This window comes from Loxodonta africana, chromosome 23 (assembly GCF_030014295.1).
Source record: "Loxodonta africana isolate mLoxAfr1 chromosome 23, mLoxAfr1.hap2, whole genome shotgun sequence".
Lineage (NCBI taxonomy): Eukaryota > Metazoa > Chordata > Mammalia > Proboscidea > Elephantidae > Loxodonta > Loxodonta africana.
In genome coordinates, this window is record NC_087364.1 from 28,227,819 (window position 1) to 28,471,611 (window position 243,793).

A 243,793-nucleotide genomic window follows, 5' to 3' on the forward strand; every position below is an offset into this window, starting at 1 on the left:
CCTCCAGGTGATTCTGATGCACCAAAAATTTGAGAACTATTGCTGTAGATGGTGTCATATTGGTGTTCGTTGTACAATTCTTTCAAGTTTTCTGTATGGTTGATACGGACTGAATTGTGTCCCCTGAAAAGATATGTCTAAGTCCTAACCCCTGTACCTGTGAATGTGCCCTTGTTTGCAAATAGAGTCTTACCTAAACCAATCTGAGCGGTTTCCTTAAAAAGAAAGAGATGCAGAGAGACAAACGGAGAAGTAGGGCCATGTGGAGATGCACCTACAAGCCAAGGAATGCCTGGGACGACCAGAAGCTGGGAGAGACAAGGAAGGATCCTAGAGCCTTCAGAGAGAGCATGGCCAAGCCGACACCCTGAATTTGGACTCCTAGCCTCCAGAAGTGTGAGACAACAAATTTCCATTCTTCTAAGCCACCCACTTTGTGGTACTTTGTTACAGCAAACCTGAGAAAGTTTTCATAATAAAACGTTGCAGGGAGAAAAGAGTGCACAGTGCAGGTGTGTCAGCAGGCCTTGTCTCAGGAAGCATTGCCCTCTGCTGGTGGCTACTGCCAGTCCTTCTGCATCCATACTTCCCTCTACAAAGTAGGCTTTCTAATAAACCAAAAACAAAAACAAAAAACAAACCCATTGTCCTTGAGTTGGTTTCAACTCATAACGACCCTACAGGACAGAGTGGAACTGTCCTATATAGTTTCCAAGGAGGGGCTGGTAGATTCGAACTGTCAACCTTTTTGATTAGCAACTGAACTCTTAACTACTGTGCCATCAGGGCTCCACTGATATAAAAAAATAGGTTTTTATTGGTTAAAAAAAAAAAGTGTCTTGTTATTTAGCACGATGAATGCCAGAAACGGGCTCCCATTGGTGAAGTTAAATGCACTACATGTGGATTGGTGAAAATAATTTAGACCTTCTCCATGCTTGCAAAAGCAAAGTGTGAGAATTCAGTGAGGCCTGTAGCCTGTGGCCTCAGGGACAGCCTGAGGCTTGGTGGCAAGCCATCCAAGTCCAGCCTCTGCTACCCAGGAATGCTGAATGAACACTTTATTGAGGGTATGGTCAGTGCACCTGCCAAGGACAGCTGGAACACTTGTGAGCTTACAAAGCTGACTATGTGAACTTTTTTGTGTTTACTTTGCTAATAAACATCTGTCTAACAAATATTGGCATATGTCAGAATTTATTTTGAGACTTGCTTTCATTATAGCCTGGTAGTGAGATGTGCAAGGAGCCCTGGTGGTACAGCGGTTAGAGCTCATCTGCTAACTGAAAGGTCAGCAGTTTGAACTCACCAGTTGCTCCATGGGAGGAAGATGTGGCAGTCTGCTTCTATGAAGGTTACAGCTTTGGAAATCCTATGGGTCAGCTCTACTCTGTCCTTTAGGGTCACTATGCATCAGAATCCACTCAACAGCAGTAAGTTTGGTTTTTAGATTTACTGAAATGTGCACCACTGTCTACCAGTTTGTGGTACTGTGGTGGCTTGCGTGGTACTGTGATGCTGGAAGCTATGCCACCAGGATTTCAAATACCAGCAGGGTCAACCGTGGTGGACAGACTTCAGCGGAGCTTTCAGACTAAAATGGGGAGAAAGACCTGGTGATCTACTTCTGAAAATCAGCCAATGGAAACCCTATGGATCACAACAGAATACTGTCCAACTAGCTTGCTTTGGACACATGAGGAGGGATCAGTCACTGCAGGATATGATGTTTGGTGAAGCAGAAGGCTAGTGAGGGTAAGGGAGATGGATTGGCACAGTAGCCACAACGGTAGACTCAAACATCCTCAAAAATTGTGAGGATGACACAGGACAAGTAACATTTCATTCTATTGTATACAAGGTTGTCATGAGTTATTAGAGCCAACTCATTGGCAGCTAACATTGAGATGTGAGACAGTAGCTAACCCTAACCACTTCAAAATTGTTTGGCAGCTACCATGACCTACCAAAATGAACCTAGAGATTGTGTGTGCTCAAATCAACTCAGGTCAGTTACAACAGGATGTGAGAGATTGTTTCATATTGAGGTAGTTTGGGAAAATTCTTGTGGTTGCCTTACCAGAAGTTCAGCTGTTTACCTCTGAAAAAAAAAAAAACTGTTGCCTTCGAGTCGACTCCTACTCATAGGGACCCTGTAGAACAGAGTAGAACTGCCCCATAGAGTTTTCAAGGAGCGTCTGGTGAATTTGAACTGCTGACCTTTTGGTTAGCAGCCATAGTTCTTAACCATTAAGCCACCAGGGTTTCCTGTTTACCTCTAGTGCTTTTAAAATTCCTTCTTCTGGAATTTTTGTGATTTCTGGTCAGGCTTCATTACGATCTTCTTTTGTTAGCCAGATTTCTCCTTTTTTCCAAAATTTTGAAAAATATTTACTGATGACTCCAGAAAGTTCGTTCTACATGGATCACTCCTAACATTTAATTCCTTACTAAGTCTTTTATCAGGCTGCCTCCTCACACAGGTGACACTTCAGTTCAGGAGCTTTTTAACCCGAGGTCCACAGGCCCCAAGAAGTCTGTGGATAGATTTCAAGGGGTCCACAAACTTGAATGAGGAAAAGCTATGTTATTATTTTCCCTAACTTCTAACTGCAATTTAGCATTTCCTTCTCTGGGCGGTGCAAACAGTTGATGTGCTAGGCTGATAACTGTGAGCTTGGAGGCTTGAGGCCACCCAGAGGCACCTTGGAATAAAGGCCTGGTGATCAACTTCTAAAAAATCAGCCATTGAAAACCCTGTGAAGCATTATCCTACTCTGACACACATGGGGTCTCCAAGAGTCAGAACTAGTTCTATGGCGATTGGTCTACTTTTTTCCATTATAAACGTAGTCAGCACATCCCAGCAATAATAGCAGTGTCTGTGACTTTGTCTCAGATAGAAATCAGAGACATTTTCATATCACATTACAGTTGCAGTTATTCTTGAAATCTCACTGATGGGTCATCCCTACTTCTCAATCATGGTAGTTGTTAATCTTGCCACCAGATCTTAGGCAATAAATAGAGAAATAAACGTATTGCCATATAACAAGGTTTTAAAAATATTTAATAATTGTATTTCAATAAGATTGATTTCCTTTGTAATCATACGTATTTTATTTTATGCATTAAAAGTCTTCTAGAAACTGGCAAAATGGTCACGAAAGGAGAGACTGGAAGGAGGGAGTGGGCTGACTCATTGGGGGAAGAGTAAGTGGGAATATGTAGTAAGGTGTATATAAGTTTATATGTGACAGACTGACTTGATTTGTAAACTTTCACTTAAAGCACAATAAAAATTATTTAAATAATAATAATAAAAAAAAGAATCATACCCTGAGCAACAGAATTAGTTTAATTATCATTTAATTAGGTAAGGTACATGTGTGCCATAGTAGCATACTTGCTTGTATAATTTTACATATGCTAATATGCTCAGACCACAACTTTTTAAAATACTAGGACAAATTTTTCTAATATATGCTAAATAATGGTAATAGAAGTTTTAATCCAAAGATCACATGAAAATGAGTCACTCTGGTGGTCAAGTTAATATGGGGGTTCTCTACCATTTGTCAAAATTCAGTATGTAATATATCAGAATGTGAATATTATTCTTTAAAATAATTTGTATATATATTTGAAAATAATAAAATTACATGGAAGAAAAAAAAAAGTCTTCTAGAAGGGGTCCATAGACTTCACCAGACTGTCAAAGGGACCATGGCTCAGAAAAGATTCAGAAATGCTGCTGAGCCCAGGTGAAAGAGGTTCAAGAAAAACGTATTGCGACAGCACTTAGGAGTTGGAAAGCCATCTTGCGTCTCTGGCAGCAAGACCAGGGACTTCAACAATTATTCTGAATTCAAACGATCTGGAGGGTGGGGGGCGGGTAAAGTGCATCATGATGGAAAACTCTTGCTGAAGAAACCAGGACAGACGAGAGGCATCTGTCTCAGTTTCTTTGTGTCTTCTGTTAACATTTCATAGTGCTGCCATCTGGGTCTGGCGGTTTGCTAGCATTTAGTTGTTATGGTGATATTCTTTGCTATTAAAAACTCTATGGGGCAGTTCTACTCTGTCCTATAGGGTCGCTATGAGTCGGAATTGACTCAACGGCACTGGGTTTTTATTAAAAATAATAATGGTAAAATGCCTCACTTTTTGTATGAACCTCAGTATTTTCAGCGGCACCCAAACATAGATGTATCGCGAATGTATTGTACAGTTTTCAGCGAAGCTCACCCTTTGCCCATCACACAGAAATGCATGATAAACTGCTCCTGCTTTGCCAGCTGAGGAATCCAAATGAAAGCTGTTCAAGCTCAGAATGAACACAGTGTGTTTAATAAAGGAAGGAAGAGAAGGAGGGAGTGAGGAATGAAGGAAGGAAAGAAAGGAAGTAAGTAATGGAGGGAGAGAGGACGCAAAAACAAAAAAACACCCTGTTAACTTTATTAAAGGGGTCTTCAATGATAGTGCTTGCAGATTGACACTCTATGCTAATTTTCATGATGCTGTTATTGCAGTATATGTAGTGAATTGCAAAATGACAGTAGACCTGGATTTGCAGCTTGGTTTCATCTTTAACTAACTGTGAGACTTCAGGCAAATTAAAGTCTGAGCCTCATTTTCCTCATCTGTCAAATGAGGTTTATGAGCAGCTGCCTCATAGGGTTGTTTTAAGGACCCAATGAGAAAAATCCCTGGAAGGAAATTGGCACATGGTAGGCACAGGCTGCATGGAACAATCACCTCAGTCCTGGGCCCCACCCAAAACTCACAGAACAAGAACCTCTGGGGTGAAGACCCGGCACTGGCATTTTTTAAAGCTCACAGCTGACATTCATACCTCACAGCCAGGGGTGAGAACCATCAAACTTGTTCATTGTTGGTCATTAAACATAAGAGCTCCACTCAAGTGGCTTTCCAATTCCCCTGACCCCTTTTCTACTTCCTCAACCCCTTGAAAATAAAGAGAAGATAGAAGATTAAGGGGGATCGAACTAGAAGCTGCCAGGCTCCATCCAGGATTTGAGACAGCTGGGAGGTGCTGACAGGACTCTCCTGGGCCCTGACCCTCTCCTAGTCCTCTAAGTCTGATCACATAGCACTTTCTCATCAAGTCCCTTTTCATTCTTTTTTTTTTTAATTGTTGTAAAAATATATATAACACAACATTTACCAATTAACGTTTTCCACATGTACGATTTAGTGATATCAATTAAATTATTCATGTTGTGCATCTTTCCCCAATATGTGTTGTCAAATTTCCCGTCACTATAAATTTTTTTTTTTATAAACAGAAACTCGCTGCTTCCTAAACAATGGCTCCGCCTTTCCCCACCCCTCTCCTGCCACTGGCAACCACTAATAAACTTTGGTCTCTATACATTTGTCTATTCTAGATATTTCATATAAGTGAGATCATACAATATTTGTCCTTTTGTGACTGACTTATTTCACTTAGCATAATGTTTTCAAGGTTCATCTATGTCTTAGCATGCATCAGGGCTTTATTTCTCTTTTGGCTGAGTCGTATTCCATTGTGTATATGTACCACATTTTGTTTACCTGTTCATCTGTGCATGGGCATTTAGGTTGTTTCCACCTTTGGACCATTGTGGGTAGTGCTGTGATGAATGTTGGTGTATTCATTCCTTTTTTAATTTTTCAAAATGTGAGTTGACTGTCCTTTTCTTCCTTGATCACAAAGGCAACATTTGCTCATTAGAGAGAAATTAGAAAATATAGATGAGCAAAGAAGAAGAATGCATTTATCATTTTTAAAACATTCTATTTTATTTTCCAAGCCCCTTGAGCCTTGTGTGCTGGCTGGCTGCCATTTGCTTATGCTTGCTAAGTCCAAACTTGATAGTTCAATGTCCTGTGTAACTTTTAACTTTACGTCAACTATTTCTTGAAACAATTTTATATAGGTAGAGGTATCTTTTTCTGCCATGTTCATTTCACATAATGCACCTTGCTTTCCTCTCTCACATTTCATTTCAGTATGAACCTAGATGAATATAATTAAGCAACATTCATGAACTATCTACATACAATGTGAAAGGCACTGTTAAGTTCAAATCATTCTAGCTGTTTCAGAAAACAATTCAATTTGATATGATGCTGTTCATACTGTACTTCCGATAGTACACAAGAAATATTTTGGGTAAAGGGAAAGACAACACACAGTACAGGGGAGGCCAGCACAACTGGACTAAACCAAAAGCTAAGAAGTTTCCTGAACACAACCAAACATGTTGAAGGCCAGAGTAGCACGGGCTCTGGGGACCATGGTTTCAGGGGATGTCTAGTTCAATTGGCATAACAAAATATATTACGAAAACGTTCTGTATCCCACTTTGATGAGTGGAGTCCGGGGTCTTAAATGCTAGCAAACGGCCATCTAAGATGCATCAATTGGTCTCAATCCACCTGGAGCAAAGGAGAATGAAGAATACCAAAGACACAAGGTAAATATGAGCCCAAAAGACAGGAATGGCCACATAAACCAGAGACTTCATCAGCCTCAGACGAGAAGAACTAGATGGTGCCCAGCTACAACTGATGACTTCCCTGACAGGGAACACAACAGAGGATCACTGATAGAGCAGAACAGTGTGATACAGACCTCAAATTCTCATAAAAAGACCATCTTAATGGTCTGACTGAGACTGGAGGGACCCCCGAGGTCATGGCCCCTGGGACTTCCGTTAGTCCAAGACTGGAACCATTCCCAAAGCCAACTCTTCTGACAGGGATAGGACTGTACTACAAGACAGAAAAAGATACTGGTGAGGAGTGTGCTTCTTGCCTCAAGTAGACACATCAGACTATGTGAGCAGCTTCTGCCTGAAGGCGAGATGAGAAGGCAGAGGGGGACAGGAGCTGGTTGAATGGACACAGGGAATACAGGGTGGAGAGGAGGAGTGTGCTGTCACATTTGTGGGAGAGCAGCTAGGGTTACATAGCAAGGTGTGTACAAGTTTTTGCACCAGAGACTGACTTGAATTGTAAACTTACACTTAAAACACAATAAATAGAAAAAATTTACTTTCTTACAAAGGGAAAAGTAAAACTCAGTAATGACTATGGGTGCTGGAAGAGTTTTAAAAACAGTGTGATGGAGGTAGGGGATTGTCATCTTTCAGGAGAACCAAGGTTCTGAGTCCCCTTCCTGTGATGTAGGATAAAGCAGTGGAAGTAGGACTGCACTTGGGGTTCAAAATATTTCCCCCACTCCTTCCAACAATAGGACAGTTGAGCCAATAAACTTCACTTTTAAAATCTAGTGACCCCATGGGGATCCTTTTAATCAGTCATTTTCAACTCACTTCAAGCTCCTTTGATATCAGTCTTCTTCCTAACACCCCACTGAGATTAGCCAAACTGTGGGATTGGGAGTTTGAATGGTTAAAGGAGAGGGTTCACTTGGGTGCTGGGAGGACTGTGAGGGACAGTTTCCATTAGAAAGCCCTGTCCTCTGCCTGCCTCTCCCCAAACTCCTCCAGGGCCCTTGAGGAGACAAACGGCTGCTAAGAAACCAAAAAAGATCAAGTCGGCTTCAGTTTCCTTATCTCCAAAACAGGGTATTGTGAGAGGACCAATGTGAAGATTAAATGCAAATAATGATTACACGGAAACCCTAGTGGCATAGTGGTTAAGTGCTATGGCTGCTAAACAAAAGGCTGAGAGTTCGAATCCATCAGCTGCTCCTTGAAGACTCTATGGGGCAGTTCTACTCTGCCCTTAACATGGCAATGGGCACATAAAAATCAGTTGCCATCGAGTCAGCTCCGACTCATAGTGACTCCACGTGTGTCAGAGTAGAACTGTGTTCCCAGGGTTTTCATTGGCTGTGACATTGTGGAAGTACATCACCAGGGCTTTCTTCTGTCGTGCTTCCAGATTCTAGCCACCAACCTCTTTGTTAGTAGCCAAGTGTATTAACCATTTGCAACACCCAGGGACTCTGGTGGGCACATAGTAGGTGCAAAATAATAGGTAACTGTTACTATTGTCATCATTATCACTGTAATCGCCTATACCATACAACTTTTGGCACAGATGTGGTAGGTTGTTAATGCGCAGTGTATATTTATTTTTCCCCAGAGAAAGAGCTAAGTGTGAGAACTATCATCCCTATAATTCTATGATATTCTCTGACACCATTAAGTGGTACCCATTAATAACTACTGAGATGAATATGCTGTTAGAGAAAATTTAAATGGTTGTGCTCAGGATAAGCAGCATGGACAAACCACTTAGAATGTGATCCTTAGAATGAGCTTTGCTGAATGTATCAGATGAGCTTAGAATATCTTGTCATACAGAAAAGGAAAGAAGCTCTTCAAAAGAACTCAGCAGCAACCTGAAGAAGCACGCACTGGTGCAAAATGGGCAGTGTGAGGATAAAAATGTCAACCAAGTACATCAGGATATGTTTAAATCCATAAGCTCAGATGTTACCAAAAACAAACTCATGGGCCGCTTTCACAGGATGCTAGAGAAACAACTTACTGTTTTGAAAACTGGCAACATAAAGGGAAAGAATCAAGCATTATACTTTCTCTGTTACTAGAACTGAACCTCAAAATTACCACATAGTTGATGCCAGGAGGTCTGTATACAAGAATTCCAGCTAGTAAATGAAAATGTTGCTGTTGTTGTTAGTTGCTGTTGAATCTGCTCCGACTCATGGCGACCCCATGTACAACAGAACAAAACATTGCCTGGTCTGTGCCATCTTCATGATGATTGTTATGCACAAGTCTATTGTTTTGTCACTGTATATTTTAAATGTCGTCCAACCTAGGAGGCTCATCTTGCAGCACTATATCAGACAATATTCTGTTGTGATCTATAGGGTTTTCATTTATTTTTAGCACCACTTTTTTTTTAATTGTGGCAAAATATACATAAAATAAAATTCACCATTTTTAGGTGTACAATTCAGTTGTATTAATTACATTCACAATGTTGTACAATCCTCACCACTAGTAGTTTCCAAAACTTTTTCATCACCCCAAATGGAAATCCTACACCCATTGAGTACCAACTCCCCACTCCCCTCCCCGCAACCCTGGTAGCCTCTAATCTACTTTCTGTCTCTATAAATTTGTTTAATTAATCTAGTTATTTCATATAAGTGGGATTATACAATATTTGTCCTTTTTTTTTGTCTGGCTAATTTCACTTGGCATAATGTTTTCAAGGTTTATCCATATTGCAGCCTGTACCATCATTTCTTTCTATTTTTCTATGAAACCAGCAATATATATATATTTTTATTGTGGTAAAATATAGATAAAAATTGCTATTTTAATCATCTTACACGTACAGTTCAGTGGCATGAATTATATTCACTGTTTTGCAGCCATCATCACTATTTGTTTCCAAAACTTTCCATCACCCCAAACAGAAATCCCATACCCATGGTAATCACTAATCTACTTTCATCTCTATTCATTTGGCTAGTCTAGATATTTCATATAAGGGAAATCATGCAATATTTGTCCTTTTGTGTCTGGTTTATTTCACTTAGCATGGTGTTTTCAAGGTTCATCCATGTTGTAGCATGTATTGGAACTGCATTTCTTTTTATGGCTGAATAATATTCCATTATATGTATATAACACATTTTGTTTATCCATTCATTTGCTGATGGGCACATGGTTTGTTTCTACATTTTGGCTATTGTGAATAATGCCACAATGCCCATTGGTGTACAAGTATCTGAATCCCTGACATACACCTAGGACGTAGAGTTTTTAAGACAGGGAACAGAGGGGCCCCCAAATCTGCGATTCACATAAACAAAGTAACAGGAAATGGGCCAGGGCGCAGAAACAAAGCCATTCCCCAGAACAGTAGGGCAGGGTATCAGAAAACAGCCTGCAAACTTCCTTAAAGTTGTCTTTCAGAAGCAGCCGGATGAAACCAGCCCTAGGGACATGCACAGAACATCCACCTGTGACCCCTGTGTGACCTTCCACCAGGGGCAGTGAGGGGCTGCAGTCGCAGCTGGGTAATTGAACTCAGGGAGCGAGAGACTGTGCGTTTCTGGTAACACTTTCACTGGCTAATTTTTGGAAGTAGATCACTAGGCCTTTCTTCCTAGTCTTAGTTTGGAAGCTCCACTGAAACCTGTCCACCATTGATGACCCTGTTGGTATTTGAAATTCTGGTGGCCATAGCTTCCAGCATAATAGCAACTTGCAAGCCACCACAGTACAACAAACTGATAGGTTGTAGAAATGAAGATGGAATGACAGAATTACACCACAGTGCCACTCCTAATGAATTAATGGATTAGGATTGAGCATCAGCATTTTCTAACACAACATGAGGAGAAACACTGAGTACCTCCTAATGGTGGCACACCAAATCCATCTTGCCAAAAAACCAAACCTGAATTTCCTCAAGCAGCTAGATCTAATGACCAATTTAGAGGAAACAAAGAGGAGAGAGGAAAATGTTAAACAGCACCTCAGGAATGCAACTGGCAATATCTAGACCATGAGAAGCTCTACAGGACAATCTGATTTCTTCAGTGAATAAATTACAAGTGGGCAGGAAAGAAATGTAGGACAAAACTATAAGCTTAAAAGATACTGAAGGCATTACAGTGGTTGGACTTTATAATGTACCTGATTAAAGCAGACTGAAAAAAAAATTTTTAAAGAGACAATTAAAAATTTGAACACTGATTGTCATGGATTGAATTGTGTCCCCCCGCAAAATGTGTGTATCAACTTGGTTAGGCCATGATTCCCAGTATTGTGTGGTTGTCCTCCATTTTGTGACTGTAATTTTATGTTAAGAGGATTAGGGTGGGATTGTAATACCACCCTTACTCAGGTCACCTCCCTGATCCAAGGTAAAGGGAGTTTCCCTGGGGTGCGGCCTGCACCACCTTTTATCTCTGAAGAGATAAAAGGAAAGGGAAGCAGGCAGAGAGCTGGGAAAGTCCTATCACCAAGAAAGCAGTGCTAGGAGCAGAGTACTCCTTTGGACCTTTGAGGTTCCTGTGCTGAGATGCTCCCAGACCAAGGGAAGGCTGATGCATCACAAGGACCTTCTTCCAGAGCTGACAGAGAGAGAAAGCCTTCCCCTGGAGCTGACGCCCTGAATTTGGACTTGTGTTCTACTCGACTGCGAGAGAATAAACTTCTCTTTGTTAAAGCCATCCACTCGTGGTATTTCTGTTATAGCAGCTTTAGATGACTAAGGCATTGATTATATTTAATGATATTCAAGTATGACTGTTAGCTTCTTTAGATGTGATTATACTATCTGTGATTATGTGAGCTTTTTTTTTTAATTGAGATATTATTCAGATACCATAAAATTCACCATTTTAAAGCACACAATTCAGAAGTTTTTAGGATATTCACAGGTTGTGTAACCATCACCACTATCTAATTCCAGAATGTTTTCATCACATCAAAGGAATCCCATACTGGTTAGCAGCCACATTCCATTCCATCCTTCCCCCCAGCCCCTGATAACTACTAATCTACTTTCTGTCTCTATGGGTTTGCCTACTTTAGATATTTCATATAAATGGGGTCATACAATATGTGGTTTTTTGTGTCTGGCTTATTCCACTTAGCATAATGTTTTCAAGGTTCATCCATGTTGTATCATGTATCAGAACTTCATTCCTTTTTATGGCTGAATAATACACCATTGTGTGGAGATACCAGTTTTTGTTTCAATTCTTTTGCCATTAGGAGTAATGCTGCTGTGAACATTTGAGTGCAAGTTTTTGATGAATATATGTTTTCAGTTCTCTTGACTATATAACATAGGAGTGTAATTGCTCGGTGATATATTAAACCCATGTTTAATATTTTGAGGAACTATCAAACTGTTTTCGACAGCAGCTGCATCATTTCTATTTCCACCAGCAATGACAGATGGTTTTCAATTTCTCCGTACCTTAGCCAGTGCTTGTTATTATCTTTTTATTACAACCATCCAGTTGGGGGTGAAGTAGTATCTCATTGTGGTTTTTATTTACATCTACCTAATGACTAATGAAAACCTTGGTGGCATAGTGGTTAAGAGCTACAGCTGCTAACCAAAATGTCGGCAGTTCAAATCCACCAGGCGCTCCTTGGAAACCACATGAGGTGTTTCTACTTTGTTCTATAGGGTCACTATGAGTCGGAATCAACTCAATGGCAATGGGTTTGTTTTTTCTTTTTTGGTTATGATTAATGGGGACCCCTCGTGGCAAAGTGGTTAAAAGCTTGGCTGCTAACCAAAAGGTCAGCAGTTTGGAGTTTGAATCCACCAGCCGCTCCTTGGAAACCCTAAGGGGCACTTCTTCTCTGACCTATAGGGTCGCTATGAGTCAAAATCGACTTGATGGCAAGGGGTTTGGTTTGGTTTGGTTTGGTAATGACTAATGAAGTAACCCTGGTAGTGTAGGGGTTAAGTGTTCAGCTTCAAAACAAAAATTTGGTGGTTTGAAACACCAGCTGCTCCTCAGGAGAAAGAACTGGTGATTTGCTTCCACAAAGATTACAGCCTCGGAAACCCTATGGGGTAGTTCTATCCTGTCCTATAGTGTCCCACAGGGAAACCCTACAGGATAGTTCTACTCTGTCAGAATCAACTCAATGGCATCAGACTAGGTAGGGCAATGACTAATGATGTTGAGCATCTTTTCATATGATTATGGGCCATTTTTACACAGGCATACCTTGGAAATGTTGTGGGTTCCATTCCAGACCACCACGATCAAGCGAATATTGCAATAAAGCAAATATCGCAGTAAAGCAAGTCAGACAAATTTTTTGGTTTCCCAGTGCATGTCAAAGTTATGTTTACATGATCCTGTAGTCTATTAAGTAAGCAATAGCATTATTTCCAAAAAATATGTACATACCTTAATTTAAAAATACTTAATTGCTAAAAAATGCTAACCATCATCTGAGTGGAAGCTTTTTGCTGGTAGAAGGTGATGATGGCTCTGACTGATCAGGGTGGTGGTTGCTGAAAGTTGGAGTGGCTGAGACAATTTCTTAAAATAAGACTATGAAATTTGCTGCATTAATTGACTCTTCCTTTCACAAAAGATTTCTCTGTAGTACTTGATGCTATTTGATAGCATTTTACACACCGTAGATCTTCTTTCAAAATTGGAGTCAGTCCTCTCAAACCCTATCACTGCTTTATCAACTAAGTTTATGTAATATTCTAAATTTTTGTTGGCATTTCAACATTGTTCATAACACTTTCACCAGGAGTAGATTCCATATCAAGAAACCACTTTCTTTGCTCATCCATATGAAGCAACTCCTCATCTGTTAAAGTTTTATCATGAGATTGTAGCAATTGAGTCACATCTTCAGGCTCCACTTCTAACTCTCTTGCTCTATCCACCACATCTGTAGTTACTTCCTCCACTGAAGTCTTGAAGCCCTTAAAGTCATCCATAAGAGTTGGAATTAACTTCTTACAAACTCCTGTTGACGCTGATACTTTCACCTCCTCCCATGAATCGTGAATGTTCTTAATGGCATCTAGAATGGTGAATACTTTCCAGAAGGTTTTCGACTTACTTTGCCCAGATCCATCAGAGGAATCACTATCTATGGTAGCTACAGGCTTACAAAAATGTATTTCTTAAATAACAAGACTTGAAAGTCGAAATTACTCCTTGATCCCTGGGCTGCAGAATGGATGTTGTATAAGCAGGCTTGAAAACAACATTAATCTCCTTCTACATTTTCACCTGAGGAGTAGCTGTTAACAGTGGGCTTAACATTTTCAGAAAACCACGTTGTAAACAGATGTGCACAGGCAGAGTAGATTTAGCATAATTCTTAACGGCCCTAGGATTTTCAGAATGGTAAAAGAGCATTGAATTCAACTTAAAGCCAACACCTGCATTAGCCCCTAAGAAGAGAGTCAACCTGTTCTCTGAAGTTTGAAGCCGGGCATTGACTTCTCCTCTGTAGCTATGAGAGTCCTAGACGGCATCTTCTTCCAGTATAAGGCTGTTTCGTCTACACTGAAAATCTGTGGTTTAGTGTGGCCACTTCATCAATTATCTGAGCCAAATCTCCTGGATACCTTGCTGCAGCTTCTATATCAGCACTTGCTGCTTCATTGTGAACTTTTGTGTTATGGAGATGACTTCTTTCCTTAAACTGCATGAACCAACCTCAGCTAGCTTCAAATTTTTCTTCTGCAGTTTCTTTACGTCTCTCAGCCTTCATAGAATTGAAAAGAGTTAGGGATTTGCTCTGAATTAGGTTTTGGCTTAAGAGAATGTTGTGGCTGGCTTGGTCTTCTATCCAGACCACTAAAACATTCTCCATATCGCAATAAGGCTGTTTCACTTTCTTATCATTTGTGCATTCACTGGAGTAGCGCTTTTCGTTTTCTTCAAGAACTTTTCCTCTGTGTTCGCAACTTGGCTAACTGTTTGACTCAAGAGGCCTACCTTAGGACTACCTCAGCTTTTGACATGCCTTCCCCATTAAGCTTAACCATTTCTAGCTTTTGATTTAAAGTAAGAGACCTGTGACTCTTACTTTCACTTGAATGCTTAGAGGCCATTGTAGGGTTATTAATTGGCCTGATTTCAATATTGTTATGTTTCAGGGAATAGGAAGGCCCAAGGAGAAGGAGAGAGCAGTGAATGGCCAGTCAGTGGAGCAGTCAGAACACACACATTTATTGATTAAGTTTGCTGTCTTATATGGGTGAGGTTTGTGGCACCCCAAAACAATTATAATGGTAACATAAAGATCATTGATCAGGAGGCGGAGCCAGGGTGGTGGAACACACAGATGATTCTGGAGAGCCCTCTTTACAACAAAGACCCGAAAAACAAGTGAAATGAGTATATTTGTGACAAGCTGGGAGCCCTGAGCTCAAAGACAAGCTTAGAAAATGAACTGAGCGGAGGAAGAGAAAGAGACCGTTCAGAAGCGGAGAGGAGTTACCGGACCTGAATCGCGGGGAGCCCTCAGGCACCATTCCCGGAGCCACAGCGGCAGCGGGCTGATACTAGCGTTTGGCTGTAGTTTCCTCAGGGAGAAGCGGCTAGCCACACAGCCAACTCACACCTCTGGACCCTGAGAGGAAGGGCGTTCTCGGCAAAAGCTAAGTACTTGAGTATATTTTACCATACTCCTCCCCACCCCCAACCTGGCTTCAGGGGCTGAATTCCCTGGGCCTGAGATAGGTGCTGTTGAGCACCTAGAGCCATCCTCCTGGGCTTGGGGAAGGAAGAAATTTGCAATTGGGGGAAAAGATAATTTGCTAGCTCCATTAACTGTGGGAGCTCAGGACAAAAGCAGCTCCCATCCAGGCATAAACTGCCCATGGACTTTGAGCATCTTTCCCTTCTGCATGGACCTATGTAGGCCTATTTTGGGAGACTAGGCCCTTATTGGCAGACTCCAACCATTTCAGCTGTGCAGTGGAGGGGTGGGTGTGACATTTGACATTGCTTTGGCTATTAAACAAAGTCCTCACCTACCCAGATCAGGAACCTAAGGACTGGTAGCTCCACTGAGGTCACCCAGCCACCCGTGACAGGGGTCCATAGATAACTGGCACCTCCCAGTCCTTGCAACCAAAAACTTTGGGTGCCCATGGTCCGTCTGCAGAACCCACACACCTGCATGCTCTAGGGAACAGGGACACGCTTTCCTCAGAGACACTCGGGGGTTAGTTCTCAGCCCCCTGCCTTGTTCAGAGCATGACCCCCGGCTGCAATCAGATACTGGTATATATGCCAATCACCCCTGCTCCTCTAAGAGTGTAGGACAGAGCCTATACCACACACTTCATGATCAGCTACCTGGAAACCTGAGCTGAATTCATACAAGAAAACTGAATGGACTCCTAGACTGATATACCTGATAACAGCTCTAGCCATCTTGGGACAGGACATCAGAGCTCCAAAGGCGAAAATAAGCTAACTCACTCAAGCAAACCATAGGGGTATACTAAAACAAAACAAAGCAAGAAGCTACGACACAGTAAGCAAGCATAAACTAATATAGATGGCTCAGAGACAACAGTCAATATCAAGTCACATAACGAAACAGATCATGATCACCTCAACAGGCTCTCAAAACAAAGAATCCAGGGATCTTCTAGATGAAAGTGCATTCCTGGAATTACCAGATGCAGAATACAAAAGTTTAATATACAGAACCCTTCAAGACATGAGGAAGGAAATGAGGCAATATGCAAAACAAGCCAAGGAACACACAGATAAAGCGATTGAAGAAATTGGAAAGATTATTCAAGAACAAGATGGAAAGTTTAATATGCTGGAAAAATCCATAGAGAGACACCAATCTGAAATTCAGAAGATTAACGATAAAATTACAGAAGTAGACAACTTGATAGAAAGTCAGAGGAGCAGAATTGAGCAAGTAGAACCTAGAATTTCTTAATTCGAAGATAAATCACTTGGCGCTAATATATTTGAAGAAAAATCAGATAAAAGAATCTTAAAAAATGAAGAAACCTTACGAATCATGTGGAAGTCTATCAAGAGAAATTACCTATGAGTGATTGGAGTACCAGAACAGGGAGGGATAACAAAAAATACAGAGAAAATTGCTGAAGATTTGTTGGCGGAAAACTTCCCCGATATTGGGAAAAATGAGAAGATATCTACCCAAGATGCTCATCGAACTCCACATAAGTTAGATGTTAAAAGAAAGTCACCAAGACATATTATAATCAAACTTGCCAAAACCAAAGATAAAGAGAGAATTATTAGAGCAGTGAGGGATAAACGAAAAGTCACCTACAAAGGAGAGCCAATAAGAATAAGCTCGTACTACTCAGCCAAAACCATGCAGGCAAGAAGGCAATACGGTGACATATTTAAAAAATTGAAGGAAAAAAAATGCCTGCCAAGAATCATATATCCAGCAAAACTGTCTCATAAACATGAAGGTGAAATTAAGATATTTCCAGATAAACACAAGCTTAGGGAATTCGTAAAAACCAAACCAATACTACAAGAAATCCTATAGGGAGTTCTTTGGTTAGAAAATCAATAATATCAGGTATCAAACCAAGACTAGAACACCGGGCAGAGCAACCAGAAGTCGACCCAGACAGGGAAATCCACAAAAACAAAGGAAGATTATATAAAAAAAAGCTCAAAACAGGGTAACAGCGATGTTATTATATAAAAGAAGACAACATTAAAATAATAAAGAGGGACTAAGATATTTAATCATACACCTTCCATAAGGAGAGGAAGATACGGCGATACAAAGAAATAAAAGTGAGGTTTAAATTTAGAAAAATAGGGGTAAATAATAAGGTAAACACAAAGGAGACAAACTATCCTACTTATCAAAATAAAATACAAGAAAAAATGGAGACTCAGCAGAAACAAAATCAACAACAACAAATATGAGGAAAGGACAATATATAAAGGTAATCGACTCAGCACATAAAATCAAGTGGGAAAAAGAAACTGTCAACAACACACAAAAACACACACCAAAATGATAGCACTAAATTTGTACCTATCCATAATTATCCTGAATGTAAATGGACTCAATGCACCAATAAAGAGACAGAGAGTGGCAGAATGGATTAAAAAACAAGATCCGTCTATATGCTGCCTACAAGAGACACACCTTAGACTTAGAGACACAAACAAACTAAAACTCAGAGGATGGAAAAAAATATATCAAGCAAACAAAAATCAAAAAAGAGCAGGAGTGGCAACGTTAATTTCTGACAAAATAGACTTTAAAGTTAAATCCATCAGAAAGGATAAGGAGGGACACTATATAATGATTAAAGGGAGAATACACCAAGAAGATATAACCATATTAAATATTATGCACCCAATGACAGGGCTGCAAGATACATAAAACAAAGTCTATCACCATTGAAAAGTGAGATAGATCCACAATAATAGTAGGAGACTTCAACACACCACTTTTGGTGAAGGACAGGATATCCAGAAAGAAGCTCAATAAAGACACAGAAGATCTAAATGACACAATCAACCAACTTGATCTCATAGACATACACACAACACTCCACCCAACAGCAACCAAGTATACTTTCTTTTTTAGTGCACATGGAACATTTTCTAGAATAGACCATATATTAGGTCTTAAAGTAAGCCTTAGCAGAATCCAAAACACTGAAATATTATAAAGCATCTTCTCTGACCATAAAGCCATAAAAGTAGAAATCAATAACAGAAAAAGCAGGGAAAAGAAATAAAACACTTGGAAACTGAACAATACCCAGCTCAAAAAAGACCAGATTATAGAAGACATTAAGGATGGAATAAAGAAATTCATAGAATCCAATGAGAATGAAAACACTTCCTATCAGAACCTTTGGGACACAGCAAAAGCGGTGCTCAGAGGTCAATTTATATCAATAAATGCACACATCCAAAAAGAAGAAAGAGCCAAAATGAAAGAATTATCCCTACAGCTTGAACAAATAGAAAGAGAGCAACAAAAGAAACCCATAGGCACAAGAAAACAAATAATAAAAATCAGAACTGAACAAAATGGAATAGAAAACAGAAAAACAATTGAAATAATTAACAACTCCAAAAGCTGGTATTTTGAAAAAATCAACAAAATTGATAAACCACTGCCCAAACTAACAAAAGAAAAACAGGAGAGGAAGCAAAAAACCCGAATAAGAAATGAGATTGGCGAAATTACAACACACCCAACTGAAATTAAAAGAATCATATCAGATTACTATGAAAAATTGTCCTCTAACAAATTTGAAAACCTATAAGAAAGGTATGAATTCCTAGAAACACACTACCTACCTCAACTAACACAAACAGAGGTAGAATAACTAAATAGGCCCGTAACAAAAGAAGAGATTGAAAAGGTAATCAAAAAACTCCCAACAAAAAAAGCCCTGGTCCAGACGGCTTCACTGCAGAGTTCTACCAAACTTTCAGAGAAGAGTTAACACCACTACTACTAAAGGTATTTCAGAGCATAGAAAAGGGCCAAACTCATTCTATGAAGCCACTATCTGTGATACCAAAACCAAGTAAAGACACCCCAAGAAAAGAAAATTATAGACCTATATCCCTCAGGAAAGTAGATGCTAAAATCCTCAACAAAATTCTTGCCAATGGAATTCAACAACATATCAAAAAGAACAGTTCATCATGACCAAGTGGAATTCATACCAGGGATGCAGGGATGGTTCAACATTAGAGAAACAATTAATGTAATCCACCACATAAATAAAACAGAAGACAAGAATCACATGGTTTTATCAATTGATGCAGAAAAGGCATTTAACAAAGTTCAACATACCTTTATGATAAAAACTCTCAGCAAAATAGGAACAGAAGGAAAATTCCTCAACATAATAAAGGGCATTTATACAAAGCCAACTGCCAACATCACCCTAAATGGAGAAACCCTGAAAGCATTCCCACTGAGATCAGGAACCAGACAAAGATGTCCTTTATCACCACTCTTATTCAGCATTGTGTTGGAGGTCCTAGCCAGAGCAATTAGGCTAGATAAAGAAATAAACGGCATCCAGATTGGCAAGGAAGATGTAAAAGTATCTCTGTTTGCAGATGGCATGATCTTATACACAGAAAACCCTAAGGAATCCTCAAGAAAACTACTAAAACTAATAGAAGAGTTCAGCAGAGTATTGGGATACAAGATAAACATACAAAAATCAGTTGGATTCCTCTACACCAACAAAAAAGAACATCAAAGAGGAAATCACCAAATCAATGCCATTTACAGTAGCCCCCGAGAAGATAAAATACATAGGAATAAATCTTACCAGAGATGTAAAAGACTTATACAAAGAAAACTACAGTACACTTTGCAAGACACCAAAAGAGACCTACACAAGTGGAAAAACATACCTTGCTCATGGATAGGAAGACTTAATGTTATAAAAATGTCTATTCTACCAAAAGCGATCTATACATTTAAGGCAATTCTGATCCAAATCCCAATGACATTCTTTAATGAGATGGAGAAACAAATCACCAACTTCATATGGAAGGGATAGAGGCCCTGGATAAATAAGGCATTACTGAAAAAGAAGAACAAAGTGGGAGGCCTTACTCTACCTGATTTTAAAACCTATTATACCGCCATAGTAGTCAAAACAGCCTGGTACTGGTACGACAACAGATACATAGACGAATGGAAGAGAATTGAGAATCCAGACGTAAATGGATCCAGATATGAGCAGCTGATATTTGACAAAGGCTCCAAAACAGTTAAATGGGGAAAAGATAGTCTTTTTAACAAATGGTGCTGGTATAGCCGGATAAAAAAAAAAAAAGCTGGATATCTAGCTGCAAAAAAATGAAACAAGACCCATACCTCACTCCATGCACAAAAACGAGCTCAAAATGGATTAAAGACCCAAATATAAAACCTAAAACGATAAAGATCATGGAAGAAAAGATAGGGACAATGTTAGGAGCCCTAATACATGGCATAAACAGTATACAAAACATTATTAAGAATGCAGAAGAAAAACTAGATAGCTGGGAGCTCCTAAAAATCAAACACCTATGCTCATCCAAAGACCTCAACAAAAGAGTAAAAAGACTGCCTACAGACTGGGAAAAAGTTTTTAGCTATGACATTTCCGATCAGCGTCTGACCTCTAAAATCTATATGATACTGCAAAAACTCAACTACAAAAAGACAAATAACCCAATTTAAAAATGGGCAAAAGATATGAATAGACACTTCACTAAAGAAGACATTCAGGTAGCTAACAGATACATGAGGAAATGTTCATGATCATTAGCCGTTAGAGAAATGCAGATCAAAACTACAATGAGATTTCATCTTACTCCAACAAGGCTGGCATTAATCCAAAAAACACAAAATAATAAATGTTGGAGAGGTTGTGGAGAGATTGGAACACTCATACACTGCTGGTGGGAATGTCAAATGGTACAACCACTTTGGAAATCGATTTGGCACTTCCTTAAAAAGTTAGAAATAGAACTACCATACGATCCAGCAATCCCACTCCTTGGAATATATCCTAGAGAAATAAGAGCCTTTACACAAACAGATATATGCACACCCATGTTTATTGCAGCACTGTTTACAACAGTAAAAAGATGGAAGCAACCAAGGTGCCCATCAGCAGATGAATGGATAAATAAAGTATGGTATATTCACAGAATGGAATACTACGCATCGATAAGGACCAGTAAACAATCTGTGAAACATTTCATAACATGGAGGAATCTGGAAGGCATTATTGTGAGTGAAATTTGTCAGTTGCAAAAGGACAAATAGCGTATGAGACCACTATTATAAGAACTTGAGAAATAGTTTAAACTGAGAAAAAAACATTCTTTTGTGGTTACAAGAGCGGGGAGGAAGGGAAGGTGGGAGAGGGGCATTCACTAATTAGATAGTAGATAAGAACTACTTTAGGTGAAGGGAAAGACAGCACACAATACAGGGGAGGTCAGCACAACTGGACTAAACCAAAAGCAAAGAAATTTCCTGAATAAACTGAATGCTTTGAAGGCCAGTGTACCAGGGGCAGGGGTTTGGGGACCATGGTTTCAGGTGACATCTAAGTCAATTGGCATAATAAAATCTATTAACAAAACATTCTGCTTCTCACTTTGAAGAGTGGTGTCTGGGGTCTTAAATGCTAGCAAGCCGCCATGTAAGATGCATCATTTGGTCTCAACCCACGTGGATCGAAGGAGAATGAAGATCACCAAGGATACAATGTAACTACGAGCCCAAGAGACAGAAAGGGCCACATAAACCAGAGACTACATCATCCTGAGACCAGAAGAACTAGATGGTGCCTGGCTACAACCGATGACTTCCCTGACAGGGAAGACAGCACAGAACCCCTGAGGGAGCAGGAGAGCAGTGGGATGCAGACCCTAAATTCTCATAAAAAGACCAGACTTAATGATCTGAGACTAGAAGAACCACGGTGGTCATGGCCCCTAGACGTTCTGTTGGCTCAGGACAGGAACCACTTTGGATCGGACAATGGGTTGGAGAGGGATGCTGGTGAGGAGTGAGCTTCTTGGATCAAGTGCACACTTGAGACTATGTTGGCATCTCCTGCCCGTAGGAGAGACGAAAGTGTAGAGGGGGTTAGAAGCGGATGAAATGGACACAAAAAGAGAGAGTGGAGGGAGAGAGCGGGCTGTCTCGTTAGGGAATTGGGAGTATGTAGCAAGGTGTATATAAGTTTTTGTGTAATTGGGAGTATGTAGCAAGGTGTATATAAGTTTTTGTGTGAGAGACTGACTTGATTTGTAAACTTTCACTTAAAGCACAATAAAAATTACAGATCATCATAACAGATACAATAATAATGAAAACGTTTGAAATATTATGAGAATTACCCAATGTGACACACAGAAACGAAGTGAACATATACTTTGGAAAAATGGTGCCGATAGACTGGCTCAATGAAGGGTTGCCACAAACCTTCAATTTGTAAAAAACAAAAAACGCAGTATCTGTGTAGCATAATAAAATGACATACGTCTGTATTTTCTTTATAAAAATGCCTATTGCAGTTTTTTTTCCCGCTTTTTAATTGGTTTATTTGTCTTTTATTGTTAAGTCATAAACGTTCTTTATATATTCTGGATATTAGACTCTTTTCAGATACATAGTTTTCAAATATTTTCTCCCATCCTTTATGTTGTCTTTTCACTTTCTTCATACTGTCCCTTGATCTGCAGAAGTTTTTAATTTTGAAGAAATCCAATTTACCTGTTCTTAGTTTTTTCGCTCATGCTTTTGGTGTCATATCTTAGAAAATGTTGCCTACGTCAAGGTTATGAAAATGTATACTTATGCTTTCTTCTAAGAGATTTGTAGTTTTAGCAAGTACATTTAGGTTTGATTCATTTTGAGTTAATTTTTGCATATAGTACGGTATGAGATAGGAGTCCAAATTCATTCTTTTGGATGTGGATATTCAGTTGTTCCAACACCACTTGTTGAACAGACTATTCATTCTCCATTCAATTGTCTAGGCACCCCTGTAAAAAATCAATTGGCCATAAATGTATGGATTTATTTCTGGACTCTCAATTCAATTCTATTGATCTATATATCAACAGATGTGCCATCACACCATCTTGATTATTATAGGTTTGTAGTAGGTTTTTAAATTGAGAAATATGTGTTTTCCATCTTTGTTTTCTTTTCCAAGATTGTTTTTTCTGTTCTGATCCTTTGCAATTCCACATGAAATTTAGAATCAGTGCCATTTTTGTAAAAAAAAAATAAAAGAGGCATTTGATAGGGATTGTGTTGAATCTGTAGATCAATGTGGGGAGTATTGCCATCTTAATATTTAGTCTTCCAATCCATGAACATGGGAAGTCTTTCCATTTATTTAGGTCTTTAATTTCTTTCAACAGTATTTTGTAGTTTTCATTGTACAAGTCTTATACTTATTGTTTAAATTTATTTCTAAGCAGATTATTCTTTCTGATGCTATTGTGAATGGGTTTCTTTCTTTCTTTTTTTTTTTTTATTAAGAACAGAAATTAATTTTCTCACAGCTTAGAAGGCCAAAAGTTCAAAATCAGGGTACCAGCTAGGGGGGAAGTCTTTCTCTCTGTTTGCTCTGGGGGAAGATATTTGTCTCAGACCTGGCCTTCCCCTGTTCCTTGGTGATCCTCACATGTGCTTCTGTCTTTCTCAGTTTGTGCTTCTCATTTGTGTCTACTTGCTCCTGCATCTATGCTGCTCCTTATAACCCAAAAGTGATTAGGTTCAGGACACACCCTATACTGATATGGGCTCGTTAATGAAACAAAGAAAACCCCATTCCCAAACACAATTACATTCACAAGTATTAAAAAAAAAAAAATCCCTCTAGTCGATTCTCATGCATAGTGACGCTATAGGACACAGTAGAGCTGCCTCATAGGGCTTTGAAGGAATGGATGGTGAATTTGAACTGCTGACCTTTTGGCTAGCAGCCAGGCTTTTAACCACGAAGCAACTAGGGCTCCTTCATAGGAGTATAGGGGTTAGGATTCCAAATTATATTTTGAGGGGCACAGTTCAATCCATAACAACAACCCATTGGTTTATCTATTAGAAAAGGTTCAGTTGTCCTGCAGGAGTAAAAGGATCACCAAACATGTTGATCAAACACTGGCAGGGGTTCTGCTCATTCCTTAGGGACCTGAGCTGATGGAGCAGCCGCCAACTTGAATGTCATCAGTAGTAGTGCTTGGAGAAAAAAAAAGGGCTCTGGAGGGTTTGATGTCAGCAATTAAATGTGATCATCACTTTTGATCATAATTCATGGCCAGTTGGCCATATGTCCCTGTCTTTCAGAAGGAGGATAGGGGTGCAATTCTATAAGCTTCCCAGAAGATGGAGAGCCAGAAGCTTTTTGTGAACTGCACTAATAACTACCACATTATCACAGTAATGATTCCTATGACAACTCACTTTCCACTGGCACCCGTAATAACCATCAATTTAGAAATTGTTTGTAATTGGACCAAAATTATTCTATCTTCTAAGTCAATACAAAAACAATCAGTCAATATGTATTTAGGCCTGAAGATGCATTGATTGTTCAACATGTCCATACATCCTTTCTAGTCTATATTCTTCACATGAGATGGGAAAAGGAGAGAAATAGCACTAAATAGGAACAAAAAGTCACCCTGTAGCTAATGCTCATTGTTTTATTTCATTTTCTTTTTCCTCTTTTTTTTTTAATCGAAGTTATACATGCACATAGTGTAAATAGCCAACTAGTTTATAAGACTTTTTTTTTTTTTCAACTAGTAATATGGGATATAAAATTTGCCCTGATCTTTTAAACTGGAAACACATGTTCTTCAGTTCAGGAAGCAGCCTTAGTTACTCAGCTGCTGACTTCTTCCCTTCTGCTGTCTCTATCTGGAAATCCTATTAGGCTGAGTCTCTTGGACGGGTCCTCCAATTCTCTTGGCTTTTTTCCCGCTTCTATTTATGCCGCTTTCTCTTTTATTTTATTTTCCAGGAGATTTTCTCACTTCTATCTTCCTATTAAATTGTAAAATATTTTTATGCTATATAACTTTTTTGTTCTATGAACTTCCCTGTTTATAACGTCTTTTTTGTATTAAAAAAACCCCAGTGCCGTCGAGTCGATTCCGACTCATAGCAACCCTATAGGACAGAGTAGAAACTGCCCCACAGGGTTTCCAGGGAGCGCCTGGCGGATTTGAACTTCCGACCCTTTGGTTAGCAGCATAGCGCTTTACCACTAAGCCACCAGGATTTCCATTTTGTATTATATAACTGCAGTATCTTTTCTTCTCTTTCTGAAGATACTAATAATAGTTGGGTTTTTTTTATTGTGCTTTAGATGAAGGTTTACAGAGCAAATTAGTTTCTCATTAAACAATTAATACACACATTGTTTTGCAACATTGGTTGCCAACCCCACAAAGTGCCAACACTCTCCCCTTCTCGAACTTGGATTACCCATTACCAGCTTTCCTATCCATTCCTTCCTTCTTGTCCCTGCCCCTGGGCTGGTGTGCCCATTTAGTCTCCTTTTCTTTTATGGGCCTGTCTAATCTTTGGTTAAAGGGTGAACCTCAGTAGTGGCTTCAGTATTGATTTTAAAGGGTGCGTGGGGGTCATACTCTCAGGGTTTCTCCAGTCTCTGTTAGACCAGTAAGTCTGGTCTTTTTTTGCGAGTTAGAATTTTGTTCTACATTTTTCTCCAGTTCTGTCTTGGACCCTCTATTGTGATCCCTGTCAAAGCAGTTGATGGTGGTAGCCAGGCATCCTCTAATTGTGCTGGACTCAGTCTGGTGGAGGCTGTGGTAGTTGTGGTCCATTAGTCCTTTGAACTAATCTTTCCCTGTGCCTTTGGTTTTCTTCATTCTCCCTTGCTCCAGGTGGGGTGGGAACAGTGGAGTGTCTTAGATGGCCGCTTACAAGCTTTTAAGACCCCAGACACTACTCACCAAAGTAGGATGTAGAATATTTTCTTTATAAACTATGGTATGCCAGTTGAGCTAGATGTCCCTAGCCCTCAGCCCAGCAATTCGGTCCCTGAGGGAATTTGGGTTTATCTATGAAACTCCCATGACCTTGCCTTGGTCAAGTTGTGCTGACTTCCCCTATGTTGTGTACTATCTTGCCCTTCACCAAAGTTACCACATTATCTATTGTCTAGCTAGTGTTTTTCCTCCCTACCCTTTGCCCCCCTCTTAACCATAAAAGATTGTTCCTTTCTGTGTAAACTTTTTCAAGAATTTTTATAACAATGGTCTCATACAGTATTTGTCCTTTTGTAATTGACTTATTTCACTCAGTATAATGCCCTCCAGATTCATCCATGTTGTGAGATGTTGCACAGATTCATCATTGTTCTTTACTGTTTCATAATATTCCATTGTGTGTATGTACCATAGTTTGCTTCTCCATTCATCTGTTGATGGCCGCTTAGGTTGCTTCCATCTTTTTGCTATTGTGAATAATGCTGTAGTGAACATGGGTGTGCATATGGCCATTTGTGTGACGAATCTTGTTTCTCTAGGATATATTCCTAGGAATGGTATTGGTGGATTGTATGGTATTTCTATTTCTAGCTTTTTAAGGAAGCACCAAAATGGTTGTACCGTTTTCCATTCCCACCAGCAGTGGGTAAGAGTTCCAATCTCCCCACAGCCTCTCCAACATTTGTTATTTTCTGGGTTTTGTGTGTGTGTGTGCCAGTAATGTCAGAGTGAGATGGTATCTCATTGTAGTTTTGATTTACATTTCTCTGATGGCTAGTGATTGCGAACATTTCTTCAGGTATCTTTTAGCCCCCTCAGTGTCTTCTTTGGTGAAATGCCTGTTCGTATCCTTTGCCCATTTTTTAATTGGATTACTTGTCTTTTTGTTGTAGAGGTGCTAGATGTTCCTGTAGATTTTAGAGATTAGTTCGTTTTTGTATTTTTCACAGCTAAACATTTTTTTCTCAGTCTGTAGTTTCTCTTATTTACTCTTTTGAAGAGCATAAATATTTAATTTTTAGAAGATCCCAGTAATCTAGCCTATCTTCTGATGCGTGTGTATTGTTAGTTATGGTTTGTATCTTGTTTATGCTGTATATTTTTTTTAGTGTTGACCCTATTTTTTCTTCTATGATCTTTATAAATTGTGGTTTTATATTTAGGTCTTTGATCCATTTTGAATTGGCTTTTGTGTATGGTGTGAGGTATGAGTCCTGTTTCATTTTTTTTTTTTTTCAGATGGACACCCAGTTTTGCCAGCACCATTTGTTAAAAAGACTGTCTTTTCCACATTTAAGGGCTTTTCAGCCTTTGTTGAAGATCAGGGTACTGTGGGTAGATGGATTTACATCTAGGCTCTCAATTCTCTTCCTTTGGACAATGTGCCTATTGTACAATTACCAGGCTGTTTTAACAACTGTAGCTCTATAGTAGGTTCTGCGATCAGATAGTGCAAGTCCTTCTACTTTATTCTTCTTCAATAGTGTTTTACTTATCTGGGGCCTCTTCCTTTTCCATATAAAGTTAACGATTAGTTTTTCCATCTCTTTAAAGAATGCTGTTGGTATTTGAATCACATTATTTTTGTAGATTGCTTTGGGTAGAATGGACATTTTCACAATGTTAAGTCTACCTATCCATGAGCATGATATGTTTTTCCATTTATGAATGTCTCTTTTGGTTTCTTGCAGTAATGTTTTGTAGTTTTCTTTGTATAGGTCTTTTACATCCCTGGTTAGATTTATCCCTAAGTATTTTATCTTTTTAGGGGCTATTATAAATGGTATTGCTTTCCTGATTTCCTTTTCATAGTTTCTTTATTGGTGTATAGAAATCCAACTGATTTTTGTATGTTTTTTTTTTATCTTATATCCTGCTATTCTGCTAAATCTATTAGTTCCAGTAGTTTTCTTGTGGAGTCTTTTGGGTTCTCTGTGTATAATATCATATCATCCTCAAATAGGGATAGTTCTAATTCTTCCTTGCCAATGTGGATGCCCTTTATTTCTTTTTCTTGTGTCATTGCTGTTATTCCAGCACAATGTTAAATAGGAGTGGTGATAAACAGCATCCTTGTCTTATTCCTGTTCTCAAGGGGAATGTTTTCAGCCTCTCTCCATTAAGAATGATGTTGGCTGTTGGTTTTGTATAGATAACCTTTATTATACTGAGGAATTTCTCTTCTATTCCTATTTTATTGGGAGTTTTTATTAGGGATGGGTGTCGGACTTTATCAAATTCCTTCTCCATGTCGATTGAGATGATCATGTGATTCTTTTACTTATGTGGTGGATTACTTTGATTGATTTTCTAATGTTGAACCATCCTTGCATACCTAGTATGAATCCCACTTGTTTGTGGTGTGTTATTTTTTTGATATGATGCTGAATTCTATTGGCTAGAATTCTGTTGAGAATTTTTGCCTCTATGTTCATGAGAGCTATTGGTCTGTAATTTTCTTTTTTTTTGCCTGGTGGTTTTGGTATCAGGGTTATGCTGGCTTCATAGAATGACTTCGGAAGTATCCCTTCCTTTTCTATGTTCTGAAATTGTTTGAGTAGTAGTGGTTCAAGCTCTTCTCTGAATGGTAGAATTTTCTAGTAAAGCCATCTGGGCCAAGGTTTTTTTTGTTGCGAGTTTTTTTTTTTTTTAATTCCTTTTCATTCTCTTCTCTTGTTATGGGCCTGTTCAGATTTTCTACCTCAGTTTGTGTTAGTTTAGGTAGGTAGTGTGTTTCTAGAAATGTGTCCATTTCCTCTACGTTTTCAAATTTGTTGGAGTATAGTTTTTCATAGTATTCTGTTATGATCCTTTTTATTTCAGTTGGATCTGTTTTAATGTCCCCCATTCATTTCTTATCTGGGTTATTTGCATCCTCTCTTGTTTTTCTTTTGTCATTTTTGCCAGTGATTTGTCAATTTTGTTGATCCTTTCAAAGAACCAACTTTTGGTTTTGTTGATTCTTTCTATTGTTTTTCTATTCTCTGTTTCATTTATTTGTGCTGTGATTTTTATTATTTCCTTTCTTCTGGTGGCTAAGGGCTTCTTTTGCTGTCCTCTTTCTATTTGTTCAAGTTATGTAGCTAATGTTTTGATTTTGTCCCTTTCTTCTTTTTTGCTGTGTGCATCTATGGCCTGTGGGGGGTGGTGCAGATGCAGGGTGGCTGTGTGCCAGAGGCTCTCTAGCTGAGCAGTACTGCACAGCCTATGGGGGGGCAGTGCATGGGGCTAGGTGTGTGGGAGAAAGGAAAGGAAGGAAGGGAGAGAGAGAGAAGCAGCAACAACAGAAAGAAAAGAAAATGAGAAAAAAAGCAAAAAAATAAAATAAAAGAAGAAATAAATGGGCTAAAGGAGCCTGTCAGTGGGGGTGGTGCAAACACATGGAGGCCATGTGTCAGTGGCTCTGTAGCTAAGCAGTGTGTCACAGCCTGTCAAGAAGGGACAGGGACAGCACATGCAGCTAGGTGGATCAGAGAAGGGAAGAGAAGGAAGGGAGAGATAAGGAACCGAAAAAAAAAAAATGGCACTGGGGGAGCTTGCTAGTGGGGTGATGCAGACCTGGTGAAGCCGTGTGTCAGTGGCTCTCCAGCTGAGCAATGTGGCACAGCCCATCAAGAAGTGGCAGAGACAGAACATGCAGCTTGGTGGGTGGAGAAAGGAAAGGGAGAGGCAGAAGACACTGAGAAAAAAATGGCATTGAGGGAGTCTGCTGGTGGGGTGGCATGGACCAGGGGAAGATGTGTGCTGATGGCTCTCTAGCCAAGTAATGCAGCACAGCCCATCAAGAAGGGATGGAGACAGCACATGCAGCTAGGTGGCCGGGAGAAAGGAGAGGAAGGAAGGGAGAGAGAAGAAATAAAAACAAAAAAATAGTGCTGAAGGAGCCAGCTAATGGGGGCAGGGCAAATCGCAGCAGCATTGAGCTGGTATCTGTCCAGCCAAGCAACAATGGCCCTTTAGAAAGTGGCAGGGGGTATGTACGTGGAAGAAGCGTGAGAGATGGGAAAGCGTGTATCTCTGGTTACACAGGGGTGCTCTGTCTCCTATTGGGAGTTGGGAGCTCTATGAAGTTGCCTTCCCATACTCCTGTCTGGGTTCCTTGGTGGCTGAGGTCCAAGATGGCGAATCCATGCCCCATTAGCTGGTAGGGGACCTCCACTCAGTAGCTCTCCTCATTCTCTGTTCTCTGTCAGTTTCTTACTCCATTCGATGGTTGAGTTCTTTATCCTTTCATTTGATGCTTAGGGTTCCAGGATTGATGTTTGTATCTGTTTTACTTAGTTTTTCAGGTCTTTGCTGTGGGAGACAGCATGGTGCTTCTGTCTATAGCACCATGTTGGCTCCGCCTCAGGATTATTTTCTAAATTTCATTTTCAGATTGTTCATTGCTAGTATATTGAAATACAATGATGTTGTTACATGGATCTTGTAAGTTGCTGAACTTGTTCAAGCTCTAATAATTGTGTGTGTGTGTGTATGTATGTGTATATGTGTGTGTCTTTTTTAGGATTCTCTCTATATAAGATTATGTCATCTGTAAATAGAGATTTTATTTCTTTCCTAATCTTGATGTTTTTGATAGGTTTATTTTTTAAGTGTCCTTATCTTTTAGAGATAAATACTGAAATATTTTTGGAAAAAAGTTATATTTAGGATTTGCTTCAGAATAGTAGGGGGAGGACAAGTGGCATAGATGAAATAAGATACACCATGAGTTGATAATTGTTGAGGCTGTGTGATTCCTTATGTAACTGAATGACGGTTCTTGTCCTGTCCTATTAGTGGATCGAAATAAGATGGACGTCACACCACCAGTTGTCAGGGAAACAGAAAGTGGAAATATATTGTTTATGCAAACAAGGAGCACTGTGGGGCCTAGCAGCCAAAAGACCACACTCTCCCAGCTCCAGGGGAGCTTAGAGCTTTTATGCCCTCCATTCCCTAGGTGCGGGATTGGCACCCAAAATCCAACACCCCAATCCCTCCTATGTTCATATTTGGAGATCAGGTGCTGAGTCATTTGCAAAGGAAGGGAACTTTCACTTTGCAAATGAGCTCGGGTGCAGCTGTGTGCTGAAGAACATCTTGCTTACCAGCAAACTCAGGTCCTGGTCAAATGCAAGGTGACGGCTCTTCAGGTCCTGCGTGTGCGGAGATCCTGGTTTGTGCATGCGCGGGATTTCGGTGCGAAATTCAAACCGCTTTAGGGCCCAAAGCGCCCTGAAGCCAAACCACAGTTAGAAACAGTAGCTTGGTGGGCTGGAGAGGGGAACTGCAGCAGAGAGGCGGAAACCTCAGAGGCTGCTCCACTCATCCTAGTGGGAGTTCGTTATGCTAATCTCTTTACTTTTGTGGATGTTTTAAATTCTACTTTTTTTTTTTTAAACAAACTCTCCATGCGTTTTGCAGATTTCTGCCCTCATGTGTGAATTATAAATGCACAGAGCTTCTCTTAGCCTAGCCCCAGATCCACCCCACATTTTCACCACCCTGGTGCTTTGCCAAACCCAGGCCTGTATTCAAGGAGTCGTGATGAAGGATGTTCCTTCGCTTTTACAAAGCCTGCGGCTTAGCACGGTGTTGTGTATGTATTAACTTAGTTTATATTTTCGTTGCTTGGGAATATTTAATTAATCTACCATTTGATTAGACCACCTTCACCAAAAAAAAAAAGAAAAAAGAAAAAAACCTGCGAAGCCAAGCATAATTGGCTGAATCCAGGTTTTTAAATCAATATTCCACTTGTTTATTATACCTTTTGTCTTATCACTATCAAGTACCACAAGTTTAAGAAAAATTGTCTTCAAACCAAACGTCAGTTAACTGTGCAAAGAGTCACACAAATCAATTTTTGGTTTTATATCAGAATAAGCAGTTCAACAGAAGCAGATTTTTTTTTAAGAATACAATAATGAAAAAATATTTAGTTCTGTCTTCTAGATTTTGGGGGGTGAAATTATAGCTCTCTAATTTAAGCCTACTTTTTTTTTAGCCTAATTTTTTGGTATATTTTTAAATACCCTGTTTTTAAGCCCAATGAACCTGTGTTTAAACCTACTCAGGCTGTACCTGAGAGTTGCCCTCTGACAGTTAAGCTTGTGTACCTCCTTTGTGCTTTCTCCACAGCTCCCCCTGTTTGGACTTCAGACTCCAGCTGAGCCCCTGAATTTGTGTGAAATCCCCTGAGCACTTCAGCATTCTGTGTGTTAATATGCTACTTTCAGACTCTGGTTGTTATGTTGCTCCATAAAAAGCATCCTGTCCATTATTTCCCTTCTATGCAGGGATCTTGCTCTTGGGCAGCAGAGACCAAGTCTATGTTGTTAATTCTCTTCACAGTCCTTGGCACAAAAGTGCTCAACGATTACTATTGGCTGATATCCAGTCCTACCTAATCTTATCAAATATTCCATCTAGAGAAACTAAGTATTATACTATTACAGGATTCTAAGCATTTATAAAACCATAGTTATTGATGAAGAGTCGATGAAGACCCTCCCCTCCAGAAAATGGCTGTCTTATTACCGAAGCACTGCCCAGGATCATACTTAGTGTTTAGCAGGGGAAATCTGAACTGCAACTTCAAGTATGAAATTTGCTTTCAGCTGGGCAGACAAGAGCTCGCTCTCGACACAAGCGAAGCCTCTAAGTCAGTGTTTTGTCAGCTGAGCATTTTTTGTAGAACTTGCGTGGAATGACTTCACTGCGAATTCATGTTCTGCACTGCCAGGGAATGTTCAGGGCTGAGCCCCATGTGCTGGTGTCTGGCCTCCGTGGGCCCATTTGGCATTTGAGATAAAGCCTATTAGACAGGAGGACTGTTTCCTGGAAGTGAAAGAGCACATTCCTCTGAGCATTCCTCACGGTGTAAAGAATAGCTCCTCTCAAGGAAGGAATTGAAATCATTTGACCATCTCTCTTCACCCATGGTCTCAATTTCCTAACATTCTGAGAGTTTTTCAATAACACACTTAGCTAGGCATGTGAACTGACCAAGCTGGGTGTTGCCCACAGGATGTGCTGTGATGAGCTGCCCTCTGATTTGCAGCTCGTTTGCAGCTGAAAGCAACGCCATCCTGTGTGTGCGTGCACTTGCATGTGTGCCTGTGTGTGCTTTCTTGTCTAAGGATGAGGCCTGCCTTTGACCTAATTGGCTAATTATGGAATAAATGTAAAAACAAATCTACAGAAAAAGGTAAAGTGGCAACATAACACTATGGGATGACAAATTTGGAGTCATCCTCAGAGTATTTTCAGGCTAACCTATAAATCCTTTGTTTCTTGTCTTTTTATAACGGCGTTAAAGAAACACTAGGATTATCCCTAAGCCAGAACCTCGAATTTCAGAGATCTTCTATAACACTTTGCTCTACTCTCACCAAACAAAATACATGTCAGATCTTAAAACAGCTTAAAATTAATTCCACAGCTGGCAGTAATGATGTTCAACTTGTAGTGTTCCTTCCTTTCGTTAGTGAAATTCTATTCAGAGTCCCCAAATTTCTTTCATTCTTTCAGCATGTAGAACTTGATATAACTAAATAGTTTTATAAAAAACAATATCTACAGGATGTTGATCATAACTGTGCCTTACTTAATATCATCATAAATGCCATTTTTAGATTTTCTGTTCATGATTCCTAAGAAGATACAGCTATGGGCTGTAATTGGTAGCATATGGTGCAATTACCTCCTGTAGAAATTCATTACCCTCCCCCAATTGGACATTTATAACTTGATTCATGAGATTGAAAACTCATGGGAAAATTATTGACTTTAATATCCTTCCAGGATGTTCTTTTCACTGTTAATATTTGGAAAAATGAATATATGAATGAATGACATGAACATAAAGAAGATATGCCCATAATCATTATGTTCTTTATGCTCATGCCCATATATACTCAAAAAATCCATGATGACAATAATAGGATGGACAATACATTTATATAGTACTAAAAAACTCCTTAGCCACCAAGTTCCAGTGTTCAAACAATCAATGCGAAAGCATAAAGCGAGACTCAAATATTAGACATAACTGCTCCTTTGCCAATGGAAGCATGAGTTTCAGATACTAGAACTTGAAAAAACTACACTAAAAATTACGACTCAGAGTTAAACTAATGAATTAATTTTACGCTGAGAGAGCAGACATGACAGAGGTCATTTTTTATGAAGCTCTGGGTGGTTTCTAAGTTTTCAGAGTTCCTCTCCCAGGAAGCCCTTCATCTAGCAAATAGAGCCCTCTTTATTTTTCAAAATGAATATGAACTGAAGATCTCTCTAATGAATGGTCAACTATTCAAATATTGAAGACAGTGTACCTACCAAAATCTGGAGACATTTTAGATAAAATCTGGCTAGAGAGGGAACTGGCGCAGTGGTAAAGAGCTTGGCTGCTACCCAAAAGGTCAGCAGTTCCAATCCACCAGCCACTGCTTGGAAACCCTATGGGGCAGTTCTACTCTGTCCTACAGGGTCACTATGAGTCAGAATCGACTTGACAGCAACAGGTTAGAGAGGGAGATGGCAGGAAAATGAAGGCAGAAGCCCAGCAGTGCAGCTGGAGCAGAAGCTCAGAGCAGAAACTTGTGGGGAATCAGAACAGCCAGTGAGGGGAGAGCTGAGCATCTCAGCAGGAAAAAAATCAGAGACCATCAGAGATCCTGAGGCTGAGAGGGCTGTTGGCTCTGGTGCCCACCTTGTTGCTGTAGAATTGTTCTTGGCAATACGTTTTCCAATTTCCTTCTCTAGATTAATTTTTTAAAATAACTTGAGAACAATTACAAATAGCATAGAATCACATAGGCTCCCAAACCGAGTTACTTTTTATTAATGAGCAACAGTAAGAGAAGGAGGAGTTTGAAAATAATCTTTGAAGTCCTGGGCACACTTCTCTGGGAAGGTATCAGGTCATCCTGCCTGCAGGGCTGGCTCTAGGTGCCGCTAGGAGCAGAAAGGGATGTCTGAGACCCTCCCTCCTCCTATCTCTCTGGCCCATTCTGCACACATTTTCTCTGTTAACCAATAACTCATGGGTCTTTGTATTTTAAAGAGAACCCCAGGAGATGTAAAGCCTTTAAAGTTCAAGAGACTGAATCTCTTTAGGTGGAATACAGGAACTGTAAGCATTCATTCATTCACTATATTCCCACCAGCAATGGGTAAGGATTCATTGTTTAAATTTTGTCTGTGGTTGCTTTTGTGCTACAACCACAGAGTTGAGTAGTTTGGACAGAGACCATATAATCTACCAAGTCAAAAATATTTTCTATCTGGCCCTTTATAAGACAAGTTTGCTGATCCCTGGTCTAGAACCATGCGAGTAGGCACAGGAAAACTGGATGGATGTGACAGCTGTTTAAGAGACAAGATTGAAAAACTTGACATTAGATTAGACAGTAACAAGGAGAGTGATGTCAATGGCTCCTGTTTTTCTGGTGCCCCTCAAACTTTTTCCTCGTATAAAAGGCTCATTTATTTAACAAACACCTACCATGTGCCAGGGACTTCACATACATTTGATCTTCACGACAGTATGAGACAAATGAGGAAAACAAGGCTCTGAAAAGTTTAAGAAACTTGATCAAGATGACACAACTAGCCAGATATGCTGGCTCCAAAGCCCGGGACTTTCCTGGACCTCGAATGCCTCCCAGACCAGAGGTCGTATGATTGCAATCAAAGAATCAGGAACGGCTTCTTTGAGGATGTGGAATATACACTGTGAAAAACAATTTGGCTGTTCCTTGAAAAGCTAAACATAGGACTACCATAAACGAAAAAAAAACCAAACCCACTGCTGTCGAGTCAGTTCCAACTCATAGTGACGCTATAGGGCAAAGCTGACTCATAGTGACCCTATAGGACAGAATAGAACTGCCCCATAGAGTTTCCAAGGAGCACCTGGCGGATTTGAACTGCCGACCTCTTGGTTAGCAGCTATAGCACTTAACCACTACACCACCAGGGTTTCCAACCGTAAAACCAAACAAACAAACAAAAAACCAAACCCACTGCCCTCGAGTCAATTCTGAGATTCTGACTCATAACGACCCTGTAGAACCACCATAAAACCAAAAACCAAACCCAGTGCCCTCGAGTCGATTCCGACTCATAGTGACCCTATAGGACAGAGTAGAACTGCCCCATTGAGTTTCCAAGGAGGCCTGGTGGATATGAACTGCCAACCCTGTGGTTAGCAGCCGTAGCACTTAACCACTACGCCACCAGGGTTTCCAGAACTACCATAAAAACCATAGGATCCAGAAATTCCACTTCTAGGTATGTATCCAAAAGAATTGAAAACATGTGTTCACACAAAAACTTGTACACCAAGGTTCACTGTAGCAGTATTCATAAGAGCCAAAAGGTTGAAATAGCCTAAATGTCTGAAGAGATAAACAAATGTGGTACATACATACTCAGCAATGAAGAGAAATGAAGTCCTGATACATGCTACAGCATTGATAACATTATGCTGAGTGAAATAAGTCAGCCACAAAAATGCAAATATTGTAAGATGCCACTTACATGAAATATCTAGAATAGGTGAGTGTATAGAAACCAGGGCAGGGTGAGCAGGAGGGGAAAAAGGGGGATTCATTGCTTAAGGGACATTAAGCTTCTGTTAAGGATGATGGAAAAATTTAGAAATAAATAGTGATAACGGTTGAACAACAAGATGAATGTAATTCATGTCACTGAATTGTACCTGTAAAAAATGTTGAAATGGCAAATGTTTTGTTACATATGTATTTAACACAATACAAAAGTAAACAAATGAGCATGACCGTGTTCCAATAAAATTTTATTCACAGACACTAACATTTGAATTTTCATGTTATGAAAGACTATTATTTTTTTTTTCCAACCATTTAAAATGTAAACACTATCCTTGGCTCCTGGATGATACAAAAAACAGATAGTGGGTCAGATTTGGCCCTCCGCTTATAGTTTGCTGACCTTTGCTCAGACCAAGCTTCATCATCTCTGAGCTTCATGCTGTAATTTTCACCTCCTTCTCTTTGCCTTTGTTTCTGCCCCTACCCTACCAGCCCCACTGTCCTGTCTCCACACAATAGCCAGGGAAGGCTCTTTAAAACCATGTCACTCCCTAGTTTAACATTTTTCAGTGGCCTCCTATTGCTCTTAGGTAAATGAAGACTTGAGTCCTCCAAGCTTCCCACAAGGCCAGGGCCTACCACCTTTCAAGCCTTGCCTCTCACCTCCTCATAAGAAACTCTAGCCACACTGGCCTTGTTCAGTTTGGATCCCTTCGTGGTTCTCCCCTGCTCTACACCCTGGCCAGGGCTGTATTATGACCAGTGCCTTTGTGGAGACACTCTTCCGCCATAAAATTTAAAATTATACAGGTACGCATCGCTTAACATCCGTTTGGGCAACAATCAACAGCATATACATCCGTGGTCCCATAACGTGTTTTATTTTTAAAAGGAAAGCAGTTCTCCTTTTGGTTACTATTTTCCCCGAACGGTTTTAAAGATCCCAAACCCCCAGAGTGAATGAGCAGCGGGGCTCCAGGGAGCATCCCAATCCCTGCAGCTCCTCCTCCGCCTCTTTTTTCCCCTCCTACTGGCTTCATTCACCTGCCCAGCAGCGGTGCAACTTTTCACTCCCTGTGCAGGGCAGCGTCTGCCTCAGCTCCTCTACTCCTGCCGCAGGCGTTTGGGCAGCCGGCCAGGCCCTGAGAGCTTGCTGGCTTCCAGCTGCGGGCAGTGGCTGCAGCGACTGCACAAATCAGGTAGGGGCAGCACCAAAAGGGCGGTAGTAGCCAGGGCCACCACCGCCAGCTGTGCTACTGGCACCCCCTGCACACCTAGTCCTGTGGCCACCTCTCTGTGTCCCCCAACTACCCCCCTTTCCCACCCCACCCCACTCCCACCATCACCCCGGAGCCCAAAAAAACACCAAACCCCTGGCAGAGCAGTTGATTCTGACTCATAGTGACCCTATAGGACAGAGTAGAACTGCCCCATAAGGCTTGCAAGGAGCAGCTGGTGGATTAGAACTGCCAACCTTTAGTAGCTGTAGCTCTTAATCACTACACCACCAGGGTTTCCCAACCCAGAGCCTGGAGGGTGGCAAAGTCCCAATCCCGGCCCAGCCACTCGTCTGGCAAAGCTGGCTTCCTGTACCCAGTGTATACAGCTCTTGCACTTTGCCCTGCAGGCTCCCATAAGGTTGTAATATAAAAGCTTTACAGGGACTTAACTACAGATTGTAGGGGGATTGCCTGTATATAATAACATGGTGTTCATACAACGTCCAAATCGTTTAACGTCATATTTCTCAGAATTTATCTTGGACGTTAAGTGTTGGATACCTGTAGTTGTTAACCTGAGTATACTAGGCCTAAGATGGAGTCACTTATGCTAAGCCCCATGTCAGCAAACCAAAACCTAGCTAGCGTCTGTGACCTGTAAATGCCTGACATTCCCAGGAGCCAAAACATAAGTCAATCAATTGACTCTCCCAGAAAATGATACCTGATCTAACCAATTAAAACTTGCCCGCTCAGTTTACCCTAGTTGAAAATTTTCCCTTAATCTAAATAAGGAAAGAAAATGCCCACTAGCCAATCAGAAATTTGTAAAGTATAGCTTCCTTGTTCCTGTGTGTCTGTGCCCATAAAAACTCTTCCCCTTTGTACCACTCTTTAGCTCTTGTCTGACTTCCAGATCAGACATTTCCCAATTCCTCATTCAAGCTTATGAGTTCATACACAAATTTAATCTTGTGGGAATTTTATTTTTAACAGATTTTACAACCGTATTGGTATAAAGAAATATAATCTATGCACGATTTATAACTATATATTCATTGTTATAGTATTCACTTTTTTCTTCTGATTAAAAAAAAATGAATAAAATTAAAACATTTTCATGGGCCCTAGGCCCTGCGCCTAGAGGGTAAGTCAGCTCCAGAAGTTCCCTCTGCTCAGGGGTGAGGCTGAGCAGTGACATGAGAATGATTTAGGTCACCAGAATCTCTTTCAGCCTTTTCAGCTACTGGAGAGTAAGTTTGTTTAGAGGGTCAAGAAATAGGGGGGCCATCAGATAGGGTAGACTAGCAAGTTTTAACACAGCATTTGTACAAGTTGACCCTGGCCTACCTCTGAATGACAGCAGTTCTCCCCACCCTGCTCTGTACCTGCTCCCCACCTCCATCCTCCCCTGCTCTATAGAAGTCACCCTGACTACAATACTACCCCACTCCATTCCAGCTCTTTGCCTAGTTGACTTCCACTTATCCTTCAGCTCTCAATGTCATTCCTTCAGGAAAGCTATCTCTGACTCCTTCCTGCTGGAGGAATTAGATTTCTAGTTACATATTTGATTTTATGGTTATTTGATTTAGGCTTGTCTCTTTCTCTAACTGTAAGTACTCTAAGGACAGGGACCAAGTCTGAATTTGCTTACCATTATAATATCAATGCCTAGCACTGTGCCTGGAATTCAATGACTTCCAGTAAGTGAATGAATGCTTACAGTTCCTGAAATTCCACCTAAAGAGATTCAGTCTCTTGAACCTTAAAGGCTTTACATCTCCTGGGGTTCTCTTTAAAATACAAAGACCCATGAGTTATTGGTTAACAGAGAAAATGTGTGCAGAATGGGCCAGAGAGATAGGAGGAGGGAGGGTCTCAGACATCCCTTCCTGCTCCTAGCTGCACCTAGAGCCAGCCCTGCAGGCTCACTGACATAACAAAGAGAACCCTATTCCCAAATGGGAGTACACCTACAGGTATAAGGGTTAGGATTTACACACATATTTTGGGGGGACACAATTCAATCCCTAACAGTGATGTTGTCGTCTCCCATCTAAGGCCAATCACTCACCTATGCTGTAATATACTCTGATTGTAAGATAATAAAGATGTTACTTTATGCCACTAATTTCATGGTAATTTTTTACAACAGCAATAGAATTTTATATATATATATATAATCAAACCAGTTGCCGTTGAGTTGATTCTGACTCATGGTTAGCCCATGTGTGTCAGAGCAGAACTCTGCCACAAAGGGTTTTCAGTGGCTGATTTTTTAGAAGTAGGTCACCAGACCTTTTTTCTGAGGCATCTCTGGGTAAATTCAAACACCCCTCCTTTTGGTTAGCAGCTGAGTACTTTAACTATTTGCAACATCAGGGACTCCAGATAATATATATATGTATCAATGTCCAAGGAAACAGTAGTCAAAAAATCAAGCGACTTATTGCATTGGGAAAATCTGCTGCTAAAGACTTCCTCAAAGTGTTAAGCAAAGATGTCACTTTGAGACCTAAGGTGTGCCCGTCCAAGCCATGGTCTTTTCAATCACCTCATATGCATGGGAAAGCTGGACAATGAAAAGGGAAGATTGAAGGAGAATTGACGCATTTGAATTGTAGTGTTGTCAAAGAATACTGAACATACCTTGGACTGCCAGAAGAACAAATAAATCACTCTTGGAGGAAGTACAACCAGAATGCCCCTTAGAAGCAAGGGTGGCGAGCCTTAGTCTTATTTCCTTTGGACACTTCATCAGGAAAGACATAGAGGGTCATCAAAGATGCAGGAAACCCTCAATGAGATGAATTGACACAATAACTGCAACAACAGGCTCAAACATACTAAAGACTGTGAGGAATGTGCAGGACCAGACAATGTTTTCTTCCGTTGTACAGAAGATCGCCATGAGTCAGACAACTGCAAACGCCTGCCCGCCTGTCTGCCTGCCTATCGGAGTCCTGGTGGCACAGTGGTTAAGCACTCAGCTGCTAACCGTAGGTCAGTGGTTCAAACCCACTAGCAGCTCCGTGGGAGAAAAATGTGGCAGTCTGCTTCTGTAAAGATCCCATCCCTAGAAACTCTATGGCAGTTCTTCTCTTTCCTATAGGGTCACTATGAGTTTGAATAGACTCCATGTTAGGGCTTGGTTTATGTATAAAAGATTCTACCATTAATAAATACAAGTCCTCCCCTTGAACCATCTTTCTCTTTTAGCTACCACTTTATCACTTTCTAAACTAAATTTCTTAGCAGAGTTTTCTTGACTCTTTGATCTGTTAGCCACCACAATTCAATCTAGCTTCTACTCTCATCACTCTACCAGTGGAGCTCTTGCTATGGTTCCAATGGCTTCCATGACTTTAATGCCAATGGGCATTTTGCAACTGTCATTTTACTTGACTTTTCAGTAGCCTATGTCTTTGTTGGTTGCTCCCTCCTTCTTGAAACACTCTTCCCTTTGCTTCTCTGAAACCACATTTTCCTCCAATTGTCCACAGCTTGTCTATCTCTTCTACAGGCTCAACCTCCTCTACCTACTCTAGCTATTAAATGTTGCAGTTCCTCAAAGTTTAGGTCCCTCCTTCTCTCCCTCCACACTGCCCACCTAGGCAAATCCACCCACGTCTTCAGCTTCAGTGACCACTCATAGTATATACAGGCAACTCACAAATTTGTATCTTCAAGACAGGGAGCAAAGGCCCTGAGATCAGAGGGTGCCTGTTCGAGAAATGGCGAAGAGACTGGTGTGGTTAGAGGAGAAGCAAGTAAAAGAGAAATAGGCTATACTATCAGGACGCTTAAATGTGCTCATGAGGAACCTTTACACAGATCAAGAGGCAGTTGTTCGTACAGAACAAGGGGATACTGATTGGTTTAAGGTCAGGAAAGCTGTGCGTCAGGGTTGTATTCTTTCACCATACCTATTCAATCTGTATGTTGAACAAGTAATCCGAGTAGCTTGACTACATGAAGAAGAATGGGGCATCAGGATTGGAGGAAGACTCATTAACAACCTGCGTTATGCAGATGACACAACCTTGCTTGCTGAAAGTGAAGAGGACTTGAAGCACTTACTAATGAAGATCAAAGATCACAGTCTTCAGTATGAATTACACCTCAACATAAAACAAAAAATCCTCACAAGTGGACCAATGAGCAATATCATGATAAATGGAGAAAAGATTGAAGTTGTCAAGGATTTCATTTTACTTGGATCCACAATCAACAGCCATGGAAGCAGCAGTCAAGAAATCAAAAGACGCATTGCATTGGGTAAATCTGCTGCAAAGGACCTCCTCAAAGTGTTGAAGAGCAAAGATGTCACCCTGAAGACTAAGGTGTGCCTGACCCAAGCCATGGTATCTTCAATCACATCATATGCACATGAAAGCTGGACAGTGAATAAGGAAGACCGAAGAAGAGTGGACGCCTTTGAATTGTGGTGTTGGCGAAGAATATTAAATACACCATGGACTGCCAAAAGAACAAACAAATCTGTCTTGAAAGAAGTGTGGCCAGAATGTTCCTTAGAGGCAAGGATGGCGAGACTGCGTCTTACATACTTTGGACATGTTGTCAAGAGGGATCAGTCCCTGGAGAAGGACATCATGCTTGGCAGAGTACAGGGTCAGCAGAAAAGAGGAAGACCCTCAACGAGGTGGATTGACGCAGTGGCTGCAACAATGGGCTCAAGCATAACAACGATTTTAAGGATGGCACAGGACCAGGCAGTGTTTCGTTCTGTTGTGCATAGGGTCGCTATGAGTCAGAACTGACTCAACGCACCTAACAACAACAACATCAGGGATGTAATAGGCGGTTGAGTGTGGAACCTAGAGACTTAGTAAAACAGAGAACAGAGGGGCCCCCAAATCTGCAAAGTAACAAGAAATGGGCCAGGGCACAGAAACAAAGCCATTCCCCAGAACAATGGGGCAGGGTATCCAAAAATAGCCTGCAAACTTCTTTAGAGTTGCCTTTCAGAAGCAGCTGGAGAAAACCAGGTCCAGGGACATGTGCAGAACATCCACCTGTGACCCCTGTGTGACTTTCCAACAGGGGTTAGTGATGGGCTACAGGCCCAGCTAGGGAATCGAACCTGGGGAGTGAGAGACTGCACAGGCATGACACCCCATAATAAGTCCTGCTACGAATTCCAGAGGCCTCTGGGACAGGAGCCATCTTGGAAAGCTGCTGCGCACACCTTAGCCAACACATCCCTACCGGTGTCTAGGAATAAACATGAATCTTTTCCCACCCAAGAACTTTTAAAAACTAGGGCCGTCTTTTGTTTTATGAGATGAAGATAAGCGTTGCTCTAGGCCCTCCTCATTTCTGTCTCTGCTTGCAAGCCTCTTCAATAAACCTTTGCTCATGTAGAAAACTACGTGCCTTACCTGCTTATTCTTGACCAGGGAGAGGCAAGAACCTTATTCCGATAACATCTTCTCTTTAGATTTCTCCACAGAACTTCAAATCAGTGTCTACCACTGCCTTCATATCTGCATTCACTCCACTCCATCTCAAAGATACTTCCTGTGATGGTTAATGTTATGTGTCACCTTGGCTAGGCTATAATTCTCAGTGGTTTGGCATACACTATGTATCACCTTCCATTTTGTGATCTGATGTGAGCAGCCAATCAGTTGGAAGAGGAGTTTCCTTGGTGGTGTGGCCTGCATCCATGATATAAACGAATGTTCTGGCAAAGTTCGCTTTCTTTCCGATCCTGCAATCTTCTAGGTATCTGACTCTGGTTTCTGTGACATAAGCACGCAGGGGCCTCCAGCCTGTCACCTGACCTGCAGATTTTGGATCTGCCAACTTACTCAACCCCATAAGCCAGCAGAGGCCTCCAGCCTGTCCTCAGAGGTTTGGGTTTGTCAGCCCCTGCAACCATGTGAGCCAGCAGAGTTTGTCATCCTGTTTTCTGACCCACAGATTTGGGATTTGCCAGCCCCCACAATTGCGTGAGCCATTTCCTTTAAGTAAATTTCTGTATATATTGATATACATTTCACTGGTTTTGCTCCTCTAAAGAACCCAGGCTAAGACACTTCCAAAAAACAAACTTATGATCTCAGCCTGGTGGATGGTACCATTACCCTCTAGTTATAGAAGTTAGAAACCCAGGAGCCATGTTCTGCTCCCTTGGCCTACAGAGCCAATCTACTGGCAGGACCTGTCAGTTTTACCGTCTTTATTTCTCCATTTCGTCCACTTTTTTCTATGTCCACCACTACCATTCTAATGCAGGCTGACATTACTTCTCTCCTCGACTAATACAATATTCTGATGACCCGGCTTTCACTCCTTCCTCTCACCACCCATCAATTCTCCACACAGCAGCCCGAGTAGTCTCATCAGGTTCTTCCACTTAAAACCTTTTAAGGACTTCCGATTGCTCTGAATATAAAAACTAAAATCCTTAAAATGGGCCACAAGGTCCTGCTTGGCTGGCCCCTGCCCACCACCTCTCCTTCCTATCTCTAGTCTCTCATGCCCTCATTCTGCATCGCAATGCAATCACGGTAGTCTCTTTTGGTGCCTGAAACACCACATCAAGTTCCTTCCCCCACAGAGCCTTTCCATACGCAGTTCTCTCTCTGGGAATATGTTCCCTACTCTTCATCTTGTTAGTTTCTTCTCATCTTTCAGGTCTCAGCTAAACCATTGTTTCCTCACAGAAATGTTCCCTGATTTTTTTGACTAGGTCATATCCCCCTTATAAACTCTTGTGGAAATATATGTATTTCCTTTGTAATTTTAATCACAATCCAAAATTTCCACTGGTTTGTAGCATTATTTGATTATTATTTACAACCCCCCCAAGACTCCTAAGTGCCACAATAACGTCCATGTTCACTATTTTATTCCAAGTGTCTATCACATCTGGGTTCCCAAATAAATATTTGTTGAATGAATATACGAGTTCCATTTTAGGTCGTTTTGACTTTGAAAGGAAACCCTGGTAGCATAGTGGTTAAGACCTACATACAGCTGCTAACCAAAAGGTCGGCTGTTCAAATCCACTAGGTGCTCCCTGGAAACTCTATGGGACAGTTCTACTCTGTCCAATAGGCTCGCTATGAGTCGGAATTGACTCGGCAACAGGTTTGAGTTGAAAGGTTGTCAAGACATCCAGGTAGAAATGTCTAGCAAGAGTTCGATGTGTGGACATGAAAATATGGGACTTAATGATCCAAATGACACCAAAAATTCCTATTTATCCAAAATACTGGAGAAAAAGAGTAAGTTAACCAAAGTAAACTTGGAAGTTGCCTTTTAGTGTAGACACACTCTAAAGCTCCATTCTTTTCTTTCATTAATAGTAGACACTGTGATGCTTCTCACCTACTTTTGCTACTTGAGCTCAATTTAATTTTCTCTCATCTCCTGTGAGATATCCCAAATGGTTTTTTCAGCTTCTCTCTTGCTCAAGTATTAATCTAATAGTACATAATTGTTTTATGTTGCCTTCCTTAATCATAGAGCTATGCCCTCAGATCTGCCCAACTTTTCTGTTTACTTTGTGTCCCTGTTTCTCTAACCCTCTCCCTATTCTCACAGAAGTCCATTCTCTGCATGCCTTAAATGCCAGGCTTTCCCTTTGACTGTTTCTGCCCTTTCCCCCTTCCAAGTACCTTTACTTCAAACATCAGTTCTTCTTCCTACCTCCGTCCTTTTGAAGATTAGCTCTGGGGCATTTTCGAGTTCCTGCCCCAAACCCATAAATTCTTCTTGGCTGGGAGTTACCAGCTATCAAATACAATTTGCAGTGGGTGCTTCCGGACTTTGTAGATTCCCCTTTGCTCTCTGATTTGGCAGCCTCTTCCTCACTGGCTTCCTTCCACCTCTCCATGTGAAATCAGCTTATTGTAATATCATCAGGGCTTTATCAAAACCCATTTATGGTGCATCTGAAGATAAGCAGGCTTAGATCTTCTTTTTAAGGTCTAGTTGTTAAACCAAAATACTTGGTCTTAAAAGCAATTGTTAAATGATGACCAAAACAACATTTAGAAGTTAATTTTAAATTCAAAGTCGAAAGTAGATAATCTAAAAAAAAAAAAAGATTATGTACATGTTTCTTTTACAATTCTGCTATTAAATATTTACTGTCAATTTTGATTAGCTCAGGTGCTTCCCAGTAGTGACCTTGATAATGTTAATTTTGTTATAGCAACTGATTTTTTTTTTTTTGAGACGAGTTTGAGCGTCAAACTTTTTGTTTCTCCTAAAACAAGTTTTACCAAGGTTTACTGCAGATTAGATTAAAAATTTGAATGGAAGGTTTTGGAAATAAAGTAAAACTTTACTTTTCAGTGGGATTTTTCTTTCAGTTACAAACAATAGTATTTTGCTCATGCCTGCAAAGGAAATTGAAGTTGCAGCAACTATAAGGGGAATGAGAAATAAATATCTGGTGTGGCTGTAGTAACTCACTGAGCATAACAGTGAATAATGTGAAGTGTCAACATAAGAATTTTTTAAGTGCAGAACGTGGTTTGTATCTTGACAGTGTTTCTTTGAGTTCTTCTGGCAACGAATCTTCTCAACTTATTGTGCAATTTTAACTTATGCAATCACATACTTAATACTCATCTGAGTAGCAGAGTGCTGACTATTCAGGACTGAAGCCGCACCACACTGGAGGTGGCTAGAGAGGCTGGTCCATAGGGACCTGCAAGGCTGCCACCCTGTAAGATTGCTGAGACCCCAAGCCTTACCCTAAATCTGGACTGTTGTTAGTTGCCCTCAAGTTATTCCGACTCATGGTGACGCCACATGTACAGTAGAACTTCTTCATAGAGTTTTCAAGGCTGGGACTTTTTGGAAGCAGATTGCCAGGCTTGTCTTTCGAGGCACCTCTGGGTGGGTTCAAACCACCAACCTTTCAGCTAGTAGTTGAATGTGTAACTGTTTGCACCACCCAGAGCACTAGTTTTTTTTTTTTTTCTCTTTTCCTTTTGGTGAAAACATATAAAACAAAATATTCACCAATTCAACTTCTATGTATAGATTTCAGTGACTTGGTTACATTCTTCATGTTGTGTAACACTATCACTATTCTTCACCAACTTATTTCACCACAATTAACATAAAGCAGTAGAGGTTTTCACCACATTTTTCAGGCAGTTCTGATTTCCAAAATAGCTAAATGTAAGGCAATTAGAAATAAATTAAAATTAGAGAAAAGTTTACTCTCATGATTTTAATACTGGACAGCACATGTGAAAATGTAATACTGGACTTTTCCTCTGGTATCTAAATCATTTTTATTATGCTAAAAAAAGTTTTGTCATTGAGACAGAGCCCCAACTAATGGGGGTGATATTGTTAACTCTTCTCTGCAAGTCCTGTAAGTATGCACAACCCACAACTCTAAAGAACAAAGGAACAGACTATCTCCCTGGCTGGCCCAGAGTAGCTTGATTCAAAAAATATGGTGGTATTATGAATTTTTATATTTAAGATATCAAAGTATCCTTTAAAAATTCATTCAATATATTCAATTTAGCAATTAAGAGGCTATACAGTTTTGGGGGAGAATATAGTCCTGTTCTTGAAGAATTTATAATCTAGTTAGAGACAAATTATATGGGTATAAAACACCCCCAAAACAAATTAAATCAGTGTAGGATATTATTTTCTTGGCTTTCTAGGGCTTTCATAATCCAACTCTACTTTTTCACTACTCGTCCTGGAGAATATTCTTCTGTAACTAGGCAGATCTGCTAAGTCTCCTCCATACTGGTTATAAATAAGGATGCCTCTCCCTGCCCCCAAACCAAAAATTGTATCTAAAAACCAGTCCCTGCTTTCCATGTACTGAAGTATAAAGAGGCTGAGTTGATAATTATTAAGTTTCTTACATTCATAGCCCAGGGGCGGCGGGGAAGGAGCAGGCAGTGGGTAGGTGGTTTCAGGGGGATATTCCAGAGGGGCCTCAGGGAGAAGCCTGAACTGTTTTGGAGCCACAACTGTAGGTGCCTCACTTGTGACTGTGACCGGATCCCTCGGCTGTGCCCGTCCCCAGCCTCTCTCTGCCCTGGTAGGTGCTGGAGACAGGCATCTTAGAGCACCCCTCCACCTCACTCTACAAAGGCCGTTCCTCTTCCCTCAGACACATAAAACTCGTTGCCATCGAGTCAATTCCGACTCATAGTGACTCAATAGGACAGAGTGGAACTGCCCGTAGGGTTTCCAAGGAGCAGCTGGTGGATTTGAGCTGCCAACCTTTTGGTTAGCAGCTGACCTTTTTTTCTTGTTTATTGTACTTTAGATGAAGGTTTACAGAACAAACTAGTTTCTCAGGAAAGTTAGTACACATATTGTTTTATGACATAGGTTAACAACCCCATGACATGTCAACACTCTCCCTTCTTGACCTTGGTTCCCTATTACCAGCTTTCCTGTCCCCTCCTGCCTTCAAGTCCCTGCCCCTGGGCTGTTGTGCCCCTTTAATCTTGTTTTGTTTTATAGCCCTGTCTAATCTTTGGCTGAAGGGTGAACCTTGGGAGTGGCTTCATTATTGAGCTGAAAGGGTGTCCAGGGGCCATACTTTCAGGGTTTCTCCAGTCTCCATCAGGCCAGCAAGTCGGGTCTTTCTTTTTGAGTTAGAATTTTCTCCAGCTCTGTCTGGGACCCTCTATTGTGATCCCTGTCAGAGCAGTCAGTGGTGGTAGCCGGGCAGCACCTAGTAGTACTGGCCTCAGTCTGGTGGAGGCCGTAGCAGTTGTGGTCCATTAGTTCTTTGGACTAAACTTTCCCTTGTATGTTTAGTTTTCTTCTCTCTCCCTTGCTCCCAAAGGGGTGAGACCAGTGGAGTATCCTAGATGGCCACTCAGGCTTTTAAGACCCCAGACACTACTCACCCAAGTAGAACGCAGAACATTTTCTTTATAAACTATGTTATACCAGTTGAGCTAGATGTTCCCCGAGACCATGGTAGCAGCTGACCTTTTAACCACTGTGCCACCAGGGCTCATAGGAGGGGGTTAATTTGGTTTCAGTTTCCTTATTTATAAGCACACTGTAATCATATCTTCTTGAGATCACCTTGAAAAGAGCCTTCCTTCTACTAGTGTTTCCGAGCTCTGGAGTTTGATGACCAAGGTTTGAATCCCATCTCTTTGATCTTGGGCAAGTGACTTGGGCTCTGTGTTTCAGGGTCCTCTTCTGTAACCAAAACTAAACCCATTACCACCGAGTCAATTCCGACTCACAGCGATCCTACAGAGTTTCCAAGGAGTGCTTCGTAGATCTGAACTGCTGACCTTTTTAGCAGCCATAACTCATAACCACTATGCCACCAGTTTCCTCTTCTATAACATGAGGCTAATAACATGGTTGTCTTGAGAATTAAATGAGATAACACGTAAGTTTAGACCAATGCCTAAGATATTATATAGACTTTGGCTTTGAAATTTGTGTAGGCTCTGTGCTCAGTTGGCCTTGTGGTCATTAAACCATGAGGGTCTCTCTCTCCTTTTCCTATTTCTCAGCTGGATATATTTATGGATGTACTTATTTAGCTGATTATTTAATTAAAAAAATTTTTTTTGTTAAATATCCTGTTGTAATCAGGAATTATAAGACAATCACCCAGAATCACTACATTCGGAGCTACTATATCTAACATTCGTCTGTATACTTTTCTGGACTTAAATGTATATATACGTATACACACACATACATATATATAATCGTTATACAAGATTAGATACTGCACTCGATTTTGTCACATGCTTTTTCCTTGAGCACATCTACTACACTGTAAGTTCCACCAGGTGACAAATCATGAGGTTTTGTTCACCAGTGCAGGCTCACAGCAGGACTCAGAAAAAACCAAGGAATGAATGTCTCCACTTCAATAATCACACATCCACAAAATGATGAATCACAACATTTTCCCATATAGGTGTAGAATAGCTTCCGCAACCAGTTTTCTATCTTGGAAATTGACTTGTTTCCAATTTGTCTCTAGTTTCTAGCCATCTGTATTTTTGAAAAAAAAAAAAATTTAAATGTTAAAAAAAAGCACAAAGTATTTATTTATTTATTTTTAATATAGCACATATTAGTGAGCCCACCACCCAGAATCAACAAATTTTAAGGTTTTTTCCTGTTTAGCTTCATATTTAAAAAAAAAAAAAAAGCTATGAAGAATTGCAGATAAAATTGAAGTCCCTATTTTTCTCTCCCCACTTCCATTTCCCTCCCTCCCTCTGAAGAGAAAACAGCTGTCATAAATTCGGTGTGTACTCTTGCAGTTCATGTCTATATTTACATAAAGTATATGTAGACTGTAGATTCTGTGGGATTTTTTATTTATAAATGTGGTACAATAGTGTATATAAAGTTTTGCTACTTTTGTTTCACTCCATAACTGGTTTTGTATTCTATCCACGATCATTTATTCTTTGACAAACAGAGGGCTAGTCCATTCACTTAGCTACTGTATATGTTCCATCATCTGAATACCCACCCTTTATTTTCTGGCTCCCCTACTGTTGGATGGAAACCCTGGTGGCTTAGTGGTTAAGTGCTACTGCTGCTAACCAAGAGGTCAACAGTTCGAATCCGCCAGGCACTCCTTGGAAACTCTATGAGGCAGTTCTCCATCCTATAGGGTTGCTATGAGTTGTAATCAATCACTCGATGGCAGTGGGTTGGTTTTGGTTTTTCTATTGTTGGAAATTTGCATTGTTGCCTATTTTTCACTATTGCAAACAATGCTATAATGGTCACCGTAATTGCAAATTTTTTACAGGATATTTTACATGCAGATTTAAGAGTCAGTTAAATTCCTTTTACTTTACATTATTTCATTTGATGAAAGGTTTTTTTTTTTTTTAATTTTTTATTAAATTATGTTTACCCCTCTGAAAACAGAGCAGGGGCAGGCCCTTTAAACAGTGGGAACCAGGCAGCCAGTCTGTGGGTTGGGATTGGGGTGGAGTATGATCAGGGTATGAGTGAAAAGACAGAAATAATATTCTTGGTGAACACCAACCCACCAACCAACCCACCAAAACCCCTAAGCCGTTGCCATGGGATAATTCTGACTCATAGCGACCATATAAGACAGGAAGAACTGCCCCACAGGGTTTTCAAGGAGCGGCTGGTGGATTCGAGCTGTTGGTGGACTAGAACAGGCGACCTTTTTGGTTAGCGGCCTGAGCTCTTAATAACCGCGCCACCAGAGCTTACATTGGAAACATTTGTTTCCAATGCTGGGCAGGATCCGCGGGTAAAGTACAGTATGAGGTTAAAAAATGAAATTGAATTCTAAGCTGCATGATAATGACTTAACACATCAGAGCTCAAACAGAGAAACCAGGAGGCGGCTCTGAGGAGATTCCCTAAAGAGCTAAGGCCATAAAGCCCGGTAGGATTAAAAAGAGTAAAAGCTGGGAGAATGGAGAACAAGTACCTGAAGGCTCGTGAGGATGTTAAAATAGTTCAGAGATAATAACCTTCATTACTGTTTCTCTGGAGATTAAAATTTAAAAACCTCATAAGAGTTTATTACAGAGAAAACTGGGTTGCCTTTTAAAAGTATATTAGCCCTCACCATCACTTTCACCACTGCAGGTGGTGGGAGGTGTGCTAGGAGGTGAAGGCGCATCAGAAATGGATTCCGAATCTGACTTGCAGCCTTACTTCCACCAGCGCCTCGACGCAACTCTGCGTTGTGTCCTGTCCCAAACCCACGGCCAGAACGGTCCCAGTGCGCATCCACCCTCTCACTTGTTGGTGAATGTCACTGTGCTGCTCTGCATGCCGTAAACACGTCTCACAAACAGAATGCAAAAGCTCGGGGAGTGATGGGGTCTGCCTGTATGAAGGCACCCGGCAGCCGTCCTCCTCTAGTCCTCGGTTCCATGGTCCTATCAGCTCTCTGTCCCTTCCTGCTCTGATCTGAGAGGCTGGCGCCTTCTTGCTCCCTCCGCCGCTCATTCAGGCCTGTTAACTCACTTGCTTCGCCGAGCAGGGCGTTGGGAGCCTGGAAAGCCGCGGCAGCCTCGGCAATGGAGGGCCCGGCAGGAGGGCGGACGGGCAGGGAAAGGAAGGGCGAGGGCGGCCCGGACGGGCGTCCGTCCATCTGTCCGTCGGTCGGAGCGCGCCGGGCCAGGCCCCGCCCGGCTGGTATGCGGCCGGGAGTGACGCGGGCGGCGGCTCACGTGACTCCCGTGGAATGCCAACAATGTAGCGAATGTCCCACTTGGGGTGCGCTCTGGAGCCCGGCGCTAGCGCCCGACGATGGAGCCGCCGCCGCCCGCGCCGCCCGTGGAGCCCCCTTCGCCGCGGGGCCCGCAGCGGCCCCGGCCTCGGGTGCCCCGCCGCTCGGCCCGCGAGGCCACAGAGCCGAGAGTGGGGGCCGCCCCGCGAGCCTAGACCGCGCCCGGAGGTGAGAGACGCCGGGGGCGGGCGTCGGCCGGCGGGCTAAGGGCCGCCCGTGGAAAGTTGGCCGCGGGCTCCTCCGCACCCTCCGCCGCGGCTGGGGTTCCGGGGACGGCCTGACCGAGGGGCGGGAGTGAGAGCGAAGGGACTCTCCCCGGACCGAGGTCACCCTCCGCCCTGGCCCGCGTAGCCCGGCCTGGGCGAAGGCGTCGGGGAGCCGCCCCGGCTGGCGGCGCGCGTGGGGGCTCCGGGCCGCGAGCAGCGGAAGTTTGGGCAAGTTGGCGGGCCGGGCCGGAGCTTGTACGGCGGCTGCGGCGGCGGCCCGGTGCGCGGCGCTTTGTTGTGCGCCGGCCCGCCGCTGGGCCGGCCGGTCCCGGGAGCAGTCGTGACAGCGCGCCGATCCCCGCGCGCCCCCAGGCCGCGGCCCCGGACGGGTAGGGTGAGGGGCGGGCGCCGGCGCGGGCGCGCTCTGGATTTTCTCAGCCAGCGCCTAGAGTTCGTAGGACCCGGTCCGAGTTTCGGGAACACTTTGGGGCGGTGAAAGTGGTGGCAGTTGCATAACACGCCTTTCCTGCGTCCCGGCTGAGTCGACTTTTCTGGGACTCGACTTCTCTAATGCAAATCACATGCAGTCAGCCAGCTTCCCGGCCACGCTCTGGAGATGCGGGCTCGGCTGTGATTCATATTTTTGTCAGTCACTTTCTGTCGTTCCTGACTTTGAAAACTTAAGGAAGAGCATCTCCGTGGGGGATGAGATCCGGACAGCGGGGCTGGGCAGGAGTGCCTCGCTGGAGCAAACCTCGGTCTGTTGACTCGGTCGCCTGTGCGCATGGGGCGGGCGGAGGCAGACAGAAGAACACACCTTCCGGCACCTTGTGACCCGGTTTGGTGAGCGACAGCTTCCCGAAAACATGGCGAGGAGAACGTAAGGCCGGGGACGGGTCTTGAGGCCCTCGAGTGGGAAGTATTCTTTTGCAAACATAACCGTGAACGTACACTATACTTGTATATTTTGTTATACTCACCAAAAAAAGAAAATTTTTCACATTTTTGTAGGATAAATGAGAGTTCTTAACATACTTATTGTCTAGGCTTTTTGAAATTATTTAGCGTTAATTATTTTATTAAGCTAGGGAGAATACATTTGGCAGGTGGAAATTAAAATTAATAGCAGGACAGCTCTCTTCACAAAGTATTCAGCAAATAGGCACATTTTTTAGGAAAGTTTCTGAGCACATTTTACTAAGAAACTTGAATACACTGAAATCTGAATGGAGAGTCACAAAGTGTGTGTGATCTGAGTACAGGTGTTCTGGTTAAAATTTTAATTTAGTAGATGAGGGGCCTTTCCTTAGTAATGGAGAAAGTAGCTTGTGTCTGGCTTATTGGGATGTTTGTGCTAAATAGATCTTGCTCTGTGTTTTCAGTTTAATCTCTGCATAAGCGTCAGCATGATGGATCACCATTCTTAATCAAGAGACTAAGCTTCGTTGTATCTTTTAAGTTTTTTCTTCAGGGACTGCTGTAATGAGTTAGTACCAGATAAATCTTCCAAAATAAGAATGCAGAGACTGTTAAAGTCTGTTTTAAATTAACAATAATTAACAAGATACAATGTTCAGTCTCATAAAATTTTGTTTCATTATCCAGGCCTATGGAGCACTGTTTAATGACTGTGCCAGCATGCCTTTGAAATTAAACTGCTGAAGGTTTAATAAATCTGAAAATGTCCAGCAATTTTGAAATGGTGTTTGAGTGGAGGATATCATGCAAAATTATTAAGGTGAATTATTAGAGTCATAGATTTTAAAACTGAAAGGGATTCCTTTAGCCTCTTCAACTAGTTTGAAATGGTTTTAACTTAAGTGGGAATTGAAATTGTACATATTTCTTAGCAAATCAAGGGGTTGGTGGGAGGGCCTTTCCTTTGGTGGGAGGGGAATGCTTTTACAATAGGATGCCTTGTTATTTTAAATGCTGAGTTGTGAATAGCCAGCCTTGGGTCCCATAGAGGGCAAGAGGAAGCTGATAAATTCACTGTAAACACACAGAAAGTGGAATAGGGTTTTGGGAAGCTTTTGGGAGTGGTGGTGGAATGTTCTGTGTTGTATTAGAAAAACCAGACCAACTCAGTTTTTGAAAAGCTGCTTTTATATTTTATTTCACAGTAATAATAATGTGAAACTTCTGACTAATAGATACCTTATTGACTTTTTAAATAGTGGGTTTGTAAAAATACAGAGGATAAGTTTACTTTGTCTTGACTGTAAATCTTAAAAAAAAAAGGAGCAAAATATTCTCATCCATGGTCTGAAAAGATTGCACTTGATAATAGAAGAATTTGGTCTCCTTCATCTTTTTTTTTTTTCTTTTTAAAAAATCTGTTGACTCCATGACAACTAACAACAACAACGTTGATTAGTAAATTGTCTGGATAGAGCTGGGCAGGCAAATTGTACAACTCCAGGGGGCACCGTTCCCATTGAATGCTAAGCTAAGTAAATGGTGCTCTGTGTAATGGGGTCCATTTACATGGAGTACCATGTGAATGGTGTCTTTTGTGAAGATTTCATTTAGTGTTAGTTGTTTTTCTGGTATTTTTAAGGGTATTTGATATACAGTGTCATTTTGGAAGTATCAGTAAAACAGGATAATGTTGAAAATAAAGATATTGGTTATGATGCTAAAATTAGGATGGAAATTTAGCATTCCTTAATGTTTACCGTTTACCATATGAAGACTTTGTGTTGGTTACTATCTAGAACAAGTCAGCTGAATTATGACCAGTGTTTTTTTTTTAATTTATTAAAAAGAATATTAAAAGACGATACTCTTTTTGTTCATATGTCAGTATTTGACAGGAATTTTTCTGGAGGAAAAGTGAAAAATCTCCTATTTTGTAGCTGTGGTTTGTATTTATTAATGCTGATTGTGAAGATATTGAGGCATAATGCAAGTCTCATAGCCCCAAAATCAGGATGGTAAGGATCTTAACAATGTAAGTTGGAATTTGAATGGAGGGGGCCTCTGGAGTATTGGGCCTCACTGCCTCCAGGCAGTTATCTTGAATAGGAATGCTAAGGACCAACACATTCTTTTACTAATTTACTGCATAGTACCTCACTAGCCTCAAGTCTATTTTTTCAATAAATGTATCCAGTAGCACCTGCCCCTCCTCAACATTGCCGCTCATCTTTCTTTTCTATGTGTAAGCCTTTTCACAGGAAGTTCTAGACTCCAAGAATAGCTTCATACTTCGTCCATCAAATCGTAGCCTTTCCAATATTGGTGAAACTTTCCTTTCTTGAGGAGGCTTTCTCCACATAATTTGAACACCTGCCTGAAGCATTGTTCCTCCATAGCGATAGACACATACACTGGGATCTTTGGGCAGCAGCAGTATTACCTTTCCTTAGGGCAGTGATTCTGAAATGGGCTGGGAGTCATACTCCTTAGTATGCGATAGCTGAAACTTGGGAGGGGGCTGGGTGCAGAGGAGGCAGCGCTTTCTCAAAGATTGAGAATCCCTGTTGGAGTATGGAATTGAATATAAGGAGACTCATCCTGTTCAGTTGTTTGCTGTTTTGCTTTTTTAACTAGAAATGCCAGAAAGAACTGACAAATTTATCAGTAACCTGGTCGCTCCATTTGGATATCTTGAGTGCAGACTTCTGTGGCTTCTTTTTGTTATGCCATTATTCATATTTGTGTACAAATATATTGCATGAATAACATGTACAAAGCTGTCTAATAGGATGTGCTGTCTTGTTTTTCCTTTGGATTGTAAGTTTATTTAGAGGTGAGAGTCTGGCCTGCCTACCTGAAACCGCATGACCATCACAGCATTAGGCATACGTATGGTACTTCCAAACACACTGAATTTTTATGATGACACCGTTTATTGGCGAGTGGGACTTTTTTATAAAGTGAGTTTTCCTGGATGCCCAGAGGCCTGTAGTCATTGGTTTCCTCAGAAACCCTTATGACAGGGTAGCCCCCATTGTTTGGTTTGCTGACAAAACAATCCTGGAGTGGTACATCAGCCCCAGTGCTCTGCGAGTCTGACCTTCAGCATCTGGTTGAAGTCCTGGCCCATCTGCTTGACTTAGTTTCAGCTTTGCTCATCTGTTACAATAGAGGTATGATTTCAGTAATAACTGGAATGTTAGGTCCAAGAAATACCGATTTTAAAAATGCATGTGTGTATTGTTGTGCAGATCCTGTGAGACACCAGTTTGGTTGGTGACTTGATGAATGTTTAGCAATGGGGGTTTGTGAGGGCATTTGGAGAAATCAGGATAAAAATTCTTGAACATCTGATAGCATTTTCTATAATTGGCCTGAGAATTGGAGTTGGGTTTGGTAGGACCAAATTGAAAAGATGCTTAAAGTATTACTCTTACATTTTTATTTCAGTCGCCTATACTAAGCATGGGTTAATATTTGAAAATGAGATTATTTTGGTTTGTGAATTTTGTTGCAGTTTTAAAATTCCAGTGTTTTGTTTCTTTTAAAGTGTATTTAAATTGATTGGTGATGCCAGAATATAAAAAATAAGGTTACTTTTCTTGATACCTCCATTATTTTGAGTTTATATTCATAAGGACATAGGGTCATATTTATAAAATCATTGGTGAAAGAAAATTTCCCGTATAAAAACCTGTGGCCGTTCAGTTGATTGCGACTCATAGCAACCCTATAGGACAGAGTAGAACTGCCCTCATAGGGTTTCCAAGGCTGTAATCTTTACAGAAGCAGACTGCCACATCTTTATCCCTTGCAGTGGCCAGTGGGTTTGAACCACCAACCTTTTGGTTAGCAGCTGAACTACTGCGCCACCCCTGCTCCCTTCCCACTTATTGAAAAAAAAAATTTTTTTTATTAGGTCTTATTAAAATGATACAGTAATGTGTCAAAGTAGCTCATTTCTAGTTACAATTTCAATTTGACTGATGAGTATTCCCCTGATAAATTCTTTCAGAAGTTTATAATTTAGCCTTGGAATCAACTGTCTTCAAACCGAATTTTAAAATACAAGGCCTCAAGCTGAGAAAACCCATTACTTATTTGTAGGGGGTGGGGATGTGTGGCTGCACCACTCACTCCCATAGCTCAGGAGTTACTCTGGTGTGGGGGCTTTGTCCTTCTATCAGTCCCCAGTCCCCAAGTCCAGTTTTTGCATTTGCGTAGCTGCGTTTGGAAAGGGAACCATTGTTCAAACACTAGTTAGCTAAATGTGAACAGTTAAGTGACATTTCATACTAGTGTGTGCTTCACTAGGACGCATTTCACATCTTAAACTTCAGAGAAAGGGCACTTGTGCTTATCCAGTGCTTTCTGTGTGCACAGCCATGTGCTAATGCACCCAGTTTAGAATTGAGGAAACTCAAGAGTGGTAAGTGACCTTATGTATGAGTTCAGCAGTTACTTCTTGGGTCTATATGCCAGTGTGCTAGGAGGTAGATAGGAGTGAGCCAAACAGTACTGCTACCCTCACGGTGCTTTATCGTTCACATAATTCAAGCAGAGAACACAAGTCGTTATCCATTGAGCTGAGTGCTGAGAAGGACTGTAAGAGTGAACTCTAGGGTCCCTTAGATTGGGTGGGTAAGAAATCCCCCCCCTTTGTTTTTTTATTGTGCTTTAGGTGAAAGTTTACGGAGAAAATTAGTTTTTCATTGAACAATTAATACACAAATCGTTTTGTGATATTGGTTGCCAACCCCACGATGTGTCAACACTCTCCCCTTCTTGACCTCGGGTTCCTCATTTCCATTCTTCCAGTTTTCCTGTACCTTCCTGTCTTCTTATCTTTGGATTTGAACAGGCGTGCCCATTTAGTCCCATATACGTGGTTGAACTATGTGTGTTATTGTTTGTTTTATGGGTCTGTCTAATCTTCGGCTGAAGGGTGAGCCTCAGGAGTGACTTCAGTACTGAGTTAAAAGGGTGTCTGGGGGCCATCCTCTCTGGGTTTCTCCAGTCTCTGTCAGACCAGTAAGTATGGTCTTTTTTTGTGAGTTTACATTTTGTTCTCCATTTTTCCCCAGGTCTGTCTGGGAGCCTGTACTGTGATCTCTAAGAAAGCCCTTTCTAAGGAAGGGATTTGTAAGCTGAGATTTCCAGGAGTAGGAGTGAGCCAGGCTGGGATGTAGGGGAGAGTGTTCCTAGCAGAGAGAATGGTCTTGCTAAGTTTTGGAGGTATAAGGGAAGAATTGGATGCGTTTAAATTAAACAGTAAGTGACAGAGCCAGGTTCCACCCCAGGTCTGACTGATTGGCCACGGTCAGCTTCTCAGGTGTTGCTGGGAAGACTTCAGCAAGCTGGAGCCTGGCTGCAGACAGCATTCAGTGAGTCTAGGGACTTCAGCAAGCTTTTCTTCTCTGAGCTTTTCTTTCTCTAAAAAAGAAAGACACTTTAGTTTTTTAAGCATCGTTATCAAACACTGACTTAAAGTGGAGCCACTGGGAGTGAGCTTTTAAAGCATGAGATACCTTGTGTCTACATTTCCTTGGGTACCTTTTCCACTAAGCCCACCTGGATTTCACCCTGGGCTTATCGCCTGACCTGATTAAAACCTGCCTAATTTGTTCTGAGTCCCTTAATTTATTCATACTTATAATAATAGTGATTAACCTGTATATCATGCATTGCAGATTGAGAGTGCCTTCACACCCAGCATCAGATCGAGGAAGGTTATGGAGATTGAAATGGAAGCTCCTAGAGTTTAGTGGAGTCCCTGGGTGCTGCAAACTGGTTAAATGGGCTCGGCTGCTAACTGAGAGGTTGGAGGTTCAAGTCTACCCAGAGGCACATCGGAAGAAAGACCTGATGATCTACTTCTGAAAAATCAGCCATTAAAAACCCTGTGGAGCACATTTCTTATCTGACACAGATAGGGTCATCACGAGTCAGAGTTGATTCCACGACAACTGGTTTTCTAGAGGTTCAGTGGCATGTGCAGATCACAGAGCTAAGTGTTGGGGTTAGAAATGGAACATAAGCTTCCATCTCTAGCTCCTGAGATGTTATTTTGTATTTCTCCATCTTATAAATAAGCCTTCCCTGCCCTGTGTTTTTCTTCAGTCATGTCTTCACCCCCAATGACTGCCCTCCCTCCACCCACCACTGAGACCATCCTTAGGACAGTCCCCAGTGTCCAGAGGGTCCAGGTTTCCTGGCTCAGAGAATGGCAACACCATTCACCCAGCTTTCCAAACCAGAAACTTGGGCATTGTCTTTCAAACGCACCTTTGTAATAAAATACCAAACTGTACGGATTCTACCTCTTAGATTCTGTCCTCTAGCTACTAACCTGTTTGAGATTACCATCATCTCTTGTGAGCATTACGGCACTGGCCGTCTGGTTGGACTCCTGGTCTTGTGGCTCTGTGTCCCCAGCCCCAGCTTTCCTCCTACACCATAGCCAGCAGGACCTCTCTGAAACACAAACTGGATCACATCACTCAACTGCGTGAAGCCCTTCAGTGCTACATGTTTCCCTGAAAATGAAAGGCTAGGTTACTGAACAGCTGGCTTGAACTCTGAATTGAGCACTATTGAATCCTTTGCACTTGGGTCCTGTTTTGCCATGTGCTCTCCTCCCTGTGCTGCTCAGGCTGCCTGGACTCTGCCTCTCCTCCTGGTTTCTCTGAAGCCCCATGTCATCATTCTTTTTAGTGACTTGCCTGTGTCCCACGTGGATTGTACAATTTGTCTCATTCACCACTGTGTTCAGCGTTAGTGTGCACTGGATATTGTGAGTGGATGACTGCAGAGCCCACCCTCAGTCCCCCATCCCCACTGCTGTCAGGACACATCCCAGCTCCTTGTCATGGATGTGCAGGCCTCTCATGATTGGGCTCCTCCCTCTGTTTTCAGCTGCACAGCCACTTAGTACCTGTTGGTGACTGAACAGATCAGTAAGCTCTGTGCCTCAGTGCTTCAACTGTAAAACGGAGCTCATGACCCTGTCTACCCCAGAGAGCTGTTGTGAGGATTAAAGAGGATGGTGTAAAAGGTTTAGAATGGGGCAGGTGTAAAGCACGTGCTCATTAAATGGTAACTGATCCACAGCCTTGTCCCCACTAAATTCTTCACTAACTGCTCCCATGCCAGCCACACTGACCAATGGGACATTCTCGGTTGTGCTGTCTGTCCTTTCTCCCACCTGAGTGCCTGTACCTGGCCATTTTCTCTTTTTTCCCGTGGATATCTCTAATTTGTTCCTCAAGATCTTTTCCTAATTGCCCTTGCCTCCCACCCCACCTAAGCTGGATTTGGGTTTTTTTGGGGGTATAACCTCCAAATTCCTTGGGTACGCTTTTATTGCCAAACATATTATACTGTATTTAAATAATCCATATATATAAAAAAAAAATATATATATATATATATTTTTTTGCCTCCTCATCCTCTTTGAAGTCAGAGGCTAGTCATTCTTTTCTGCATGCCCAGGCCCTGGAAACAAGCCACCCTGTATGGGTGTTTGGGCTGTGCATTGCTCAAGGACCCTGTACCTCAGAGGGCATGCCTTACCTCACCTCACACGTATGCTAACTTATGAGAGCATGGACAGCCAACTTGGGAAACCTGGCCATCTTAGAAGACCTGAGCAGAGTGAGGTGCCGCCCCGCAGTACAGCCACACGAGCATATGTGATCATGCACATGTGGCTGTGCACATGTTCCGGAAAGCACATGCAATCACACACCTCATTAGTGACCCGTGCTCAGGCCATTTCTTTCTGTCTTGTGCCTCAGAGGTCCAGTCCTCACCCTCCACTTGAATCCAGATGTTCCTGGCCCCCTTTCCTGAGGGTTGTGTGTGTATGTGTGTGGGTTGTGGGTTGTGTGCTTTGGTGTCAGAGTGCATGTATGAGTGGGCCAGGGCTGCTGCTCAAACTGGAAACAACCCACATGCCCATCAATGGCAGAATGGATAAATAAGTTACAGTGTATTCCTACCATAGAATACTATACAGAAAGAAAAAGAACAAACCACATGGATGAATAACCAAACATAACATTGAACAAAATAAGCTAGACACAAGGAGTACAGACTGTGTAATTCCATGCATATAAAGTTCAAAAACTGGTCAAAATAATTCTTGGTGTTAGAAGTCATAACACCAGTCAGTCTGGGTGGCCGGGAGGACTGGAGACCTGTGGAATTGTAGTAGTGGCGTGTTCCTTGATCTGGATGTGGGTTACAGGGGGTGCTCTCTTTGTGCTGTGAGTTGGAATCAACTTGACAGCAGCAGGTTCTGGCTGTCTTTGTGAACATTTATCGATTGTATGGTTTGTGTATTGTAGAAAATGAATGTTAAATAAAAAAGATTACACCCCTCCCTAAAGAAAGCTTTACTGAGCTTCCCAGCTTTTAGCGGCTTGCTCTTTTTAGAGCAAATTACAGAGACAGCTTTGAGGCCACAGAATCACCTGGGGCCTCCTTCAGCTGTCCCCGATGTGCCTTCCCTCCGATGGTATGGCAGGCAGAGAGGGCATCCCCATGGTCTGGCTCTAACATGGAACTTTCTTAGCTCCTCAACCTGGACCATCTCTTGGGGCCCTTACTCCTTTTTAGCTGAGTAAAAAGCAGCTTGCTCCTTATCTTTAGTTGGCTGTTATTACTTGATGGTGAAATGAGGATTGAGGGTCAGGGCCGGGGTTGGGCGGGGGGGGGGGCTTGAACCACCCACTCTCTTACCTAACCATCACATTTCACAGGTGAGCAGGCAGGTTTTGTTAATGTCGCATATGCTGATGACTTGCCCATGTGTATCCTTCAACCCAGATCTCTGGCCGTGGTGTGACTCACTCCTGAGTCCCCCCCCTCCCCAGGTGGCTGCTCCTCACCCAGGCTGCCATTTTTTCTGCCTGGAGTGCTACAGTTGTCCCTTCCAACTCATCTTCCTGTTGGCTTCCAGTCTTCACTTTCTGTAGGGCATTTCTGGCCATACCACTCTTAGGTCAGACATGGCCAGTGGCTCCCCATCTTCTGCATTGAGTCCAGATTCTTAACATGGCCTCAAAGGCCCTGCAGAAGTTAGCCCCTCTCCACCTCCACAGCCTCACCCCTCCACGACTCTCCAGGAAAAGCCTCAGCCACATAGATCTAAACGTGGTGGGTGAATACTACAGGCCTTCACATACCTCTCTTCCTTTGCATATGCTGTTCCCTCTGTCAGGAATGCCATTCTTCCTAAGACTCAGAAAAGAAAAAACAAAGTCAAAACAAAACCCTTGCCATCTAGTCGATCCCGACTCATAGGGCCCCTATAGGACAGAGTAGAACTACCCCATAGGGTTTCCAAGGCAGTAATCTTTACGGAACCCACATCTTTCTCCCGCGGGGCAGCTGCTGGGTTTGAACTGCCGACTTTTCTGTTAGCAGCCCAGCACTTAACTACTGTGCCACCAGGGCTTCTCCCAACACTCAGATTTAGTAGTTATTTCTACTATGAAGCTTTTCCAGACTTTCTCCTTTGATGGTTTTTTTTTTTTTTCTTTCTTGGGTGTCTCTTTTTCTTTGAAGCTGTTTATTTGCCTGCCTTACCTTCACCTCCCACCTAAAGGCAGCTTTTGTTGTACTTCATCCTAGTAGTGCCTGTGGCTTAGTAGGCGTTTGATAGATGTTTGCAAGGTAGATAGGTAGGTGGGTGGGTGGACGGATGAGTGGAGGATGGTGATTGAGTGGACGGGTGGGTAGATGGGGGAGATGGATACATTTTGACCCTGGAAAAACCCTTCTCACATATCTGATCAATTATTTGTTTTAAAAGTAGATGGTTTATAGTTCTCTGTTTTACAGTTTCCAAAGAAAAGGAAGAAAACCAAAGGTTGGAAACCAAGTGATGTGTGTGAATTTCTCTTGGAAAAGGAGTGACTTCTCTGCCTGCCCTAGACGCACGGAGTCACTTCTAAGATTCTCTACATGTGCTTGGCAGCCGCTTGAGAATCGCTCCATTTTTGTCGGAATGTGAACTTATGGTTTTAGACAGTTAGGTATTTCAAAACAGATGCTTAGACCACTGAGTCACTGAAAATGAGTGTGGTTGCAATATGCTCATTTATACCAATGTTAAGTGTAGCCCTTAGACTCTGGCACCCTGCCAGCACAGGCCACAGGGGTCTCAGCTGTCCCTGCACCTAGCATATCAGCAGTTGCATATAAAAATATTAATATCATGTTGAAGAATTTCATTAATCTGATTTGTACCTACTTAGTGGAATCTTCTCTCTTAGTTACATTGAGAAAGGGAGCAATTAAAACCATTTAAGACCCTCTCCTCTCACTTCCCTAAGAAAGGAATAGTAATTTTAACGTCATTTCTTAGTGTTTACTATTGCACGTGGGTATATAGTTTATCTTTATGACTTAATTCATGTAAAACTTTTAGAACAATGCCTGGAACATAGAAAATACTTAACAAATATTAGCCATCATTATGTTTTTCCACATGAGAAAAGTCTGTGAAGCCGAGTTGCATTTTACAGTTATAAAATTCCTTACTTGAGCTAAAATGCCAGGTCCTTCTAAAGGATGCTTGTTTTGGATTGGCTTTTCTTTGCTTATTAAAACTCAAAGTTGTCTTTCAGAGTCCGCTCATTGCCTTCTGTGGGGTAAACGGGAGTGGATGAGGAGAGGGACAGGAAAGGGGAGGAAGGAGCGGCTCATAACTCAGAGGAAGCTTAGGGTTTTGGTTTTACCCCAAGTGGATATCAGTGCTTGCTGTTCTTGTTAGCTGCCATTGAGTTAGCCCCCAATTCATGGTAACTACATGCACAACAGAAGGAAATGCTGCCCAGTCCTGTGTCATACCCATGATCGGTTGGGGATTGGACTGTTGTGATCCATAGGGTTTTTTTTTTTTAATTTTCACTGTGCTTTTTTTTTTTTTAAGTGAAAGTTTACAAATCAAGTCAGTCTCTCACACAAAAACTTATATACACCTTGCTACATACCCTCAATTACTCTCCCCCTAATGAGGCAGCCCACTCCCTCCCTCCACTCTCTCTTTTCATGTCCATTTCGCCAGCTTCTAACCCCCGCTATCCTCTCAACTCTCCTCCGGACAGGAGATGCCAACATAGTCTCAAGCGTCCACCTGATCCGAGAAGCTCACTCCTCAACCAGCATCCCCTGTCCATCTCCACAGGGCTTTTTATTGGCTGATTTTCTGAAATAAATCACCAGGCCTTTCTTCTTAGTCCATCTTAGTCTAGCAGCTCCTCTGAAACCTGTTCAGCATCATAACAACATGTAAGCTCCACTGACAGCGGGTGGTGGCTGGGCATGAGGTACGTTGACCAGGAACTGAACCCAGTTTCCTGCATGGAAGGCAGGGATTCTACCGCTGGACCACCAATGTCTCCATTATCAAAGCTTAGATCATAACAGTTAATTATGTAAACAATAATAATAACAGTAATAGTAGCAACTTCAATTTAGTGAGAATTTAACTGTGTCCCAGTGCTGCTGAGCCAGTTACATACATTATCTACTCAATGCTAAGCACTACCCTATTACCAAATGCTGTCCTTTTTTTAACAGCGTTTTTTATTGTTGAGAATGCTGGGATGAGGGAGGTTCAGTACTTGTCCACGGTTACATAGCTGATAAGTTACTGGAGCCGGACACTGCCTCCAGAAAAGCTGGCTGCTAACAGCAGTTTCAGGGATTTGCTTGATTTTGTTTTCTGAATTGAAGAACCACAGAGTAGTTAGTGAATTAGTGAATGGAGTAGGTATAATTCATTATTGCAAAATACCTTTGTAACATCTAGTTCTATGTAATGAGGCCATTTCTGTGCTGCAGTAATAGGTGATCTAAACTAATACAACTTTTATTGAGAGAGTCTTTTGGTGTTAGTGTGATCACAGTGGACTCTGAGAAAGGAATCACCCACATAGTTTTAGTAGCTCCTTTCCACACAGGTCGTAACGCTGATGAGAAGTGCTATCTTGTAAGAAAATTGAGGAAATAGTTACTGTCAGATTCTCATAATGCATTGTGTTGAAATTGCTTTTAACTGCAATATAAGACATCTTTAATATGATACGTTTTGTGGTGTCTTTCAGGAAGACTGTGAAGGTTTTATACAGAGAAATTTCCAAAGATGTGGAGGGACCACAGCTTCAGGGGGATGGGAGGCTAGCAAAGCACCAGGAACAAGGGAAAACAGTGTGGATTGGGAATCAAGATTCGTGAATAGGAACAAGCCACAAATGCAAGACCCTATCTAGATAATTTAACCCTAAATACTCAAGCTGTGGATTTCAAAATGAAATTACATTATAATGAAGCATTTTAAACAGACTGTCATTTGCTAATACTACTGTCCTTACCTTGAGTCGACTATTTATAAGCTGGTATCACCTTGCTGGTTATATCTTACAAGAAACATCTTGGGACGTCCCTTGTCATGTGCTCTAACCAGAGTTGAACAGTATTTCTGTCATTTCTGAGAGATGATGTGTTTGTTCTTAATCTTGCCAAGTAGAATATTTCCAGGATCTATGTCCATTTCTAACATTATGTGGAAACCACAAATGAACATTTTTCTCCCATTTATTCTCTTTTTCAGATAGTCATCTTCAAAATGAAGACTCTGGAGAATTTTAGATTCTCTACAGGAACAACAAAAATTGAAGGAAAGAAATTTTTCAAAAAGAAGTTGCTTTGAAAGTATGTTTACAACTAACTGATATTGACAGTTTTTTTTTTTTTTTAAATAATAGAGAATTTAAGAAGATTGTATTTATGGTAAAAGGAAACTGGACTAACAATGAGGCCAAAGACTTTTCCTGCCACGACTTATTCTGGAAATAGCAGGCAGCGATTGCAGGAGATTCGCGAAGGGTTAAAGCAACCGTCCAAGTCTTCGGCTCAGGGGTTACCAGTGGGACCAAACAATGACTCTTCCCTGGACGCCAAGGTTCTGGGGGGCAAGGACGCTGCCAGACAGCAGCAGCAGATGAGATCCACCCCAAAGTTTGGGCCTTATCAGAAAGCTTTGCGGGAAATCAGATACTCCTTGTTGCCTTTTGCTAATGAGTCAGGCACCTCCGCTGCTGCAGAAGTAAACCGACAAATGCTGCAGGAACTGGTGAATGCAGGATGTGACCAGGTGGGTGTGAACCTCTCTTGAGGTTCCCTGGAGTGACGGTTCCAGTGAGGAGTGCATCTGTAGTAGAGCTGAGCCCAAGGATTCTTGGGCTACTTGAAGGCTTTGATTTGGTTACTACTCATGGAAGTGTTTCTAGGTTAAAAACCCAAGGCCCTTTGAATGTATCGTTGAACAGTTGTTTCCCTTCTCTCTAAAAGGTTCCATTTACTGTTTTTCTTTTCCCTGCAAGGTTCAGAAGTCCCTGAACTCTCCTGAAATTGTGCTGCATGTATTTTCTGTTCCGTTTTTGTGAAGATGGGAAGGGCTTTCACACTTAGGTTTCTTTGGGTTTTTTTTTTTTTCCTGAACTGTCATGGGGAAGAGACTTGCTCCCATCATCTTTTTTTTTTTGGCTGTTGTTGTTGATTAACATCAATTGGCTATACTCTGACTCTTTTTCCTCCTGTTTTAAAAAGTGATATATATATATATATGCTGTTACAGATGTAACTATGTTAGGGAGATGAGAAAACTAGAAAAAGAAAAAGCTTGAGTAAATGGTGGCAACACAATCTAAATTCTCAGCTGCTTAAGAATAAAGGGACACATTGACGGAGGTAGCACCAATTATATATAAGTACACAACTTACAGCTGTGCATGTATGTATGATTCCTTAGAAATTCACATTCTTGGCGAAAATCTAAGTTGAGGGGCAGGGCTAGATGAAATGGAACTAATGTCCAACCAGGTAAAAATGCAGTGAGTAGATACAGCCAATAAAAGTGTAATTGCCTTATGAAATGGCTTCTGAAAGCCAGTGTTTTATTGCCTGTCGTCTTAAAAATTACAGTTGTATGAAAATGAAAATAAGCTATCTTTGCTGCGTTGGAGAATTAGGAAGATTTCACTTTCAGAGCACAACAGGATGGTTTGGCCACTTTTATTTTATTTTCCTGGGCATACCCTAATTATGCACTCCTGGCATCTCAGTCACAGTAAAAGGCTAACACTCTTGTCTTTTTATTTCCAAAAGCAGTTTCAGTCCTCTCGTGTTTTATTACCGTAGAATGTGACAAGAGAATTTATGTTTCTCAGATGATATAATGCATTTGTGAAACTAATCCTGCTATTTTGTAGGGAGTGTCCTTGACACTTTGGGATATACTGAGATTAACTTGTGTTGAGCAAGCATTATTATGTCGAGAGTTGGTTTTACAAAGCATGGGATCATGAATAATGTGGTACAGAGTGTTTCTGTGATGGAAGCTGACAGCACAGGCGTGACCTTGCTCGTTGTGAAAATATGACGTTAAATCTGCTGCCAAGTGCTATCCCCTGACAAACAGAACTTGATGGGTTTGAAAGTAGGGAGGGAGCAGTCCTGAGGAAATACTGGAGTGAGATTGCAGAAGGACTTGCAGGCCAACAGCAGAGCTTAAAATCTTCTGTAAACCACTTGCAAACAAAAGAGGTAATCACAGCTGGAGTGTTCTTTGCAGTTGTGTTTCAGCTGTGGTAAGAAACAAGTCAAGCAAGTAATCCAGAATACAGGTGGGATCTCATTACGGTAAAATCCATTAGTGATAATTATAGTGCAAAAAATAATGAAGCTGGTGCTGTTTCCAACGCAGTAAAATACAAATAGAGTAAAATTAAGGATCATGACACCAATGAAGTTCCCATCAACATTTAATTTATGCTAATTACCTGCAGAAGAAACTTCATCTGCCATATTTAATACTCCTGAAAAAATTCAGTCCGTTTGGTGTAGCGTGTTACTTTATAACTTAAAACACCTGCGCCTGCACTCTTACCATCCAGCTCAGACTCTTCTTGCTCTGGATAGAGGATGCATTTGTTTTGAGAGTGCTCTGGTAGGAAAGTCATTATGTGAACCCAAATGATGTGAGAGAAGAAGATCAACCATTGCTGCTAGAGTTGTGTGTGTATCTGTTAGATAAAGCAGATGATTAGCATTCCAATGTAACAGATAAAGAGAATTCCTATTGTTGCAGCTTCTTTTCCTCCTTTGTGTCCTATTGTATTGCCTTTTAATTTAGTTTCAGATTGTTTTCTTGGATTATGAGTTAAAGTGCCATCTTTAACCCCTGTATTCATCAAGCTGCATGTTTGCCCATTAGTGGTGGTACACACTTTTGTATGCAGTGTTTTTACTTATTGCATGCATGTATTTTTTTTTTTTCCATTTTCTTTGGACTAAGACGCATTGCAACTATTGAGTGTTTGTAAAGAGGTGTTTTCTTTTAAACTCTAAGTATAACTGCTTATATACAGAAAAGTACACAATTCCAAAGTGTCAGACATGCCTATGTAACCAACATGTCATGGTATGTTTTTAATTAAAACTTTTAAAAATACTTATTTTCTGAAAAAAAATAAAAGATTTTAGGGTGAAGTATTTTTTGTGTAATAGTATAATGTATATGTCAAATGTTCACTAGTCTTTTACATAAATTATAAAGACTTATGAAAAAAATTTTAGGGGAAAAATATAGGTCAAAGATTGATATTCTAAGGAAAATACTGTTCTTCAAATATAGATGTAAAGAATTGGAAAGATAAGAAATTTTTTGGTTATGAGTATCATCTTGCAGCATCCTATACTTGTTATTGGCATGAAGTAATAATTTAGATTTAGTTTTTTCTTTATCTTCCTGATAAAAATTAGTTCCACTGTTTCTTTTCATCTTTATGCTTTCAAATTCCCTTATTACCAGATTTTCTTTTTATTTTTTTCCTGGCAAAGTTTTAAAAACCACTAATTTGATTTTGCAGCAGTTTTGATGTACGTACCCTTTTATCTGTTTCTCAGAAATGTATGACTTGTTCTCTCTTGCTGAATTGCATTTGGCTATCTACTTCCCAACTGAGGGAAGCCATGAGAACAAGAACAAGTGTGGCCCCTGCACTGCATGTATGTAGGGATGTCTTTGGGACAATTCACTCCTTTCAGTGCTTCTCAGAGTTCAGTGTGCATGCAAATGACCCGGGCATCTTTTTAAAATGCAGATTCTTGCTCAGTAGCTCTCAGGTGATACCCATGGTTCCTGGACCTTTTAGAATGGCAAAACACTTGGTCATTTTATGTGTCTTACTTGAAGACTGAGGTGTGAAACCTCTTTTATTTTTTCATTTTACATTTATTACTTGAAAATATTGTAAGGACTTACTATTTATAACAGCTTTGTGAATCAGGTATTATGGTGTCCATTTTTTAAAAAAGTATTTTATTGTGTTTTAAGTGGGTGAAAGTTTACATGGCAGATTAGATTCCCATTTAATAATTTTTATACAAATTGTTCCATGACATTGGTTACAGTTTTCACAATGTGTCACTATCCTCATTGTTTCCATTCTGTTTGTTTATTTCCATTGATCTAGCTTCCTTTCCCCTCCTTGCCATCTCATCTTTGCTTTTGAGTAAATATTGACCGTTAGATCCCATATAGGTGATTTTTTAAGAGAACATATTACTCATGGGTGATACGGTTTATTTTATAAGCCAGTCCATCATTTGGCTGAAAGATGACATCCAGGAGTAGCTTCAGTTCCAAGTTCAGAGAGTATCTTAGGGTGATAGTCTCGGGGTTCCTCTAGTCTCATATCGGGCCAGTAGGTCTGGCCTTTTTGAGGAATTTGAATTGTATTCTACACTTTCCTCCTGTTCTATCTGGGACCTTCTATTGTGTCCCTGGTCAGAACAGTCAGTAGTGGTAGCCAGACACATCCAGTTCTTCTGGTCTTAGTTTACAAAAGCTCGGGGTTCATGTGGGCTGTTATTCGTGGAGACTAGTTTCTTCTTTGAGTCTTTGACTTTCTTCACTCCCTTTTGCTCCATACCAGTAGAGGCCAATAGTTTGCAAGCTTTTAAGACCGCAGACGCTACTCACCAAACTAGGATGTAAAATATTATCTTTATGAATTATGTTACACCAGTTGACTGAGTTGTCCCATGAGATTATGCTCCTAAGCCTTTTAACCCAGTAAACTAATCCCATGAATTGTTTGGATATGTGTAGGAAGTCTCCGTAGCTCTGCCCCCCAATATGCTTTATTACATATATGGATATATATGCAGTACACACAAGCACGTATATACATATACCTACAGATACACCTAGAGTGCCCTGGTGGCAGACTAGCTAGAAGCACTCACTGCTGAGAGATCAGTGGTTCAAACCCACCAGCCACTCTGCAGGAGAAAGATGTGATAATCCGCTTCTGTAGAGATTTATAGCCTTCAAAACCCTATGGGGCATTTCTTCTTTGTCTTACAGGGTCACTATAGGGTTGCTGCGAGTCAGAATTGACTTGATGGCAGTGGGTGTTTGTTGGACAGATATGCCTATTCAGGTACCTGCACATACCCACTTATGCCTTCCTATACACATACGTGTGTACATATCTACCTGTGTTACCACGTATATATTTTTTGGTTATTACTGTTGTTGCAAAATTGTATTTGTTATAGCATTTACCGAAGTTGTCTCTTTTTATTGTGTACTTCTTAGTGTCTTCATTGACCTTGGTTAGACTTCACCCATATTTGGTATTGCCTTTCCAATCACCAAAAATAACAAGTGTCTACTATGTAGAAAGTGATTTCTCCATCCTCCCCTCCCTCCCCCGCCCATCTCTGGTAACCATCAAACAAGGTTGCTTTCTGTGTGTATATCTGTTCTTGACTTTTTATAATAGTGGCACCCTACAATATTTGTCCTTTTGTGATTGATTTATTTCACTCAGCTAATGTCCTCCAGATTCATCCATGTTATGTTCTGCGGATTCATTATTGATCTTTATGGTTGTGTAGTGTTCCGTTGTATGTATGTACCACAGTTTATCCATTCATCCGTTGATGGGCACTTAGGTTGTTTCCATCTTTTTGCTATTGTGAGTAATGCTGCAGTGAACGTATGAAACTTCTTTTAGATGTAAGTACTAGGAAATGTTTTTGTTTCACTTGAGAAATTGGTATCTACTCTTTTTCTGTGGACAGCCTGTATCCTGACATTTGTTGTGCCTCTCTCTTTGGTCTTCTGTGAGGAAGAGCATTGCCAAGTCTAGGGTTCAGTCTTAAAAACTGCTTAGGTCCTATCAAAATTCCAACAGCCTTTTTTGAAGCAGTGGAAAAGCTGATCCTCATATTCTTATGGAATTGTAAGGGGCCCTGAATAACCAAAACAGTTTTGATAAGAAAGAACAAAGTTGGAGGATGTACACTTCTCAACTACAAAACTTACTACAAGACTGCAGTAATCAAAACAGTGTGGTATTGGCATAAGGATAGGCAGATAGACCAGTCGAATAGAATTGAGCGTCCAGATAGAAACCCATACATCTGTGGACAATTCATTTTGACAAGGGTGGCAAGTCCATTTACTGGGGAAAGAATAGTCTCTTCAACAAAAGGTGTTGGGGCAGCTGGATTACCACATGCAAAACAATGAATTTGGACCCCTGCCTCACACACATACAAAAAGTAACTCCAAATGGATCAGCAACCTAATATAAGAACTAAAACCATGAAACTCTTTGAAGAAAACATAGGGATAAAGCTTTCAGACTTTGTTTTTGCCAATGGATTGTTATATATGACATCACAAGTACAAGCAACAAAAGAAAAAATAGATAAATTAGACTTCATCAAAATAAACTTGTCCATCGAAGGGCATTATCAAAAAAGCAAGAAGACAGTCTACAAAATGAGAGAAAATATCTGCAAATCATGCATCTTATAATAGTATTCAGAATACATCAAGAACTCCTACAACTCAACGACAGAAAAACAGCCAGATTTAAAAAGGGGCAAAGAACGTGAATAGACATTTCTCCAAAGAAGATATGTTTTTGTTCTTAGGTGCTGTCGGTTTGGTTCTGGCTCACAGAGACCCTGTGTACAACGAACGGACGAAACACTGCCTGGTCCTGCCCCATCATCAAAGTCATTGTTATTTTTGAGACCATTGTTGCAGTCAAATGGCCATTAAACACATGAAAAGATGCTCAATATCATTAATCATTAGGGAAATGCAGATCAAAAGCACAATTAAATACCGCTTCACACCTACAAGGATGGCTATTTAATAACAAAGAAACAGAAAATAAAAAGTGTTAAGAAGGACATACGGAACTTTGGTGGTCCAAAGTTTGAACCCACCTAGTGGCTATGCAGGAGAAAGACCTGGCAATCTGTTCCCATAAAGATTACAGCCGAGGAAATCCTATGGGGCAGTTCTGCTCTGTCACATGGAGTCGTTATGAGTCGAAATTGACTCGACAGCATTTAACAACAGCGAGGATGTAGAGAAATTAAAACCCTGTGCATTGCTGGTGGGAATGTAAAATGGTACAGCCACTGTAGAAAAGTTCGGTGGTTCCACAAAGGCTAAGCGCTGAATTACCCAGCAATCCCACTCCTAGGTATATACCAAAAGAATTGAAACATTTACATGCACAACAGCATGTTTTGGTTAAACAGGTACATGTACAACAATGTTCATTGCCATGTTGTTCACAATAGCCAAAAGATGGGAATAACCCAAGTTATCTATTAACAGATGAATGGAAAAACAACATGTGGTAAATCCACAATGGAGTATTATTGTTGTTAAGTGCCCTCAAGTTGATTTCAACTCAGTGACCCCATGTGACAGATTAGAACTAACTGGCCCACAGGGTTTTTCTAGACTGTAATCTTTCCTACAGCCTTCAGTATGAATTACAACTCAACATAAAGAAAACAGAAATCCTCACAACTGGGTCAATAAGCAACATCATGGTAAATGGAGAAAATATTGGAGTTGTCAAGGATTTCTTTTTACTTGGATCTGCAGTCAGTACCCATGGAAGGAGCAGTCAAGAAATCAAATGACACATTGCTTTGGGCAAATCTGCAAAAGAGCTCTTTAAAGTGTGGAAAAGCAATGATGTCACTTTAAGGACTAAGGTGCGCCTGACCCAAGCCATGGTGTTCTCAGTTGCTTCATATGCGTGCAAAAGCTGGACAATGGGTGAGGAAGACTGAAGAAGAATTGATGCCATTGAATTATGGTGTTAGTAAAGAATATTAAATATACCTCGGACTTCTAGAAGAATGAACAAATCTGTCTTGGAAGAAGTACAGCCAGAATGCTTCTTAGAAGAGAAGATGGTAAGACTTGGTCTCACATACTGTGGACATGTTATCAGGAGGTACCAGTACCTGGAGAAGGATGTCATGCTTGGTAAAGAAGAAGCTCAGCGAAAAAGAGGAAGACCCTGGACCAGATGAATCAACATGATGGCTGCAACAATGGGCTGAAGCATAACAACAATTATGAGGATGGCACATGACCAGGCAGTGTTTCACTCTGTTGTACATAGGAGTCAGAACCAACTTGATGGCACCTAACAACAACAATCTTTACAGAAGCAGGTTGCCGGATTTTTCTTGTGCAGAGTGATTAGGTGAGTTCAACCACCAGGCTTTCAGTCAGCAGCTGAGTGCTTAACTGTTTGCACCACCAGGGCTCCGTAAGGGAATATTGTTTTTAGCTGCCGTTGAGTTGGATCATAGTGACCCGATGTACAACAGCATGAAACACCGACTGATCATGAGCCATCCTCACAATCATTGTGTTTGAGTCCTTTGTTGCAGCCATTGTGTCAGTCCATCTCTTCAAGGGTTTTCCTCTTTTTCCCTGACCGTCTACTTTACCAAGCATCATGTCCTTCTCCAGGGACTGGTCCCTTCTGATAACATGTGCAAATTATGTGAGACCAAGTCTCACCATCCTCGCTTCCAAGGAGCACTCACTCTGCCTATATTTCTTTCAAGACAGACTTGTTCCTTCTTCTGGAAGTCCATGGTATATCCAGTATCTTTGCCAACATCATAATTTAAACTCATCAATTCTTCTTTGGTCTTCCTTATTCATTGTCCAGTTTTAGCATGCATGTGAGGTAGTTGAAAATATTATGGCTTAGATCTGGTGCAGCTTAGTCCTCAAAGTGACATCTTCGCTTTTTAACACTCTATGAAGAGGTCTTTTTGCAGCAGATTTGCCCAATGCAGTGTATGTTGTTTGATTTCTTGACTGATGCTTCTGTGGGTGTTGATTTTGGATCCACGTAAAATGAAATTCTTGACAACTTCAATCTCTTCTCCATTTATCATGATGTTTTTTATTGGTCCAGTTTTGAGGATTTTAATTCTTTATGTTGAGGCGCAATCTGTACTGAAGTTTGTAGCCTTTGACCTTCATCAGTAAGGGCTTCAACTCCTCTTCACTTTCAGTAAGCAAGGTTGCATCACGTGCTTAACGCAGGTTGTTAATGAGTCGTCCTCCAATCCTGATGCCCTGTTCTGCATATAGTCCAGCTTCTTGGATTATTTGCTCAGCATACAGATTGAATAGGTATGGTGAAAGGATACAAGCCTGATGCACACTTTTCCTAACTTTAAACCACGAAGCATCCCTTTCTTTTTGAATGACTTCCTTGTGGTCTATATACAGGTTCTGCTCTGGAATTCCCATTCTTTGCCATGTTACCCGTAATTTGTTATGCTCCACACAGTCAAATGCCTTTGCATAGCCAATGAAACACAGGTAGCATCTTTCTGGTATTCTCTGCTTTCAGCCAAGATCCACTGACATCAGTAATGATGTCCTTCATTCCATGTCCTCTTCTGAATGTGGTTTGAATTTCTGGCAATTCCTTGTCAATGCAATTGCTTTGGAGGTATCTTCAGCAAAATTTTACTTGCATGTGATATTAATGATATTGTTTGATAATTTCTTCATTCTGTTGGATCACCTTTCTTTGGATATGGATCTCTTCCACTTGGTTGGCCAGGTAGCTGTCTTCCAAATTTCTTGGCATAGACTAGTGAGTGCTTCCAGCATTGCATCTGTTTGTTGAAACATCTCAATTGATACTCTGTCAATTCCTTGAGCCTTGTCTTCCACCAGTGTCTTCAGTGCAGCTTTGACTTCTTCCTTCAGTACCATTGGTTCTTGGTTATACGTTACCTTGGAAATGGTTAAATGTTGACCAGTTCTTTTTGGTACAGTAACTCTGTGTATTTCCATCTTCTTTTTTTTTTTTTTTATTAACTTTCATTGAGCTTCAAGTGAACGTTTACAAATCAAGTCAGACTGTCACATATAAGTTTATATACACCTTACTCCGTACTCCCACTTGCTCTCCCCCTAATGAGTCAACCCTTCTAGTCTCTCCTTTCGTGACATTTTGCCAGCTTCCAACTCTCTCTATCCTCCCATCCCCCCTCCAGACAGGAGCTGCCAACACAGTCTCAAGTGACCACTTGATATAATTAGCTCACTCTTCATCAGCATCTCTCACCTACCCACTGTCCAGTCCCTTTCATGTCTGATGAGTTGTCTTCGGGGATGGTTCCTGTCCTGTGCCAACAGAAGGTTTGGGGACCCTGACCGCCGGGATTCCTCTAGTCTCAGTCAGACCATTAAGTCTGGTCTTTTTATGAGAATTAGGGGTCTGCATCCCACTGATCTCCTGCTCCCTCAGGGGTCCTCTGTTGTGCTCCCTGCCAGGGCAGTCATCAATTGTGGCCGGGCACCAACTAGTTCTTCTGGTCTCAGGATGATGTAAGTCTCTGGTTCATGTGGCCCTTTCTGTCTCTTGGGCTCTTAGTTGTTGTGTGACCTTGGTGTTCTTCATTCTCGTTTGCTCCAGGTAGGTTGAGACCAATTGATGCATCTTAGATGGCCGCATGTTAGCATTTAAGACCCCAGATGCCACATTTCAAAGTGGGATGCAGAATGTTTTCATAATAGAATTATTTTGCCAATTGACTTAGAAGTCTCCTTAAACCATGGTCCCCAAACCCCAGCCCTTGTTCCGCTGACCTTTGATGCGTTCATTTTATCCCGGAAACTTCTTTGCTTTTGGTCCAGTCCAGTTGAGCTGACCTTCCATGCATTGAGTATTGTCCTTCCCTTCACCTAAAGCAGTTCTTATCTACTAATTAATCAGGAACAAACCCTCTCCCACCCTCCCTCCCCCCCCCATAACCACAAAAGTATGTGTTCTTCTCGGTTTATACTGTTTCTTAAGATCTTATAATAGTGGTCTTATACAATATTTGTCCTTTTGCCTCTGACTGAGTTCGCTCAGCATAATGCCTTCCAGGTTCCTCCATGTTATGAAATGTTCACAGATTTGTCACTGTTCTTTATCGATGCGTAGTATTCCATTGTGTGAATATACCACAATTTATTTAACCATTCATCTGTTGATGGACACCTTGGTTGCTTCCAGCTTTTTGCTATTGTAAACAGAGCTGCAATAAACATGGGTGTGCATATATCTGTTTGTGTGAAAACTCTTATTTCTCTAGGGTATATTCCAAGGAGTGGGATTTCTGGGTTGTATGGTAGTTCTATTTCTAACTGTTTAAGATAACGCCAGATAGATTTCCAAAGTGGTTGTACCATTTTACATTCCCACCAGCAGTGTATAAGAGTTCCAATCTCTCCGCAGCCTCTCCAACATTTTTTATTTTGTGTTTTTTGGATTAATGCCAGCCTTGTTGGAGTGAGATGGAATCTCATCGTGGTTTTAATTTGCATTTCTCTAATGGCTAATGATCGAGAGCATTTTCTCATGTATCTGTTAGCTGCCTGAATATCTTCTTTAGTGAAGTGTGTGTTCATATCCTTTGCCCACTTCTTGATTGGGTTGTTTGTCTTTTTGTGGTTGAGTTTTGACAGAATCATATAGATTTTAGAGATCAGGCGCTGGTCGGAGATGTCATAGCTGAAAATTCTTTCCCAGTCTGTAGGTGGTCTTTTTACTCTTTTGGTGAAGTCTTTAGATGAGCATAGGTGTTTGATTTTTTAGGAGCTCCCAGTTATCTGGTTTCTCTTTGTCATTTTTGGTAATGTTTTGTATCCTGTTTATGCCTTGTATTAGGGCTCCTAAGGTTGTCCCTATTTTTTCTTCCATGATCTTTATCGTTTTAGTCTTTATGTTTAGGTCTTTGATCCACTTGGAGTTAGTTTTTGTGCTTAGTGTGAGGTATGGGTCCATCTTCTTTTGATGCTTCCTGTGTCGTTAAATGTTTTGCCCACAGAATTCTTCTGTATTGCAACTCGAGGCTTGAATTTTCGTTTTAGTACTTTCATCTTGAGAAATGCAGAGCGAGTTCTTCCCTTTTGGCTTTCTGACTCCAGGTCTTTGCAAATTTGATTATAGTATTTAGTTAGTCTCCTGGAGCTGTTCTTTGAAATCTTCTGTTCACCTCTTTTACTTCATCATTTCTTCCATTTGCTGTAGCTGCTCTACGTTGAAGAGCAAGCTTCAGAGTCTCTTCTGACACCCATTTTGGTCTTTTCTTTCTTTCCTGTCTTTTTAATGGTTTTTGTTTTCTTCGTGTATGGTGTCCTTGATGCCACCCCACAACTCGTCTGGTCTTCGGTCATTAATGTTCAATGCGGCAAATCGTTTATTGAGATGGTCTGTAAATACAGGTGGAATATACCCAAGGTCGTATTTTGGCTGTCATGGACTCCTTTTAATTTTGTTTAGCTTCAGCTTGAACTTGCTATGAGTAATTGATTGCTCTGTGTTAAATCCCTTGCCTTGTTCTGCCTGATGATATTGAGCTTCTCTATTTTCTCTTTGCAGAGATGTAGTTGATTTGATTCCCGTATATTCCATCTGGTGAAGTCCACGTTTATAGTCGCCGTTCGTGTTGTTGAAAAAAGATGTTTACAGTGAATATGTTGTTGGTCTTGAAAAATTGTATCGTGCAATCTCTGGCATCATTTCTGTCACCAAGGCCATATTTTCCAATTATTGATCCTTCTTTGTTTCCAGCTTTCACATTGCAATCACCAGTAATTACCAACGCATCTTGATTGCATGTTTGCTCAATTTCAGACTGGAGAAGTTGCTAAAAATCTTCAATTTCCTCATCTTTGGCATTAGTGGTTGGTGCGTAAATTTGAGTAATAGTTGTATTGACTGGTCTTCCTGGTAAGTGTATGGGTATTATCCTATCACTGACAGCATTAGACTTCAAGATAAATCTTGGAATGTTCTTTTTGATGATGAATGTGACACAATTCCTCTTCAATTTGTCATATCCAAAATAGTAGACCAAGTGATTGTCTGATTCAAAATGGGTAATACCAGTCCATTTTAGCTCACTGGTGGCATGATAATTGAGAGTTTGGCTGCTAACCAAAAGGTCAGCAGTTCAAATCCACCAGGCACTCCTTGGAAACCCTATGGGACAGCTCTACACTGTCCGGTAGGGTTACTATGAGTTGGAATTGACTCAATGGCAACGGGTTTGGTTTTGATTTTAGTGTCTAGAATATTGATCTTCATGTGTTACATTTCATTTTTGATGACTTCCAATTTTCCTAGATTCATACTTTGTGTAGTCTATTTATTAATGGATGTTTGCAGCTGTTTCTTGTCATTTTGAGTCGTGCCACATCAGCAGATGAAGGTCCCAAAAGCTTTACTCCATCTGGGTCATTGAGGTCGACTCTACTTTGAGGAGGCAGCTGGTTGTGGATTGAATTATGTCGTCCCAAAAATGTATGTATCAATTTGGCTGGGCCATGATTCCTAGTATTGTGTGGTTGTCCTCCATTTTGTGATTGTAATTTTATGTTAAAGAGTATTGGGGTAGGATTGTAACACCCTTACTAAGGTCACATTCCTGATCCAATGTAAAGGGAGTTTCCCTGGGGTGTGGCCTGCACCACCTTCTATTTTACAAGAGTTAAAAGGAAAAGGAAGCAAGCAGGGAGTTGGGGACTTCATACCCCCCAAGAAAGCAGTACACATCCTTTGGACCTGCTCTGAGATGCAACCAGACCAAGGGAGGAAGACTGATGCATCACAGGGAGCTTCCTCCAGAGCCAACGGAGAGAGAAAACCTTTCCTTGGAGCCGGTGCTCTGAATTTGGACTTCTAGCCTACTGGATTGTGAGAAAATAAATTTCTCTTTGTTAAAGCCATCCACTTGTGGCACTTCTGTTACAGCAACACTAGATAACCAAGACGCACCTGTTCCCAGGCATATTTTGAATGCCTTCCAACCTGAGGGTCTTATCTTCCGGTACTATATCAGACAATGTTCCGCTGCTATTCATAAAGTTTTCACTGGATGGATTTTTCAGAAGGTCCTTCTTCCTAGTCTTCTTTAATCTGGAAGCCCCCACTGAAACCTGTCCACAATGGATGACCCTGCTGGTATTTGAAATACTGGTTGCGTAACTTCCAGCGTCATGGTAACATGCAAGCCACTACAGTACAACAAGCTGACAGATGAGTGGTAGGTGGTAGTTGTACTACATTATAAATGTAATTAATGCCACTGAAATGTACACTGACAAGTAATTAAATTGGCAAATTTTATGTTAATAAAAAAATTTTTTTTAATACAAAAATATACTCTTAGGCTTAGTTTTAGCAAGTGCCCTAGACCAAACCCGGTGCTGTGGAGTAGATTCCAACTCATAGAAACCCTATAGAACAGAGTAGAACTGCCTCCTAGAGTTTCCAAGGGTTTAAATCCTTATGGAAGCTGACTGTTATATCTTTATCCTGTGGAGCGGCTGATGGGTTTGAACCACTGATCTTTTGGTTAGCAGCTGAGTGCTTTAACTAATGTGCCACCATGGCTCCTAGGAAGTGCCCAGACCTTAAAACCTGTTTAGGGCTCTAGCCTAGCAAATCTTAATTTCTTTAGTTGTGGTCCTGAATTCTTGGGCTAGCTCTATTTCCCTAATCCTGATTTAATCCATTTCCCCACTCTTTATTGCATATGTTTAAATGATTTAAATGTTTAGTGGAATGAGGGTAATGAGAAGTATAAAAAACACATTGATTCTATTACACCAAATTCAGCATAAGAAAAAAAGTCGATGGTCAGGTTATGTATTCAGAGTCAGGCTTTCTAAGAATACCTATCACAGCACCAAATAAATATGGGGTGATCTGGTTAATAAGAAAAGGAAGTTAATTCTTTGCATTCTCAAGCTAAAAAGTACAGAAAAATAAGGTTTCTAGTCCAGTTTACAAGTGATATCTTGACCGAGGTTCTTTGCTAACCAGATGTTGCAGCCAAGGGGAGGTGAAACCTGATAATAACAGGAGTCCCTGGGTGGTGCACACAGTTAACACTCTTCGTTGCTAACTGAAAGTTTGGAGGTTCGAATCCACCCAGAGATGCCTAGGAAGAGAAGACTGCTGACCTAATCCCAGAAAGTAAGTCATTAAAAACCCTATGTAGCACAGTTCTCCTCTGACACACATGGGATCACCATGAGAAAGATGCACTCAATGGCAGCTGGTTTGGAGAGAGATCCCCTGGTCCAAGCACTGCTGTTAGCACTTAACATACATCATCTCATTTAATCTCACAGCAGCTATTTGAGATGGCTTCTAGCTGTTATCCCAGTGTTGGAGAGAAAACTAAGGCTTTGACAGGTCGGACAAGTGACTCCGGCTCCCCTCCACCCCCACACCTAAGCTCAGAATACCCTGAATATTTGTTTGCTTGTTACACAGACTGAATGGAGGACAGACTCTTCTGCAAGGAAAAAGTTAACTCTCCCGCCCAGTGGGTCGTTTTAGAGTTCTGTCTGGTGTCCTGTGTTTCTCTTGCTAGTCCCATTACTGGAGGGCTTTTGCCTTTTTGAGTCCCGTTTGCTGATGTATGTCCTGTGCACCTGTGTGTTTCTTCCCTGTGACTTCTTCCTCTCCCTTGCCTCATTTCCAGCAACTCAGCAGGGTTCATCATCATCCCTCATCTCCATACACAGCAACTCTGTGCTGTGGTGTGAGTGCCCAGGCTGAGGCTGGCCCTCCCCACCTGGCATCGAGCACTCTCACACTGTCCCCTGCTCTGCAGACAACCTCACCTGGTGGCTCATTTGCGTTCTGTGCCTGGGACAGACTCCAAGACACAGCTCCACACTCTTTGTCTTGGGGTCTCACCAGCTGTCATTTTGTTGGCTGGCGATGCCTGCTCCTGTCTTCATCTGTCTGGATTCTAGGATCTGTTCTGGTTCCACCTCACGTTCTTTTTAGCGCATGTTGTAAGGTAAAAACATCACAAAGTTTAGTAAAGCAAAAAAAGTTTTATTTGGCATACATTCAAAAAGGCAAAAGTGGAAAGTGGACAAGCATGCTGCCAGAGCTAATATCTGCCTGAGTCCAAGGAAGTTTTATAGAATAGGCAAGAACGGGAAAACGGACAAGCATGCTGCCAGAGTACATATTGTTGTTATAAAACAGGCAAAACCATTGAAAGCTTCACCTTTTCACAGATATGGCTAGAAACTGTGATCCTGCATTTTGAATTGTCTTTCTTGACAATCATTGGTACAGGTTTCAGTAAGGGCAATGTAGAGGGTCTTCATTGGTCCAACAAATTTTCTATTCACTAAACACTGATAGAAAAAGATAAGAGTGGAACGTCTTTCATGTTGTGTTTGGATGGTTTATGTGAAAGGTTCCCTAAAAGATATTTTTCAAGATTATCCTAGCTATTGTCTTTATACCTCAGGGCTCAGTCGATGTGTCTTTATGAGCCCAGCTCCAGCTAGGTCACATTCTCTGTGCTCTCAAGGACAGGGAATAATGATTCCAATGTTATTTTCTAAGTCACTGTTCCACCTGGATTTCATCCACTCTTCCTCAATCCAACTTCCACACAGTTTATTTCTGACTCTAACTGGGTGCTTGATGCACCAGGCTTGTGTTGGCAGAAGTTTGTTCTTATCTTGTCCTCCACCTCCCCTGTTGTCTGCGACTCTTCCTGGGGTCTGGAGTGCATGGTTATCTCCTTGTGCCCAGAAATCCTGGCAGGCTGATGTGCTCAATATACATTTGCTAAACCTGTGGTAAATGCACACAGGCTTTGCAGAAATGATTTCATATATTAATCCAGGCAAAAACCCACATCTAAGCTGTTGGCCATTAGAATAGAATGCTAAAGATGAACACAGTTCTTCCCTTATGGTGTTAATTTTTTAGCTCTAACACAATGCATCAAGAAAACAAGAGAGAAAAACCTAGAGAAATTTTAATGCTAAACTGCTATTCCTTTGTCTTGGTTACAGAATCTTACCTTCAGCATTATTTTACTATTATAATAAAGGTATTTTGCTAATGAAAAAGATAAAAGGAAGATAACTTAGACTCTTCCTCTTGTAAGGGAATCACTTTTCAGTGTTATAAACACTCAGTTCTACCCTGAGATGTTAATAAAAGGAGAAGAAAAAAAGAAACACGTAAGTTTAGGAATTTTAGTAGCGGAACAGGAATTGTATTACAATGGCTTCTGGGTGTAGCAGTTCCTTGCCTTTTTTTTTTTTTTTTTAAAGGCTTCCAAATTAAATTTGTCCCTAATTGCAAACTGCATGCCTTTTTAGAGTAGAATATAAAATTATTTTGACAAGACACAGGCAAAATCATGCTTTTCTGGGTTATATGCCACCCCTCTACAGGTTTTTGCCCCTAATATTTTTTTTTCTGTTTAAATAATATTTTATGGAATTTTTGGTGAAAGTTTACATAGCAAGTTAGGTTCCCAATTGACAGTTTCCACACAAATTGTTAGGTGACGTTAGTTTTGTTTATCACAACGTGTCAACACTCTCTTCAGTTGTGTTCAGTTTGTTCACTTTCCAGACAGAACTCTAGTTTCTCTGCCCCCTTTTCTTCTTATCTTTGCTTTTGAGTAATTCTTGACCTTTTGATCTCATACTGATGGTGTTTAAGTAGGGCACCAATCTTACATTCTTTGTGGGCCACTCCACTTTTTCACTAAAATGTGAGCTCAGTACAACTTGACCAAGGGAAATAAAGACACTTAAGAAGTACACGAAAAAAAGAGACAGTTGTGGTAAATGATATATCATATACAATTTTGCAACAGCAGTAAAAACAACCAGAAAATACGTGTGAGGTTACATGGGTAGATATGGATGCATATATGTTATAGAAAGGCATACACGAGTAAATGCACATGTGTGTATAGATGTATCTGTAGGCATGTGTATATACAGGTTTGTGTGTTCTGCATGTATACCTCCATAAATAACAAACCTCATAGGGGCACAGTTAACGGAGTTGCCCAAGACATATCCAGACAACTCGCAGAATTGGTTTGCTGGGTTAGAAGGGTTGGGGCTATAGTCTTGCTGGGACATCTTAGTCAATTGGCATAACATAGTTCACAAACTTAAAGTTCTACATCCTACATTGGGGAGTAGCGTCTGTGGTCTTAAAAGCTTGCTCCTCTACTCATATGGAGCAAAAGAGAAGGAAGGAAATAAAAAAAGGCTCAAAGAAGAAACTGGTCCATGGGACTAATAGCCCACATGAACCACAGCCTTCTCTAACCTGAGACCAGAAGAACTAGATGGTACCTGGCTACCCCTACTGATTGTTCTGACCAGGGACACAATAGAATGTCCCGGATAGAATGGGAGAAAAATGTAGAACAAAACTCAAATTCCTAAAAAAAGGCCAGGACTCCTGGACCAATAGAGACTAGGGGAACCCTCGAGACTATTGCCTAAGATAACCTTTGAACTTGGATTTGAAGCTATTTCTGCAGGTCATCTCTTAGCCGAATAATGGATTGGCTTATAAAATAAGCAGTATCACCTATGAGTAATGGTCAACATTCACCCAAAAGCAAAGATGAGAAGGCAGGGAGGGGAAGGGAAGCTAGATCAATGGAAACAGAACAAACAGAATGGAAATAATGAGAATGCTGGCATGTCATGAAAATTGTAACCAATGTCACAAAACAGTTTGTGTAAAAATGGAAAAAAAGAAACTAGATGATAGGAATATGGATGTGCATTTTGCTAATCCTTGTTTTTACGTATGATTGAAACTTTTCATAATAAAAAGTTAAAGGAAAAAATAAGGTGATCTCAGGGGATAGACTGGTTCTAGGTTTAAAGAGTGTTTCAGGGCGATATCCTCAGGGAATCTTCTGTTCCAGTTTGTCTGGCTTTTTTTTTTTTTAAGTAAGAATTTGAGTTCTGCCCCATATTTTTCTCCCATTCTATCTGGAAGCAACGATTGTGACCCTTGTCAGAGGGCCAGTGGTAGTAGCTGAGTACCATCTAGTTCTTCAGGTCTCAGAGTAGATGAAGTCGTGGCTCATGTAGACTTGTTTCTTCTCTACATTTTTGCTTACCTTCTTACTGTTTTGCTCCTGGTGAGTAGAGGCCTGTAGTTTTGTCTTAGATGGTCATTCTCAAGCTTAAAACCCCAGACAATATTCACGTAACTACGATGCAAATCATGATTATTGTGAACTATGTTATGCCAATTGATTGAGTTGTCCCATGAAACTATAGTCCTGAGCCTTCAAACCCAGAAAAGCAGTGTTGGAAGGTGTTTGCTTATGTCTGAGGAGTATCTGTATTTGTGTGTTCAATGACTATATGTGCTTGCACCCACATATTTGTATTTTTTATAGATACTTCTGGAGCCCTGGTAGCGCGGTGGTTAAGAGCTTGGCTGCTAACCAATTGGTCAGCGGCTCGAATCCACCAGCCACTCCTTGGAAACCCTATGGGGCAGTTCTACTCTATCCTGCAGGGTTGCTATGAATTGGACTCAACTCAATGTCAGTGTTTTTTTTTTTTTTTTAAAGTAGATACTTATTATCTGTTCTCACCTGTGTGCACACCTGTATCTACCCACCATATACCAATTTGCCAATACTCATCCATATGTGCTGAAATGTTCATTTTTACTTAGGTTGTGCTGTGCTTACTACATCCATATTTGGCGCCACTTTTTCCACCACCAAAAATAACTAGTCTGTATGGTATGAAGTGTACCTTCCCCACCCTACTCCCTCTCCCTGGTACCCGTCATTAAACATTGGTCTCTTTATCTATTCTCGTCTTATAAAAGAGGAATCATACAATATTTGTCCTTACATGCTTGACTAATTTCACCTAGCATTTTGCCCTCCAGGTCCATCCATGTTATAATACGTTTTACAGACTCATCAGTGTTCTTCACGGTTGTGTAGTACTCCGTTGTATGTATGTACCACAACCTGCTTATCCATCTGTTGAGGGGTACTTCGGTTATTTCCATTTACTTACTATTGTAAACAAAGCAGCAGTGAACATACATGTGCATATGTCTGTCTGTGTCATTATTTTTAGGTCTCTAGGGTATACACCGGATCCCTGGTGGCATAGAGGTTAAGAGATTGGCTGCTTATCAAAAGGTCAGCAGTTCGAATCCTCCAGGTGCTCATTAGAAATTTTATGGGGCAGTTCTGCTGTGTCCTGTAGGGTCACTATGAGCCGGACTGAACTCCATGGAAATGGGTTTGGCTTTTTGTTGTTGTTGTTTTTTTTATGTTATATACTAGAACCCTGGTGGTGTAATGCTTAAGTGTTCAGATGCTGACCAAAAGGTTGGCAGTGCAGATCCACCAGCCGCTTCTTGGAAACCCTGTGGGGCAGTTCTGCTCTGTCCTGTAGGGTCACTATGGGTCAGAATCTATTCGACAGGACTGGGTGTGGTTTTTTGGTTTGGTGGGGTATATGCCTAGGAGTGGGATTGCTGGATCAAAGGGTAGTTCTATTTCTAGTGTTTTAAGACAGTGCCATAATGTTTTCTGTAGTGGTTGTACCATTTTGCAGTTTTACCAGCAGTGGGTAAGGGTTCCAGTTTCCTTACATCCGCACCAACATTTGTTGTTATCTGTGGGGTTTTTTTTTTTTTTAAATCAGCACCATTTTACCTGGGGGTAAGATGGTATCTCATTGTAGTTTTGCTTTTCATCTAATAGCTAATGATTGTGGACATCTTTTGATATGTTCGTTGGTTGCTTGAAGGTTCTCTTTTGTGAAGGTTCTGTTCATGTCTTTTACCCATTTTGTGATTGGGTTATTTGTCTTTTTTGTTATTGAGTTGTTGCAGTTGTCTGTAGAGTTTAGAGATTAGACCCTTATGAGATAAGTCATTTCCAAACATTTTTTCCCTGTGTATAGATTGTCAATTTACTCTTTTAATAAAATCTTTTGGTGAGCATGTTTTTTATTTTTATGAGGTCCTAGTTATTATTTTGTCTTCTATTCATGCATTTGTTTTAATGCTTGTTATTTTACCTTTACAAAAGATCGTTGTTTTTGTTAGGTGCCGTCGAGTCGTTTCCGACTCATAGCAACCTTATGCACAACAGAACAAAACACTGCCCGGTCCTGAGCCATCCATACAATCGTTGCTATACTTGAGCTCATTGTTGCAGCCACTGCATCAGTCCACCTCGTTGAGGGTCTTCCTCTTTTCCGCTGACCCTGTACTCTGCCAGGCATGATGTCCTTCTCCAGGGACTGATCCCTCCTGACAACATGTCCAAAGTATGTAAGATGCAGCCTCGCCATCCTTGCTTCTAAGGAGCATTCTGGTTGTACTTCTTCTAAGACAGATTTGTTTGTTCTTTTGGCAGTCCATGGTATATTCAGTATTCTTCGCCAACACCACAATTCATAGGCGTCAATTCTTCTTCGGTCTTCCTTATTCATTGTCCAGCTTTCACATGCATATGATGCAATTGAAAATACCATGGCTTGGGTCAGGTGCACCTTAGTCTTCAAGGTGACATCTTTGCTTTTCAAAACATTAAAGAGGTCCTTTGCAGCAGATTTACCCAATGCAATGCGTCTTTTGATTTCTTGACTGCTGCTTCCATGGCTGTTGATTGTGGATCCAAGTAAAACGAAATCCTTGACAACTTCAGTCTTTTCTCCATTTATCATGATGTTGCTCATCGGTCCAGTTGTGAGGATTTTTGTTTTCCTTATGTTGAGGTGCAATCCAAACTGAAGGCTGTGGTCTTTGATCTTCATTAGTAAGTGCTTCAAATCCTCTACACTTTCAGCAAGTAAGATTGTGTCATCTGCATAACATAGGTTGTTAATGAGTCTTCCTCCAATCCTGATGCCCTGTTCTTCATATAGTCCAGCTTCTCGGATTATTTGCTCAGCATACAGATTGAGTAGGTATGGTGAAAGAATACAACCCAGACGCACACCTTTCCTGACTTTAAACCAATCAGTATCCCCTTGTTCTATACGAACAACCACCTCTTTATCTATGTAAAGGTTCCTCATGAGCACAATTAAGTGTTCTGGAATTCCCATTCTTCGCAATGTCATCCGTAGTTTTTTATGATCTACACAGTCGAATGCCTTTGCATAGTCAGTAAAACACAGGTAAACATCCTTCTGGTATTCTCTGCTTTCAGCCAGGATCCATCCGACATCAGCAATGATATCCCTGGTTCCACGTCCTCTTCTGAAACCGGCCTGAATTTCTGGCAGTTCCCTGTCGATATACTGCTGCAGCCGTTTTTGAATGATCTTCAGCAAAATTTTGCTGGCATAGCTTCCAGCTTCATAGCAACATGCAAGCCCCCACAGTACGACAAACTGACAGATACGTTACAAAAGATTAGGTCCCATAATTGTCTCCCAGGAATTTTATGGTTTTAGGTTTAACATTTATGTCTGGTCCATTTTGAGCTAGTTTTTGTGCTTGGTGTGAAGTATGGGTCCTGTTTCTTTTTTTTTTTTTGCAGGTTGATAACTAGTTTTGCCAGCACCATTTATTAAAGGGGCTGTTTCTGCACCACTGAATGGATTTTGACCCATTGTCAAAAAATCAGTTGTCTATAATTTGAGTTCTCAATTCTGCTCCACTGGTGTATGTATCCTATTGTTGAACCAATACCAGGCTGTTTTGATTATAGTGGCTGTACAGAATGTTTTGATATTGGGCGTGTGAGGCCTCCTGCTTTGTTCTTTTTCTTCAATATTGCTTTAGCTATTTGGGTTTTCTTTGGTTTCCGCATGAAGTTGGTCATTAGGTTTTCTATTTCAGCAAAGAATGTTGATAGGATTTGTATTGGAATTACATTGTATCTGTAGATTGCCTTGGGTAGAATTGACATTTTCACTATATTAAATCTTCCAATCCGTGAGCACAGGATGTCTTTCTATTTTTTGTAGGTCTTTTTTAGACTTTGTAGTCATGTTTTATAATTTTCATTGTATAGGTCTTTTATGTCCCTGGTTAGGTTAATTCCTAGGTATTTTACCAATTTGAGGGCTATTGTAAATGGTATTGTTTTCTTGGTATCTTTTCAGAGTAGTCTTTGTTGGTGTAGAGGAAACTAGCTGATTTTTGTGTGTTGATCTTGTACCCTGCAATATTGCTAAATTCTTCTATTAGTTCCAGCAGTTTTCTTGTGGAATCTTTAGGGTTTTCTGTATATAGGATCATGTTATCTGTAAATAAAGATAGTTTTACTACTTTCTTTCTGGTTTGGATACCTTTTATTTCTACTCCTTGTCTTATTGCTTTGGCTAGGACTTGTATTAAAATGTTGAATAAGGGTGGTGATAATGGGCATCCTTGTCTTGTTCCCATTCTCAGAGGGAAGCTCTCAGACTTTTTCTGTTGAGTATAATGTTGGCTATTGGTTTGACATACATACCCTTGATTATGTTGAGATATTTCCCTTCTATTCCCATTTTCTTGAGAGTTTTCATCAGGAAAGCGTGTTGAATTTTATTAAACGCCTTTGCTGCATTTGCCCCTAATTGTTAATGTAGTACTTGTTTATTGTATAAGTTTGTAAAAATATTAATGTAGTATTTGTTTATTGTATAAGTTCATAAAATATCAAAAAGCATAGAGAAGATAAAGATCCCCTGTAATTATGTTAGCCCATATATGACCACTGTTAACATTTTAGTAAAAAACTGGCCAATATTCCCTAATTTTAAAATGGTGTTTGTGTGTATGTACAGGTACGTATGTACATTTACATGAACATGTATATGTGTACACACATTTTTTCAGTAGCAAAATTGAGGTCGTAGTGTGTATATTTTTCCATGTGACATATCCCTCCCGGTACTTTCAATATCTAATCTATCACCAAGCCCACCAGGTTCGCTTTTGAACCGTCTCTTGTGTTGGTCGTTTTCTCCGCATCCGCACTGCCATACCACCGTGTTATTCCGGTTCAGAGACGGTAATCACACTCACATGTTGTGCAATCACCACCACCATCACTGATTTTTTTTTTAATTGTGCTTTAGGTGAAAGTTTATAAATCAAGCCAGCCTTTCATACAAAAAGTTATGCACGCCTTGTTGTGTACTCCTAGCTGCTCTACTCTTAATGAGACAGCACATTCTTCCTCTCCACCCTGTATTCCCCGTGTTCGTTCAACCAGCTCCTGTACCCCTCTTCCTTCTCATCTCGCCCTCAGACGGGAGTTGCCCACATAGCCTGGTCTTTTTACAAGAATTTGAGATCTGCATCCCACTGTTCTCCTGATCCATCAGGGATTCTCTGTTATATACCCTGTCAGGGCAGTGATCGGTGGTAGCTGGGCACCATCTAGTTCTTCAGTCTCAGGCTGATGGAGTCTCTGCTTTATGTGGCCTTTTCTGTCTCTTGGGCTCATCTGTACCATATGTCTCTGGTGTTCTTCATTCTCCTTTGCTCCAGGTGCGTTGAGACCAATTTATGCATCTTTGATGCTGCTTGCTAGCGTTTAAGTCCCCAGATGCCTCTCACCAAAGTGGGATGCAGAACGTTTTCTTACTAGATTTTGTTATGCCTATTGACCTACATGTCACCTGAAACCGTAGTCCCCAGACTTCCATCCCTGCTACTCTAGCCTTCGAAGTATTTGATTGTGTCCAGGGACCTTCTTTGCTTTTGGTTTAGTCCAGTTGTACTGACTATCCCTGTGTTGTGCATCCCTCTTCCCTTCACCTAAGAAAATTCTTGGCTACTATCTAGTTGGTGAATATCCCTTTTCCTCCCTCCCCACCCGTGTAACCATCAAAGAATATTTTCTTCTATGTTTAAACTTTATCTAGAGTTCTTATAATAGTGGTCTCATACAATATTTGTCATTTTGCAATAGACTATTTTCGCTCAGCATAATGCCTTCTGGATTCATCCATGTGATGAAATGTTTCATGGATTCATTGTTCTTCTTAATTGTTGCGTAGTATTCCACTGTGTGAATATACCATAATTTATCCATTCATCCGTTGATGGGCACCTTGGTTGCTTCCATCTTTTTGCTGTTGTAAACAGTGCTGCAGTAAACATGGGTGTGCATATATCTGTTCATGTAAGCGCTCTTATTTCTTTAGGGTATATTCCAAGGAGTGGAATTGCTGGGTTGTTTTTATGGTAGTTCTATTAGTAGCTTTTTAAGGACGCACCAAATCGATTTCCGAAGTGATTGTACTGTTTTCCATTCCCACCAGCAGTGTATAAGTGTTCCAGTCTCTCTACAACCCCTCATTTTGTGTTTTTTGGATTAATGCCAGCCTTGTGGGGGTGAAATGATATCTGATTGTAATTTTGATTTGCATTTCTCTAATAGCTAATGATAGTGACCATTTCCTCATGTATCTGTTAGCAGCCTAAATGTCGTATTTGATACAGTGCCTGTTCATATCCTTTGCCCATTTTTTAATTGGGTTATTTGTCTCTTTGTAGTTGAATTTTTGCAGTATTAGGGAGATTGTAGAGACCAGATGTTGGTTGGAAATGTCATAGCTAAAAACATTTTCCCAGTCTGTAAGTAATCTTTTTACTCTTTTGGTGAAGTCTTTGGATGAGCATAGGTATTTGACTTTTATCTAATTCCCCTTCTGGTGTTTGTACATTGTTAGTAATGCTTTGTTTATTGCTTATGCCATGTATTAGGGCTTCTAACGTTCTCCCTATTTTTTCTTCCATGAACTTTATCGTTTTAGATTTTATATTTAGGTCTTTGATCCACTTGGAGTTCGTTTTTGTGCATGGTGTGAGGTACGGGTCTTGTTTCATTTTTTTGCAGATGGATATCCAATTATGCCAGCACCAGTTGTTAAAGGGACTGTCTTTTCATCATGTAACTGACTTTGGGCCTTTGTCAAATATCAGCTGCTCATATGTGGATGGATTTATGTCTGGATTCTCAATTCTGTTCCATTGATCTATGTATCTGTTATTGTACCAGTACCAGGCTGTTTTGACTACTCTGGTGTATAATATGTTCTAAAATCAGGTAGTGTGAGGCCTCACACTTTGTTCTTCTTTTTCAGTAATGCTTTACATATCCAGGGCCTCTTTCATTTCCATAGGAAGTTGATGATTTGTTTCTCCATCTCATTAAAAAATGTCACTGGTATTTGGATCGGGATTGCATTGTATCTATGGATCACTTTGGGTAGAATAGAGATTTTTACAATGTTGAGTCTTTCTAACCACAAGCAAGATATGTTTTTCCACTTATGTAGGTCTGTTTTGGTTTCTTGCAGTAGTGTCTTATAGTTTTCTTTGTATAGGTCTTTTACGTCTCTGGTTAGATTTGTTCCTAACTATTATTTTATTTTCTTAGGGGCTATTGTAAATGGTAGTCATTTGGTGATTGCGTTTTAGATGCTCTCTTTGTTGGTGTAGAGGAATCCAACTGATTTATGTGTTTATCTTGTATCCTGATACTCTCCTAAACTCTATTCGTTTCAGTGGTTTTCTTGAGGATTCCTTAGGTTTTTCTGTGTATAAGATTATATCACCTGCAAATAGAGACACCTTTACTTCTTTTTTGCCAATTTGGATGCCCTTCATTTCTTTATCTAGCCTAATAGCTCTGGCTAGGACCTCCGGCACAATGTTGAATAAGTGTGGGGATAAAGGGCATCCTTGTCTGGTTCCTGCTCTCAAGGGGAATGCTTTCATTCTCTCTATGTTTAGGATAATATTGGCTGTTGGCTTTGTATAAATGCCCTTTATAATGTTGAAGGATTTTCCTTCTATTCCTATTCTGCTGGGAGTTTTTATCATGAACAGGTGTTGGACTTTGTCAAATGCCTTTTCTGCATCAGTTGATAAGATCATGTGGTTCTTGTCTTTTGTTTATATGAAGGATTATATGTATTTTTTTCTAATGTTGAACTGTCCCTGCATACCTGGTATGAATCCCACTTGGTCATAGTGAATTGTGTTTTTTGATATGGTGTTGAATTCTGTTGGCTACAATTTTGTTGAGGATTTTTCCATCTAAGTTCATGAGGGATATAGGTGTATACTTTTCTTTTTTTGTGGTGTCTTTACCTGGTTTTGCCATGAGGTTTATACTGGCATCAGAGAGTGAGTTTGGGAGTATTCCGTCCTTTTCTATACTCTGAAATAGATTCAGTAGTAGTGGTGTTAACTCTTCTCTGAAAGTTTGTGGAATTCTCCAGTGAAGCTGTCAGAGCCAGGGCTTTTTTTTTGTTGTAAGTTTTTTAATTACTTTTTCAATCTTTTCTTTTGTTACGGGTTTATTTAGTTGTTCTACCTCTGTTAGTTTAGGTAGGTAGTGTGTTTCTAGAAATTTGTCCATTTCCTCCAGGTTTTCAAATTTGTTAGAGTACAATTTTTCATGGTATTCTGTTATGTTTCTTTTAATTTCAGTTGGGCCTATTGTGCTATCGCCCATCTCATTTCTTATTCGAGTTTTTGCTTCGTCTCCTGTTTTTCTTTTGTCATCCTGGCCAGTGGTTTATTGATTTCGTTGATCTTTTCAAAGAACCAGCTTTTGGTCTGTTAATCTCTTTCAATTGTTTTTCTGTTCTCCATTTCATTTAATTCTGCTCTAATTTTTATTATTTGCTTTCTTCTGGTGCCTGAGGGTTTCTTTTGTTGCTTGCTTTCCATTTGTTTAAGTTGTAGGTATAGTTCTCTGATTTTGACCCCTTCTTTTTGTATGTGTGCATTTATTGCTATTAATTGACCTCTGAGCACTGCTTTAGCTGTGTCCCAAAGGTTCTGATGAGAAGTGTTTTCATTCTCATTGGAGTCTATGAATTTCTTTATTCCGTCCTTAATTTCTTCTATAATCCAATTGTTTTTGTGCAAAGTGGTGTTCAGTTTCCATGTTTTGATTTCTTTTCCCTGTTTTTTCTGTTATTGACTTCTCGTTTTATGGCTTTATGATCAGAGAAGATGCTTGGTAATATTTTGATGTTTTGTATTCTGTAAAAGCTTGCTTTTTGGCCTGATATGTAGTCTAGTCTAGAGAATGTTTCATGTGTGCTGGAAAAGAGTGTATTTGGATGCTGTTGGGTGGAGTATTCTGTATATGTCTATGAGGTCAAGTTGTTTGCTTGTGGCATTTAGCTTTTCCATGTCTTTATTGAGCTTTTTTCTGGATGTTTTGTACTTCACTGAAAGTGGTGTGTTGAAGTCTTCTACTATTATTGTGGAGCTGTCTGTATTTCTTTTCAGTGCTGTTAGAGTTTGTTTTATGTATCTTGAAGCCCTGTCGTTGGGTACATAAATATTTTATACGGTAATGTCCTCCTGGTATATTGTACCTTTAATCATTATACAGTGTCCTTACTTATCCTTTGGTGGATTTAACTTTGAAGTCTATTTTGTCAGAAATTAGTATTTCCACTTCTGCTCTTTTTTGATTGTTTGCTTGATATATATTTTTTTCCAGCCTCTGAGTTTTAGTGTGTTTATGTCTTTAAGTCTAAGATATATCTCTTGTAGGCAGCATATGGGTGGATCGTGTTTTTTGTTTTTACTCATTCTGCCAGTCTCTGTCTCTTTATTCGTGCATTTAGTTCATTTACATTCAGCATGATTATAGATAGGTATGAATTTTTCCTGTCATTTTGATGTCTTTTTATGTATTGTTGACAGTTTCTTTTTTCCATTTGTGTTTTTGTGCTGAGTAGGTTTTCTTTGTAAATTGTGTGTTGCTCTTTTTCATTGTCATTGATTTTGTTTTTGCTGAGTCTTTATGTTTTTATTGTATTTTATTTTGAGGCGTAGGATTGTTAGTCTCCTTTGTGGTTACCTTAATAAAAAAAAATACCTACCCCTTTTTTCTAAGTTTAAACCTAGCTTTAATCTCCCTATATCACCTTTATTTCCTCTTCATGTGAAAGATCTATGACTACTTTACTTACCTCCTTATTGGTTTAGTGTTGTCATCTTGTCCATAATGACATCGCTGATTCTCTGTTTTGAGCATTTTTTTCATCTTGATTTATTTTTGCATTACTGATTTTTTAAGAATAAATTTTAGAAATTACTTAATAGGGCAAATGATAAGAGCATTTTTGCAGCTTTAATCATATCACCAAATTGCTTTAAAAATTAATAAAATGTTGTTAAACTTCCAGTCCTGCCAACAGTGAGTATTATAGCAACAAAACTTCATCAGTTTAATAGTTTGTTCTGTATTAGTTGTGACAACAGATGTGTCTGATAATAAAGAGAAAATGTTGATGGTTCTCCAATTTTAAGAAGCAGAAAAATGTCATCGTGAGGGGGGCTCTTACCAGGTGTCTGAGACTCATTTACCTGCTAAAATGAGATGCAAAGTTTAGTACATTAAGCTAAAAATATGTCTTTTGAGAAGCATGTCTTTTCTTGCCTCCCTGATTAACTTACATATTTGAGTGGCATAGTATTTGGTTGGTGTACACACCTGCAGCCCTGTTAGAGTTTCAGCAGAGAGGTAGTAATGGTGTGGTCTGCACTCTGGGGAGAAGGAAGAACTATATAGACAGCCAGCTTGGTTTGCTGCAATACAGAGTTTCTAGCATGGAGCCAGAGCTTCCCAGCCAGTGTTTAGGAATAAAGGGCTACATGTCTGCTGAGGTACTGGTCCCCTAAGGCCTTGGGTACTGAGCCCCTGGCCTCCTGCTTTGAGCAACCTTTCTCCTTTAATCCCACTATGCTGTACAAAATATTAGCATTTTATATGTGCTGATGTGGCATGACTCAAAATGAGAAGAAACAGCTGCAAACGTCCATTAATAATCAGAACATGGATTGTAAGCAGTATGAATCAGGAAGAATGGATTGGAATGAAAGAATGGAAGTCATCAAAAATGAAATAGAAGAGGCGGGGCCAAGATGGTGGAGTAGGCAGGCTCTTCCTATATTCCATATTACAACAAAGACCTGAAAAAACAAGTGAGTCATTTATATATGACAGTCTAGGAGCCCTGAACATCAAAGGCAAAGCTGAGGAATTGGACTGAGCGGCAGGGGGAGGGAGAGACGGTTCAGAAGTAGTGAGGAGTTGCCAGACCTGATCCAGCAGGAACCAGCACTCTGCAGGCTGGATCAGCTGGTGTGCATGGTGAGGCAAGCAGTGGTGCTTGGTACGTGTTTCCACACTGGGAGAGACTGAGTGTTGGAGAGTCTACCCAAGTCACCAGAACCAGTGAAAAGCAGCGATTAATCAGCAGAAGATAAGCACATGCGTCTAACCTACGGCGCAGATCAAAAAACACCCCCTTCAGGAAGAACCTCTCTCCCATATATTTACTTGCGCTCTCCCCGCTGTGCGTCGGGTCCCAGGCCAGCTTCCATGATTGCCATGTCCCCTGGGCCAGAAGTAAGACGCCTCACAGCCCTGAGCCAAAAAAAAGAAAAGCTTTAGAGAGAGAGAAAATTAACAAACAGGAAAAAGTAATCTGCCAGCTCCCCTACGCTGGGAACTCAGGGCAGGCCACAGCTCTTTTGCCTAGGCACAGGTCCGTGGACTTTGAATGCCTTCATCCCTGCGTAGACCTCTGTGGGCCCATTTCAGCAGCGTAGGCCCTCATTAGCACAGTATAACAGGATATATAGTTGAAGCCTAAATTCAACTGTATCAGTTTATGGTGAAGTGGCAGGTTTGTAATATTTGACACCACTCTGCTCATAAAGCAGGGTCCTCACCTACACACATCGGGGCCTGAGGACTGGTAGCTTCTCCCACGCCACCTAGCCACCCTCAACAGGGGGCCAGGGAAAAGTGGTGCCTCCCAGTACTTAGAGCCAACAGCACCGGCTGCCCCTAGTCTGGCTGCAAAACCCACCCACCTGTCCTGTTTAGGGAACAGAGACATGCTATCCTCCCAGATACTCAGGGGTAGCCGTCAGCCCTCTATCTTGCTCAGCATGTGCCCCTACTGCGGTCAGATGCTTGTGCCTACTCCAATCAACCCTGCCCATCTAGGACTGTAGATGAGACCCTGCACCACACACTTGATGACCAACTACCTAGATACCTGAGCTGAATCCATGCAAGAAAAGTAAACAGACTCCTGGGCTCACATACCTAGTAACAGATCCAAGAACCTGGTGACAGTATGTGAAAGCTTCAAAGGCACCAGTAAGCAAAGTAGCTCACACAAGCAGCCTATTTGGGCATATCAAAACAAAACAAAACAAGAAGATAGGACACAGTAAGCAAACAATAAATAAATATTATAACTTATTAATGGCTCAGAGACAAAAGTCAATATCAAATCACATAAAAGAGCAGACTGTAATGGCTCCAGAAACTTCCCAAAACAAAGAATCAAGAAATTTTCCAGATGAAGAGAACTTCTCGGAATTATTGAAGGTAGCATGTGAAAGATTAACATACAGAGCTCTTCAAGAGATCGGGCAAAATGCAGAACAAGCCAAGGAACACAGAGACAAAGCAATAGAGCAACTTAAGAAGATTAGGGAAGAGCATAATGACAAATTTAACATGCTGCAAGAATTCATAGAAACAGCAATCAAATCCAGAAAATTAACAATAAAATAACACAATTAGACCACTCAGTAGAAAGAGGAGCAAAACTGAGACAATGGAAGTGAGAATTAGGGAGATTAAAGATAAAGCACTTGACACCAACTTATTTGAAGAAAAATCACATAAAAGAATTAACAAAAATGAAGAAACCTTAAGAATTATTTGGGACTCTCTTAAGAGGAGTAGCCTACAACTGATTAGCGTACCAGAATGGGGGAGGGGGGTCGGTGAGGGGTGGGATAACAGAAAATACAGAGAGAATTATCGAAGATTTGTTGGCAGAAAACTTCCCTGATATCGTGAAAGATGAGAAGATATCTATCCAAGATGCTCATCGAACCCCACACAAGGCAGATCCCAAAAGAAAATCACCAAGACTTATTATAATCAAACTTGCCAGAACCAAAAATAAAGGGAGAATTTTGGGAGTGGCTAAGGGATAAACGAAAAATCATCTACAAAGGAGAGTCGGTAAGACTAAGCTGTGACTACTCAGAAGAAACCACGCAGGCAAGAAGGCAATCGGATGACATATCTAAAGCCTTGAAGGAAAACAGTTGCCAGCCAAGAATTATATATCCAGCAAAACTGTTGCTCAAATATGATGGCGAAGTTAGGGCATTTCCAGATAAACAGAAGTTCAGGGAATTTGTAAAAACCAGACCAAAATTACAAGAAGTACTTAAAGGAGTCCTCCAGTTAGAAAATTAATAATACCAGATAACAGCCTGAGACTAGTACACTGGACAGAGCAACCGGATATCAACTCAGAGAGGGAAATCACAAAAATAAATCAAGATAAAAAATGCTCAAAACAGGAAAACAGCAATGTCATATATGTAAAAGATGACAATATTAAATCAATAAAGAGGGACTAAAAAATGTAGTCATAGATCTTTCATATGCAGAGGAAGTCAAGGTGATATAAAGAGATGAAAGTTTGGTTTAAACTTAGAAAAATAGGGCTAACTATTCAGGTCACCACAAAGGATACTAACAATCCTACACATCAAAATAAGATACAAGGAAAGCATAAAGACTCAGCAAAAACAAAATCAACAAAAATTAAAAAGAGGAAAAGACAATATGTAAAGAAAAACTACTCAGCACAAAAAATTACTGTCAACAACACATTAAAAAAAGGCATCAAAATGGCTGCACTAATTCATACCTATCCATTAACTACACTGAATGTAAAGGGACTAAATGCATCAATAAAGAGATAGACAGTAGCAGAATGGACTAAAAAAACACGATCCATCTATTTGATGCCTACAAGAGACACGCCTTAGACATGAAGACACAAACTAAAACTCAAAGGTGGAAAAACATATCAAGCAAACAACAATCAAAAAAGAGCAGGAATGGCAATATTGATTTCTGACAAAATAGACTTTTAAGTTAAATCCACCACAGTGGATAAGGAAGGACACTATATCTATATAATAATTAAAGGGCAATATACCAGGAGGGTATTACCATATTAAATGTTTACCCACCGAATGACAGGGCTTCAGGATACATAAAACAAACTAACAGCATTGAAAAATGAGATGGACAGCTCCACAGTAAGAGTAGGGGACTTCAACACACCGCTTTAGGTGAAGTACAGAACATCCAGAAAGAATCTTGATAAAGACACAGAAGATCTAAATGCCACAGTCAACCAACTTGACCTCATAGACGTATACAGAATACTCCATCCAACAGCAGCCAAGTATACTTTCATTTCCAAAGCTCATGGGACATTCTCTAGAATAGACCACATATTAGGTCATAAAACAAACCTTAACATAATCCAAAACATTAAAATACTAGAAAAATCTTTTCTGACCATAATGCCATAAAAGCAGAAATCAGTAACAAAAAAAGCAGGGAAAAGAAATTAAACACATGGCAACTGAACAACAACTTGCTCAAAAACCACAGGGTTATAGAAGAAATTAAGGACGGAATAAAGAAATTCATAGACTCCAATGAGAATGAAAACACTTCCCATCAGAACATTTGGGACACAGCTAAAGCAGTGCTCAGAGGTCAATTTATAGCAATAAACATACACATCTAAAAAGAAGAACCCAAAAACCAAACCCACTGCTGTCGAGTCGATTCCAACTCCTAGCAACCCTATAGGACAGAGTAGAACTGCCCCATAGAGTTTCCAAGGAGCGCCTGGCAGATTTGAACTGCCAACCTCTTGGTTAGCAGCCATACCACTTAACCACTATGCCACCAGGGTTTCCAAAAAAGAAGAAAGGGCCAAAAATCAAAGAATTATCCCTATAACTTGAACAAACAGAAAGAGAGCCATAAAAACCCTTGGGCACCAGAAGAAAGCAAATAATAAAAATTAGAGCAGAATTAAATGAAATAGAGAACAGAAAAACAATTGAAAGAGTTAACGAGACCAAAAGCTGGTTCTTTGAAAAGATCAATAAAATCAATAAACCATGGGCCAAACTGACAAAAGAAAAAGAGGAGAGGAAACAAAAACCCAAATAAGAAATGAGATGGGCGATATCAGAACAAACCCAACTGAAATTAGAAGAATCATATCATATTACTATGAAAAATTGTACTCTAACAAATTTGAAAAACTATGGAAATTGACAAATTTCTGGAAACACAGTAACTACCTGAACTAACACAAACAGAAGTAGAACAACTAAATAAACCCACAACAAAAGAGATGGAAAAGGTAATTTAAAAATACCCAACAAACAAACAAAAAAAGCCCTGGCCCGGCCCTGACGGCTTCACTGGAAAATTCTACCAAACTTTCAGAGAAGAGTTAACACCACTACCACTAAAGGTATTTCAGAGCATAGGAAAGGATGGAATACTCCCAAACTCATTCTATGAAGCCAGCATATCCCTGATACTAAAACCAGGTAAAAGAAAAAAAAAAAATTTTTTTTTTTAAAGACACCACAAAAAAAGAAAATTACAGACCGATTTCCCTCATGAACTTAGATGCAAAAATCCTCAACAAAATTCTAGCCAATAGAATTCAATGCCATATCAAAAAAATAATCCACCATGACCAAGTGGGATTCATACCAGGTATGCAGGGATGGTTTAACATTAGAAAAAGTCAATGTAATCCATAATATAAATAAAACAAAAGACTAGAACTACATGATCTAATCAATTGATGCAGAAAAGGCATTTGAGAAAGTCCAACACCAATTCATGATAAAAAAAACTCTCAGCAAAATAGGAATAGAAGGGAAATTCCTCAACATAATAAAGGGCATTTATACAAAGCCAACAGCCAACATCATCCTAAATGGAGAGAGCCTAAAATTATTTCCCTTCAGAATGGGAACCAGTCAAGAATGCCCTTTCTCACCACTCTTATTCAGCATTATGCTGGAGTTCCTAGCCAGAGCAATTAGGCTAGATAAAGAAATAAGGGTCATCCAAATAAGCAAGAAAGACGTAAAAGTATCTCTGTTTGCAAATGACATGAGTTTATACCCAGAAAAACCCAAAGAATCCACAAGAAAACTACTGAAACTAATGGAAGAGTTCAGCAGAGTATCAGATACAAGAGAAACATACAAAAATCAGTTGGATTCCTCTACACCAACAAAGAGAACGTCTAAGAGGCAATCACCAAATTAGTACCATTTGCAGTAGGTCCCAAGAAGATAAAATACTTAGGAATAAATCTAACCAGAGACATAAAAGACTATACAAAGAAAACTATAAGACACCACTGCAAGAAACCAAAAGAGACCTACAGAAGTGGAAAAACACACCTCGCTCATTGATAGGAAGACTCAACATTGTGAAAATGTGTATTCTACCCAAGGAGATCTGTAGATACAGTGCAATCTCAATCTAAATTCCAATGACTTTTTTTTGATGACATGGAGAATCAAATCACCACCTTCATATGGAAGGGAAAAGGCCCCTGATAAGTAAAGCATTATAAGAAGAAAGACATGGGAGGCCTCATATTACCTGATTTTAAAGCCTGTTACACTGCCACAGTAGTCAAAACAGCCTGGTACTGGTACAAAAGACACATAGACCAGTGGAACAGAATTGAGAATCCAGACATAAATCCATGTACATATGAGTAGCTGATATTTGACAGAGGCCCCAAGTCTGTTAACAGATGGTGCTGGCATAACTAGATATCCATCTGCAAAAAAATGGAACAAGACCCATACCTCACACCAGCTCAAAAACTAACTCAAAATGGGTCAAAGACCTAAATATAAAATATAAAATGATAAAGATCATGGAAGAAAAATTAGTGAGAATGCAAGAGCCCTAATACAAAGCTTTACCAGCAACGCACATACACCAGAAAAGAAACTGGGAGCTCCTAGAAATCAAACACTTATGTTCATCCAAAGACTTCACCAAAAGAGTAAAAAGATTACCTACAGACTGGGAAAAAGTTTTTAGCTATGACATTTCCGATCAGCCTCTGATCTCTAAAATCTACATGATACTGCAAAAACTCAACTACGAAAAGACAAATAACCCAATTTAAAAAATGGGCAAAGGATATGAACAGGTACTTCACTAAAGAAGACATTGAGGCGGCTGACAGATACATGAGGAAATGCTCAGGATCATTAGCCATTAGAGAAATGCAAATCAAAACTACAATGAGATACCATCTTACCCCAACAAGTCTGGCATTAATCCAAAAGACATAAAATAATAAATGTTGGAGAAGTTGTGGAGAGACTGGAACACTTATGCACAGCTGGTGGGAATGTAAAATGATACATCCACTTTGGAAATCTATTTGGCGCTTCCTTAACAAGCTGGAAATGGAACTACCATATGATCCGATCCAGCAGTCCCACTACTTGGAATACATCCTAGAGAAATAAGAGCCTTTACACAAATATGCTCACCCATGTTAATTGCAGTATTGTTTAAAATAACAAAAAGATGGAAACTATCAAGGTGCATCAACTGGTGAATGGATAAACAAATTATGGTATGTTCACTCAGTGGGGTACTACGCAATGATAAAGAACAACAGTGAATCCATGAAACATAACATAGAGGAATCTGGAAGGCATTATGCTGAGTGAAAATAATCAGTTGCAAAAAGACAAATGTTGTATGAGACCGCTATTACAAGAACTCAGGAAAACATTTAAACACAGAAGAAAATATTCTCTGATGGTTAGGAGAGTGGGGGGTGGGGGCGGTATTCACTAATTAGATAGTAGACAAGAGCTATTTTTGGTCAGGGGAAAGACAATATAGGGGAGGTCAGCACAACTGGATTAAACCAAGAGCAAAGGAGATTCCTGAATACAACCAAATGTTTCAAAGGCCAGAGTAACGGAGATGGGGGTCTGGAAAACATGGTTTCAGGGGACATCTAAGTCAATTGACTTAACAAAATATATTACGAAAATGTGCTTCCCACTTTGGTGAGTGGCATCTGGGGTCTTAAACTCTATCAAGTGGCCATCTAAGATGCATCAATTGGTCTCAACCCACCTGGAGCAATGGAGAATGATGAATACCAAGGACACAAGGTAAATATGAACTTAACAGACAGAAAGGGCCGCATAAACCGGAGACTATGTTGGCCTGAGACTGGAAGAATTAGATGGTTTCAAGCTACCTCTGCTGACTGTCCTGACAGGGAACACAACAGAGAAACCCTGATGGAGCGGGAAAACAGTGGGATGCAGACCTCAAATTGTCGTAAAAAAGACCAAACTTACGGTCAGACTGAGGCTGGAGGTCATGCCCCTGTACCCTCTGTTAGCCCAAGACTGGAACTGTTCCTGAAGCCAACTCTTCAGACAGGGATTGGACTGGAGTATTAGACAGGAAATGATACTAATGAGGTTGAGCTTTTGGCTCAGGTAGACACATGAGGCTAAGTGGGCAGCTAGCCTGTCGAGGTGAGATGAGAAGGCAGAGGGGGCGAGGAGCTGGTTGAATGGACACGGGGAATAAAGGGTGGAGAGGAGGTGTGTTTTGTCACATTAGGGGAAGAGCAGCCAGGGTTATATAGCAAGGTGTGTATATAAGTTTTTGTATGAGAGTCTGACTTTTTTGTAAACTTTCAGTTAAAGCATGATTAAAAAAAAAAAAGCTAAAAGTCATTAAAAAGACAGGAAAGAAAGAAAAGACCAAAATGGGTGTCAGAAGAGATTCTGAAACTTGCTTTTGTATGTAGAGTATTTAAAGGGAATAGAAGAAATGTTGAAGTAAAAGAGATGAATAGAAGATTTCAAAGGGCATCTTGAGAAGTCAAAGTGAAGTGTTATAATGAAATGTACAAGACCTGGAGTTAGAAAACCTAAAGGGAAGAACACGTGCAGCATTTGTCAAGCTATAAGAAAATATTTAAGCCTGGAGTTGCAATACTGAAGGATTCTACAGGGAAGGTATTGAACGACGCAGGAAGCATCTAAAGAAGACAGAAGGGATTCACAGAGTCAGGGTACCAAAAAGAATTGATTGATGTTCAGCCATTTCTGGAGGAAGCTTATGATCAAGAACCAATGGTATTGAAGAAATCCAAGCTGCACTGAAGGTATTGACGAAAAACAAGGCTCCAGGAATTGATAGAATACCAATTTAGCTGTTTCGACAAATGGATGCAGTGCTAGAGTGCTCACTAGTTTGCCAAGAAATTTGGAAGACAGCTACCAGACCAACTGGCTGGAAGAGATTCATATTTGTACCCATTCCAAAGAAAGGTAATGCACAATAGAGGGTCCCGGACAGAGCTGGAGAAAAACATAGAACAAAATTCTAACTCAAAAAGAAAGACCAGGCTTGCTGGCCTGACAGAGACTGGAGAAATCCTGAGAGTATGGCCCCTGGACATCTTTTCAGCTCAGCAATGAGGTCACTCCTGGGGTTCACCCTTCAGCCAAAGATTGAACAGGCCCATGAACAAAGCAAGACTGAAGGGGTGCACTAGCCCTGGGGCAGAGACTGGGAGGCAGGAGGGAATAGGAAGGCTGGTAATATGGAACCCAGGGTTGAGAGAGGAGAGTGTTGACGTGTCATGGGGTTGTTAACCAATGTCATATCATAGAACAATGTGTGTACTTACTGTTTGATGAGGAACTAGTTTGTCCTGTAAACCTTCATCTAAAGCACAATAAAAAACAACCAAAAAAAAAAAAAACCAAAGGTGATCCAACAGAATGCAGAAATTATCAAACAATATCATTAATAAATATCACACACAAGCAAAATTTTTCTGAAGATCACAAAGCAGTTGCAGCAGTACATTGACAGGAAATTGTCAGAAGTTCAAGCTGGATTTGAAAGAGGACATGGAATGAGGGATATCATTGCTGATGTCAGACGGATCTTGGCTGAAAGCAGAGAATACCAGAAAGATGTTTACCTGTGTTTTATTGACTATGCAAAGGCATTTGATTGTGTGGATCATAACAAATTATGAATAATATTTTGAAGAGTGGGAATTCCAGAACACTCAATTATGCTCATGTTCATATACCAGGAGGCAGTCGTTTGATCAGAGCAAGGGGATACTGTGTGGTTTAAAGTCAGGAAAGGTGTGCGTCAGAGTTGTATCCTTTCACCGTACTTATGCAGTCTGTATGCTGAGCAAATAATCTGAGAAGCTGGACTATATGGAAAGGAGCTCGGCGTCGTGATTGGAGGGAGACTGATAAACAATCTGCGATATGCAGATGACACAACCTTGCTTGCTGAAAGTGAAGACGACTTGAAGCACTTACCGATGAAGATCAAAGACCACAGCCTTCAGTATGGATTGCACCTCAAGATAAAGAAAACAGAAGTCCTCACAATTGGACCAATAAGCAACATCATGATAAACGGAGGAAAGATTGAAGTTGTCAAGAATTTCATTTCACTTAGATCCACAATCAACACCCATGGAAGCAGCAGTCAAGAAATCACAAGACTCATTGTAATGGGCAAATCTGATGCAAAAGACCTCTTTTAAATGTTAAAAAGCAAAGTGTTGAGGACTAAGTTGCACCCTACCCAAGCCTCATGTGCGTGGGAAAGCTGGACGTGAATAAGGAACACCAAAAAAGAATTGACGCCTATGAATTGTGGTTTCGGCAAAGGGTGTGGAATATACCATGGACTGCCAGCAGGATGAACAAATCTGTCTTTGAAGAAGTACAGCCAGAACAGAATGCTCCTTGGAAGGAAGAAAGGTGAGAACTTTGTCTCACATACTTTAGACATGTCATCAGGAGGGAGCAGTCCCTGGAGAAGGGCGTCATGCTTTGTAAAGTAGAAGGTCTGTGAAAAATCAGAAGGCTCTTGAGGAAATGGATTGACACAATGGTCGCTACAGTGGGCTCAAGCAAAACAATGTGAGCTTGGCATAGGAGTATGCAGTGTTTCATTCTCTTGTACACAGGGTCGCTATGAGTCGGAACGAACTTGACGGCACCTGACAACATGTGTGCAAAAATGTAAGAAATGTTGAAAATCACAAATACAGTTTACTTAATATCTATTATGTCACACTTGGTAGTTTCCTACCAAGATTATTTACTGTCATATGGTTGTGGGCCATTTGATGGTTCATGTCATCTTAGTAGTTCACATTAATATAGTACTTTCTATGTATACTACTCATAGCAACCCTATAGGGTCGCTACGAGTCGGAATCGACTCGACGGCACTGGGTTTGTTTTTTTTTTGGTATGTATACTAAGGAGCCCTGGTGGTGCAATGGTTAAGTCCTTGGCTGCGTAGCCCAGATGTTGACAATTTGAACCCACCATCTGCTCCTTGTAGAAAGACCTGGCAATCTAAGAGTACAGGTTAGGAAACCCAGTAGGGCAGTTCTGTTCTGTCACATGGAGTTGCTATGAGTTAGAATCAACTTCAAGGCAACTAACAATGATAACATGTATATACTTGCCTTATCTTGTGTTGTTTGGTCAGATTTGTAAGAGTGCTGTAGAATTACCTGGGTATAGTTTCTTGCTGCTCTTTTCCCTCACTCAGTGGTTTTCCAGCCCTAACCGCCCTTTAGAGTTGGGGAGCTTTGAGAAAATAACTGTTGTGCAGCTCCCTCACATCCCCCAATGGTTGGATACATTTGTTGAGGAGTAGGGCCTGGGAGTGAGTACACTTTTTTTTTTTTGTAGTATTTTGTGTTTTAGGTGAATGTATGTTGGGTATTCACAGCATTTTAGGTTCCCATTTGACAATTTTTATACAAATTGTTCCCTAACATTGGTTACACTTTTCACAACGTGTCCACGTTCTCATTGTTTCCATTCTGTTTGTTCTGTTTCCATTGATCTAGCTTTCCTTCCCCTCCTTGCCTTCTCATTTTTACTTTTGGGTAAATGTTGACCATTTGGTCATATATAGTTGATTTTTTAAGGGAGCACATTACTCATGGGAGATATTGTTTATTTTATAAGACACTATTAATTGGCTGAAAGGTGACCTGCAAGAGTAGCTTCAGTTCCAAGTTCAAAGGGTATCTTACAGTGACAGTCTTGGGGTTTCCTCTAATCTCTATTGGTCCAGTAGGTCTGGCTTTTTGGAGGAATTTGAATTTTTTCTACATTTTTCTCTCATTTTACCAGGACCTTCTATTGTGTCCCCGGTCAGAATGCTCGGTAGTGGTAGCTGATCACCATCAAATTCTGGTCTTAGGCTAGAAGAGGCTGTGCGTCATGTGGGCTGTTAGTCCTGTGGACCAGTTTTTTCTTTGAGTCTTCCGTTCCCTTCATTCTCATGAACTGCAGACGAGTAGAGACCAGTAGTTGTATCTTAGGTTGCCGGTTGCAAGGTTTTAAGACCCAGACGTTACTCAGCAAACTAGGGTGTAAAACATTATCGTTATGAGCTGTGTTTTGCCAGTTGACTGAGTTGTTCCATTAGACTATGGTCCTAAGCCTTTTAAGCCAGTAAACTAATCCTGCAAGGTGTTTGGATGTGACTAGGTATTCTCCATAACTGTGCCCCCGTGCTTTATTATATATATGAATATATATGCAGCACACACAAACATGTATATACTTATGCCCACAGACACACCTATACATATGTGTGCGTGTACTCACATATGCCTTCCTATACACATGTATGCATACATATCTACCTACGTAAGCACACACATTCCTTGGGTGTTACTATTGTTGCAAAATTGTGTATGTTATAGCATTTACTGAAATCGTCTGTTTTTATTGCATACTTGTTAGTGTCTTCATTTACTTTGGTCAGGTTGTGCAGACTTCACCTATACTGGGTATTGCCTTCCCCATCACCAAATGTGAGAAGTGTCTACTATCTAGAAAGTAATTCCCCTTCCCTCCTGGGAGTGAGTACTTTTTAAGTGCCCAAACTTATAACTAATAATAGCCAGGGTCTTGAATCATTGCTGCCTCAAACTTCATCTATGCACTTGACTAGATTATGGATTGGGCCCGGGGAGAGGAACTCTGAAATGCCCTCTTAGGCAGCAAAGATTGATTAATATTCTGTTTGCCTGCATTCTGTCTGGGGGCTCCTTTTCAAAAAGTTTCTGTCATTGCCAACCAACTTGTGGATGTAAAGAAAAGGGAAAAAACCCAAACAGGAAATTGAATATTTAAAATGTCATTCAACAATAATGTCTTTTAGAACTATTTTTAATAGGGTTATTATGAGTTTCAAACAAACAAAAAGAGGCACATCCATTATCATAGTTACTACTCAACTTCTTTTTACTTTGGTATTAAAATTCAGTTACCCAGAAGTTTATAGTTTCATGTTTAAAGCAAAATGCATTCACACCTTGCAATTTTTAAATTGGTTAAAATATTAGGTTTCCCCCACTTTAGATTTCCTTATTTTCTTTAGTTGTATATTTAGAAAGGGAGATAATTTTATAATTGTATTTTTCCAATTTGTAATTTTATATAATTGACTTATTTTTAATGGAACGATTTGCATTTTTATAAGTGTTCTTGATGTCTTTCTTGTAGTTATGGAGGACCATAATTTCTCTTCCCTTTGTGCCATTCTCTTCCCACCCTTCTTTATACCTCCAGAATCTAGTGTTGTTAGTTGACTCATGGTAACCTTGTGTACAACAGAACAAAACGTCGTCTGGTCCTGAGCCATCTTCATGATTGTTGGTATGTTTGAGTTCATTGTTGCAGTTCTTGTGTCACTCCGCCTCACTGAGGGCCTCCCTCATTTCCCCTGACTTTATCAGCTATATGTCCTTCTTTATTGCCACCCTCACTGCTAAGGAGTGTTCTGGTTGTATTTCTTTTAAGATTGATTTGTTCGTTCTTCTGGCAATCCACGGTATATTCAATATTCTTTGCCAACTATTGTGGTCCCGTATAAATAATGAATTCTCAACAGATATGTCTTAGGTGTTAGAGTCAGACAGACTTGTACGTCTGTATTTAGATTCTGACTGAGATTCCTGTTTGTAATATCATTTGGGAATTGAATTAAGCTGCTAGTAACAGACCCCCAGCTACAGAGGCTTAGTACACATAGATTTGTTCTCTGATAAAATGGAAGACTAGAGGTTGGCACGTTATGGCTGGCATGGTGGTCCTATTGTGTCATTAACGACTCAGACTCTTCTGTTTCTGCTCTGCCATTCTTAACAAAGGCTTCCATGTTTAGGTTCACTAGATGGCACCTCCCCAGTCAACATTCCAGGCAAGAAGCAAGAGGGTGAGGCAGCAAAAATGGGGCACTCCAGCTCTGTTTCTTTCTTAAGTACCTTCGCACACATCTTACTGGCCAGAAGCTAGTCACTTGGTCACAGAGAGTTAAACCAGGCTTGGCAATGTGTATTTTAGCTGGACACATGGCTGTCCCCAATAAAATTGGGCTTCTGTTAGTAAGAAAGAAAGGCTCTTGGTTAGGAAATAAGACTGTGTCGTACTGGCTACCTGACCACAAGCAACTGATTTACCTTTCTGAGCCTCAAGATTCTCCATCTGTAAACCTGGGGTAGTAGTTACTCCTGCTTCATCAATTGTCCTGCAGGACAGAAAGGATGTTTAAAGAATACCTGGCACATGGTAGGCACACAGAAAATGGTGGTTATGTGTCATCGGTGCTTGAAAAATGGTGAATTAGCTGGGGAGCTGGGTTTTAGGGGTACTGTGACTTATTTTACTTAATAGTAAAATTGTTTTCTTACCATCCTTGGTCCTGCTGGCCTTCTCTTCCCATAGCAATTACTTGTAAAAGATTTGCTCTAACTTGGTGATATGTGTGCCCTTGCAGTTTTGATATGTATTTGGCTGGTTATGACATTAGAAGAATTATTAATCATGTGATAGAAATAAAGGTTGTTCTATATAAAAGTAAATGATTAACATGACAAAATTTCCCAGCCAACAAGTAAACATTCAATGTAAATTTAAAGAAACTTCATCTGGTTTACAAAAGGTTTTATTCAGCAGAGGGTCATTGTAAAGCTAGAGGCCTTTGGCATCTGGGAGGTCCAAAAATGCGGCCCAGTGTACTAGAACAAATCAGACTCTGTGCCTTACCAACCAAAGAGTGACTGAGAAGACAACCCAACCCAAGAATGATGAGTGTGGCCATGTTGGCTCCCCTCTTTTGCTTCCACACCGAAGGGCTTCATTCAACTCTACTGTCTTGCTGTTTCTACAATTTTTTCTGCTTTTTTACGCTGGAAATATTAGAGCAGGAGGCCCCAACCAGTAGCTGGGAGGCTACTAGTAAATCTTGATTCTTTTCCAGCCTGCCATATTTGGATCTCTCCCTTTTTGGGCCAATTTTTCTGAGATCCCTAGAAGAAAGGGGAGTCAAGTCAGCAGAGAATCAGCCTACCCTTTTCCTTGCATGATTTCAGAATTCTTTCTCCCACAGTGTGAACGTATATCTTCTCTCTCTCACTCTTAAGAAAGGCCATGAGCAGTTGCTAATAAAAATGTGGAGACCTCCATCTTAGTCTTGTCTTTGACTCTAGTCTCTACTTTCCCCAATAGCTGCTATTTTCCCTAAGTAGCTTTTAAATCTATGTCCTTTCACTGCTAGCAAACACTGCTTCATACCTGGATTCTTAGCATGGTCTCCTAAGAGATATTCCTGTCCCAGCATTTTTTCCAGTGGACTTTTCCTAAAACGGTGGCAAGCCTGCCACTTCCTTGGTAACAACTTCCCTTCTCCTACAATCTGATCTCTGCTTACTTTACAGACTTCATTATTTTTCTCATTGCCAGCCCAACTCTCCTGCTCCAGCTGAGTTTGTGTCTTTACATGCCACCTGCCACGAAGCTGACACTGGATTTTTTTTTTAATAATTTTTATTGAGCTTTTTAAGTGAACGGTTACAAATCAAGTCAGTCTGTCACATATAAGCTTATATACACCTTACTCTGTACTCTCACTTACTCTCCCCCTAATGAGTCAGGCCTTCCAGTCTCTCCTTTCATGACAATTTTGCCAGTTTTAACCCTCTCTACCCTCCTATCTCCCCTCCAGACAGGAGATGCCAACACAGTCTCAAGTGTCCACCTGATACAAGTAGCTCACTCTTCATGAGCATCTCTCTCCAACCCATTGTCCAGTCCCTTCCATGTCTGATGAGTTGTCTTCGGGAATGGTTCCTGTCCTGGGCCAACAGAAGGTTTGGGGACCATGACCTCCGGGATTCCTCTAGTCTCAGTCAGACCGTTAAGTCTGGTCTTTTTATGAGAATTTGGGATCTGCATCCCACTATTCTCCTGCTCCCTCAAGGGTTCTCTCTGACACTGGATTTTGTACATGCTGTTCACCTCACCCGGATGCACTCCCCCCAGCCTAGCCAAATTTCACTCACTCAGGTCCTACTTTTTCACTGATTAATGCTTGTGGCCTTCTCTAGCTATTCATACCAGCACAGGCTGGGTGCTTCCTTTTCTGAATTCCCTTTTTTGTTGGTGCTACCCAGGGAACCATGGTAGGTCTACATAGGATATTTGAGGTTATTTAGCCTGCCATGCTCTTTTCGTAGTTTAGTTTACTGAGCCCTAGAATGGTGATGTGGTCAGTTCATGGCTACACAAGTGAGGGGCAGAACTGGAGCTAGAAGAGTCTCACTTTTGCCCATGGGACTTGAAAGAGAAAAAGAAATAACTTCAGCCTCTCCAGTTATAAAAACGAGATTATTTTCATATAGTAAATATCACCCATCAACCCACTGTCCAGAGAAAATCACTGTTATTTTGACTATGTGTGTGTGTATATATATATATATATGTATACACACACACACACATACACATACACACATATGTAGTCCCTGACTTACGATGAGGTAACATTCCAGTGACTCCATCATAAGTCAGTTCGACATAAGTCCAAATACCTCTTTTTTTCTTTAGTTTTCATTATTACTGCCTTTTTTTTATGTTATCAATATCATTATAAATCCAGTCTTTGGATATCTGGGCGTAAACATTTGAGAATGATAACATCAGCAAATTACACGCTGTAACATTGTATTTAGTACATATTGCTAATAATAATACATGCCCAAAAAAAGATGGTTGTAAGTGCAGTTGGTTGTAACTCGAATATGTCAGAAGTTGGGGATTACCTGTATATTTAAATGTATATATAATAAAACCTGTGAAAGCCATAACCTGTCTAAGTCAGAAACCTGTCAGAGAAGGAAAACTAAAATATTTTCCACTAAAAAGAATGATAGAAAAGTGGTAAGACTGGTAAGACTGCAACCTGTCAGAGGCAGAAAACACGTGAGACCTGAAAAAACAAGGCAGCCCCGTCAAGTTCTGGCTCTCACAGGTTTCACTGTATAGTGAAATGTGTGTGTGTGTGTATATCCAAATATATATATATGTTGTTGTTAGGTGCTGTTGAGTCAGTTCTGACTTATAGTGACCCTGTGTACAACAGAATGAAACACTACCCAGCAATGCACCATCCTCACAATTGTTGCTATGTTTTAGCTCATTGTTGCAGCCTCTGTGTCATTACATTTTGTTGAGGGTCTTCCTCTTTTTTGCTGACCCTCTCTCTACCTTACCAGTTGTCTTGGTTATGTAGTGCTGCTATAACAGAAATACCACAGGTGGATGGCTTTAACAAACAGAGGTTTATTCTCTCATAATCTAGTAGACTACAAGTCCAAATTCAGGGCACCAGCTCCAGGGGAAGGCTTTCTCTCTCTGTGGGCTCTAGGGGAAGGTCCTTGTCATCAATCTTCTCCTGGTCTAGGAGCTTCTCTGTGCAGGAACCCTGGTTCCAAAGGACGTGCTCTGCTCCCGGCACTGCTTCCTTGGTGGTGTGAGGTCTTCCTGTTTCTCTGCTCACTTTTCTCTTTTATATCTCAAAAGAGATTGGCTTAAATTGTAGATTAATCTTGTAGATTGAGTCTGCATAACTGCCGTTAATCTCATCTCGTTAACATCACAGAGGATTTATAACACAGGAAAATCACGTAAGATGACAGAATGGTGGACAGTCACTCAATACTGGGAATCATAACCTAGCCAAGTTGACAGATATTTTTTGAGGACACAATTCAGTCCATGACACCAAGCATCATATCCTTGTCCAGGCGCTGGGCCCTCCTGAAAACATGTGCAGAGTATGTGAGACAAGTCTCACCATCATCACTTCCAAGGGGCATTCTGGCTGAACTTCTTCTATATATTAAACATGTATATATAATCAAATATGTAGTCAAATATAGCCCATAGATATATAGTCAAGTTATATAGTCAAACTGTAGAATCAAATTATATATATATGTGTATGCATATACTGTTTACTTAGAAATTTGTAAAAAGTAGAGTGAGTAGCATAATGAAACCTCATTTATCCAATAACCATCTTCAACAATCAACATTCTTGTTTCATCTATCTCTGGAATATTTTTTAAAATACACATTTAATTGAAGTATAATATTTTTAAAACAAATCCCAGCCTTGTATCATTTCACCCGTAAATACTTAAATTATATCTCCAAAAGATAAAAAAGACACAGAAGATAAAATGAAAACAACCATTATACTATCATCTTGTCTAACAAAATAAGCTTGTGTATGTTTAATTTTAACATAAATTTTTGGTTAACATTTTATGACTACTTACCATATAAGTGAAGTTATTATTTTTTAAGGAATTACTTTGTGAATATTGTTTAATTCTTATAACAAATCCACAAGAAAGCTTTTTATCATTTTCCCCATTTTATATGTGAAAATACTGAGTCTTAGGCTAATTTGCACTGGGTAAATGATACAGTTACTAAGTAGTGAGGTTAAGAATCAAAACTGGTTTCTAGTTTTGTATCTTAAATTATTTTACATGAACATTTATATACTTAGCATTTCTTCATATAATTAAAAAAAATATTCTAAAGCTGTTTACATGGTAGTCCATCATCTGCCAGAATGTGTTGAACAATTTTTCTTTCGTTGGACGATGAGATAGTTTCTGGTTTTTTACCGTTAATAACAATGCTATAGTGAACATGTTTGTTTATCAATTTTGGAAGCCATCGTACTACTTTCCTTAGATTAAATTTTTAGAAGTGAAACTACTTGTTTTCTAATTGTTTTATGCAGGCTAGTTTGCCTAGAGGTTAAGTAATCTGCCCCAAGTCCCACAGTAGTAAATGACTGACAGAACCAGAAGTAGAACTCAAGTCATGTTTTCAGTCATTCTTTCAGCCGTACTTAGTATAGTGCATGGCACTGCTAAGCGTCATGCACTATACTAAACATTGAAGATTCAGAGATATGTAAGACTTGATATCCAACCTCTCAATGCCTCGTTAGTTGGTTCTGGACTCATTCTCATTTGCCAGTTATATTCTGTGAGTGGTATTTCTATTAATGGTGAAGGAGGTAAGTGATAACAGGAATCCTCATGCCAACAGCAGTTATAAAAACTGGATAAAGTATCCAAAAGCGGATGCCACAGGAGAGGTTTAATGTCAAAAAGTAACTGCAAAGAGTGAAAATTAAGAGTTTGTGGGGCCTTGTCCGACCCTCACAGCTGCAGAAAATAAGATGAGGTAAAGAGAAAAAAATTTCAGTCTTAGTGTTTAAGGCTGTCGGAGGTCAGTGTTCACGTCCGGAAAGACAACTGGAAATTTAAAGAGGAAATCCAGACTTCTCAGTTTAGGATTTCCATTTTTTGTAGTTTGCATTTCTCTGTTGAGATTTCCAATCCATGCATTCATTTATACCATATTTCCCTTTAATTCTTATGTACATTTTCCTTTTATTCTTTGAACAAATTTATAACGGCTATTTTAACTCTGTCTGCCAAATCCAACATCTGGAAATTCTAAGCTGAAAAGTACAATTACTTGATGGGCTAAACTTAAGGTTTTAAGTATGGCACTAGAACGAATTAGTAACTTTAAGCATAGATCATAGAAATTACCCAATATAAAACACAGAGAGAGAAAAGATTAAAGATGAATAATCTCAGAGACCAGTGGGACAATATCAGGTAGTCCAGCATATGTGAAGTTGGAACACTAGGAGGAGAAGAGAGAAAGGAGCAAATATATGAAGCAATGATGTCCAAAAGCTTCCCAAATTTGGTGAAAAACATTAAGGTACAGATGCAAGAAGTTCAATAAACTTAAAGCAGGATGAACACAGAGAAAATCACTCCCAGACATACCATATTTAAACTGATGGAAGTCAAAGATAAAGACAACTCAAAAGCAGCCAGAGAAAAATTATATCACATACAGGGAACATAAAACACCCACAGGGAACATACATAAGATTAATGTCTGACGTCATTGGAAATATAAAAGCTGAGTATACTGGAATGAAATATTCAAAATGCTGAAGAAAAACAAACCCTGACCACTGAGAATTCTATATCCAGCAATCAAAACCAAACCCAGTGCCCTCGAGTTGATTCCGACTCATAGCGACCCTATAGGACAGAGTAGAACTGCCCTATGGAATTTCCAAGGAGCGCCTGGTGGATTCGAACTGCTGACCGTTTGGTTAGCAGCTGTGGCACTTAACCACTATGCCTCCAGGGTTTCCTTATCCAGCAATACTGTCCTTAAAAAAAGGAAACAAACTAAAGACAATTCCAGAGAAACAAAAATCCAAGAAATTTGTTACCAGGAACCTGCACTAAAAGAAATGTTGATGTTTCATACCAGATGGCAACTTAGATACACAGGAAGGAATGAAGAACATTAGAAATGGTAAATGTGAGTAAATAGAAAGGACTATTTTTCTCCTCTTTATTTTACAAGACATGTGACTAAAGCAAAATAACTGTTAGATGTATTTCTCATGCCTATAGATATTATATGTAACATTATGGTTGGGGGATAAATGGAAATATATTACAACAAAACATCTATATTTTGTCTAACATAATTCAAAATTAAGTAGATTGTGATAAGTTAAAGATGTATATTGCAATCTTTAGAGCAACCACTAAAATATAATTGAGAGAGATACAGCAAGAGAGCCAATAGAGGAATTAAAATAGAATACTAAAAAAAATAAAATTGAAAGCCCAAAAGGAGGCAGAGAAGAAGGAACAAAGGAACAAACAGATGAGACAAATGAAAGTAAAACCTGTCGCTGTTGAGTCAATTCTGACTCATAGCGACCCTATAGGATAGAGTAGAACTGCCCCATAGAGTTTCCAAGGAGCGCCTGGTGGATTTGAACTGCTGACCCTTTGGTTAGCAGCCGTAGCACTTAACCACTACACTACCATGGTTTCCAAATGGAATTAGCAGACTGAAATAAAACCTTATCAATATTTATATTCACATTAAACGAATTAAACTCTCCAGTCAAAAGGCAGAGATTATCGGAATGGCAGTCATGCTATCTACAGCAGACACATTTTAAATACAAGGATGCAAATATACTGAAAGTAAAAGACTGGAAAAAAGATACACATGCGAACAGTAAGCACAGAATAGATGGATTGGAAATAGCAATATCAAACAATACACTTCAACATGAGGAGTATTACTTGAGACAAAGTACATCAGAAAGAGGTAATAGTGAATATGTGCCTAGTAACAAAGCTTCAAAATATATGAAGTATATGAAGTGATAACTAAAAGGAGGAGTAGGTAAATCCATAGTCATGCTTGGAAATTTTAACACATCTATCTCAATAATGGGTAGAAAAAATAGACAAAGTATCACTAAGAACATAGGGGACTTGAATGGCATTGTCAGTCACCTTAATTGACAACAATAAAACACTGTACTCAGTTGCAGAAAATATATCCTTTTTAAGCGCACATAGAATGTTCATAGATCAAATGTTAAGATATAGAATAAGTCTGAATAGATTTTCAGAGATTAAAATCTTGCAGAATATATTCTTTGACCACAATGAAATTAAATTAGAAATAAAACAAAAATCATAAAGGCCCCAAATATCTAGATATTAAACAATTCACTTTTAAACAACTCAAGAGTCGAAGAAGTCACAAAGGAAATTATGAAATATTTTTATCTAAATAATTAAAATACAACATATAAAAATTTGTGATTCTGCTAAAGCAGTGACTAGAAGGAAAATGTATAGCTTTATATGTTTATTTTAGAAAAGAAGTGGAGTCTGAAATCAATTACCTAAGCTCTTACTTTGGGGAAGCTAGAAAAAATAAATTAAACCCAAGGTAAGTCAACCAAAACCAAAGCAAACCTACTGCTGTGCAGTTCATTCCGACCCATAGCAACCCTATAGGACAGAGTAGAACTGCCCCATAGGGTTTCCAAGGAGCACCTGGTGGATTCAAACTGCTGACCTTTTGGTTAGCAGCCATAGCACTTAACCACTATGCCACCAGAGTTTCCAAGGTAAGCCAAAGGAAGGAAATAAAGAGAAAAACAAAAGTAATAAAGAACAGGCAAACAATAGAGAAAATTAATGAAACCAAAAGCTATATCTTTATGAAAATATCAATAAGATTGATAAAATATCAATAAGATTGATAAAACTCTAGCTAAATTTACCAAAAAAAAAAAACCAAAACAAAAACCCTGCAAGACAACGAAATAGCAACGAACACCCTAATAAATAGATTACCAGTTTTAGTATGAATAAGAGGATACCACTATGGATCCAACAGACATTAAAAAGAGTATAAGGGAATATTATAAACAATGTTATTTTGACAAAATAAAAAAATAAATTTCTGATAAATTTGACTACTTAGGTGAAATAGGAAAATTTCTTGAACGACAAAAACTACCAAAGCTGACACAAGAAGAAACAGAAAATCTGAATTGCTTAATATTCATAATTAAAGAAATTGAATTCATAATTAAAATCCTTTGAAACAAAACTACAGGTTCAGATGGTTTCACTGGTAAATTCTGTCAGGTAACTAAGGAAGAAATAGTTCTCACAAAACTGTTTGAGACAATAAAGGAGGAGAGAATAGTTTCCAATTAATTTTACGTGACCAGTATTATTCTGGTAAGAAAACTTGACAGAAACACACTAAGAAAACTATAGACCAGTATTTCAGTCTTTTTTATAAATGTATCATAAATGCAAACATCCTTATCAAAATACTAGCAAATAGCAGTCAGTAAAAAAATTTATCCTAGACATGCAAGGTTGGTTTAACATTAAAAAGTCAATCACTGAAATTTACCTTACCAACAAAATAAAGGGTAAAGGCATGCAATCATCTGAATAAATACAGGGAGAGCATTTGACAAAATCCAATAGCTATTTAAAATAAAAACTCTTGGCAAGACTTGCTAAATGATATTAAAGAAGACCTAAAAAAGTGGAAGAGATATACCAGGTTCATGGATTAGAAGTCTCACAATATTGTTGACATGGCACTTCCTCCCAAATTGCTATATATAGGTTTGACACAGTACTAATCAAATTCCAGCAGCCTTTTTAAAATTGAGATTGGACAAGCTGATTCTAAAACTCTTATGACAATGCAAAGAACCTAGACTAGCCAAAGCAATTAAAAAAAGAAAACATAGATGAAGAAAACATAGATGACATATATGTAGTACTTAAACTACATAATTTCAACAACTATGCTAGTCAATACTGTGGACTAGACTGGACTAGACTCTAAAGCTGCAGTAATCAAGAGAGTGTGATATTGGCATACGGATAGATAAATATAAATAGATCAATGGGACAGAACACAGTATCCAGAAATAGACACACACTTACATGATCAGTTGCTTTTCAACAAAGGTATGAAGAAAATTCAGTGGGTAAAGGAAGGTTTCTTCCCCTCCCCTACAAATGGTTCTGGGATAGCTGGGTAGCTTAATGAAAAAAACAAATACCTATTCTTTCTTCAGGGAGTCCTGGTGGTGCAACAGTTAAGTGCTCAGCTGCTAACCAAATTGTTGGAGGTTTGATCTGGCCCAGCGGCAACGTGGGAGAAAGACCTGGTGATCTGCTTCTGTAAAGATTACAGCCCAGAAATCTCAATGGGGCAGTTCTTCTCTGTCATATTGGTTTGATATGTGTCAGAATTGACTTGACAGCACCCAACAATAACAACTCTTAGTTCACACCATATACAAAAATTAAATCAAAATGGATTGTAGACCATATAAAGCCTATAACTATAAAACTTCTAGAGGAAAGGAGAAAGTCCTTGTGGTCCCGAGGTATATAAAAATCTATTAGACCCAACACAAAAAATATAAACTGTGGAAGTAAAATTGATTAATTTATCTAACCAATTTTATAAGTCTAATTTGACTTTTTCAAAAATAAAAATCTTTGCTCTTCAAAAGACATTAAAACAACAAAATGCCACGGAATGAGAAAAAATATTCCAATACATGTGTCTCACATGGACTTTTGTCTGGAATATATAAAGAACTCTTAATAATAAAAAGACAAACCTATAAAAATGGGCAAAAGATTTGAGTAGACACCTTACAAAAGAATAGATAGGAATGATCAATAAGCACATGGAAAGATACTCAACATTATTAATTATCAGGAAAATGCAAATTAAAACCACAATGCGATACCACTACATATTCATTAGAAAGGCTACCAAATGTTGGCAAGGATGGACAGCAACTGGAACTTTCTTATACTTCTGGTGGGAATGTAAAACATTTTCTTAAGTTAAACATATACCTACCATGTTGTTGTTAGGCACCATCAAGTCAGTTTTTGACTCAGTTACCCCATGTGACAAAGTAGAAGTGCCCCATAGGGTTTTCTAGGTTGTAATTTTTTTTCTTTTTTTATTGTACTTTGGATGAAGGCTTACAGAGCAAACTAGTTTCTCATTAAACAATTAGTACATGTATCGTTTTGTGACATTGGTTGCCAACCCCATATGTCAGCACGCTCCTCGGCCTCGGGTTCATCCTGCCTTCTAGTCCTTGCCCCTGGGCTGACGTGCCCCTTTGGTCTCGTTTCATTTTCTGGGCCTGTCTAATCTTTGGCTGAATGGTGAACCTTAGGAGTGACTTCATTACTAAAAGGTTTCCGGGGGCCATACTCTCGGGGTGTCTCCAGTCTCTGTCCAGCCAGTAAGTCTGGTCTCATTCTGTGAGTAAGAATTTTGTTCTACATTTTTCTCTAGCTCTGCCTATGCCCCTCTATTGTGATTCCTGTCAGAGCAGTCAGTGGTGGTGGCCAGGCACCATCTAGTTGTGCTGGGCTCAGTCTGGTGGAGGCTGTGGTAGCCGTGGTCCATTAATGCTTTAGACTAATCTTTCCCTTGTGTCTTTGGTTTTCTTCATTCTCCCTTGTTCCAGATGGGGTGAGACCAGTGGAGTATCTTAGATGGCTGGTCACAAGCTAGGCTGTAATCTTTATGGGAGCAGATTGCCAGGTCTTTCTCCCACAGAACAGCTGGGTGGGTTTGAACTGCAAACCTTTCAGTTAGTAGCCAAGCACTTAACCATTGCACCACCAGGGCTCCTGTAAAGATTTCCGTCTAGGAAACCCTATGGGACCGTTCTACTCTGTCATATAGGGTCACTGTGAGTCAGAATCAACTCAACAATGCATAACAACATATATTTATCAAATAGAAATGAAAACGTGTCCACAAAAAGATGTACATAAATGTTCCTAACAGGTTCGTTTGAAATAGCCAAAAACTGTAAGCAACCCAAACGTCTGTCGAGATGTGAATGGATAAAGTGTGGTGCATCTATGCCGTGGAATACTTCTTCCCCAATAGGAACCTCTGAGACCACTTATACATACAACAGCGTGAATGGATTTCAAAATCCTTATACCGCATGAAAGATGTTGAACACCAAGAGTACATACTGTGGAGTTTAATTTTTGGAATTTTTTAGAAAACTAATTTATTATGACAGAAAGTGGATCAATTGTTGCCTGGGATGAGGGTGGAGGAAGGGGGTACTACAAAGGGGTACTAGGAAAAATTTCAGAGCGATGGAAAATCTGTCTTCGTTGTGATGTAGTTTTACCGTATATATCATCTGTCACACTCATTGAATGGCCCAACTTAAAATAGACAAAAATAGGTCCCTTGTTTCCTTCTCTCCCTCCGTTTACCCTAAAGAAGGATGGGACATCAGATGGAAGTTCCAGGGACTAGTATTGGTCTCACAGGCAACGCTCTTAGTGGCAGGTACTTTGAGAGGCAGCTTAAGGATGATCAGGCCAATTTCTGGAGCGGAATGGAAGTGGAGAGCGACTTCCAAAATGTCAGGCAAAATCAAGTACAGAAACAAGCTGTACTTTAAAAAAAACTATGACAGGCACCCTAATCCAGTGCTACCAGAAAACAAAGCCCGGGTCTTCAGGGCTGTGCAGCTATCAGCAACAGATCACAGCTCTGCATTCCTCAGGCCCGGGGCATCTGTGTGAGGGAGGGGTCACTCCTTCCTCTGTACGGAGGATGGGAGGCCAGCTGACCAGCACAAGTTTAATACAATTCTAAATGATGATGTGAACAATGTCAGCTCCAGACCTGAACCTGTCTTGGTCAATTATTTTGAGCCCAGAGCCCATGGAAAGCAGACACGGTTTCACGGTATGTAATTTCACATGTCATGAGTAAACAGTTGGGTAATCCTATAGGGAGGAAGACACCAAAGGTAAAGCTACTGAACAAGGGGGTTGCACTAATCTTGGTACCCTTCCTCTCAAGAAACCCTCCATAGGTCTTCCTGAGCATGGTTTCTGTGCCCAATCTCCCATAGATGTCCAACTAGAAACTCCTTCACTAATGTATGAATTATACCTCATTAAAGTTGTTTTAAAAACTCATTGGGTTCAGCAGTCACTTTAAAGCAAAGATATGAAGGCAAGGGGGCAGGGAGACTAAAGTACTGGCAATGGAACAACCAGAAGGAATTAATGAGAATGTTGACAACATTGTGAAGAATGTAACCAATGTCACTGAACAATTTGTGTAGAAACTGTTGAATGGGAACCTAATTTGCTCTTGTTAAAAATAATCAAAAGTCACTGGAGTTTGAAATAAGGTTTATTCTGAATGGTTATTCTGTATGTGTATAGAGAGGCCCTTTTGATTCCAGACAAAGCAAATGGCTCGAAGAAGCTAGCTACAATGAGGCTTATGAAGAGAAGACAAAGGAGAGATATAGAAGATCAACCATTGGCTAATTTTAACATGATTGATTGAACCCTGCTTTACTGATCAACTGAGATCAGGTTTCTTCTGTCCTGGCTGCTGATTATTTGGCCCTCCACCCAACCTGCAGCCATGAGGCTTTTTGAGATATAAATTAGGAGGTAATGGTTTGATGACTATCCCTTTCTAGCAGGATAAGACAAATTTACATTGCCATAGAACAATTTTGGAGCCCTGGTGGCGCTGTGGTTAAGAGCTTGGCAGCTGACCCAAAAGGTTGAGAGGCCGGTAGTTTGAATCCACCAGCTGCTCCTTGGAAAACCATATGAGGCAGTTTTACTCTATAGGGTTGCTATGAGTCAAAATCAACTCAAAAGCAACAGGTTAGAGCAGTTTCTGTCAGGCTTTTGCAGTTTGAGTCAGGCTCTCTATGGTTAACATTTGGCTTTGTGAATAAGAAAAGCCTTAAAGTCAAAGTAAGATATTTGTTGTGAATTTTCCTGTTCAACGCTGTGTAAAATTTCATCAAAAATACAATAAAATATTATTAAAAAACAAAACTCATTGGGAGTAATAATTAGCAGGTTAGACATAAAAGGTGATACTGATTGTGATTGACTATAATCTGTTAAGTAAAAATTGTGAGTCAAAAAACAAAACAAGGCAGAAAACTGTCTGAAGCCCCTAGTCAGCTTGGTTCTGTGTAAATGTGAGTAGATAAATGGGCACAGCTTATGGTTTCTAGTCCTGCACTGTCCAGTATGGGGGCCCTTACATACATGTGGCTGTTGGGCATTTGAAATGTGGCTCATTCAAATGGAGATGACCTGTGAGTATAATATACATGCTGGATTTTGAAGACGGTACAAAAACAAAACAAACCTGTTGGTGTTGAGCCGATTCCGACTCATAGCGACCCTATAGGACAGACTAGAACTGCCCCATAGGGCTTCCAAGGAATGGGTGATGAATTCGAACTGCCGACTTTTTGGTTAGTAGCTGAGCTCTTAACCACTGCACCTCCAGGGCTGCAGTAGAAAAAAGAGAACCTAAAATATCCTGATTTTTTAAAATACTGATTACTTGTTGAAATTATAACATTTGGATATATATCCAAAATTTTAATGTTATATGCATATATAAAATAATAAAATTAATTTCACTGTTTCTTCTTAGTTTTTAAACGTGACTACAAGGAAATGTAAACTTGCATGTGTGGCTTTCTTTACTCTGTTGGGCAATGTTGCTCTAGTCAGCAGTAATAGTAAAGGTGTCACAGGACACGTGGATAGAAAAGCTCTGTGCAGTGGTATTCCCAAACCTTTAGACATTCCCTGCACAGGCTACTTACACTAAAATTGACCTCACTAAAAGTTCAGCCAACTTAGAAAAGATAACTTATATTGTTTTATTATAACTTTATTACTGTTTATCATAACCCTGGTGGTGTAGTGATTAAGAGCTATGGCTGCTAACCAAGAGGTCAGCAGTTCAAGTCCACCAGGCGCTCCTTGGAAACCCTATGGGGCAGCTCTACTTGGCAATAACGGGTTTGGTTTTTGATTTCGTATTAGCTGTAAATCATTTACAGACTGTCACATCTTTCTCCCTTGGAGCAGCTGGTGAGTTCAAATCACTGACATTTTGGTTAGCAGCCAAGCACTTTAACCACTGCGCTACCAGGGTTCCTGATAATATATGTCATTGTAGAAAATCTTTGGAGTTTCTGGGTGGCACAAACAGTTAAGCATTTGGCCACTAACCAAAAGGTTGGTGGTTCAAACACACCCACAGGTGCCTTAGAAGAAAGGCCTGGCAGTCTGCTTCTGAAAAATCAGCCACACATGGGGTTACCATGAGCCCAAATCAACTCCTCCATGGCGACTGAATTGGTAGGAAATTTTAGGAATTCTAAATGAAAATAACAGCAATGAGAATCTTAGTTTTTTAACCTTAGTATGCTCACTTGTGGTGACCACCTGGGACCACTCGTGAGTACAAGAAGGGCAGCAGTGAAGAGATGTGCTGAGTTGGGACATATTCCCTTGGCAGTCATTGACCTAGCCCACGGAGGCTAGGGATGAGACAGAAAAGGCTTGCTGGTCAGAAGTGCAGGGAGTTGTATGGACTCCTCAGCTTACAGGTGGGTGGTGTCTCTTGACCTAGCCCATGGGGGATAGGGGTGAGAGATTTTTGTGTGGGTGTGTGTGTGCTTTAGGTGAAAGTTTACAGCTGAAGTTAATTTCTCACACTCCCCCCTCCCCCGGGCCTCCCGTGTTCACTCAACCAGCTCCTATCCCTTTCTGCCTTCCCATCCCGCCTCTTGACAGGAGCCACCCATTTAGTCTCATGTATCTCCTTGAACTAAGAAGCACACTCCTCCTGAGCATCACTTTACGTTCCATAGGCACTGGGTTTAGTCCAGTCCGAGAGAGAGTATTTTGATGTGCATACCTTCAGTCTTTATGTGTGCAATTATTTTATTTAAAAAAAAAACAAAACTAGAAGTACATTGTTTCATATTCTCACCAGCTTTTTGATTTTGACCAAAGACCTTAGGTTTATCATTTCACGAGTTGCTTCCTTTTTCCATATTCTAGGCCTTTTTCTTATTGCTTAAATCCATTCTTGTTAATTTTCAAAATGACTGTTTTGTTTTTTACAGTTCAATACTTTCTAACTTTTCTATGTAAAGTTCTGTATACCTCTCTTTCACAGGATGCCAGGATGCCTGCTTTATTATTTTTTAAAGTCCTTGACTTTTTTTCTTAGTCAGTAGCACAAAATGTGTCATTAATTGGCCCTCCCCCCCATCCTTTGGAATTCTAAGATCTTGTTTCATTGTTGATATTCAGTTTCAGGAGACTGGGGAACTAAATGTTCGCATTAAGAACGTCACTACCTAGTGTGCATTGGTTGTGCTGAGCGCATGGTTTTTGAGTGAATACAGGTTCAAAATGCAGGAAGTCAAAGGCCTACTGAGTAGAGCCCATCTAGGAGGTTGCCATTCCTCTCTCAGGCTCTGTCTGCAAAGCAGGGGTTGCAAACTGGAAGCCTCACGGTCTGTTTTGCAGTTGTGTTTTATTCAATCCACACAGTGTCTTAAACTTTTTTTTTTTTTTTTGCAACTTAAAAAAATCAGGAGCTTTTACATTAAAACTTGGATTTTTCGTTTTCCTTAAAAAGTAGAAGCCATGGCTTGCCCCTCTCATATGGAAGTGGGTTCATGGCCCTTTGGGTTCTTTTGAGCCCTCTGTTTGCAGCTCTGGCTCGTTGCTAACTTGGGAAAATGTGGTCTGGTGGGAAGTGTGGGAGTGTGCCGGGCTTGAGAAACACTGGGGACTCTTTCCTCTCTCCTTTCTGTGATCCCTTGGGCACACATCACTTGGGCTCCACTATCTCCTACCTTTGCTAATGAAAGAGTAGACCAAAATGCCCTCGTTAGAGGGTGGTATAAGACACAGCCATTGGAAAAACATCCAGCCGAAGAGTAAAAAGGGCAGTTTTTGTTATTTATATGTGATCAAGATAATGGATGTGTTCCAGAAAAAGTGATTCTCTTTAAGGCAAAGCATTATTATAGCTTTTTATCCTCAAATAGTATCTGGAAAATTGCTTTATGATTTTCCTTTATTCCCTGTCTGGGTGAATAATTGTGTTTGTGACACTTCAGTTTCTCAAAAAAACATAAATGAAACCCTCACTTTCATATCTAGATTGACTTTGTGTGTGTGTTTCTACATATCCCTCTTCTCTGTTTCCTGCTTGCTTGCGTATTCGATTTCTCTGACTCGGGTAGAAAACCCAGGAGTCCTAAAAGCTCTTTGACAGTTAAAAAGTCTCTCTTTTGACTTTGTTGTAGCTATTTCATTTCTTCAAACATTTGGAAAGAGGGGCAAAATTTATTTTGTATGGCTAGAACTAGGTCCAATGGGTTGAGGTCCACATGGACAGATTTTGGCATGCTATGAGGAAGAATTTTCTAACAGCAATTTGAAAATATGTTAAGATTTTAGGCCTCCAGGGTCAGTGGTAGAGAAAAAGTAAAGTGTTGTGTAAGGGGAGGTCTAGAACATCAAAGTAAAATTCTCCAGCAATAATTCTCAAACCTGACTATACATTAAACTCAACAGGAAGCTTTGAAGCCACACACACACACACACCACAGACACACTACCCACAGACACACTACCCATAATATGTACCCACATACCACTCACACACACCCACACAGTGCCAGCCACAGAGGTTCTGATTTCCTCGGCCTGGGTGGTGTCTTGGTTATCTAGTGCTGTTATAACAGAAATACCACAAATGAATGGTTTCAACAAACAGTTTATTCTCTCACAGCCTAGGAGGCTAAAAGTCCAAATTCAGGGCGTCAGCTCCAGGGGAAGGCTTTCTTTCTGTGTCAGCTCTGGAGGAAGGTCATTGTCATCAGTCTTCCCCTGATCAAGGAGCTTCTCAGACACAGGAAGGAATCCCAGGTCCAAAGGGCATGTTCTGCTCCTGGTGCTGGTTTCTTGGCTAGTATGAGGTCCCCACTCTCTGCTTGCTTCCCTTTCCTTTTATCTCTTGTACGATAGAAGGTGGTGCAGCCCACACTCCAGGGAAACTCCCTGTACGTAGGAGCAGGGATGTGACCTTAGCAAGGTGTTACAATTCCACCCTAATCTTCTTTAACATAAAATTACAATCACAGAATAGAGGACAATCACACAATACTGGATATCATGGCCTAACCAAGTTGACACATATTTCGGAGTGCCACAGGTCAATCCATGACAGGTGGGTTCTGGGTGCTGATATTTTTTAAAACTGCCAGCAGCATGTCTATGAACCCACTGGACTAGTCTCCACTCTGTTTCCTCTTCTGTCATCATTGCCTTGGACCCACTACCCTTTACCCAAGTCAATTTAGTGTCACAAATCAGCTCCTCTGGTTTGAGGAACAAAGTGTGGAAAAAGATGGTCTGAGTATGGGCTTTTGTTTTTCTTGTCAGAATAGTTGTGGAACTGAAAACTGAGAACTTTTCCACCTTTTGCTGCTTTGTACCAGGTGCACTGGAAGCTGTGAGAGAAGGACGTACTGACAATGTACTAAAATATGTATGTGATGAGAGGAGAGGTGGCCTCAGAGTGATGCCAATTCCTGTGCTGAGCATCAGGGGTTCGCGTGGTGGAGGTGTAAGCAGTTCTTACTGGTGACAATAAGAAAACTGAACATCTGAACAATTAAATTTAAGCATATTAGAGTAAGAACTTGGAAGAGGGTTTTGTTTTCTCTGGAAACTAAAATGCACATGTTAGAAATACTGTTAAAGAAAATTTTAATTAGGGACATTTTAAAAATTCAAAAGGAGACTGTATAAAACCATGAATTCTTAACATATTAGCTACTCAGGTCCAACAATGCCTGCGCACAGCCAGCCTTATCTTACCCGTTATTGTTGCTGTTAGGTGCCATCTAGTCAGTTTTTGACTCAGAGTGACCCCCTGTGTCAGAGTAGAACTGCTCCATAGGGTTTCCTAGTTTATAATCTTTATGGAAGCAGATTGCCAAGTCTTTCTCCTGAAGAGCAGCTGGGTGGGTTCAAACTGCCAAAGTTTCAAGTAGTAGCTGAGCTCTTAACCGTTGTGCTACCAGGACTCCTTGTCTTACCCATATCCCCACCCATTCCGCACTTTCAAGATTTTCTAAATATATTCCAGACATCATATCAAGACAGCCTTTTAATTTTTGAAGAATTAAAAATCTCTTCTCCAACACTGATGTGTGGCTTACAGATATTAAAGTGAGTTTGGCGTTAACAGCAAAGCAAAACAGATGATCACATTGTGGACACGTCTAAAGAGTGCTTCCTTTTTTCCAGTACACTTCGGATTTCAAAGATTGTTCAGGGTTTGACACAGTTAATGGTGTATATATTGGTTACGTGAAAGGAGGGAACGGCTGTGTCTTCCTGGGGTTTACTTCTGTGAAAGGAGTTAGCAGTCGAATATGGTGTAAATGTCCATTTCTGTTCCAGCACCATAGTAGAAAGTTTGTGTTTTATAGAAACGCTCTTTATAAGGGAGTAAAGCCATTGTCCTTTGGGCAGCAGTTGCCACACTCTGTGAAGGCAGAATTCTCTGAGCAGAGTTGAGTCAGCCATTTCTGGCTGTGGCCTCTGATAGTGCGAATTCTTGGTCACTTGCATGCAGTCCAGGGGACCTAATTTTAAACAGGACAACACTGGTGACCATCTAGCTGTGTTTGAGAGAAATTAATAATGATTTTTTTCCTAAGAAGCACGGTCTTGTGAGTTAAAAATACCATTTTATTTATAGAGATTAATTTTTTCTTGTAACGTCTCTAAAGTTGTTTTTGTGTAAATTGATACGTGCCTATAAACAATTTAGTTTTCTTTCTGCTTATAGAACTTTCAGTGACAACTCTGAAATGAGGTAAAAAAAAAAACCCCACTGACATCGAGTCGATTCCAACTCATAGCAACCCTACAGGATAGAATAGAATCGCCCCACAGAGTTTCCAAGGAGCACCTGGCAGATTCGAACTGCGGACCTCTTGGGTAGCAGCTGTAGCACTTAACCCCTATGCCACCAAATGAGGTAGCCACTCCGAAATTTTCATTTGCTCATTATATTGGGGAACTAGAATTGCTTGGAAACCCTGGAGGCATAGGGGTTAAGTGCTATGGCTGCTAACCAAAGGGTCGGCAGTTCGAATCTGCCAGGCACTCCTTGGAAACTCTATGGGGCAGTTCTGCTCTGCCCTGTAGGGTCGCTATGAGTTGGAATTGACTTGACAGCACTGGGTTTGGTTTTTTGGTTTGTAGAATTGCTTATACCAGAAATGCCTTGCTTGCTTCTTTGACGAATCTTGTCAGGCTCACCTATGTCACTGTCCTTGGCTGGGTTCTCTAGAGGAGCAAAACCAGTAAAGTGTATAAATATATACATAGATCAAGGAAGCAGCTCACGCGATTGTGGAGGGTGGAACGTCCCAAGTCCATGGATCACGATAGAGGCTTCTCTTGATTCATAGAGCTGCAGAAGCTGGCAAACCCAAGATCAGCAGGTCGGAGAGCGGGGCTTCTGTTCACAGGCTGTGAAGATTGACAAGTCCCAGGATTGGCGGATAAGCTGATAGGTCAAGTTCCAAGAACCAGAAGTCAGATGAACAGGAGACAGCCACAGGATCCAGAGTGAGCAAAAAAGCCAGAACATCTGCCTATTTTAGGCTGCAGGCCACACCCCCAAGGAAACTCCCATTCAGCTGATTGGCTTCTCACAGCAGATTCAGTCATGGGAGTGATCACATAAAAACAATGGGAATCATAGCCCAGCCAAGTTGACCCACAGTCTTAACCATCACATTCCACCCCTTAGCAACTTGGCCACGTGTACACATCTCCTCAAACCATATATAATCGCTGAATAAAGACAGTTATAAAGTCATACTTGTGCCTAACATGATACAACTAACACGTGTACAACCGAAAATGCACTAGCCCCCTTTACATCTTATATTTATTTCATAAGTAAAGAAAACAAAAACATATGATGCACACATACAAAGCAAAAATACTCGTAACAGTTACAGTCCTCATTTCTGTTCTGCAACTGGTCACATGGCCATAACTGATATTTAGAACTACCTTCTTCCACCACCCATTCCATATTCCCTTTGCCCTCAGCAAACACCTCAGCTGGTCTTGGTTCTTTGCCTGATGGGGTGACCTTCATTTCTGAAGGGTCTGCATCATTAGTAGTCATGTCAGAATTGGGTTACGGTAATTTTCCATTGACTTTAATCACAGGGCGTGGTAGTATTAAGAGACACCATAAGTGATCTCCTACATTCCAGGCATGCTCTTCTTTATATCATTCTGATTTCCTCTTGGTAATCAGGATCAATCACACCAGCTGGTATGGTAACCCACTTCTTTGCCTGTTGATCCAGAGGGATAAGGAGCCCAAAGTGGCCTGGTGGCATTGTTAACTTCCAGTTCAGTGGAATCAGTGATGTGTCTCCAGGTGGGAGCATTCCTCCCTTTGGAACTAAGACCTCTAGACAAGAGGCAATCTTATGAGTGGGTTACTAGGGGTAATAATGAGTGGTGCCGCTACCATTTCCATCCCTTGATTCCTGAACGCAGGAATCCTGGCTATAGGAGAAACAGCACCATATATTAGATGCTGGTTTAGTGCATGTACAGCCTTCTGGAGAATGTTGCCACAACCCTGCAAGGTATTGCCACCTAGCGTATACTGTAATTGTGTCTTTAGAAGGCCATTCCATCAAGCCAGCTGCTTCAGGGTGTTGAGGAACATGGTAAGACCAGTGAATTCCATGAACATGGGCACACTGCCACATTTCATTTGCTGTGAAATGAGTCCCTTGATTCGAGGCAGTGTTGTGTCAGATTCCATGATGGTGGGTACGGCATTCTGTAATTCCACAGATGGTAGTTTTGGCAGAAGCATTGCATGCAGGGAAGGTAAATCCATATCCAGAGTAAGTGCCTATTCCAGCAAAGACAAAATGTTGCCCTTTCCATGATGGGAGTGGTCCAATGTAATCAACTTGACACCAAATTGCTGGTTGATCACCTGGAAAGATGATGCCATATTGGGGAGTCAGTGTTGGTCTCTGCTGCTGGTAGATGGGGCACTCAGCAGTGGCTGTAGCCAAGTCAGCCTTGGTGAGTGGAAGTCCATGTTGCTGGGGCCATGCATAACCTCCATCCCTGCCACCATGACCATTTTGTTCAGGAACCCATTGAGCAATGACAGGAGTAGCTGGGGAAAGAGGATTAGTGGTTTCCACAGAACGCATCATTCTATCCACTGGATTGTTAAAATCATCCTCTGCTGAGGTCACTCTTCAGTGAGCGTTCACATGAGACATGAATAGCTTCACTTCTCTGGCCCATTCAGAGAGGTCTAGCCACATACCTCTTCCCCATAAATCCTTGTCTCCAGTTTTCTAATGTTCCTTCCATGTCAAACCATTGGCTACAGCCCATGATCAGTTTATAATTGTGCATCTGGCCATTTCTCCTTCCAAGCAAAGTGAACAACGAGGTGTACTGTTCACAGTTCTGCCAGTTGAGAGGATTTCCCTTCACCAGTGCCCTTCAGGGAAGTCCCAGAAAGGTGCTATAGTGCTGCCGCTGTCCACTTTCAAGTGGTGCCTGCATATTGCGCAGAACCATCTGTAAACCAGGCATGGGTTTTCTCTTCTTCAATCAACTGGGCATAAGGAACTCCCCATGAGGCCATAGGTGCAGACTGGAAGATGGACGGTAATGTGACAGGAGTGGAGACCATGGGCATTTGGGCCACTTCCTCATGCAACTTACTTGTACCTTCAAGTCCTGCTCAGGCCCAATCTCATATATACCACTTCCGTTTAGCGATGGAGTGCTGGTGTGCATGTCCAACTTTATGACTGTGGGTCAGACAACACCCGATTCATGATGGGCAGCTCAGGCTGCATGGAGACTTGGTGTCCCATGGTTAAGAGTTCAGTCTCTACTAAGGCCCAGTAACAAGCCAAAAGCTATTTCTCAAAAGGAGCATAGTTATCTGCAGAGGATGGCAGGGCTTTGGTCCAAAATCCTAAGGGTCTGTGCTGTGATTCACCAATAGGGGCCTCCAAAGACCCCAAACAGCATCTCCGTCTGTGCTTAGTGGACACATAGCAATAAACTCAGATGGATCCATGTTTATGTTCCTTGCACCATTATCCCACACCCTTAATAGCCTTTCCCACACATATTCCCCAGGTTTCTGTTTGTACATATTAGAAAAGTCAAGCAGTTCTTTTGGAGTGTAGCATACTTCCTCCTGGGTCACTCTTTGTACTTCACCTTTTGGGGCTCCATGGAACTTAAGCGTAGTTATAGGTCTAGAAGCCAGAATCAGCAGTGTGGAATTGTTTTGAGAACATTCAGCATTGTCTTGTAAAGCACTTGCCTCAGGCAATGCCCGAGGCAATTACTCAGGGAATGGCTCTTTAGAGGCAGCTGGGCTAGAGCTAATCGCATTAGATGGGAGTGAAGGGACTAATGGTTTTTTCTGGGCAGGATGGCTTAGTAGACAAATGAAGTAATCTCTTCAGATGGGAGTGGTTCTGCTGGCAGGAGTGATGCAACAGAAATTAGGGGTTAAGTGTCCCCACCTTCCTGACTATCTGCCCATATGTCCCCATCCCAAGTTTCAGGATCTCATTTCTTCCCATTCAGTGCCCTTACTTTAACTTTAGACACCTCTCAAGGTTGGCGATTGAGCTGGCGTTGTAATTCAGCCACTCTTGCGATAAGACCCTGGGTTTGGTTTTCGGCAATTTCAGCTATGTTACTACAAGATATGAGGCTTTCTTTGAAAGCACAAATGGAAGTCTTGAGGTCACTTATGCAGTGCTTGATCTTTAACTCTGAAGCCCTGAGCGCATCTCTTTCTTTCACCAGTTTGGCTGGGAAAGGTAGGACCAACTAACCAGCTTCCTTGTATTTCTCATTCTGACAAAACTGTAGAAAGATAGGACACGTGTGTTCATCCAGAGCCTCGCCTTTCACCGATATCTGATCTACTGGTGGTGACATTTTGCGTATTTGTATCACCACCTCACGCCATGGATTAGCAGTCCCCTCTTTACTGCTGGAAACAGAGTCATCAACATCTTTAAGACTAACCAGACTTGAAAGCCAGTTTGGAAAATGCATCCTTACAGTTTTGTTTCCCTAGAACCACTTTTGGTACCAAATGTCTTAGGCTGGGTTCTCTAGAGAAGCAAAACAAGTAAAGCATGTAAATACATATTTATATTAAGGAAACAGTTTGTGTGATTGTAGAGGCTGGAACTTCCCAAGTCCATGGATCAGGATAGAGGATTCTTTTGATTCATGGAACTTTAGGGGCTGGCAAACCCAAGATCAGCAGGTCGGAAAGCAGGGCTTCTGCTCACAGGTTGTGAAGATCAATGAGTTCCATGATTGGCAGATAAGCTGATAGCTCAAGTCCCACCAACCAGAAGTCAGACGAACAGGAGACAGCTACAGGATCCAGAGTGAGCAAAAAAGCCAGACCGTCTGCTTATATTCAGATGCAGGTCACACTCCCCAGGAAACTCCCTTTCAACTGATTGGCTACTCACAGCAGATTCAGTCAAGGGAGTGATCACATAAAAACACTGAGAATCATGGCCCAGCCAAGTTGACATACAATCTTAACCATCACAGTCACAATGGGAGTTCATGTTGCACATTCAAGGATATTTTGTGTAAATTGATTGACTTTAGGGCCTGACCTTGAGGCAGCTTATCCTCAATCTCTGGTCACAGTAACAGTCAACAGCTGTATACATGCGCTCCAGGGAGCAGCAGAGCTACTGCCCCTTTCATGGCGGCAGACGAAGTACATCTACTTTCCTTCCAAGCACTTTAGTGGAATGGAAGCCATTAACAAGAAAATCTGTGTTGCCTGTTCTCTAGAAAAACCTGCCAGTAACGACACAAATTAATTTTTTTTTCTGAGACATTAAAATAATACAAATTGTTACGAGAACACAATGAATAAATATGTACAATTCATTTTTAAATCTTTCAGCTGTATGTTGTGACTATAAGAGCTAACATTTACTGTGTATCTACTATATGCCTGGCACTGTCTTAAGTGCTTAAGATATCTTAAGACAAAGGTAAGGTTGCTAAATCTATTTCACAGAAGGAACTTAGGTCACACAGGTAGAAGAGGGCTGATCCAGGATTCAGACTCAGAAAAGCTGGCTTTTTCAACAGAACCACTGGGCTACCTACAGTACAAGGTGGGTAGGAGGGTGGCTAAGAAAGACTGTTGTTATTGTTGGTAGATTCAGATGAGTGGGCTCTGACTCATAGCGACCCCACGTACAACAGATTGAAACAGTTGCTGGATCCTGCGCCATCCTCATAATCATTGCTGTTTTTGAGCCCGCATTGTTGCAGCCACTATGTCAATCCACCTCCTTGATGGTCTTCCTCTTTTTTGCTGATCCTCTAGCAAGCATGATGTCCTCCAGGGATTGGTCCTTCCTGATAAAAGACTAGGAAGGAAAAATAGTCAAAAAGAGGGACTTGGTAGGTCCTGAGTGTATCAGTGTGGAAAAGCATGTAACTATGGGTTACCTGGGTGATGGACAGCAGAATAGTGACCATGGTCTTCCTGGCCCCCATGCTGCCTGGGTGTTCCTACACTTCCATCAAAGCCCGGATAACCCCAGCCAAGAAAGCTCTCTTCTCCTGAACTTTCACAACACTTACTGTTTGCTCCCGTCATGAGGTATTTTCACTGTGTCGTGTGGTGCTAGTTTTACTTTTTGGTGTCTGTAACTCATCTCGCCAACCAGACAGTAATAAATTCCTTCAGTATCATTGCAGAACCTAGTCCAACATCCCACACTTAAATGCTTTGGAAGGAGTACCTGGTGGATTTGAACTGCCATCCTTTAGGTTGGTAGCTGTAGTTCTTAACCACTATGCCACTAGGGTTTCCATGGATAGGCTAATCTGTTGTAAATTGGAGGAAACTTATCTTCATTTATTTCCACAGAGACAATTTTTAAAATAAATGTTTACTTGCCAATTTAATTCTAAATATTTTACACAAGCCTGGGAATGTCTTAGGTTTAACCTGTCAATTTACATATCTATTACTCTAAAATTCCCTTAGAGTAAAAACTACTTGATGGCCCTATATGTTATTGAGTCCGTTGGCCTTCCATGTTTATTGCAGCCCTGGTGGCACAGAGGTTAAGAACTACGGCTTCTAACCAAAAGGTCGGCAGTTCGAATCCACCAGTGTCTCCTTGGAAACCCTATGGGCAGTTCTACTCTGTCCAATAGGATTGCTATGAGTTAGAATCAACTTGACAGCAGTGGTTTTGGGTTTTTTTTTTTTTTAACATGCTCATTATTCTTAAGGGACTTTAGAGAGCTGTGTTCATCAAATGAAATCAGCTTTAAATTTAGAGGCTATAAAGAGGGTCGTGGCACCTAGCTGAAGGGATAAACCAGTACCAGTTGCCATTGAGTTGATGCAACTCATGGCCACACCATCTGTGTCAGAAAGAATCGTGCTCCATAGGGCTTTCAGTGGTTGATTTTTCAGGAAGTAAATTGCCAGGCCTTTCTTTTGAGGTTCCTCTAGGTGGGCTCAAACCTCTAACCTTTCTGTTAGCAGCCAAATGGTTAACTGCAGCGCCCAGGGACTCCAGTTGAAGGGGGAAAAAGAAACCCAAACCCAGTGCTGTCGAGTGGTTTCCGACTCACAGCGACCCTATAGGACAGAGTAGAACTGCCCCATAGAGTTTCCAAGGAGTGCCTGGCGGATTCAAACTGCCGACCCTTTGGTTAGCAGCTATAGGACTTAACCACTATGCCACGAGGGTTTCCAGGCTGTCTTAAAAGCCTCACATTATCAGCGTGAAGAAGTGAGTTCTCTCTTTAGAGGAGGTGTTGGTTGCTGATGATGTGCAAGCATCTGTTAGTAAAGTGCTTTTCAAACTGCGGAAGGAACTACATGAGCGGATCAAAGAATAAATTTTGTGACTTGCAAATAACATTGAAAAAATGCACATCTTATGTAAATAAGGGTAAGTGTTGTGCTTGTGAAATTGTGGGCCATGGTAAAACAAATTAATGAAACCCGACTCTAGATAGAATCCTAACTTTTTCTGTATAGGGGAAGAGTGGGGCAGGGCTCAGTATTTTATTCCATCAGAGTAGCTGCCCTTCAGGTGCCAGGCACTTTGCTAAGGGGTTTACTAATGATTCAGTTGCCATCTCCTGTGACTGCTGTGGAGCCCTGGTGGCATAGTCGTTAAGAGCATAGCTGCTAACCAAAAGGTCAGCAGTTGGAATCTACCAGTCGCTGCTTGGAAACCCTATAGGGCAGTTCTACCCTGTCCTATTTTGAGTTTGAATTGACTGTACAGCAATGAGTTTGGTTTTTTGGTGATCGCTGTGTCTCTGGGTAGTGTAAACAGTTAACACACTTAGCTACTAACTGAAAAGTTGGAGGCTTGAGTCCACCCAGAGGTGCCTCAGAAGAAAGGCCTGGTGATCTACTTCTGAAAAATCAGCCACTGAAGACCCTATGGAGCACAGTTCTACTCTGATACACAGGGGGCCACCATGAGCTGGAATTGACTCAACAGCAACTGGTAGTAACTGCTATAATACTTCACATTCCTTAGGATGGATTTGTTTCCAGTTTTGCCATACTGTTTTCCTTTGTGGGAACCATTACATGTCTTTTTCTCATGAGTAAGTTGGTACCATCCATTTGGCTTTTGTTCGAGAACAGATGTAGATGTACTCTGAGCCCCCTGCGTGGCCACAGCATGTCTTTGTCCTGATTTTTCTTACTTTTTTTTTTTAATTGAACTTTAAATGAAGGTTTACAGAACAAACTAGTTTCTCATCAGTTAGTACACACATTGTTGTATGACATTGGTTAACAACCCCAAGACATGTCAACAGTCTCCCTTCTCGACCCTGGGTTCCCTATTAATCCCTTGCCTATTCCCTCCTGCCTTTGAGTCCCTGCCCCAGGACTGGTGCGCCCCCTTAGTCTTGTTTTGTTCCAAGGGCCTATTCAGTCTTTGGCTGAAGGGTGAACCTCAGGAGTGACCTCATTACTGAGCTGAAAAGGTGTCCAGGGGCCATACTCTCAGGGTTTCTGCAGTCTCTGTCAGGCTAGTAAGTCTGGTCTTTCTTTTTGAGTTAGAATTTTGTTCTACATTTTTCTTCAGCTCTGTCCAGGACCCTCTATTGTGATTCCTGTCAGAGCAGCCAGAGGTAGTAGCTGGACACCATCTAGTTTTACTGGACTCAGTCTGGTGGAGGTCGTGGTAGATGTGGCCCGTTAGTCCTTTGGACTAATCCTTCCCTCGTATCTTTAGTTTTCTTCATTCTTCCTTGTTCCTGAAGAGATGAGACCTAGATGGCCACTCACAGGCTTTTAAGACCCCAGATGCTACGCACCAAAGTAGAATATAGAACATTTTCTTTATAAACTATGTTATGCCAGTTGAGCTAGATGTTCCCTGAGACCATGGTCCCCACAGCCCCTCAGCCCAGCAGTTTAGTCCCTCAAGGAGTTTGGATGTGCCTATGGAGCTACCGTGAGCTTGCCTTGCACAGGTTGTGCGGGCTTCCCAGGGTTGTGTAATGTGTAACTGTGTAAAGTTACCACTTATCTATTGTCTATTAAGTGTTTTTCCATCCCCACCCGTCTCCTCCCTCCTAATCATCAAAGATTGTTTCTTTTTGTATGTAAACCTTTTTATCAGTTTTTATAGTAGTGGTCTCATATTTGTCCTTTTGTGATTGACTCATTTCACTTAGCATAATGTCTTCCAGATTCATCCATGTTATGAGATGCTTCACAGATTCATCATTGTTCTTTATCATTGTGTAATACTCCATTGTGTATATATACCACAGTTTATCCATTCATCTGTTGATGGACATCTAAGTTGTTCCCATTTTTTTGCCATTGTGAACAATGCTGCAGGGAACATGGGTATACATATATCTATTCGTGTGACGACTCTTATTTCTCTAGGATATATTCCTAGGAGTGGGATTGCTGGATCATATGGTATTTCTATTTCTAGCTTTCTAAGGATGTGCTATATCATTTTCCAAAATGGCTGTACCATTTCTCATTCCCACCAGCAGTGCATAAGAGTTCCGATCTCCCCGCAGCCTCTGCAACATTTGTTATTTTCCGTTTTATTGATTTGTGCCAGTAATGCTGGGGTGAGATGGTATATCATTTGCTTTTCTCAGATGGCTAGAGATCATGAGCATTTCCTCATGTGCCTCTTGGCCACTTGAATGTCTTCTTTGGTGAAATGTCTGTTCACTTTCTTTGCTCATTTTTTAATTGGATTATTTGTCTCTTTGTTGTAGAGGTGTTGGATTTTCTTGTAGATTTTAGAGATTAGACCTTTGTCTGATTTGTAATAGCCAAAACTTTTTCCCAGTCTGTAGGTTCCCTTTTTATTCTTTTGTTGAAGTCTTTTGATGAGCGTGTTTAGTTTTTAGAAGATCCCAGTTAACGTAGCTTATCCTCTGGAGCTTGTATGTTGTTGGTTGTGGTTTGTATCGTGTTAATGCCATGTGTTAGGGTCTCTAGCATTGATCCTATTTTTCCTTCTATGGACTTCATAGTTTTTGGCTTTATATTTAGGTCTTTGATCCATTTTGAGTTAGTTTTTATACATGGTGTGAGGTATGGGTCCTGTTCCATTTTTTTTGCAGAGGAACATCCAGTTTTGCCAGCACCATTTTAAAAAAGGCTGTCTTTTCCCCATTTGATGGGCTTTGGGCCCTTGTCGAAGAGCTGGTGACCACAGGTGGATGGATTTACGTCTGGGTTCTCAATTCTTTCCATTGATCGACGTAGTTGTTGTACCAGTACCAGGCTGTTTTGACAACCAGAGCTGTATAGTACATTCTGAGGTCAGGTAGTATGAGGCTTCCTACTTTATTCTTCTTCAGTAGTTCTTTACTTATACGGGGCTTCTTCCCTTTCCATATAAAGGTAATGATAAGTTTTTACATCTCTTTAAAGAATGTTGTTGGTATTTGGATCGGGATTGCATTGTATTTGTAAATTGCTTTGGGTGGAATTGTCATTTTTCACAATGTTGAGTCTACCTATCCATGAGCATGATATGTTTTTCCATTTATGTAGATCTTTTTTGGTTTCTTGCAGTAGTGTTTTGTGGTTTTCTTTGTATAGGTCTTTTACATCCCTGGTTAGATTTATTCCCAAGTATTATTGGATGACAATACCATTTATAATAGCCCCTAAAAAAATAATAATAAAAATTTTTTTATTTTTTAATATTTTTTTAGGGGCTATTATAAATGGTATTGTCGTCCTGATTTCCTTTTCATTGTTCTCTTTATTGGTGTATAGGAATCCAACTGATTTTTGTAAGTTGATCTTGTATCCTTCTACTCTGCTGAATCTTTCTATTAGTTCCAGTAATTTTCTCATGGAGTCTTTTGGGTTTTCGATGTATAGTATCATATCATCCGCAAATAGGGACAGTTTAACTTCTTCATTACCAATTTAAAAAAAATTTGGATACCCTTTATTTCTGTTTATTGCCTTATTGCTCTAGCTAGTATTTCCAGCACAGTGTTAAATATGAGTGGTGATGAAGGGCATCCTTTTCTTTTCCTGTTCTGAAGGGGAATGTTTCAGCCTGTCTTCATTAAAAATGATGCTGGGTATTTGTTTTGCATAGAAGTTCTTTATTATGTTGAGAAATTTCTCTTTTATGCCTATTTTATTGGGAGTTTTTATCAGGAATGAATGTTGGACTTTGTCGAATGCCTTTTAGGTGTTGATTGAGATGATCATTTGATTCTTTTCTTTCCTTTTATTTGTGTGGTGGATTACATTGATTGATTTTCCAGTGTTGAGCCATTCTCACCTACCTGGCATGAATCCTACTTGGTCATGGTGTATTATTTTGTTGATATGATGCTGAATTCTTTGTTGTTGTTAGGTGCCATCGGGTCGGCTCCGACTCATAGCAACCCTGTGCACAACAGAACGAAACACTGTCAGATCCTGTGTCATCCTTACAATCATTGTTATGCTTGAGCAATTGTTGCAGCCACTGTGTCATTCCACCTTGTTGAGGATCTTCTTCTTTTCCACTGACCCTGTACTTTGCCAAGCATGATGTCCTTCTCCAGAGACTGATCCCTCCTGACAACATGTGCAAGTATTTAAGATGCAGTCTCACCATCCTTGCTTCTAAGGAGCGTTCTGGTTGTACTTCTTCCAAGGCTGAATTCTGTTGGCTAGAATTTTGTTGAGAAGTTTTGCATCTATATTCGTGAGAGATATTGGTCTGTAACTTTCTTTTTTGTGGTGTCTTTGCCTGGTTTTGATATCAGGCTTCATAGAATGAATTCGTATCACTTCCTTTTCTTTGTTCTGAAATAGTTTGAGTAGTACTGGTGTAAGCTCGTCTCTGAATTTTTTTTTTACCTTTTCAATCACTTCTCTTGTTATTGGTCTGGTCTGTTCAGATTTTCAAGGTCATTTTGTGTTAGTTTGGGTTGATAGTGTGTCTCTAGAAAAAAATAGAGATTTGTTTATTTCCTCTAGGTTTTTTAATTTGTTGGAGTGTAGTTTTTCATAATACTCGGTTCTCCTTTTTATTTCAGTTGCGTTTGTTATAATGTCCACTGTTTCATTTCTTGTTTGGGCTATTTGCATTCTCTCCTGTTTTTCTTTTGTCAGTTTGGCCAGTGGTTTGGCAATTATGTTGATCCTTTCAAAGAACCAACTTTGGTTTTGTTGATCCTTTCTGTTGTTTTTCTATTCTCTATTTCATTTATTTCTGCTCTGATATTTATTATTTCCTTTCTTCTGGTGGTTATGGGGTTCTTTTGCTGTTCTGCTTCTGTTTGTTCAAATTGTGTACCTAATGTTTTGGTTTTTTTCCCTTCTTTTTTGATGTGTGCATCTGTTGCTATAAATTGACCTCTGAGGACTGCCTTTGCTGTGTCCCAACGGTTTTGGTATGATGTGTTTCCATTCTCGTTTGATTCCAGGAATTTTTTATGCCGTCTCTGATTTCTTCTCTTACCCTGTGGTTTTTAAGCAGTGTGTTATTCAGTTTCCATGTAATTTTTTTTCCTTACTCTTCCTGTTGTTAATTTCTACTCTGATGGCGTTGTGGTCAGAGAATATACTTTGTGTTATCTCAATTTTTTGGATTTTGTTGAGGGTTGCTCCATGGCCTAAGATATGATCTATTCTGGAGAACGTTTCATGTGCGTTGGAAAAGAATGTGTAGTTTGCAGCTGTTGGGTGTTCTATATATGTCTATGAAGTCTCCTGCTATTACTGGGGAACTGTCAGTTTCTGCTGTTAGAGTTTGTTTTATGTATTTTGGAGCCCTGTCATTGGGTGTGTAGATGTTCATTATGGTTAAGTCTTTGTGATGGATCGTCCCTTCTTTGTCTTTTATGGTGAATTTTTTTAAAGTCTGTTTTACCTGAGATTAGTATTGCCACTCCTGCTCTTTTTTGGTAGTTATTTGCTTGATATATTTTTTTCCATCCTTTGATTTTTAATAAATTTACATCTTTGTTTCTAAGGTATGTCTCTTGTAGACAGCATATCGAGGGATCCTGTTTTTTTTAATCAATTCTGTTACTCTCTGTGTCTTTATGGATGCATTTAGGCCATTTACATTCAGTGTAATTATTAATAGGTGTGACTTTATTGCTGTCATTTTGTAGTGCTTTTTTGTGGTGCTAACATTTTCTGTTTCACTTACTCTCATGCTGATTTCCTTTTGTTTGTGGATTTCTTTTGTGTTCATAGATTTTGTTTTTATTGAGACTTTATGTTTTTCTTCTTTATTTTGATGGGTAGGTTTGTTAACTTTCTTTGTGGTTACCTTGAAATTCACCCCTACCTTCCTAGGTTTGAACCAATCTGTTATTACTTGGGGAAACCCTGGTGGCATAGTGGTTAAGTGCTACAGCTGCTAACCATAAGGGTCGGCAGTTCGAATCCGCCAGGTGCTCCTTGAAAACTCTGTGCGGCAGTTCTACTCTGTCCTGTAGGGCCACTATGAGTCGGAATTGACTCGATGGCACTGGGTTTGGTTTACTTTTTTTTTTTTGGTATTATCACCTTGCCTTCCTCTCCATTACAAAGTTCTATACCTATGCCTTTTATTCTCTCTTTTATTGTTCTAACGTTGTTGTCATTTACAGATTAATCGCTCTGGTTCCCTGTTGCAATTCTTTTGGTTTTCATTAGTCCTTGAGAGTTCATTTTCTAGGTTGGTATCTGCCTGGTATAATCTTGCGTCCTAGATTCAGGCTGTGGTCTGATGTTGTTTGTTCTCAGACTGAAGGACTCCCTTTAATACTTGTCAGTTTGGTTTGGTTTTTACATATTCCCTTAATTTCCATTTATCTGGAAATGTCTTAATTTTGCCATCATATTTGAACAAAAGTATTTCAGGATATATTATTCTTGGTTGGCAGTTTTTTTCTTTCAAGGTTTTATATACATCATCCCCATTGCCTTCTTGCCTGCATGGTTTCTGCCGAATAATCAGAGCTAATTGTTTCTTCTCTGTATGTGACTTTTTGTTTTTCTTGATCTACTCTCAAGGTTTTTTATTTGTCTTTTGTTTTACCGAGTGTGATTATGATATGCCTTGGTGTTTTGGGGTCTATCCTATATGGGGTTCATTGAGCTTCTTGGATGGTCGGCTTTTCATCAGTCATGATATTAGGGACATTTTCTGTCTGCAAGTCTTTGATGACTCTGTGTTTTCCATTTTCTCTCCCTGTTCTGGAACTCCGATCACCCGCAAATTTTTGCTTTTGATTGTATCTCATATAATTCTCAGGATTTCTTCATTTTTCTTCGTTCTTTTTTCTGATTTTTCCTCAGAGTTGTATCCAAGTGTTTGTCTTCAAATTCACTGATCCTGTCATGCATCATTTCACACGTGCCCCTTAGCCCTTCCATGACACTGTCCATTTCTGAAATCTTGTTATCTTTTGGATTTCTAATTTTGTTTCTGTATGATTTCTAGTTGTGAATTAATTTTGGCAACTAGAAATCATACAGAGACAAAATTAGAAATCCAAAATTTCTAGTTGTGAATTAATTTTGGCATTTTGTTCCTGTATTATTTCCTGAGTTCTTCAATTTTTTAATCTGTATTTCCCATGAATTTGTCGGCCTTTTTCATAAATTTGTCTATTTTGCCTCTTTTTTGCCTGCTTTTTGCTTCAATTCTTGTATTGCTCTGAATATTAGAGATCTGAGTTCCCTGTCAGGTAGTTCTAGTGCCTTTTCTTCTACTGGAAAGTCATCTAGTGTTTTATTTTGGATGCCTACTTGAACCATCCTGTCCTGTTTTTTTTTTTTTTAATATGTTTTGATATTGTCTGCTGTCTTCGGGACATTCAGTAGTTATTTTCTTCGTTTCTTGATTGTAGATTTGTTTGTTTCGTCCTGCTTTTTTGTTTTATTTGGTTATGTTTGAGCAGGTGGGCTGTGGGTTGTTTGTTGTTTGCTCATCTGTAGTCACGGTACTTTTCACATCCTTGTCCAATGGGCAGGACCAGTCACTCAACTATGGTGGAGCAAGGCAGGTCCAGCTGAAGGGTAGGGGCTGGGCTGTTCGTGGCACGTACTAGGGCCAACAGGGCAAGCCAGGAATCAGTGCTGGGCAGGTCCTGGTAGGCCATGCCTGTGTTGCTCGGGGGTATGATGTTCAGTGCACCATGCAGGTAGGCAGGAAAGAGGGGTTAGGTTGTAATTTGTGGGCCTAATAGGGGTATGGGAGAGAGAGGAGAGGGCAGCAGGAGCCAAAACAAACAAACAAAGGGAAAAAACATCATGTTAAGGGAGGTTGCCATTGGAGTAGAGATACGAGAAACCGAGAAATGGAGAAAAGCAAAAAGAAAAAAAATAACTAGATAGAAATTTGGAAAATAAAAGAAAATCCCCCAGGAGTCCTACCAGTCGGGCCACAAAGACTGGGGAAGTGGCTCCCAGGCTGCACAGTTTGGCCTGGTTAGAGGGGTATGGATGTCACACAGCACCAGGTATTCAGGAGATAGGAAAAGAAGTATAAAGAGACGAGAACTTAGAAATGAGGAAAGACAGAGAGGGAAAATAAAAAAGAAAGAAAGAAAAATAAATGTCTGCAGGGATCCCACTACACAGCTGTGCATATTGGGGGAGTGGCTCCTCAACCGTGTAGTGCTGCCCAGCTGGAAGGGGCTCCCAAGCCACGAAAAGAAAAAGAAAACAAAACAAGCGGAAAAGAAAAAAAGCCCTAGCATGGTGTTGTAGGCCCAGGGAGTGGTCCCCAGGCTTTTGGGACTTCACAGCCTTTCAGGAAGGAGCAGAGATGGCACACGGAACCAGGTGTTTGAGAGAAAGGGTGGGGAGGTGGTGGGAGGCACAGAAGAAACCAAAAGACAGAAGCAACGCCAACTCAGGGGACCGGCCAGTGTGAGCGGGGTGGATCCAAGTGGCCTGAGGTCAAAGCAGTTGCCTCCCGGCCAAGAGACTACAGGGGCAGGAAGCAGATGAGGCCATAAGGAGGGAGGTGAAGAATAGTGGGAGTTAGAAAAGCGTGTATCTCTCATTACCAGGTGCTCTGTCTCTTGCTGGGAACTTCTTGAAGCTCCCTGTCCGCTGATCTCCGATGTGGGTGGGGCGAATCCAAGCGGCATGGACGCTGCACTTCCCAGTCGGCCGAGCCACCGCAACTAGCCAGGAAGCTGGGAGGTGGAGCAGTGGGGAGAAGATGGGGGGTGAGAAAGCATGTATCACTGGTTACTGGGTGGTATATCCTGCTGGGAGCTCTGTGAAGTTGCTTTCCCATGCTCCCTGTCCACCAATCCCTGACAGGAGTCCAAGATGGCGCATCCGTGCTGCATTTGCTGATAGGGGCCCTCCATACATCTCTCTCCTAGCTGTCTGTCCTCTGTCATGTCAGTTTCTTATTCCATTCAGTGCTTGGCTGAGTTCTTTATCTCTTCTTTTGATGCTTCAGGTTCCAGGAATGATGTTTGTCTCTGTTTCACTTAGTTTTTTGGGCCTTCACTATGGAGGAATGGCATGGGGCTTCTGTCTATGGCACCATGTTGGCCGGAAATACTCCTGATTTTTTTTTATCTTTAAAAACAAACCAACAAAAAAACCAAATGTGTTGCTATCAAGTCGATTCCAACTCATAGTGACCCTCTGTGACAAAGTAGAACTGCCCCTTCTTTATAGAAGTAGATGGCCACATCTTTCTCCCTCGGAGTGGCTGATGGGTTTGAACTGCCGACCTTTAGTTTATAACCACTGTACCATCAAGTCTCCTTTTCTTATCTTTAGGAAACTGGGTTTAACCACAGAATGAAAAGGAAGGCAGTTAAGGACTCTGCCTGTGGTAAAGAGAGTTACTTCAAGTGTCAAGTGGGGTTTTGTAAATGAAAGGTTTGTTCCCGCTAATTTCTCACTGAAGTTAAATGTATCAGCTGCTACTATTGGTGGAGAGAAGCACTGGAGAGACTGCTCTCAGTGCCTCAGTTTTTGCAGCATATATTTTCTGGGTGGCGTATATTTTCTGGGTGTGGTACCATAGGAGTAAAGTGGGAAGAAAGATTTTTTTTTCCTGGTCATTTTTAAAGGAATGAACTGGTATAAGAAGGGAAATGAAGGTTTTTTTTGTTTTGTTTTTTACAAATTACTTGTTATTTTAGACAATTCCCAGAATCCGATTTATAATACCTACCTAGGAAAATTTTAAAAGTTGGATATTAGTGAAGCCAAAAATGCTTTGCTTGCATTAGTTCATGAATAAGTTGCATTTGGGCTTTAGGCGAGTTAATGTGTATAGGGTTGCTATGAGTCAGAATTGACTCGACAGCAGTGGGTTTGGTAATGTGTATAGTGTAGGTTTGCATGGTGGTGGTGGTTAGTTGCTGTCTAGTCAGCTGCGACTCATGGTAACCTTTCATACAGCAGAACAAAACATTGCTCTGCCCTGCGTAATCTTCCGGATCATTGGTATGTTTGAGTCCACTGTTGCAGCTGTTGTGTCAGTCCATCTCATTGAGGGTTTCCTTTGTTTTCGCTGGCCCTCTGCTTTACCAAACATGATAGCCTTTTCCAGAATTTGGTCCTTCCTGATGACGTGTCCAAAAGTAAGTTAGTCAAAGTCTTACCATCCTCGCTTCTAAGGAACATTCTTGTATTTCTTCTAAGACTGATTTTTTCATTCTTTTGGCAGTCCCCAGTATTTTTAGTCCCTGCTAGTGAGTGCTGGCCCCAGACATGGTAAGAGATGAGTGTCCAAAATGTGGGGCTTCCACCAGGACAAGGTCCTGACAGCAACAATAGAACAACACAAAGCGAAACGTCTAACAAAAAGCAAAACATCCTGCTGTACTAAGTCCTCTAGCTGGCTGCTCCTTTATCTGTATGGCCGATCTGGACTTTTACTGCCAGCTGGTGACATCTGAGTCTCTTAGAATGATGAATTTAATGATGCAGAAAGAGCAAGGAAATGTGTTATTAAATCGTTCCTGGCAAAATGTGGTATAGCTCATTTCAGTAGTCTAAAGACACCAAGACAGTTACACAGTTTTACCCAAAACATCATGCATTTGAAACTCAAAAGGGATTCTTGGTTACCCCTAATCACTGATTCAGCATGTATTATGGAATGTCTGCTGTTTGCCAGGTATTGTTTTAGGCCCAAGGGATGCAGTGATGAGCACACTGGACTTGGTCTGCCCTTGTGGAGTTTATAGTTGAGGGTTATCGACCAGCCAACAAATGCATCTTCAGTACCTGTTTTCAAAACTACCTTAATTTTCATACAAGAGACAAGATCTTACAATAGTTCAGATTGTCCCAGTTGAAAAAAAAATGTTATATAGATTGAATTTCTGGGAAGGAGTTTTTCATTTGGTTGAATCTATAAACTTAAACCACTCAATAAACTTTTTTGTTAAGCATCATATTCCTTTTCTTAACCCTGTGATGTTTATTTTTGTTGCTCAAATTGGACTTAAAGGCAGATGGCAGCAGAGCTGGCTGCCAACATAGGTTTTTCCAGCTCAGTGAAATCAGCAGAGTTTGTTTGGCTGTTGGGCTGACGGTGAGTGACCGAGGTCCGCGCTGGCAGTGACGGATGCTGTATGCACGTTTTGTCTTAGCATTTCCACAGAGTCAGAGTGAATCCCACCTGGACTGTGATTTTCTAATAACTATCAAGCATTTACTTTCCACTTATTCAAAAATAGCACTTCCTTCACAAAGGTGGTGCTTTATTCAGACTTTAGTATTTAGCTAAGCCTGGTTGGGTGGGGCCTAGAGAGCACAGCCCTGGATCGCCCAGTCCCTGGTCTGTCCTGAGGTGGAAGGTGCTGGGACCAACCCTGGGGGTCCCTGCAAGAACTTTACTTGCTGTCCCTCCCCTGCCTTAACTCTCTGAAGCCTGTCCACACCCCGTAGAAGCCTCCAAGGTCCCCTGAGCCCCGGCTGACTGCCCCGGCCCAGCCGGGCCTCCAGGACCAACCCTCAGAATACAGGGCTAGAGCCACACCCCAAAAAACCCCCTGACTGTGTTACTGATCTCTTTGGTGGTGTGTTTTAAAACTGGAATTTGGTTTAAATCAATCATTTGACTTTTGAGAATACAGCTGGCTGCATTGCTAAGTGTCCTCTGTGGTTTTTGCTCATCTGTGAAAGAACAAGAAAGGAAGCTGCTAGGTGCTTGGGGTCCAGATCTGCCAAGCCTGGAGTGCTGAAGAGGAAAGCACCGCTGGGGTCTTGTCCCAGTGTCGCAGAGCTTGCACTGGCCTACTCTTGTTTCTTCTAATAATTTATCTATTTTCTCTTAGTTATTGACATTTTAATCCCACTTGTTTCATTTTTAAATGGTCTATAGAAATTTGACCAGGGGACAAGAAAAAGGACATTTCGGAAAGTAAATAAAGCGAACGCTCTAACATAAATGTGAAAGGGGAATTATTTATTTATTTATTTTTAAAGCAGGTCTTCAAAGGTTAAGACTTTGTATCACTCACAGCCCCTTGGTTGCATCCTTCCAAACAACCCTGGCATTACCTTCCTGCCTGTTTTGGATCTTGTTTACAGAAAATTGGAAACTTTCTGTTGATTTTGGAATTAGGGAACACTAATTTTCACCTTTTATAAACCATAGTAATAAATATTCTCTCAAGCACATTGCTCACAGTCTAAGAAATGAGAATATTATTAGATATCAAGCCAGCACAGCTGCTCCGTTCCGATTGGGACTAACGACACGTTCCCATAAGTGTAGCAAGCATCTGTTAGTATTAAATGAAAGCAGCCATGCTTTGCCTGTCACTGCAGCAGTTTCTTTTCAATCGGACCCAGTGAACAAGCACTGAGAACTTACATGTGTAAGAGTATCGCCTACCCACTAGAATAAAACTCTCACGAGCAGAGAGATTTTGTTTGTGTTGTCACTGCTATATCCGCAATACCTATAACAGAGCCTGGCACTATTTGGTAATTGTTTCCAGATGAATGAAGTATTTATATCTGAGGCCATGAAGTCACTGACTTGAGAAGATTGTCTCTGTAAGTTGTTGCTTTGCGGTGGAAACAAGTATTTTGTGCTTTCCCTCCTTTCTGTACCCCCTTCCATCCATGGTATCCATGTCACCTGCTAATCTATTTTAGTTTCAGTTTTCTCATCTTTGAAATATGCCTTTAAAAAACTAACTCATGGTGACCCATTTCGGCTCACCAATGCCTAGGATATCGATGTTATGCGTTCCATTTCATTTTTGATGATTTCCAGTTTTCCTAGATTCATACTTTGCACATTTAAGTTCTGATTATTAATGGATATTTGCAGCTGTTTCTTCTCGTTTTGAGTCATGCCACATCAGCAAATGAAGGTCCCGAAAGCTTGGCTCCATCCACATCATTAAGGCCGACTCTACTTTGAGGAGGCAGCTCTTCCTCAGTCATCTTTTGAGTGCCTTCCAACCTGGCGGGGCTCATCTTCCAGCACTATATCAGACAATGTTCCACTGCGAACATGCAATCAGGATGCATTGATAATTACTGGTGATTGGAATGCAAAAGTCGAAAACGAAGAATGATTGGTAGTTGGAAAATATGGCCTTGGTGGTAGAAACAGTGCTGGAGATTTAATTATAGAATTTTGCAAGACGAATGACTTCTTCATTGTAAATACCTTTTTTCACTCACATAAACAGCGACTATGTGGACCTTGCCAGATGAACTACACAAGAATTGAATCGACTACATCTCTGGAAAGAGACGATAGAAAAGCTCAATATCAGTCATAACAAGGCCAGGGGCCAATTGTGGAACAGACCATCAATTGCTCATATGCAAGTTCAAGCTGAAGCTGAAGAAAATCAAAGCAAGCCCACGAGAGCCAATATACGACCTTGAGTATGTCCCATCTGAATTCAGAGATCATCTCAAGAATAGATTTGATGTGTTGAACACTAATGACTAAAGACCAGACTAGTTGTGGAATGACATCAAGGGCATCATGCGTGAAGAAATCAAGAGGTCATTGAAAAGACAGGAAAGAAAGAAAAGAACAAGACGGATGTCAGAGGAAACTTGGAAACTTGCTCTCGAACGTTGAGCTGCTGAAGAAAAGAACTGAACAGAAGATTTCAAAGGGCGACTTGAGAAGACAAAGTAAAGTATTATAACAACATGTGCAAAGAGCTGGAGATAGAAAACCAAAATGGAAGAACACGCTCTGTGTTTCTCAAGCTGAAAGAACTGAAGAAAAAATTCCAGCCTTGAGTTGCAATAGTGAAGGATTCTATGGGGAGAATATTAAACGACACAGGAAGCATCAAAAGAAGGTGGAAGGAATACACGGAGTCATTACACCAAAAAGAATTAGTCGATGTTCAACCATTTCAAGAGGTATCGTATGATCAGGAACCGATGGTACTGAAGGAAGCAGTCCGAGATGCACTGAAAGCATTGGCGAAAAACAAGGCTCCAGGAATTGACAGAATATCAATTGAGATGTTTCAACAAACGGATGCAGCGCTGAAAGTGCTCACTCGTCTATACCAAGAAATGCGGAAGATGGCTTCCTGGCCAACCAACTGGAAGAGATCCATTTTTATGCCTATTCTCAAGAAAGGTGATTCAACTGAATGCGGAAATTATCAAACAATGTCATTAATATCACACACAAGCAAAATTTTGCTGAAGATAGTTCAGAAGTGGCTGCAGCAGTATATCAACAAGGAATTGCCAGAAATTCAGGTTGGATTCAGAAGAGGACGTGGAACCAGGGATATCATTGCTGATGATGCCAGATGGATCCTGGCTGAAAGCAGAGAATACCAGAAGGATGTTTACCTGTCTTTTATTGACTATGCAAAGGCATTGGACTGTGTGGATCATAAAAAATTATGGATAACATTGCGAGGAGTGGGAATTCCAGAACACTTAATTGTCTCATGAGGAACCTGCACATAGATCAAGAGGCAGTTGTTTGAACAGAACAATGGGATACTGAGTGGTTTAAAATCAGGAAAGGTATGTGTCAAGGTTGTATCCTTTCCCCCTACCTATTCAGTCTGTATGCCAAGCAAAGAATGTGAGAAGCGGACTATATGAAGAAGAATTGGGGCATCAGGATTGGGGGAAGGCTCATTAACAATGTGCATTATGCAGATGACACAACCTTGCTTGCTGAAAGTGAAGAGGACTTGAAGCACTTACTCTAATGAAGATCAAAGACCACAGCCTTCAGTATGGATTATGCCTCAACATAAAGAGAACAAAAACCCTCACAACTGGACCACTGAGCAACATGATGATGAATGGAGAAAAGACTGAAGTTGTAAAGGATTTCATTTTACTTGGGTTCGTAATCAACAGCCATGGAAGCAGCAGTCAAGAAATCAAAAGATGCATTTCATTGGGTAAATCTGCTACAAAGTGTTGAAAAGCAAGGATGTCACCTTGAAGACTAAGGTGCGCCTGACTGAAGCCGTAATATTTTCAATCGCATCATATGCATATGAAAGCTGGACAATGAATAAGAAAGACCAAAGAAGAATTGACCCCTTTGAATTGTGGCGTTGGTGAAGAATATTGAATATACCATGGACTGCCAAAAGAACAAACAAATCTGTCTTGGAAGAAGTGGAACCAAAATGCTCCTTAGGAGCAAGGATGGCAAGACTGCCTCTAACATACTTTGGACATGTTGTCAAGAGGGATCAGTCCCTGCAGAAGGACATCATGCTTGGTAAAGTACAGAGTCAGTGGAAAAAAGGAAGACCCTCAACATGATGGATTGACACAGTGTCTGCAACGATGGGCTCAAGCATAACAATGATTATAAGGATGGCGCAGGACCAGACAGTGTTTCATTCTGTTGTGCATAGGGTCGCTATGAATTGGAACCAACTCAGTTGCACCTAACAACAAGAACATGGTGACCCCATGTGTGTCAGAGTAGAACTGTGCTCCACAGGATTTTCAATGGCTGCTTTTTGGGAAGTAGATTGCCAGGGCTTTCGTCTGAGGTACATCTGAGTAGACTTGAACTTCCAAACTTTCAGTTAACAGCCGAGTGCATTAACTGTGTGCATACCCAAGGAGTGCTTGTTTCATCAGTGATTTTGGGGCTGAGCAGGAGGTGATTAGGTAAAGAGCCTTGCATAGCCCCTGGCCCTTCATCAGCACTATTCATCCTGTCTTCTTCTCATCCTATCAATAGCTGTATCTTTGACTCTCCAACAGGAGCATACATAGCATTTTCTTAAAAAATTATCTTACAGTAGTTACACTAAAAACACTACTAGGTAGAAAATTTGACTAGAAATTTTCTTAGTCCAAAAGTTGAAGTATTTGGAAAATATTAATAAATGAAACGTTCCATGGTCTTTGGGATCCTGTTATCTCTGCAATAGCCAGCTAGTATTTTGCACCCAGATTTTCCAAAGTCAGGAAAGAAGCCCAGGAGATGTTTGAAATTCCAGGACTACGGCTAGGTCTCCCAGCAGTAACCTGTGATGAGAACACTGTTTTAGTCATCCATCACATGGAGTCACTCTACCATGTGTGCAGAGTAGAATGGCTGTTCTCCCAGAGAAGTTGTGGGTGGACCGGAGAAGTTGTGAAGTCGTCTCTGACTTTCAGTTCACTGGCTCTCTGCCACTTGTGTGTACATCGCGTAGTTTAAAACTACGGAGTCTCCCTGTGATAAATATTACCTCCAGCCAGATGATTTGCAGCAAAGTGTCAGATTACATATTCCATGAATGTCTAAAATCTGTGGAGGGGGTGGAGAGAATCTGTAGGTTCTGTCTTTGAACCAGAAGTTGACATATAGTCCTACCTCCCCAGAAGACAGTTTCAGTGTTTTATGATAAGAGTCAACTGAAGAAAAGAAAGATTTCAGACTAGCAGCCAAGAGAGAGGTAAGAAGGAAGAAGGATAGACCACGGGTCCTGATGTGTGATAACTTGATGTTTAACTGGCATGCACGTCTGGAACAATCATCATACCACTCTCACTATGAGGTTGTTGTTAGCTACCGTTGAATTAGCTCTGACTCATGGCAGCCTTACTTACAACAGAATAAAAAGCTGCCGGGTCCTGCGCCATCTTTACAATCGCCAGCATGTGTGAGTCCATCGTTGCGGCTGTTGTGCCAATCCATCTCATCGAGGGTCTCCCATGGCCTTCTTGGCCATGTACTTCATCTCCTGATGATGTATCTAAAACAAGCACAGTGTTTTGTTGTGATCCATAAGGTTTTCATTGGCTGAATTTTAGAAGTAGATGGCCAATCTGTCTTAATCTGGAAGCTCCACTGAAACCTGTCCACCATGGATGACCCTGTTGGTATTTGAAATTCTGGCCGCATAGCTTCTAGCATCACAGCAACATACAAGCCACCACAGTAAGACAAACTGATAGATAGGTGGTGGCCACTATGTGGTAGCTGCCATTAATATTTTGGTATTTGTTTTTTTTTCATTACATATAACACGTGGTATTTTTTTTTTCTATGCTGTAATTTTTTAATTTTATAAAAAGAGGGTCATATTTTATATACTGTTTTATTTGTTTGCTTTGGCTTCATGTTGGAAACTTTCTCGGGTGTCCCGTGACTCTTGACAGTTTGTTTGTATTCAGGAGTGATGTACTAAGAAAGGGCTGTGGGGTGGGGCCTGTGGATTGGTGGGCTTCTCAGTGGGGTGGTGAGGTGGAGAGCCAGACTTTTCATGTCTGTGTCTGGAGAAGACCCTCAAATCTTCTACAAGGTGCATGAGGAGGACAGGCAGTAGCTCTTGGGGTTCCGGGAGCAAGGCAGGGAAGGGGCTACGGGTCCCCATAGTTGATAAGGAAGTACATTCATTTAACCCTCAGTTTTTACCCCTCACTGTGCTGATGTCTCTGATTTGAGACTTTTGACATGGTGTCTCTTGGGAGGGTACTGGGAAGGGTGGGGCCCTAGGGAATCAGGCACTCTGTATACAGAACTCCGGTGGCCTGGTGGGCTTACAGCAGACATTTAGTGTACCCTCCTCTGTTAATGTGGAATTAGTAGCCACCCTTCCACCTGGCTTCTGTATTCTAAAAGGTACACTGAAGCCTCTTCTTCTTTACTGTGGTCATCACATAAGAGCTATGTTGAAAAATTAAGCCGAGCAATGTGATAGTAATTTGGTGTGGCTAGTGCACGAGGAGGAAACCCTGGTGGCGTAGTGGTTAAGTGCTACAGCTGCTAACCAAAGGGTCGGCAGTTCGAATCCGCCAGGTGCTCTTTTGGTTTTTAGTGCACGAGGGGAAAACCTGGTGGCTTAGTGGTTAAGCATTTGGCTGCTAACCAAAACGTGAGCAGTTCGAATCCACCAGGCTCTCCTTGGAAACCGTATAGGGCAGTTCTGCTCTGTCCTATAGAGTCACTATGAGTCGGAATCAACTCGATGGCAACGGGTTTGGTCTTAGTGCACCATGTATAACTGGAAGTCCTATACGTGTACCCATTTTTATATTGTAAATATTGCTGCATGCCATTAAATTTTATTCTCAAACGCATTTTCTTAAACAACGTTGTATCCCATTGAAGGAATGATAGACCTTAATTTATTTTGGGGTATACTCAGGTTGTTTTTAATTTTTCAGCCATCAGCAGCACCTGGATGAATATTCTTTTAATTAACTGTTTTAGATTGTTCCTAGCATAAAGAGAAATTCCTAGACATTGATTTGCTGGGTCAAAGAGTAGGTATAGTTTTGAGACCAAGTGTCCCACATAGGATTTGAACCAATATGGCAGAGAGAGGTCTGAACAGTTGCCCAAGAGTAGAGGGCAAGAGAGGAGCAGGTACAGGGAAGAGTTGGTTGGTTATTCTGTGCTTTGAAAAGCCACCTGACGGCCCTGAGTCAGACAGGAGAAGGGTGCATGGTCCTGCCTTCTGAGTGCTTACAGGGTGATGGAGGAAACAAGACAGGAGAGAGCTATGCTTTTGGTCATTTATTCATTCACTTACCTATTCTTTGATCTTTCCCTAAACCGCTCTGAACAGTGTTTGTTTGCTAGGCACAGGGAATACAAATATGCATGTCACTCAGTTTCCAGCTTCAGGAGCTTACAGGACGAGGAGCAGGGCTGTGCAGAAAGAGCAAGGGCCTTGGACAGACAGAACTGGGTCCTTGTTTTACTATGAAATGTGTTTAGTGATAATGGATGATAATGAAACATTTCAAACATTTTTAAAAGTAGAGAGAATAATAGAACATTTGGCCCCATTTGATTCAGATGCTTTAAAAGAAATACTCTATCTCATATGTAGTTGAAATCCCTCTCTGTTTTCTTCCACAGTTGCATTCTCTCCCTCCCTCCCACCCCAGAGGCAACCACTGTCCTAAATTTAGTTTTCTCATTCCCACTCATGCTTTTGTACTTTAACTATAGATGCATACTGTAACTAATATGCAGTATTGTTTTACAAGTTACAATATCATTTTGCAACTTGCTTCTTTTGCTGGCGTTGTTTTTAAGGTTTATCCATGTTATTAGGTGAGGCTCTGATTCATCTTAATTGCTGAGCTGCATTTTAGTAGTTATCTATCCTTTATCATGTTGATGGACACATAGGTTGTTTCCGATTTCTCACTAGTCTACATAGAACCACAGTGAGCAGTCTTCTGTATGTCTCCTAGTACACATGTGGGGAATTTCTAGAGTATACACGTAGCAGTGGAATTTTGGGGTTATAGGATTTGAGCATATTTAACTTTACTAGGTATTGTCAAAGTACCCTACCATGTGATTGTACCCACTTATACTCCTTTCCTTACTTTGAATGCAAGTCTATCCTTGGCAAAACTTGGTGGTGTCAGACATTTTTAATACTTGTCAATCTAGTAGGTGTGAAGTAGTCCTTCTTTAAAAAAAAAAAAAGGGGCTTTTTAACCATATCTATGTATTTTATTTTGCAATACTTTTAGATTTATAGAAAACCTGGAAATATAGTACATATAGTTCCACATACCCCTCACCTGGTTGCCCCTATTGTGTTAACATCTTACATTGCCATGGTACATTTCTCACAGCTAAGAAACCAACACTGGTCCATACTGTTACCTGAACTCCACACTGTTTGGATTTCACCAGTTTTTCCATTAATGTCCTTTTTCTGTCCCAGAATTCAAACTAAGATACCACATTGCTTTAAGTTGTCATGTCTCCCTAGTCTCCTCTGATCCAATTTCAATCTTTCCTTGTTTTTCATGAATTTGGCAGTTTTGAGTATTGGCCAAGTATTTTGTAAAAGGTCTCTCAATTTGGATTTGTCTGATGTTTTTCTTTTTTGACTTGTGGTACAAATTTGTGTAATAAAACACGTGCCATAAAAATGCATTTCCATGATTACTAATGAGTTGGGCTTCCTTTGGCTATTTGAGTTTTGAATTCTGATTTACCCCTGATCTTATGACCTTGGGAAATGGATTAATCATTCTGAGCCTCAGTCTCTTGGTTTGGATAAAACCCGAGCACTCCTACATTTTAGAGTTATTATGGTGAGAACTAGAGACAGTGTGCACAGTACCTGGCTTTATTTCTGTCTCAGTCTTGAGTCCTTCTACCAGCAGCTCCCTGAGGGGTGCCGCCCACTGAAGAGACCCCGATGGCAAGGGACAGTAAAAGAGGCCCTGCTGGAGCTGGGAGACCCTCCTCAGAACACCACCACATGTCCCAGTGGGGTGGCCGCAGTGGATGCCTGCACCCCAGAGTGCACGTGCAGAAGTCACTGCCGGCTGGAGACCAGTGATGGCTGCCACCTCGCACCTGCCTTTCTGCCAGATCCTGTTAGCTGATCCCCCCTGTTCAATTCTTGGTCCTTTGCAGCTTATTCCCACAGAGCAGCCAGAGTGATCCTTTTAAAACAAATATCAGGTCTTGTTGCTCCTTTGCTCAGAACTTCTGTGGTTTCCTTCTCAGGGCAAAAGCCAAAGTGCTTATTATTATGGCCTACAAGACTATTTCTCAAACTAGTGGTCACCTACCAGTGAGTCCTGAAATCACTTTAAAGAGTCATGACTAGCATTTCAAAACCATGAAATAGAGTAAAAGAGTGCAGCACAGCACTAGTGTATATAAATCAGTTATGTGTACGCGTACTGAGTTTTCACGTAAAATTTATTTCTTCCTGTGGTCATAGTCCAAACAGTTTCCAAACCTACATGACTCAGTGTGACCCGGCGCCCACTGCCTCTGTGCCCTGCTGATCCCTCTGCCTGGTCAGGTCCAGCTACACTGAGTACCTGCTGTACCTTGAATGTATTTGCACCTGCCTCAGGGCCTTTGCAATTGCTGTTCCCACTTCCGCATAACTTTTATGGGCTACTCCCTCACTTCCTTAGGTCTCTGCTCAGATGGGGCCATATTAGACCTTCTCTGAAGATCCTTTATAAAATAGCAACCATTACCTCCCCCCTCCCAACACACACCTTCCTTTCCCCCCATTAGGCTTTTTCCTCCATGGCACTTGTCACTGTCTGACATCATGTAGATTTACTTGTTTTTTGTTGTTGGTCCTGCTCTTCAGTTTTCTTCACTACTGTTTCCCCAGGACCTAGAATGGTGCCTGGCACATGGCAGGCCCTTAAGAGATGTGTTTGTCAAATGAATAAATGAATAGTCGCTCAGTGAAGGTCACTACAGCCCGGTAGGGGCAGGGACCTGTTTGGTGAGAGTAGCTGCAGGGTACTCTGGTGTGTAAAGGCCAAGCTGTCAATAGCACCTGGGTTGGTGGTCGGGCATCATCAAGAAGGGCTCCCATGGTAGAGTAAGGCTTACACTGAGTCTACAGAAGTGTGTAGCATTTACCAGAGGGAGCCAGGGGCAGGAGACATTCCAGGCATAGGACACAGTATGAGCAAAGGTCTTGGGGTATTACACTGCGTGATAGATCTGTGATGCATTTTCAGAGTGATGGGCAGTTCATTGTGGCTCCTTGTCATGTGAGAGTTGAGGCCCAGCAAGCCAGGGGGCAGGCAGGGGCTCTAGGGAAGAGGCATCCTACAGACTGGATGGTATCTGGGATTCGCCGGGCGTTACTTGGTAGCCACAATGTTTAGGTTGGCTTTGGGAGAGGGGATATGAAGTCAGAAAGGTCAGGTGAGAACGAATGAGTACTTGAATTAAGGTATCAGCAGCTGTGGGATGTTTATCTATTGTCTGAATATAGACATAAGGCAAACTCATTATAGAAAATTTGGTAATTATAGAAAAAAGAATATAAACTGTCCACCTCACCCACCACACAATGGCAGTGGTAAGATTTCCGTGTGCTGCCTTTACTGCCTATTTAATTGTATATCCTCATTATTATCGTTTTCCCCCAATTATGAAAAATTTTGTGAGATGATTTGAGTGGGAGGATTGGAGGAGGACTTCAAGTGTGAAAGGTAATAGTTACTGGCGTGGGGAATATTGGAGATAAAGTCAGACATTTTTGATCCTTTTTATAATTTCAGAGGAAAGTACTTTTTAACCTTGTTCCCCAAATATGGAATTATATTGATCCGGTCACCGGCAGGTAAAAGTGTCCAGGTGGACGCAGTCACCGGCAGGTAAAAGTGCCCAGGCTGACGTAGTCTTAGGTAGGTAAAGGTGTCTGGGGCTGGCAGTGTGTCCCCCCTGCAATGACACGGGGCTGCTTTTAGGCGTGGTACCTTCGAGGGCTGTGAAGGGTCTTCACGTGCCTAGTCTTTCCTTAGCACTCTGAGAAACGTCATGGATACTTAGTTTTCTTCTTTTCAGGAAAAGTCAGGGACAGAGAGATGTGTTTGCCGTCTGTTGCTAAAAAGCTATTCTTGCCCTATTAAATGTAGTAAAAAAAATTCTATTTAAAATATATTAAAATGTACATTTAGGTTTTTTTTTTTTAATGAGAAAATTTATACCACTATTTGACAATGTGTGTCCTGATGTTTCACAACATAGATTTAAAAAAAAAATTCTAACTGGTAGAGTCACAACCAAGTTGTAAACAAAATAATCGGATTTTAAAGCATTGTTGAAAAATGGAAACTGTTAGGAACTCTGAGCCTTTGGAGATGTGAATTAAAACTCAAACCCCCAGTATGTATCCGTTATACTACTTACTGTAACTTTTTCTGAAAAATACTTAAAAACTTAACTAGATCACCAGAGAATTTCTGTTTTCACTACCATATTTCATAACTAAAATATTTGTGCATTTTGCCAAATTCCATCCAGTCATGACTCAGGGCACTTTGTAAAGGTCTCAGATTAGTTCTTCTCTCTTAGATGAGCCTGTACTTTTCAGATCTTCCAAAATCAAACCAAAACCTTTTAATAACGTATTAAAAGTGGGGAAGCAAGCTCTGCGCAGTCTGCACTCAGATGCGCCCTTTCCTTTGGTGTCTACAGCCTTACATCTTCCACAAAGTGAACCAGCAGCACGCAGGACTGCAGAACACACAGAAAGAAAAAAACAGATACTCATTTGAAAAGCAAAGGTGTGGATAGCAGGATTAAAAAAAAAAAAAAAAAAAACTTGGAGGTTTGTGACAAAGGTTGTCTTTTGGTGAGGCAGGCCTGAGTGCTGTTTCCACATAAGTGGGTCTTACAGCAGTCAATGGTGGCAGAAAGTGAAGGACAGCCAGTCTTCCAGCATGTTCCCATCCACCACCAAAAACCCACTGCTGTCGAGTCGATTCCGACTCATAGCGACCCTAAAGGACAGACCAGCATGTTCAGCCGACTCAATTTCAGGAGCCAGGATTGGCTTACAGCCCAAATGGGAAAGTCTGTTCTTCCAGAATCACGTTTAAGCTGTTGGTGCTTCAGCTCTGATGACTTTGTAGTTTACTTTTAGGCCATCTTCATGCTCATTACAGCACATGTTGTTGTTGTTAGGTGCTGTCGAGTGGATTTCTACTCAAAGCGATCCTCATGTTAACCCAGAAGAAATCAAACCCGTTGCTGTTGAGTGGATTCCGACTTATAGCAACCCTGTAGGACAGAGTAGAACGGCCTTATAGGGTTTCCAAGGAGGGGCTGGTGGATTCTAACTGTTGACCTGTAGGTTAGCAGCCAAACTCTTAACCACTGCACCACCCGTAAATTCAGTCTAATCACATTTCTTCCATAGAGTTGACCTTCCTATCCCTCCCTCTTGTAAAGGCTATGTGCAGTGGGCATTGGCTGCGGAAGCCAGGGTTTGGAGGCCAGGGGCTGCCTCTGATAACCGTATGCACCTCGCACTAGAGTTTTTCTTCTCCCTCACTAATGAGAGCTTCCCTGCTCCCTCACAGACCATTGGCACATCACCTTTCTTGTTACGATTTTCTCCCTCCAGCATCATGGGTTGTGGCAGAAATTGTATCCTTTCCTTTATGAAGACCTTTTCTGAAGGTAGAGTTCCCAACAAAAGTGTGAATTAAAGTTCCTCTCAGAATTTAATTCCTTTCTTCTTACTTAATTCTTCTCCTTGCTATTGAATAATACTCTTTTAGGCACCGGAAGAATCCTTGGGTGGTGAAAACAGTCACGTGCTCGACTACTAGCCAAAATGTTGGCATTCAAACCCAGAGACACCTCAAAAGACAGGCCTGGCAATCTGCTTCCGAAAGGCCACAGCTGTGGAAACCCTGCGGAGCTCAGTTCTACTCTGACACACATGAGGTCATCATGACTTGGAATCCACCCAGAGGCCACTGACAACAACAAAAGCAGTCACCAGAAGACAGGGGGGCCAGGAGGCCTTTTGTTTTGTCTTTAATGTCTCTGTCACTGTCAGGAAGAGCTAGCTTGGCAAGCCCTCCACTCTTGACTCTTGTCCTGAACCTTGAAAAGGGAGAAAGCCACACTCAACCCTTGGGGGTCTCAACGGCCTGAGCCTTGCCCATCAGGGGAGCCAAAGGCTGACTGTGGGTCTCTTAATTAGACCATACTCTTCCAAGGTCAAGTTGTTTTCTCTTTATAGAGTTTTATCTTGCATACCAGTTTGTTGTGTACCCTTTTAAGTTCTGCCCTCTCCCCTGAGCCCGGCCCTGCATGTGGCATCCTTCTGTTCATTACTGTAAAGTGGGTACTTTTCTGACTTGGCGGTAGGTTTTCTTCTGTGTTGGGAATGCATAGACCTCTACTCTACTCTGGATGGCAAGTCTGCTGGCTGATGGCTCCCAGAATTTTTCCTAGAATCCGTCTTTCTGTGGGACTAGCATCATTCCTGTCTGTGGGTTGCAGCATTCCTCTGTTCTCTGCCAAAGTCCCTCTCTTTGCCCAGGCACTCAAAGCACTGGGGCCTATCTCTGTCCCTTGAAATGAGGATGGAGTCCTGGCCCGATCTAGATTTTCTTGTTTGCTTGAAAAATAAGTAGTTCAAGAAACTTTTTTTGTGAAAGTGAGTCACATAACTCCCCCATGGTTTTGTTTGCTGATTTTTATTGATGAATTGTACAAGTCAAATTGTAGAGTACCTATTGTCCTCCTTAAAAATGGTAATATCTTGGTTGGGGAGGGGCCTTCTGAAGCTCTTGCGCAATCTGGCACTGGGCTTGGCTCTCAGACCCTCGGATGAGGCCACTTCAGGACCTTCTGGTGCTGTTCGAATGAAGCCTTGGCTGCCAAGCAGAGCAGCGCTGCCAGATGGAGGCTGGAGCCGAGGGGCTGACTTCAGGCCTGGCTTTCCAAGCTTGGAGAAGCAGGCCAGTTGTGCTTCCATGCAAGTTTATGCCAGCGGAAACACCTGCTGGTCTGCACTCAGGAATTCTGCTTTAGAAGAAACTGACACTGGACAGGAATCAAACCAAAACCAAACTTGTTGCTGTTGAATGAATTCCAGCTCATAACGACCCTTTAAGACAGAGTAGAATTGCCCCGTAGGGTTCCCGAGGCTGTAAATCTTTTGGGAAGCTTACTGCCACATCTTTCTCCAGTGGAGCAGCTGGTGGGTTCGAACCTCCGACATTTTGGTTAGCAGCGAAGTGCTTAACAACTGTGCTACCAGGGCCTTGTTGGACAGAAATACATATTGTTAAAGATTAATTTTCTCATCGTTTCGTGAAACAGTTTTCTCAAAAGTGTTTTTGTATGTAATCTGTTTTCCTGTTGATTTTAATTACTTTAAAAAAAATTGAAGTGTCTTTCTCAAAATGAGATAGGACCTACGTCATCATAATAGCCATACCTTTAAGAACAAGATCATTTAAAGGGAGAATAATTTTGTAGTTAAGTATTAACCCAACCAAATGTTTGTTTGAGGGTAGTACTTATTGCTGATTATGCAGCTAAGTTATGAAAAATAAATGCAAAGTCATTATTTTATGATTGAAGGAAAACTAGAATAACCTAATGGAACAGACTGGAATAAAAACATGTTTAATTAGGTTCTCAAACTTCAGTAATCACACCAGCAATCAGTAGTAGGATATTGTTCTCATTTTCTGGGAAAATATTATTTCTTAGCATTTTGTTAAACCTGTATTAATACTAATCATCTTGCATGTCTGTAAATTGAACTTTTCAGAAAACTTTCTGATCTCAGAAGCAAGTGAGTTTATTTGGACACAAGCTTATCAGACCAAAACCATTCAGAATTTAACATAAAGCAAACAGGTAGACATATGTTCCAGATTGTACACAGCAGAGAAAGAAGTAGGGTCAATTATCTATTATTGTATAACGAACCAACCCAGAACTTTTGGTGGCTTAAAAACAACAATAACTTATTATTTCTTATGACTCTGTGGGTTGTCTGGGCTCAGCTGGGCAGTTGTTCTCCATGTGGTTTCTGCTGGGGTTCCATGTAGCTACTTACATTCAGCTGTGAGCTCAGCCGGGGCTGGAACATCCAAGATGGCTTATCTCACGTGCTAGGAACTTTAGCAAAAAGGGTAGCTGGAAATGCTGGGGGGCTGGATCTTAGGGATCCAGGGGAGTGATGATCAGCCAGGAAGCAGCCAGGTCTCTTAAGGCTAGACTCAGAAGTGGCACGTTACTTCCACTTCATTCCATTGGTCAAAACATACTACAATGCCAGCCAGGATTCAAGGAAAGAGGAAATAAGACTCCACCTCCTGATGGGAATTGCAATGTGCATCAAGGGATAGGAGGAATTGTTGATAATCGTTTTTTAACACTAGCATAATGCTCATGAATAGAAATAGGGGTTCCAAGACCCCTGAGGCGTGTGTGTGTGTATGAAAATTAAAAGAGAATTTTGGTATATTAAGTTTTCGTGGAATGTGTCATACCTCTGCTCACCTATCTTGATGGTGGCTAAAGTAAAATCTTATTTTAGCAAACTTCCCTCGAAATCATAGAATTTTAGAGTTGAAAGGAACTTTGGGATTACCTTGTGATATCTAGCTCTCACATTGGACTCAGACAATCATGGAGAATTTTTTGTGGCCAGTCCACAATTATGTTGCTTGATATAGACAACTTTATTATAATGGAATTTGACATATGTGTAAGTATTCTTATGGTCATATTCTTTAACAAAAAGAAATTATTGCATATCAACATAAAACAAAATTTAGTCAAACTTTTATTTTTTTCATGTTCTGAAGAACCTCTTGTTCATAGATACAATTCATTTATATGTGGTTATAATCCTAAGAGACATACAATTTTGTATAATAAGCATTTTTTTCATGTTGTTTACTATTGAAAGTTGTGTGTTTTATTCACTGTTACATATTTAGTGCCTAGAACGGCAGTAAAAGCTAGTAAATATTTGTCAAAGAAAAGAATTGTTGTATTTCTTGTGGCTGCATTAATTGTATTCTAGGGAATATATTAATTATAATTTATGTAATCATTCTGTTATTGGATGTTCAGACTCTTTTTGACCCCCACCCCACCCTCTCCTGTTTGAAGAGGTGGTATATATTATACCTAACTCTGACAGACATCTTTATGCATGTAGTTTTTTTTTTATTGTACTTTAGATGAAGGTTTACAGAATATACTAGATTGTCATTAAACAATTAATACACGTATTGTTTTTTGACATTGGTTGCTAACCCCACGACGTGTTAACACTCTCCCCTTCTCAACCTTGGGTTCCCCATTACCAGCTTTCCTGTCCCTTCCTGCCTTCTTGTCCTTGCCCCTGAGCTGGTGTGTCCCTTTAGTCTCATTTTGTTTTGTGGGCCTGTCTAATCTTTGGCCTTAGTGTGAACCTCAGGAGTGACTTCATTACTGAGCTTTAAGAGTGTCCAGGGGCCATACTCTTGGGATTTTTCCAGTCCCTTTCAGATCAGTAAGTCTATTTTTTTTTTCAGTTAATTAATGTATTTATTATGCTTTAAGTGAAAGTTTACAAATCAAGTCAGTCTCTCATACAAAAACTTATGCGTAGCTTGCTATGTACTCCTAGCCGCTCTCTCCCTAATGAGATAGCACGTTCCTCCTCTCCACTGTGTTCCCTGTATGCAGATAGATTTTTAAAAGACAATTACTTACAATTAGGCTGAGAATAAGTTTCAAAGAGTAAAATTATTAAATCAGGGTATAAAAATTTAACGACTTTTGATACTTATTAATAAATATTCACCTCAAAGGAATTTTGTGGTTTGTACTGCCACAGTTACACATAACCTTATTTTGGTGCTAACAAGAGGTATGAAATGCTGTTTTATTAGTGTTTCTTTGATCATTGGCAAAGTTGGCAGTTTTTCACATTTGTTTAATTTTTTTGGCCAGATTACTTTTTCATTTCCTAGCCATTAAGTTACTTCTAAAAATACTTTTTTTTTTCTTCGAAAGTGCCAAGCAATTATCCTACCCCATGCCACTTGCTGAATAAATACTCTAAGATATAGATACTGTGGCTTGCTTCCTCCAGCAGGCATTTAAGAGGCTACCATCAGGGGTTGAAATTTCTATTAGTTGCACTCTCATGAAGTAGTGACTAATTTTCTTTCATCCACACAAATACAATTCAGAGGTTACTGCATTTTTTGTCTTCCCGTAGTTTCAGCGCTCATGCAGGCATGCACACGCTAGTGCACACACTTACACAAAGAAGCTTTGAAAGCCCATGTTGAACTACTTTAATGCTCTCTGGGAAATATGTAGAATGTGAGGAACGGTGTGTGGCTGGGGTCTGTTGGGCTGGCTTATGATTTACATACATTCTGCCAAGGGCTTGTGTTTCTTATTAAGGCTTGACAACTGGCTGCAGAATGCACTTAGGTTGTGTTCTACTCAGCTTCCAAAAGAACCGCTGGAAGCATTTAGTTCAGGGAATGAAAACAGTGAAGCCTGCTTTAGAGTGATGCCTCCAGGTGCTTCAGGAAGAGCGCCTACCTTTGTCCTTCACCTGAGCCCCTTTCCACCCAGAGACAGTCACTTGGATATAGCACCCTTTTCTCTCCAATAAATCTTGTCTTTTGGGTCAGAGTTTTTTTTAAGAATAGTAATGATAATAATGCCACCAAATTTAAAAGTTGGTTGTACTATCTTCTTTCTCCTTGATAAGCTGAGGAAGCTTTGGTTTGTTTAGAGGACAGTGGGGACGGTTGGGGGAGATGAGTCTAGAACCTCAGAAGCCATTGGAACCTTCAGACCACAGGACAGTGAGCTCAGTTAGGCCACGGCGTCTCAGCCGTTTCACCTAGGGATGGCTGGTAGTTTTTTCCCTCCACTTCAACTTTAAACTTAAATTGGTAGTGCGTGCGAGAAAGACTGAGAGACAGACAAGAGGTCCCACATAGACCCAAATAAGACCAAAGTTCTGCGTTTTAGTTTTTTAGCCAAAACTCATAGTTGGAATGTTAAAATGTTGGGATATAGATTTACTAACACTCGAAAAATTTTTACTAAGAAGGGGGAGGGGAGAGATCACCATAGGAAATTCCTTTCGTCATACATAATCATTTTTCATTGAATTTAAGTTACTCTTAGTCATGTGTTGATGCCAGTGAAATAGTTTAGCTAGAAAATGTCAACCTAACTGCCCCCTTCCTAGGAATTGTGAGTCATAAATTTTAGGAGCGTATTCAAGTTTGCTGCAGCTATTCCCCAAGTAGTGAGTAATGGAGTAGTGAGTAATGGAGAAAGTACAGCCGGTTGAGGGTGACCGCATCAGAGTAGAGCAAAAGGCAGGCAACGGATGTACGTCCTGACCAGACGTCTGGCCTAGCAGGCTTTCCCCACCCCTGCCACAAGGCAGAGTGAGCCTAGAGCAGTAGCCCGAATGTTGAGGCGCCCAAGGTGTGATTTTGGGCATCTCGGGAGCTAAATAACAAGTAGGGTGTTGTGGTCAGTTCTCACTATGTCTTGTGGGCTCTCTGCTCTTTGGTGCAGTGGCTTGAGTGAACTTGGCCCGGTGGTGGATGTGGCTCCTGGGTCAGGTTTCCAGGGAAACAGTGAGGCAGAGGTTTGCAGCAGGAGGTTTATTGAGAGACAAGGAATTTGGTGTGGGCAGAAGTTAGATAGTAGTGCAGTTACAGCGGAGGCCTCAGCCAACCTCACAGTGAGCCTTGGCTTTGGAATAGAGATGCCCCCCAAACACGGGGACTATCCAAGAATCTGGCAGGCAGTGGGGGGGCATTTCTGTGGCGGAGAACTTCATGCCCACTGACTCCAGGTCTAGGTGTGGTGCTAAATGTCAGTGTCACCACCCTTTACTGGAACTCCCTCATTACAGCCTTTTCCATATTGGACAGTAGATGGACTAATTTCATGTTTTCCAGGATTCATTGTGGCTAAACCAGTTTTAAGTTAACAAAAATTTGTTGAGAAAAAAAGTGAGGAGAAATCTCTTGGGAGAGATCCCTAAGGTGGAATTTTACAAGCTCTTTCAACAGCAGCAGGAAACCAGTGAAGTTTGAAATCTCAATTTATCTTAACTCTTCTCAGTCCCCAAATCTCTTTGTTCCAGCGATGAGGTAGAAAGCCTCTTGCATAGCTCTGCTTCAAAAGCTGTGGGAAAGAATACCTTTCTATCTGCTATAAAGACACCACCTGAAGCTGAGAATAGCCAATTGCTCTCCATGAGGCCTCTCATAAGAAGGGATAAGGGGTCAGGGAAACTAAAGTACTAGAAAGGGAACAAACTGAGCACAATTAAAGAGAATGTTGACATATTGTAGTAAATGTAACTGAATATGTCACTGAATAATTTGTATGGAAATTGTCAAACAGAAACCTAACTTGCTGTGTAAACTTTCCCCCGAAACTCAATATTATGAAATTAAAAAAGGAGGGGGGGGGATGAGGGTACCAGGCCCCTAAGTTTATCTTCAGTGCAGCAGTAATTTAGCCCTCAAAAAACCCAAGCTCATTGCCCATCAAGTCGATTCTGACTAATAGCGACCCTGCAGGACAGAGTAGAACTACCACGTAGGGTTTCCAATGCTGTAATCTTTGCAGAAGCAGATTGCCACATCTTTCTCCCATGGAGCAGCTGGTGGGTTTGAACTGCCGACCTTTTGGTTGGCAAATAAGTGCTTTAACCACTGTGCCACCAAACCCCCCAAAACCAATCCTATCGCTGTCAAACCAATTCTAGCTCATAGCTACAGAGTGGAACTGCCTCAGAGAATTTCCAAGGAGCGCTGGTGGATTCCAACTGCCACCCTTTAGGTTAGTGTCCGAGCTCTTAACCACTGTACCACCAGGGCTCCTTATTTTGGCCCTACCTGGTTCTATTCCCACAGGGTAGCAAGTAAGGGCCCATCACATGGGTAACTATTACAGTTCTCCAAATTGTGAGGCATGGAATTTATGCCATGTTAAGTTTTACTGGGCTGGATATATGATGGGAGGGAAATTGTCAGTTCTGCTTTCAAAGCATCCAGTAACTTCTATCACAAAAAGTGCTGCTGGATTGTATATGGGATCTGAAAGGGATTTCAAAGTCCAAGTGACTGCAAGGTTGGGAAATTGGATTTTCCATTAACTGAGATGGGAAGACTGGGAAAAGTAGGTGGGGGCAAAGTCAGGAGTTTGGGTTTGCCCATGTTAAGTCATCTTCCCAATTCACTAGGTGACATGGAGTGGTCACCAGTGAAATTGGTGGAGGCATTTTGTACCAAATCTGGCACTCCTCATGAGGGAGTCGATTCCACCGGCACTGATGACCTGCCTAGCAGAGAAGGCTGGCTCTGTGTATGTGGTGATTGAGTTCTTAATGTGTCATAGCTTGTGTATGACACATTAAACAATCCTGAATTAAGCTTTCTGGGTGGAGGAGTGGTTAAGAGCTCGGCTGCTAACCAAAAGATTGGCAGTTAGAATCTACAGCTGCTCCTTGGAAACCCTATGGGGGCAGTTCTACTCTGTTCTGTAGGGTCTCTATCAGTTGGAACCGACTCAATGGCAAAGGGGTTTTTTTTTTTTTTTTAGAGTGTTGTAGGAGAAGGATTTAGTTGTGTATAAGATTTTCTTATACACATGATGATAGATTACATAAAGATATCAAAGTCTTGTTAGCCCATTGGATTATATTAACTGAATTATTTCAGACCATTAATAAATAGTAAATGGTAAGCAATATGAGTTGGAGTCAACTCAACCACTCAACGGCATGGGTTTGGTTTTTTTTTCCTTTTTTAAGCATTTCATTAGACTTACTATGTGAGGGCTTTAAGATTATGTGAACTTCCAGAGAAAAGGCTCTCTTGGAGAATGGCCTGGGTATGCAAATAGAGTAATTGAGAAACACTTGTGAAACTAGTTCTTTATGTTTGTTTGTTTTAAATTCCTTTCAGTCTGTGTTTTGGGAATCTCTCAATTTTTACTTTATCTCCGCTTCCCACACACCAGGAGGCAGCACACGACAGTGCAACAGCAGTATTGTCTGTTTCACTCCTGCTTGTACTTCTCCTCTTATTTACCCCAGGTCAGAGTTTAACTCAGTCATTCAATTCATTGATTCATTGAGCAACTTTCTGTTGGTCACTTTCTGTGTATTAGGCACTGGAGCACCTAGCTGACCAGGTCCTTCCCCTTAAACTTTTGGCTACTTCCTTGCCTTAGGGCAGTGTTTCCCAAGCCTTTCACGTCTTGACACACACAGAAATGGGTAATATTTGTATGGCACCTGAGGAAAGCTGAAAGGGATTGGGGGTGTCTATTGGGGCTTGGTGAAAAAAATTCACTACATTTCCTTATATAATTATGATAAGACAAATAAAATTTAAAGCATTAGAGATATTAAATACTGAATCTGCATAAAATCTACAAATGTAATCTTTATATTTTTTGCAAGGGACATTTAAAATACTTTTGGGAACTGCTAATAGCTAACCCTTACATGGTACCGAAATGTGCCATTATCTCATTTAATCCTTGTTTTTGTTAGGTGGCATCAAGTTGATTTCGACTCATAGTAATCCCATGTGACAGAGTAGAATTGCCTCATAGGTTTTCAAAGCTGTAATCTTTACAGGAGCAAATCACCATGTCTTTCTCCCATAAAGCTGCTGGGAGGGTTTGAACCACCAACCTTTCAATTGACAGCCAAGCTCTATAGCCGTCGCGCCACCAGGGCTCCTTCATTTAATCCTAGAGCAACCCTATTAGCCCTATTTCACAGATGAGCAAACAGACACTCAAAGCAGTGAAATCATTTGCTGAAAGTTATACAGCTGGTCGGTGGCAGGTTGGAGATTTTAGCCTATGCAGTATGGCCTCAAGGTCCAGGCTCTTTGCCACTATTCTATACTGCCTTCTTTCTGGATCAGGTTTTATGCTAGAAAAGGCCACATGCAATTCCTAATCAAGCCTCTTATGTGAAAATCTCGACACATTCTTGAGAAGTTGGGGGAGTGGCCAGGCTCCCTGTCTTAGCTAACACCGAACCCAAGACTGGGCTTCAGCCTCATCTCCCATGCTCCCCCCCATGCTCTCTTCACATCAGCTCTTGCCATTGCCCCAGTCAGAGGACAGCCAGTGCCTCCGGACCCCTGTGTTCTGAACGCCAACTCCATATTGGGACACAGCCTTAGAACCCCAGAACAGCTAGTGAGGTGCTAGTAGATACATCTTGGGAGCACTGGATCTGGGCCTGGGCTGCTACTTGCTAGCTATTTGGCTTTATTCAGTTTGCCTCGTAGTCTCCTGTTCCCCTGGCAGCTGGCCAGAGAGAGGTGCTGACACCTTGAGTTGTCATGTTACCTGTGAGCTCTCTTTCCTTGCTGCTGATGGTCAAGATTGTATGTGAAGCCAACCAGGCATTAGGCTCAGCACCTTGCAGTGTTTCCAGGGCCCTTGGTGGAGTCTCGAGTGTGAATAAGTCAGTTTGGTCAGTATTGTCCTCAAACTCCCATTATTAATGGATGTTTGCAGCTATTCTCATTTAGAGTTGTGCCACATCAGCAGTTGAAGGTCCCAAAAGCTTGACTCCATGCATGTCATTAAGGTCGGCTCTACTTTGAGGAGGCAGCTTTTCCCCAGTAGTATTTTGAGTGCCTTCCAGCTTGAGGGGTTCATCTTCCAGGACTATATCACACCAGGTCCTGCTGCTATTAATAACATTTTCACTGGCCGGTTTTTTCCGAAGTAGATCACCAGGTCCTTCTTCCCAGTCAGCTTCGTCTGGACGCTTCACTGAAACCTGTCAACCATGGGTAACCCTGCTGGTCATTGTAATACCTGTGGCATAGTTTCCAGCATCACAGCAACACACAAGCTGCCACAGCATGGCAAACTGACAGACGAATGGTGGATTAATAATGCATTAATCATCAGAGCACATAATGTATGAAGTCTGAGTCTAGGAAAATTGAAAGTTGTCAAAAAATGAAATGGAATGCTCGAAGATCGATATCCTCGCCTGACACCTCAGCATTCCTGCCAGGAGTACATCAGTAATGCACAAAATAGTCAAATAGTGGATTTTTTATTATTGTCATAAAAGCAAAATGTCAGATAACACTGTAATCAATAAATGAGGAGTAAGTGTATAATGAAATTTGCAAAGACCTGGGATTAGAAAACCAAAACAGAAGAACACACTCTGCATTTCTCAAGCAGAAAGAACTGAAGAAAAAAAATTCAGGCTTTGAATTGCAATATCAAATGATTCTATGGGCAAAATATTGAATGATGCAGGAAGCATCAAAAGAAGATGAAAGGAATACAGAGTCACTGTACCAAAAAGAATTGGTCCATGTTCAACCATTTTAGGAGGTAGCATAAGATCAGGAACCCATGGTGCTGAAGGAAGAAGTTCAAGCTGCATTGAAGGCATTGGTGAAAAACCAGGCTGCAGGAATTGATGGAATACCAATTGAGGTGTTTCAACCAACAGATGCAACACTAGAAGTTCTCAATCATCTATCTATGCCAAGAAATTTGGAAGATAGGTCCTTGACTGTTAGGGATTAGATTATGCCCCCCAAAAGCATGTGTTGTAAATCTTAACTTCTATGCCTGTGGTTGTAACCCCAATTGGGAATGGGTTGTCTTTGTTAACAAGGCCAGATTAGTGTAGGGTGTATCCTGAGTCAATCTTTGTCGAGATATAAAGTAAGCAGACAGAGAGAATGGAGTAAGATAGATGCTGAGACACATGGAGATCTTCAGGGAACCAGGAGGCAGAGGCTGAAGAGACAAGGACCTTCCTCCAGAGCCAAAAGAGAGAAAAAGCCTTCCCCTCGAGCTGAGACTTTGAATTCAGACTTCTAGCCTTCTAAACTGTGAGAAAATAAATTTCTGTTTGTTAAAATCACCCACCGTGGTATTTCTGTTATAGCAGCACTAGATAACTAAGATGCAAGAGTGGTGTACTGCTCTAACCCATAAAAAAAAAAACCATTGCCCTCAAGTTGATTCTCATAGCGACCCTATAAGACAGAGTAGAACTGCCCCATAGGGTTTCCAGGGAGCGGCTGGTGGATTCGAACCGTCAACCTTTTGGTTAGGAGCCAAGCTTTTAACCACTTAGCCACCAGGGCTCTGCACTGCTGTAATAGATACCTAAAATGTGGAAGTGGTTTTGAAATTGATTAAGAGTTAGAGGCTAGAAGAGTTTTAAGGTACCTAATATTAAAATTAAAAGCCTAGATTGCCTTGAAGCGACTGTTGGTAGAATTATGGACCTCAACGGTAATTCTGATGAGGGCTCAGAAAGAAGTAAGGAGAGCTATGGAGAAAGCGTCTGTAAAATAAAACAAAAACATGGCATGAGGGCAAAGTCTGACCTCCTCTAACTTCTCAAGGGGAAAGGAGAACCACAGGCCAAGGCTAATTCCTATGAGGCAGAGGTCAGACATGTCTCCTTTCTCTGCTGTCTTTACCAACTCTGACATCAGCTATCCCTCCCACAGTACTCTCTACTTCTCTGCTGGGTTCGATAATTCATTGCTACGGCCATACAGAACTCACAGACCATACTCACAACTATGGGGTTTATTAGAAAAGTAACAGTTAAGAATTCAGGCTCAGGAACACTCAGGATACAGTTCTTCCATCAGGACAGCCTCTTCTCAACCGTGTTCACAGGCACACCTCTCCTGGATCCTAGGCCTCTCCCTAGAGGCACTTAGCTTTCTCTCTCCATGGGCCAGGAAGCCCACCTCACCATTGCCTGCTGCCAGGTCTTTCCTGCCACCACTTCTCATCGTCTTCAGGGCTACCTTGCTCTCTCTCTGGGTTTCCTGCCTCCAGGAACTTCTCAGTGCAGGGGTCCCAGGTCCAAAGGTATGCTGTCTGCTCCTGGCTGTTCTTCCTTGGTGGTAGTAGTATCTTCCTCCTACTCGGGAATTGGCTCTCTTTTAAGGCAAAACTGACCGATCCCCTTAACCCGCTGCCATTGATTCCGACTCGGTAGGCCACAATTACCGTATCACTCAGTCCCACCCAATCACCTGGGTTGTACTTGCAAGACCATGGCTAAAAGGCCATACACAGAAGTGCATTAGTCTACTACCGTCTCCATCCTCTTAGAGAATCCATACGGCACCAACAGCAGAAGGTCCCTAGAAACGTGGCCATTAAATGCGTTTCTGATGAGGCTTTGAAAGAAAATGCTGAACATGTGGTTGGACAATGAAAGAAGGCGATGGTTTTTATGCAGCTGCAAAGAACTTGTATGAATTACGTTCTAATGTTTGGTAGAAGGTGGAACTTGTAAGTGATGAACTTTGATATCTGGCTGATGAGATTTCTAAGCAAGATCTTAAAGGGACCGTGTGGTTTCTCCTTGCCGCTTATAGTAAAATTAAAATGCAAGAGAAAGGAGATGGACTTAAAAATGAACTGTGCCAAGTGAAAACAGAGTTTACAAAGCTTTGGAAAATTCTGTTGTACAAACGTGTCCTAGAATGTTCACCACGAACGTGGCTACACAATCTTTTGTTAAACAAGGTATGCACAGGCTTACAGTAAGCAAGGTATGCACAGGCTTAATTATGTTTCCTTTCTAATCTGTAGTGAAAAATTTCTCATGGGTTTCACATGCCAAAACACATGGAGATCTCCAAGGAACCAGGAAGCAGACGCTGAAGAGACAAGGACCTTCCTCCAAACCACAGAGAGGGAAAGCCTTCAGATCAAGCCAGTGCTCTGAATTTGGACTTCCAGCCTCCCAAATTGTGAGAAAATAAATTTCTCTTAGTTAAAGCCATCCACTTGTGGCATTTCTGTTATAGCAACAGTAGCTAACTAAGGCACTGGTCAGCTAACTGGAAGAGGTCCATATTTATGCTCATTCCAAAGAAAGGTAATTAACAAAATGTGGAGATCATCAAACAATATCGTTAATATCAAACAAGTAAAATTTTGCTGGAGATAATTAAAAAATGGTTCTAGTAGTACATCAATAGGGAACTGCCAGAAATTCAAGCTGAATTCGGAAGAAATTGTGGGATAAGTAATATCACTGCTGATGTCAAATGGATCTTGGCTGACAGCAGAGAATACCAGAATGATGTTTACCTGTGTTTTATTGACTATGCAAAGGCATTTATCTGTGTGGATCATGACATATTATGGATAACATTGCGAAGAGTGGAAATTCCAGAACACTTAATTGTGTTCATGAGGATCCTGTACACAGACCAAGTAACCGTTATTCAGACAGAACAATGGGATACTGTGTGGTTTAAAGTCAGGAAAGGTGTGCATCAGGGCCGTATCCTTTCACCATACTTAATCTGGATGCTGAGCGAATATTCTGAGAAGCTAGACTATATGAAAAAGAACAGAGCATCAGGATTGGAGAAAGACTCGTTAACAACCTGCGGTATACAGATGACACAACCTTGCTTGCTGAAACTGAAGAGGACTTGAAGCACTTACTGATGAAGATTAAAGACTATAGCCTTTAGTATGGATTATAACTCAACATAAAACAAAAATCCTCACAACTGGACCAATAGGCAACATCGCAATAAATGGAGGAAAAAAAATTAAAGCTGTCAAGTATTTCATTTCATTTGGATCCACAGTCAATGTCCATGGAAACAAGAAATCAAACAACATATTGCATTGAACGAATCTGCTGCAAAAGACCTCTTGAAAGTGTTAAAAAGCATTTGAATTATTGTGTTGGTGAAGAATAGTGAATGTACCATCATCTGACAGAAGAATGAACAAATCTGCTTTGGAAGAAGTACAGCCAGAATGTCCCTTAGAAGTGAGGATAGCAAGACTTTGTCTCACGTACTTTGGACATGTTATCAGGAGAGACCATTCCCTGGAGAAGGACCTCATGCTACGTAAAGTAGATGATCATTGAAAAGAGGAAGACCCTCAATGAGATGGATTGACACAGTGGCTCCAACAATGGACTCAAGCATAACAACAATTATGAGGATGGAGCAGCAGTGTTTCATTCTGTTGTTCATAGAGTCACTGTGAGCCAGAACCAACTTGACAGCACCTAACAACAACAACAAACCCTCAAGCTCTACCTAATATTTAAGTTATTCAGACTCATGGTGACCACAAGTGTGTCAGAGTAGAACTGTTTTCTAGGGATTTCAATGGCTGATTGTTTTGGAAGTAGATCACCAGGTTTTTCTTCTGAGGTACCTCTGGGTGGGCTCAAACTGCCAGCCTCTTGGTTAGGAGCCAAGTACTCAACAATTTGTACTACCGAAGGACTCCAAATATTTAAGTAGTAGGGTAATAATACATCTTACAGTCAAGACAGGCATACAGTCTTAAAGTCATGTTCCTTGCAATCAGCTACACAGAGTGGGTTATGTCAGAGCATGGTGGACAGGAGGAGTCACAGCTTCAAAGTGTGCAGGTATCAGGTAACTTTCAGTAAGTGAGAAACATGCATGAAAGCATACTTCAGACTTTCCAGGACTTGCTGAAGGTCATCTTATTATTCATCAGAGGCCAAGCTAAGCATAGCGTTTCCAGTTAAATAACTTCCAATAGTTTCCATCTTAGTTTTTATTTTCTTATAATTATTTTAATCAGAATAAATTTTTTTCCACTTAAATTTTATAGTGAAGATTGAATTCAGTTTTTGGTCATACCAACTTCCACCCATTCACTTCCACCATGTGAGTTTTGGAAACCAGTATTTCTGTCAAGTCCAAGTCTCTAGGTCAGGTCTTCCAGGTTTAAGTGTTGTATAGAAGAGTTAATCCTTAGTTCAAGGCATTGATCATTTCTCTGATGTGTATTCTCAGCTGTTGTTAGTTCCATTTTATGTTGATTTTTTCTACCATTAATTTTCATTATAAGTTCAATAACACTTAGCATTTATTGGAAAATGGTGAACAATTTAGTGAAATGAAGAGACAATATGAAACAAATAGGGAGTGGAGCAGGTAGGAGACAGTAGGGCTGGCAGATATAGGGAGGACACGGTGTCCTCAGGCACACTGATGCTCAGAAGCAGACGGTGAGGTCCAAATGTCCTCAGAATCACCCACACTAACTTTTATCTGCATACCATGAGCTATACCCCTTCCTTTCCCATTCTCGCTTGCGCCCTGTGGCAGCTGCATTGTGGCTGAGGACTCTTGTACCCACCCAGAGCCTGTCCTCTCCCCTTCCTCATTTCCCCTTGAAGTCTGCAGATGGAGGAGGGATGGGGCAGTGAGGAGGTGGCCTGCCAGGAAGGGCTCCTGAGCCCATTCCTCCCCAGACCCAGTCCTCTCTGGTGGGGGCATTTTGGGGAAGCAGATTTGCTGCAGTTGCTTCGTTCAAATGGAGGGTTCAGGGAAAGGGTGTTCATTGACAAAAAGTAGTGTGGGAAGTATAAGTTAAGTTGTAGTCACAAACTGAAAGATTACGCATTGTTTTTACAGCCTGTGTGAGCGATGCCCTTGTGTAGGTGTCACCGCTGTGTCCCCATATGTACATGACTTTAGTGCAGGCTTCATTAGATCGTTCTTACATTTACTCTTGCTCCTTCCATTCTTATTTTGTTTTCCTATGTTACAGGCCTTTTTTAAGTGTGATTTAGCACATTTATTACTGAAGGTACTGGGGAAACCAGAATGAATAAGACATTGTCCTATTCCCAAGGAGCCCCTAGTTTGTAAAGAGAATTCAAACACCAGGTGACAGGCATGGTAAGATGGCATGTGGGGGGGGGGGGGATGGGGGAGCACTCCAGAGGCAGCAGGGCCAAAAGCAGGGGCAAGGGGGACATTAGGCCAACATGGAGCCGAGTGTGCCCAGGTTACCAGTGTGAGACAGCCTGGCCTGTTCCCAAGAGCAGAGTTCTAGAATGCAACATAAGAGTGATCCACGAGGAGTAACTGCTTTAGGGCAGAACGCAGACACATGTGGGTCCCCAAGAAATACTCTATCGAATAGCACCCTCAGCCCCCACGTAATCCCTAACCTATGCCAGGAGAGACAGCTGACCTAGGACCCCAGGCCCCTCCAGCACCTGCGTGCAGTGGGGCTGTTCATTGGAGGCAGCGGCTACTCTCCTTACTACTGTCTCTCCCTGTCCTCCAGGCAGTGCTTTGAAATTACTTCCTCAGAGACACTCAGTTGCTGGACTTGCCATCTGAGGGAGGTTTGAGTCACTTGGAGCACTAGATGAAGTCACTTGGAACACAAGATCCCTGCAGAAGAAAGAGGTGGTGCTGTGGAGGAGCCCAGCCCTTTTGACCCTCATGCTCAGGCTTGTTAGCAGTCCTCAAGCATGTAGTGAGAACTGATGAGATGACAGGGCTCCTGTGTATTCCTAATATGTTTAGACATGGATTCTGAATTTCCTTTGACTTTAGGTCATAGATATTTTTATGTGTCTAGTAGCATCTTTTGAGACTTAATATAGAATCTAAGGACTTAATAAATAAGGGTGATGGACAGACAGTAAGGGCAAGACTCAGTGGACTTGGATTATTGCCAGGCTTGTATTTGATAAGCAAGTTGGCTCATTTGTGCAGTTAGGTTTTATGATTTGAAGCATCTCTGGGAACACAAGCTTTTACTTGTGTTCTCCTCGTATTGGTGTTTTGTGTTTAAGTTCCAGATTTGAATCATAGCAGAAGTACAAATCTTCAAGTAGTGGACACCCCATAAACAGAGAGTATGAATAGGTAAAAATTTTGAGGTGGTCAATCCTAGAGGTGTCACTTACTTGGCACTTGTTGGGTGCCATTGAGTCAGTTCCGACGCATGTGACCCCATGTAACAGAGTAGAACTGCCCCATAGGGTTTCCTAGGCTGTAATCTTTCCAGAGAGATCACCAGGTTTTTTCTCTCACAGAGCTGCTGGGTGATTTCGAATTGCCAGTGTTTCGGTTAGCAGCCAAGCACTTAACGGTTGTGCCACCAGGGTCCTTACTTGGCACCTAGCAGGTACTAATTGATACATTCATGTGACTCCTTGTAGGGAGACCGGAGTCAGTGGTCATGTTCAGACAAAGCAGATTGAACAGTGCATGCTGGGTTCAGTACTTGTGGTTAGGGTCAGCTCCTCTTGGCGCATTCCTTAATGGGCGCCAGAGCTCCAGGGTGATCCTGATAACATGTGGTATTCTATCATCTTTCTCCAAGCTGTTGAGAGTTCTTCCCAGACATGATCTCATCACATAACAGAGCTGTGAAGTAAGGGAGGTTTAGAAGTACTGTCTCCAGTCTGCAGGTGAAGTGTGGAAGTGTTCTGCTTCTCAACCATGGCTGTCTTCTCCCAGCTGCTTGTCCAGATTGAAAACACTTGCCCTTTCTGTGAGTCCAAGTGGTGGTTTTAAGAACAGCTATGTTCTTGTCACCATTTTCCAGTCTGTCCCTTAAGCTATCACTTCCTGTTCTGCCATCACAGCCTCGTCCTCTCACACACAGCTTGGTGTCTGTCACCTGCCCCTTATGACAGCCCTACCCAGGCCTGTGTGCTCTCCAGTCTCTTCTTGGTGCCCCCTACCCTCCACACCATCTTGCAGTGTCCCTCACCCATGTCACTAAACCTATTGGCACAGTTTATAGCCACGTATAGCCAGTCTTTTTTGTTCAACTGCAGATTTTGTCTGGTGGATTTTTGTTCCTGAAGTTGCTTCTTCCTGATGGCCTTTGTGCTTCTGTTTTCTTTTTCCTACCACTCAACTGGCATATGGTCGGTGATGGAAAACCTGCTTTTAATAATATTAGCTAATCAAATGTATACGAAGCACTTGATTTGTTCTAGGTGCTGTGCTGTATGTTATCGCCATGAGTACCATGGGGAGACAGGAGGAGACAGGTACAAAGACAGACCATGTGGTGCGCCAAGAGACCATCTGGGAGACAGTGGACAAAGAGTGGGGCAGGGTCAGTCTGACCTGTGGCCTGTGAATTAGCTTTGAAAACATGTAACTAGGCAGGTGGGAAGGATTGGCTTATTCTCCGTTTCACCTTCTTCCACAAATGGGACATGGAAAATACAAATCTAGCTGCTGTCTCTCTCCGTCATGCAGCTCTGTTGACACCTGAGCTGTAGGTAGTCTTCTTGCAGCCGCACAGGCCCAGCGTCCTTCCTCACTGTCCGGATCTCCCTGCATCTTCACCTCTTTCCTTCTTTGCTCCTATCTAGTGAAAGTGACCTCTTTTCAGAGCCCCTACCCACAAACACCCTCTCTGTCCTCCGTTGGTGATCCTCTCGTGTGTTCTCACACCCTCTTCTGCATTTCCTGTTCCCCCTCCTGCTATGCCTGCCCCTCATCCTTCAAAATGCTGCTTCTCCTTTCTCCTATTAAATCCCCTTTTGTTGCCTTTGCTTTCGTTCTTGCCTCTCAGAAGTGAAGGCTGGCTTCTGTGACATTCTTTTCCCTCTTCCCATTCTCCCCATTTGCCTAGACTCTGCAGAACTGTTCATAAAGGTCACAGCCTGCCTGGCTCACAATCATCATGGTCTCGTCCTCTCCTGCTTCCTTTGGCATGTCTAACATCCCACCTGAACTTCGTGCATCCCTTGGCACCTGAGCTTCTGCTTGACACAAGCTGCACTGTGGCTCTGATGCAGCACCTTCTCAGTCATCCCAGCCTCTCCCCCACTGCTTAAGCCCTCACACCTCCCCTGAGAGGCCCCAGGCTTTGCTGTGCCTCTCTGCTCAGTGCATCCTGCAACTGCCACTCGGTTGATTTCAGATTGCCTCATGTTCTTGTTTGAAAGCACCCGTGATGCCCCCGCAAGAGGGCATAGTCTCTGGAACTTGTGGTCCAAACCTTGGCCATGTCTGTGGGTCCTCCTCACTTGTCTCCCTTGCCCGGCAGGCTCCCTGCCATCCAGCACATCCTCTACCATGCTGCATTCTCACCCCTAGTTCCTGCTCTGACCAGTCCGTCTTTCAGAAGCACTCTTTCTCTGCCAGAGCTCGCTTTCCTGCAGTGGAAGAAGTCTTGTCTCCACTGAATTTTGTCCAACTTTGTCACTTACTTAGGTCACTAACTGGGTTCTATCATGTATTCACTTATCTAACAAGGAATTTTAAAGGACCTGGTATGGCGTGAGCATTGCTCCAGGGGCTACTTTTGTTCCCTTCTTTTCTTTCTCCCACTAGACCAAGTCCCTAAGGGCAAGTTCCTCTGCTGTTGCAACCCAGCACACACACATACAAAAAAAAACAGTAAACAGTAGGCATTCACTAAGTGTTTCATAAATAACTCCTCAGCAGCTCCGCCTTCCCCTTGGGGGCAGGCCCTGGGGCTCCTCTTCTAGCATTGAGGACGCCCTTCACAGAGTCCTTTCTCAAGGTCAGCCTGTGGCTTTGCTAGGGTTAAAACCAGGTTCTCTGACTGGCCATTCTTCTTCCCAGTAAACTTCTTCAGTTTTAGGTTTATCCGCAAACCTCAATTTATCAGTCTAATCACTAGTTTTCTAAGGAGAAGCAGAACTTACTTTTAGGTCCAACATGAAAATGACTTTATGCCTTAAACCAAAAATATTCCTAAAGTCTTCTTTAAACCAAACAGTAGCTCAATTAGTAAAGAACACCTGCCTTGAGCATTGTGCTCTTTTAAAGAACTATCTAAATGGGATCAAATTGACAACAGTAACTTGAAAGGTTAGACAAGAAGCTTAGAGGGCAGTGAGTTTATGTTAATGTAGAGGAACAATTCAGAAAAGGAGGGTGAGAGTGCACAATTTGAAGAATGTAATCAATGTCACTGAGTTATACATGTAGAAATTGTCCAATTAAGTACGTTTTGCTGTGTATATTTTCAACAACAATAACAAAAATAAAATAAAATAATTTTTTTAATTTCTTTATGTTCTTGACATATACTTCCCATCCTGTGGTTGAGTGTATGTTAGATATTGTCATTAGGTACCTGTAGGACATGTAGCCAACTGTGCTAACTCTGAAAGTTCTCCGTACTGAGTTGCACGTAGCTTAAGAAGGGCAGGCTCCCAACAGTCACGGAGACATTAATTGTCACAACAAAATCATGCAGAGTCCGGAGTTGAAACCATTTGATGGACTTTTTCTCTGAAGATGGATTGATTGTGCACATGCTTCTCCCCCAGGAGATGGCGGTCCGAGCGCTCAAGCAGACAGGCAGCAGGAGCATTGAAGCTGCTCTGGAGTACATCAGTAAGATGGGCTACTTGGATCCAAGGAATGAGCAGATCGTGCGAGTCATCAAGCAGACCTCCCCAGGTGAGCCCAGATGTGCCATGTGGTTTGTGAAGATTGCTGTGGGAGGAAGGGCAGACCCAGCATGGCAGTGGATAGTCTTGGCATAATTCCAAGGAAACACAGGCGTGTTCGATAAACCCCAGGCCGCAGGCTGTGCTACCAGAAGAAACCTCCTCCCCGCAAAAAAAAGCCAAACTGGTTGCCGTTGAGTCGATTTCCGACCCATAGCTATCCTATAGGACAGAGTAGAATTGCCCCATAGGGTTTCCAAGGAGTGGCTGGTGGCTTCCAACTGCAGATCTTTTAGTTAACAGCCAAATGCTCAACCACTGCGCCACCAGGACCCCAGAAGAGGGCCAAAACCAAAACCAAATGCATTGCCATCAATTCCAACTCACAGGTACCCTGTAGGACAGAGTAGAATTGCCCCATAGCATTTCCAAGGAGTAGCTGGTGAATTTGAACTGCCAATCTTTTGGTTAGCAGGTAAGCTCTTAACCACTGTGCCACTAGGGCTCCAGAAGAGGGCCAGGGGAGGAGAAACTAGCAGGTGGTGGATCAAGGAGGGGACTTATCTGGGCCCTTTCCCTCCCCATCCAAAATAACCTGTGGTATTTACCACCTGTGCTTGTTTTTATGAGAGATCAAAAAATTCACTGTAAATGGAATTTGGCAACCCAGCAAAGTGAGAGAACTAAAAAAAATATTCTTTATTTTCTCTTGGGCCTCTGAAAAGGGAGACTTCCTTATTCGATTCTCAAATACAGCTTTTCCACATATTAACCTCTGAAACAGAGTGGGGCAATGCAATGACTGCGCTTCCTCAAGCCTCCCATGAATATACCCCATCCCCCCAAGATGGAGAGGGCGCCAGCACAGAGGGCTTCTCATGGCTGGCAGTGAGTGTTCCTTCTTCAGGATGGAGTAGATAGGGCAGTATTTGTACCTGAGGTCCTTTGGGTGTGATAAGGGATTCATGATAATTAGCAAAAGGAGTTTTCCCCATTTGTGGAAGGCCTTAGATAAAACCCACTTTATCAAGTGAGCAGGAAATCAAACATGCTTTATAAGTTGTGTCTTCATTGTTTCAAGGACACACGTTACCGGAAAGTCAGCAGTTTGAACCCACTAGAGGCTCTGCAGGAGAAAGATGTGGTAGTCTGCCCCCCTGAAGATTACAGCCTTGAAAACCCCATGAGGCAGTTCTGCTGTGTCCTCTAGGGTCACTATGAGTCATAATCGACTCGATGGCAACGGGTTTGGGTTTTTTTTGGTTTGTTTATTTACAGGACTCGCTGTAAGCAGTCCCAGAGGCCTGGGAGTTGTCTCTGCACAGCGCGAAAAACGGTCGCAGACCCTACTTTGCAGCATTCACCTTCTGCATTTTCCTTACGATGTATTTTCTTATCCCAGGAAAAGGAAGTATGTGTCTGGCTGTGATTTCTGTGGATGTGGGGCTGCCTAGGGTCTTTACTCTGCTGAGGCACTTCTGGGAGGGGACCACAGAAGGAGAGGTGAGGCAGAAGTCAGCAAAACAGAGTCGTGCATGCAAAGGAGGTTAAGGAACCTGATGCACTTCCTTCCAGGCAGCTATTACAGATGGGGAGAGATTTACAACCTGGACAAAGTCAGGGTTAAGAAAGCAGGAGCTGAAGTCAGTCTGATTATTTGTAGAGGGGTTTTGTATGGTTGTTTTTATTGTTGTTGTTGTTTTGTTTTAATGAAGACAAAAGCCCCAGAAAATATTTAATTTTGAAACAAGATGAATGACAACTAGACATTTGGGCAATGGATCTGATTCTGCCCCTTGTGTTAGGAAAAAGCAGACTTCGGGAAATGTGTGACAGTAAGCTCAATAGTCCCAAACACCTTAGGCATATCATGAAAAAAGCAAAGTTTATTGTCCAGTGACTTTCAAGTCTTGGAAGGCAGTGGTGCAGGTGGTGTTGATTCAGGGCAGCGCTGAGCCTTCAGAGGTGGAGGAATGATCCCTAGAGGGACTGGGATACCCTCCGCTGCTGCCTTTGGCCATCCTTGGCCCTCCATGTTCCTTCTGACCTCAGGCTCCTTCCTTGTGCCACTTGAGCACTGAACAGTCTCTGCATCAGAGACCCTGGATTTGCTTGCAGCACGGGCTCCCCGCTGATTCCCCCACCCACCCCAAGTCACAGGGACTCAGTGAGGAGCCTGTGGCTTGTGGCACAGCTTTAGCCCAAGGACATTCTAGTATGGGGGCCATACCTCCTCTAATGAGTCTCTTCCTTCTTCCCCCACAGGGAAGGGCATGGTACCGGCCAGCGTGGCCCGGAGGCCAAGTTTTGAAGGAACAGGCGACTCCTTCCCATCTTACCATCAGATGAGCGGGGCAGCCTACGAGGGGCCCAGCTTCGGGGCAGAGGGGCCAACTGTGCTGAAAGAAGTGGCATGCCAGTACATGGACTTTATGTTCTCTGGACAGAGGCCTTCGAGGGCTGGTGCCCACAGCCTGCCTGGTGGCCATCAGCACCCACCCAAAGGCTACTGTGCAAATATGGAGGCACCGGTGCTGAGTTTCCCTGTCAGTAACCATGGGGGCCCAGCCCTGCAGCTCCCAGGCCCCCACAGCCCAAACGGCCCACACTACGGCCGCCCACACCTGATGGTGCAGGACGAGCCGCTGGTCTACGGCCTCCAGCGCAGCCCTTCCTTCCAAAACAAGGGGCCACCGGAGGCAGCAGGGTACGCAAACCTTCCAGCAAAGGGCCAGGGGGCCCAGCCCAATGCCAGCCTCGCATTTCCACCATCGGGCGCAGCTGCCGGGTTGTACCTTCCACACCTGCACCATAAGCAGACCGGCCCCTCCTCCCACCAGATGCACATGATGGGTTCTCGGGGGCAGGTGTTTGCGAGCGACAGCCCCGCCCAGAGTCTGCTCACCCCATCAAGGAACAGCCTGAATATGGACTTGAATGAGGTGAACACCTCTCCTGTCCAGCAGTGGCCGTCCACCACTCTGTCCCGTCGGGACTCTCTTCAGAAGCCTGGCCTGGAGGCCCCCCCCCGCCAGCATGTGCCCTTCCGGCCCAGCGGTCCTATCCCCAGCAGAACCAGCTCCTTCAACAACCACCAGCAGCAGGTGGTGGTGCCCATCAGGGCGGGAGCCCCCAGCAAAACCGAGCCTTCCGTGCCCTCTCCCAACACCATCACAGCTGTCACGTCTGCCCACATCCTGCACCCAGTGAAGAGTGTGAGGGTGCTGAGGCCAGAGCCCCAGACGGCCGTGGGACCCTCCCACCCTGCCTGGATGCCAGCACCCAGTCCGGCCGTAGAGGGCCTGGACCCCAAGGACGAGCATCCTCTGCCCCTAGGGGGCACGAGTGCATACCCGCTGGATGTGGAGTATGGCAGCCCAGAGATGCGTTGCCCACCCCCACCGTACCCAAAGCACCTGTTACTGCAGAGTAAGCCAGAGCAGTACGAAGTGGACAGCCTGTGTGCAGGGCTGGAACAGGGCCTCCGAGCAGGCCAGGCTGCCGAGCCCGCTGAAAGGAGTGACAAGGGCCACAAGAATGCCAAGGGGGATAAAATGGGGAAGGACAAAAAGCAAATCCAGACCTCTCCTGTTCCTGTTCGGAAAAATAGCCACGATGAAGAGAAGAGAGAGTCTCGCATCAAAAGCTACTCACCATATGCATTTAAATTCTTCATGGAGCAGCATGTAGAGAATGTCATAAAGACCTACCAGCAGAAGGTCAACCGCAGGCTGCAGCTGGAACAGGAAATGGCAAAAGTAATTTCTTATTGCATGCTTACCACTTGACCAGTGCTGTTTCCTTAACTGGTAACATGACCATAGCAAAATCACTTGTTTGTTTTTTCATTTCTACTTTATACACCTTTATCACAAACCCATCTCCCAGCGTGACAGTGTGGTTATGATGGGAACAAGTTGGAGAAGTTACGAAGGGTGCACGTTACTAACTAAGCAACCGGGGCCCCCTCTTTCACCCTGACTCTTCCAGGAGTTGGTGAAAGCTGTTCCCGAATCCTGTAGTTTTGTTTTGCTAATAGGTGAATCAACAAATTGATTTTTATGGTGTGTCTTAGTCTGGGTTCTCTAAAAGAGCAAAACCAGTGAAGTATATATATATAGATATACAACCAAAACCAAAAAACCAAACCCAGTGCCGTCAAGTTGATTCTGACTCATAGCGACCCTATAGGACAGAGTAGAACTGCCCCATAGAGTTTCCAAGGAGCACCTGGCGGACTTGAACTGCTGACCCTTTGGTTAGCAGCCATAGCACTTAACCACTATGCCACCAGGGTTTCCGTATAGATATATAGAGAGAAAAATTTACTTCAAGGAAATGGTTCACAGAGTTGTAGGGAAATGGCTCACACAGTTGTGGGAGCTGGCAAGTCCCAAATCTGTGGGACAGGCAGCAGGCTGAAGACCTCTGCTGGCTCATGTGGTTGCAGGGACTGATGAACTCAAAATCTGCAGGTCACAGGTAGAGACCTCTGCTGGCTCACAGGGTTGCGGGGGCTGGAGAATCCAAAATCTGCAGGTCAGGTGGCATGTCAGAGACCTGCAGGCTTAATTCCCAAGAACCGGAGGTCAGGCAACAAGAAGAATGCAGGGTAGAGTAAGAGCAAGCTTTGCCAGAACATCCATTTAGACACTAGAGGCAAGCCACACCCCCAAGGAAACTCTCCTTCCAACTGATTGGCTGCTCACATCAGCACATCAGCCAAGTTGACACATAACATTAACCATCCACCTGGTGTGTCCTTATTCTTTAACAAAATTGATCAAGGATTACTAACAATAATGTGACATTTTCAAAGAGCAAAAACAAAGTCTGAGATTTTATAAATTGAGATTGTGAGAAAACAACGTAGTGGTGATCCATTTATCTTTCGTTGAAGTGATTATGGAGTGAATAATGTTCTAAGTATACTTTAGCTAACTAGAGAAGGTCATTGTTAATGAAATTATTTAAATTAAAATGTAACAGTAAAATTACAACACACAAAGCCAATAATTTCAAACTCTAAAAAGTCAAATTTGTGCTCTTGCTTCCTGCTGTCTCATTTTCATTGAGTTTTTTCTTTCCTCTTTTCTCATGTTCCCTGAGCTATTTAAATACTAACTTGTTCTTGGAGTTCCAGGTAGTTTGTATCCCCCTTCCCCACAGATTTTTATTAATCTGTTTGTTAATCTTATTTTATGAATCTGTTTTCCTTAGTTTCAGAGCCTGAAGGTCACCTAGAGAAAGAACTGGTTTTACATTACCTTTGGGTTCCAGATGTATGTTCATATGTTGATATAAAGAACAGAACCAGTCATCTTGTGCATAGTTGTGGGGCTACTCCAGTGTGTCTCATCCTCCTTATTCTTCTTCCAAGGCTGGCCTCTGTGAAGCTGAGCAGGAGCAGATGAGGAAGATCCTCTACCAGAAGGAGTCCAACTACAACAGGCTAAAGAGGGCCAAGATGGATAAGTCCATGTTTGTGAAAATCAAAACACTGGGCATCGGCGCCTTTGGGGAAGTGTGCCTCGCTTGTAAGGTGGACACACATGCGCTGTATGCCATGAAGACACTGAGGAAGAAGGACGTCTTGAACCGGAACCAGGTGGCCCATGTCAAGGCAGAGAGGGACATCCTGGCTGAGGCAGACAATGAGTGGGTGGTGAAGCTCTACTACTCCTTCCAGGACAAGGACAGTCTGTACTTCGTAATGGATTACATCCCTGGGGGGGACATGATGAGCCTGCTGATCCGGATGGAGGTCTTCCCTGAACCACTGGCCCGCTTCTACATCGCGGAGCTGACACTGGCCATCGAGAGCGTGCACAAGATGGGCTTCATCCACCGCGACATCAAGCCGGACAACATCCTGATCGACCTCGACGGCCACATCAAGCTGACAGACTTTGGCCTCTGCACAGGGTTCCGGTGGACTCACAATTCCAAATACTACCAGAAAGGTATTATGCATGTCACTGTCCTTCCATCCACTCTCTGTATTGAGATGTAATGGAACCCAAGACAGAGATTTCCCCATCCAGGTAGCACCTGATCATTCTGAATTTATCTATGATTTCATCTTTTTTTTTTTTTTTTTGATTTGGTGTGACATCTTTTTCTTCCTAAAGGAATAGTATGATGCGTGTGAAACGTTTTTTTTTTTTTTAAGTTTGTGGATTTAAGTTTCATTATTATATTTTTAGGACAGCAGGCTATGGAGTATCACAGGGCCTTCCTATTGAAAAAAAAAAAGAAACCAAACCCATTGCCGTCGAGTCGATTCCAACTCATAGCGACCCTATAAGTCCTATTGAAAAGAGCCTGAAAAAAGTAAAAGTTCCACAATCTTCCATCGGAGCATGTTTTCATGTTCACTCACTTTTCCTATCAAGAATTCTCTCATATCTAACGAGTCTGTTTCGGTGTGTAATTTAATGCCATTTCCTGTAGTTCTGCTATTTGGAAAAATCCAAAGCAGCTGGTCATTATCGTCCTTACTGCTCAGATTTTTGAAATAGCTATTTTAATGCCATAGCTCAGGCTTTTATTTTTAACTCAAAACTAATCCTAAATCATTTAACTCTTCTTTATTCTCATTTTATGGCATTTAAGTTATTTTTGTTCATATTTTTTAAATCCTCTTAAGTTTTTCCATGCTTTTCTTAAAATATGTTAAACAGGTACTAAGATATTTGGATATTGGCCTGACAGTTGCTAAGAAGGATGCCCTCACAGGTAGTTTAGCCTTTTTTATTGCCAGCTGAGCATACAATGGTCTCCTCTTGTTGCTTCAGCTGCTGTTTCTGCCCCGGTGCTGGTGTTTATTGTACAGCTTGTGTTTTAGGCCCCAGAAGAGCAGGTGCCCCCAAATACCTTTCTGCTTTAAGCTGTGGGTTTGCTGCACTGTTAAATAGTGAAGATTTTTGTTCACTCTCTCTTTTCACCACCCTGACTCCCGGGTGAAGGGAACCACGTCCGGCAAGATAGTATGGAGCCCAGCGACCTCTGGGATGACGTGTCTAACTGTCGCTGTGGAGACCGGCTGAAGACCCTAGAGCAGAGGGCGCGGAAGCAGCACCAGAGGTGCCTGGCACACTCCCTAGTGGGGACTCCGAATTACATCGCTCCGGAGGTGCTCCTTCGCAAAGGTGTGTGCCCACGATGTCTTCAGTGCTCACTGTCCTAAGTGCTCACAGCCCCCCTCCTGAGCTACAGCAGTCTTTAACCTCAAATCCAGGTAGCCAAGTGACCTCTGAGGTTCTCCCCAGCTCTGGCGTTCTAAGACTCTGATAGTCAAATGATGCTGTTGTACCCATGGAAACCTCATAACTCGTTTATTTCCTTAACAAACAAGTCTCTGTGTATCTGACTGCTGTCGTGGAATTGGTGGTTTCCAGGGGTGATAGAAAACATGCACGTAGGCCAGTCTCAGCTTGCTCTTGACTGTGGTCAGTAACGCAGCCTTTCCTCGTGAGGTGATGGGTTCACCATGGGATGAAAGCTTTCTGCCTGGAACTCAGGTAGACTGGGTTTGCTATTGGGAACAGTTATATATGATCGAAATAGCTCTCGGTCAAGGACAACTTCTCAATCTCCCTAAGCCTTTTATTTTCAGGCTCCAGGTTTACCTCTTCCTTACTTAGCTCCTAGCTGAGTTGTACCATCTCAGACCGATTATTGAGTCTGACACAAAACATACTCCAGTTCACCCCTGCTAGACCAGAGGTACTCTGAGGGTAAGATTGGTGCACAGTAGTGTGCATGAGTAGACTTTGTCTCCTGGATGGATGATCCATTCTATCCCATGTGATGTCTGGCCCAGTGATCACATGCACGGCCCAAAATCATGGTGGTTTGCCAGTCTGATTCTGTGTGATAAATCCAGGAATAGGAAGCCTCTCTTTTTATATGTATTGTTTCAAGGGTGTCTAAATGAATTATTTCTTTTGTAAGGATCAGCACAAAGCTGGTTGCTATGAGGCAGAGGTTATAGATCTCCCAAATGTCCAACTTTTCCAAGCGGCTGTACCACTCCATCATCCCTAACATCAACTACTTCCTCTCCACTCAGCATTCTCCCTCCCCTCTTTGGGTTCTCCAGGTCACTGCAATGTCTTCACAGAACTCATAAACCCTATAAAGGAAATGGCTCACGTGGTTGTGGAGGCTGGCAAGTCATGAGTCAGACGTAGGCTTCTCCCAACCCATGTGGCTGCAGGAGCTGATGAACCCAAACCGGCAGTTCAGACCACAGGCTGCTGGCTCACAAGGGTGTGGAAGCTGGCAAATCAGGTCACACAAAAGGGGCTGTGGAAGCTGGCAAATCAGGTCACACAAAAGGGGCTGTGGAAGCTGGCGAATCCCAGAATCGGCAGATTAGACAGCAGGCCTCTGGAGAGGTCAGTTGATCACAAACTAGATGTGAGACCCAGATGCAGAGAAAGAGAGCCTCGCCAAGACACATATATATCTCAGATGCAGGTCACACCTCAGGGAAGGGCAAACTTTAGTAAGGGTGGGGCTTGAGTCATGCCCTCCTGCAAGGCTTCAGCCCAAGACACACCTTACACCAATTCTGCCTCATCAACATGTAGAGGTCCGGATCCACAACACATAAAATGAAGGACAGCCACACAAAACTGGGAACCATGGCCTGGCCAAGTCAACATGTGACCCCAACCATTACAGGTTCCGGATACCTTTTTTGCATAGTCCCACTCAGTCATTGTGTGTGAGTCACAAAGACCATGGCTAGAAGGGCCATACTGAGCAATTCATGGCACTGCAGTGTCTTTGGAGCCAGCCAGACCTGGGTTCAAGTCCGTTGTTGTTGCTAGGTGCCCTTGAGTCAGTCCCAACTCATAGCTACCCTGCGTACAACAGAATGAAGCACCACCCAGTCCTGTGCCATCCTCAGAATCGTTGCTATTTTGAGTCCATTGTTGCAGCCATTGTGTCAGTCCATCTCATTGAAGGTCTTTCTCTTTTTTACTGACCCTTTACCAAACATGATGTCCTTCTCCAGGGACTGGTCCCTCCTGATAACATGTCGAAAGTATGTGAGATAAAGTCTTATTATCCTTGCTCCTAAGGAACATTCTGGCTGTACTTCTTACAACACAGATTTGTTCATTGTTCTGACAGTCCACGGTATATTCAGTATTCTTCGCAAAGGCATCAATTCTTCTTCTGTCTTCCTTATTCATTGTCCAGCTTTTGCATGCATACGAGGCGATTGACACCATGGCTTGGGTCAGGTGCACCTTAGTCCTCAAAGTGACATCTTTGCTTTTTAATACTTTAAAGAGGTCTTTTGATTTCTTGATGGCTGCTTCTATGGGTGTTGATTGTGGATTCAAGTAAAATGAAATCCTTGACAGCTTCGATTTTTTTTTTTCCTCCATTTATCACGATGTTACTTACTGTGAGGATTTTTGTTTTCTTTATGTTGAGGTGTAATCCATACTGAAGGCAGAGGTCTTTGATCTTCATCAGTAAGTGCTGCAAGTCCTGTTCACTTTCAGCAAGTAAGGTTGTATCATTTGCGTATCACAGGTCATTAATGAGTTTTCCTCCAATACTGAAGCCATGTTCTTCTCCATAGTCTAGCTTCTCAGATTATTTGCTCAGCATACAGATTGCGTAAGTATGGTAAAAGTACACAACGCTAACACACACCTTTTCTAATTTTAAACCATGCAGTATCCCCTTGTTCTGTTTGAATGACTGCCTCTTGGTCTATATGCAGTTTCCTCATGAGTACAATTAAGTGTTCTGGAATTCCCATTCTTCTCAGTGTTATCCATAATTTGTTATGATCCACATAGCTGAATGCTATGTGAATACACAGGTAAACATCATTCTGGTATTCTCTGCTTTCAGTCAAGATCCATCTGACATCAGCATTGATATCCCTCATTATACATCCAGCTTAAAATTCTGGCAGTTCCTTGTCCGTGTATTTTTGCATCTGTTTTTGGATTTTCTTCAGCAAAATTTACTTGTGTGATATTAATTGTATTATTTGATAATTTCCACATTCTGTTGGATCATATTTCTTTGGAATGGGCACAAACATGGATCTCTTTCAGTCAGTTGGCCAAATAGCTGTCTTCCAAATTTTTGGGCATAGACAAGTGAGCACTTCCAGCATTGCATCCATTTGTTGAAATATCTCGATTGATACCCTGTCAATTCCTGGAGACATGTTTTTTGCCAATGGTCTTCAGTGCAGCTTGGACTTCTTCCTTCAGTACTGTCGATTCTTGATCATTACCTCCTGAGATGGCTGAACGTCAGCCAATTCTTTTTGGTATAGTGGCTCTGTGTATTCCCTCCATCTTCATTTGATGGTTCCGGCATTGTTCATTGTTTTGCCCATAGAATCCTTTAATATTGCAACTCCAGGCTTGAATTTTTTCTTCAGTTCATTCAGCTTGAGAAGTGCTTTTGCTTTTCTAATTCCAGGTCTTTGCGTATTCCAGTATAATACTTTACTTTGTCCTCTTGAGCCTCACTTCGAAATCTTATGTTCAGCTCTTTTATTTCATCATTTCTTCATTCGCTTTAGCTACTCTGTGTTCCAGAGCAAGTTTCAGAGTCTCTTCTGACATCCTTTTTTGGTCTTTTCTTTCTTTCCTGTCTGTTTGATGACTTCTGCTTTCTTCATGTATGATGTCCTTGATGTCATCCCACAACTCGTCTGGTATCAATCATTAGTGTTCAGTGCATCGAATTTATTCTTGAAATGGTCTCTAAATTCACGTGGGATGTTCTCAAGTTGTACTTTGGCTCTCTTAGACTTATTTTAATTTTTATTGAGCTTCAACTTGAACTTACATTTGAGCAATTGATATTCTATTCTCTGTTGGTCCCTGGCCTTGTTCTAACTGATGATATTGAGCTTCCCCATTGTCTCTTTCCACAGATGTAGTCGATTTGGTTCTTGTATATTCCATCTGGTGAGGTTCATGTATATAGGCACTGTTTATGTTGTTGAAAAATGGTATGTGCAGTGAAGAAGTTGTTGGTCTTGCAAAATTCTGTTGTGTGATTTCCAGCATCGTTTCTATTACAAAGGCCATATTTTCGAACACTGAACCTTCTTTGTTTCCAACTTTGCATTCTAATCACCAGTAATTATCAATGCATTTTAATTACATGTTTGATCAATTTCAGACTGCAGAAGTTGGTAAAAATCTTCAATTTCTTCATCTTTGCTACTAGTGGTTGGTGTGTAAATTGAATAATAGTCAGGTTAACTGTTCTTCCATGTAGGCGTATGGGTATTATCCTAGCACTGACAGCATTTACTTCAGGATAGATCTTGAAAAGTTCACCATTACATTCATTGTCAAAAATGTTTCTGGGCTCGCTAATGCCTAAGATATTGATCTTTAAGCATTCTATTTCATTCTTGACAACTTCTAATTTCCCTAGACTCGTACTTCGTTTATTCCACATTCTAATTATCAATGGATGTTTGCAGCTATTTCTTCTCATTTTGAGTTGTGCCACATCAACAAATAAAGGTCCCAAAAGTTTTACTCTATCCACATCATTGAAGTCAACTCTACCTTGAGGAAACAGCTCTTTCTCAGTCATATTTTGAGTGCGTTCCAACCTGAGGAACTCATTTTCCGGCACTATATCACACAATATTCTGCTGCTATTCATAAGGTTTCACTGGTCAGTTTTTTTTAGAAGTTAATCACCAGGTCCTTCTTCCTGGTCTTAGTCTGGAAGCCCTGCTTAAACCTGCCCACCATAGGTGACTCTGCTGGTATTTGAAATGCTGGTGACATATCTTCCAGCATCACAGCAACACACAAACCACCACAGTATGACAAACTCAGAGATGAGTGATTGAAGACTAGGTTTTCTTTATTAGCTATGATAATCCAGGACAAGTTACTTAACCGCTTAGAGCCACGTTCTCTCATCTATAATAATAACTACTTTGAAAGGTGGTTGTGAATATTGACTTTGGTGGCCAGTATTGACTTTGGTGGCCAATATTGACTTTGGCTTCCCCTCCTCTCACAGGGGAAGGTTAGAGGTGCTGGGCTAAGAACAGCCCTTGCCTCTTCCCGCTCCCCCACTCTGGTCCCCCCTGGTCCCACTGTGTGTGCAGCAGCCAGAGGAACTGGTGATTGGATGCAGCTGGAGTTCTGCACCCTCATGTGCCCAACTGGGCTGGAATGAGGTGGAACAGAGGGTCTGAAGTAGCTAGCCTGGCACATCATAAGTGCTAGTTCATGCCTGAGCAAGGAATAGGAGACATCAAGATTGGAACATGATCCGGACTGGGATGTTGGGCTTTGAACAGAAAAGTGGGAGAAAATCAAAGACAAATGAACCTGCTCTGTAGCCTCCCTGAGGGTTGGCCCCAGCCACGTGGTCAGAACGTTGGCCCCAGCTACTGCTGGCAGTGAACTTTTTGAGGAAGGGCCTGGGTCTTCCTTAGTGCCTGGCACAGAGAGCCTGTTTTAGGTTAAGGGAATTTGTCCAGGTGCTCCTTTTACTAAAGCACTCATGTGTTTCCCAATCCATAGTCTTCTACTTCTTCCAAAACTGACTTAGTGAACGTATCCAGGAGCCCTCCATGACTGGCTTCACTCAACTTTTCGCAAATAATGATTTAAAATAAGAAAAGAAAAAGTGGCCGTAGGCCCACCTATGTGAACACTGCTAGCTCCTTGGTGTATGTCATTTCTTGCCGTCTCCTCTAAGCCCTACGTGCAGATAGATCATTTTTATGTAGATCTGTTTTCTTTTTAGCATACCATAACACATATGCTACCTTGACAGCTTTTCCACTTCATAGTAAATGAGTATTTTCTATACCTCATAAAGTTCATCTCTGAGGAGAATGGGTAAGTGCCAGGGTAGTAATGGAGTGAGCCTCTCTGTCTTGCAGGATATACTCAGCTGTGTGACTGGTGGAGTGTTGGGGTGATTCTCTTCGAGATGCTGGTAGGGCAGCCGCCCTTTTTAGCACCTACTCCCACAGAAACCCAACTAAAGGTAACTAAGAAAGAAACATCTGTCTGGTTGCAGAAAAGACAGTGGTTTTCTGATGAACCCCTTCCTTGGTGAACATTTGACCTCTTATTCTGAGTAGGGTAGGAATGTCACCTGTATGTAATAGAATTTTTAAAATATTATCATCTATTTCTTAAAAATTTATTTTGAAAAGTGAAGACATAAGAGTTAGAGCCAGTTTTAATAGACGTACGAGTACCTGAAATTTTTTTTAAGCTATTGGTTATCTGCCATCTTGATATTTCCAGGCAAGGACTGTGAACTGTTATTCTAGTTAGAAGCACTAAGGAATGGTGCAAATCATGATGCTGTAATATATTATTTAATATTCTGTGGTATTGTTTTTATGATTATATGGTGTTCCATTAAATATAAATATACCATAATTTAACCAGTCTCTTATAATAAGCCATTTAGATTGCTCCAGGTTTTTTTTCACCCTGAACATCTTCATATAGCTAAATCTTCATAATTATCCATGTTATTTACTCAAGAAAGGTTCCTAGAAGGAATTGCTAGGTCAAAGGCTGTGCACATTCTTAAGATTTTCAATGTTGCCAAATTATAGGCAGGTGATTGAGTGATTAATTCTTCTAGTATTTGGTCCAAATACCTACTGTTATGTTCACCAAGCCTCATCTCATTTCCTTGAGTTCCTCTATACCATGCCTAAGGAGCCTTGGTGGCACAGTGGTTAAGCATTTGTCTGCTAACTGAAAGGTCGGTGGTTCAAACAGACCAGACACTGCACAGGAAAAAGATGTGGCAGTCTGTTTCCATGAAGATTTACAGCCCTGGAAACCCTGTGGGGCAATTCTACACTGTCCTATAGAGTTGCTATGAGTCAGAATTGACCCAGCAACTAGTTTTTTGGTTTTATACCACGCCTACCTCCTTTCCCCCATGATCCCTCCCCCACCCCCACAAATGCATACCTAATTAAGCAGTCTAGTTTTAATACTATTATATACTCTACAACTTTTTCTTTAGAATCATTCACAAAAAGATTATGCAGCATTGAGGTTAAGCCCAATGCAGGGCTAGGATTTGGTTTTCAACCCCATCTTCTTGAACTTCCCCCAAAGGACCCACTTTCCCCTTACTCGTTATTTGTCACCTAGTAAAGTAGAATGTGTAGACAGCTTTTTCTCATTCCTCATTAAAGTGGCAGAATAAATATTCCTATCCTTCTCAAAAGCAGTGTTAACAACTGCTTAGGTTCAAACCATCCCTCCCACCCATACACCCACCAAATTCCATGCCTCACCCACTGTCCCTGCTCCCCCAGCAGTAGCCAGTTACACTGGCCTTGTTTGATCCCGATTCTAAGCATAAACATTGGAGAATTCCTGTAGGTTCACTTTTTCCCCGTAGACATTCTCTGAACATTCAATGGCTGGTTTGTGTGGCTGAGCACCATGACATGAGGCCAAGACCATAAGGCCAGTCAGCTGCATTTTTCCTCTCTGTGAAGTTGCAGTTTAAAAAAAAAAAAAGCAATTGGCCATCTCTCAGCCACAGTAAATCTTGAACTAGAGCTGTGGTGATTGTTCAACACAAACCCATTACCATAGCTAAATAAACAACTCAGAGCGATCAGTACCTTCATTTTTGTAGAAAGCACAAAATTATTTTGCTAAACAATGTTTCTGATAGAAGAAAATCAGTATCTTTGTGTCTATATTTGGCTTTATCATCCTGTGCCTCAGACTGTGAACCATCTACCAAGAGTAGAGTGACTTTTTTTTCCTAAATTTTATTTAATTTGTTGAGACTATACACGTAGCAAAACATACACCAATTTAACAGCTTCTTCATGTACAATTTGATGACATTGCTTACATTCTTCCAGTTGTGCAACCATTCTCACCCTCCTTTTCAGAGTTGCTCCCCTCTCATTAACATAAATCCACTGCTCCCTAAGGTTCCTATCTAATCTTCCAAGTTGCTGTTGTCAGTTTGATCCCATATAGATAGTTCTTAAAAGAGCATAATGCTCAAGGCAGACTTTTTTTTTTTTTTCTTTTTTACCAGTTAAGCTAAACTGTTGTTTGGTTTTAAGAAGACTTGAGGGAATATTTTTGGTTTAAGGTTTAAAGATTAAGGTTTTAAGATTATCAGGGCATAGTTCCAGCGGTTCATTCACCCTCCATGGCTTCAGAAAGCCTGGAGTCCATGAGAATTTGAAATTCTGTTCTTCATTTTCCCTCTTTTGATTAGGATTCTTCTACAGAATCTTTGATCAAAATGTTCAGTAATGATAGCCAGGCACCATCCAGTTCTTCTGGTCTCATGGCAAAGGAGGCAGTTGTTCATGGAGGCATTAGCTACACATTCTTTGTCTTCCTCCTATTACTGTCCTTCCTCTGTTGCCCTAGGTGAATGGAGAGACTTTTTATAGCTTCTCAAATTAACAACTGCTGCTTCTAAGTCTGTTCTAACTCTTCTTCCATTAGGAAACTAAGATTACCTAAAGTTAACATGTCATCACATAGAGGCCCATAACCACCCTGGGTTGGCCCTGCACATGCAGAGGCGCTCAGGCGTCGTTCTCTGTCCCTCTAGGTGATAAATTGGGAGAGCACACTCCACATCCCGGCCCAGGTCAAGCTGAGCCCTGAGGCCCGGGACCTCATCACCAGGCTGTGCTGTGCTGCTGATAGCCGGCTGGGCAGGGCTGGGGCCGACGAGCTCAAGGCCCACCCGTTCTTCAGTGCCATCGACTTCTCCAGCGACATCCGTAAGCAGCCCGCGCCCTATGTGCCCAAGATCAGCCATCCCATGGACACCTCCAACTTCGACCCCGTGGATGAGGAAGGCCCGTGGGACAAGACCAGCGAAGACAGTACCAAGGCATGGGACACGCTCACCTCTGCCAACAACAAACACCCTGAGCACGCCTTCTATGAGTTCACCTTCCGAAGGTTCTTTGATGACAATGGCTACCCCTTCCGATGCCCCAAACCTTCAGGAGCAGAAGCCAAGCTGTCTGAGAGTGCAGATGGAGAAAATGCAGGTGTCGGGGACCAGACTGAGGGCTGCCAACCTGTGTACGTGTAGACGCCTCTCATCCCCAGAAGCCACTTCCTCGTGTGTGCACCTGGAACATGACTGCTGGGAAGGTTGTGAGTTAGTCCATTCATGCTACATGTGAATTCTGGTCTTCAACAACAGAGAACCAACCAAATCAAAATTTCCGAAGACTTAGCCTGGCAGATCTTCATCGTAGATCTGGTTGATAGGCGTCGTCACCATTACCTTTGAATTGGCTTTTAAGGACCTTCACCACATAAAAACAATATTTTTTGAAACTTAGTATAGTTTAAAAGAGCACTTATTTTGTTTATATCCATTTTTTCTTACTAAATTATAGGGATTAACTTTGACAAATCATGCTGCTGTTACTTTCTACATTTGTATTTTATCCATAGCTCTTATTCACATTTAGGAAAAGATAAAAACTGAAGAACATGTGATAAAATCTCTGTGCAATAATTTAAAAACAAAACGACAAAAAAAGATATCACTGCTCTGATGTTACTGATACCATTTTATTCACACAATGGTTTTTATTTTATATTTTTTCCCACATTTCAAAATTGTGATGTAATGTTAAAGACTGCTTTTTGTTTGCTTTTTGCATACTCGAGTACAGTAGAAAGTGTGAGCAAGATGATTTTGTGGCTGTGGTTTCAGATGTCTGGTGTGTGGAGAATGCTGCATGAACAGGGTTTTTCTATTATAAAATTACCGTATCTTGCCATTCACAGCAGGTCCTGTGAATACGTTTTTATTGAGCATCTTTAAGTGAGGTGTTCTAGACAGTGTGTTGATAATGTATTGTGTGGGTGATTTCCTTGCTATGATTGTATCCCTTATTGTTTTGTTTAAAAATCCAGATGTGTATGAGAAGCGATTTTTTTGTGTGTCTTGGGGTATGATTGGATTCTTTGGGGAGTTAAACATCTATCACATACTAAAACTGTATACATCAAAAGGGATTTATTTAGTGATGCCAAAAATGTTTAATTACGGAACTGTGTCCATTTCTCTAGTCAGTATACTCTTCATTTTTGGGGATAGCCGATGTGTAGAATTCTATAGCTGTTCCCGAACTGCTTTGTTTTTTCACCAGCAGACTGCCCATATTGAAAGGTTAAAGTCAAAGGTATCCACCTGTTGTCCTAAGCAGCTGAGGTGTTACCACAAAGCGATTTAGTCATCTTTTGTTTCCTTCACGTTCTTTGGTGTGCTTTGAAGCATCGGATCTTAACTTTTATTTTTAAAATACATTTTTCCAATCTTTGTAAAAAAGCAAGGATTACTCAAAGTGACATTGGAATATGAAAATGATTAAGCCATATGTATTTTCTTAGAAGTATAGGTGTGTATATATATATATATATAACTACATAAACACAAAATATTCCGTATTTCAAATTAGTATGAATCCTATTTAAAGTGATTTATATTTGAGTACAAAGTTCAATTTTTCTTGCTTTTTAAAAAATCTGATGCATCGTATTTTTCATTATGTTATTCCACATAATTTTCCTTGAAGTTTATTGTGTAATGTATCCATTATTTAGTACATATCTAGGCAGCAACAGTTACAAATTTATCAATGTCTAAACTAAAAAAAAAAAAAAAAGATTCCTGTGTACTTGTTTACATTTGTATGAATGGCATATTCTGAAGTCTGCTGTGCTTGTACGTGACTGTCAGCATTTTCGCTATTTTATAGTAATGCCGTTTTGTTATTTACAGCGCTCTGACATACTTTCATGTGGTAGGTTCTTTCTCAGGAACTCAATTTAACTATTATTTATTGATATACCATTGCCTTTGAAGAGCTTCTGTTGGCACAATTTATTATTAAAATTTTGAATCCAAATACTTCAGTCGGTGTCGTGTTTTTGGGGGGATTTTTAAGTTCTTGCTTTTGTTGGCATGTTGTAACTCCCACCAGCTGTCCAGTAATTCATACATAGCAGGGGTTGTCAACTGCTGAAGGAGCCACCGTGGCAAGAGGGGAGGGGAGAAGAGCCTCTCCAGACATGGTTCTGTCAGACGAAGGCCCTGGGGTGTGGGAAAAACAGGCTTTCATGTCCGACACACAAAGGCCAGATCAGACTGTGGTTCTGCGACCCAGTCTGTCTTATGTAAAATGGAGACAAAACATACCTCATTAGTCATTAATGTTGAATGGATTAAATAGGATATCACATACGGTAGTCCCCCTTATCCACAGGGGGATACGTTCCACGACTTCCCATGGATGCCTAAAACCAAGGATAGTACCAAATCCTATAGATACTATGATTTGTCCTATACATACATACCTAAGATAAGGCTTAGTTTATAAATTAGGCACAGTAAGAGATTAACAACAATGACTAATAATTAAATAGAACATTTATAACAATATATTGTAAGAAAAGTTATGTGAATGATGGAGCAGGACAGCATGAGATTTCATCGTACTACCTACTCACTTGACATTTTCCAACTGCGATTGACAAGGGTAACCAAAACTGAGAAAAGTGAAACTGCAGATAAGGGGGGTGGAGGCTACCGTATGTACACCAAACCAAACCCCTTGCAGTCAAGTCAATTCTGACTCCTAACGATCCTATAGGATAGAGCAGAACTGCCCCATAGGGTTTCCAAGGAGCGGTTGGTAGATTCAAACTATTGATCTTTTGGTTGACAGCTGAGCTCTTAACCACTGCACCACAAGGGCTCCAGTGTACACTTAGTGGGTGGGTGATAAAATGCATTATAAATAAAAGCTAATTTCTCTGCAGGAGAAAATTAAACTGACAGTGTGAGTGCAGTGCCTCCACCTTTGCCTTAAAATGGGTGGTGGTATTAAGAAATTCAGAAAAAATAAGTTTGTTTTACTTTGGGTTAGTGTTTCGTATAGGTACAGGCACATGGTTTAAAAATCAAAATGAACAAAGGGATATACCAAAAAACATCTCCTATTACCCTTGGAGCCCTGGTGGTGCAGTGGTTAAGAGCTGCTGCGGCTGTTAACCAAAAGGTTGGCAGTTTGAGTCCACCAGCCACTCCTTGGAAACCCTGTGGGGCAGTTCTCTGTCCTATAGGGTCACAGTGAGTCAGAATCAACTTGACAGCAGCAGATTTCGTTTGGTTTGGATTATTCCATTACCCAGCCATTCATCTCTTCACAGACAACAAATGATATTGGAAATGAAGAATCTATGCATACATAGTAGAAGAAAGAATACATATATACATAATTTTTCCCCCCTTTTATACAAATGGGAGAGTATTCATGTTTTTCTGTATCTTTTTTCTTCACTTAGTGTACCATGGCCATCTGTATATCAGCACATAAAGAAATTCTTCATTCTTTACTACTACTGCATAGTATCCCATTGTGAGGATGTTTCATAATCAAGCCAGACCCATATTGATAGGCATTTCAGTTGTTTCTGATTTTTGGCTATTATAAGCAGTGTTGGAATAAATAACCTCCTACAACCATTTTGTTCATAAAATAAAACCAAACCCGTTGGTGTTGAGTCAATTCTAACTCACAGAGACCCTATTGAACAGAGTAGAACTGCCCCATAGAACTTCCAAGGAGCACCTGGTAGATTTGAACTACCAACCTTTTGGTTAGCAGCAGTAGCACAAGTAAATATGTAGGGTAGACTTGTACAGGTGAAATTGCTATGTCAGAAGGCAAGTATTTACAACTTTTAAAAACATTGCCAAATTGCCCTGCGTAGGTGTTGGGAGGCACTCCTCCATGGTTCGCTACACATTTTGCGAGGTATGCCAAGAGTACAGGCCCTGACCACTCTACTTGGGCCATTTCTCAAAGTTGCCTTTGCCAGGAACAACCTTGAAGGATGAGGTAATGTTTCTCTGTGTCCCTGGCCAAAGAGCAAATATGCTTACTACTTGCTATCAAACAGGTCGATGTCCCCAAGCTCAGAGTTCCTCAGTTGCTGCGGAAGCCCGCTGTACATCCAGCAAACACCTGGGCCTTTTATGTTGTCCCTGCCGTACTTGGGACAACATAAAAGGCCCAGATGTTTGCTGCTGTACTTGGGGGCAAAAGGAAGATACAAACATGCTAATGCTTATTTGCTTACTGTGCTGTAGTAAAGTCCTGTATCTCAGATTCAAGAGTTTCTTGTCTTCCAGCATCCCTGAAAGAGTAACATAACTTACTAGTTTGTAAATAAGGTAAAATCAGAGATTAGTCCTTGCAGTGAATATTGTGCCAATGTATGCTCCCAATAGCACTACATGGGAATATTTATCTACAGCCTTGTCAATCACACAATATATTAACCTTTATGATCTTCCTCCATTGACTAAGTAAAAAAATAGTATCTTGATATCTTGATGTGATTTTACTTCTTATTCCTCTTATTTTGAAAGAAGCTAAGAATCTTCACATATGCTTAATATCCATCTGAATTTCTTTAAAGTATTTTAATGATGTAGCTGAGACAATTTTTAGAGTAATGATCCTAATTTTGCACATTATTTTGTGTGTTACTGCCTAAGGCCTGCCTTAGGGAATCCCAAAAGATTTCCATTCATCTCTTCCTGCTCAGCCCAAGTGAACTATTTAATTGGGCCAATGGCTAGATAATATACTGAGAACAGAAAATTCTTCAGTGGTTTTGACAGATTTCCTTGGAAGATGAATACTCTGCTCAGAGCATCACTAGGGCACAGCCAGGCCAGGCTTCAACATATTTGTGGCTGTTGTTGGATGTGATTGGAGCCTGTCACTGGGAGAAGTAACACATTACATGCCTTCCAAGTTTCATTGTTCACCTTGCATGTTTTGTGTTCTTTGCTAAATCTACATGCAGTTCATGAAGACAAAAACATCAGCCAGCATGATGCATTTCCCCTGAATCTCCTGTGAGCTAAACTTTTTCAGTTACAATTTTTTAAATGGAGTTCATTCTATTTCCTCCAGATATGATGTATTCATCAAGTTAAAATCCTCAATAAGTACTTAACTAATTTTTTATTTCCAGTGGCAAAATTCAGCATCACCAAAAAGTTCTTTGCTATTAAATTCGTATTTTTAAGTAGTAGTACTATGTAAGCATTGTTAACCAACCATTATATCCCTTTCCAGCAATGAAGATCTTTTTCCTTAGCAAGGGAATTTTCCATTTCCAAAAGTGGCAGCCTGAGTTTAATGGTCAAAATGAGCTATTCACCTTAAAAAGGAAGAAAACTCTTATTACTACTGGACACTGGAATGAAAATACATGTGTCCTATTATTAAGGAAAGAAATTCAGCTTGGATTGACTACATGAGGTTCAAACATTCCACTGAAACAGGTCATTAGAAATGATGGTTATTTTTTCTATGAACTAGGCAGTGTTGATGGGCTCACTCTCTCTCCGATCCCTTTGTCATGTGGAAAAACTGAGTAAGACACACTCTGGACTTCACAATCACCTAACTGGGAAAGTTGAAAGAAAAAACAAGGCAGGAGCTCATGGTTATATAGATCTGCCTGTGCCTGGGTGAGTGTCTCAATTACCTAGTGCTGCCATAACAGCAATACCACACAAGTGGGTGACTTGAAAGAACAGGAATTTTTTTTCTCAGAGCTATGGAGACTAAAAGTCTAAATCAGGGTCTTGGCCAAGTCAATTCCTTCTACGAGTTTCTCTCCTGGTTCCTGTTGTCCACCAGCAATTCTTGGCATTTCTTATTGTTCCTTTGCTTGTAGTCCTAACGTGGTATCTGTCTTCCTCCTTTGTGTGTCTCTGTATCTGATGTGCTCTTTTTATAACTCAGACGTTAATAGGCTTGAGACCCAACCTCCTTGGGTATTGCCTAATTAACATAACAAAGAAAACCCCTATTTCCAAGCAGGGTGATATATATGGGTACATGGGTCAAGGTTTCAACATATATTTGGGAGGAGCACAATGCACTGTGTAACGTTCTGCCCTTTGGTCCCCCAAATTCATGTTCTTCCCACCTGCATAATACATTCATCCTATCACATCATCCCCAGAAACCTTAACCTATTCCAGCATCAACTCTAAGTCCAAAATCTTATCTTGTCAATCATCTAAATCAAGTATGGGAGAGGCTCTGAGTGTGTTCCATCCTAGGGCAAACTGTAGTACAATATCACAACCAGGATATTGACATAGGTAGAGTCAAGATACAGTTCTATCACCACAGGGATTCCTCATGTTGCCCTTTTATAGTCACACCCATCCACCCCCCCTTACCCCCTGTTTAACTCCTGGAAATCACTAATCTGTTCTCCATTTCTATAAATGTGTCATTTCAAGAATGTTATATAAACGGGATCATACAGTACACAACCTTTGGGAGCTGACTTTTTCACTCCACATAATTCTCTGTAGATTCATCCAGATTGCGTGTTATTAATAGTCCATTCTCTTTATTGCTGAGTAGTATTCCATGATATGTGAAGAGTTCGTAGCTGGATTTGGGATAAGTTCATAGAAAACTAAGCAAGTGAAAAAAATTATTAACTCCAGGAAAATCTAAAGGTTGTGCAGAAAAATAAAAGTAATTATAGCTTACTATATGGTTCATTTAGGAATAGTAATAATAGTCATAATAATAAAACACTAAATTTTGATTTCACTAAATTATGGCCTTTATTAGGAAGACAGGGGAACAGAAAAGGCATGCATGTGTAGTAGGGACACGGGGCTTAAAAAAGAGCTAAACTCCCATATTCCATAGGAAAAAAAAAAATGCAGGGAAATAATGAGATCATGCCTAAGATAGAAAATACAAGCGTGCTATTTAGATACAAATCCTTTGTCAGATGTATGTATTGAGAATATCTTCTGCCATTTTCTTAATGGCATCTTTTAAAGACCAGAAGCTTTTAATTTTAGTGGAGCCCAATTATTTATTTCTTTTACGGTTAGTGCATTTCTGCATTCTATTTAAGAAATCTTTGCCTACTTTAAGGTCATGGAGAAATTCTTCTGTGTTTTCTTCTAATCTTCAAATCTAAAATCCATCTTAACTGTTTTTGGTGGTTAGTGATTTTTGCTAAAGTGTACATGTCTTACTCTCCACTGAATTCCCATTACCTAGCACACAGTAGGCATTCAAATTTTTTTGTTAACTTTAGAGCAAGGGCTATGTGTTACACCCATTTGTTTTCTCCCCAAACCATCGCCATCAGCCAGTGCCTAACACAATGCTCTACAAACAATAATCCTCAATAAATAGGTCCCCAAAGAAGCCAAGAATAAACGCCACAGCTGGGTTTCTTCATGTACCTGGGGAGCCAGGGCAAAGCTGTGGTGTGCCCCACCCAGACCTGACAGGTGCTGTTCTTCCAATGCAGAGAAAGAGGCTCATCCTGGCCGCTCTGGAGAAGACCAGAAAGCACATGGGATGTGGGAGTAAAGACCTGGCGCTGTTCTCCAGCAATCTCTTAAACACTGCTCACAGCTTTGTTTTGAAGGCTCTGAATTCTGAATTTTAAAGACTGATTAGCTGTAAACTGAGGCTGTTTCTTCCTGGGAAACTTTTTTTTTTAGTGATTTATTTTTGCTGTTGTTGAGAATATACACAGCAGAACATACACCAATTGAGTAATTTCTACATGTACAATTTGGTGACATTGATTAGTTTTCAAGTTGTCCAACCATTCTCACCCTCCTTTCCCAAGTTGTTCCTCCACCATTAACATAATCTCACTGCCCCCTAAATTTCCTGACTAATCTTTCAAGTTTCTGTTGTCAATTTAATTCCACATAGATCCTAAAAGAACACAAAGACTCAAGGCTGACATTTTCTACGAGTTAAGCTAAACTACTGTTTGGTTTTAAGAAGATTTCAGGGGATATTTTTGGTTTAAGGTTTAAAGATTATCACAGGGCAATAGTTTTAGGGATTCATCCAGCCTCCATGGCTCCAGAAATATTGGAATCTAAGAGAATTTAAAATTCTGTTCTGCCTTTTCCCCCTTTTGATCAGGTTCTTCTATAGAATCTTAGATCAAAACGTTCAGTAATGGTAGCTGGGCACCACCCAGTTCTCCTGGTCTCATGGCAAAAGGGTTCGATAGTTGTTCATGGAGCCAATTAGCCACACATTCAGTTTCCTCCTAGTCCTGACTCTTCTTCCACTTTTGCTCCAGGTAAATAAAGACCAATTGTTGTACCTTGAATGGCTGCTTACAAGCTTTTAAGACCCCAGGCACTACACAACGGACTAGGAAATAGATGAGAAGCACAAAACATAGTATTAGGCCAATTAACCTGGATGCCACATCAAACCATGACCCTAAACCTCCAAACCGAGGAACCAAATCCTGTGAGGAGTATGGTTGTACATAATCAGCCTCAACAGCTACTCTTTTTCTTTTTTTTTTGGTCATTCAACTTTTTACAGGTGTACAACTTATTGACAGCAATTACATTAATCAGCTATGTGACCCTACCCTTAATCAATGCGATTTTCCCATCACCGTAAACTGAAACGATCAGCGAAAAAGAGGAAGACCTTTAACAAGATGGATTGACACAGTGGCTGCAATGATGGGCTTGAGCATAGCAACAATTGTGAGGATGGTGCAGGACAGGGCTAGTGTTTCCTTCTGTTGTGCATAGGGTCGCTATGAGTTGAACTGACTCAACGGCAATGGGTTATAATGTCTTCAATTTCCATTCATATTGTAGCATGTATCAAGACTTCATTTCTCTTACTGGCTGAGTAGGATTCCATTGTGTGTATGTACCACATTTTGTTTATTCATCTGTTGATGGGACTTTAGGTTATTTCCACCTTTTGGCTATTGTGAATAGTGCTAGAATGAACATTGTTGTACAAGTATCTGTTTAAGTCTCTGCTTTCAAATCTTTTGGGTATATACCTAGGAGTGGAATTGCTGGGTTATATGTGGAGCTCTGGTGGCACAGTGGTGAAGAACTATGACTGTTAAGCAAAAGGCCAGCAGTTGCAATCCACCAGTTGATCCTTGGAAACCCTATCAGGCAGTCAGACTGGAAGGCAAAGGGTTTGGTTTTGGTTACAGTAGTTCTAAGGATCCCTGGTGGCACAGTGGCTAAAGCATTTAGCTGCTAACCAAAAGGTCAGCAGTTCAAACCCACCAGCAGCTCTGTGGGAGACAGATGTGGCAGTCTGCTTCCGTAAAGATTTACAGCCTTGGAAACCCTATGGGGCACTCTATCCTATAGGGTCACTATGAGTTGAAATCAACTTGACGGCAGTGGATTTAGTGTTTAGTTTTTACAGTACTTCCACTTTTAGTTTTTTTGAGGAACCATCACACTGTTTTCCGCAGCTGTATCATTTTTGCATTCCCGCCAGCAATAAATAAGGGTTCTAATTTCCCCACATCCTGGCCAGCATTTGTTATTTCCTCAGGGATTTTTGGTTTTTTATTTTTAATCTTAGCCATCCTAGGGGAAGTGAAATGGTATGTCACTGTGGTTTTCCTTTGATCTCTCTGATGGCTAATAACACTGAGCATGCGTTCATGTGTTTGGTGGTCATTTGAATGTACTCTTTGATGAAATGTCTATTCAAGTCTTTTGCCCATATTATGATTGGGTTTTTTGTGTTTTTGTTAAGTTGTAGAAGTCTTATATATATTTTGGTTATTAGATTCTTACTGGATGTCTTAGTTGTCTAGTGCTGCTATGACAAATACCACAAGTTCTTTAAGAAACAGAAATACATTTTCTCACAGTTAGGAAGCTAGAAGTCCTAATTCATGGTGCAGACTCTCAGGAAAGCTTTCTCTGTCAGTTCTGGAGGAGGGTGCTTGTCTTTTCTGAGCTGCTACTCCTGGGTGATCTTCGTGTGGCTTGGCACCTCTCTTCCCCCAACTCTGCCCTCTTTCTTGCTTGTTTAATCTCTTTTATTCTCAAAAGAGATTGACTCAAGATACACCCTAATCTTGCCTCATTAACATAACAAACAACCTAATCCTCATTAACATGATCTAATCCTGTCTCATTAACATAAAGAGAATAGGATTTACAGTATATCACAAAATGGAAGACAACCATAAATACTGGGAATCATGATGAGCCAAGTTGACACATATTTGGGGGGAACAATTCAATCTATGACATTGGATACATGATTTCTGAAGATACACTCTCAGTTGGTACAGTTGGTAGCTTGTCTTTTCACTTTTTTGGTAAAGTATTTTGGTGAACAAAAGTTTTTAATTTTTATGAGGTCCCATTTATTTATTTTGTCTTTTGCTGTTTGTGCTTTTGTTATTATATTAGATAATCTCTTGTTAAACGCTAGGCCCAACAGTGCTGCCCCTGCTTTTTCTTCTAAGAATTTTATGGTTTTAGTTTTCACCTTTAGGTCTGTAATGCATTTTGAATTTGTTTTTGTGTATTGTGTGAGGAATGTATCTTGTTTCATTTTTCTGCATGGGGAAATCCAATTTTCCCAACATCACTTATTGAAGTTACTCTTTTCCTCTTTGAATGGACTTAGTGCCCTTCTCCAAAAATCAGTTGATCATAGATGCGTGGGTTTATTTCTGGGCTCTCAATTCTATTCCATTGCTCTCTATGTCTGTTGTTACACCAGTACCAGGCAATTTTGATTGTCGTAGCTGCATAATATGCTTAAAAATCGTGAAGTATGAGCCCTCATGCTTAGTCTTTCTCTTTCAACATTGCTTTAGCTATTTGGGGCCTCTTGCCTTTCCATATAAATTTAAGGATTGGTTTTTTTCATTTCTGTAAAGAAGGCTTTTGGGGTTTTGATCAGGATTGCATTGAATTTATAGATTGCCTTGAGTAGTATTGACATCTTAATATTAAGTCTTCCAATCCATGGACATGGGACATCTTTCCATTTATTTAAGTCTTCTTTAATCTCTTTCAACACTGTCTTATAATTTTCATTGTACAAGTCTTTCACATGGCTGGTGAAATTTATTTCTAGGTATTTATTTTATTCTCTTAGATGCTATTGTAAATGGAATTGTTTCCCTAATTTCTATTTCAGATTTCTCAATGCTGCTGGGTAGAAACCCAACTGATTTTTGTTTGTTGACCATGTACCCTCAACTTCACTAAATTTTTCCATTAGCTCTAGAAGGTTTCGTGTAGACTCTTTGGGATTTCCTACATACAGGATCATGTCATCCACAAACTGGGTTAATTTTACTTCTTCTTTTCCAATCTGTATAATTTTTATTTCTTTTTCTTGTCTTATTGCTCTGGCTAGGACTTCTAATACAATATTGAATAGAAGTGTGAGAGTGGGCACCCTTGTATTGTTCCCCATTTCAAGGGGAAATCTTTCAGTCTTTCTCCATTCAGTGTAGTATTGGCCATTGGCTTTTCGTATATGCCCTGAATCATACTGAGGAACTTTCATTCTATTCCAATCTTATTGAGGGTTTTCATCAAGGGAGGGTATTCAGTTTTATCAAATACTTTTTCTAGAGGTGATCATATGGTTCTTTTCCTTTGTTCTGTTGATGTGGTGTATTAGTTGATTGATTTTCTAATGCTGAACCATTCTTGCGTTCCTGGAATAAATTCCACTTGGTCACGGTGTATGATTCTTTTAACATGCTGTTGAATTCTGTTTGCTAGTGTTTTATTTAGGATTTTTGCATCTATATTAATAACGGATATTGACCTGTGGTTTTCTATTCTTGTGATGCCTTTGTCTGGTTTTGGTATCAAGGTTATGTTTGTTTCATAGAATGAATTAGGGATTATTCTTTCCTTCTCTACCTTTCGGTAGAGGTTAAAGAGGATTGAGGTCCATTCTTCGTAAACATTTGGTAGAACTCCCCAGTGAAGCCATCTGGTGCAGGACTTTTTTTTTCTTTTCTAATTTCATTTATTTTGTTGTCGCTGAGAATATACACAGCAAAACACACCAATTCAAAGTTTCTACATGTACAATTTTGTGACATTGATTACTATTCTTCAAGTCTTCCAACCATTCTCATGCTCATTTTCTGAATTGTTCCTCCCTCATTAACATACATTTACTGCCCCCTATGGTTCTTATCTAATCTTTCGAATTGCTGTTGTAAATTTGATCCCATATAGATGGTCCATAAAAGAACGTAATGCTCAATGCAGGCATTCTTTACTAGTTAAGCTATATTATTATTGGGCTTTAAGATGACTTCAGGGGATATTTTTGGTGTAAGGTTTAAAGTTGATCTCAGGGCAATAGTTTCAGTGCTTCATCCACCCCCCATGGCTCTAGAAACTCTGGAGTCCATGAGAATTTGAAATTATTTTCTGCATTTTCCTCATTTTGATCGGGATTCATCTATGAAATCTTTGATCAAAATGTTCAGTAGTGGTAGCTGGACACCATCCAAATCTGGCCTCATGGCAAAGGAGGCAGTTGTGGAGGCAATTAACCACACATTTCATATCTTCCTCCTATTCCTATTCCTGACTGTCCTTCCTCTGTTGCTCAAGATCAATTGTTGAGCATTAAATGGCCACTTGCAAGCTTTTAAGATTCCAGGCACTACGCAACGAACTAGGAGGTAGAAAAGAAGCACTAAACATGTTATTAAGCCAATTAACTGGGATGTGTCATGAAACCATGACCCGAAAACTCCAAACCAAAGAACCAAATCCATTAAGGTGTTTGGCTGTACATAAGCAGCATCAGCAGCTACTCTTTTTCTTTTTTTGTCATTGTTGTACATATGTGTATCACACAACTTTTGCCAATTCAACTTTTTACAGAGGTACAACTTCTTGATAGCAACCTAAATGTCTGTGCAACCCTACTGTTCTGGATTGAATTCTGTCTCCTCAAATTTGTGTCAACTTGGCTAGGCCATGATGCTCAGTATTGTGTGCTTGTTCACCATTTTGTGATCTGATGTGATTTTCCTATGTGTTGTAAATCCTACCTCTATGATGTTAATGAGGCAGGATTAGAGGCAGTTATGTTAATGAGGTAGGACTCAATCTACAAGATTAGGTTATGTCTTGAGTCAATCTCTTTTGAGATATAAAAGAAAGAAGTGAGCAGAGAGGAAAGGGACTTCTTACCACCAAGAAATAAGAGCTGGAAGCACAGGGTGTCCTTTGGACCTGGGGTCCTTGTGCTGAGAAGTTCCTACACCAGGGGAATATTGATGACAAGGATCTTCCCCCAGAGCTGACAGAGAGAGAAAGTCTTTCGCTGGAACTGGCACCCAGAATTCGGACTTGTAGCCTCCTAAACTGTGATAGAATAAGCTTCTGTTTGTTAAAGCAATCCATTTCTGGTATTTCTGTTATAGCAATACTAGATAATTAAGACAGAATTTGGTAGTAAGGTGCTGCTCTAACAGATACCTAGAATGTGGAAGTGGTTTTGAAGTTAAGTTATACATAGAGGCTAGAAAAGTTTTTAAGTGCCTAATAGTAAAAGCCCCTGTTGCCTTGGAGAGACTGTTGGAATTATAGATGTCAAAGGCAATTCTGGTGAGGACTCAGAAGGTAGTGAGAAGAGCTGTAACACCAGAGATGGCTGAGAGGGCGAGAAGCAGCAGCAGAGAAACAGCAGCAGCAGAACCAGCAGACCAGCACTAGATGGCACAGGAGCCAACTCACGGAGCAAGAGAGCTGAGTGCCTTTGTGGGAAGGAGGCTTCCTGGAGGAGTGGCGTGTCTTGGGACACTTTTCGGGGAAGCTAGGTTTGCCGACCCACAGAGCAAGAGAGCTGGTCGCCTTTGGGCCTAGGCTTACTGGCAGAGTGGTGTGCCTCTGGACACTTACTGATAGAGCTAAAGAGCTTTGGAACACTTTTCTAAGCAGGGCAAATGCTGCACGTGCCCAATGGCCTGAGAAGCTGAGAGGCCAAGGAACCAGAAATCCAAAGCTGAAAAGACAAGGAGCGTAGGAAACAGAGGTGCTTCAGTCTCAAAGGATACAGCCACAACCTCTGAAGTCTCAAAGAGTGGAGTCATGGACTCTGGGATTTCAAAGGGTGGGGCTGCAGCCTCCTAGGTTTCAAAGAGTCAGATCTTCACCAACTCAGTTCTGGAATGTCTGGGTGCCTTTCATGAGTGCCAGCGGGATGGGCCCGGATCTGCTGCCCAAAGCGGAGGGGGCAGGGCTACCATGGTCAGTGGGCAGAAGGATGGGGCTGCCTGGGCTGAGGGGATAGGGTCAACACTTAGATGGACTAGGAGAATGGGGCCCCCAAATGCAAGAGAGCAGAGTTGCCATTCCAGTGGGTGTGGAAGGCAGAGCTGAAGCCCAGAGCTGAAGGACCTCCACGAAGAGTTTGGAGAGTATGACCAACACCCAGAGTCTGGAGGTCAGGGCCAGTGCTAAATGGTCTCAGAGAATAGAGGATTATTTTCAAGATTTGAGAACGAATGTAATGTATTATGCTGACTCACTTGGTGCCTATTATTCCTTCTTTCCCTCAGATTTCTCCCATTTGTCATGGAAATGTCTAGCTCGTGCCTGTTCCACCATTGTACCTTAGAAGCAGATAACTTGTATTCTAGATTTCACAGATGATGAGAAACTCTGCAGAAGATGGGATTTTGGACTTGGAGTTGATTTAAGACTTTTGGGATGATATGATGGGGTGAATGTGTTTTACATGTGGCAAGGGCATGAATCTAGGGGGCAAGGGGTGGAATGTTATAGATTGAATTGTGTCCTCCAAAACTGTGTATCAGCTTGGCTAGACCGTGATTCCCAGTACTGTATAGTTGTCCATCATTTTGTGATCTGATGTGATTATTCTATGTATTATAAATCCTAACCTCTATGATGTTAATGAGGCAGGATTAGAGGCAGTTATGTTAACCAGACGGGGCTCAATCTACAGGATTAGGTTGTATCTTGAGTTAATCTTTTTTGAGATATAAAAATATTGAGCAGAGATGAGAGGGATCTCCTACCATCAAGAAATAAGAGGCAGAAGCAGAGCGTGTTCTTTGGACATGGGGCCTCTGTGCTAAGAAGCTCCTAGACCAGGGGACGATTGATGACAAGGACGTTTCTCCAGAGCTGACAAAGAGAGAAAGCCTTCTCCTGGAACTGACACCCTGAATTTGGACTTCTAGCCTCCTAGACTATGAGAGATTAAATTTTTGTTTGTTAAAACCATCCACCTGTGGTATTTCTGTTATAGCAGCACTAGATAACTAAGACAATACCTAAGAGTAACTAAGACCATACCTAAGAGTGGAATAGCTGGATCATATGGTAGTTTCTGAGGAACCACCACACTGTTTTCCACAATGCTTGTACCATTTTGCATTCCCATCCAGCAATGGATAAGTGTTCCAATTTCCCCACATTCTCACCAACAAGGGCTCTTTTTTGGGGGGCGGGGGGGAGGGTGGCGGGGGGAAGTTTTTGATCACTGATTCAATCTCTTCACTTGTTATGAGTCTGCTGAGATTTTCTATTTCCTCTTGAGCCAGTCTCAGTAATGTGATGGTTAATGTTATGTGTCAACTTGATTAGGCCATGATTCTCAGTGGTTTGGCAGACATTTTGTAATCATCCTCTATTTTGTGATCTGATGTAAGTAGACAGTTAGTTGGAAATGGAGTTTCCTTAAGGGTGTTGCCTGCATCCAATACATACAGATGTCCTGGCAAACTCTGTCTGTCTCTCTCTCGATCCTGCATTCATCTTGTCATCCTCCAACCTCTGGTTGTTGGGATGTGATCCAGCAGCCTGCCACCTGACCTGAAGGGACAGTTTGTCAGTCTCGACAACCACATGAGTCAGGAGAAACCTCCAGTCTGAAGCCTGATCCATGGATTTGGGACTTGCCAGCATCCACAATTGTATGAGTCCTTTTCTTGAAATAAATCTCTCTGTGTGTACGTAGGAGCCCTGGTTGCATAGTGGTTAAGTGCCAAAAGGTCAGCAGTTCAAACCAGCCACTCTGTGGAAGAAAAATGTGGCAGTCTGCTTCCGTAAAGATGTCACCCTTGGAAACCCTATAGGGCAGTTCTACTCTGTCCTATAGGGTCTCTATACATTGGAATGGGCTTGATGGCAACAGATTTGGTTTGTTTTAGTTTATATATACACTTCACTGGTTTTGGTTCTCCAGAGAACCCAGCCTAAGACAAGTAGGTTTTGTGCTTCTAAGAATTTGTCCATTTCATCTAGGTTATTCAGTTTTTTGCTGGAGAGTTTTTCATAATATTCTGTCATAATTCTCTATATTTTTATCAGGCGAGTTGTAATGTTTCCTCTCTCATTTCTTATTTTGGTTATTTTCATCTTTTCTGTTTTCTTTGTCAGTCTAGCCAATGGTTTGTCAACTTTACTGATCTTTCAAATAACCAACTTCTGCTTTTGCTGATTCTGTATTATTTTTCTATTTTTTATTTTATTTATTTCTGGTCTGATCTTTGTTATTTCCTTTCTCCTGGTAGGTTTAGGCTTAGCTTGCTCTTCTTTTTCTAGTCTCTCAAGTTCTAGAGCTAAACTGTTGATTTGAGATCTTTCTTCTTTTTTCATGTAGACATTTATTGCTATCAGTATTGCTTTTGCTTCATCCCATAAGTTTTGCTATGTTTTGCTTTCATTCATTTGACTCTAAGAAACTTGTGATTTCTTTTTTGATTTTTTCCTTGATCCGTTGGTGGTTTAATAGTGTGTTGTTTAATTTCCATACATTTTTTTTTTCTGTAATTGATATCTATCTAGCTTCACTCTGTTGTAGTTGGAAAAACTACTTTGTATGATTTCAATCTCCTTAAATTTACGAGACTTGCTTTGTGACCTAACATGTGGTATATCCTGGAAAATAATTCATGTGCACTGAGTAAAATGTATGTTGTGCTGGTGTTCACTGAAGTGTTCTATACATGTCTCTTAAGTCTAGTTTCCTTTTAGTGTCATTCAGGTCCTCTGTTTCCTTGCTGATCTTCTTTCTAGATAGTCTGTCCAATATTTAAAGTGGTGTAGTAAAGTCCCCAATTATTATTATTGTGCTATCTATTTCTCCCTTCAAGTCTATCAGTGTTTGCTTTATATATTTAGGTGCCCTGGTGTTAGGAGCATACGTACTTGTATTATTAAATCTTCTTGATGAATTCACACTTTTATGACTATATAATGTCCATCTTTATCTCTTCTAACAGACTTTGTCTTACAGTCTACTTTTTCTGATATTACTTTTTGATCTTACATTTTATTTTATAGCCCAGCTGCACTGAAGGCATTGGCAAAAAACACGACTTCAGGAATTGACAAAATATTGATTGACACGTTTCAACAAATGGATGCAATGCTAGAAATGCTCACTGTCCATGCCACAAAATTTGGAAGACAGCTACCTGGCTAACAAACTAGAAGAGGTCCATATCTGTGCCCATTCCAAAGAAAGGTGATCCAACGGAATGTAGAAATGATTGTACAATATCATTAGCATCACATTCAAATGAAATTTTGCTGAAGACAATTCAAAAATATTTGCTGTAGTGTATCAACAGGAATTGCCAGAAATTCAAGCCGGATCCAAAAGAGGACGTGGAACCAGGTATATCATTGCTAATGTCAGATGGATCATAGCTGAAAGGAGAATACCAGAAAGATGTTTACCTATGTTTTATTGACTATGCAAAGGCATGTGACTGTGTGGATCATAACAAATTATGGATAGCATTGCAAAGAATGGGTATTCGAGAACACTTAATTTTGCTCATGCAGAACCAGTACATAGACCAAGAAGCCATCATTTGAACAGAACAAGGAGATGCTGCATGGTTTAAAAACAGGAAAATATTGTATCCTTTCACTATACTTATTCAAACTGTATGCTGTGCAAATAATCTAAGAAGCTGGAATGTATGAAAAAGAACGCAGCATCAGGATTGGTGGAAGACTCATTAACAACCTACAACATGCAGATGACACAACCTTACTTGCTAAAAGTGAAGAGGACTTGGAGCACTTACTAATGAAGATCAAAGACTGCAGCCTACATATGGATTACACCTCAACATAAAGAAAACAAAAATCCTCACAACTGGGCCCGTAAGCAGCATCATGATAAATGGAAAAAAGATTGAAGTTGTCAAAGATTTCATTTTACTTGGCTCCACAAGCAATGCCCATGGAAGCCTCAGTCAAGAAATCAAACAATGCATTGCATGAGGCAAATCTGCTGCAAAAGACCTCTTTAAAGTGTTAAAAATCAAAGATGTCACTTTGAGGACTAAGATGTGCCTGAACCAAGCCATGGCGTTCTCATTTGCCTCATATGCCTGTGAAAGCTCGACAATGAATAAAGAAGACTGAAATAGAATTGATGCATTTGAATTATGGTGTAGTCAAGAATGTTGAATATACCATGGACTGCCAGAATAATGAACAAATCTGTCTTGGAAGAAGTATAGCCAGAATGCTTCTTAGAAGTGAGGATGGCCAGACTATGTTTTACATACTTTGGACATGTTACCAGGAGGGACCAGTCCCTGGAGAAGGAATCGTGCTTGGTAAAATAGAGGGTCAGTGAAAAAGAGGAAGACCTTCAATGAGATAGATTTATACAGTGGCTGCAACAACGGGCTCAAACATACAATGATTGTGAGGATGGCGTAGGACCAGGCATGTTTCATTGTGTGGTACATAGGGTCGCTATGAGTCAGAACCAACTCTACAGCACCTAAAAAAAAGCAATGGTAATTTGTGTACAAGCCTGTAGCTCCTACTAGACTATGAGTTCCTTGGGAGCAGGGATCGAGTTATATTTTTCTTGTGTCCTAGGGCCAAGCAGTGTGTTGTTGTTCACATACTTTACAACACCATAATTCAAAGGCATCAATTCTTCTTTGGTCTTCTTTATACATTGTCCAGCTGAAAACGCCATGGCTTGGGTCAGGCGCACCTTAGTTCTCAAAGTGACATCTTTGCTTTTTAACACTTTAAAGAGGTCTTTTGCAGCAGATTTGCCTGATGCAATACATTGTTTAATTTCTTGACTGCTGCTTCCCTGGGCGTTGATCGTGGATCCAAGTAAAATGAAATCCTTGACAACTTCAATATTTTCTCTGTTTATCATGATGTTGCTTATTGGTCCAGTTGTGAAGATTTTTAATTTCCTTTTGTAGAAATGGAGTCCACACTGAAGGCTGTAGTCTTTGATCTTCATCAATAAGTGCTTCAAGTCCTCTTCACTTTCAGTAAGCAAAGTTGCGTCACCTGCACATCATAAGTTGTTATTGAGTCTTCCCCAAATCCTGATGCCAGGTTCTTCTTATAGTCCAACTTCTCAGATTATTTGCTCAGCATACAGATTGAATAAGTATGGTGAAAGGATACGACCCTGACACACACCTTTCCTGATTTTAAACTATACATTATCCCCTTGTTCTGTTTGAATGTCTGCCTCTTGGTGTTTATACAGGTTCAGCATGAGCACAATTTTAAGTGTTCTGAGATTCTTATTCTTGGCAATGTTTTCCATAATTTGTTATGATCCACACAGTTGAATACCTTTGCATAGTCAATAAAGCACAGGTAAACATCTTTCTGGTATTCTCTGCTTTTGACCATGATCCATCTGACATTAGCAGTGATATTCCTGGTTCCGTGTCCTTTTCTGAATCTGGCTTGAATTTCTGGCAGCTCCCTGTTGATGGACGGCTGCAACAACTTTTCACATAGTAAACCCCAAAACCAAACCCACTGCCATCGAGTTGATTCCTACTCATAGCGACCCTATAGAACAGAGTAGAACTGCCCTGTAGAGTTTCCAAGGAGTGCCTGGCAGATTTGAACTGCAGACCTTTTGGTTAGCAGCCGTAGCACTTAACCACTACACCACCAGGGTTTCCTTTCACATTGTAGGCACTTGCAAAATGTTTGCTGAACAAATGAATGAAAATTAATAATTGTTAATGGCTCTTCCACTCTGTAGTCAAACAAAGGGCTCCTGCCCTTATTAAATATGACCTTGGGCATATTCTTTAAACTCTCTGAGCCACAGTTTTGTTATCTGGAAAACGGAGATAACAATAGTATCTATTTCAGAGGTTTTTTGGGTAAGGATCTGAGTTTAATTCTCATGGAATTCAAATTTCTTGATTCCTCGAAGGTTGAGGTGACACACCCAAGCCATCCCCGAGAGATAATCTTTGAACCTTGATCTTTGAGAAAATTGGTTTCTAAAAGTCACGTTTAACTTAAACGATAATCTAGACTAATTAGTAAAAATGTTTTGCCTTGGGCATTGTGCTCTTTTGAAAGAATTACCTATGTGCAGTTTCAACAGAAACTCCAAGGATCAGACTAAAACTATAAATATATATATATATACATTTCAGGATAAATCAGTAATTATTTTTTCTTCAAGGCAATGCTATATGGAATCTTACTGACCACAGATTGTTTAACTAGCAATATACAGAGTGGTTTACCTATGAAGTTTTATTAATTTATTAAGCTATTAAAAAAATTAGTTACTGAAATAGCTGATTCTTACATTAAAGGAAATAATCAGATTTTAAATAAGTTTAGATATTGTAACTCTTGAGTTAGAAGTTTCCACTGGAAACTTCTGGAGTGTAAGAATAAGGTGGAGTATAAGAATCTAAGTATTCTCGAGTATAAGAAGTTTCTGTTGGAAATTTCTGAGTATAAATAAAAGCTGGAGTATAAGAATCTGTAAAGGATCTGTTAAAGATCATATTAAGCCAATAACAGAAATTGATTGAAGCTTATTTAATATACAGTTTTCATATTAGGGTAATAACATTTTGACTAACCCCCAAAAAACCAAACCCAATGCCCTGGAGTCACCACTGCGCAGTCTCAGTGGCCACTTGACAAGACTGTAAGGTCGCACCCATTCTCACTGCTTGCTGCAGAGATTGGCTGATTCTCTCCATCTTTGGAAAGCAGCTTGTAGAGAAAATATGTGGAACTTCAAGGGTCAGAGTCCAGGATGTGCGTTATCTTGTAACACCACCCCCTGTGGTGAAGTCCTGAAAAACAACTTACAAGAGAGAGATGCAGGATGCCAGCCCCATTATGCGGTCCTGAAAAACATGTAGGACTTTGTGCATCACAGGCTGCACGTGTGGTTTGTCTTGTAACATCACTGATGGGATACAGCCCCAGATCAACGGGCCTGCTATTCCTTGCCTTGAGGCTCTCCGACCGTCCGTCCCTGTCTCAGAAATACTCTGGTCAAGCATTTTCAGGGAGTTAGCGAAGTAAAAACTATCTAAAGACAACAAAACTTAAAAATGGACATGGTTAACTAATTACTACTAATAAAAACCTGGGGAGAATTCATTACAAAATAATGCAAAATAAAGTCAACTAAAAAAAAGACTTTAGACAAAATATCTCTAAACATAACAATTAAATCTATTTTCAAAGATATAGCATATAATAATCTTGACATATTTTTATAATACCATACTGTCAGGAAATACCAAGATTATCAAGTCTCTAAACACCTGAATATTAATAAAACTATTTAGGTAAACTCCGTGAATTCCCAGTTAAACCTGGCTTTGATGGTACTAGATTTAAATTAAGAAAGAAATTTGTACTGATAATATTATGCTCTTATTGTCTAATACCAGGCAAAACTTAAGAGGAGATACTGATACATAAATTTTAACCCAAAGAAAATTAGTCACTTCTTTTGATTTGACGTGTAACTCACAACACAATAAATAAACCTTTTTTTTTTTTCCTAGTATTTTTCCCCTTACAAAGCAAGGAACAAATCTCTCATGGCTTTTCACGAAGTTTCAAAGTTGTCAGGAGTATATCTATCATAGGTCACCTAGAAACAATACTTGGATAGTTACTTAACCGAAGTGACAATAAAGGATTTTAAAGGTAAAAAACCTTAGTTTTTTCAAAAGCCATGAGGCTTGGTTTTCTTAATCTAGAACATGAAAGTCAATATAAACTCAGCTTTTCCTAATGAGACACAGAACCCTTTGCCTTCCAAGCAGGTTATAAAAAAAAAAAAAAAAAGGTAAAATTAACCCTTCAATTCAGTAATTAAAGAAAATGTCATTTTAACAGAGGGAACCAAATTATTATCTTTATGTACTCTTTGATACTTAAGATCTTAAAAAATCTCCTAAATTAAGCCATCAAACTTTAGCCTGGACAGATAAAAACTTTGACCACATTAAATAAATTCTTTTTTTCTCTTTTTTTAAATAAAACTTTTAAACATTGTCACATATCCCTTATAATACCTTTTAAGTGGCAAAATGAGCACATTCATTAGCAGCCCCAAATATATGTATCTCCTTTCTGTGGCATAATAAAAAGCCGAAGTTCATAAACTTAAGTTATAATGAATTACCCATTAACTCAATTTAATATCAGTAAGTTACTTAGAGATTTCCCAATTATTTTTAATTAATCCTATATACCACAAAACATAATCACTGTTGAAATAAATTTCATCTAAATATTCTAAACTTCGTTTAAACTTTTACCATTTCCCATATTTTTCCCAATCTAACCTTAGCTCTTTTAAGATTTTATCAACTGGTTTTTTGGAGTGAAAAAAAACAACAAAAAAAAGTCTCTTCATCCATATCCAATCCATTGATACGGATATAACCTTAAGTCTCCGGCCAGGAGCGAAAGCATTTTCCCCGTTTCAGGTGGGTGTTTTTCTTTGTGATTTTTTATCTTTTGACTTTTTTAAGTTTCTCTGCAATACAGAAGACTTGTTTACAGTTCTTTAACGTTAAGAATCCACCCAATTTCTGATAATGTTATTTTTATAGCATTTTTCTTGTCTTAACCCCATCAATGTCTACCTTAATTATCCTATTTATTAATATCATTAAAACATCTCCCCCACTTGAAGGGGTCCCTCGACTCTTTCTTTACTATTCCCTTGGTAAGTAGTTTAGCCTTCTCTTAAACATAACCTTTCTTTATAGATAAACCCATCAAATCTTACCTAACCTACCTAGTATTTTTTATCTAAGTTTTGTCTTATACTTCCCTTTTTTCTCATTCTGGAACAGCCAGGTTGTTTTTTTCTTTTTTCACTGTAGGACAAAATGACTATCTTTTCTTTTAACAAAACACATTACATATACGCAGTCTAATCTACGTTACTTAAAATTCTTGGAAACTGCTTTTAGGCTAACATAATACAAAACATAAAAACTTTAGTCAGAACAAATTCACTTTCATTAAGTCCTGATAATATTAAATCAAAAAACCAAACCCGTTCCTGTCAAGTTGATTCCGACAGAGTAGAACTGCTCCATAGAGTTTCCAAGGAGTGCCTAGTGGATTCGAGCTGCCGATCTTTTGGTTAGTAGCTGTAGCAACTAACCCCTACACCACCAGGGTTTCCCCTGGTAATATTAAAAAATAAAAATTAGGACAATTTAATTTATATAAGCGCTCATTTATCACTAAACCAATCAGAATAAAGCTTTTTGAAAAAACATTATAATCTAATTTAATAATACCACCCAAAGGTAGGAAAACATTTCGTTTTCATAACCCTATCTTCTTTTTTTTTTTTTTAATAATTTTTATTGAGCTTTAAGTGAACGGTTACAAATCAAGTCAGTCTGTCACATATAAGCTTATATACACCTTACTCCATACTCCCACTTACTCACCCCCTAATGAGTCAGCCCTTCCAGTCTAACCTTTTGTGACAATTTTGCCAGTTTCTAACCCTCTCTACCCTCCTATCTCCCCTCCAGACAGGAGATGCCAACAGACTCTCAAGTGTCCACCTGATACAAGTAGCTCACTCTTCATCAGCATCTATCTCCAACCCATTGTCCAGTCCCTTCCATGTCTGATGAGTTGTCTTCGGGAATGGTTCCTGTCCTGGGCCAACAGAAGGTTTGGGGACCATGACCGCCACGATTCCTCTAGTCACAGTCAGACCATTAAGTCTGGTCTTTTTATGAGAATTTGGGGTCTGCATCCCACTGATCTCCTGCTCCCTCAGGGGTTCTCTGTTGTGCTCCCTGTCATGGCAGTCATCGGTTGTGGCCGGGAACCAACTAGTTCTTCTGGTCTCAGGATGATGTAAGACTCTTGTTCACGTGGCCCTTTCTGTCTCTTGGGCTCATAGTTGTCGCGTGACCTTGGTGTTCTTGTTCTTCATTCTCCTTTGATCCAGGTGGGTTGAGACCCATTCATGCATCTAGATGGCTGCTTGTTAGCCTTTAAGACCGCAGACGCCACATTTCAAAGTGGGATGCAGAATGTTTTCATAATAGTATTATTTTGCCAATTGACTTAGAAGTTCCCTTAAGCCATAGTCCCCAAACCTTGCTCTGCTGACCTTTGAAGCATTCAGTTTATCCTGGAAACTTCTTTGCTTTTGGTCCAGTCCATTTGAGCTGACCTTCCGTGTGTTGAGTATTGTCCTTCCCTTCACCTAAAATAGTTCTTATCTACTAACTAATCAGTAAATAACCCTCTCCCACTCTCCCTCCCTCCCCCCTTCATAACCACAAAAGTATGTGTTCTTCTCAGTTTATACTGTTTCTCAAGATCTTATAATAGTGGTCTTATACAATATTTGTCCTTTTGCATCTGATTAATTTCACTCAGCATAATGCCTTCCAGGTTCCTCCATGTTATGAAATGTTTCACAGATTCGTCACTGTTCTTTATCGATGAGTAGTATTCCATTGTGTGAATATACCATAATTCATTTAACCATTCATCCGTTGATGGACACCTTTGTTGCTTCCAGCTTTTTGCTATTGTAAACAGAGCTGCAATAAACATGGGAGTGCATGTAGCTGTTCGTGTGAAGGCTCTTATTTCTCTAGGGTATATCCCAAGGAGTGGGATTTCTGGGTTGTATGGTAGTTCTATTTCTAACTTTTTAAGAAAACGCCAGATAGCTTTCCAAAGTGGTTGTACCATCATAACCCTATCTTCTGTTTGCTTTTAAGAATCTTTTAGAGAAACAATTTGGAATATTTTTTGGTTTTTTTAAGCCTTGTTATGCCAATCAAAATAAACAATTCATCCTTTTTCTAGTATACTTTTCAAATAGACCAATTTATATCAAAGCTTCTCAAAATAGCTACCGAAAGCTCAAATCACCTATAGTGAAATTATACTATCTAGAAAAATGCATTTTTCTGGAAGAAGAAAAAACTGAGACTTAAGATGGCCCCATAAAAAGCTGTCAACAGTCAGTCATGGCATCCAACTTGAAGGCAGACATAAAACTCAGACAGAACACTCTCTCTGTATCAAAGCTGAAACTCTCAAGAAAAACCTCATCCAGTGTCTTAGGCTGGGTTCTCTAGAGAAGCAGAACCAGTAAAGCATATAAATATATATAACCAACAACCAACCCATTTCCGTCGAGTCAATTCTGACTCATAGCGACCTTATAGAACAGAGTAGAACTGCCCCATAGGGTTTCCAAGGAGCACCTGGTAGATTTGAACTGCTGACTTTTTGGTTAGCAGCCATAACTCTTTACCACTATGCCATCAGAGTTTCCATAAATATACATAGAGAGAGGGATTTATATCAAGGAAATGGCCCACATGATTATAGAGGCTGAAATGTCCCAAGTCTATGGGTCAGGATAGAGGCTTCTCCTGATTCATGTAGCCACAGGGGCTGGTGAACCCAAGATTGGCAGGTCAGAGAGCAGAGCTCTTGCTCACAAGCTGCAAAGGTCGATGAATCAGCAGACAAGACCACAGGTAAGCTGTAGCTCAAGTCCCAAGAACTGGGGGTCAGATGAACAGGAACCAGTTGCAGGATCCAGCACAAGCAAAAAGCCCCCAAGCCTAGCCAGAATGTCTGCTTATATTCGATGCAGGCCACACGCCCATGGAAACTCCCTTTCAACTGATTGGTTACTCACAACAGATCCCATCATGGGGGTGATCATACATCAAATCTCAACAGGGACATGATCACAACATTATACAACTGTCAAAACACTGAGAATCATGGCCCAGCCAAGTTGACACACAAGCTTAACTGTCACAACCAGTTTTAGTGGTGACTCACTGCAAAATTTATCCCTGTGGATGCCATTTTCGGTGAGAACCAAAAACTCACCTGTCTGTGGGGCCAGCTTGACCTACAGGCTTATGGGGGGTCTATGCCTGTGCTCTACCTTATGATTTTCCTCTTATGATGATGAGCAACAGCATAACACTCTTAAAATATCACAACACAAAACAAGGCAACACAAACACGCAAAAGAGTAGGTACTACAATTTCAAGCTGTTTTCAGTAAGGTTGACCCATTTAAGCAGAAAAACAAGTTCCATATAAAGCTTATTAACTTGCAAGTGTCTGAGATGGAGGTATCTCAGACCCTTTGATGAAACCTTTGATGAGCACCAAACTGAAGTTCCCCAAAGAGAAAAGAAAAACAAATGGGAACTAATTTCGTTAAGGTAGAAGAGAAAGACAAAGCAGATAGGAACTCATTTCCCAAAAGTGATCACTGATATTCCAAAGTACTTCTGGTATTTATATTCAGCTTACAGCAGTTTTGAACATGAACTCCAAGCTGGCATCTTGGTAGATGGGAGTTGAAGGACAAGCAGTTCTTTAGAATTAGGGAGATCCCAAGCTTACAAGATTTACCTTAAATGAGTGCAATAAAACCTACAGAATCAATAATGTAATTTTGGACTAATTGGGAGCCTGGGGACTAGGACCCTGAAGTCAGGATCAAGTACCAATTCTAAATAACTGACCAACTAAGCCTTGCATTTGTAAAGCCAGCCTGACCACAGACTAGGGACTAGAGCTCTGAATCAATCTAGAGTCAAATGCCAGTTTTAAATTACTAGCCCACTAGCCTTGACTCAGAAGCTTATAAGTTCAGGTGCTTGACACGAACACAGATACGAAGAGACCCACCATGCTTTTGGAAATGGTAAGAAAGACAGAGAAAACAAAGGGTTCAGTGGGATGCCATACCATAAAATTCTTAGTAGGGAGCCTGCCACAAGGTATGGTTCAGTGCAGATTTTTCATCTTAAAAAATGTTATGAGATTCCTGTGTAACAACCATAAGAATCCTAGTTTCTAAAGATACCAGGGAAAGATTAGTCCAAAGGACTAATGGACCACAACTACCACGGCCTCCGCCAGACTGAGTCCAGTGCAACTACATGGTACCCAGGTACCACCACTGACTGCTCTGACAGGGATCACAATAGACTGGCCCAGACAGAACTGGAGAAAAATATGGAACAAAGTTATAACTCACAAAAAAAGACCAGATTTACTGGTCTGACAGAGACTAGAGAAACCCCAAAAGTATGGCCCCCGGACACTCTTTTAGCTCAGTAACGAAGTTACTCCTGAGGTTCATCCTTCAGCCAAAGATAGACAGGCACATAAAACAAAACCAGACTAAAGGAGCACACCAGCCCAGGGGCAAGGACGAGAAGGCAGGAGGGGACAGAAAAGCTGGTAATAGGAAACCCAAGGTTGAGAAGAGAGAGTGTTGACATGTTGTGGGATTGTTAACCAATGTCATAAAACAATATGTGTGCTAACTGTTTAATGAGAAACTAGTTTGTTCTAAAGTACGATTAAAAAAAAAACAAACATTTTTCACCCATTAATTTTCGAAAGCAAAAGAAAATCCTAGTTTCATTCTTTCTGAACCTAGTTCATCCTGCCAGCTAGAGACCTAGTGTCCTACAGCTTCCAATTAACTCCAGTTAAGCAGAGAGCTGCAATGCAAAAGATGGAGCTCAAGACCTGAGAGTTCTTGGCACGGCCCTGAAGAAACTGGAGTGAAGCACGGAGCAAAAAGGAACCCTGTATGAGCCCAGTTTCTGATTTCCTCCAAGGATTTGACTGTGTGGGAGGATGCCTTTGAATCCCACGCCTAACACCATTTTCTGTTAAAACAAAAATCATATTAAGCCAATAAAGTGTTTTTACACAAATAACAGGTGTGTTATCATTTTTTTTGCCAACTGCACTCTCCTTCAGCTAGATACTTTCATAAACGCACTATGCTAATTTTTTTCTACATGTAGCACAGCACATATGATGGTTAAGATTGTGTGTCAACTTGGCTGGGCCATGATTCTCAGTGTTTTGGCAGTTTTATAGTGTTGTGATCCCTTTCTGTTGAAATTTGATATGTGATCACCCCCGTGATGGAATCTGCTGAGTGGTACCAGCGGGGGTATGGCCTGTGGTGGCTCACTACCCCGTCAGCCTTCATCTCTCTGCCTTCCGCTACCTACTTCCTTCCTGCTCAACTTGCAAAGGTCGTTGGCTTGTTCTGGATCCAGCAGCTGTCTCTTGTCTGAACTCTGGTTCTTGGGACTTGAGCAAGCACTTACTTGTCCATGTTGGGATTCGTCGATCTTCACAGCCTGCAAGCAAGAGTCCTGCTCCCTGACTTGCCTATCTTGGGTTTGCCCCCGCAGTTACATGACTCAGGAGAAACCTTGCAGTCTTCCCTTTTGACCTTGGGAATTCCTTGACCATCACAGCCTGTGAATGGGAGCCCTGCTCTCTGACCTGCTCATCTTGGGTTCACCAGCTTCTGCGGCTCCATTAATTGGGAAAGGCCTATATCGTGATCCAAGTACTTGGGACATTCCAACCCCAACAATTGCGTGAGCTGTTTCCTAGATATAAATCTGTCTATATGTATTTATATGCTTTATTGGTTTTGCTTCTCTAGAGAACTCAGACTAAGACAGCACACTTACTAAAATACCCCCCTGGGGAGGGTGAGGTTAGCCAAATAAATAGAGTGTGCATGATTTGCGTAAAAATATGTTAATAGAAATTGATTGAAGTTTATTTAATATACAATTTGCAGATGAGGGTAACATTTTGACTAGGAAGTCAAAAATGTTCCAAAGATGAGAGATCCTCCAAAGACTCTTATACCCCATCTTATCAATATTCCCACGGAAAAAGGCCAGGAACAGTGTTTATATAAAAACAATTTACCCTAAAACACAGCTTCTAGTCCGACCTTGGAGTTTCTATTTCCCAGAAACAGGCTGAATTTCTCAAAAGAGCCCAATGCCCAAAGCAAAATGATCTTTATTAATTAGCAAGACTACTGTTTGACTTAAAGGTGACTTCCGGAAGACCAGTCTGCTCAAGGCTCAATATTCAAAAAATCACCTTTAGGGCAATGGCCTGGGTGGGTCTCAATAAGTCCATGGACCCCATAAATCTGGGATTCCAGGAAAATTAAAATTATTTCTCAGATATTTCTTCTTTGGAACATTTTTGACTCCCTAGTCAGTGTTACCCCAATTTGCAATCCATGTATTAAATAAACTTCGATTTCTATTATTGGCTTAATATGATTTTTGTCTTAACAGATCAAATGATACACTGCATGTAAGGTACTTAGCTAAGTGTCAGGCTTCTTGTAATCATCTTAAAATATTACTTCTTATCATCAAATCATTTTTCCTTGGGTAAGTCACATAACTGCTCCCGCCTCTGTTTCTTTATCTGCAAAATGACAGGGTAGGACCAAATTACTTCTGAAGTTATTCTAACTCTCGAGGCTTTTTCTTATGTGATTTTAATGTCAACACTCCCTTTTAAGTCAGTGTTAAACACACTCATACATTTCCAAAAGGCTTATATAAGAGATCTACAACACTGGGCCCTGGGAACATGGGACAGGGTTCAAAGCAGCTTTAATGGAACATGAATGTATCTGAGAAGCGATTTTTGTGGAATATATCTTCTAAAGTTACTTAAATGTCTACAGAAAATAAAAAATTTATTTTTCATCTATTTACCTGATGTAATATAATTGTTGATCAGTTTTTATGTTGAGAAACTTCTTCAAATCTTGCTCTCACAGGATGCATGCCAGAACAGACCGATGAAAAATAAATCATGTAATTTTTTTTAATAAAACCCCATATCTTAGTTGGCAACAAAAATAGTAATAGTTTACACCAAATGATGCTTTTGAAAACCCCAGTCAACACCCTTCTTCCCCTTCTTTGTCTTGCTAACCACAAGCTTGTTTTGAACAACATTTTTCAGGAAGCCTCAGCAGGTAGTGGCTCCATTCACTGAACTACCCCAAGCTACACCTTGAAACATGCGCAGATTAAAGAGATCACCTCTGTCAGCTCACCCCGGACCGATTGTCACCAGAAAGAATGATATTTCCCAGGCCATGATTTCACCTGATTCTATTTTAGAAGCAAGGGGTCCCACTACACGCACATCTGATGCAAGATGATTTAATATCCGGACCTCCAATTATGGGCATGGGAGGGCTAAGGGCAGAGAGTTCGGGTGCCAAACCCAACCCCTGATGCCATTGGAAACAAAAGCTCCCCAGCCCCGTTAGACGGTGAGCACATGGCCTCATGGTCGCTAAACACCACATTGCTCCTTGTCTGCGCAGACAATAAATTTCCACTTTCTGTGTCCCTTGCAACTGGTGGTGTGGAGTCCGTCTTATTTTGATCGGCTAATAGGACAGGACAAGAACCCTCGTTCGGTTACACTTTGAAGCTTATACATGTGTTCATGCCTATGACATTATTTAATACTTGCAAAAACCTGAAAAATGCTGAATCTGCAGTTGAGGAAACTGAGGACTGGCGACTTGCTTAAAACTAGCACTTGTCAGCTAGATCAGATCCCAAACCTGATTCCCTAGTGTTTCTCAACAGTTCATTTTGAAAAGGGAAATGCATTCTTCCTCAAAATAATTAATCCTCTGTGGAACGCAGGGCCTGGCCGCCATGCAGAGGTGGTACGAGAAGTGGGGAAAGGTTTCTGGAGGGGAAGGGTCTTTGAGGGGGAAGGGTCTCTGGATGTGAAAGGGTCCCTGGAGGGGAAGGGTACCATCGCCCTTTGGCAGGTGCAGGCAGGAGGCTTCGGTGGAGTGACCTCAGCCCCCACCCACAACTCTAGGTCAACGTCCCAGGTGTCTATCAGCCTTTAACACTGAAGGGATTTTCTTTCTTAATTGCCCCGTCCATGCCCACGACCTCTTTGGAAACTAAAGAGCACTGCACTGGCGCAGGACTTGGCGGCCCACAGGCCCTGCTTCTCACACCTGCCCTCCCTGCCACACGCAGTGTGAGCACCAGTGGACCAGCGAGCCTGTTAGGACAATTGCTCTAATTTTATTTATCTTCTTAGAGAACAAGAAAGAAGAGTAATAGGGCAGGATTGCCCTAAAAGACAAAAATGCACAGCAGGGCGAGTGTGATTCATAAGAAGGAAAACTATAATCCCGTGTGTTTATCTTCTTGGGTGTTCCCATTGTTCTGACTGTACTAGGATAAAAGTCTCCCCACCCTCTTCTCTTTGATCTGCCTTGTTTTGTTATAATCCAGATATCCGGCTGTTCTTTCTCATTCAATGTGTTTTTTTTCATCTTTTCCTGGGGGTTAATCTCAGTTAAGCAGTGTGTTTTATTGTGTGTCTTAAGGTTGTTTATTGTGGCTGGCACCTGTGTGAAGAAGACAACGTTTCCCTTTTCTACACAAAATTATTATGAAGGATGTTGGAATCAGGATATTTTGGTTCAAATCCCAGATCTGCCACTTGTTCTGTAACATTTGGCAAGTCATCTGTTATGGATTGAACTGTGTCCCCCAAAGATAAATTCTGTAAATCCTAACCTTTATGTCTGTGGTCAAAACCCTGGTGGTGTAGTGGTTAAGTGCTATAGCTGCTAATCAAAAGGTCAGCAGTTCAAGTCCACCAGGCACTCCTTGGAAACTCTACGGGGCAGTTCTACTCTGTCCTGTAGGGTCGCTATGAGTCGGAATTGACTCTGTGGCAACGAGTTTGGTTTTTGGTTATGCCTGTGGTTATAATCCCATTTGGGAATTGGTTGTCTTTGTAATGTTAATGAGACAGAATTAGTGTAGGATGTATCTTGAATCAATCTCTTTAGAGATATAAAGGAGATTAAAAACAAGCTAGCAAGCAGAGATGGGGAAAGACACATGCCTAGTCACATGAAGATCACCCAGAAGCAGAAGCTCAGAAGAGACAAGGACCTTCCTCCAGAGCTGACAGAAAGAGAAACCCTTCCCTTAGAGCTAGCACCCTAAATTATGACATCTATCCTCCTTAACTGTGAGAAAATAAATTTCTGTTTGTTAAAGGTACCCATTTATGGTATTTCTGTTACAAGAGCACTGGGTAACTAAGAATTTGATACCAGGAGTGGGGTCTTGATTTTTAGCATAGACAACTGTAACAGCTGGATATCTGGCTGCCCTATGTCCACTACCACAACCCAGAGTTACCCCCACAGACTCAGAAAAGTTACATATCCAAAAAACTCCACTTGCAGACAAGTTCTTCCGCTGCCTTCTTGCTGGCAAGTCTGGCAAAACACTCCTGCTCATATCCATTGAATCTGTCCACTCTGTCCCAGTGATATCCTGGCCAGATATTGAATCTCTTGGGAGGCTGTGCTGGGCCACTATAACGAGGTATCACTTTCTTATTCTTGTTCTCCTTGGCCTTATTCTTTTTGATGAAGTTGACAATGAAGTCTCTGTCTCTTTCTTGTTCTCTCAACGTCGGATTCAGGTCTTAATCAATATAGTGGGCCAGAGGCTTTTGCATCTTCTTCATTGCATCCTCCACATTGTGTTGCTGTTGCCAGCTCTGGGCAAGCCCTTTTCCCTACTGGACATTCAGCTCATCTCTCTCCATGTCCTTCTCTGATTTTCTTCTTTGCCCTAAACATTTCAGTTTCAAGTTCCTCTTACAATCAGACTTATCTCAGAATATGGTTTCAGTATACTAGAATTCAGCTTCAAACTTCATGGTATCTTGGTCTCATTTATTGAGTTCCTGCTGCTCTTGCTGTGTATCAGTTAACACCAACTCAGTTTTGGCCTCAGAAAACATGTGTGCAGCTTTCTTTCCAGGAGGCTGACTCCTTTGAGGTAGAGACAGATCAGAATCAGATTTGTTCCTCTGTTTCTTTTTGGTGGAGAAAGGTCAGAATCAGAGCTCCAGTGTCAAGGTCTATTCCATGGAAGTGACAAATCTGAACCAGAATCTTGGTGCCCTGGACTTTGTTTAGGTTTATGCCATGAAGGAGAAAGATTTGAATCAGAGGCTTTCTGGCTGTCACTTGTGTAGGAAGAAGACTCCAAGGTATGACTCTGATGTCTCCTAGGTGAATAGCTTAAATGAAATTTCCTATGGCTGAGGGAAGAGTCTTTAGAATCATGCTGCTTCTTATTCACAAAATGGGATTCTTCTTGCTTTTTTCACAGAGGAGGCAGTTCTAAGGCATACTCATGTTTGCTTTTCTTTAGAAGTGATAAATGAGAGGGTCCTGGTCTCTTCCAATGTGGAGAAGACTTGCTAGAGGCTCTTTCTGGGGATTTACTGCTTTTGGTTCTGGGCAAGAGGGACATTAGTAAGCAAATTGGGGGAATCATGACAAAGCCCTTCTGGGAGGAGATATGTCTGAGGAATTGTGATGGGCCCTCCTAGGAGGGGATGGATCTGGTGAGTCACAATGAGCTTTCCTAGGAGATACATCTGAAAAATTGTGAGGCTTTCTGGATGGAGAAGGATCAAGGGAATCATGACAGGACCTCTTGGCTGGTGAAGCATCTGAGGAATCATGACGAACCCTCCTGGGGGGAGGTGGATCAGGGGAGCCATGGCAGACCCTCCTAGGAGGAGATTGATCTGGGGAGTCATGACAAACCCTCCTAGGAAAAGAAGAATTTGAGAAGTCATGATGGACCCTCCTAGGAGGAGATGAATACGAGGAGTCATGACAAACCCTCTTAAGAAGAAAAGAATTTGAGGACTCATGATGTACTTTTCTGGGAGGAGAATGCCTATGTGAGGCTAGGTCTTCATTGTGGCCTCCCAGAGGCTTCCATTTGGCACTGTAACAAAAGACTTCTATCTGCTTTATCTCTTCTGGATATTCATCCACAGACTCAGTCACACAATTGTGGAGGCTGGCAAGTCCCAAATCCATGGGTCAGGCATCAGACTGGAGGCTTCTCCTGACTCACATGGTTGTAGGGGCTGATGAACTCCAAATCAGCAGGTAAGGAGGAAGGCTGCTGTCTCACACCCAAAGAACCAGAGGATGACAAGTCAGATACAGGATCCAGAGAGAGTTTGCCAGAGCATCCATATATATTGGATGCAGGCCATACCTCCAAGGAAACTGATTGGCTTTCAACTGATTGGCTTTCAGCTGATTGGCTGCTTATGCCAGATCACAAGGTGGAGGATGATTATATAATATCTGCCAAACCACTGAGAATCATGGCCTAGTCAAGTTGACACATAACCTTAACCATCATATCATCTTATTTTCAGAATTCTGTGCTTGTCTATATTTATCTTAACAGATTTTTAAAATCCTCTTAAGGATCTCTGGGTTCTCAGTTCAGTTGACAGGTATTTAATGAACACCTGCTATGTGACTGGCACTATCCCAGGATAGACGTCCTTCCTTTATTCAATAAATAGTTTTCTGTGCACCTTCTATGTGCCAGGGTTGTGCTTTGTGTTGGGGATTCCCATGAAGAAGGCAGACATGCTTGTTACCTCCTGGGACTCACAGTGGAGTAAAGCATTCAGACAATTATAATACAATCGTCTAAACGGGAAGGTGCAGTGCCTCAGAGAGCAACTATGAGAGTGTCTAAAGGAGTACCTACAGGAGTACCTGGTTCAGACTGGGGAGGTCAGAGAAGGCTGCCCAGAGGAAATGGGAAGTGATGCCTGTTCTGAGACCTAAATGACAGTAGAAAATGGCCAGATAACTAGAGTGTGGGAGGTGAGGTGAGGGAGGGAGGGAGAGGAGGAGAGGGTGCGTTGCAGTATGGCTGGAGCATAAAATGCCTGAAGGACACCTGAGGCTGCATATAGGCAGGGGCGGGATCATGAAGGACTTTTTGAGTCTTATTAAGGAAACTGGGCTTTATTCTGTGGGCAGGACACTACTGAATTCAAACTGAATCATAGATTCATATAATTCAAAACTATCAAGAAACTCCAGAGATAATCTGGTATGGAGCTTTTGAGCAGTTAAAGTATTTTTAGCCCCGTTTTACAGATGGGGTGGATCGTTCATCTGAGGGAGCATGAGTAACCTGCCCAGTGTCACAGTGAGAAAGTACTGCCATGAAAACAAGAACTCAGTTCTCCTGTCTCTCAGGATGGAGTGGGTCACTCAACTGCCACCTATTTTTTTTCCCACGTTGTTTCTAGTGCAATGTCTTGCTTTGGGAGGGAATTCTTTTTGTAGAGATAAAAAAAAAACCTGTTGCCATCGAGTTAATTTCGACTCATAGTGATGCTATAGGGCAGAGTAGAACTGCCCCACAGAGTTTCCAAGGAGCACCTGGTAGATTCAAACTGGGGACCTTTTGTTTAACAGCCATAGCTCTTAACCACTAGGCTACCAGCATTTCATTAATGGACATAGTGATATGTAATTTAAGCATGTCAGTTAAAAAAACACTAAGAGAATGAGAAAGCCACAATAGCTAGGAAGAGATCAAAGATGCCAAATAGTGCTTCTTCCAACATTTAGAACTGTTTTAGAATTTATTTAATAACCCTCACTATAAAACACAGTTCTAGTCTTTAACTTCCCTTTTCCTGGACTTAATCCTCCGCACTCAACTCTTATGTTGAACAAAACTAGTGCTGCATCAAGGAACGCGGAATCCCGAGGGGTTACATGTGAAAGGTGGGGCTGTGTGCCCCCTTGTGGTCAGAGCCTTGCCGCCAGACTGCTTTGATTAGGCAAATGCCTTCGGTTGGAACAAGGAACAAGCTGCATAGCAGAAGCATTTTCAAAGTGATAAAAATGTTCAAATGAGTCGTGTGGTTTATAACTCCTAGGAAACCCTTTCAAAACGGAATTTATTTCTAGTACGGTACTAGTTTCTGCTTGAGTTGTTCATATGATAGCAAAAATTGTGATTTATAGTAGAGCAGCAGGCCTCAAGGTGTGATCTGGGGATTTCGGGGATTCACAAGGTCCCCTTTTCCAACTACTTATCTGGATGAAGATGGACTTCCTTCACAGATTTTACCTAAAACAACATATTGCAACAGATCTAATGTGGAAGCAGAAATAATCCAGCTGTCTTGTTTTAAACCAGAGGTTAAAGGAGTTTAATACAAAATGTAAAATACTGCCACTCATCACACTTTTTTAAAAAAGATATTTTACATGAAACATTATTTATGTTAACATGTAATAAGTTTATTGTTGCTATTTTTAATTAATAAATATTTTAAAATTTTCTTAGTTTTAATTTCTAATATAATAAATATTAATGGATATAACCCTTTTCTATATACCTGAAACAAAAATACACAGAAAGTTTTTTGGGGCCCTCAATAATTTTTAAGGGTGTGTGGTAGAATGAATTACTTAATATGGCCCTTCTAGCCATGGTCTTTGTGACTCACACAATGATCGAGTGGTACTATGCAAGTAAGTTATATGGCAACTGTGATCATTGGGTTTATGTGTCAACTTGGCTAAGCCACAATTCCCAGTATTGTATGGCTGTCCTCCATTTCATGTGTTGTAAATCCTAACTTCTACATGTTAATGAGGCAGGATTGGTATAGGGTATATTTTGAGTCACAGCCTTGCAGCAGAATGTGACTCAAGTCCCACCCTTACTCAAGTTACGTCCTTCCCTGGAGTGTGGCCTGCATCCAAGGTATATATGTGGGTGCTCTGGCGGGGCTCTCTCTCTCTGCGTCTGTATCCCGCATATAGTTCATGATCATCTAACCTCCAATTCTTGGGACTTGAGCCAGAGGCCTGCTGTTTGACCTCCTGATTCTGGGATTCACTGGCCTCTGCAGCCCCATGGGCTGGTGGTCTGATGGTCTGGTCTGATTCAACAGCTTCTGCAATCTTGTGAGCCAGCAGCCTGTGGCCTCACCTACTGGTTTGGGTAGAGGATCAGCAAAAATGAGGGAAAACCCTCCAGGAGATGGCATCATGGATTGAATCATGTCCCCCCAAAATATCTGTCGACTTGGCTAGGTCATGATTCCCTTATGTGATTGTATGATTGTCTACCATCTTATCACCTGTGTGATTTTCCTATGTGTTGTAAATATCATCACTATGACGTAATAAAATGGATTGGCGGCAATTATACTGTTGAGGTCTACAAGATTAGGTGGTGTCTTAAGCCAATCTCTTTGAGATATAAAAGAGAGAAGCAAGCAGAAAGATGTGGAGACTTCATACCACCAAGAAAGCAGTGCTGGGAGCAGAGCATGTCTTTTGGACCTGAGGTTCCTGTGTTGAGATGCTCCCAGACCAAGAAAAGACTGATGACAAGGACCTTCCTCCAGAACCAACAGAGAGAGAAAGCCTTCCCTTGGAGCCGATGCCCTGAATTGGGACTTGTAGCCTACTTGACTGTGAGAGAATAAACTTCTCTTTGTTAAAGCCGTCCACTTGTGGTATTTCTCTATAGCAGCACTAGATGACAAAGACAGATGGATTGACACAATAGCCACAATAATGGAGTCAAACATACCAACCATCGTGACGATGGTCCTGGACTGGTCAACATTTTGTTCTGTTGTATGTAACGTAGGAACCCTGGTGGCGCAGCAGTTAAGTGCTTGGCTGCTAACCGAAAGGTCTGCAGTTAGTACCCACCAGCCACTCTGCAGGAGAACGATATGGCAGTTTGCTTCCGCAAAGATTTACAGCCTTGGAAACCATACAGGGGCTGTTCTACTGTGTCCTCTAGGGTTGCTATGAGTTGGAATCTACTGGATGGAGTGGGTTTGGGTTTTTGGTACATAAGGTCACCATGAATGGAACCCACTCAAGGGCACCTGTGATGGTTAAGGTTATGTGTCAACTTGACTGGGCCATGATCCTCAGTGGTTTGGCAGTTATGATGTAGTATGGCAGTTAGATAATGATGTAATCACTTTCATGATAAGATCTGAGATAGTACAATCACCTCCATGATGAGATCTGCTATCAGTAGTCAATCAGTTGAAAGGGAGCTTCCTGCGGGCATGAACTGCATCCAATATATAAGGACTTTCTGGTAAAACTCACTGTTTTTTTGTTCTGCTCAGATCCTGCATTTGGCTGGGCATTATCTGATCTCCAGTTCTTAGGACTTAAGCTAGCAGCCTGCTGTCTTCTCTGCTAATCTTGGATTCGTCAGCCTCCACAGTCTGTGAGCCAGCAGCTTGCTATCTGACCTGCCAATCTTGGGTTCATCAGTCCCTGCAGCTACATGAGTGAGGAGAAGACCACATATTGCATGATTCTATTTACATGAAATGTTTAGAAGAGGTAAATCTATAGAGATAGAAAGCAGATTAGTGGTTTCTTGGTGGGTAATGGTAAATGGACATGAGAGATATTGCGATGATGAGATTCTAAAACTGGATTATGGAAAGAGTTGTACAACATGGTAAGCTTACTTAAAAGGATTGAATGGTACACTTCTTGAGTGTAAATTTTATGATATATGAATAATTTAGATTTTACCTCAATAAAGTTTAAAAACAAAGTAAATATGTTACATAAAAATTAATAATCACTAATTTCTCCTTTCATATCTAAAATGTTCAGTGGGTAAGCTTGAACCATGTACAATTTTAAACAAATTTCTTTAAGGATAGAGATTTCATTGTGTTCTGAGACATTGAGAGGGCCTGAATACAGGACTCAGTAAATAAGAATATTTTGAATAATAGAAAAGAATTAGCAGCCCCATCCCCCTCAGCTTTGGGCTGCAGACCCATCCCCCTAGCATGCCTTAAAGGCAGCTCCACACTCTGGAACCAAGGTGGTGAAGATGACTCTTTGAAACCTACAAGGATGTGGTCCCACCCTTTGAGATCCAGGAGACCGTCGTCCCACATGTTGACACTGTGAGGCCCTGTTTCCCATACTCCTTCAAATAGTTCTGCTGATTTTTGAGCTGCTTCAGGAATGGCCCTTTTCTTTTCTTGTGGATGTAGCTCCTTTGACCTGTTTCCTGCCTATAGAATTTCATGAGGCAGAGAGTTCTTTTCCTTCCATTCTTTCTCTGTTACCTTCAACCTAAATTGATGGATTTTCTGCTGTGGTAGTTGGTTAGATCCAGTAGTCACAGGCTTAATCTCTTTAACAAAAGATTACATAGCCACATCCTTGGTGAACATTCTAGGATGTGTTTGTAACAGAATTTGCCAAATCTTTAAGCTCTGTTTTCATTTTGCACTGTTCATTTCTAAGTCTATCTCTTTCCTCTCACATTTTAATTTTACTATAAGATCTTGCTTAGAAATCTCATCAGCCATATCCAAGTTCATCCCTTACCAGTTCTACCTTCCTTCAAACATTTGAACATAATTCATACAACTCTTTTGCCACTGCATAAAATGCATTGCCCTTCTTCCATTGTCCAATCACATGTTCACCATTTTCTTTTAAAGCTTTGCCAGAAACACATTTAACGTCCACGTTTCTATCAACTTTCCATTGCTGATGCCATGTGTATTCTCTAAGATGATGGAGAATTTCTCTGTAGCTCTCCTTACTTTCTTCTGAGCCCTCACCAGAATCACTTTTGATGTACGTAATTCTACCAATAGTCTTTTCAAGGCAATCTAAGCTTTTACTATTAGGCACCTTAAAACTTTTCCAGCCTCTACCCATTACCCAATTCCAAAAGCACTTCCACATTTTAGGTATTTATTGGAGAAATACCCCACTCTCAGTTCCAAATTCTGTCTTAGTTATCCAGTGATCTAGTTATCTTAGTTATTTCTGCTACAACAGAAACACCACAAGTGGATGGTTTTCACAAACTGAAATTTATTTTCTCACAATTTAGGAGGCTAGAAGTCTTAATTCAGAGTGAAGGCTCTAGGGAAAGGCTTTCTTTCTCTGTCAGCTCTGGAGGAAGGGCCTTGTCTCTTCTGAGCTGATCCTGGATGATCTTCATGTGGTTTGGCATCTCTCTTCCCCTGTCTCTGCTTCTTTCTCTTGTTTAATCTCTTTTATATCTCAAAAGAAATTGATGTTAAACACACCCTACACTAATCCTGTCTTATTAACAACAAAGACAACTCTATCCCAAATGGGATTATAACCATAGACACAGCAATTAGGATTTATAACGCATATTTTTCGGGGACACAATTCAATCCATAACAGGAGTGGAATTGCAGTGTAATAAGGTAAATTTGTCTAGCTTTTTAGAAAGCTGCCAAACTGTTTTCCAAAGTGGCTGTATCTTTCATAATTTTTAATTCATTATATTAATAGCTTTAATTACAATCCTCACAGCCTCCTAACTTTACAAATCAGATCGCTGTATTCAGTAACAACCAAACCAGCCAATTTTCAATGCAAATTATAGTTTGTGATGAGAAAGGATGTGGATTGAAATAGATGTATCTGAATTATATGACAAGGAATTGTCAGGTTTATGACAGTATAATGGGGGTATGTGGGAATGGGGATGCTTTATCCATAAAAATTGCACTCTAGGGGCCCGTGTTCTTCATGTTTTCTTCCCCAGCTATAGTCCTTTCACCTCCCAGCTATGCTGCAGTCAGTGAAGGTCAGTCCCTGTGAACACGGCTGCAGCGTGATGGACACTCCCTGTTGTCACTTCCTGGTCTTCGTCTCTGATGCTCAGCCTCAAGGTCAACTCTGCCTATTCTGTTTGAGTGAAGAGCTGTGACACTTTTTGAGCGGCCAAAGGAATAAGGTAAAGTGTTCTTTTTTTTGACTTAGGTCTACTCTTCCGGCCAAAATTGCTCTTTGCAGAGCCATCTCCCTCCACCAATGGTTGATTTTCTGGTGGGCTCAGCAGAGGAAACCTATTTACTCTTTAGCCCTGCTCAACTCTCTATAGGCCTCCCTTCTTCTTCCTCATTCCTTCCATTCTGAGTCAATTCCTCCCTTCTTTACTACCTTCCTTCTTTCTTTCACAAACATGCATTGAGTGCCTACTACATACCAGGCACTGAGCAAGGAAGCAAGAAAACAAAATAACTAAGGTATAGTCCCCAACATCAGGATGCTCACTCTGTGGAGAAGACAAACACATAGACAAGTTATTTGGTGTCGTGGATTATATTGTATCCCCCCAAAATATCTGTCAACTTGGCTAGGCCAAGATTTCCAGTATTGTGTGATTGTCCACCGTTTTGTCATCTGGTGTGATTTTCCTATGTGTTGTAAATCCTATCACTATGATGTTAATGAGACGGATTAGTGGCAGTTATACTGATGAGATCTACAAGATAAGTGTCTTAAACCAATCTCTTTTGAGATATAAAAGAGAGAAGTGAGCAGAGAAACAGGCAGACCTCATACCACCAAGAAAGCAGTGCAGGAAGCAGAGGGCATTCTTTGGACCCAGGGTTTCTGTTCGGAGAAACTCCTAGTCCAGGGAAAGATTGATGAGAAGGACCTTCCTCCAGAGCAGACAGAGAGAGAAAGCCTACCCTTGGAGCTGCCACCCTGAATTTGAACTTCTATACTACTAGATTGTGAGAAAATAAATTTCCGTTTGTTAAAGCCATCCACATGTGGTAGTTCTGTTACAGCAGCACTAAATGACTAAGACATTTGTTTTTTTAATGTGATAAATTCTGCCGTCATGGAAGCAATGATTTTTTTTTACATTTTTATTTGCGTTTTAATTTTTAGTGGATGAATAATTGAATAATTTTATTAACATATACCAAAACCAAGCCCAGTGCCATCAAGTCCATTCTGACTCATAGAGGCCCTATAGGACAGAGTGTAACTGCCCCATAGAGTTTCCAAGGACTGCCTGGAGGATTCGAACTGCCGACCCTTTGGTTAGCAGCTGTAGCACTTAGCCACTATGCCACCAGGGTTTCCTGGTTTTGTATAAAAAAAAAAAAAAACACCCTTTATTATGGTGAGGAATTTCCCTTCTATTCCTGTTTTATTGAAAAAAAAAATTTTTTTATTTTAATCAGGAATGGGTGTTGGACTTTATCAAATGCCTTTTCTGGGTGGGTTGGGATGGTCATGTGATTCTTTTCTTTTGGTCTATTTATCAGGTGGATTATGCTGACTGATTTTCTAATGTTGAACCATCCTTGCTTACGTAGTATGAATCTCACTTGGTCATGGTGTATTATTTTATTTATGATATGATGCTGATATCTACTGGAAGTTTTGTTGAGAATTTTTGCATCTATATTCATGAAAGATATCGGTCTGTAATTTCCTTTTTTTTTATTTTTGTGGTGCCTTTGCCTGGCTTTGGTATCAGGGTTATGTTGGCTTTACAGAATGAATTCAGAAGTAATCCTTTCTTTTCTATGCTCTGAGAACAGTTTGAGTAGAACTGATATGAGCACCTCTCTGAATGTTTGGCAGAATTTTCTAGTGAAGTCATCTGGGCCAGGGCTTTTTTTGAGTAGAACTGGTGTGAGCTCTTCTCTGAATGGTAGAATTTTCTGGTGAAGCCATCTGTGCCAGGGCTTTTTTTTTTTTTTGCAGTTTCTTTATTACCTCTTCAGTTTCTTCTCTTGTTATGGGTGTGTTCAGATTTTCTATCTCAGCTTGTGTTAGTTTAGGTAGGTAGCGTGTTTCTAGAAATTTGTCCATTTCCTCTAGGTTCTCAAATTTGAGTATAATTTTTCAAAGTATTCCGTTACGATCTTTTTATTTCAGTTGAGTGTGTTGTAATGCCCCCCATCTCATTTCTTACTTAGGTTATTTGCTTTCTCTCCTGTTTTTCTTTTGTCAATTTGGCCAATGGTTTTGTTGATCTTTTCGAAGGACCAACTTTCGGTCTTATTGATTCTTTCTATTGTTTTTCTATTCTCTATTTCATTTATTTCTTCTCTGCTCTTTATTATGAAGCCCTGGTGGTGCAATGGCCAAGTGTTCCACTGCTAACCAAAAGGTCAATTTGTGCAGAGGTGGGGGGGGGGAAATCATCAACTAGATAGTAGACAAGGGTTAACTTTGGTGAAGGGAAGGAAAACACACAATACAGGGGAAGTCAGCACAACTGGACCAAAGCAAAAGTAAAGAAGTTTCCTAGACACAACCAAACACTTTGAGGGACAGAGTAGGAGGGGCCGGGGCCTGGAGACCATAGTTTCAGGGGATATCTAGGTCAATTGGCATAACATAGCTTATCAAAAAAATGTTCTACATCCCACTTTGGTGAGCAACACCTGGGATCTTAAAAGCCTGCAAGAGGCCGTCTAAGATACATCTATTGGTCTCATCCCAGCTGGAGCAAAGGAGAATGAAGAAAACCAAAGATGCAAGAGAAGGAGTAGTTCAGAGAACTAATGGACCACATCAACCACAGCCTCCACCAAACTGAGCTCAGAACAACTAGACGGTGCCTGGTTACCACCAGCAACTACTCGGGCAGGGATCACAATAGAGGGCCCTGGACAGTGCAAGAGAAAAATGTAGAACAGAATTTAAATTCATGTAAAAATACGACTTAATGATCTGACAGTAACTGGAGGGACCCCCAAAACTATGGCCCCCAGACACTCTGTTAACCCAGAACTGAAACTATTCTCAAAGCCCACTCTTCAGACCAAGATTAGACAGAACTATAAAACAAAAATAATACACGTGAGGAACATGCTTCTTAGTTCAGTCAGATATATGAGACCAAATGGGCAGCTCCTGTTCAAAAGCAGGATGAGGAGGCAGGAAGGGACAGAAATTGGTCGAATGGACACAGGCAATCCAGGGTGGAAAGGGGGAGCGTGCTGTCACATTGTGGGGATTGGAACCAATATCACAAAACAATATGTGTATGAATTTTTGAATCAGAAATTAACTTGAGCTGTAAAGTTTCACCTAAAGCACAATTAAAAAAAAAAAAAAAGGCCGACAGTTTGACTCCACTAGCTGTTCCTTGGAAACCCTTTGGAAATTATGGGGCAGTTATACTTTGTCATATAGGGTCGCTATGAGTTGGAATCGACTCAAAGGCAATGGGTAATGGGATAGTGTTTATTATTTCCATATTTCTGGTGGATTGTGGGCTCCTTTTGCTGTTTGCTACTTTTTTCAAGTTCTAGAGCTAGCCTTTGATTTTGGTCCATCCTTCTTTCTTGACCTGTGTATTTATTGCTATAAATTGACCTCTGAGCAATGCCTTTGCTGTGACGCAAAGGCTTCGGTCTGATGTGCTTTCATTCTCATTTAATTCTAGGTATTTTTTTCAATTCCATCTTTCATTTCTTCTATTATCCAGTTGTTTTTAAGGACGGTGTTACTCAATTTCTATGTATTAGAATTTTTTCCCCTGGTTTTCCTGTTATTCATTTCTACTTTTATGGCATTGTAATCAGAGAGAATGCTTTGTATTATTTTGGTATTTTGGATTCTATTGAGAGTTGCTTTGTGGCCTAAGATATGGTCTATTCTGGAGAATGCTCCATGTCTGTTGGAAAAGAATGTATACTTTTTTTTTTTTAATGCCTATCCATGTTAACTTATTTGTTTATTACCAAAGCAGGGGAGACAAACAAACACATTGCCACTGAGTTGATTCAGACTCATAGTGACCCTATAAGGCGGAGTAGAACTACTCTCTAGGATTTCCAAGGCTGTAAATCTATAAGGAAGCAGACTGCCACATCTTTCTCACAAGAAGCGGCTGGGAGGTTTGAGCTGCTGACCTTTCTGTTAGTAGCCAAGCAATTAACCATTGCGCCACCAGGAGTCTTCATTTTGTTTATTAGCTTCCTCATATCACCCAAATGATAAAATATAAAACAAGTGCCCACTGGTGTTAGGATTCTGAGATCAAATATGCTTGGAAAATGCCATATGTTTCTTATCCCTTTCTTTTTTTATTTTTCTTTTTATCCTGCTTTAAGTGAAATTTTGCAAATCAAGTCAGTCTTATACAAAAATTTATATACAGCTTGTATGTACTTCTAGTTATTCTCCCCCTAGTGAGACAGCACACTCCTTCTCTCCATCCTGTATTCTCCATGTCCATTCAGCCAGCTTCTGTTCCCCTCTGCCTTCTCACCTCCCCTCCAGACAGGAGCTGCCCACATAGTCTAATGTGTCTACTTGAGCCAAGAAGCTCACTCCTCACCAGTATCATTTTCTATCTTATAATCCAGTCCAATCCCTGTCTGAATAGTTGGCTTTCGGAATGCTTCCAGTCTTGGGCTAACAGCAGGTCTGGGAACCATGACCTCTGGGGTCTTTCTCGTCCCAGACTGGCCTTTTTACTAGAATTTGAGGTCTGCATGCCACTGCTCTCCTGCTCCACCAGGGATTCTTTGTTGTGTTCCCTGTCAGGGCAGTGATTGGTGGTAGCCAGGCAACATCTAGTTCTTCTGATCTCATTCTGATGGAGTCTCTGATTTATGTGGCCCTTTCTGTCTCTTGGGCTCATAATTACCTTGTGTCTTTGGTTCTCGTCGTTCTCCTTTGCTCCATGTGGGTTGAGACCAAGTGATGCATCTTAGATGGCCGCTTACTAGCATTTATGACCCCAGACGCCACTCTCCAAAGTGGGATGCAGAATGTTTTCTTAACAGATTTTATTATACCAATTGACATAGATGTCCCCTGAAACCATGGTCCCCAAACCCCCGCCCCTGCTATGCTGGCCTTGGCAAAGCATTCAGTTTATTCAGGAAACTTCGTTGCTTTTGGTTTAGTCCAGTTGTGCTGACCTCTCCTGTATCGTGTGTTGTCTTTCCTTTCACCTAAAATAGTTCTTGTCTACTATCTAACTAGTGAATACCTCTCTCCCTCACTCCCTCCCCACCCTTGTAACCATCAAAGAATATTTTCTTCTCTGTTTAAACTGTTTCTCCAGTTATTATAATAGTGGTCTTATACAACATTTGTCCTTTTGCAACTAATTTCACTCAGCATAATGCCTGCCAGATACCGCCATGTTTGGAAATGGCTCACGGATTCATCACTGTTCTTTATCGGTGGGTAGTATTCCATTGTGTGAATATACCATAATTTATTTATCCATTCATGCGTTGATGGGCACCTTGGTTGCTTCCATCTTTTTGATATTGTAAACAGTGCTGCAATGAACGTGGGTGTGCATATATCTGTTCGTGTAAAGGCTCTTATTTCTCTAGGATATATTCCAAGGAGTGAGATTGCTGGATGGTATGGTAGTGCTATTTCTAGCTTTTTAAGAAAGCGCCAAATCAATTTCCAAAGTGGTTGTACCATTTTACATTCCCACCAGCAGTGTATGTGTTCCAGTCTCTCCACAACCTCTCCAACATTTATTATTCTGTGTTTTTTGGATTAATGCCAGCGTTGTTGGAGTGAGATGGTATCTCATTGTAGTTTTGATTTGCATTTCTCTAATAACTAATGATCATGAGCATTTCCGCATGTATCTGTTAGGTGCCTGAATGTCTTCTTTGGTGAAGTGCCTGTTCATATCCTTTGCCCATTTTTTAATTGGGTTATTTGTCTTTTCGTTCTTGAGTTTTGCAGTATCATGTAGATTTTAGAGAATCAGACACTGATTGGAAATGTCACGGCTAAAAACTTTCTCCCAGTCTGTAGGTAATCTTTTTACTCTTTTGGTGAAGTCTTTGGATGAACATAGGTGTTTGATCTTTAGGAGCTCCCAGTTATCTAGTTTCTGGTGTTCGTGCATTGTTAGTAACATTTTATATACTGGTTATGCCATGTATTAGGGTTCCGAGCATTGTCCCTATTTTTTCTTCCATGATCTTTATCGTTTTAGATTTTATACTTAGATCTTTGATCCATTTTGAGTTAGTTTTTGTGCATGGTGTGAGGTATGGGTCTTGTGTCATTTCTTTGCAGATGGATATCCAGTTATGCCAGCACCATTTGTTAAACAGACTGTCTTTTCCCCATTTAACTGACTTTGGGCCTTTGTCAAATATCAGCTGCTCATATGGGGATGGATTTATGCCTGGATTCTCACTTCTGTTCCATTGATCTATGTATTTGTTGTTGTACCAGTACCAGGCTGTTCTGACTACTGTGGTGGTACAATAGGTTCTAAAATCAGGTAGTGCGAGGCCTCCCACTTTGTTTTTCTTTTTCAGCAATGCTTTACTTACTTGGGGCCTCTTTCCCTTCCGTATGAAGTTGTTGATTCGTTTCTCCATCTCATTAAAAAGTGTCATTGGAATTTTCGATTGGAATTGCGTTGTCTCTATAGATTGCTTTCCGTAGAATAGACATTTTTACAATGTTGAGTCTTCCTATCCATGAATAAGGTATGTTTTCCCACTTATGTAGGTCTCCTTTGGTTTCTTGCAGTAGTGTCTTGTAGTTTTCTTTGCATAGGTCTTTCACATCTCTGGTTAGACTTACTCCTAAGTATTTTTATCTTCTTGGGGCTACTGTAAATGGTATTGATTTGGTGATTTCCTCTTCGGCATTCTCTTTGTTGGTGTAGAGGAATCCAACTGATTCTTCTGTGTTTATCTTGTATCCTGATACTCTGCTGAACTCTTCTACTAGTTTCAGCAGTTTTCTTGAGGGTTCTTTAGGGTTTTCTATGTTTAAGATCATGTCATGTGCAAATAGAGATACTTTTACTTCTTCCTTACCAATCTGGATACCCTTTATTTCCTTATCTAGCCTAATTGCTCTGGTTAGGAACTCTAGCACGATATTGAATAAGAGTGGTGGTAAAACGCATCCTTGTCTGGTTCCCGTTCTCAAGGGGAATGCTTTCAGACTCTCTCCATTTAGGATGATGTCGCTGTTGGCTTTGCATAAATGCCCTTTATTATGTTAAGGAATTTTCCTTCTATCCCTATTTTGCTGAGAGTTTTTGTCCTGAATGGGTGTTAGACCTTGTCAAATGCCTTTTCTGCATGAACTGATAAGATCATGTGGTTCTTGTCTTTTGTTTTATTTATATGATGGGTTACATTCATTGTTTTTCTAATGTTGAACCATCCCTGCATATCTGGTATGAATCCCACTTGGTCATGGTGAATTATTTTTTTGATATGTTGTTGAATTCTATTGGCTAGAATTTTGTTGAGGATTTTTGCATCTAAGTTCATGAGGGATATTGGTCTATAATTTTCTTTTTTTGTGGTGCCT

General features: G+C 41.1%; 1 protein-coding gene and 1 pseudogene across 3 annotated transcripts; one reads left to right on the forward strand and one right to left on the reverse strand.

Annotated features, from left to right (window-relative positions):
- The first annotated feature begins 52,118 nt into the window (after window positions 1-52,118).
- LATS2 (large tumor suppressor kinase 2) lies at window positions 52,119-213,876 on the forward strand. Of its 3 annotated transcripts, none has more exons than XM_064275357.1 (8): window positions 52,119-52,242; window positions 65,824-66,366; window positions 179,560-179,692; window positions 181,948-183,440; window positions 185,063-185,645; window positions 186,651-186,833; window positions 192,605-192,711; window positions 212,920-213,876. In XM_064275357.1, the coding sequence occupies exons 2-8, from the start codon at window positions 66,025-66,027 to the stop codon at window positions 212,965-212,967; spliced, it is 2,889 nt and encodes a 962-aa protein (XP_064131427.1). In that variant the 5' UTR covers window positions 52,119-52,242; window positions 65,824-66,024; the 3' UTR covers window positions 212,968-213,876. The 3 variants fall into 3 exon arrangements, with proteins under 3 accessions (XP_064131427.1, XP_010592244.1, XP_023408886.1); XM_010593942.3 differs by lacking the exon at window positions 212,920-213,876 and adding an exon at window positions 195,295-197,625; XM_023553118.2 differs by lacking the exons at window positions 52,119-52,242; window positions 212,920-213,876 and adding exons at window positions 52,651-53,160; window positions 195,295-197,625.
- A 14,810-nt stretch (window positions 213,877-228,686) lies between these two features.
- LOC135228546 (BUD13 homolog) lies at window positions 228,687-229,687 on the reverse strand (annotated as a pseudogene).
- Between the last annotated feature and the right edge of the window lie 14,106 nt (window positions 229,688-243,793).

What these genes read in the sequence shown, in the direction of transcription:
- LATS2 (XM_010593942.3), top strand. Translation starts at nt 66,025, where the DNA reads ATGAGGCCAAAGACTTTTCCTGCCACGACTTATTCTGGAAATAGCAGG. An exon ending in TGAATGCAGGATGTGACCAG is followed by an intron (nt 66,367 to 179,559) that starts GTGGGTGTGAAC and finishes CTTCTCCCCCAG; the next exon opens with GAGATGGCGGTCCGAGCGCT. An exon ending in CATCAAGCAGACCTCCCCAG is followed by an intron (nt 179,693 to 181,947) that starts GTGAGCCCAGAT and finishes CTTCCCCCACAG; the next exon opens with GGAAGGGCATGGTACCGGCC.